This window comes from Drosophila subpulchrella, unplaced genomic scaffold (assembly GCF_014743375.2).
Source record: "Drosophila subpulchrella strain 33 F10 #4 breed RU33 unplaced genomic scaffold, RU_Dsub_v1.1 Primary Assembly Seq104, whole genome shotgun sequence".
Taxonomy (NCBI): domain Eukaryota; kingdom Metazoa; phylum Arthropoda; class Insecta; order Diptera; family Drosophilidae; genus Drosophila; species Drosophila subpulchrella.
In genome coordinates, this window is record NW_023665446.1 from 44,353 (window position 1) to 332,710 (window position 288,358).

Consider the following 288,358-nt stretch of genomic DNA (forward strand, 5'->3'; position numbering starts at 1 on the left):
ATTCGAGATTTTTCCTTTACGTAACTTTTCCTCTACATCGCGATGTTACATTTTTCCATTCGTGGTCGCCGCTTCTCCTTGCTTCTCTTTTTACTCCTTCCTTTAGCACTTCATTTTTTTAAATCCACTGAGACGTTATATGCGGGGCTTTTGACCGAGTCTATCTAGCCATGTCCGTATGTCCGTCTGTCCGGATGAACGCTGAGATCTCGGTTACTATAAGAGCTAGGCTATTGAGGTTCGGCATTCAGATTCATGAGCTTCTTACGCAGCGCAAGTTTGTTTCAGCAATGTGCCACGGCCACTCCAACGCCCTCAAACCGCCCAAAATTGTGGCTCCTGCAGTTTTGATGCTAGAACAAAAATTTTAACTGAAATGTATTGTTCTCATCAATACCTATCGATTAACCTTGCCACTCCCACTCTATCGCCCATAACGCTTAAATCTGCCTACCGCCGGTAGGTGGCGCATTTAAATCTCGCTTTGCTGCTTGCATATCTCCATTTACCTTTGGACCCTTTAGCTGAGTAACGGGTATCTGAAAGTCGAGGTACTCGGCTATAGCGTTCTTCCTTGTTTTATTCTAAATTCGAACCTTTTCTTATGCAATAGGGGCAATGTCCCTACCTTCATAACTAAAACTTGCCAAACGACCATAGATCTAACATTGGTATCAGACTCACTCGTAGGAGCAGTTAAAAAATGGGCAGTATCTGACGAGCACTCTTTTTCAGACCATGCCAGTCAGTTCCGCTAACCCCAGACGAGCCGACTGGCACAGGTACAAAGAAGTTCTGACGAATATCCTCCCCATGAACCGCCAGAAAGCATTACAGACCCACAGGAGCTGGACAGAACAGAAGATAAATTCACAGAAGCATGCAACACTGCCATTAGAAGAGCCAAACGAACTGCATGGCAGACCTTCAGCTCTGTTATAGAAAAAAACCTGATGCCGCAAGGCTCAGTAAAATACTCTCTAGGACAGCCGCGCCTATGGGCTATCTTCAGAAGTCAAATGGATCATGGTCAGAAAAAATCTTCCACTCCATCCTGGTGGTAGGAGAACTACCAACAGCATGGCAAGAAACATAGGTGGTTTTTATTCCCAAGGCAGGAAAGGCCACCCACACCACAGCAAAGGATTTTAGGCCAATAAGCCTAACATCATTCCTGCTAAAGAGCTTTGAAAGAATGATAAGCCTACACATAAGGGCCACTATGGACGCGACACAAATATCAGAGGCACAACACGCTTATACCAAAGGTAAGTCAACCGAATCGGCGCTACACTTGGTGGTAAGGAGCATCGAGAAATTACTCAGCATCAAGGAATACACTGATCACCTTACTGGACATAGAGGGAGCCTTCAATAACGTGCTTCCCATTGCTATAACAGAATCTCGCATAGAACTAGGGGTTGAGCCGCCAATGGTGGGGTTGATCCATAAATTGCTGATAAGCAGAATGGTGACAGCCACACTAGGGACCTCAACCCAGACTAGACTAGTGAACAGAGGCACCCCGCAAGGAGGTGTACTATCACCCCTCCTGTGGAATATCGCAGTAAATAAACAACGAAGAACGCTATAGTCGAGTACCTCGACTATCAGATACTCGTTACTCAGCTAAGGGGACCAAAGGAATATGGAGATATGCAAGCAGCAAAGCGAGATTGAAATGCGCCACCTACCGGCGGTAGACAGATTTAAGCGTTATGGGCGTTAGAGTGGGCGTGGCCACATTTTTTTTTTGGATCAATCGATAGGTATTAACGAGACCAATACATTTCAGTTAAAATTTTTTATCTAGCATGCAAATTGTGGGCGCCACAGGTTTGGGCGGTTTGTGGGCGTTAGAGTGGGCGTGGCATATTCGCATAACAAACTTTCGCTGCGTACAAGGCTACGGAATCTAAATCTGAAATCCCAATACTCTATCTTTGATAGTTTCCGAGATATCCGCGTTCATACTAACGATTTTTTGAAGTTTGTGGGCGGCTTGTGGTCGTTTAAGTGGGCGTGGCAAACTTGTTTTTATGTCAATCGATAGGTGTTGATGAGCACAATTCATTTCAGTTTAAATTTTTACACTAGCATCAAAACTGTAGGAGGCACAGCTTTGAGCGGTTTTTGGGCGTTAGAGTGGGCGTGGCACTCTACTGAAACAAACTTGCGCTGCGTAAGAAGCTCAGGAATCTGCACGCCAAATCTCAATAGCCTAGCTCTCATAGTTTCTGAGATCTCAGCGTTCATCCGGACAGACGGACAGACGGTTAAACGGACAGACGGACAGACGGACAGATGGACAGACGGACATGGCCAGATCGACTCGGCTAGGGTTTCCTGATCAATAATATATATACTTTATGTGGTCGGAAACGCTTCCTTCTGCCTGTTACATACTTTCCGACGAATCTAGTATACCCTTTTACTCTACGAGTAACGGGTATAACTACTGCAGATTCTGGAAGGAGGAGGTTGTGAGGTACGCGGACGATGTCGCTATCATCTTTAATGGAAAATATCCACAAACACCTTGCGATCTTATGAACGCTAAACTTAAAATACCATCGAAATGGACGATAGAGAACGGACTTGGGGTAAATCCCTCAAAAACGGAACTTGTTCTATTTACAAATAGAAACAAAATTCCACAACTCAACCCACCTATTCTAAACAATTATAATCTCTTCTTTAGCGATCACGCTATATACTTGGGGTTAGTATTAGATAAGCGTCTTAAATGGGGCTCAAATAACAAAGAGAGAACCAAGAAAGCGACCATTGCACTCTACTCCTGTAAAAAAGCTATTGGGCTAAGATGGGGTATGCCCCTAGAATAGTCAACTGGATATACAAAGCGGTAGTCAAGCCAATCCTGCTATACGGAATGGCTCTGTGGAGGACCGCTCTACACAAACAATGCATACTGACTCCCCAAACAAAGAACAGCAAATGGCGGCTTTGTGTATTAGTGGAGCCCTTCGAACCACCCCGAATGAAGTGCTGAATGCGATCTTTAACCTCCCTAGCCTGGACTTAGCAGGCATGGAAAGGGCCAAATCGGGAGCTATTCGACTGAGGGACACCGGGCAGCATGTTATATCAATCCATTGAATACAGTCACACACCCTTTGAGGCCCTGATTCCAGATAGAGAGGAATGGGAGCAGGGCCGACCGGGCACGACGGACGCAATCTGCTTATATACAGATGGATCCAAATTAGAAGGACAATTTGGCGGAGGGGCGATTAGATATCAGGAAGTCATTCAGGCTCACGGACCACTGTAGCGTCTTCCAAGCGGAGGTCCACGCTATAAAAGAAGCACTAAACTGTTTAGGGAACATAATCCTCCAAAGAGGACACCTAATTATATGTAGTGACAGCCAAGCGGCTATTAAATCGATCTACTCCACAAACACCAACTCCCGTACAATAGCAGACTGTCGCAGATCTCTCCACGAGATGGCTAGTCAGTTTATTATCATCCTAATATGGGTTCCGGGTCACCGGGATATCGTAGGCAACTGCATAGCGGACAGTTAGCCAGGCAGGGCACCATCATACCTTTTCTCCGCCATGCCCATGGCAACTTGAAAGCTAAATATTAAAAACTATTTTAACAAACTAGCCAACACCCATTGGCAAAACGCACCACAGTGTCGTATCTCTCACCAGACATGGTCTGTGATAAACAATAAAAAAACCTCGGAACTACTCAAAATCAGCCGAACAGAGTGTGGCATGCTGATTCGAGCTCTTACAGGCCACTGGCTCGTTGGCACACATGCCGGCAGGCTAAAAGCCCCAAAAAATTACTTCTGTACAAGCTGCAGGGATGAAGAAAAAGAACAAACGGTTGAACACCTCCTCTGCTTCTGCCCAGCCCTATGCAGACTCAGAATGAAACACTTAGGAAACCCCTTTATCGACGATCTTACTGAAATATCGGGTATTAATCTTAAAAACGTAAGTGCTTTTATAAAGTCTTCCTGGTGGAAGACATGCTGATCAGCTAAACACAGGTTGAAACATATAAGTTATGGGATCCTAGAGAAGGGAAAAGGACGAGATCATGATGTATCACAATGGACCCATAGAGGTCTAAGTGTGTCGAACTACAGTCTGACAGCCGCCCTAACCTAACCTAACCTAACCTAACCTAACCTAACCAAAAAAAAGATTTCTCCGGCCAATAATTCGAGATTTTTCCTTTACGTAACTTTTCCTCTACATCGCGATGTTACATTTTTCCATTCGTGGTCGCCGCTGCTCCTTGCTTTTCTTTTTACTCCTTCCTTTAGCACTTCATTTTTTTAAATCCACTGAGACGTTATATGCGGGGCTTTTGACGGTTTACGGTTTACGACGGAGCTTAAAAATTAGCACACAACGGAAGAAGTTTTTTCTAAATCCGCCGCGAATACATTCCCGGCTTCCTCGTCGATCGCTCTACGAGACCGAAACTGTCCACCTCCGCCAAAAAAATCATTCCTGTGAGAGCTTCTGTGCGCGCACGCTCAAGTGCTGGAGAAAAGTGTTCTCTCTGGTCAGGAATATCGTAAACTCTAACGACAGAGGTGAGTCTCTTTTTGATTATACCCGTTACTCGTAGAGTAAAAGGGTATATTAGATTCGTCGAAAAGTATGTAATCAGGATCACTAGCCGAGTCGATCTAGCCATGTCCGTATGTCCGTCTGTCCGGATGAACGCTAAGATCTCGGTTACTATAAGAGCTAGGCTATTGAGGTTCGGCATTCAGATTCATGAGCTTCTTACGCAGCGCAAGTTTGTTTCAGCAATGTGCCACGCCCACTCCAACGCCCTCAAACCGCCCAAAATTGTGGCTCCTGCAGTTTTGCTGCTAGAACAAAAATTTTAACTGAAATGTATTGTTCTCATCAATACCTATCGATTAACCTTGCCACTCCCACTCTATCGCCCATAACGCTTAAATCTGTCTACCGCCGGTAGGTTGCGCATTTAAATCTCGCTTTGCTGCTTGCATATCTCCATTTACCTTTGGTCCCTTTAGCTGAGTAACGGGTATCTGAAAGTCGAGGTACTCGGCTATAGCGTTCTTCCTTGTTTTATTCTAAATTCGAACCTTTTCTTATGCAATAGGGGCAATGTCCCTACCTTCATAACTAAAACTTGCCAAACGACCATAGATCTAACATTGGTATCAGACTCACTCGTAGGAGCAGTTAAAAAATGGGCAGTATCTGACGAGCACTCTTTTTCAGACCACGCCAGTCAGTTCCGCTAACCCCAGACGAGCCGACTGGCACAGGTACAAAAAAGTTCTGACGAATATCCTCCCCAGAAAGCATTACAGACCCACAGGAGCTGGACAGAACAGAATATGAATTCACAGAAGCATGCAACACTGCCTTCAAAGTTGCATGCCCTTCAGGGAAACCAAGGAGAAGGAAAAAGCCGGTGGACCCAACAACTAGCAATCCTCAGAACCAACTGCAGATGCCTGTTTAACAGAGCAAAGGTGGGAAATAAGGACACTAACTGGCAGAACTACAAGCATGAACTAGCCTCGTACAAAAAGGCCATTAGAAGAGCCAAACGAACTGCATGGCAGACCTTCAGCTGTGTTATAGAAAAAAAAAACTGATGCCGCAAGGCTCAGCAAAATACTCTCTAGGACAGCCGCGCCTTTGGGCTATCTTCAGAAGTCAAATGGATCATGGTCAGAAAAAATATTCCACTCCATCCTGGCGGTAGGAGAACTACCAACAGCATGGCAAGAAACATAGGTGGTTTTTATTCCCAAGGCAGGAAAGGCCACCCACACTACAGCAAAGGATTTTAGGCCAATAAGCCTAACATCATTCCTGCTAAAGAGCTTTAAAAGAATGATAAGCCTACATCGACCCTACATATCGACCCGACACAAATACCAGAGGCACAACACGCTTATACCAAAGGTAAGTCAACCGAATCGGCGCTACACTTGGTGGTAAGGAGCATCGAGAAATCACTCAGCATCAAGGAATACACTGATCGCCTTACTGGACATAGAGGGAGCCTTCAATAACGTGCTTCCCATTGCTATAACAGAATCTCGCATAGAACTAGGGGTTGAGCCGCCAATGGTGGGGTTGATCCATAAATTGCTGATAAGCAGAATGGTTACAGCCACACTAGGGACCTCAACCCAGACTAGACTAGTGAACAGAGGCACCCCGCAAGGAGGTGTACTATCACCCCTCCTGTGAAATATCGCAGTAAATAAACAAGGAAGAACGCTATAGTCGAGTACCTCGACTATCAGATAACCGTTACTCAGCTAAGGGGACCAAAGGAATATGGAGATATCATGCAGCAAAGCGAGATTGAAATGCGCCACCTACCGGCGGTAGACAGATTTAAGCGTTATGGGCGTTAGAGTGGGCGTGGCAACATTTTTTTTTTGGATCAATCGATAGGTATTAACGAGACCAATACATTTCAGTTAAAATTTTGTATATAGCATGAAAATTGTGGGCGCCACAGGTTTGGGCGGTTTGTGGGCGTTAGAGTGGTCGTGGCATATTCGCATAACAAACTTGCGCTGTGGGCGTGGCAAACTTGTTTTTATGTCAATCGATAGGTGTTGATGAGAACAATTCATTTCAGTTTAAATTTTTACTCTAGCATCAAAACTGTAGGAGGCACAGCTTTGAGCGGTTTGTGGGCGTTAGAGTGGGCGTGACACTCTACTGAAACAAACTTGCTCTGCGTAAGATGCTCAGGAATCTGCACGCCAAATCTCAATAGCCTAGCTCTCATAGTTTCTGAGATCTCAGCGTTCATCCGGACAGACGGACAGACGGTCAAACGGACAGACGGACAGACGGACATGGCTAGATCGACTCGGCACGTGATCCTGATCAAGAATATATATACTTTATGGGGTCGGAAACGCTTCCTTCTGCCTGTTACATACTTTCCGACGAATCTAGTATACCCTTTTACTCTAGGAGTAACGGGTATAACTACTGCGGATTCTGGAAGGAGGAGGTTGTAAGGTACGCGGACGATGTCGCTATCATCTTTAATGGAAAATATCCACAAACACTTTGCGATCTTATGAACGCTAAACTTAAAATACCATCGGAATGGACGATAGAGAACGGACTTGGAGTAAATCCCTCAAAAACGGATCTTGTTCTATTTACAAATAGAGACAAAATTCCACAACTCAACCCACCTATTCTAAACAATTATAATCTCTTCTTTAGCGATCACGCCAGATACTTGGGGTTAGTATTAGATAAGCGTCTTAAATGGGGCTCAAATAACAAAGAGAACCAAGAAAGCGACCATTGCACTCTACTCCTGTAAAAAAGCGATTGGGCTAAGATGGGGCTTGCGCATAGAATAGTCAACTGGATATACACAGCGGTAGTCAAGCCAATCCTGCTATACGGAATGGCTCTGTGGTGGACCGCTCTACACAAATAATGCATACTGACTCCCCTAAACAAAGTTCAGCAAATGGCGGCTTTGTGTATTAGTGGAGCCCTTCGAACCACCCCGAATGAAGTGCTGAATGCGATCTTTAACCTCCCTAGCCTGGACTTAGCAGGCATGGAAAGGGCCAAATCGGGAGCTATTCGACTGAGGGACACTGGGCAGCATGTTAAATCAATCCATTGAATACAGTCAAACACCCTTTGAAGCCCTGATTCCAGACAGAGAGGAATGGGAGCAGGGCCGACCGGGCACGACGGACGCAATCTGCTTATATACAGATGGATCCAAATTAGAAGGACAATTTGGCGGAGAGGCGATTAGATATCAGGAAGTCATTCATGCTCACGGACCACTGTAGTGTCTTCCAAGCGGAGGTCCACGCTATAAAAGAAGCACTAAGCTGTTTAGGGAACATAATCCTCCAAAGAGGACATCTAAGTATATGTAGTGACAGCCAAGCGGCTATTAAATCGATCTACTCGACAAACACCAACTCCCGTACAATAGCAGACTGTCGCAGATCTCTCCACGAGATGGCTAGTCAGTTTACTATCAGCCTAATATGGGTTCCTTGTCACCGGGATATCGTAGGCAACTGCATAGTGGACGAGTTAGCCAGGCAGGGCACCATCATGCCTTTTCTCCGCCATGGCAACTTGCAAGCTAAATATTAAAAGCTATTTTTTTACAAACTAGCCAACACCCATTGCCAAAACGCACCACAGTGTCGTAGCAAAGCGAGATTGAAATGCGCCACCTACCGGCGGTAGAAAGATTTAAGCGTTATGGGCGTTAGAGTGGGCGTGGCAACATTTTTTTTTGGATCAATCGATAGGTATTAACGAGACCAATACATTTCAGTTAAAATTTTTTATCTAGCATGAAAATTGTGGGCGCCACAGGTTTGGGCGGCTTGTGGGCGTTAGAGTGGGCGTGGCATATTCGCATAACAAACTTGCGCTGCGTACAAGGCTACGGAATCTAAATCTGAAATCCCAATACTCTATCTTCGATAGTTTCCGAGATATCCGCGTTCATACTAACGATTTTTTGAAGTTTGTGGGCGGTTTGTGGGCGTTAAAGTGGGCGTGGCAAACTTGTTTTTATGTCAATCGATAGGTGTTGATGAGAACAATTCATTTCAGTTTAAATTTTTACTCTAGCATCAAAACTGTAGGAGGCACAGCTTTGAGCGGCTTGTGGGCGTTAGAGTGGGCGTGGCACTCTACTGAAACAAACTTGCGCTGCGTAAGAAGCTTAGGAATCTGCACGCCAAATCTCAATAGCCTAGCTCTCAAAGTTTCTGAGATCTCAGCGTTCATCCGGACAGACGGTCAAACGGACAGACGGACAGACGGACATGGCTAGATCGACTCGGCACGTAATCCTGATCAAGAATATATACACTTTATGGGGTCGGAAACGCTTCCTTCTGTCTGTTACATACTTTCCGACGAATCTAGTATACCCTTTTACTCTAGGAGTAACGGGTATAACTACTGCGAAGGAGGAGGTTGTAAGGTACGCGGACGATGTCGCTATCATCTTTAATGGAAAATATCCACAAACACTTTGCGATCTTATGAACGCTAAACTTAAAATACGATCGGAATGGACGATAGAGAACGGACTTGGGGTAAATCCCTCAAAAACGGATCTTGTTCTATTTACAAATAGAAACAAAATTCCACAACTCAACCCACCTATTCTAAACAATTATAATCTCTCCTTTAGCGATCACGCCAGATACTTGGGGTTAGTATTAGATAAGCGTCTTAAATGGGGCTCAAATAACAAAGAGAACCAAGAAAGCGACCATTGCACTCTACTCCTTTAAAAAAGCGATTGGGCTAAGATGGGGCTTGCGCCTAGAATAGTCAACTGGATATACACAGCGGTAGTCAAGCCAATCCTGCTATACGGAATGGCTCTGTGGTGGACCGCTCTACACAAACAATGCATACTGACTCCCCTAAACAAAGTACAGCAAATGGCTGCTTTGTGTATTAGTGGAGCCCTTCGAACCACCCCGAATGAAGTGCTGAATGCGATCTTTAACCTCCCTAGCCTGGACTTAGCAGGCATGGAAAGGGCCAAATCGGGAGCTATTCGACTGAGGGACACCGGGCAGCATGTTAAATCAATCCATTGAATACAGTCAAACACCCTTTGAGGCCCTGATTCCAGATAGAGAGGAATGGGAGCAGGGCCGACCGGGCACGACGGACGCAATCTGCTTATATACAGATGGATCCAAATTAGAAGGACAATTTGGCGGAGGGGCGATTAGATATCAGGAAGTCATTCAGGCTCACGGACCACTGTAGCGTCTTCCAAGCGGAGGTCCACGCTATAAAAGAAGCACTAAACTGTTTAGGGAACATAATCCTCCAAAGAGGACACCTAAATATATGTAGTGACAGCCAAGCGGCTATTAAATCGATCTACTCCACAAACACCAACTCCCGTACAATAGCAGACTGTCGCAGATCTCTCCACGAGATGGCTAGTCAGTTTATTATCAGCCTAATATGGGTTCCGGGTCACCGGGATATCGTAGGCAACTGCATAGCGGACAGTTAGCCAGGCAGGGCACCATCATACCTTTTCTCCGCCATGCCCATGGCAACTTGAAAGCTAAATATTAAAAACTATTTTAACAAACTAGCCAACACCCATTGGCAAAACGCACCACAGTGTCGTATCTCTCACCAGACATGGCCTGTGATAAACAATAAAAAAACCTCGGAACTACTCAAAATCAGCCGAACAGAGTGTGGCATGCTGATTCGAGCTCTTACAGGCCACTGGCTCGTTGGCACACATGCCGGCAGGCTAAAAGCCCCAAAAAATTACTTCTGTACAAGCTGCAGGGATGAAGAAAAAGAACAAACGGTTGAACACCTCCTCTGCTTCTGCCCAGCCCTATGCAGACTCAGAATGAACACTTAGGAAACCCCTTCATCGACGATCTTACCGAAATATCGGGGATTAATCTTAAAAACGTAAGTGCTTTTATAAAGTCTTCCGGGTGATCAGCTAAACACAGGTTGAAACATATAAGTTATGGGACCCTAGAGAAGGAAAAAGACGAGATCATGATGTATAACAATGGACCCATAGAGGTCTAAGTGTGTCGAACTACAGTCTGACAGCCGCCCTAACCTAACCTAACCTAACCTAACCTAACCTAACCTAACCAAAAAAAAGATTTCTCCGGCCAATAATTCGAGATTTTTCCTTTACGTAACTTTTCCTCTACATCGCGATGTTACATTTTTCCATTCGTGGTCGCCGCTGCTCCTTGCTTTTCTTTTTACTCCTTCCTTTAGCACTTCATTTTTTTAAATCCACTGAGACGTTATATGCGGGGCTTTTGACGGTTTACGGTTTACGACGGATCTTAAAAATTAGCACACAACGGAAGAAGTTTTATCCAAATCCGCCGCGAATACATTCCCGGCTTTCTCGTCGATCGCTCTACGAGACCGAAACTGTCCACCTCCGCCAAAAAAATCATTCCTGTGAGAGCTTCTGTGCGCACGCTCAGGTGCTGAAGAAAAGTGTTCTCTCTGGTCAGGAATATCGTAAACTCTTACGACAGAGGCGAGTCTCTTTTTGATTATACCCGTTACTCGTAGGGTAAAAGGGTATACTAGATTCGTCGAAAAGTATGTAATCAGGATCACTAGCCGAGTCGATCTAGCCATGTCCGTCTCTCCGTCTGTCCGTCTGTCCGGATGAACGCTGAGATCTCGGATACTATCAGAGCTAGGCTATTGAGATTCGGCATTCAGATTCTTGAGTTTTTTACGCAGCGCAAGTTTGTTTCAGCAATGTGCCACGCCCACTCCAACGCCCTCAAACCGCCCAAAATTGTGGCTCCTGCAGTTTTAATGCTAGAACACAAATTTCAACTGAAATGTATTGTTCTCATCAATACCTATCGATTAACCTTGCCACTCCCACTCTATCGCCCATAACGCTTAAATCTGTCTACCGCCGGTAGGTGGCGCATTTAAATCTCGCTTTGCTGCTTGCATATCTCCATTTACCTTTGGTCCCTTTAGCTGAGTAACGGGTATCTGAAAGTCGAGGTATTCGACAATAGCGTTCTTCCTTGTTTTATTCTAAATTCGAACCTTTTCTAATGCAATAGGGGCAATGTCCCTACCTTCATAACTAAAACTTGCCAAACGATCATAGATCTAACATTGGTATCAGACTCACTCGTAGGAGCAGTTAAAAAATGGGCAGTATCTGACGAGCGGTCTTTTTCAGACCATAGATTCATAGAAACAATACTGCCCCTTGATTCGCCCGTGCCAGTCAGTTCCGCTAACCCCAGACGAGCCGACTGGCACAGGTTCAAAGAAGTTATGACGAATATCCTCCCCATGAACCGCCAGAAAGCATTACAGACCCACAGGAGCTGAACAGAACAGAAGATAAATTCACAGAAGCATGCAACACTGCCTTCAAAGTTGCATGCCCTTCAGGGAAACCAAGGGGAAGGAAAAAACCGGTGGACCAAACAACTATCAATCCTCAGAACCAACTGCAGATGCCTATTTAACAGAGCAAAGGTGGGAAATGAGGACACTAACTGGCAAAACTACAAGCATGAACTAGCCTCGTACAAAAAGGCCATTAGAAGAGCCAAACGAACTGCATGGCAGACCTTCAGCTCTGTTATAGATAAAAAAACTGATGCCGCGAGGCTCAGCAAAATACTCTCTAGGACAGCCGCGCCTTTGGGCTATCTTCAGAAGTCAAATGGATCATGGTCAGAAAAAATCTTCCACTCCATCCTGGCGGTAGGAGAACTACCAACAGCATGGCAAGAAACATAGGTGGTTTTTATTCCCAAGGCAGGAAAGGCCACCCACACCACAGCAAAGGATTTTAGGCCAATAAGCCTAACATCATTCCTGCTAAAGAGCTTTGAAAGAATGATAAGCCTACACATAAGGGCCACTATCGACCCGACACAAATACCAGAGGCACAACACGCTTATACCAAAGGTAAGTCAACCGAATCGGCGCTACACTTCGTGGTAAGGAGCATTGAGAAATCACTCAGCATCAAGGAATACACTGATCGCCTTACTGGACATAGAGGGAGCCTTCAATAACGTGCTTCCCATTGCTATAACAGAACTATCGACCCGACACAAATACCAGAGGCACAACACGCTTATACCAAAGGTAAGTCAACCGAATCGGCGCTACACTTCGTGGTAAGGAGCATTGAGAAATCACTCAGCATCAAGGAATACACTGATCGCCTTACTGGACATAGAGGGAGCCTTCAATAACGTGCTTCCCATTGCTATAACAGAATCTCGCATAGAACTAGGGGTTGAGCCGCCAATGGTGGGGTTGATCCATAAATTGCTGATAAGCAGAATGGTCACAGCCACACTAGGGACCTCAACCCAGACTAGACTAGTGAACAGAGGCACCCCGCAAGGAGGTGTACTATCACCCCTCCTGTGGAATATCGCAGTAAATAAACAACGAAGAACGCTATAGTCGAGTACCTCGACTATCAGATACTCGTTACTCAGCTAAGGGGACCAAAGGAATATGGAGATATGCAAGCAGCAAAGCGAGATTGAAATGCGCCACCTACCGGCGGTAGACAGACTTAAGCGTTATGGGCGTTAGAGTGGGCGTGGCAACATTTTTTTTTGGATCAATCGATAGGTATTAACGAGACCAATACATTTCAGTTAAAATTTTGTATACAGCATGAAAATTGTGGGCGCCACAGGTTTGGGCGGTTTGTGGGCGTAAGAGTGGGCGTGGCATATTCGCATAACAAACTTGCGCTGCGTACAAGGCTACGGAATCTAAATCTGAAATCCCAATACTCTATCTTTGATAGTTTCCGAGATATTCGCGTTCATACTAACGATTTTTTGAAGTTTGTGGGCGGCTTGTGGTCGTTAAAGTGGGCGTGGCAAACTTGTTTTTATGTCAATCGATAGGTGTTGATGAGCACAATTCATTTCAGTTTAAATTTTTACACTAGCATCAAAACTGTAGGAGGCACAGCTTTTGAGCGGTTTTTGGGCGTTAGAGTGGGCGTGGCACTCTACTGAAACAAACTTGCGCTGCGTAAGAAGCTCAGGAATCTGCACGCCAAATATCAATAGCCTAGCTCTCAAAGTTTCTGAGATCTCAGCGTTCATCCGGACAGACGGACAGACGGTCAAACGGACAGACGGACAGACGGACATGGCTAGATCGACTCGGCACGTGATCCTGATGAAGAATATATATACTTTATGGGGTCGGAAACGCTTCCTTCTGCCTGTTACATACTTTCCGACGAATCTAGTATACCCTTTTACTCTACGAGTAACGGGTATAACTACTGCAGATTCTGGAAGGAGGAGGTTGTAAGGTATGCGGACGATGTCGCTATCATCTTTAATGGAAATTATCCACAAACACTTTGCGATCTTATGAACGCTAAACTTAAAATACCATCGGAATGGACGATAGAGAACGGACTTGGGGTAAATCCCTCAAAAACGGAACTTGTTCTATTTACAAATAGAAACAAAATTCCACAACTCAACCCACCTATTCTAAACAATTATAATCTCTTCTTTAGCGATCACGCTATATACTTGGGGTTAGTATTAGATAAGCGTCTTAAATGGGGCTCAAATAACAAAGAGAGAACCAAGAAAGCGACCATTGCACTCTACTCCTGTAAAAAAGCGATTGGGCTAAGATGGGGCTTGCGCCTAGAATAGTCAACTGGATATACACAGCGGTAGTCAAGCCAATCCTGCTATACGGAATGACTCTGTGGTGGACCGCTCTACACAAATAATGCATACTGACTCCCCTAAACAAAGTACAGCAAATGGCGGCTTTGTGTTTTAGTGGAGCCCTTCGAACCACCCCGAATGAAGTGCTGAATGCGATCTTTAACCTCCCTAGCCTGGACTTAGCAGGCATGGAAAGGGCCAAATCGGGAGCTATTCGACTGAGGGACACCGGGCAGCATGTTAAATCAATCCATTGAATACAGTCAAACACCCTTTGAGGCCCTGATTCCAGATAGAGAGGAATGGGAGCAGGGCCGACCGGGCACGACGGACGCAATCTGCTTATATACAGATGGATCCAAATTAGAAGGACAATTTGGCGGAGGGGCGATTAGATATCAGGAAGTCATTCATGCTCACGGACCACTGTAGCGTCTTACAAGCGGAGGTCCACGCTATAAAACAAGCACTAAACTGTTTAGGGAACAAAATCCTCCAAAGAGGACATCTAAGTATATGTAGTGACAGCCAAGCGGCTATTAAATCGATCTACTCGACAAACACCAACTCCCGTACAATAGCAGACTGTCGCAGATCTCTCCTGTAGTATGCACTTATATCGAATATCTACTGTACCAAGAGTACTTGAAACAAACACACTGTAACACTTTGTTGCATTGTTTTTATAAACAAAAGGCTCGGTCAAAAACCTTAAGTGGCCGAACCATGAGTCGATCGGCGCGCTTGAAGAAAGTGCAAGTGTCAGCATTCTGTTGCACACGCCGGCCGCTCAGCCAAACTCAAGTACATACACCAGCCCTCGCGCTCCAGCCAAAGAGAGCATAATTAAATACACTTTATATACATAAGATATACATAGCCATCTCTCTGCCGCCCAACTGTAAGCAGCGCAGCAACGAGAATTTGGCTTACTTAGATCCTAAGGCAAATTGTAAAATCAGAAACAACTTGACGTTGGAAGCGGCATTAACGCTGCCCCAATCATGCAAACCGAATAAATAAAGAATATAATAAAACTACTCAAAAGGATGTGTTCTCAATAAATGGATAAAGATTATTAACATTTCTAACACAAGGAGTTTCACACAACATGGCGACCGTGACTTTGGTCCTAAAGGATCTGGACCTGGATCTGGACATGGATCGGGATTTCGAAAAATAAAACAGCAACCAAGGCGACAGCAGCAATCAACAACAACAAATACAACAGCAACAACAAAGGCAACAACAGCAAAAACGGCAGCAACAACAAGAACAAGAGAAGAAACGCAGTGAGTAGAGTGTGATGTGTGCCAAAAGAAGTGGCGTGGTCAAAAGATTAAAAGCCAGAAAGGCTCATCTACTGAAGCTGCTCAACAGCGGCAAAGCAATACAGTGGAACGACTCGGTAAAAATACGTGCCGAAGTCGAATACCTAAAAAATTTGCTATCAAAACGAAAAAATCAGACCACAGCTACAGCCACATCCACCTACCCTGTAATCCAAAATATTTCAAAAAATAAAAACACATTGCCTCCTCCAGGAAAAGTTGCCATCCCAAAACTAAAGAAGACGTGCCCAGATGACTGCGAGGGACCACTGTGCTCCCCGTTTTGCGAGTACACCTGTGTAGCCAGCACCGGTGCCCCACCATGAAGTACACCTGTGCAGCCAGCACCGGTACCAAGGAAGTGTGAACCGACAGCGCTACCAAGAGCGCATAATTTTTTATCTTTGCACTGCGTTGGAAAAATTTTTGTAATTGCACTGCGATGCATATTTTTTCATTTATTTTATAAAAACAATTGTAAAAATTGAGCGACATAAAAGTTGCCCGATTAGAGTATGGCCTGAAAACCATACACAAAATAGGCAGGAAATTATATGTAAAATATGATAATAATTGGTCAAAAACAAAAAAAAGTAAAATCAAAATTAATAATATTAAACTAGTTGTTTATGAATAACATTAACAACATTTACGAATTGATTCAAAAATCAAAAGAATTTGACAGACCAAGATATATATTAAGAATACCAACCCCAAAGATGGGTTTAATAGATACAAAAACAGTGGATTCCACTGCAAATGTTATTAATAAGGTAGAATCAACCCCATAGACTTAGAATTAATTCATACATTGCTTATAATAATTGTTGTAATAATGTGCGCAAACTGTTTCTATAAACTTTATAAATTGCACAATAAATGTCTAAAAAAAAAATATATGAGCCAGGCAAATGATCTGGACAAAATTTAAACATTTTGGCACAAACAACATTATTATAAAAATATTGCTGTATTTAAATTTTAAAAAAGTTAAAGAAAATGGAATAAAAAACAAATAAATAAATAAAAACAAATTAATTAAAAATGGCTACGCTAAAAGCAATTGCAAACACATTTGATAGGGACATCTATTTTAGAGAAAGAATTCTGCAATTAGTTGCACCAACTTCAGTAAGCATTTACGAGTTAGAAAACTTATATATTGAAACATTTAATTTAGATGCCTCTCCACTAATTCATTGCACAAGCACCCAAAAGGCAATTGTCCTATCAACCATCCCAGGGGTACAGGTTAGATCAGTAGTAGACGAACACCCAATATTAGGTAAAACAATAGTAATGATGGTCTTCAAGAAATAATTCATCTCCACAATATAATGGAATGGAATGAATTATATAAGCAGCTAAATAACAAAAAAGTTGACTTTGACAAATCATATAAGTCACTTACTCAAAACAGGCCAATTCAAAAGAATACCATTAAAAAACATGTGGAAATTCTAGTAAAATGCTTTAATGAAGCACGAATACTAATATATGGCCAGAAGGAAAAATTAAATCAAGATCATTGGTCCCAAGTATCAAAATTTTTGATCAGACTACGATATAATTTAATATCAATTAAACAAAAGTTTAAGTTGGACATATCGGTACCAACTATACTTAACACCTCCCTAGCAGTTGAAACTGGTGATGAATCGGAATCAACAAAACAAACTGACAGTGACCAAATAGAATCAGAAGACCTTACAGAAACAAATCCTAAAATAGAAGAGCAAGATTTAAATAATCTTACTATTCCAGCTGTTTTAATGTCAGATCTGGATGATTCTACAGATTCTGATGATAATTCCTTAATAGAAAATAAAATAAGAAACAATATCACAATGGCACAATCTAATATTGATTTCATTAACACAGCATCCAAACTTATACCAGTTTTCGATGGTAAATCTGAAAACTTAACAAGTTTTATGGATGCATTAGAAATAATAGAATCAATAAAAGGCGAACACGAACAATTAGCAGTTTCAATTATAAAAACAAAGCTAAAAGGTGTCGCCAGAAATCTAATCGGAGATGAAACAACAATAGCTGAAGTCATTTCCAGATTAAAAAACAACGTCAAAGGCGAATCTGTAGAAGTGTTGTCAGCAAAACTGATGAGCCTACAACAACGCAATAAAACTGCCAACCAGTACACACAAGAGGTTGAGCAGATGACGAAATCCTTAGAAGGTGCATTTATAACAGATGGCTTATCCCTAGAGTTAGCCAGACGTTATTCCACTCGGCATGCAGTGAAAGCAATGACTAAAAATTGCCAAATAGATAAGGTAAAAACTATAATGCAAGCCGGTACCTTCAATACAATGAATGAAGCCATATCCAAATTTGTAAGCAGTTGCACAGAAGCAACCGGACAGCCAAACACTGTCCTATATTACAAAAATTACCCGCAGCGCGGTGGAAATCGCGGACGAGGTAATAATCGAGGTAATAATCGAGGTAATTATAACAATACCAGATATTATCAGAATAACGGATATAATCAAAACAATGGTTATAACAGAAATAACCAAAATAACAATTATAACAGAAATAACATCCGTGGTGGAAACACCAGCGGCGGAAACAGCCGTGGGGGAAACAACAACCACAATAACAATGTTAGAGTGGCGCAAACAAATTCGGGAAACTACCAAACACCTTTAGATACACGACAGTAAACAACATCAAAATTCACACTTTAAATCTCAGTCAAAATACATTTGTCACTTTCACGAACGTAGCAACAGGAAAAGAATTAGTTCTCTTACTAGACACAGGTGCGGAAATATCCTTATTGAAGGAAAATTCTGATAATTTTCAAAACATTCAAGATAATCACATCATAAACATACAGGGTATAAGTCAGGAAGTTACAAAATCTAAAGGCTTAACTTCTATTGAAATTCAAACTTCTAAGTACATAATTCAACATGATTTCCATATCGTAAATATGCAATTCGCTATTCCATGTGATGGAATACTAGGAATCGATTTTATCAAAAGATACAACTGTCAATTAGACTTCAAGCCGTCTGAAGACTGGCTTATAATAAGACCAAATAACCTAAAATATCCAATTTATGTTCCAATAGCATACAGTTCTGGCAACAACTCCCTAATTCTGCCAGCAAGATCCCAAGTCGTCCGAAAAATCGAAATAAATTCAGAAGAAGACAGTGTATTAATTCCGAATCAAGAAATTCAGCATGGTATCTATATCGCAAATACCATAGCAACAGTCCAAAATGCATATATAAGATTACTAAATACTACAAACACAGATCAAGTAGTCTATATCAAAAACATTCATCATGAACCACTTTCAAACTACGACATAGTAAAAACGAACTTAGAAGACAGACAAAAAATTGTATTATCCCAACTTACAAAATACTTCCCGCCTCAATTCAATAAACAACTTACAGCATTATGCACCCAGTATAGTGATGTGTTCGGACTAGAAACCGAATCGATCACTACCAATAATTTTTATAAACAAAAGCTGAGATTAATTGATGATGAACACGTATATATAAAAAATTATAGAAATCCTCATAGTCAACAAGACGAAATTCAAAAACAAGTCCAAAAACTCATCAATGATGAAATAGTGGAACCCTCTGTATCACCTTATAATAGCCCACTTCTGTTAGTACCAAAAAAGTCACTTCCAAATACGGAAAATAAAAAATGGCGATTAGTAATTGACTATCGTCAAATTAATAAAAAACTCTTGTCTGATAAATTTCCACTGCCTAGAATCGATGATATTTTAGATCAACTAGGTAGAGCAAAATACTTCTCATGCCTTGACTTAGTGTCAGGTTTCCATCAAATTGAACTGGAAAAAAGTTCACGGGATATAACATCTTTTTCAACAAACAATGGTTCGTACCGCTTCACGCGATTACCATTCGGCTTAAAAATAGCGCCAAACTCTTTTCAAAGAATGATGACTATAGCTTTCTCTGGATTAGAACCTTCGCAAGCATTTCTTTATATGGATGACTTAATAGTCATAGGTTGTTCCGAAAAACATATGCTCAAGAACTTAACTGATGTTTTGGAGAAATGTAGGAAACACAACCTGAAGTTACATCTTGAAAAATGTTCATTTTTCATGCATGAAGTCACTTTCTTAGGACATAAATGCACAGATAAAGGAATCTTGCCCGACGACAAAAAATACGACGTCATTCAAAATTATCCAGTCCCACATGATGCGGACGGCGCTAGAAGATTCGTTGCATTTTGCAATTATTACCGACGTTTTATAAAGAATTTTGCTGAATACTCCCGTCACATAACAAGATTATGTAAGAAAGATGTAAAATTCGAATGGACAACACAATGTCAAAACGCCTTCGAACATCTTAAATCAGCATTAATAAATCCTACTCTGTTGCAATATCCAGATTTTAGCAAAGAATTTTGCATAATCACAGATGCTAGCAAATACGCTTGTGGAGCAGTCCTAACTCAAAACAAAAATGGACTACAGCTTCCAGTGGCATACGCATCAAGATCCTTTACGAAAGGTGAAAGCAACAAGAGCACCACAGAACAAGAATTAGCAGCCATTCATTGGGCAATAACACACTTCAGACCATATATTTATGGTAGACACTTCACTGTCAAAACAGACCATAGAGCACTGACATACTTATTTTCAATGGTAAATCCAAGTTCCAAACTAACACGAATGAGACTTGAATTAGAGGAATATAATTTTACGGTAGAGTATCTAAAGGGTAAAGACAACTATGTAGCCGATGCGCTCTCCAGAATAACAATCACAGACCTAACAAATATACAAACAAGTAATAAAATTCTGAAAGTCACTACCAGAAACCAAAGTAGACAGAAATCCTGCGCAGGAAAAGATCAAATAGAATTGCATAAGCAACCTATAGAAAAAGCTTCAAAGCCCAACGTATATGAAGTCATAAACAATGATGAAGTACGTAAAGTAGTGACCTTGCATGTAAATAATAAAATGTGTTTATTTAAGCACGGAAAGAAAATTACAGCAAGTTATGATGTAAGCGATTTGTATACTAATGGAACCATTGACTTAGGTCAATTCTTTCAAAGGCTTGAAAAGCAGGCCGGTATTCACAAAGTCAGCCAACTCAAAGTGGCACCGTGGGAAAATATCTTTGAACTTGTTTCAATTGATAATTTTAAAATTATGGGCAATAAAATATTGAAATCATTGAGAGTAGCGCTACTCAACCCGGTGACCGTAACAAAACATAATAAAGGAAAAGAAGCTATATTGTCTACATTCCATGATGATCCAATACAAGGTGGTCATACAGGCATTACAAAAACCTTGGCCAAGGTCCAGAGACACTATTACTGGAAAAATATGTCCAAAGACATAAAAGAGTACATAAAGAAATGTCCTAAATGCCAAAAGTCGAAAACGACTAAACATACTAAGACCCCACTAACTATAACCGAAACTCCACAACGAGCTTTTGATAGAGTAATTGTAGATACTATTGGTCCACTTCCAAAATCGAATAATGGAAACGAATACGCAGTAACACTCATCTGCGATTTAACCAAATACCTAGTAGCTATACCTATACCAAATAAAAGTGCAAATACAGTAGCAAAAGCTATATTTGAAGATTTTATTCTAAAGTACGGTCCAATGAAGACGTTCATTACGGACATGGGAACAGAATATAAATATTCAATTATTGAAGATCTATGTAAATACTTACATATTAAAAACATAACTTCAACTGCACACCACCACCAGACAGTAGGTACCGTGGAGCGAAGCCACAGAACACTAAATGAGTTCATTCGTTCATACATCTCAGTTGACAAAACAGATTGGGATGTATGGCTACGATACTTCGTATATTGTTTTAATACAACCCCATCTATGGCACATGACTATTGTCCATATGAGCTAGTTTTCGGTAAAACTTCAAATCTACCAAAACACTTTAATAGCATAGATAAAATAAAACCCCTTTATAATATAGAAGATTATGCTAAGGAATCCAAATTTAGATTAGAACAGGCAATTAAGAGAGCTAGACTAATGCTAGAATCTCATAAGCTGAAACAGAAAATTAGTTACGACAAAACTAGTTTAGATTTCGATTTAAAAATAGGAGATCAGGTTTTATTGAACAGGACATAAGTTAGATTCGAAATATACAGGTCCTTATAGGGTAGAACAAATAGGAGATAGAGATAACATAACTATAATAAATAACAAAAATAAAAAACAAATAGTACATAAAGATAGATTAAAAATGTTTATTTCATAATTGCATTTAACATGGCCATGTTTAGAAATACTTATGAGTGTAACCATGTTTAGAAATACTTTTACACTCCATGTTTAAAAATACTTCTTCTTTTAATACGTATATTATTCCCAATTCCATTCTCTTTAAAAAAAAAATAAATAAGAAATTTAAAAAAAAAAAAAAGAGATTAAAAACAAAAAAATAAATAAATATTCCTTTAAGTAAAATATATTAACAAAATAACTTCATAATATTACGTTATTTTTCAAAAGGAGGGAGATGTAGTATGCACTTATATCGAATATCTACTGTACCAAGAGTACTTGAAACAAACACACTGTAACACTTTGTTGCATTGTTTTTATAAACAAAAGGCTCGGTCAAAAACCCTAAGTGGCCGAAACATGAGTCGATCGGCGCGCATGAAGAAAGTGCAAGTGTCAGCATTCTGTTGCACACGCCGGCCGCTCAGCCAAACTCAAGTACATACACATGCCCTCGCGCTCCAGCCAAAGAGAGCATAATTAAATACACTTTATATACATAAGATATACATAGTCATCTCTCTGCCGCCCAACTGTAAGCAGCGCAGCAACGAGAATTAGGCTTACTTAGATCCTAAGGCAAATTGTAAAATCCGAAACAACTTGACGTTGGAAGCGGCATTAACGCTGCCCCAATCATGCAAACCGAATAAATAAAGAATATAATAAAACTACTCAAAAGGATGTGTTCTCAATAAATGGATAAAGATTATTAACATTTCCAACACAAGGAGTTTCACACAACACTCCACGAGATGGCTAGTCAGTTTACTATCAGCCTAATATGGGTTCCTTGTCACCGGGATATCGTAGGCAACTGCATAGCGGACGAGTTAGCCAGGCAGGGCACCATCATGCCTTTTCTCCGCCATGGCAACTTGCAAGCTAAATATTAAAAACTATTTTTACAAACTAGCCAACACCCATTGGCAAAACGCACCACAGTTGTAGCGTGTAACGTTCGACTGAAGTGTATTGAATCGAAGGGTCTGTACTTGCGGGGCACGCTATAGGGTCCGGCACTAACTCGTCGGCTTTGGGGGTGTTGTTCTTGCTTTATACTGACCCTGACACTGACTACACATTATTATTAACAGACTAAGAATTGAGCGTGCTTGCGACAAAATTATAAGTTAGTTAACTAAACCGGAAGAAATATAAATAAATTCGGAAAAATTAGAATTTAAAGACACAAGAAAAGAAAAGAAAGAGAGAAATCTTAAAGCAGCGAAGACACGGATGTTGTTGTGCTCGCTTGTTGCCCACCCTACCTATGATCACCTGCCGCAAGAGCATGGCTCTGGTGACCCCTTCTGCACCCTACGACCGAGAAAACATCAGCTGAGTTCAGTAAATTTTGGAATTTAAGCTTCCATTTTTATAATAAATTCAAGGAAAGAAAACATAATGAATAGTAATTCCGTAATAGTAATTCATGATAATGTAATGGGTATAAAAATAATGATAATGTTTAAGCAATAGTATATAATCTTAATTATGAGAACATATATAAGGGGTTTCGTAAGCTAAGGGCGGTTGTTTCAAAGTTTAGAATTTTAATTCGTTTTAGGGTAAGCTATTAATTTAATTTGTTTGGTTTAATTTAATTAGGATTAATAAAATATTTTTTTTTGATAAAATTACAAAATCAAATTCAAGTTAATTCTCTTTAGGTACTTAATATTTGTTAGATAATATTTTCGTTAATTTAATGCTTCATTAGATTCGGGTTTCATTTATTTTTATTTTTGGCAGTTCAAATAAAAGTCTTGTTTAGTTTTCAAAAGATAAAGGTGGATATAGGAAATAAACATTTAGTTTTCAAACTCACGGCAACTTTTCCACCGACGAAAGATCGATCTCCCGACGCAGGTGTGCTGTAAAAAGATTATGGCGTTTTGCACCATAGGGTTAAAGTAAACTTAAGAATATATTTTGAAAACAATTTAAAAGGAAACTTTCTTGCCAATTTATCCCGATTCTTTAGAGGCGCTAAATTGTTATTTAAGTTCAGGTAGTATCTACAATAACCTAATTAAGATTCGCTCCATATATTTTAAAATTTCTATAGATCTTTTTTTTTTCCATGGGGTTCACTGTGGTTGCAGGTTAAATATGCTCGCCATTGGGGAAAGTGATTTGGATGATTGCCAGAGATAATACAAAGAAATAGCAGAGGGTTAAACCCCGTTAAAATTTGCGCCTTTGTGCATTGGGGTAAGGCTGCTGCTGATGTGTATGTGCGGCCTAGTGATTTCCGGGCTAGGTACACATGTCGTCTACGGGGGTGCTCCTCGATGCAGGCGTCGATTTCGGCGGTACCAGGTTATGTACGCATGCAGCTATGGGGGTGCTCCTCGGTACATGCACGTGGGTTTTCGTTGGTGGTACCTGGTTTACATGCTCCTGATCTCGTCGACTTTGCATACTCTTCTCAACAGCAGGTGAGACGGGGAAATGACGCTGTTTAATTGGCTTAGCATTGCCCACGTCAATTGAATGTGTAATCAAACTAGTCTGACCAAGACCTTCCTGAGCGAATGAAGGAAACGAATTGATAACATTAATTAATCTTAACTTTTCTGCTTCAGACAAGTCGTGCTGATCTACCTCGACGTCGCTGCTAACTTTGCTAGATTTTTTCGATTCTAGCTCGGATATATGCAGATTTTTAGGAAGAAGATCATATAACCTCCAAAAATCTATACCCAAGTATAGATCTTGCTTTAGTGATGGTACGATATAAATTTTTAGAATCTTTTGAATGTTCCCATATTCTATGTTAACTTCCATCTTGCCTACTATTCGTTTTGGGCTTCCATCTGCCGTGGTAGCACTAACGTTTAACGACTTGTAAGCGTTATTCTTTTTCATGAGTTCACTGGCTAAATCACCCCCAAAGCAACTTATTGATGCCCCGGAGTCAAGTAAACCGTACACGGTACGATCTAATAAACGAACCGGCAAAAACGGTCGAGGATCTCTTGTTTCTATCGGAACAGAACAAATATATTTCAATCCTAGCCTGCAGGTTCTAATGTATTGCCAAAAGGATTTGATTCTTTTAGAACTCCGAGATTTAAATCTTTCCAAGAGAGGGTTGTGACAAAATTTTGGATTTGTAATATCAGGTAAATTTTTAACTTTACAATGCAGCAAAGAACTGGCATTGCTTTCTGGAACGTCAGGGATAATTTGTGGTGCAACGAATGGTACATCCACATTTAATCGGTCATCGTTGACTGGTTGCGAAAGGCACTCGAAGTTTTCGGTTTGTACGGCAACTTCGAAGCGCCGGACTTGGAGTTTTTTGCACACTTCGCACAATTCGATTTGTAAGTGTTATCTGCTCCACAGCCGTAACAAAAAAGTCTTTTATCGGCTAAACAATCCTGGTAAATGTGGCCATCTTTGCGGCAATTCCAGCATTTTAAGGTAAACGCGTCTACTTCTAACTCGTTTTCCGATTCAGAACCTTTCTGAGATTCAGATTCTGGAATCAGTTCTGCTATTTCGCGTCTAAATGGGCTACTTTTACTATAACCGTGAGTGCGTTTGACGTCGTCGAGAAAAGCTTCGCGTCGACGACAGGTTTCTCTTAACTCTGAAACTGTTGAAATATCGACATTCAATAGCTCATGTCGTATTTCAGGCCTCAGATTATTCTTGAGAACTCGGACAAGCTTTCTCGAGCTCCAAGGTATCTCTAATTGATCGACTAAAATGTTTACGCTATCGTAAAAGCTATCGAAGGTTTCACTAGGCTTCTGCTTCCTGTTTCGGATCAACTCCTCGATGTCAATATCATCCCTTTTCTGACGAAATTGCATTCGTAAAGCCGAACATAATCTATCCCAGCGGACTTCAGTTACCGATTTATGGTAACGCCAATAAAATTCGTTGGCCTTGCTCTCAAAGAGAACGCTTGCGTTCCTACAAAGGACTGAGAAATTTCCATCTAACGTTTAATGAGTCAGCGCCTCAACTCTATAAATGAAGTTATCTACAGAAACACCTGATCCGGAAAATTTAATTTTCCATCCGTTTAAAATATGAACGACCTTGTCGGGTCTAGTTAGGAGATCTGACATGTTACTTCGGTGAGAACCAGGCGAACCTATGTTAGGCAGGACCCGATGTCTGTTTTGAATTTGTTCGACAACAACTGGCTCGCTATTTTCCTCGTCTACTGGAGGAGGAGTTGCTGATCTTTCCTCGCCACTTACAGCGGAATTTGGCGGAGTTCTGATCAGTCTCTGTACACTTTCTTCTACTGAAGTCTGAATTAAATCGGTAATTTTCTCTGAAAGAAGCGAGAATAGCCTTCGCTCCATGGACACCATTGTGACCGTGTTTATTGCGGTTGCTTGATCGGTAACACTATTGTTGTTGCTCTGAGAGCTTCCAGATGGGCCCGGGGTATTATCGCTAATTCCTTGTTGACGACCCTTAGATTGAGACCGAGTTTGTAAACACTTTTCGACCAATGGCCTGCATGAAACTTTGCATACTGGACACAAGTCGTTTTTCTTGAAATGCGCATCAATGCACTGCTTATGAAACTCGTGATGGCATATGGTTTCGAAAAGTTCGGAAGATGATTTAATTTCGGACTTACATATCGGACAGACTGGCTTGGTTGCTTCCTGAGAGCCTTTTCCTGGGGATCGGTCTAACCCCATTTTTAGATAGTTTAGAAATAATTAAATTTTAAGAAATACAAAAACCAAACTGTATCCACCGTAGCAGATGCAAAACTAAAATTTTCTCGATATGTAAACCAATAAAATTAGTAAAACTGAACTTTTGCTTGATGTTCCCCGTATCGTAGGATAAATAAATTATTATTATTATTATTTTCTTTTTTTTTTTTTTTTTTTATTTGCTAAACTTTTTCGGTAAAATAATAAGAGACAGATTACTTCTCGTTTTCTCAAATAAAACTAAATCCAAATAAGGAGACGGTTAGATTTTCTACAGTGCATTGCGGACAGAGTATAGTTCGAGAACTAATACTGCTGTATTCCTGCTTCACTAATAAAAAAATGTAATCGCTCTAAGGCTAAACGAAATTAAAATTTCTACAGGTCTTTCGTGGATAGTGTACGACGTGTAGTTGTACCTATTTTCCAAAACGCTTGAGTCTATAGAAACCTTTTAATTTGCAAAGTGTGGTTAGGGTAATGATGTAGCAAATCAGAAAGGGTCAGAAGATCTACTGTAGTTTGATACTTTCTGCATTTTCCTCGGACTGAGTTTTCTAAACACCACTAACTAAGCAAAGGAAAATCCTAACTCTGATTGTTAATTTTGGCCAGAAAGAAAACTAATGTTCTTTGTCTCTGTTTTCCAAAAGAATTAAAGATCAAAGAAAGGTATTTTGTAGAAGTGAATAAATTAAAAGTTGATATTAAAGAAGTATAGAAAAGAATTCGAATTTAATTACCGGTGAGTCTTAATGAGTGATTACTGTACTCACTAAGGCCCCACACGTTGGGCGCCACTTTTCTTATTAATAATAATGAATTATCTCTGTAGCGTGTAACGATTGGATGCTGTGGATGAAATCGGGAATCTGCAGTTGCGGGGCACGCTATTAGGGTCCGGTCTCGCTCGTCGGCTTTGGGGGTGGAGGTCTTGCGCCTACAGATTCACGCACTGGCTACACATTATTATCGCTAAGATCAGATATAAGCGTGCTAGCGACAAGAGAGGATAGTTAACTAAAACCGGAAGAGAACGATAATTAAATTCGGGAATAAGTATTATAGAGACAGAAAAGTTTTAGAGAAAGTTAGCTATGCGAATCCACGGATGGTATTGTGGTCGCGTATGGCCCTCCCAACCTATGATCACCACCTTAAAGCATTGCTTCGGTGACCCCTTTGATACCCTACGACCGAGAAATCATCAGCTTAGTTCAGTTCAATATTACTTAACGATCCATGGTTTTATTTCTGTTCGAAAAGCTAATTAATCTTTCGTAGGTAGCGATATAAGTCATATTTAATATTTATAAAAAGAACTTAGGATATTTAGACAATAAGGCATAGGAAGATAAGGAAGATATATTCATGTTATGACAATGTGTATTTAATATATATAAATTTTAGCTTAAAGAAATAGTTTTCAATATTTTTTAGGCTTTCGGTATTATTTTTGCTCTAAAAACTTCTTCAAGGGACTTTCTTTAAATTTATCAATTCATGTTTTCAGGCAATTAGAGATCTTAAAAGTTAACGATAGGCGATTGTATTTTATATTTAATTTCATTTGAAAATTGCAAAAAATAATTCGTAGAGAATGCAAATAACTCATAGTATTTTAATTAATTAATTGTTTTAGATCGGAGGGTTATGTCTAAATAATCGGCGGATCAGCGAGAAATGTGAATAAAGTAATAAATATGTATGACAAGTTAGTGTGACTCACGGCATTTCCTCCAACGTTGAAGATCGATCTCCAGACGGGATGGGTTGGCTGTAATCTAAAGGGTAGCGATTTTTCTCGCCATGTAGAATTTAAAGGGCAAATAAACTTTTCTCTCATTTCTCTTAGACGCGCGAAGGATTTAAACTAAACTTGTAACCCGTACCTAATTCATCGTACTTCCTTGAAGGCATTACAATAACAAATTTTCCATTTAAACTACAAAAAACTTATCTCTTCTTAAATTAAATTTACAGCTCCTCGGCGTGCATTATTTCTTTTAACACGATCGACTTGTAAATTTCTTATAATTTGCTGAATATAACTATCGCTTAACATGGCGTTGCCACTTGAGGCTTTACGAAAAATTATGGTTTACATATCTTTGATTTCATTGATCTTCTTTTACATTCATTCTTAAGTTCGGTTTCTCAAAACGCGTTAGTTATATAACGGGGTTAGGACTGATCCATTAAGAGACAGAGTTTTTATCGCGATTGAGGTTAGACACGGTTGGCTAGTGTGCCATGCTAGGTTAAGGCCGTTCACACATGCGGCGCTATTACACGTAAACTGCTTTAAGTCCCTAAATCTACGGCAGCGATATTCCACTCGGGAATCTCCCAGACGGGTACGCGCACCCTCTTAAAACTCGGCTGGTGTACGGATGCGCGGCATGATGGGCATCGGAAAAGGTTATGTAATTGAATTAAATTTCCATCTGGTCCGCTCTAAAAAACTGCACTCCGGTTACGATATGCCTGGGCGATAAAAAGGGTTTTCTTCAGGGCACTAATTTCTCCAAATCATTCCTCGCGGGCCAACCTAACGATTGTACATTTAAATTAATTCTAGATATGGCAACATAAGGGTCTCAAAAAAAAAACCATACCTGACGATTGTGCCCCGCGATTTTGATTCTGGCCTTTGTGAGGCGGTAAATCCTCCAGCAAATTGGACGGATCAATAAGATGCGCCTTTGGCGGCAACTTCTGGCAGCACTGACTGGGGTTTCCACCCAGAATTTTAGAAATACCTGTAGTGAAATTTTGTTGGAGGTTAAACACGCACCAATTTCTAACAAAATGCACTTGCACTTACTTTAAGCTTTCTTTGCTGGCTAGCTTTTTTTTAGCTGGCAGCCGCTCTGAGTGCTAAACACCACTTAGATTACTGGATGCCACTCAAAAATACTGGATGCCACTCAAAAATACTGGATGCCACTCAAAAAATATATATTTCGGGCTTTTAGCCTTTTAATTGAAAAAATTAAATTTTGAGCTGTTCGCACGTCCGTTTCTCCTGCTGGTTAAAATAAGAAGAACTTGACCGGAATCGGCTGGATACCAGCGAGGCTTTTGGCGGAAATATATATCATATGACGACCGACAGGTGTCAAAACTGAACTTTCCAATACCACCCTGGCTCAGCTGTTCAAAACTATCGAAATATCGAATAGCCGACACAGGTGGCCACACTAGGTCAAGCTTTGGTTTAAGCGGGACCTATGTAGTATGCTTTCAGGCTGAACCTAGGTTCGCCAGTCGCTACAGGCGCCGTTACACAGTGTCGTAGCAAAGCGAAATTGAAATGCGCCACCTACCGGCGGTAGACAGATTTAAGCGTTATGGGCGTTAGAGTGGGCATATCAACATTTTTTGGATCAATCGATAGGTATTAACGAGACCAATACATTTCAGTTAAAATTTTTTATCTAGCATGAAAATTGTGGGCGCCACAGGTTTGGGCGGTTTGTGGGCGTTAGAGTGGGCGTGGCATATTCGCATAACAAACTTGCGCTGCGTACAAGGCTACGGAATCTAAATCTGAAATCCCAATACTCTATCTTTGATAGTTCCCGAGATATCCGCGTTCATACTAACGATTTTTTGAAGTTTGTGGGCGGTTTGTGGGCGTTAAAGTGGGCGTGGCAAACTTGTTTTTATGTCAATCGATAGGTGTTGATGAGAACAATTCATTTCAGTTTAAATTTTTACTCTAGCATCAAAACTGTAGGAGGCACAGCTTTGAGCGGTTTGTGGGCGTTAGAGTGGGCGTGGCACTCTACTGAAACAAACTTGCTCTGCGTAAGATGCTCAGGAATCTGCACGCCAAATCTCAATAGCCTAGCTCTCATAGTTTCTGAGATCTCAGCGTTCATCCGGACAGACGGACAGACGGTCAAACGGACAGACGGACAGACGGACATGGCTAGATCGACTCGGCACGTGATCCTGATCAAGAATATATATACTTTATGTGGTCGGAAACGCTTCCTTCTGCCTGTTACATACTTTCCGACGAATCTAGTATACCCTTTTACTCTAGGAGTAACGGGTATAACTACTGCGGATTCTGGAAGGAGGAGGTTGTAAGGTACGCGGACGATGTCGCTATCATCTTTAATGGAAAATATCCACACACACTTTGCGATCTTATGAACGCTAAACTTAAAGTACCATCGGAATGGACGATAGAGAACGGACTTGGGGTAAATCCCTCAAAAACGGATCTTGTTCTATTTACAAATAGAAACAAAATTCCACAACTCAACCCACCTATTCTAAACAATTATAATCTCTTCTTTAGCGATCACGGCAGATACTTGGGGTTAGTATTAGATAAGCGTCTTAAATGGGGCTCAAATAACAAAGAGAGAACCAAGAAAGCGACCATTGCACTCTACTCCTGTAAAAAAGCGATTGGGCTAAGATGGGGCTTGCGCCTAGAATAGTCAACTGGATATACACAGCGGTAGTCAAGCCAATCCTGCTATACGAAATGGCTCTGTGGTGGACCGCTATACACAAATAATGCATACTGACTCCCCTAAACAAAGTACAGCAAATGGCGGCTTTGTGTATTAGTGGAGCCCTTTGAACCACCCCGAATGAAGTGCTGAATGCGATCTTTAACCTCCCTAGCCTGGACTTAGCAGGCATGGAAAGGGCCAAATCGGGAGCTATTTGACTGAGGGACACCGGGCAGCATGTTAAATCAATCCATTGAATACAGTCAAACACCCTTTGAGGCCCTGATTCCAGATAGAGAGGAATGGGAGCAGGGCCGACCGGGCACGACGGACGCAATCTGCTTATATACAGATGGATCCAAATTAGAAGGACAATTTGGCGGAGGGGCGATTAGATATCAGGAAGTCATTCATGCTTACGGACCACTGTAGCGTCTTCCAAGCGGAGGTCCACGCTTTAAAAGAAGCACTAAACTGTTTAGGGAACATAATCCTCCAAAGAGGACATCTAAGTATATGTAGTGACAGCCAAGCGGCTATTAAATCGATCTACTCGACAAACACCAACTCCCGTACAATAGCAGACTGTCGCAGATCTCTCCACGAGATGGCTAGTCAGTTTATTATCAGCCTAATATGGGTTCCGGGTCACTGGGATATCGTAGGCAACTGCATAGCGGACAGTTAGCCAGGCAGGGCACCATCATACCTTTTCTCCGCCATGCCCATGGCAACTTGAAAGCTAAATATTAAAAACTATTTTAACAAACTAGCCAACACCCATTGGCAAAACGCACCACAGTGTCGTATCTCTCACCAGACATAGCCTGTGATAAACAATAAAAAAAACCTCGGAACTACTCAAAATCAGCCGAACAGAGTGTGGTATGCTGATTCGAGCTCTTACAGGCCACTAACTCGTTGGCACACATGCCGGCAGGCTAAAAGCCCCAAAAAATTACTTCTGTACAAGCTGCAGGGATGAAGAAAAAGAACAAACGGTTGAACACCTCCTCTGCTTCTGCCCAGCCCTATGCAGACTCAGAATGAAACACTTAGGAAACCCCTTCATCGACGATCTTACCGAAATATCGGGGATTAATCTTAAAAACGTAAGTGCTTTTATAAAGTCTTCCGGGTGATCAGCTAAACACAGGTTGAAACATATAAGTTATGGGACCCTGGAGAAGGAAAAAGACGAGATCATGATGTATAACAATGGACCCATAGAGGTCTAAGTGTGTCGAACTACAGTCTGACAGCCGCCCTAACCTTACCTAACCTAACCTAACCTAACCTAGCCAAAAAAAAAGATTTCTCTGGCCAATAATTCGAGATTTTTCCTTTACGTAACTTTTCCTCTACATCGCGATGTTACATTTTTCCATTCGTGGTCGCCGCTTCTCCTTGCTTCTCTTTTTACTCCTTCCTTTAGCACTTCATTTTTTTAAATCCACTGAGACGTTATATGCGGGGCTTTTGACGGTTGACGGTTTACGACGGATCTTAAAAATTAGCACACAACGGAAGAAGTTTTTTCCAAATCCGCCGCGAATACATTCCCGGCTTCCTCGTCGATCGCTCTACGAGACCGAAACTGTCCACCTCCGCTAAAAAAATCATTCCTGTGAGAGCTTCTGTGCGCACGCTCAGGTGCTGAAGAAAAGTGTTCTCTCTGGTCAGGAATATCGTAAACTCTTACGACAGAGGTGAGTCTCTTTTTGATTATACCCGATACTCGTAGAGTAAAAGGGTATACTAGATTCGTCGAAAAGTATGTAATCGGGATCACTAGCCGAGTCGATCTAGCCATGTCCGTCTGTCCAGATGAACGCTGAGATCTCGGATACTATAAGAGCTAGGCTATTGAGATTCGGCATTCAGATTCTTGAGCTTCTTACGCAGCGCAAGTTTGTTTCAGCAATGTGCCACGCCCACTCCAACGCCCTCAAACCGCCCAAAATTGTGGCTCCTGCAGTTTTGATGCTAGAACAAAAATTTTAACTGAAATGTATTGTTCTCATCAATACCTATCGATTAACCTTGCCACTCCCACTCTATCGCCCATAACGCTTAAATCTGTCTACCGCCGGTAGGTTGCGCATTTAAACCTCGCTTTGCTGCTTGCATATATCCATTTACCTTTGGTCCCTTTAGCTGAGTAACGGGTATCTGAAAGTCGAGGTACTCGGCTATAGCGTTCTTCCTTGTTTTATTTTAAATTCGAACCTTTTCTTATGCAATAGGGGCAATGTCCCTACCTTCATAACTAAAACTTGCCAAACGATCATAGATCTAACATTGGTATCAGACTCACTCGTAGGCGCAGTTAAAAAATGGGCAGTATCTGACGAGCACTCTTTTTCAGACCATGCCAGTCAGTTCCGCTAACCCCAGACGAGCCGACTGGCACAGGTACAAAGAAGTTCTGACGAAAATCCTCCCCATGAACCGCCAGAACAGAAGATGAATTCACAGAAGCATGCAACACCGCCTTCAAAGTTGCATGCCCTTCAGGGAAACCAAGGAGAAGGAAAAAGCCGGTGGACCCAACAACTAGCAATCCTCAGAACCAACTGCAGATGCCTGTTTAACAGAGCAAGGGTGGGAAATGAGGACACTAACTGGCAGAACTACAAGCATGAACTAGCCTCGTACAAAAAGGCCATTAGAAGAGCCAAACGAACTGCATGGCAGACCTTCAGCTCTGTTATAGATAAAAAAACTGATGCCGCAAGGCTCAGCAAAATACTCTCTAGGACAGCCGCGCCTTTGGGCTATCTTCAGAAGTCAAATGGATCATGGTCAGAAAAAATCTTCCACTCCATCCTGGTGGTAGGAGAACTACCAACAGCATGGCAAGAAACATAGGTGGTTTTTATTCCCAAGGCAGGAAAGGCCACGGCGCTACACTTGGTGGTAAGGAGCATCGAGAAATCACTCAGCATCAAGGAATACACTGATCGCCTTACTGGACATAGAGGGAGCCTTCAATAACGTGCTTCCCATTGCTATAACAGAATCTCGCATAGAACTAGGGGTTGAGCCGCCAATGGTGGGGTTGATTCATAAATTGCTGATAAGCAGAATGGTCACAGCCACACTAGGGTCCTCAACCCAGACTAGACTAGTGAACAGAGGCACCCCGCAAGGAGGTGTACTATCACCCCTCCTGTGGAATATCGCAGTAAATAAACAACGAAGAACGCTATAGTCGAGTACCTCGACTATCAGATACTCGTTACTCAGCTAAGGGGACCAAAGGAATATGGAGATATGCAAGCAGCAAAGCGAGATAGAAATGCGCCACCTACCGGCGGTAAACAGATTTAAGCGTTATGGGCGTTAGAGTGGGCGTGGCCACATTTTTTTTTTGGATCAATCGATAGGTATTAACGAGACCAATACATTTCAGTTAAAATTTTTTATCTAGCATGAAAATTGTGGGCGCCACAGGTTTGGGCGGTTTGTGGGCGTTAGAGTGGGCGTGGCATATTCGCATAACAAACTTGCGCTGCGTACAAGGCTACGGAATCTAAATCTGAAATCCCAATACTCTATCTTTGATAGTTTCCGAGATATCCGCGTTCATACTAACGATTTTTTGAAGTTTGTGGGCGGCTTGTGGTCGTTAAGGTGGGCGTGGCAAACTTGTTTTTATGTCAATCGATAGGTGTTGATGAGCACAATTCATTTCAGTTTAAATTTTTACACTAGCATCAAAACTGTAGGAGGCACAGCTTTGAGCGGTTTTTGGGCGTTAGAGTGGGCGTGGCACTCTACTGAAACAAACTTGCGCTGCATAAGAAGCTCAGGAATCTGCACGCCAAATCTCAATAGCCTAGCTCTCATAGTTTCTGAGATCTCAGCGTTCATCCGGACAGACGGTCAAACGGACAGACGGACAGACGGATAGATGGACAGACGGACATGGCCAGATCGACTCGGCTAGGGTCTCCTGATCCTGATCCTTTTACTCTACGAGTAACGGGTATAACTACTGCAAAAATTTTAACTGAAATGTATTGTTCTCATCAATACCTATCGATTAACCTTGCCACTCCCACTCTATCGCCCATAACGCTTAAATCTGCCTACCGCCGGTAGGTGGCGCATTTAAATCTCGCTTTGCTGCTTGCATATCTCCATTTACCTTTGGTCCCTTTAGCTGAGTAACGGGTATCTGAAAGTCGAGGTACTCGGCTATAGCGTTCTTCCTTGTTTTATTCTAAATTCGAACCTTTTCTTATGAAATAGGGGCAATGTCCCTACCTTCATAACTAAAACTTGCCAAACGATCATAGATCTAACATTGGTATCAGACTCACTCGTAGGCGCAGTTAAAAAATGGGCAGTATCTGACGAGCACTCTTTTTCAGACCATGCCAGTCAGTTCCGCTAACCCCAGACGAGCCGACTGGCACAGGTACAAAGAAGTTCTGACGAATATCCTCCCCATGAACCGCCAGAACGCATTACAGACCCACAGGAGCTGGACAGAACAGAAGATAAATTCACAGAAGCATGCAACACTGCCTTCAAAGTTGCATGCCCTTCAGGGAAACCAAGGGGAAGGAAAAAACCGGTGGACGCAACAACTATCAATCCTCAGAACCAACTGCAGATGCCTTTTTAACAGAGCAAAGGTGGGAAATGAGGACACTAACTGGCAGAACTACAAGCATGAACTAGCCTCGTACAAAAAGGCCATTAGAAGAGCCAAACGAACTGCATGGCAGACCTTCAGCTCTGTTATAGATAAAAAAAACTGATGCCGCGAGGCTCAGCAAAATACTCTCTAGGACAGCCGCGCCTTGGGGCTATCTTCAGAAGTCAAATGGATCATGGTCAGAAAAAATCTTCCACTCCATCCTGGCGGTAGGAGAACTACCAACAGCATGGCAAGAAACATAGGTGGTTTTTATTCCCAAGGCAGGAAAGGCCACCCACACCACAGCAAAGGATTTTAGGCCAATAAGCCTAACATCATTCCTGCTAAAGAGCTTTGAAAGAATGATAAGCCTACACATAAGGGCCACTATCGACCCGACACAAATACCAGAGGCACAACACGCTTATACCAAAGGTAAGTCAACCGAATCGGCGCTACACTTGGTGGTAAGGAGCATCGAGAAATCACTCAGCATCAAGGAATACACTGATCGCCTTACTGGACATAGAGGGAGCCTTCAATAACGTGCTTCCCATTGCTATAACAGAATCTCGCATAGAACTAGGGGTTGAGCCGCCAATGGTGGGGTTGATCCATAAATTGCTGATAAGCAGAATGGTCACAGCCACACTAGGGACCTCAACCCAGACTAGACTAGTGAACAGAGGCACCCCGCAAGGAGGTGTACTATCACCCCTTCTGTGGAATATCGCAGTAAATAAACAACGAAGAACGCTATAGTCGAGTACCTCGACTATCAGATACTCGTTACTCAGCTAAGGGGACCAAAGGAATATGGAGATATGCAAGCAGCAAAGCGAGATTGAAATGCGCCACCTACCGGCGGTAGACAGATTTAAGCGTTATGGGCGTTAGAGTGGGCGTGGCAACATTTTTTTTTTGGATCAATCGATAGGTATTAACGAGACCAATACATTTCAGTTAAAATTTTGTATATAGCATGAAAATTGTGGGCGCCACAGGTTTGGGCGGTTTGTGGGCGTTAGAGTGGGCGTGGCATATTCGCATAACAAACTTGCGCTGTGGGCGTGGCAAACTTGTTTTTATGTCAATCGATAGGTGTTGATGAGCACAATTCATTTCAGTTTAAATTTTTACTCTAGCATCAAAACTGTAGGAGGCACAGCTTTGAGCGGCTTGTGGGCGTTAGAGTGGGCGTGGCACTCTACTGAAACAAACTTGCGCTGCGTAAGAAGCTCAGGAATCTGCACGCCAAATCTCAAAAGCCTAGCTCTCATAGTTTCTGAGATCTCAGCGTTCATCCGGACAGACGGTCAGACGGACAGACGGTCAGACGGTCAGACGGACAGACGGTCAAACGGACAGACGGACAGACGGACATGGCTAGATCGACTCGGCTAGGGTTTCCTGATCAACAATATATATACTTTATGGGGTCGGAAACGCTTCCTTCTGCCTGTTACATACTTTCCGACGAATCTAGTATACCCTTTTACTCTACGAGTAACGGGTATAACTAATGCAGATTCTGAAAGGAGGAGGTTGTAAGGTACGCGGACGATGTCGCTATCATCTTTAATGGAAAATATCCACAAACACTTTGCGATCTTATGAACGCTAAACTTAAAATACCATCGGAATGGACGATAGAGAACGGACTTGGGGTAAATCCCTCAAAAACGGATCTTGTTCTATTTACAAATAGAAACAAAATTCCACAACTCAACCCACCTATTCTAAACAATTATAATCTCTTCTTTAGCGATCACGCCAGATACTTGGGGTTAGCTTATCTAAGCGTCTTAAATGGGGCTCAAATAACAAAGAGAGAACCAAGAAAGCGACCATTGCACTCTACTCCTGTAAAAAAGCGATTGGGCTAAGATGGGGCATGCCCCTAGAATAGTCAACTGGATATAAACAGCGGTAGTCAAGCCAATCCTACTATACGGAATGGCTCTGTGGTGGACCGCCCGAACCCCGAGTACCAAAAGCCACGCTACGTTCAACCGCGCAGCCAGCACCGCAAGGAGCAGTGCGCAAGGTAGAGTCAACAGCAAACCAGCCACCACATCACGACAGCCACGCAACACAGAGCGAGCTACGCGAAAACGTCCCGGACAATAAGCGGAAGGGTGAGGCTAGGGTGGAACGTTCGTTTACACTAGGCGTAGCAAAGTAAAGCGCGAGGCAGCTCCCTAGCGTTCAGCCCCCAGTGGGACCATCCGGGACAGAGCAAGGGACAGGCGGCGATGTCCTGGAGAGCACAGCTTCTGTTCACCCTAGTCTGAGAACGGTGACGCTTCCCTAAGCCCGCACGGCTAAATTCGGTGGGACGAACACACAATCTACTGAGCTAGCCGCACGAATCTCGTAGCGAGCAGACCACAAAAACAGTTCGTTACAGCACTTCTGCTTCGCCTGGCCGAAGGCGGAGCCGACCTAGTCCTAGTACAGGAACCTTGGGTAGTGGGAGGCAAGGTTGCTGGACTAGGAACAAAGGAATACAAGCTTATGCTTGACCCCAAAGAAGGTAAAATTCGAACCTGCATATTAGCCAAAAGGCATCTTAGTATATTTCTGCTTTGCAATTATAGCAACGGAGATAACACAGCAGTAAGCCTGGAGTTGGTAGGTGGCTCTAGGATACTATCGGCCTACTTGGCCTTTGAGAAGGAAAATCCCCCAGATGCGCTGGTCAGAGGACTGGCAGAGGAATGCGAAAAGCTCAGGAAAGGTTTGGTAACAGGCTGTGACGCCAACGCCCATTACACCCAGTGGGCTTGCCCAAACAATAACGACAGAGGTGAGTCTCTTTATGAGATTCGGCATTCAGATTCTTGAGCTTCTTACGCAGCGCAAGTTTGTTTCAGCAATGTGCCACTCCCACTCCAACGCCCTCAAACCGTCCATAATTGTGGCTCTTGCAGTTTTGATGCTAGAATAAAAATTTTAGCTGAAATTTATTTATTATTTCTCATCAATACCTATCGATTAACCTTGCCACTCCCACTCTATCGTCCATAACGCTTAAATCTGTCTACCGCCGGTAGGTGGCGCATTTAAATCTCGCTTTGCTGCTTGCATATCTCCATTTACCTTTGGTCCCTTTAGAGTAACGGGTATCTGAAAGTCGAGGTACTCGACTATAAGCGTTCTTCCCTGTTTTATTATAAATTCGAACCTTTTCTTATGCAATAGGAGAAATGTCCTTACCTTCATAACTAAAACTTGCCAAACGATCGTAGATCTAACATTGGTATCAGACTCACTCGTAGGCGCAGTTAAAAAATGGGCAGTCTCTGACGAGCACTCTTTTTCAGACCATAGATTCATAGAAACAATATGCCCCTTGATTCGCCCTTGCCAGTCAGTTCCGCTAACCCCAGACGAGCCGACTGGCACAGGTACAAAAAAGTTCTGACGAATATCCTCCCCATAAACCGCCCAAAAGCATTACAGACCCACAGGAGCTGGACAGAACAGAAGATAAATTCACAGAAGCATGCAACACTGCCTTCAAAGTTGCATGCCCCACAGAGAAACCAAGGGGAAGGGGAAAACCCCCCTGGTGGACCCAACAACTATCAATCCTCAGAACCAACTGCAGATGCCTGTTTAACAGGGCAAAGGTGGGAAATGAGGACACTAACTGGCAGAACTACAAGCATGAACTAGCCTCGTACAAAAAGGCCATTAGAAGAGCCAAGCGAACTGCATGGCAGACCTTCAGCTCTGTTATAGAAAAAACAAGGAAGAACGCTATAGTCGAGTACCTTGACTATCAGATACTCGTTACTCAGCTAAGGGGACCAAAGGAATATGGAGATATGCAAGCAGCAAAGCGAGATTGAAGTGCGCCGCCTACCGGCGGTAGACAGATTTAAGCGTTATGGGCGTTAGAGTGGGCGTGCCCACATTTTTTTTGGATCAATCGATAGGTATTAACGAGACCAATACATTTCAGTTAAAATTTTGTATATAGCATGAAAATTGTGGGCGCCACAGGTTTGGGCGGTTTGTGGGCGTTTGAGTGGGCGCGGCATATTCGCATAACAAACTTGCGCTGCGTACAAGGCTACGGAATCTAAATCTGAAATCCCAATACTCTATCCTTAATAGTTTCCGAGATATCCGCGTTCATACTAACGATTTTTTGAAGTTTGTGGGCGGCTTGTGGTCGTTAAAGTGGGCGTGGCAAACTTGTTTTTATGTCAATCGATAGGTGTTGATGAGCACAATTCATTTCAGTTTAAATTTTTACACTAGCATCAAAACTGTAGGAGGCACAGCTTTGAGCGGTTTTTGGGCGTTAGAGTGGGCGTGGCACTCTACTGAAACAAACTTGCGCTACGTAAGAAGCTCAGGAATCTGCACGCCAAATCTCAATAGCCTAGCTCTCATAGTTTCTGAGATCTCAGCGTTCATCCGGACAGACGGTCAGACGGACAGACGGACAGACGGACATGGCTAGATCGACTCGGCTAAAAATCCTGATTAAGAATATATATACTCTATGGGGTCGGAAACGCTTCCTTCTTCCTGTTACATACTTTCCGACGAATCTAGTATACCCTTTTACTCTACGAGTAACGGGTATAAAAACTGATGCCGCAAGGCTCAGTAAAATACTCTCTAAGACAGACGCGCCTTTGTGCTATCTTCAGAAGTCAAACGGATCATGGTCAGACTCCAGTTGAGAGTCCTTGGACCTGCTCCTAGACGCCACCTTTCCAGGGAGCCAACAAACAAGTCACCCTCCAGAAAGAAGTGCCGGAGAAGGAATCAAATTAGATCTCCTCCTATCAGACCGCAACAAGAAATGGTCCATTCAAAGTTTTAAATACAAATCGCCGGGACCGGACGGGATAACACCGGCACACATCCAATAAGCAGGACAAATAGCCATAAACTGGTTGAAAAAAATCTTCTACTCCATCCTGGCGGTAGGATAACTACCAACGGCATGGCAAGAAACATAGGTGGTTTTTATTCCCAAGGCAGGAAAGGCCACCCACACCACAGCAAAGGATTTTAGGCCAATAAGCCTAACATCATTCCTGCTAAAGATCTTTGAAAGAATGATAAGCCTACACATTAGGGCCACTATCGACCCGACACAAATATCAGAGGCACAACACGCTTATACCAAAGGTAAGTCAACCGAATCGGCGCTACACTTGGTGGTAAGGAGCATCGAGAAATCACTCAGCATCAAGGAATACACTGATCGCCTTCCTGGACATAGAGGGAGCCTTTAATAACGTGCTTCCCATTTCTATAACAGAATCTCTCATAGAACTAGGGGTTGAGCCGCCAATGGTGGGGTTGATCCATAAATTGCTGATGAGCAGAATGGTCATAGCCACACTAGGGACCTTAACCCAGACTAGACTACTGAACAGAGGCACCCCGCAAGGAGGTGTACTATCACTCCTCCTGTGGAATATCGCAGTAAATAAACAAGGAAGAACGCTATAGTCGAGTACCTCGACTATCAGATACCCGTTACTCAGCTAAGGGGACCAAAGGAATATGGAGATATGCAAGCAGCAAAGCGAGATTGAAATGCGCCACCTACCGGCGGTAGACAGATTTAAGCGTTATGGGCGTTAGAGGGGACGTGGCACATTTTTTTTGGATCACTCGATAGGTATTAACGAGACCAATACATTTCAGTTAAATTTTTTTATCTACCATGAAAATTGTGGGCGCCACAGGTTTGGTCGGTTTGTGGGCGTTAGAGTGGGCGTGGCATATTCGCATAACAAGGCTACGGAATCTAAATCTGAAATCCCAATACACTATCTTTGATAGTTTCCGAGATATCCGCGTTCATACTAACGATTTTTTGAAGTTTCTGGGCGGTTTGTGGGCGTTAAAGTGGGCGTGTCAAACTTGTTTTTATGTCAATCGATAGGTGTTGATGAGAACAATTCATTTCAGTTTAAATTTTTAGAATCAAAACTGTAGGAGGCACAGTTTTGGGCGGTTTGTGGGCGTTAGAGTGGGCGTGGCACTCTACTGAAACGAACTTGCGCTGCGTAAGAAGCTCAGGAATCTGCACGCCAAGTCTCAATAGCCTAGCTCTCATAGTTTCTGAGATCTCAGCGTTCATCCGGACAGACGGTCAGACGGACAGACGGTCAGACGGTCAGACGGACAGACGGACAGACGGACAGACGGACAGACGGACAGACGGACATGGCTAGATCGACTCGGCTAGTGATCCTGATCAAGAATATATATACTTTATGGGGTCGGAAACGCTTCCTTCTGCCTGTTACATACATTCCGACGAATCTAGTATACCCTTTTACTCTACGAGTAACGGGTATAACTACTGCGGATTTTGGAAGGAGGGGGTTGTAAGGTACGCGGACGATCATCTTTAATGGAAAATATCCACAAACACTTTGCGATCTTATGAACGCTAAACTTAAAATACCATCGAAATGGACGATAGAGAACGGACTTGGGGTAAATCCCTCAAAAACGGATCTTGTTCTATTTACAAATAGAAACAAAATTCCACAACAAAACCCACCTATTCCAAACAATTATAATCTCTTCTTTAGCGATCACGCCAGATACTTGGGGTTAGTATTAGATAAGCGTCTTAAATGGGGCTCAAATAACAAAGAGAGAACCAAGAAAGCGACCATTGCACTCTACTCCTGTAAAAAAGCGATTGGGCTAAGATGGGGCATGCCCCTAGAATAGTCAACTGGATATACACAGCGGTAGTCAAGCCAATCCTGCTGTACGGAATGGCTCTGTGGTGGACCGCTCTACACAAACAATGCATACTGACTCCCCTAAACAAAGTACAGCAAATGGCGGCTTTGTGTATTAGTGGAGCCCTTCGAACCACCCCGAATGAAGTGCTGAATGCGATCTTTAACCTCCCTAGCCTGGACTTAGCAGGCATGGAAAGGGCCAAGTCGGGAGCTATTCGACTGAGGGACACCGGGCAGCATGTTAAATCAATCCATTGAATACAGTCACACACCCTGAGGCCCTGATTCCAGATAGAGAGGAATGGGAGCAGGGCCGACCGGGCACGACGGACGCAATCTGCTTATATACAGATGGATCCAAATTAGAATGACAATTTGGCGGAGGGGCGATTAGATATCAGGAAGTCATTCAGGCTCACGGACCACAGTAGCGTCTTCCAAGCGGAGGTCCACGCTATAAAAGAAGCACTAAACTGTTTAGGGAACATAATCCTCCAAAGAGGACACCTAAATATATGTAGTGACAGCCAAGCGGCTATTAAATCGATCTACTCCACAAACACCAACTCCCGTACAATAGCAGACTGTCGCAGATCTCTCCACGAGATCGCTAGTCAGTTTACTATCAGCCTAATATGGGTTCCGGGTCACCGGGATATCGTAGGCAACTGCATAGCGGACGAGTTAGCCAGGCAGGGCACCATCATGCCTTTTCTCCGCCATGCCCATGGCAACTTGAAAGCTAAATATTAAAAACTATTTTAACAAACTAGCCAACACCCATTGGCAAAACGCACCACAGTGTCGTATCACTCACCAGACATGGCCTGTGATAAACAATAAAAAAACCTCGGAACTACTCAAAATCAGCCGCACAGAGTGTGGCATGCTGATTCGAGTTCTTACAGGCCACTGGCTCGTTGGCACACATGCAGGCTAAAAGCCCCAAAAAATTACTTCTGTACAAGCTGCAGGGATGAAGAAAAAGAACAAACGGTTGAACACCTTCTCTGCTTTTGCCCAGCCCTATGCAGACTCAGAATGAAACACTTAGGAAACCCCTTCATCGACGATCTTACCGAAATATCGGGGATTAATCTTAAAAACGTAAGTGCTTTTATTAAGTCTTCCGGGTAGAAGACATGCTGATCAGCTAAACACAGGTTGAAACATATAAGTTATGGGACCCTAGAGAAGGAAAAAGGACGAGATCATGATGTATCAAAATGGACCCATAGAGGTCTAAGTGTGTCGGACTACAGTCTGACAGCCGCCCTAACCTAACCTAACCTAACCTAACCAAAAAAAAGATTTCTCCGGCCAATAATTCGAGATTTTTCCTTTACGTAACTTTTCCTCTGCATCGCGATGTTACATTTTTCCATTCGTGGTCGCCGCTTCTCCTTGCTTCTCTTTTTACTCCTTCCTTTAGCACTTCATTTTTTTAAATCCACTGAGACGTTATATGCGGGGCTTTTGACGGTTTACGGTTTACGACGGAGCTTAAAAATTAGCACACAACGGAAGAAGTTTTTTCTAAATTCGCCGCGAATACATTCCCGGCTTCCTCGTCGATCGCTCTACGAGACCGAAACTGTCCGCCTCCGCCAAAAAAATCATTCCTGTGAGAGCTTCTGTGCGCACGCTCAGCTGCTCGAGAAAAGTGTTCTCTCTGGTCAGGAATATCGTAAACTCTTATGTTTTTGCCGAGCGCCCAATTTAAAAACTCGGCCGGAAGTAACAACAAAAATAACTTCACCTTTGTATGCGGTTTCAAGACATGCTCGGTGGAAGGTTCAAAGGGAAAAGAACGCTGACGCCGATCGCCAATGGCGCCAAGCCCCTTAACAGCCGAAAAGAAAACCGCTCTCTGCAGAACCCAAATGACATTTCGCCCTGTTGACCTACTTGCTTTCTCTTACCCCCCAAAGTAAGTTCGGCCACCCAACCACAGGTGGCGCTTGCTCAGATCTATTCTCATTCCTCTACCAGCGCTACACCTTTTCCCGAGTTCTTTCGGGCCACCTGCTGGCCACGCACTCACCCGCCTCTCCTCTCCACACACGCACACGCTTCTCTCCTCTCCTGTAGGTATTTCTCCCCGCCGCTGGTCCCTCCTTGTTGGGTCTCTTCGGCTGCGCTGATCTCGCTGATCCCCGTCACTGCGCGTCACTGCTGCTGTCTACACGCGGCGCCAAACGGTCACTGCACGCCTATGGTTTGGCCTAGCGCGTGCCAAACATTAGGGGAGGGTTTCGTTTGTGTACGTGTGGTGAATTGGGTGTTGTAAGTGATGCGCGTGCTGCTTGCTTATCGAGTAAATACTTTCGTATGGGTTTTCTTATAGCCATTTAGTGTCAACGTAAACTAAATGTTTTGGCCGGAGTTCAATGGTTGGTTTTCTGCTTAACAATTATAAACTTAGTACTAGCTATTTGTGGGGAACCCAGGTTTCTCCCAAAGTGATAAAATCATTTCCAAAATTTACCGGTGAACCAACTCAATACGTAGGTTGCCCACGACGCTTTAATCAATCATGGCACCGTCTTAAATTTCCAAGCAAACTTGTCTAGATTGAACTTAATAAAAATGGAAATGGAGATATGCAAGCAGCAAAGCGAGTTTGAAATGCCCCACCTACCGGCGGTAGACAGATTTAAGCGTTACGGGCGTTAGAGTGGGCGTGGCAAATTTTTATACCCGTTACTCGTAGATTAAAAGGGTATACTAGATTCATCGGAAAGTATGTCACAGGCAGAAGGAAGCGTTTCCGACCCCATAAAGAATATTCTTGATCAAGATCACCAGCCGATTCGATCTAGCCATGTCCGTCTGTCCGAATGAACGCTGAGATCTCGGAAACTCTAAGAGCTAGGCCATTGAGATTTGGCGTGCAGATTCCACTCTAACGCCCACAAACCGCCCAAAACTGTGGTTCCTACAATTTTGATGCTAGAATAAAACTGAAACTTAAATGTATTGTTCTCATCAATACCTATCGATTGACCCAAAAAAAGTTTGCCACGCCCACCTTAACGCCCACAAACTTCAAAAAATCGAAAATATGAACGCGAATATCTCAGGAATCTGCACGCCAAATCTCAATAGCCTAGCTCTTATAGTTTCCGAGATCTCAGCGTTCATCCGGACAGACGGACATGGCTAGATCGACTCGGCTAGTGATCCTGATAAAGAATATATATACTTTATTGGGTCGGAAACTCTTCCTTCTGCCTGTTACACACTTTCCGACGAATCTAGCATACCCTTTTACTCTACGAGTAACGGGTATAATTACTTTACTAATAAACAAAACCATAATGACACACGGAAAGGATAAAGTAATTATCAGGGAAACAAACAAAACAATAAGGAGCAACGCTCTACGAATTTGTATCTCTGGACTAAATGGTTCCATCTCCGAAACCTTTTTCTCATAAAATCCACCGGATTTGCCCAATCCTTTGTCAAAGGTCCAGGAGTTAGAACCAAACAATTTACGTGCTCAATTTCCAAACAAAATAATAATTCTAAATGATCGGAAAATAATTGGAACTATAATCAACATAAAAATTGGCCACAAAATAGAAATTTTTGGCAAAACAATAATCAGATCAACAATCAAAACCAAGAAACTATCGAGCCAATGGACGTTGATCCATCGCTCCAAATTCAAAATAAACCTAGTAATAATTGGAATGCAAATACTTGTAATAATCGAGGCAGATATAATATTAATTATTATCAAAACAATAATCGTCCAAACTATTATCGTACAAACCAAACCAGTGAGAAAATTGAAGCTCAAAAAGGAAAAGTTAATTAGCCTGCTAGTAAGGTAACAAGATTAAATAATAATATTAATATCCCTACAGGAGAATGCATTTTTTAAAAAGAGTAGACAGAAAATCTAAAAGTGAGGTAAACATTTTAATAGACACGGGAGACACTTCTTTTTATATTAAAATGGGAACATTCGAAAATAAAAACAAAGAACGCTATAGTCGAGTACTTCGACTATCAGATACCCGTTAGTCAGCCAAAGGGACCAAAGGGAAATGGAAATATGCAAGCAGCAAAGCGAGATTGAAATGCGCCACCTACCGGCGGTGGACAGATTTAAGCGTTATGGGCGTTAGAGTGGGCGTGACAAATTCATCAATCGATAGGTATTGACGAGACCAATACTTTTCAGTTAAAATTTTTTATCTAGCACAAAAATTTTGGGCGTTATAGGTTTGGGCGGTTTGTGGGCGTAGGAGTGGGCTTGTTATATTCGCGGAACAAACTTGCGCTGCGTACAAGGCTACGGAACTTAAATCTGAGATCCCAATTCTCTATCTTTGATAGTTTCCGAGAAATCCACGTTCTTATTTACGATTTTTTTGAAGTTTGTGGGCGGTTTGTGGGCGTTAAAGTGGGCGTGGCAAACTTTTTTTGGGTCAATCGATAGGTATTGATGAGAACAAAACATTTCAGTTTCAGTTTTATTCTAGCATCAAAATTGTAGGAACCACAGTTTTGGGCGGTTTGTGGGCGTTAAAGTGGGCGTGGCACCCTGCTAAAACAAACTTGCGCTGCGCAAGAAGCTCAGTTATCTGCATTCCAAATCCCAATAGCCCACCTTTTATAGTTTCCGAGATCTCAGTGTTCATACGGACAGACGTCTAGATCGACTCGGCTCGGCTAGTGATCCTGATCAAGAATATATATACTTTATTGGGTCGGAAACGCTTCCTTCTTCCTGTTACATACTTTCCGACGAATCTAGTATACCCTTTTTCTCTACGACTAACGGGTATAAAAACTAAATATAAACACTATACCGGTTAGATACCCAATGCAAGGCCCGTCGGTAATATTAGCTAATTTAGGAGAGGCTAAATATTTCTCAAAAATTTATTTGAAATTAGGATTCTACCAAATTTTAATGAAAGCTTCAAATATTGAACAAGAAAGGAATACCCTTGCAGTTATAATTATTAAATTTAATTGGAAATTCTTAAAAATACAAAAAATGATATTCCCAATAGTATAAGATAATATGTCAAAAAACACCGAAGCTATAATTTGTTATACCCTTGCAGAGGGTATATTGATTTCAGTCAGAAGTTTGCAACGCAGTGAAGGAGACGTTTCCGACCCCATAAAGTATATACATATATTCTTGATCACATGCGTTTTATTTGTTTATTTGTATATTTACCTTTTATAGCTGTGTTTAACCCTTTGCAGGATTTTTATTGGCACAAAACATTTCATCATCCACTTTCGGCTAACGGAACCCATTGAATCCCAGTCGTAAATGACAGCATTCCAGCATGCGTTCTTTCATTATGAAATGGCAAAAAAGGAGTTCCATTCTTTTTACACGGGTGCGGGACAAAAAAGAATGCACCCGTTGCATGCTTCTGGAAGCATATACCTGGAATGCACCTGGATGCAACATACTAAACACCTTCTGGGTGTACTCTTTTTTAATGCACCTGTAACATGTACCCAGGAATGCACCTAGAAGCATTCAAAAATCAAATATCTGGAAGTTTTCCCCAGGAATACATAAGACTGGATTTCAATTTCATATTTATTTTTTATTTCAATATTCAAGAACTCAACTAATTTTTGATCGGAGTCACTCTCCTTCTGTACGGGGCTTTGCTGCTTCCTTCTTGTTGATATACTTTTATCATTTACGCAGTTCAGTCCTTGGTGTGCCCATTCATTTCTTGCGATTCTGAAAGATATAAAGGAAATTTAATATTATATATTTTGAAACATGTGTATATATATTACAAATATACAATATATTTATTTTGTCACATTAACACTGTTGTGTGTACGATTTACATTCAAATAATTATTATTTTATTAATTTAATTTGTTTTTAGTTTGAATGTTCAATGTACATGTACTCTGTTATGTTCATATTGAACTGTGTTGTGTTCATATTGAACTAAATTATCTTCACTTTGCTTACCTGTCAAAATATTGAAGTAAAATTGGTGGCAGAAAGTAACAAACTTTTTCAAAACACATGGCACGAACTTCACTTTTTAGAACTAAAAATGCAACTGACGAGAAATGCAAGAGACCAAAAAAACCGCGCGCTTCCTTGCATATTCCCTTTTGTCTTTATTATTTCATTGTCAAGAGAACAGTACCGAAAAAAGACGATTGTAAAAAAAATGGGCATCGGCAACCTTCGGGTTTGAGTTTGGTTTTTTACATTCCCACTAAAATACACCTGGATGCACTATATTGAAATACACCCAGATGGCACCCAAAAGATGGCACCCTAGCACATTTGCTAGGTAAATTTGCATACGTGCTGCTTTGCGTAAAAAAGATACGACCCAGAACTATGTTTTTTTAAAACACGTTCCCCAACTTACGACTGGATTTGCGTAGAAAAGATACGACCCAGAACTATTTTTTTCGGAATACGTTCCCGAAACGGGTGTTTGGGCATGCTTCTGGATGCATTATTCTGAAACACATCTAGAAGGCACCGCAATAGAATGCACCAAGCACACACATTTGCCTTGGAAAATTTGCATGCGTGCTGTTTTGCGTAAAAAAGATACGACCCAGAACTATGTTTTTTTTAAACACGTTCCGCAACTTACGACTGGGGTTCGCATATACACTCATACAAATGCAAGACTTTTATTTTCATCGCTCGTTGCAAAACAGTCAGCGAATAAGCAGAGCAAAAAGGAAACACGAAATTGGTTTTTGGCTGAGCACAGATAGTTCGTTCAAGAGACTTTTGTGACTTTTTGTGCAAGTGGTGTGCAAAAAAGTTTTTTGGTGACTGCAAGAAACGGTCAACTGTTATTTTCGAGCTATGCTTATAATACACACTTGGATTTGCAAAATATGAACGAAAACAGAGTTTGGAGCTAAGCGGAAGTTACCCCTAATTGTACACGAGCTCAGCACTAAGCAATTACTGTGGCACCCCTAATAAAATTGATCTTGACACCAACTGGTTGTAGGCAAATTTGTAGTTTAATTGCTCTTTTCGTTCTTCCATTTCTGCTGAGGTTTACAAAGCTTACATTTTACTTTATGTATACTGATTTACATAAATATGTGCTACCACTAGAGAGAGTTCCTTCACACACTGCCAGGTGAGGGCAATTCTTATTGACGCCAGCTACCAGACTAAAAGGAGTTGGTAAGAAAATATATTTAATGGCTAGAGAAAATAAGTAATTGTTGATCCACCACGCGTTGCCATTGGTTAACTGTAGTACTTAAACGGCGACCGTGCGCCATCTAAAATAATTCACTGATGAACAGCTTCCCCGCGAGCCTGCACTGTCGCCTCGTCGCCACCTATGTTATGTGCATCGCCTTCGCCGCTTTGGCGGCCTGCGCGCTGATCTCGTCCATGCTTTTTCTGGCGCTCTCCGTGACCTCGTCGATGGAGCGCCGTGTGCTGTGCAAAAGTTCGTCCGTGCCACGGGCGATGCCCTTTACCTCCGTGTTGATAAGCCCGATCACCCACTCCAAGCCCTGCCGACCCTTGCCTGCGTTAGTGCTGATAGTCGAGGTAAGCAGGTCCTCCATATAGTGGGACAGCGGGACGCCGAAGACGGTCACGGTGGCCTCCTGCTTGAGCAATGTCTTGTTGGAGTCCGCTGGATGCGGCTCGTAGTATAGCACTTCGTCGACGCTGATGTTGCGGCAGAATGTAAGGTTGTTCGTCTTCAGCACCATCTGCTTACGCTCTGGGTCCACCGTGGAGCGCTCGCTGGCAAAGCACGTCTTGGCCGTGCCAATCAGAGCGTGCGTCCATTTGGGGAAGTACCATTTGGACTGCACCAGTCTGTGTGTGTGTAGCACTCCATCCACCACCCGCCGCTCGACAACGTCCGTGCCAATAATGGAGGGAGTCATAGGGTTCGGGTATTTGCGCCACGCAGCCTGCGTGACCGTCTCCCACGGGTGGTTGAATATGTGCTCTGACGTCCAGATTTTCATTATGCAAGCGCCGTTGTCGTCGCCTTCAGGAGGGGATGTGTATCCTAAATTGGTCACTGAGCTGTGGACTGCGATGAGCCTGCGGGGTCAGACGGAGCGGGATAGAGCGTTAGGCAGTGTTCACGGCTCGAATTTTGATGTAAAAGTCGAAATAGTATATTTCGGAAAATAGAGACGAGAACTAACCTTTACCCCTGCCGTGTAGAGCTGTAAAACAACCAGCGACGACAATATCGTTACTATCGATGTGTGGCTGTGCTGCGGGTGCCATCGATATATCGCTTTGTGGCACCATCACTATTTGCAGAAGCGAGGTCAACAATAGTAGGGATGGGTATGAATTTCGAAATGGATAAGTTTCTGGCTAAAAACCAGTGGTGGTTGGACTTAATGATTTATTTCTTTGTATAACCGAAGAATGATATCTTTTTTTAGTTAATATCTTGAAACATTGGTCGCGTTCAGCAAAACAACATGATACCTGATCACTGATGCGAAACAACATGATACCTGATCACTGATGGAATTCATACGATAGTTCTGCTGAACGCACATGACTGCTAATCATAGTTCAAAAATGCTTGTATCATGATCAGTAAAAAGGGAGCGTAAAAATAGGAAGCTTCGTTTTCTTGATACATGATACATTGCTGCTGGCGTATATCGATGAGTGAAATATCGATAAGAATCATCCAAATTATTAAAAAACTATGAAATGAAATAAATTCTTTACAACTATTTAGTATTGGTTGCTTTGACGGTGCAAAGACAAGAAAAACACAAAAAAAAACATCGATAAGACATCGAAGTTTTAAAAAAAATTAATTTTTTTTCTGCTTTTAAATAAATTAGTAAAATAATATAGCGCAACTGAAAGACGTTTATGGTTTACATTAAAGACTAGTACTCAGATCGGCTAAGAGTCTCACTAGTCGAAAAATCTTATTCTTTGTAGTGTGACCGAAGTTTTCAAAGTTCACGCGCAATGCATGTAGCATGGTCTTACTGTCAAGCGGCTGGGCTTGTTGCCAAACGGAAAACAAATCAATTGGAGAAATTTAAAAATGAGGAGTCTGCTGGTACACAAAGAAATTAAATTAAAAATAGATGGAATGTTCAACGAATGTTTTTATTTAAGTAAATTAGTTGTTTATAGCTTCCTTTTCGTTCCACGGATGCTTCGCCATCTTTCCCGCGTCACCGCAGTCCAGCTCCGAGTCGCAATGGGCATATTGGACCTTGAGGAAGTGGGAGCCGGATTGGGAACAGGGTTGATCCGCTGATGCTGCAGTAAGTCGCCCAGCATCCTGGCAGTGGCTGGACATGGCTTCTCCAACTGTGCCTTAGCGGGTGCCCTATTTTCCTCCTCCCTGTAGAAGCCAGCGCGTCCTCCAGCTCCGCTTAAGCTGCCAAATAGCTGGTGGTTATGGTGTACGGAGTCCGAATGGAGAGGTCTTCGGAGATCATATTACTGGTGGTTCTGCTTAAAAGATCCTTCTATTAGTACAACGCAACCAAATTATTTTGGCCAGATCTTACTTTCTTTGCGAGAACACGCTCGGCAGGATGTCCATGTAAAGAGCGAAGTCCCACTCGGCATGTTCCTTCCCACTGGGATTCTCTAGAGGATCTCCTCCAGCACGTCAACTATTCTCCGGATTTGCCCCTATTGTGGTATTGCTTCCTGTCGGTGAAGTGCCACAATAATGGGCAACAGCTTGGAATAGGCGTCCTTTTTCATCTGCACTGACCTCCTTTAACCGTTTTTGGGGTTTTTCTTCCATTTAAAATTTTTAAATTCCCCACCGCTTTTGCACGAACACCGCCAAAGATTAAATTTCTTATTCTTTGGGCCGCGGCTAACGGCGTTCATCGAAAATTCACTCGCAAATCTGGTATTTTTTCTGGTATTTCCTTAGCTCATCTGAGTACGGCGCTGAAAAACAGACCCGACGAAAACCTTTAGCCGCCTGTTTGCCTCTCGCTCACTCCTATGGTTAGCTCGCGGTTTTCGTCGATGTGAGTACTAGGCTTAAAACAAAAAACGAAGGTTTTATTTAGCAAACAAATTTAAAACAAACAAGGAAGAATGCTGAAGTCGAGTACCTCGACTATTAGATACCCGTTACTCAGCTAAAGTGACCAAAGGGAGATATGCAAGCAGCTGTTTGAGGTTCCCAAAACGGAACTACATGTGTCCGCGAAGTAGGCATCGCCGACTAGCTCAAAGCACTTGGGGTGTAGGTACTCCGACCCTGCCCACACACACGCAACAATAAACAACCCGAAGTTTGTATCTCACAACACACATCGCTGCATCTACGGTCTTGCAGCTGGCCAAGTCATTGAAGAAATGTGATCAGCTGTAATACCCACAAACATTTGAATACACCGAAACTAACCCACTCTTATACTCTTATACTCATCCAGGTCCCATGATGCCATCGGTTATGTTGTGGGCTTCGATGGGTGAACACGAAATCTCAGCGCTCCCTCCCAACCTTAGCAGCCATATAACGATCATACAAAAATGAATAAAATAAGGATGAGAAAACGATCGCAGTGAATTCAGGTCCGTGCGGCAATAAATACGTATTACATAAATAAATTAAGTGAATTGATATATATGGTGTAATAAATAGGATAAATAGTGTACAATAAATATGCTATTTTTATAAATTATTAATTCCCCAACAAAAATTATGTTCAAATAAATAAATAAATGGACGACACAACATAAAAACAAATACTTAAAAAGATAGCCGCATTCCACTCTGGGCGGCCAATCTCTTCCAGCTCCCTAGTGACGTAACTCCCCCACGTGGTACTGCGATCGACCGGGTCAAGTCCGCCAAACTCTGGACAAGATCACACTTCTTGTTCGGATTACTCCTTTTTCCACGAAGAGATTATTTCTTGGCCGGGATGATCAGTGCTCCCGGTTAGTGGAACCTGGCCACATACTCGCTTGTCTCGTTCTGGCTGGCCTGAAACGAGATTTCTAATTGTCCTTTTGCCCCCCCAACTACACGGAACACACTCACCACAATGTCTTGGTCTTTCGAGACCGTCCCTTGGTGTCGGCGACCGACGAAAACCTCCTCTTTTGTGTTTTCGCGGTGATGGCAAACTAAATCTCGTTACTACTAAAGGAGATTTCGTTCTTTCGAACCCGTGCGACTGCGCATCGCCGACACCAAATCTGAACTAATCCTGTGTCGGCCATTTGTCTTCCGCCAGTCCATTCTGATTACGGGCTCCTTTTTCTTGACATTTCGGGTAAAAGTCCCTTTAACCGTCGTTCATTCCGTTTGAATTTGAATTCGCCCCAACCGACTCCCATTTTGACGTTGCCCAACATTGCCCTCTAAACCACCTTGGCGTCCCTGGTTTTCCAGATTACTCGATTATCGAGGGATGCGACATAACGGCGTTATAGGCGTTCCTAGCAATAGCCTAGTACTCACATCGAGGAAAACCGCGAGCTAACCATAGGAGTGAGCGAGAGGCAAACAGGCGGCTAAAGGTTTTCGTCGGGTCTGTTTTTCAGCGCGGTACTCAGATGAGCTAAGGAAATACCAGAAAAAATACCAGATTTCACGAGTGAATTTTCGATGAACGCCGTTAGCCGCGGCCCAAAGAATAAGAAATTTAATCTTTGGCGGTGTTCGTGCAGAAGCGGTGGGGAATTTAAAAATTAAAAATGGAAGAAAAACACCCAAAACGGCTAAAGGTCAGTGCGGATGAAAAAGGATGCCAATTCCAAGCTGTTGCCCATTATTGTGGAAATTGACCGACAGGAAGCAGTACCACAACGGGTCAAATCCGCAGAATAGTTGAAGCGCTGGAGGAGATCCACTAGAGAATCCCAGTGGGAAGGAACATGGGACATCGCACGATCTCCGATGAGCTCCATTAAGGACTCCTCCTTCACCAGCTACTTGGCAGCTGGTGATGGAGCGGAGATAGAGGATGCGCCGGGAGGAGGAAATAAGGTCTCCCGCTAAGGGACAGCTGGAGGAGCTATCACCAGCCATTATTGGCCAGCTCGGAGTTGGACTACAGATGCCGCGGGAAAGATGGCGGAGCATCCGTGGGAAGAGAAGAAAGCCTTTAACTTCTAATTTACATACATAAAAACATTTAATTTATTTTTATTTTAATTTCTTTATGCACCAGCAGACTCTTCTTTTTTAAATTGCTCCAATTGATTTGTTTTCCGTTCGACAACAAGCCCACCTGCTTGATAGTAAGACCATGCCACATGCATGGCGGGTGAACTTTGAAAACTTCGGTCACACTACAACGAATAAGATTTTTCGATTAGTGAAACTCTTAGCCGATCTGAGTACTAGGCTAATACTAAAAAATCAAGGAAGAACGCTATAGTCGAGTACCTCGACTATCAGATACCCGTTACCCAGCTTAAGGGACCAAAGGGAAATGGAGACATGCAAGCAGCAAAGCGAGATTGAAATGCGCCACCTGCCGGCGGTAGACAGATTTAAGCGTTATGGGCGTTAGAGTGGGCGTGACAAACTTTTTTTGGGTCAATTAATAGGTAATGACGAGACTAATACATTTTAATTAACAAATTTTTTTTAGCATAAAAATTGTGGGCGCCACAGGCTTGAGCGGCTTGTGGGCGAGGCATACTCGCGCTGCGCTGCGCTCAAGGGTACGGAATCTAAACCTGAAATCCCAATTCTTTATCTTTGATAGTTTCCGAGATATCCACGTTCATATTTACGATTTTCTGAAGTTTGTGGGCGTTAAAGTGCGTGCGGCAAACTTTTTATATAGTATGTTTTAGTATTATAGTTAGGAAAATATTTCATGGAAAATCTCAAAACTACAGTAAATAACTTAATTTATACACACAGTATTCGCTTACATACCTTCCGCACCGTTTCTCTAAAATTTGTGACTTGAAAACACATCGATGTTTCTTAAAAATTTTAAAACACCGATGCATCGATGTTTCCCCACCTCTAAAAAATACCGCATTCCACCAGTGCTCAACAACTCATTTATTAATGTTTATAAACCATTTTTGGACTAGTTCTTAACGTTACTTATTCTCTTATTGCGTGGCAGCCATCCTACTCCGAGCCGAAGGTCCGCACATACTTATCGTAGGGCCGTTTGTCCAGCCGTTGCAAGCGCGCCTGCAGGAATTCGCGGAACTTGCGCATTACGTTGGCGTCGGCCCTGATTAGGTCATTCTCCTCGTCTGTAATCTCGCCCAGCAGAACATCACTGTCAGCCGCCGCCCGCCGGCTCAACGACCGTTCCAGACGTGTGCTGATCTGGTTAATAATTTTCTCGCTTTCGTAGTCCATTATTTTGGCCAGAGCCTTGGCCGGCGTGCGTCGTGGATTACGTGACTCTGGAACATAGTCGGCGACCAGATCAGCCTCCTCCGGTTCCCGCTCTACTTGGTTAGTCGGCTTTCCGTGCAATGAATCAATCTGCTTGATAAAATCCGTCAGCGAGGGTTCGTCGGTATGCGGTTCGCAATGCGTCGAGTTGTTTTGAAAGTTTGTAAGATGGAAGGTACCGTTGGTGTCGTAGAACTTATAGCCCAGCATCTCTAGTGCTATTTCCGTGAGTAGGTACGACATTTAGCGGGGTTCAACGAAAATGTCTTAATACTGAGTGCTAAGCAAAAGAATAATCGGCGCTAGCAAAACAGATTCCTCCCAAAAGTTGATGTGTGTTAAATTAGCGTCGATGAGTTAGCTACAAAAGTGGAATGGTAGAATTTGGAACGTGGTGCTTTTTAACTTTGCAGAGGGTATAATGAAGATGACTTATAAGAGACGTTTCCGACCCCATAAAGTATGTATGTTATAAATTCGTGACTGGCATTACTAGACGAGTCTCGTATGTACATACATGTCTGTCCGTTTCTATCTTTAGTGTTTTTGATTCACCTAACTAGCGGGGGTTCCAGAATTCAGTTGTGGGGAATATAAAAAAAAATTTGTTGAGTAGTAATAAAAAAAAAGTGGAACAAAATACACATTACATACACTTTTTAAACCGAATAGGGGGGACTATCCATTATATCGCCCCGTGGATCCGCGCATGCTTTACCCTTACTCGAAAGATAATATAAACTACAAGATGCGTAACAACCATAGGGGAGAGTGGGTTAAGGATAGTAAGAAAATATTGGTTGGACATAGCGGCTATAAATAACAAGTCATGGAAAGCCTGTTCTTTAGGCTATAACTTTTTCCTACACCACTTTGAAGTCAATTGCAAAGTCTTCAAGAATGGTTGCAAAATGTCGAAATACTTTTTTAGCTACTCTTGCCCCAGTATTGTGCTAAAAATAGTTATATGTGTATATAATGTACTTCCATGTGCAATGTACCATTTATTATTATATTTTAAAAATATTTTTTTTGACACCAAGCATTTTATGACAAATGGAAAAGATTTTGTGGTTTTTTATTTAAAATCTTTCTTCATTTTGTCAAATTGCGGCTATAGCTTTTTGACGCAAATTTTTCGTAAAAATTTGTGTAAGTTTAATTTTTTCCTTTGCTGAAATTAATTCATAACTTTTTTATCTGATGGCGTTTAAGCTCAAATTCCCCTCTAGTTTTAGAATCTTCATTAAAAGTGGCGCGCACTTTATACAAGACGGGTAGCAGTTTAAGTCTAGTACTCAGATCGGCCGTGTGACCGAAGTTTTCAAATTTCACCCGCAATGCATGTACATAGCATGGACTTACTGTCAAGCAGCTGGGTTTGTTGCCAAACGGAAAACAAATCAACTGGATAAATTAAAAAAGGAGGAGTTTGCTGGTACACAAAGAAACTAAAATAAAATTAAATAAAATGTTCATCGAATGCTTTTATTATTGTAAATTAGTAGTTTAAAGCTTTCTTCTCGTCCCACGGATGCTTCGCCGTCTTTCCCGCGCCACCACAGTCCAGCTCCGAGTCCCAATATGATCAACGGAGTTGATGCGCTGATGCAGGAAGTCGCCCAGCATCCTTGCAGTGGCTGGCTATGGCTTCTCAAACTGTTCCTTAGCGGGCGCCCTAGTGCGTCCTCCAGCTCCTCCAGTACTTCAACTATTCTGCGGATTTGCCCTGTTGTGGTATTGCTTCCTTTCGGCGAAAGGCCACAAATTATCCTTGCCCCTTAACTATCCTCCCCTACAACGGAATGTGCACAAACATTTTTTTTTTATTATGAAATGGCACCAAAAACCTGTGCCGATAGTGATGAGTCTACCCATTCTACTTACAAGGGTGCGGAACAAAACTGAACGTAACTTTGGCATGACCTAGGTGCATATACTTGGGGTGCGTCTGTATACACCCAAAAGGTACCTACCCTGTAGTTCTTAAGGGGGGCGGTGGCCCCCACGGGGTACAAAAGGGATCAACCACCGAGTGGCCCCTTAAGGGTCAATAAGTGGCTTGGGTATTTTTTAAAAGTGCAAAAGAGTTACAAGGTGAGTTCCAAAGTAAACAGGACTTTTTGAATCTAGCGCCCTCTAGTGGCGCCATCTATATGTCATCTGGTGCGTTAGAATCTGCTATCGTTTATCGACTTCCAGTAAAAATTTCATGACATTTCATCTATTGGAAGTGAGGTTATTGCGTTTTAAGTGTCAGTATATTTTTGTCATCGGTGCGAAAATGAGCTTCGAACAAAGAGCCCACATTAAATTTTGTTTTAAAATTAGTAAAACTTCTACCGAAACGTTTCAATTGATGAAACAAGTGTATGGCGATGATTGCCTATTCCGTAGCAGAGTGCACGAGTGGTTTCAACGTTTTCGAAGTGGTCGTGAGGACATAAATGCCGATGAACATGTTTTGGCCAACCAAAATCCGTGATCACCGAAAGTTCCATCGAAACTGTGCGTGAATTCATAAAAAATCAGACGAAATCATCATTGAAATTCATGGAAATAGAATTGAAAATCTCCAAAACATCGATTTATCGCATTTTGTCCGAACATTTGGGCTTACAAAAGGTGTGTGCACGGTTTGTTCCGCACAAATTGACTGACGTCCAAAAATTGCTCAGAATTCAACATTCGAAGGACATCATTAAAGAGGCAAAAAAGACCCGAACTTCCTTTACAAGATTGTGACTGGTGACGAAACGTGGTGTTTTCAATATGATCCCGAAACGAAACGCCAGAGTGCTGAATGGAAGGCGCCGGACGAGCCGAAACCCAGGAGAAGTCAAAAGTGAAGACAATGCTGATTTGTTTTTATGATTCCAAGGGTATTGTTCACAAATTTGTTCCACCCGGCCAAAGCGTTAATGCGGTATTCTACCTTGGAGTTTTGAAGCGTTTGGTGCGCCGTATTCGACGTGTTCGGTTCGAATATCGCGAAGATGGAAGTTGGCGTTTGCTGCACGATAGTGCGCCGTCTCATCGATCGACGCTTGTGTCCGACTATTTGACCAAAAATCACATTTTAACCATCAACCACTCCCCGTATTCACCTGATATGGCACCGTGCGACTTCTACCTTTTCGGAAAAATGCATTTGCCGATAAAAGGAAAGCGTTATGCAGACGTAGAGGCCATTCAAAAGGCTTGCACCGGCATACTGGCGGCCATACCGGGCAACGAGCTAAAACACTCGTTCGACATGCTTTTGGACCGTGCAAAACTCGGTATTAAAGCAGAAGGAGACTATTTTGAATAAAATAAATTGATTTTGCCGAAAAAACTATTTGTTCTGTCTTTTTTTTTAAAGTCCTGCTTACTTTGGAACTCACCTTGTACAGGGGATCAAACACTGTTATATGAATTATAAAATGAAAATTTTGAAAAGAATATAATTATTTTAAATGCCAAAAGAGATTTAGGGAAATAGAGCAAGCGCAGCCGCCAAATGAATTAGAAGTGTCTGATATTTGGGCATTCAATACAGCAGATTTTAATTATCATATAGAAGTTTAAGAAACAGAGGAGTTAGGTGTAGAAACTAATGACGGACTCCCAGTTTTGCAAAATAGTGGTTTGTTAAATGACAAGCTTCTCCAATGGCACAATAAGCATAGAGTCTTCCGCGAATGCGTTAGAGACCTGATTACAATTTTGCGAGAAGAAAATTTAGACGTCAATTATTTTGCGGGTAGCAGGTGGCAAATATTTACATGTAGGAGTTAAAAATCAATTTATGAAGTTATTAGACTGCTATCAGAGTGAAAATCAGTTAGTGATAGACATTAATATAGACCAGTGGTCGGCACACACATACCATCACAAGTTTGCCTTGCATTAGTGTGAGTGTAAAAACACGAAGTTGGCGCGCAGCGCTCTGAAGCCATTCGAGTTTGTGCACTGGTTTCGTACGGTCGTGTTAAGCTTTTAATCAGCAACCAGAGAGTGATCTCGGACTTCTTCAGTTGTGCTTATCTGCGCGCAATCTATTTTTAGACACCGCCCGCCGGTGTCTTTACCGAGCTCTATTAATTTATCACCCGAGCGAACGTGTAAGCGTTGTGTACGACTTTGCCCATTGGGCTAGGTCTTGTCTCTCGCTTGTGCACCCGTTGCTCAGCGGGAGATAAGAAGTAAAGACTTTGAATATATTGCATTTGATTTCTATTATTTTCCTAATCGAAAAATATAGTAGAATTATAAATGGATAGCAACACACCTTCTTATCCTTAGCTCTCGAAAGAGCTGTCCAGATTATGCAGATATGGCAAGAAATAACCTTCCAAACAATATCAGCGCTGCAGCTAGGCAGACTGTTGCACATGTACCTGAAAATGACCGCAACCCAAACCGAAATATGTCTACCTTGGAGAAGGCAATCTTTGATATATACGTTAGGCTAGATCAACTCTTCAAGCTAGTCATGGAAACGATTGAGTCGAACAAGGCTTTTCGCGATCTAGTTCAGGTTCTTATTTCTAGAAAATGACAGTCTCAGATATTAAAATCGGATTATGGAATGCAAGAGGGATAGTTAACAAAAGCGAAGAACTTCGTCTTTTCCTTATTGATAACTCAATAGACATAATGCTAATTACCGAGACTCATATGCGTCCCGGTCTTAAAATGTACCTTCCTGGTTATGACCAATACTTTGCCAATCACCCTAGCAATACCGCTAAAGGCGGTTCTGCTATCCTTATCAAGACCAACATTATCCGCACTCAGACTGAGTCCACAGCGCGAACTGAGTTACAGCTAGCTAGTCTTGATATTCAAACAAATGGAAGGGTCCTTAAAATAGCGTCGTTGTATCTTCCTCCCAGTGAGCCCTGGACAAAGAACGATTTCGACCAGCTACTAGCGTCTCTGGGCCCGAAATTCTTGGCAATTTAAGGTCTTGTTGTCGGGGAAAGCGTCTTCAAGAGGCCATAGTTTCTAGCTCCTGCCAAATTCTAGCTACTGGGGGACCTACCTTTTATTCGTCGAATACTAGGCTTACGCCAACAGCTCTTGACTTTTTCATCGTAAATGGAGTACAACTCAATCAACTCGCGATCGAAACAAAATACGTGTTGTCTTCGGACCATTTGTCAATTGTTGCAACGCTTAGTCAAACACCTGAATACAAGGCCAAAAGAAAATCACTACTACCGCCCGGCTCTTCCGTTGAAAAGTTTAAGGAAACCCTGGACAGAAGTATAAATCTCAACACTGTGATTAACCATCCAGTTGATCTTGAAGATGCGGTAACGGCTTTTATGGAACAAATATACACTGCTGCGACAGCTGCTACCCCAAACCAAAGGCAACCTCCGGATCAAAGTAGAAGCAATTTGCTCCCACAAAATGCTTTGGTTCTTATACATCTGAAAAAAAGAGTTCGTCGAGAATACACAAGAACAGGAGATATGCGCGTCTATAACATCTACAAAAGGCTTTCAAATCACCTAAGCAAAGGCTTGAAAAAGAACAAGCAAGATCAAATTGACCATATGTTGGAAAATGCGGGTCCAGATGCATCGACTAACTACTCTCTATGGAAGCTAACGAAACGATTCAAGAGACAGGTTACCCCAAAGGCTCCGATTAGAAATCCCGCTGGTGGTTGGTGTGGCTCCAGTCAGCAGAAGGCTGATATCTTTGCTGACAATTTAGAGAACAGATTTAAGCCGTTAAACCTAACTCCGATGGAAAATCGTATGCTTGTGCAAATGCGTCTGGACAGGCCTTTTCAAATGGCTCTTCCCATAAAGCCTGTTACCCTAGAATAAGTTGTGGCACAGATCGGAAAGCTCAAAAACAAAAAAGCCCCAGGCGAGGACCTTATTGACAACCAAACTCTCAAGATTCTTTCCACCAAAGCTCTGCTATTTATAGTCCTGTTGTTTAACAGCGTCTTAAGGCTGAGTCACTACCCAAGTTCATGGAAGAGTGCCATTATCACGTTGATCCCCAAGCCTGGAAAGCAACCCACCGAAGTTGATGCATACAGGCCAATAAGTCTCTTACCTGCATTGGGCAAAATGATGGAAAGAGTTATACTAGATCGGATACTTGGACTAGAAAGTGTGAGCAGAGCTATTCCAAAGTGGCAGTTTGGTTTCCGAAAAAGTCACGGCACACCTGAACAGCTGCATCGCGTGGTCAATTTTGCTCTGGAAGCTATGGAAAGCAAAATGTACACAGTTGCTGTGTTTATGGATATTCAACAAGTCTTTGATAGGGTATAGCACGACGGCCTCCTAAGCAAGCTAAATATCCTACTAACGCCACAGCTTTTCCCCCTCATTCAGAGCTTCCTATCGGAAAGGAAATTTAGTGTTGTTGTCGATGGTGAAAAGTCGTCAAAACGTCCAATCTCAGCCGGTGTACCACAAGGCAGTGTACTAGGCCCGACACTTTACTCACTGTATACGTCAGATATGCCAGATTCCTGGGGTTGTACCGAAGTTGACGATGATGACATGCTCATCGCAACATACGCCGTCGACACAGCGGTTATGGTCAGAAGTCCAAGCATAGACATTGCAACCTTGGGCCTGCAGGAGTACGTATCACGTTTTGAAAAATGGACAACAGAATGGAATATAGGCATAAACTGCAGCAAATGTGCTTGTGTCACATTCTCCACAAGGCCAAAGAACTGCCAAGGCATTTCCATGCTCGGTTCTGTACTTCGTCACGAGTCCTACTACAAGTACCTTGGTGTGCTTTTGGATAGAGGACTAACTTTCCAGAGGCACACTACAATGGTCAAGCAGACAGTGCTTTCAAAGGCAGCAAGTATGTCCTGGCTTCTTTCGTTAAGAAACAAGCTCTCTTTGTCCAACAAAGTTCGAATTTTTAAATCGATTCTCAGTCCAATCTGGAAACATGCGTTAAAAGTCTACGACATAGCGTCTAAGTCGAACTTAAACAAAATACGAGTAGCGCAAAGCAAGATTATAAGATCGATTTGTAATGCCCCCTGGTTCATGAGAACCAGAGATATTGAAAGAGATCTCAAAATCCCAAAGATAGTCGATGTTTGTCGTATGCATGCTGAAAACTACTTCAGACGCCTTGGCTCTCATCCTAACTCCCTAGCGAAGAGGCTAATTTGGAGACCATCAAGAAGAAGACTGAAAAGATACCACCCACATGACCTTCCATTAAGATACATTTAATACCCTCGAAGACTGAAGTCTAAATTGCAAATGAAATGAATTAATGTATAATCTTGTATACCAACACTTTGTTATCCCCTATGTTTACAACCTGCTCAAGCTGCCACATAGGTAGCAGTATATCTGTTAATTTTGAATAAATATACACTTTTAAAAAAGCGCTCTGAAGCCTGACGTTTCTCTGTTTTGCACTGAGAATCTTTGTTGCAGCAGCATTAAAGCGCGCCGAAGCTGATAGAAAAAAGACCCGAAGACCCATGCCGAAGTCATACGAATATCTACGTTATACGTGAGCGAGCAGAGGATGGGCAGAACACTTCCCTATGCTCACTAGATAGGCCGCTGCCGACCCCTGATATAGACGGACTGCCATTACTCGCTTTGAAAAGTTGGTCATCGATGGTCACGGGAATTCTTTAGGAATCGCGGTTCATTGAGGATATTTAATTCGCGGCTGTGGGGCCTGGCCTGCAACAAAAACAATTACACATTTTTGTCACATTATTTGACAAATAATGTTGACAAATGTTAATGCTAAAAACAATTACACATTTTTGTGACATTATTTGGAATGCTTATTATTTTGACAAAAGATAAAAAGCCCTTATGTTTGTTATAGCAATACACTCAAAATCATAGAAAAAGGCTTGTTTATTTTTATAGCAAAACACGTAACTTTGAAATTCGATTACGAGAGAACCATGGCAGACCGTGGTCTTATTTCATCATGTAAATTCTTAAGAATTAGCGGTCCGTCGAGGATAATTATTTCGAGAATTTTGGGGGTGAGGACCGTAAACTAGAGTATTACCAAACTTCGGCTGGAATAATCGGAAAACAAATTTTAAAATATGATATCTTTGGTGTTTTTTTAACATATAACCTACTACGCTTGGAAATAACATTTTTAAATTAGTTTTGGATTTTGAATTTAGTTTGATCAAAATCGGACGACTTTATCATATAGCTTCCATAAGAATGATCGGTAAATTGGTGGGAAAATAATATGAAACAAATTATAGCTTCGGTGTTTTTTGACATATTATCTTATACTATTGAGAGTATCATTTTTTGTATTTTTAAGAATTTCGAATTAAATTTAATAATTATAGCTGCAAGGGTACACAAACTTCGGCTTGCAGAAACAAAATCCAATAATAACAAAAATTATCAAATTAATAAAAACGTGTCAGCCGAAAATTTAACTGAGGAAGCTGTTCAATCAATTATAATTTAAAAAAATAGAAAAAAACCTACCTGTAATAAAATAAATAAATTTAACAAAAATTATTTTTTCTTGGGAAGTTTCATAGCATTCAGCTTTTTTGGTATTAAAAATACAAACCCCATTTCATACCCCTTTTCGCCACAAAAGGGACCGATAGGTGGTCCCACTTTATACCCCTTTTCGGCACAAAAGGGACAGATAGGTGGTCCGATAGGTGGTACCTTTTCTGGCGAAAAGGGGTATAAGATGGGACCTCTCGGTTTCTTTTGTGGCGAAAGGTAATAGAGCACTACGCCTAAGACATGCCCATGTAAAAGTGGATAGAAATTTACATTTCGCGTGTTATGAATGGAGTCAGTACCACGCCCCCGGTGTATGGCGATTTCGCTAGTTCGGGACCAGTGCCGGCGAACTACAGGGTTACGACTAGTCTACTCAATGATGCATCTGATTGATATGCTAGAATAAGGCTCTGTGGGCTAGGTCTAGTTGCTTTACTGCAAAACTTGTCGGACCGAGTTCAAACTCGGACTGGAGACAACTTCTTTTTAATACCCTTGCAGAGGGTATATTGATTTCAGTCAGAATTTTGCAAGGCAGTGAAGGAGACGTTTCCGACCCCATAAAGTAAATTTATTCTTGATCAGCATGACTAGACGAGTCGATCTAGCCATGTCCGTCTGTCCGTCCGATTCTACGCAAACTATTCTCTCAGTTTTAAAGCTATCGGGCTGAAACTTTTCCAAAAGTCTAATTTCTTTTGCAGGTAGTATATAAGTCGGAACTAGCTTGATCGGCCAACTATATCTTCTAGCTCCCATAGGAATAATCGGAAAATAAATTTACGAAAATTATATCTTTGATGTTTCTTAACATATAACCTCCTAAGCTTGGAAATAACATTTTTTAATTAGTTTTGAATTTCGAATTAAATTTTATCGAAATCGGACGACTATATCATATAGCTGCCATAGGAACGAACAGAAAATTGGTGGAAAAATAATATGAAAAAAACTATAGCTTCGGTGTTTTTTAACATATAACCTCCAAAGCTTGGAAATAACATTTTTTAACTAGTTCTGAGTTTCGAATTTAATTTTATCAAAATCGGACGACTATATCATATAGCTGCCATAGGAACGATCGGAAAATGGTGGTGTAGAGGTCAAAAGGGCGTTTAATTTCAGGAGGCAGTGTGGAGCGGTAGTTTTACCAGATGTCTTCATCTTGCGCACTCGCACTGCCGTCCGCTCTTCCTCTCCCCTCCGCTCTGGAGCGCTTAAGTTAAGTTAGGCTTAACTAGTTCTTATTTCCAAGTGTACCAATAAACACCTTTGCACATCGCGTTGAAAACCCCAAGGTACCCCCGTGTTTTATGCGTACCTTTCGTTCTTGGGACTTAATCTAGTTCAGCGATCAAGCTACCCCGCCCCAACAATATTGATGGCAATGAACTAAAAAGATAAAAGAATTAACAAAAAGTTAAAAATAATATTTTAAAATCTTAACGGGAATTCACAAATTGAGCAAAATGAATGATTTTGGAATAAATCATTTTTTCTAGGTATATTATAATAATAAATAATTTATCATTTTTTTTGGTCTCTGGACTTAATTTAAATTGTATACTTCAATAAAAAATATTTTTTTTAATAAATTAATAAAACTAAACCTATTTAGAAAAAATTGAACTCACAATTAAAATATATAGTTTCGGTCAACTTTTAAATTTATTGGTCTAAAAATAAAATTAAATTCAAAGTAAAACACGAAAGGAAGCTTCGGATTGCCGTATACCGTGCCTGTTGGTACATTATCTGTAAGTGGAGCCCCGCAATTTAATTGTTCGCCCCACTTTTGTATGGAAGAAGTAAGAGGTTGATTGACTGTTAAAGAAAAAAATAAATAATAGTGTACATTATCTTTGGTTTAAGCCTAGTAATAGTACTAGTGAATTCTGATGAATATTAAATTTCGGTGTGTTCGTGCAGAAGCGGTGTGTAAACAAAAATTTAAAAATGGAATAAAAAACCAAAAAGCGCACTCAAGTGCAGAGGAAAAAGTACGTCTAATCCAAGCTGTGAAAGGTCGCTTAGTATTGTGGGACTTGACCCACAGAAAGTGCTGGAGGTAGTCAAATGGTGAAGCCCATTTCTCAATGAATATGCCGAGTGGCACCCTACATTGAGAAGATGGTGAAGGACGAGAACATTCCATTTATTTTATTTTAATTTCTATGTGTACCAGCAGACTAGTTCTTTTTTATTTGCCCCAATTGATTTGTTTCCCGTTTGCCAGCTGCTTGACAGTAAGACCATGGTACATGTTTTGGGGGTGAACTTTGAAAACGTCGGTCACACTGCAAAGAATACGATTTTTCGCCATGTGAAACTCTTAGACGATCTGAGTATACGATCTGAGTAGACGATAAGCCATTTTCTTAAGAACTGACGGTTTGAGCTCAATTAAACTCAACAAGACAAGAGACTTGAAAACGCCTTAGAGCCCGATTTTCCGTGCATATTGGTACAATATCTGTGAGGAGCAACTAGCAAAATTGTAGGGACCCGATTTTTTTTTATCCACATCTAGACCTAGGATAAGCTCTGTGCCAACTCGTCGACGCTTATTTGACGAAAAACAATTGTTTGCGCAGGAGCAAGGAGGGCGCCTCGGAACTCAGCAAATGATCTCATCGTGAAATATAGATATTGTATTCTTTTTGAGGAAATGACTAACCTCGAACTTATGTCCTTCTGGGCAAGACCTGGCAACTGTTGCACCGACACATAATAAATTAGATATCTAAAAAATAAGGCATTTGAAAGACCATCCATCTCCCAATATTGGCCAAATTATATCTTTGATGTTTTTTAACATATAACCTCCTAAGCTTGGAAATAACATTTTTTAATTAGTTTTGAATTTCGAATTAAATTTTATCGAAATCGGACGACTATATCATATAGCTGCCATAGGAACGAACAGAAAATTGGTGGAAAAATAACTTATGTTGTTCTGGGCAAGACCTGGCAACTGTTGCACCGACACATAATAAATTAGATATCTAAAAAATAAGGCATTTGAAAGACCATCCATCTCCCAATATTGGCCAACAATTTTTCTTAAAAAAAGCAATTAGTCAAACAATCGTATGCAAGGATGGTGTTATAAATACCTACAGAGTCCTTCGATTATAATTTTTGAAAATTCTCGTGGCGCCACCGTTAGCACACAAGAGTTCCTGTAAAATGTTCAATGAAGGAAACTCTCATCCTTGATTCGTTTGCAAATACCAATGAATATATTCCACACGCTATCGTTAAAATTGTTATTAGTTTTGCGTTGTAATCAATTTAATTTTCAGGAAGACTTCATTTTCAAGTACACCCTCTTCTGTTGCGGGTGTTATGCCGATCTGCTATTTGCATTTGCGATTTTAATCGACTGTGTGCAGAGGGTATAAGTTTACTGGCATGTTAATTTGAATTTTGGGATCCGGAGTTATCTAACACTGGATTTCTCGGCACTTTATGGTATGGTGAGATTAAGCCGTAGAATGAGGCCAGAACGATCGCTGCTTGCAGCTTCAACGCACGTGTGCTCCTATCAGTGTTATTGTTCTTCTTTTTGGGGTACTTGTTGTTTTGTGATCTCCTTTAATTTTGCTCCATTTAGCTATGATGGAAAATATGTTTGCTATAGCTTATCAACAGACTCCCAGACTGGCAAAAACAAGTCGTGGCGGCAGTGCATCGATACGATACCTGCACGCGATTTCATTCGATCGGTTGTAACCTGATCCGCGGCTGCGGTATAGGTGTCGCCATTTGATAACCCCCAGCGTTGGCACGGCTCACTGGTCGTCAACGGCTTGCCAAGATCAATCTTTATTCGAAAAGTAAGAAAAGCGTAGTGTCTATACTCAATCAGCGTTTTGTTTTTTCAGCCTAGCGACATGGTCATCCTTCGCTTCTATGATGTTCAGGCACACTCACCAGCCGAGGAGCAGAGTGTCCTGCGGCGACTGCAAGAGGAAGTCGCAGGAGTGGTGTCCGTGCGTACGGAGCGTTGCTACCATCTCGAGTACAGCGCCCAGGCAGAGCACCCTCTGGCTCTTGATGAACTGTTGCTCTGGTTGGTGAAGCAACCCCTAATTAGTGACCAGAGCATGGTCAAACAGTCTGCTCTCCAGGCGAAGGACCGGATGCAGCTGCTTCTGGAGATCGGGCCGCGCTTTAACTTCTGCACGCCCTACTCCACAAACTGCGTAAACATATTCCACAACCTTGGATATACCGAGGTGCGACGGATGGAAACTTCCACTCGTTACCTGCTGACCTTTGGCGAGGGCTCAGATGTTCCGGAGGCAACAATATTCGTTTCACTGCTGGGGGACCGCATGACCCATTGCCTGTACACTGAGGATAACACCCCCAAAATGACCTTCGATGAGCAGCTCCCAGAACAACAGGCCGAGTGGCATTTTGTGCCCGTATTGGAGGAGGGACGGACGGCGCTGGAACGGATAAATCATGAACTAGGCCTAGCCTTCAACGACTTCGATCTAAATTACTACCACAATTTGTTCTCCAAGGAATTGGGACGCAATCCCACTACAGTGGAGCTATTCGACTGCGCTCAGAGCAACAGCGAGCACTCGCGCCACTGGTTTTTCAGCGGACGCATGGTAATTGATGGTGTGGAACAACCAAAGTCTTTGATCCGCATGATAATGGACACGCAGGCTCACACGAACCCCAACAACACCATTAAATTCAGCGACAACAGCAGCGCCATAGTGGGATTTGGGCACAAAGCTATAGTACCGTTATCTGTAGTGGCTCCTGGGCCAGTGCATCTGCAGAATGTGCAGTCTGACTTGATTTTTACAGCAGAAACCCACAATATGCCCACGGCAGTGTCCCCATTCAGCGGGGCCACTACCGGCACGGGCGGACGACTACGTGATGTTCAGGGCGTGGGGAGAGGAGGCATTCCGATTGCTGGCACCGCTGGGTACTGTGTAGGAGCTCTTCACATTCCAGGTGAGAAAAAGAGTCAAATCTCAACACAACACTAACTTAGTACTTATTCAACATATATATCTATATCTAAGGTCTTTGGCAAAAACTAATCTGATTAAATATATAAAGTGGTTTTGCAGTGATGTCAATTTCTAAAAAGTAGTTTCGCAGTGATGCTAATTTCTCATTGAAGAATCTTTAAACTTTAAATATTGACTTTTAAAGTCTCCTTTTGGCCCAAAAACAAGTACTTTTTCTTGTTTTTTTTTTAATTGATATTTAATAAAATAAACACATAACAATTAAATTCATAATAATAATGTATTGTAATAAAATGTAATGGTGTAAAAATGATTATATGTATTATTATATGTTTATTTGTTTAAATTTTTATTTATATAACGGTAACTTACAGTTATTACTATTTGTTTAAATAGTTTTTTATCGATATTTCCAAAAACGTAAACAAAAGTTTCACAACACTGCCTAATAAACTAAGCACATGCCTCTTAAAATCGCTGTTGCAATGTTAAACGGATTCCTGTTCACATAGAGAATCGCTAAGGCGAACAGCTGATCGTCATAAGCAAACCGTATCCGAAGGGAGAGGACGTGCAAATTCAGTTGCTCCGAAAAAAGGCGAAACAATGCAACACTAAATACAATTTGAACGCTAACATGTGGAATATTTTCAGCGTCAATATTTTATTTTATGGATGGGATTTTCATTCAGGCAAGCGCAGTGAAATGAATAGACACTATTGTGGGTCAACAGTGACGCCAAGAAAATTTTGAAGAATTTATTACACCTTCCTCGCATACTGTTCCATTACATCCATTTTTAAGCAACAATTTTGGGAGGTGGATGCACCTTCGATTGGCTTGTGCTTTAGATAAATTATTTACGTTTTGGTGCAAAAGGTACCAGGTCTTGCAAGCACTTTCTATCGCGGAAGGCACTATTAAGTGACTTCTAGAAGATGAAAACGATCGTCCGCGATATCGCATTCGGATCGCGGTAGTGACTCCCGTCGGGAAGAAATGTGCCATTTCGGCGACACTTCTAGAAGTGTCGCCGAAGTCACTTCTGGAAGTGTCGCCGAAGTCACTTCTGGAAGTGTCGCCGAAGTGGCACATTCTTCCCGACGGGAGTCACTTCCGCGATCCGAATGCGATATCGACGAAGTAACTTCTGGAAGTCACTCAAAAGTGACTTTACATATGCCTGTAGAAGATACCTAGAAGAGTCTTTTCCAATTTCAAAATCTTGAATAAAAACATATTTTTTTATATTTTCAATATTTTGCATTTATTTTTTTTTGTATAAGGGTTTTGTCCGCTTGTATAAAAGATCCTTGACATGTAGGAAATTTTTTCTGAACAATGTTATTTAGGTCCAGCTCCGACATAAGAAATTTACTAATAACTATTTGTAGCGTGTAACGTTCGACTGAAGTGTTATGAATCGAAGGATCTGTACTTGCGGGGCACGCACGAAATATAAATAAATTCGGAAAAAATTAGAATTTAAAGACTCAAGAAAATAAAAGAAAGAAAGAAATCTTAATGCAGTGAAGACACGGATGTTATTGTGCTCGCATGTTGCCCACCCTACCTATGATCACCTGCCGCAAGAGCATGGCTCTGGTGACCCCTTGAGTACCCTACGACCGAGAAAACATCAGCTGAGTTCAGTAAATTTTGGAATTTAAGCTTCCATTTTTATAATAAATTCCGGGAAAGAAAACATAATTAATAGTAGTTCAGTAATAGTAATTCATGATAAAGTAATAGGTATAAAAATAGTAATAATGTTTAAGCATTGGCATTGGTAGATAATCTTAAATTACGAGAACATACATACATGGTTTTTGTAAGATAAGGGCGGTTGTTTTAAAGAAGAGTTTAGAGAATTTAGAATTTCAATTTGTTTCAGGGTGAGCTATTAATTTGATTTGTTTGGCTTAATTTAATTAGGATTAATAAAATATTCTGATAAAATTCAAAATTAAATTTATGTTAATTCTCTTTATTTTTTAATTTTTTTTTTCTTTGTAAGTACTTAATATTTGTGAGATAATATTTTTCGTTAAGTTAATGTTTCATTAGATTCGGGACTCATGTGTTAATTTTTTTGGCCGTTCAAATAAAAGTCCTGTTTAGTTTTCAAAAGATAAAGGTGGATATAGGAAATAAACAATTAGTTTTCAAACTCACGGCAACTTTTCCGTCGACGAAAGATCGATCTCCCGACGCGGGTGTGCTGGAAAAAGATTATGGCGTTTTGCACCATAGGGTTAAAGTAAATTTAAGAACACTCGATATTTTGAAAACGATTTAAAAAGAAACTTTCTTGCCATTATATCCCGATTCTTTAGAGGCGCAAAATTGTTATTTAAATTTAGGTAGTATCCATAATAAACTAATTAAGATTCGCTCCGTTATATTTTAAAATTTCCTAAGATGTTTTCCCAGGGTTCACTGTGGTTGCAGGTTAAAGATGCCAGAAATAATACAAAAAATTGCCGAGGGTTAAACCCCGTTAAAATTTGCGCCTATGTGCATTGGGGTAAGGCTGCTGCTGATGTGTATGTGCGGCCTAGAGATTTCCCGCATGTGTAGGTGTGCGCGCCAAAAGATTACACGTCCATGTGTATAAGTAGCTGCTCGTAAATGCGCTCATGTGCAAAAAGGTTAGCTGCGCATGCGTATTCGTTGGTGCCAGGTTAGGTACACATGCCGTGCCATGGGGGTGCTCCTCGGTACAGGCGCCGGTTTTCGGTGGTACCAGGTTATGTACGCAAGCGACTATGGGGGTGCTCCTCGGTACATGCACGTGGGTTTTCGTTAGTGATATCTGGTTTACATGCTCCTCGTCACGTCGACTTTACATACTGCTAACTGGGCACAGCCTGACGATTGGGGAACGGTTGCAACAAATAACTAATAAAATACATTATTCTCGAGCATATCTACCTTACGATTGTGCCCCAAAAACGTTTTGGGGGTTTTATTACTTTTTTTCCGGGCCGTTGCCGGCAGAAATCCCGCCAATCCAACCAAAAAATAATATAACTCTCGTAGCCGGGACGACTTTAAGTTTTTCCACTTCAGCTGCCTGAGACACGGGCGGGGGTTAGACACAGAAAGAAAACCAATTCGCCGGTATACTTACTTGGTCTAAGCTTTGGCGGGTGTCTTTACTTAAATTTTTCACTATCGAATCGCAATACTTGCGAGATGCACGCGTACCCGAGTTAAAGTTTCAAACTTGTTTGGGACTGGGAACTTAATTTTTTTAGTGCATGTGCACGCCGCACGGAACCGGGTAATGTTGGTCTAGGCTGCCAGCGGAAATGCATCGCACCCTGGTACAGCTGATCATGCCAGCCCTGGACAGTTGGCATTCCCAAAAAAAAAAAATACTAAGAAAGCTGGGCTTACTAACATCTGTGGTTTGAAACCAAGCATAACAGCGCTACCCTAGTACAGCTGATTACTATCGCCACGGACAGTTGGCATCTCAAAAAATACTAAGCCGGTCTTAATAATATTTATGGCTTGAAACTAAGCTAAGCTCAAAAAAAACCAAAAAGAACATTTTTTCTGGGCCGAACTAAAAAAAATTTTGTTGCTTTAGTCGCCGCTACAAAGCCTCCCCGAAAAATCAGGCTAGGGTATATCCTTTCTGATGCCCTAGACTGATAACGACTGAAGGCACGTTACTGGCGGATATCTTTCGCATGATATGTGCCTAATAAACGTCCTTGTGAGTCTTCTAGTTCGTAATAAGCCTTTCCTAGCTTCTTCCGAACTCTTGCTTTCACAAAAGAAGGACCGAACTTGGCATTATAGCCTGTCTGAATACAGCTTTGTTTAAAATTTCGGCGAAATACTTCTTGCCCTTCGGCAAAGGACACGATTCGGGATCGAAGATTATACAGCTTCTCATTCTCATCGTGCTTTTCCTGCATTCACTGACAAGCTTTATCACGAATAATGTCAAAAGAATCTTCCCGATTAAATTTTAAAGATCGATCATCTAATAAATTTAATTTCCTTAACAACGAGTAAGTGGAACCGGAGGTAGTCATGTGTTGGCCGAAAACCATGTAGTATGGAGAGGTACCTATTCTGGCATGAGCCGATGATCTTAAAGCACAACATATCCTACTTAGATACTCGTCCCAGTCCTTCTGATCAGGACGCAAATAAGCCCTAATTGCAGAGATTGCAGAACGATTTACGCGCTCAGACGCGTTAGCCTGTGGCCAATGCACTGCAGTCAGTGTGTGAGTAACACCGTACTGTTGCATAAGCTTCTGAAAAGCATGGGAGCGAAATTTCGAACCGTTGTCGGACAACACCGTTTCCGGAGCTCCATACGCCATAAACAACTCCCCTTCAAGGTATTTTATAACGACACTAGTTTCAATCTTTCGAACTGCTTTTAGAAACACATACTTTTAAAAATGATCTAAATCGATAAAAATACCAATGTTCCCACTTCTTGACCTAGGATAAGGTCCAAGGAAGTCAATAAAAAGACGTTGGAAAAATCGGTGACTTTCAGGGGCTTTTCCTAAGGGAGGAGCTTTTGTGGTTTTACACACTTTACAGGCATTTATATAAGTCTTTATATCCGACTCAAGGCCAGGCCAGAAATAGTATCGCCTCACTCTCTCAATCGTTTTGTGTATGCCACAGTGTAACGACAAAGGGCTATCGTGCGCTTGCGAAAGGATTTCGGGCACTAATTCTCTGGGTATCCAGAGCTTCCACGCATACTCATCGTGAACTTGCTCTCCTGTCAAGTGTTCGGCTTTCCGATAAACGTAACCGCTGTCGGTCTTAAGATCGGGAAAACTAGCTTGGTTTGCCGCTACTTTCTCTACAAGATCAACATACCCAGCGGACTTAAAATGTTCCGAACTAAGATCAACGAGCAACCCTTCACGAAAGTCTAAGGCGGCTACTGTATCCTCGTTAACGCGAGACAATGAATCGGGAACTATGTTAAAGGATCCTTTTGCGATGCTCAACATCGAAATCATACCTTTGCAATGCTAACGCCCATCGAGCTAAACGAGAATTTAGGTCATGATTAGACATTAACCATTTCAATGATGCTTGGTCGGTTATGATTTTAAATGTATGTCCTTCCACATAGGCCCTAAAATTTTTTAGAGCTACAATCGCTGCTAGGCATTCTTGTTCAGTGACCGTATAGTTACGCTGAGCCTTGTTCAATTTCTTCGAAATAAACGCAATTGGACGCTCGTCTCCTTCCTCAGAGACTTGTACTAAAACTGCACCTACACCGGTTTTACTTGCATCGCAATTTATCGCAAATGGTTTAGAAAAATCGGGGCTACATAAAACCGGAGCCTAACTAAGACACCGTTTTAACTGTTCAAAAGCTTTAACTGCCTCATCAATCAAAATAAACCTCCGTTCGTGGTCATCAAATCAGTCAGAGGAGCGGATAGCGATGCAAAATTTGGAACAAACTTGCGATACCACCCACACAAACCCATAAAGTCCTGGGTAGCGGAAAATTCGTGATGGCAGTCACCTTTTCAGGATCGGTGCGTATTCCACCGTCACCTATTATATGGCCTAAATAGCGCACACGCAGCATGCAGAAGTGACTTTTGCCAATATTGATTGTCAAACCGGCACGCCTTATGTGAAGAGCTACAACTCTAAGTACTTCGAGATGTCTTTCAAAACTAGCAGAAATTACCAATAAATCGTCTAAGTAAATGAACACCCCGTTCTTGAGATGAGCCGGGACGACCTTGTCCATCAACCGCGACATTGTGCTCATGGCATTGCACAGCCCGAACGGCATGACTTTAAATTGGTAGAAATTGCAGGAACTGTGAACGCCGTCTTGTCTCGAGATGCAACATCTAACGGCACCTGCCAATAAGCATCCTTAAGATCAAGACTAGATATGTACTCTGCTTTGGCAAACGGCTTAAAATGCTACTAATTTGGGGAAGCGGGTATGCATCCTTTTCGGTGATGCTGTTTACCTTACGACAATCCAGACAAATTCTAACTTTTCCAGGTTTTGTTACCATTACGATTGGAGAAGACCAAGCACTTTCTGACTCCTCTATCACCCCCAATTGTATCATTCTATCGATCTCGGCGTACATAGCCTTTTCTACTGCGGGAGAGACAGGGAAATGACGTTGTTTTATTGGTTTAGTCATACCCACATCGATCGAATGCACAATTAAATTGGTCTTGCCGAGACCTTCTTGAGTAAAAGAGGGAAAACAACTGATTACGTTCATTAGTTTGGCTCTCTCAGCCTCGGACAAATCATGTTGATCGGTTTCGACCTTTCCGTTACTATCGATAGACTCTATGCCTCCAGAAATCTATTCCCAAATACAAATTTTGCTTCAGTGAGGGTATTATGTAAATCGTCAATGGATTTTTGACGTTATTATATTCAACATCCAATTTTAGTCGTCCTACTATCTGTTGAGATCTTCCATCTGCAGTAACTGCATTAGCTGTTATCGTTTTGTAATCGTACTTGTCTAATACTTCACAAGCTAACTGTCCTCCAACACAACTAATCGCTGCGCCAGAATCTAATAATCCATAAACGGTACGATTGAGAAGACGAATTGGCAGGAATGGCCGAGGATCCTTAGGCCTTTCAGAAGGATAGCTGAGGTACGCTACACCGAGTTTACATTCCCTAACATTCTTCCAAAATTCTTTTATTCGCTTCGAACTTCGAGATTTAAGCTGTTTCAATTCAGGTGTGTGGTCAACGGTTTTTTAATTCTGGGATTTTGCTGTGTAGCAAAGGACTAGCAGATAATTTTAGTTCGTCAGGGTGGGTGAGTGACACAACTGTGTCTGCGTCATCTATACGTCCGTCATTGTTGCTTGACTTCGAACGGTGATCAAAGCCTTCTGTCTGAAGGGCGACTTCGACATGCCGGTTTTGTAGTTTTTTGAACACTTACTGCAATTCGGTTTGTATGTGTTGGTCTCTCAGATACACAATCCTGATATCGGTGCCCTTTCTTGCGACAGTTCCAACATAACAGAAAAAGCCTCGATATCTACCTCATTTTCGGATTCTATTTCTGTTTCCATGACTTCCTGTTCTTTATTGAGACCCTCGAGCATATCCTGAATATCGTTTAATATCGGCCAAAAAGTCTTCACGTCGACGACAAATCTCTCTTTATTCCGAAACTGATCTAGTCTCGATATTTAAAAGTTCATGTCTAATTTTGGGACGTAGGTTGTTCTTAAGGACCCGTACTAATTTATGCGGCGTCCATGGATTTTCTAGCTGATCAAATAGTCCTGATATAGTCTCATAAAAGCAATCGAAAGTTTCATTTGACTTTTGCTTATTGTTCCTTATCAGTTCCTCTATATCCCCATCATCCCTACTTGGTCTAAACTGTTGACGCAAGGCTGCACAAAATGCATCCCAGACAACTTCGCCGTGTGCTTTGTGATATCGCCAATAAAACTCGTTGGCTTTCAATCAAAAAAGCACGCTTGCATTTTTACAAAGTACCGTGAAATTTCCTTCTAACGTTTCCTTCGTGAGTGCCTCTACTCTGTATATAAAATTGTCAAAAGACACCCCTACTCCAGAATATTTAATTTTCCATTCATTAAGTATATGCACAACTTTATCCGGTCGGTTTAGCAGATCAGACGTGGTGCTTCTTTGAGAACCTGGAGAGACCGTAAGAAGCCGGAAATTTTCCAGTGGTTCATTCGTTAAATCGGACTGACTATTCATACTTTCTATGCCTCGAGCAGCAGGTTGTTGAATGTTACCATTGCTACTAATTTGTGACGCCAAAGCTCTTGTTATGCTATCTGTCAATGAACTTTGAATCAATTCTGTCACTTTTTCCGAAAGGGTAGAGAGTAGTCTCCGCTCCATGGCAAGTAAAGTCATAGCGTTAGCGGTTATGAAGCCTGCCGCATTATTACTGGAATTTGTAATAACTCCTGATGTGGAAGGGGCCTCCTCATCCGTTGCTGATTTATCACTACTCTCTAAAGGCTGCTTACTTTTTGATCGACTGAGAGTTTGTAGCCCTGAGCTATCAAGTGGCTTACCGACTGCAGGCCTACAAGCTGATTTGCATACTGGACATTGGCGCTTTTCTTAAAATGCGCTTCTATGCACTTCCTGTGAAATTCATGTTGACACGAGGCTATGAAAATATCGGCGACGGTAACATCGGATTTACATATCGGACAAATTGTAGCTGGGCCACCTTCTGCCCCCTTATTCGGCGATCGGTCCACACCCATAATGCACACCGATAACAAATATTGTCACGACAATTTCCAAAAAAAAAAAATTCTTACGTCAACGTTAACCAACTACAACCAAAGTTTTAACCAAGTAAGAGTGTTTATGTTTCTATAAACAAAAATTGTAAAACCAAAAAAATGTATATACGGAAACGATATTACTTGTTTCTATAAACAAAATTTTAAACCCCAAAAAAAAAATATATACGGAAAAGATATTAACTTTTTTTTTTAAGTTTCTCGGAAATTATTGAAATTACGGAAATAAAAGATTGCAAATTAAGCTTCCATTTTTATAATAAATTCCGGGAAAGAAAACATAATTAATAGTAGTTCAGTAATAGTAATTCATGTTAAAGTAATAGGTATAAAAATAGTAATAATGTTTAAACAATGGCATTGGTAGATAATCTTAAATTACGAGAACATACATACATGGTTTTTGTAGGATAAGGGCGGTTGTGTTAAAGAAGAGTTTAGAGAATTTAGAATTTCAATTTGTTTCAGGGTGAGCTATTAATTTGATTTGTTTGGCTTAATTTAATTAGGATTAATAAAATATTCTGATAAAATTCAAAATTAAATTTATGTTAATTCTCTTTTTTTTTAAATTTTTTTTTTTCTTTGTAAGTACTTAATATTTGTGAGATAATATTTTTCGTTAAGTTAATGCTTCATTAGATTCGGGACTCATGTATTAATTTTTTTGGCCGTTCAAATAAAAGTCCTGTTTAGTTTTCAAAAGATAAAGGTGGATATAGGAAATAAACAATTAGTTTTCAAACTCACGGCAACTTTTCCATCGACGAGAGATCGATCTCCCGACGCGGGTGTGCTGGAAAAAGATTATGGCGTTTTGCACCATGGGGTTAAAGTAAACTTAAGAACACTCGATATTTTGAAAACGATTTAAAAAGAAACTTTCTTGCCATTATATCCCGATTCTTTAGAGGCGCAAAATTGTTATTTAAATTTAGGTAGTATCCATAATAAACTAATTAAGATTCGCTCCGTTATATTTTAAAATTTCCTAAGATGTTTTCCCAGGGTTCACTGTGGTTGCAGGTTAAAGATGCCAGAAATAATACAAAAAATTGCCGAGGGTTAAACCCCGTTAAAATTTGCGCCTATGTGCATTGGGGTAAGGCTGCTGCTGATGTGTATGTGCGGCCTAGAGATTTCCCGCATGTGTAGGTGTGCGCGCCAAAAGATTACACGTCCATGTGTATAAGTAGCTGCTCGTAAATGCGCTCATGTGCAAAAAGGTTAGCTGCGCATGCGTATTCGTTGGTGCCAGGTTAGGTACACATGCCGTGCCATGGGGGTGCTCCTCGGTACAGGCGCCGGTTTTCGGTGGTACCAGGTTATGTACGCAAGCGACTATGGGGGTGCTCCTCGGTACATGCACGTGGGTTTTCGTTAGTGATATCTGGTTTACATGCTCCTCGTCACGTCGACTTTACATACTGCTAACTGGGCACAGCCTGACGATTGGGGAACGGTTGCAACAAATAACTAATAAAATACATTATTCTCGAGCATATCTACCTTACGATTGTGCCCCAAAAACGTTTTGGGGGTTTTATTACTTTTTTTCCGGGCCGTTGCCGGCAGAAATCCCGCCAATCCAACCAAAAAATAATATAACTTGGTGCTGGCCTGCTGGCCGGAACACACTCTCGTAGCCGGGACGACTCTTTTTCCACTTCAGCTGCCTGAGACACGGGCGGGGGTTAGACACAGAAAGAAAACCAATTCGCCGGGATACTTACTTGGTCTAAGCTTTGGCGGGTGTCTTTACTTAAATTTTTCACTATCGAATCGCAATACTTGCGAGATGCACGCGTACCCGAGTTAAAGTTTCGAACTTGTTTGGGACTGGGAACTTAATTTTTTTAAGTGCATGTGCACGCCGCACGTAACCGGGTAATGTTGGTCTAGGCTGCCAGCGGAAATGCATCGCAGCCGGTAATCACGCCATGTTGGTAATTAAGCTTTCCAGAGCTCCCCTGATACAGCTGATCATGCCAGCCCTGGACAGTTGGCATTCCCAAAAAAAATATACTAAGAAAGCTGGGCTTACTAACATCTGTGGTTTGAAACCAAGCATAACAGCGCTACCCTAGTACAGCTGATTACTATCGCCACGGACAGTTGGCTTACTAATATTTATGGTTTGAAACTAAGCTAAGCTCAAAAAAAAACCAAAAAGAATATTTTTTCTGGGCCGAACTAAAAAAAATTTCGTTGCTTCAGTCGCCGCTACACATTTCTAAAAGAAACAGAAACAAAAATTGTTTTTTGTTCAGTCAAAAGAAAAATAAACTAGAATACATTATTTTTTACAATGAAATATGTTGAGAATCGTTGGATGCAGTTACACGCCAAGTAATAATCGCACAGCCTCACGATAAGCACGCAATTTCGCACCTTTGAGAGGGACACTTAAATATGTTAAGCAATTAAAAACATTTAGAAAAAACGAAGCTATATTTTGTAAATGCACAAATTTTATGCAAAACCGCACTGTCCACAGACAAATCGCGCAACGAAATGACGCTCGGGCGAAAAATAATAGCGTGGGTCAAAAGGAAGACCCGAGATATTTTCAGAAAAAAAAGGGTAACGGAAAATTACCGCGACCTCTTTTTATCGCGTGTTTTACCCACTGCTATCGTCTTTCTATCGCGCAGAAGTGTCTCAGAAGTTACTTCTTCGGGATCCCGACCCTTTTTATACCCGTTACTCGTAGAGTAAAAGGGTATACTAGATTCGTCGGAAAGTATGTAACAGGCAGAAGGAAGCGTTTCCGACCCCATAAAGTATATATATTCTTGATCAGGATCACTAGCCGACTCAATCTAGCCATGTCCGTCTGTCTGTCCGGATGAACGCTGAGATCTCGGAAACTATGAGAGCTAGGCTATTGAGATTTGGCGTGCAGATTCCTGAGCTTCTTACGCAGCGCAAGTTTGTTTCAGTAGAGTGCCACGCCCACTCTAACGCCCACAAACCGCTCAAAACTGTGGCTCCTACAGTTTTGATGCTAGAGTAAAAATTTAAACTGAAATGAATTGTTCTCAATACCTATCGATTGACATAAAAAGTTTGCCACGCCCACTTTAACGCCCACAAACCGCCCACAAACTTCAAAAAATCGTAAGTATGAACGCGTATATCTCGGAAACTATCAAAGATAGAGAATTGGGATTTCAGATTTAGATTCCGTAGCCTTGTACGCAGCGCAAGTTTGTTATTCGAATATGCCACTCCCACTCTAACGCCCACAAACCGCCCAAACCTGTGGCGCCCACAATTTTCATGTTAGATAACAAATTTTAACTGAAATGTATTGGTCTCGTCAATACCTATCGATTGATCCAAAAAATGCCACGCCCACTCTAACGCCCATAACGCTTAAGTCTGTCTACCGCCGGTAGGTGGCGCATTTCAAACTCGCTTTGCTGCTTGCATATCTCCATTTCCCTTTGGTCCCTTTAGCTAAGTAACGGGTATCTGATAGTCGAGGTACTCGACTATAGCGTTCTTCCTTGCTGTTTTTGTAAAATCTGTACTAACGCCTTTCTTTCGCGCAGAAGTGTCTCAGAAGTTACTTCTTCGCGATCCCGACCCTTTTTGTTTTTGTAAAATGTGTACTATCGCCTTTCTATCGCCCAGAAGTGACTTAGAAGTTACTTCTACGCGATATATGTATATTTTGTTTTTGTAAAATGTGTTCTATCGTGGTTCTATCGCGCAGAAGTTACTAAGAAGTGACTTCTGGACGACAGGCGATAGAAATATCGTCCTTTTGCTTGTAGGGTGCACCCTTCACATGTGAAGACTGAAAGATTTTCCCTGCTCTCTTGAAAGCTTCCCTAACGAGCTCTATTCCTGGAGGTAGAAAGTAGAACTGCGGAGTTTTAAGTTGCGTTTATAACTGATTTCGATCGAAAGAAGTCAGAAGTCGACATGTATTGTTATTTCCTTTATATGGAACTGGTATATCCTTTTTTCACCAGGACATCATCGGCTAGCTCCGGAGTTGTTGAGGTCCTTGTTTTCGTTACGCGAACATGTCATGCCGCTTTGACGCCCACAAACCGCCCAAAACTGTATCACCCAAAATATTTAAAAAAAACCACTTAAATGAATTGGTCTCGCCAATACCTATCGATTGATTAAGAAAGTTTGCCACGCCCACTCTAACGCCCACAAACCGCCCAAAACTGTGGCGCCCAAAGTTTTCATGTTAGAAAAAATATTTAGGTAAAATGTATTTGGTATTAGGTATTTCAATAATTTGGAATTAGTTTTCTATTTAAAAAAAATTTGTTAAATCTTTTTATGACTTGCAATTGAAATAGTTTTTTACAAATCAGGATATCAGTGGGCATTATAAAGAATTGGTTTTATAAACAAATCTCATTCCCTCGTCAGCTAAAAATGTATATATACACACACTGATGCACGCATATCTTGTTTTCAGTTTTCTTTTTTTTTTCATTAGTTTTCCACCTGCGTCAGATTCATTCGCCCATTTTCTTTAAACGCATTTTAAATAGTAATTGTGGTATTTTGTTAGAATGCGGTCTCTCTCAAAGGCTTGGCTTTTTCCATTATGGAGGTTCAATTTAAAAAAATCTAGGTTTTGCTGGTGTGCCTTAAGATTATAAACAAGTTTGTTACGCGAATATGCCACGCCCACAAACCGCCCAAACCTGTGGCGCCCACAATTTTTATGCTAGATAAACAATTTTAACTGAAATGTACTGGTCTTGTCAATACCTATCGATTGATGAATATTTCACGCCCACTCTAACGCCCATAACGCTTAAATCTGACTACCGCCGGTAGGTGGCGCATTTCAATCTCGCTTTGCTGCTTGCATATTTCCATTTCCCTTTGGTCCCTTTAGCTGAGTAACGGGTATCTGACAGTCGAGGTACTCGACTATAGCGTTCTTCCTTCTTTTTTATTTGCTTCAGGAGCAACTACCCTTTTTTAGGGGTCCTTATATTGGTTAGTAAAGATAATGTAGCGGAAAAGTGTGAGGAAAAGTTGTTTATCTATTTGGTTAAACATTTTTAATTAATGCAATTTCAATTTGAGAATAACAAAATTAGTTTGTAATTTGAAATTAGTTTTGCCCTTTGAAGGAAATGTGTTGAAGCTGTTAAATTTTTGCAAATTACGATGTATCAGTGCACCTAGAAAAAAAGGTTTTTCGTGCTTGAATCAAGTATTTTCAGTCAGGGTATTCCCTAAATTCAACAGAAAATTTCAGCAATTAAGGGAACGAAAAGTTCCTTGTTGAATTTTCAATTTCAAGATGTCAGCTGTTTGTCAGATTTTCAAATTGCCAGGCTGTGTTTACCAAAGATGATGTTTAAAATTAGGGAAAATGCCGAGAATAAGCCAAAAAACTAAACTATAAGAACTGCTAACCGGCAGCATCCTATCAGATATCCTTTACTTGCATATTTTATATGATCGCAATTCCTCCATGCTTACAAGTGACCAGAGTTACCCTCTTACTTTTAGTCGAGAACAGCGACAACTCTGCTTTTTAGCAATTCAACAAAATTTTCAACAGCCCCGAGGCTGTTGAATTGCTGAAATTTCTGAAAGTGGACTTTGCATGGAACAGCTGATTAACAGCTGACCAAAATTCAACAATTCAACAGTTTAGGGAGTACCCTGAGTGTCATAAGTTCGTTTTTAGAGTTCACAGATATTTAAATCCAAAATGTGCTCAGTAGGAATGGTTTTTAAATGGTAAGCATAAAATGATTTACTACTTTAAGACTTGACTTTAACACGGTGTTTTTGCCTGAGTGTGGGTATTAAAAGAATTTATATTCAAACGAATCTCAATTTTTGTTCACGCGGGATCCCACAGCCACACCTCCCGCCCAACCGACCGAGGGGCGCTGCGGTGTGTCGTACGGCACGAATTCGAGAGATGAGAGATCTAATTCTGTGCTAGGAAATGTTATATTTAATAATAACATAATTCGTTTTTTAATAGGACAAAGTCTACTATAGTCAGAACATAATACTCTAAAAGATTGATGCAAGTCATAGTTAGATCTACAATGATTTAAAATAAGGGGGAATGTAATTTCTTGTTTATCTGCATGTTTAGCAAAGTTTAGCTGGCTAACCAAGTCGGGGCTATCAATATCACCTCGAATAGGGATATAATTAAAGACTGTTTCAAGCATAGTTCTGCGGTTGGCTAGGAAGGGTAAGTTAATTAGAAGTAATCTACTAGAATAAGAAGGTGAAATGAGGTTTGCATCCTAGTTTAGGCGCCTTAAAGCAAATAGCAAAAAGATCTTCTGTACAGATTCATTACGATCAACATTATTTCCGTATTGGGGACTCCAGACGGGAGATCCATACTCAAGTATGGGGCGGATAAGCGAAATAAATACGGTCTTAATAATACAAGGATCATCAAATTCCTTTAACCACCTTTTATAAAGCCAAGAGTACCTCTAGCTTGATGCACCATTGACGAAATGTGATCAGCTAACTTTAGTATTGGGTCCAAACAAAACACCAAGATCGTATACTAGAGTTATTCTATCTAATTAGACATCACTCAGCGCGTATGTTCCACATTGAGGATTGACACGACATAAAGACATTACCTTACACTTAGAGCCATTTAAATCCAGTAAGTTTTCAGAGCACCATGTTTGAAAATTATTCAGTTCGGATTGTGTGGGCGGGCTGGCAGTATCCTTGTACTGCAGGCATAATTTAACACCGTCTGCGTACATTAGTTCACGAGAATGGGTTATAACTGAGGGAAGGTCATTTAGAAATGATTTAAAAAGTAGCGGCAGGTGGCACCCTTGTGGGACAGCGGAGGTAGAGCGGTGTAGACAAGAGAGAATTTTTAAAAAGAAATCTTTGTGTTCTGCAATTCAGATAATTTCAGATCCATCTTAAAGGATCAACAGGAAACCCTACACCCAAAAAAAAATTGCCCTTAATTTAAGAAATTCGCCGTTAAATCAAGAAAATCGCCTATGATTCTCATCCAACGGCGACTCGCCTTTATTTTATATAAATAATTTTCTTGAATTTATGGTTTGCCTTTTCTGGAAATAGTGACAAATTTTTCTTAAATGTATGGTAAAAAACTTTCAAATTAAGGAAAATTTTCTTAAAATAAGAAAAAAACAAGGAAGAACGCTATAGTCGAGTACATCGACTATCAGATACCCGTTACTCAGCTAAAGGGACCAAAAGAAAATGGAGATATGCAAGCAGCAAAGCGAGATTGAAATGCGCCACCTACCGGCGGTAGACAGATTTAAGCGTTGTGGGCGTTAGAGAGGGCGTGGCAAAGTTTTTTTTTGATCAATCGATAGGTATTGACAAGGCCAATACATTTCAGTTAAAATTTTGTATCTAGCATGAAAATTGTGGGCGCCACAGGCTTGGCGGTTTGTGGGCGTTAGAGTGGGCGTGGCATATTCGCGTGACAAACTTGCGCTGCGCTCAAGCCTACGAAATCTAAATCTGAAATCCCATTTCTCGATCTTTAACATTTTCCGGGATATCCGAGTTCATATTTACGATTTTTTGAAGTTTGAGGGCGGTTTGTGGGCGTTCAAGTGGGCGTGGCAAACTTTTTTTTGTGTCAATCGATGGGTATTCTAGCATGAAAACTGTAGGAGCCACAGTTTTGGGCGGTTTGTGGGCGTTAGAGTGGGCGTGGCACTCTACTGAAACAAACTTGCGCTGCGCAGGAATCTCAGGAATCTGCATGCCTAATCCCAGTATTGTAGCACTAATAGTTTCCGAGATCTTAGCGTTCATACGGACAGACGGACAGACGGACATGGCTAGATGGACTCGGCTAGTGTTCCTGATCAAGAATATATATACTTTATGGGGTCGGAAACGCTTCCTTCTGCCTGTTACATACGTTCCGACGAATCTAGTATACCCTTTTACTCTACGAGTAACGGGTATAAAAATCAAAAATTCTCCATTAGTTTAAGAAAAAATTGCGTTTCTTCCTCTTTACAAAAAAAAAGACATGCCGAAATCCGTGCATTTTAGAAATTTTTTTCAAGAAAATATTTCTTAATTCAATGGCGTTTTAAAATCACGGGCGATTTTCTAATATTTATGGTGATTTTTTTTTGAGTGTAGTAAATCGAGTTCTCTGACCAGAAGATCGTGATTTACGGAGTCAAATGCTTTCCTTAAGTCAGTGTAAATGACGTCTGCTTAAAGATGTTTTTTAAATCCCTTTATCGCAGATGATGTAAAAAGGTTAGTGGTTGTTGATCTTCGTTTCATAAACCCGTGTTGATATTGATTGAGATAAACGGACCTACAGAGGTGCTACCAATGGGGAGTAATAACTTTACTGCCCTTCTTGTGGAACTACAAACGATTCCTTCCACATACGGGGAAATTGTGAAGATTGTAAAGATATGGTAAACAACTTGAGATGGGGCTTGCATAAAGCCTCCGCGCAATATCTAAGCACGCCCCAGAAGTACCATCGGAACCAGGCGGATAGACGGGCTTAACACGTTGAAGATCAACAGAATATTAAATTCGACTTAGATACAGAATATGTCGTTTGAAAAAACGTGGCAAATGGATCGGCTATTGGCTGATCAGTTGTTGCGGTAATATTTTCAAAAGATAGCGAGGAAGGATAATTGGTGGATTTTCGCTTAGTGCTAACAAAATTATAAAACTTTCGGAATATGAGATAATTGAACTTTACAACGATTTTTTTTTGTAACACAGAGAGTTTAGGACGGTAAAACTATTCCGAGCACTTAAATATCTAGAGAAAATAGATTGAGAACGGGTATCTTTGATCTGGATTTCTTATTATTTCTGTGTCAGCTCTTTACTGAATCAAGGTGGCTTGTTGGAGACTGACGGATAGTATAACGGAACACAAGAATTGAAAAACGAATTTACGGTACTATAGATAATATTTTTAGCATCATCCATATTTTGGGATGAAAAGAGAGAAGTAGAGTTGACTTCTGACCTCGAAAGCAGGACGATATGGATCTTCGGGTTGAGTAAGAGGTGCTACTTTGGACATACGATTGACTCTGATCCTACAAATTAAATATGGTTTTTTGCAAATATAAGCACATTTACCATTTACTTTCTAATGTGTACCATGTTTTTTAAGCAACGAAAACGATTTTAGGAGACAAATGTAGCATTATTTTATTGGTAGTATAAAGATGAAGTTGAAATCGAATAAGTTTTAACTTTTAGTGCGGCAATAACGTTTTTAATTTTTCTTTTATATCACGCAGGCTACGAACAGCCGTACGAGCCCTCGGACTACAAATATCCTGCGACGTTTGCGCCGCCACTTCATGTTCTCATACAGGCAAGCAATGGCGCTTCGGACTACGGAAACAAATTCGGAGAGCCAGTGATTTCTGGTTTTGCCATTTCCTATGGGTTAATTAGTGCAGATGATACACGGAATGAGTACGTAAAACCGATTATGTTCAGCGGTGGCCTAGGCACCATGCCGGCATCAATGCGCGAGAAGCTGCCACCAACTCGTGGTCAGTTGCTAGCCAAGATTGGAGGCCCCGTGTACAGGATAGGAGTGGGGGGCGGCGCCGCAAGCTCCCTAGAAATACAAGGATCTGGAAATGCAGAACTGGACTTTAACGCCGTCCAGCGGGGAGACGCCGAAATGGAGAACAAGTTAAATCGGGTAGTGCGCGCCTGTCTAGAACTGGGCGACCAAAATCCTATACTGGCTATTCATGACCAGGGGGCTGGCGGCAATGGTAACGTCCTCAAAGAACTGGTTGAACCAGGGTTTGCCGGAGCCATTATATTTTCCAAGGAATTCCAGCTAGGCGATCCCACAATTACCGCCCTTGAGCTGTGGGGTGCTGAATACCAGGAGAACAACGCCATTCTCTGCAAGGCAGATCATCGTGATCTTCTGGAGAAGATTTGCCGGCGCGAGCGCTGCCCTATAAGCTTCGTGGGAGTGGTGACTGGGGATGGGCGTGTGACACTGCTAGAGAGGTCTGCCCCCAAGGATTTTGAACAGGCTCTAAACGAATTTAATCGAAGCACAGCATGCCCTTTCGATTTGGAGCTCAAGTATGTTTTGGGCGATATGCCAAAGAGAACATACGACTTGAAACGCGAACAGAGGCAGCTAAGAGAACTCTGTCTACCAAAAGACTTGCGGCTGGACGAGGCTTTGGAGAGAGTTCTTAGCTTAGTGGCTGTGGGTAGTAAGCGCTTTCTTACTAACAAGGTGGATCGCTGTGTCGGAGGATTGATCGTGCAACAACAGTGTGTGGGCCCGCTTCAGGCTCCACTTGCGGACTACGCGTTAGCAACTGTCTCCCATTTTAGCAATGCCGGCATCGCCACCTCAATTGGTACCCAGCCGCTCAAGGGACTGCTTGATCCTGCCGCAATGGCTAGGATGTGTGTCGCTGAAGCTCTGAGTAACCTCGTATTTGTAAAGATAAGCCAACTGGCAGACGTCAAGTGTTCAGGTAATTGGATGTGGGCTGCAAAGCTGCCCGGAGAGGGCGCCAGGATGTTTGACGCCTGCAAGGAGCTCTGCCTAATTCTTGAGGAGCTGGAAATCGCTATCGACGGGGGAAAAGACTCTCTGTCCATGGCTGCCAAGGTTGGGAACGACACAATAAAGTCCCCGGGTACTCTTGTCATCTCCACATACGCTCCATGTCCGGATGTGCGGCTTAGGGTTACACCTGATCTTAAGGGACCCAGCTCGGACTTTAAGTCTGCGCTGCTCTGGATAAATCTGGAAAGCAGCCTTCGCTTGGGTGGTTCAGCTCTGGCTCAGGCATACGCTCAGCAGGGCAATGAGACGCCTAACTTAACGAGAAGTGATCTGCTTGGCAAGGCATTTAAAATCACACAATCGTTGTTGGTAGATGGCCTTCTTAAGGCAGGACATGATGTCAGCGACGGAGGATTGATCGTTTGCCTATTGGAGATGGCTATAGGTGGGCTGAGTGGCCTAAGAGTAGAACTGTCGGAGCCCTTGAAGTCTCTAAAGAGCTATGATGCGGCGGTCGAGAAACTGGATCGTCCGGAACTAGCTCTTCTTTTTGCGGAGGAGTGTGGATGGGTAGTGGAAATATTAGATGCAGACCTAGAGCGCGTTCGATCCATCTACAATGACGCCGGAGTGCCAAACTACTATTTGGGTCTCACCGACGGATTCGGACTTGATTCCCGAGTAGTAATTAAGCACGGTGCGTCGGAGCTGCTGAATCAGCCACTCCGTCTGGTATACCAAAAGTGGGAGCGTACCAGTTACGAGCTGGAGAAGCTGCAAGCCAACCCGGAGTGCGCTGAGGCCGAGTATAACAGCCTTAAATATCGCCAAGCGCCGCAGTACAGGGGTCCCTTGAACCTGCAGGCCGAGCTATCTCTCAAGCGATCCTGCGCCCCAGTACGAGTGGCTGTGCTTCGAGAGGAGGGCGTCAACAGTGAGCGTGAGATGATGGCCTGCCTGCTAAAGGCAAACTTCGAGGTGCACGATGTCACCATGTCGGATTTATTGCAAGGTAAGCTGCGCTTATTTTTACACACAATCCGGGAACTGCAAATATTTCTTTCAACCAAATCAGTAAACATAAATAATTTATATGTACAATAATTACACCAGTTTACAAAAAAAACCGATGAAATACGCCTTCAAGAAAAACTTTGTTTTCCGGTAAGGTACATCTTCCTGATTAAGAAAAGGGCACTTAAAATTGTTTGTATGGTACCAATTTTTTTTTTAAGTGTAAAGAACGTTTTTTGCACCTTTTTATTTTCTAACTCGATTTCTGATAAACCGAATTCGGTCATTAAAGACTAATTTTACAGATAATAGAATGCCCTTTAACTTTCTTATAAACATCATTGAGTTCCATTCATTAGTTTAGAAGCTACACTTCGTCAAAGTTGAAAAATTGGGAAAAAATGCAAAAACGCTGGCATAAATGGGTTCTTTAAAAATACACGCCTAAAACCGAAATTAGTTTTATGTTGTTTCCTTGAAGGCTGAATCTTATCTTTACAATTTAAAAAAAATTGGTACCATAGAAAACATTTTAAGTGCCCGTTTCTTAATCAGGGAGATGTACCTTACCGGAAAACAAAGGTTTCCTTGAAGGCGTATTTCACCAATCTTTTTTTATACCCTTGCAGAGGGTATATTGATTTCAGTCAGAAGTTTGCAACGCAGTGAAGGAGACGTTTCCGACCCCATAAAGTATATATATTCTTGATCAGCATGACTAGACGAGTCGATCTAGCCATGTCCGTCTGTCCGTCTGTCCGTCTGTCCGTCCGTTTCTACGCAAACTAGTCTCTCAGTTTTAAAGCTATCGGGCTGAAACTTTCCCAGGTAGTATATGCAGGTAGTATATAAGTCGGAACCAGCCGGATCGGACAACTATATCTTATAGCTCCCATAGGAATAATCGGACAAAAAAATGAAAAATAATTATATCTTTGGTGTTTTTTAGCATATAAACTCCTAAGCTTGGAAATAACAATTTTTAAATAATTTTGAATTTTGAATTAAATTTTATCGAAATCGGACGACTATATCGTATAGCTGCCATAGGAACGATCGGAAAATTTGTGGAAAAATAATATGATAAAAATTATAGCTTCGGTGTTTTTCAACATATAACCTCCAACGCTTGGAAATAACATTTTTTAATTAGTTCTGAATTTCGAATTAAATTTTATCAAAATCGGACGACTATGTCATATAGCTGCCATAGGAACGATCGCAAAATTGGTAGGAAAATAATATGAAACAAATTATAGCTTCGGTGTTTTTTGACATATTATCTTATACTATTGGGAATATCATTTTTTGTGTTTTTAAATTTAATAATTATAGCTGCAAGGGTATATAAGCTTCGGCTTGCCGAAGCTAACTTCCTTTCTTGTTTTTAACTGGTGTTATTTTTGAGTTTTAAAATAAAAATTAAAAATAATCATTATTCCTGAGCAAAAAAAAAAAAAGAATAAAAAATAATGAATATTTATGAATTTTATTTTCTTGATCAAAACAAAACTCATTTTGAAACCACGGCTTTTCTTTGCCGATTTGTTGAATTTTTTTGAATAAACCTACAAAAGGGATGAAAAGGTGTCTCCTGGAAAACAAAATGGTTATATCGGCCTTCAGCATCCTTGCAGATAATATTTTTGCTTTAGACAATCTTCAAAACAAATGGGACCAACATTAAGCACACACACACATACCATTATAATTGAATATCATTTATTAAGTTGAGTATGATCCACACAATCTGCAGAAGCTAATCCTCTATCTCTTAAGAATTCGCGGTTACTGAATAATTGATTCAAAAATCAAAGCACCCGTTTACCCAGTAATCCACAAATCTAAAGAATTGGCGGTTATTGAGAATTAATTTTGATATCAAACCAACCCCGTTACCCAGTCATCAACACAATTGTAAGATATATAATATGTATATACAATATTATTTTAGTTTTAATTGAGGTTTACAAAAAAATTTTAGAGCGAAAATGTTCTCCACGCAAACCTGTGTCGCGGGCAGAATGCACTACAGTGGTTACCTTGTGTAAATATAGGCATACCAATTTATGTTCTTCCCAGTACTCCATTACGTTATTAGTAAGGTTGGCTGGTTTCGGGCAATAGCTGTCGATTTCCGAAAACCCTTTTTGGATTCCTTCCATCTTCTTCAGTTGAAACTTCTTCGATTTGGTTTAAAAACTCGTTTAAGAGCAAGGAGGAGCTAGTACTATTAACTTATTTATTACTGGATGATGTCGAAGTCAGGGATTGTGTCGAAGTCAAGGACGATGTCGAAGCCAATTATGAGGATGAAGTCGATGCCATGGATGAGGTCGATGCAAAGGATGAGGTCGCAGCAAAGAATGAGATTTATAGGGATGAGATCGATGCCTCAGACTTCAAATTAGTCTGCAAAACAATTCAATTTAAAAGTTTTTCGGTGCTTCAAAATGTATTTACCTACACCATTTCTCAAATTGAATATTCGAATCAAATACTGTTTCAGAGTTGATCTGGCAAGCATATGGTCTGATTTTTCAGTAATACTCTGCGAATGCGCGGATCCAAGTAGATGCTACATACAATCAATTTGTCCTCTCTTATGCTTTTTTCCCTTGTTTGGATACAATGGTATAAAACTGTGCTGTAATTTTTCTGGCTTGCAGCGACTGTTAGCCTAAGCTCTTACCAAAGCTTGTAAAATCGCCCAGGAATAACTGTATGCTTTGCAATTTTTAAATGGCTAAGTAGGTTGGCTCCAAAGTTTTGGTGAGGCTTTTTAATTCGACCCACTCTTTTGCACATAACTTCTCAGGGGATTTTAAGTGTCGCTCGCAAAACTGATCACCCAACGGGTTACAACATCCAGAGCCGGTTTTGACAATGCTTCACCTTCTATCAAATAGGTTTTATTGAAAAAATGTAAATTAATAAAATGTAACTATTTTAAATAGTATATAAACAAACGCACCTGTATGACGGGGTCCGCAGAAGTTTAAAAATTTTTCTCGCTTTCTCTATAGAAGGAACTGATCCCAGACGATCAAAGAAATCTTTTATGGCAAGCTGAAGAGTTTGAGCGGAACATTTAATCGAAACGATTAAATAAAGTTGTAAATGGTGTGTGAGCTCTTCTCCCAACTCGTCGTCAGGGATTTCGCCATTATCGGTTTCACCCTTATTAAGCAAATATACGGCTTTTAACATGTTTCGGCCGTTGTCAGTACTGTAAATCTGTCCCTTTCTTATATTAAGTTCATCTATTAAAGACTGAATTTCGGTGCAGAGATTGTGTGACGTATGCGATTTCTATAGCTCTATAGACCCAGTGTTTTAATGAAAAAGTTTCCATCTTCGATAAACTGGGCATTGACTCCGCGATTGCACCTCGATGCAGTATCCATTTTGAGGCTCACACAAATCCCATAATAGTTCGCGAAGAAACTGGTGACAATTTTAATCCGCGGAATATTTGGCATGTTAACGTTCTAAACCCAGTGGAATCGAAAATAGCCAATGAAAGTTTTTCCGCAGTTACTAATTCGATGCACGCATTTTTCGCTTCCTTAAGTCCCATTTTGACAGAAAACTTTTTCTTATACCTGGCTGTTATTGTTTCCGACATCGTCTTCTTAACCCGTTCTGTGCTTGGCTTCCAAATTACGCCTTACAAGGTGAGTTCCAAAGTAAACAGGACTTAAAAAAAAAAGACAGAACAAATAGTTTTTTCGGCAAAATCAATTCGGGCCGAACACGTCGAATACGGCTCACCAAACGCTTCAAAACTCCAAGGTAGAATACCGCATTAACGTTTTGGCCGGGTGGAACAAATTCTTTGTGGACAATACCCTTGGAATCATAAAAACAAATCAGCATTGTCTTCACTTTTGACTTCTCCAGGCGCGATTTTTTGGGTTTCGGCTCGTCCGGCGCCTTCCATTCAGCACTCTGGCGTTTCGTTTCGGGATCATATTGAAAACACCACGTTTCATCACCAGTCACAATCTTGTAAAGGAAGTTCGGGTCTTTTTTTGCCTCTTTAATGATGTCCTTCGAATGTTGAATTCTGAGCAATTTTTGGACGTCAGTCAATTTGTGCGGAACAAACCGTGCACACACCTTTTGTAAGCCCAAATGTTCGGACAAAATGCGATAAATCGATGTTTTGGAGATGTTCAATTCAATTTCCATGAATTTCAATGATGATTTCGTCTGATTTTTTATGAATTCACGCACAGTTTCGATAGAATTTTCGGTGATCACGGATTTTAGTTGGCCAAAACATGTTCATCGTCATTTATGTCCTCACGACCACTTTGAAAACGTTGAAACCACTCGTGCACTCTGCTACGGGATAGGCAATCATCGCCATAAACTTGTTTCATCAATTGAAACGTTTCGGTAAAAGTTTTACCAATTTTAAAACAAAATTTAATGTTGGCTCTTTGTTCGAAGCTCATTTTCGCACCGATGACAAAAATATACTGACACTTAAAACGCAATAGATGAAATGTCATAAAATTTTTACTGGAAGTCGATAAACGATAGCAGATTCTAACGCACCAGTTGACATATAGATGGCGCCACTAGAGGGCGCTAGATTCAAAAAGTCCTGTTTACTTTGGAACTCACCTTGTAGGTTGCAGACGTAGTTGCCGATAAAAGTCAATTTGCAAATTGTGCATTAAGATACATTTTTTTCTGTTTCATAGAAAAAAAAGTTACGAAAGTTACTGTTACGTTACTGTAACTCTTATTTAAAATTGACAGCTATCACCCTGTTTGCTCTGAGATAGAACAAATGATAACCTAATGCTGCATCGCGATTCTAATAAAATTAGTAATGTTTGTGCCTAACCGAAGTAGACACTTGCAGGACGATCGCGTCGCGGCAGTGATAACGATGGATACTGCTATGCCGGACCACAGGCGATGCTGAACTGCGCTGAGGTTGAGCTAACGTGGTTAGCTGCTAGTTGAAATAGTGTGTTACGAGCCCTATTCTAGAGGTAGGAAGTAGAACCGCGGAGTTATGAGGTGTGTTGATAACTGATTTATTCTTCATTTGATACATTATTATATACTACTTGGAACACGGAAGTTTAGTGTAATGATTAGTGCAGTAAGCTATATTCTAAAGTAGGTCAGGGAATTATGATTATGATTGCAGTTTGCGTAGTTGGCTCGGCTGACACTGCAAAATGTGCTGACTGCATTGGCGGGTTAGCGTGCCGTTGAGTCGGTGAGTTAGTGAGACAGATAATATGCTGATCAGCAATTCTCATGCAGTGAGTGCTACTGAGCGCCTGGTACTGTTCCCAACTTGGCTACTGCTTGATTTGTTGGGTGTGGTTATGTTGAGTACCTTTGGGTACGAACATTCTCCCCCCATTTAGGGGTACCCTCAATTAAGGCGTGATGTCGGTCAGTCCTTGGCCGAATTGTATAGAAAGCACCTAACAAATGATTGACCGAGGACGATCCTTCCTTCAACTGCGGCGGTTCCTGTTTGTGATTCAGGTCTTTCACATCTTTTTGATGCTGCTTAACACTCCCCTTTGCGATAAAATTGACATTACCGTGGGGACTGAAATTGTGCCCTCGTAGAACTTGATCATTTGGCACGTCTATGGTATGTGAACCTTCTGCAACAAAACTACGATATTTCTTGGTTAAGTTTAGAAATGTTGAACAAAAGTCAGACTTCTTGTTGGTTTTTAATTGATGAGAAGTCGGTTCTATATTAATTGGTTTTTCTCTTATTTATTTGATGGACTTTGATGCACTACGAGCAGTACAAACAAGTAGCCCAACGACACCAAGCACGTGCTTGTTACGCGCGTGGGGCCCTTTTATTTTATTTTTATTTTTATTTATTTTTATTTGGGCAAAAATGCGAGTTCGCGAGGAAGATACAAAAAACAAATAGAGACGGGACACAAATGAAAATAAAAGAAGCAACTAAGAATTAAGCAAATGAGTTAAAATATTAGTTTTTAATACCGGGATAGAAGTTGAAGTGCAAATTAAATGGTAAAGGTTGTTATAATTATTAAATAGAACGCGAAAGGGCTCGTGCAGACAAAAATTTGATGTACATCGTGGCAAATTTAGGGGATAATAATTTCGTGTTAGTCTAGCAGGGACATTGAAAGTTAGGCGGCTTTCAAGTTCTACAGAATCCATATCACCTCTAATAAGATTTTGAATAAAAATAGTACCAAGCATTGTTCTACGATTTACAAGTGTAGGTAAATTAAGCAATAGTAATCTACTCTGATAGGAAGGTAGCCTTACGTTATGATCCCAGTTCAAACTACGAAGGGAAAAAAGAAGAAATTTTTTTTCTACCGACTCAATACGGTCAATGTGCACTTGATATTGTGGACTCCAAACCGAAGAACAATATTTCAAAATAGGACGGACAAGGGAGGTAAATAATAATTTGGTTATATAAGGGTCATCAAATTCTTTTGACCAACGCTTTATAAACCCAAGAACACTCATGGCCTTGTTGACAGTGGACATTATGTGGCAGTCAAATTTAAGTATTTGGCCCAGAAGAACGCCTAAGTCATTAACTGAACATATACGGTCGAGTGGCGTATTTTAAAGAGAGTAACTAACAAAAGTAGGAGTACCTCAATAAAAAGTCATAACGTTGCATTTAAGGCAGTTCAAATTTAAAAGGTTGTACTCACACCATCCCTGAAAACAATCAATATCTGACTGTAAGTTGAAACCCGACGCTATATCGTTATATGATAAACAAAGCTTAACATCATCAACATACACTAGTACACGAGAATGTGTTATGGTAGAGGGAAGATCGTTAATAAACAAAGTAAACAGCAAAGAACCCAAATGATTACACTGAGGCACTCCAGATGTCACGTAGATCAATTTTGAAACAGCGTTCTTGAATATAACCCTCTGAGTCCTACCATTCAAATAACTTGAAATCCGAGTTAATAGATTACATGGAAACCCAAGCAGATTTAATTTGAATAATAGAAGAGATTGGTTGACAGAGTCAAAGGGGTTACTAAAATCTATATATATAACGTCAGTCTGCATTTGTTTCTTAAATCCATTAATTACAATATATGACAGTTCAAGAAGGTTGGTGGTGGTCGATCTTCGCTTAACAAAACCATGCCGACACGGTGATATTAGCGAGGAACATAAATATTGCAAATGAGAAGAAATAATACGTTCAAATGCTTTAGGAATTGCCGACAGTTTGGAAATACCTCTATAATTCTGGGCATCCGCCTTCGCACCCTTTTTGTGAAGTGGAATGATAAAAGAGTCCTTCCAGATAGTAGGAAAAACTGATGATGAAATAGACAAATTAAAAAGTTTAAGAATCGGTTTACATATGGTTGACGCACAAAACTTAAGCACACACCCGGGGAGTCCATCTGGACCGGGAGAATAAGTTGGCGTTGTTGTGGCTAAGTCTCTTAAGACAGAACTTTCCGTAATTTCAGGGGTAAAAATACAATTTGACCTATTCAAGGGATTAGGGTAGTTAGAATTTGACCAAGCAGCCGAACTATAAGTAGTTTGGAAAAACTCGGCAAATAAATCAGCAATTTCAGAATCCGTCGATGCCTCCATTAAGTTATAACGTACCGATAAAGGCAATGCCGGATCATTTGAAAATTCGAATTTACATCGACTTAAATACATAGAATAGCAATGACTATTGAGAACATTAAAATCCAATCGAGCCACCACATATGTCGAAAAATCCGATGGCTTACCCGATTTTTTATACTTTTTATTGGTGTTTGTTTTGAGGTTTTTAAGTCTTTGTAGCGCATTGGTAAACCAAGGAGGCTTGTTTACCTTTGAAGGAAGCCTATCAGGAACGCATTCATTAAAAAAAGTATTTAACACTATATAGAATAGTTCAGTGGCACTTTCAATATCCATACAATTGTACAAGTCTGTCCAATTATATTGAGAAATCATATCGTTAAGTTTTTTATAGTCACATTTTCGAAAACATCTCATTTTAGTTTGAGGAACTAAAGGAGGGAGGGTATCAACGCATGGGAGGCAGATTGTCAATTCTAATGTTGGATGATATCGGTCTTCAGGTACAACAAGAGCGTCAAGTCTAGATACCGTGACTTCAGACGGGTCTGAAACAAACACAAGATCTAGTTGTCTATTTAATGAATTCCGTATAAGGGTATAGCGACAAGTGAGTCAGTAGGAGGAGACCAAGAAATATCAGGGAGATTAAAGTCACCCAAAACAATCAAAAGGTCTGTGTTAGAAAGAAGGGATAAGACAGATTTTATCGCAGACAGATGGTGCTCATAAATTATTAAATCAGAGCCAGGTGGAATATAGGAACATGTAACAAAAATAGATAAGGATTGCAAGGAAACTTTCACACTAACAAATTCAATTTCGTTAGGGGTATCATATTGAATTTTTTCGGATGTTAGGCTAGTGGTAACGGCAATCAGCACACCGCCTCCCCTACGTGAGGATCGATCGGTCTTATAGGGATTAAAGTTATTTGACAGAACTTTAGAGTCAGATATCTCTGGTTTCAGCCAAGTTTCCGTAAAAGCCAAAATATCTGCAGTAAATGCAGAGGAGTCAGCATAAAGCTTGGGTAGCTTCATATTTAGTCCCCTAACATTTTGATAAGCCAAAAATAAACTTTTTAGTTTTTTGGCGCAGTGGAACGTCTTATTTGTTCTCGGTTTATTGGGAACAAATTCTTTTATTATTAAATCATGATTAAGCCAAAAGCTTTCAGAAAGTAGTACCTTAAACACAAAAGGCGGTTCAAATATTTTAAAAGAGGATATACTACGAGCGAACATCGAAATTGTTCAACTGAAATATTCTCGGATGGAAATTTTTCACGTATAAATTCCAAAACATCCTCAGATGTGGTATCTGGGGTGAATCTAGAAACAAATAATTGCTTCCTATGTGGAACAACTGACAGTTTCTTACGTCCCCCAGCAGCAGATTGAACCACACTAAACTGAGAGCCAGAAACGGTACCTTCTGTACTTATAGGTACGGTCGGCACCGTAGCCGGCACTGAAGATTTTTTTACCACCAGGCTTCGAGAAACAGTGACTCCACCTGAATCAGCTGTATCCCTAGGCGCAGTTGGTTCACTTACCCCCGTGTCGACAGAAACTGCTGCAGCTACCAAGTTCGGATTTGGGGAGAATACCGTGACCGTATTAACTGCCGCTAAGCTGCCTTTTTTGCGTTTAGGCGACTCAGTATTTTTTTTTTTTATTAAATTGGGCACAAACGGAATTGAACCCCTCATTGAGCTGTTTAAAAGCACCTGAGAGATTCAAAAGGCTGTCTCGAGTCTGCTTCATATAGCCGCTCATCTCAACTACCATTTCCTTGCAGAATCCACATGACCACATGAGACCAGAATTAAGATCAATGAAGTCTTTGACTCTGCCAGTAAATCCTGCGCATTTAACGTGCATCATCGATTCGCAGAGCCAGCAGAAAATAAAAGGGTCTTTAGTTGAAGACGAAAGAGTACAATTTTTCTTACAGCAGACAAGAGCCATTTAAAAGAGATGAAGTAAAATAAAATAAAATATGAAAAATACCTCAAGTAAATTTGGCACTGGGATCAAATTCCAAAACCACAAAGGCACAAAACACGAAAAAAAATAAGAGCGCGAGATCGCGTATTAATTGAAATGTAAGAGAGCACGAGAGAATAAATCTTCTATCGACTGAGCGTAGCTTGTGGGACACTGACAACTTTACGCACGAACAGTTACAATGTAAAGCAAGCAAGAGAGAGAGAGAATTAGAGAATATCACACCAGAAATTCGGCAGGTTCCGAGAGAGTTTAAATTACAGTTGTAATATAGAGCGGGAGAGAGAGTGGGAATAAAAGTTTTAGCAAGATTAGTGAGTGTAAAAGTACACTAACAACGCTAGGAGATTAAGCAAATCTAATAAAAATGTTAAAATAACTATAACCACATACCCGTTTACTAGGGGATCTAGTCAAGAACACTAACACAACTATTAGGCTATGCTTTGTTAAAAAACAAACACAAGACACTCGCAAAAAATCACTGAATAAAACAAAAACTCAGAGCACAAAAGTAAACACATCTGTTCACAAGCGACGCTAAATCGATAATCTTGCACTATAAAGTTCAGTCAGCTGCAATGAACCATTATATGTATCGGTTGATTCTCGTTCGGACGAGTCAGTGTCGCTAGTTTTTGATTGGCTACATATATCTTCAAGCTCTTTTATTTTATGATCCATCAATGCTACGTTCGTTGAATGAATCCCTTCTTCATCGAGTGAAATCTCACTTTGCCGTTTGCTTTCTTCATCTGGATGACGAAGCGTATCCTGTGAAGCTGGATTAAGCTGACGATCCTGTGACGCTGGATGACGAAGCGTATCCTGGGAAGCTGGATGAGCTAGGGTTTCCAGGGCGGGTGGGTGTAGTGAACTTAACCGGTCTTCTCACCAGTCATGGGTTCAACTTTTGGTAGGAAGGGGGTTGCTGAAGTGTGATCCTTTGTTGGTAAAGGATCACGTCGGGGTCACCAATGTTTGTGCCTAACCGAAGTAGACACTTGCAGGACGATCGCGTCGCGGCAGTGATAACGATGGTCACTCCGATGCCGGACCACAGGCGATGCTGAACTGCGCTGAGGTTGAGCTAACGTGGTTAGCTGCTAGTTGAGATAGTGTATTACGAGCCCTATTCCTAGAGGTAGGAAGTAGAACCGCGGAGTTATGAGGTGTGTTGATAACTGATTTATTCTTCATTTGATACATTATTATATACTACTTGGAACACGGAAGTTTAGTGTAATGATTAGTGAAGTAAGCTATATTCTAAAGTAGGTCAGGGAATTATGATTATGATTGCAGTTTGCGTAGTTGGCTCGGCTGACACTGCAAAATGTGCTGACTGCATTGGCGAGTCAGTGTGCCGTTGAGTCGGTGAGACGGTGAGTTAGTGAGACAGATGCTGATCAGCAATTCACATGCAGTGAGTGCTACTGAGCGCCTGGTACTGTTCCCATCTTGTACTGCTTGATTTGTTGGGTGTGGTTATGTTGAGTACCTTTGGGTACGAACAAGTAAAATCTTACATTTTTTATCATATTACTATTTTAATAACTTGCTTGATTTTAAAAAAAGTTCTAAAATATCCGCTAGTTTTAAAGATGAAGAGAATTAACTTCCTTTTATTCTTAAGAATTAGCGGATATTAAAGAAGAGAGTTACTTCATAATCGTCATCTAGCTTAAGACCGAGTAGCTATAGCTAGAGTAAGTGGTTGGTGGCAATTTGCAATTGTCTCAAAACCAGATTATAAATAAATAAATAAATAACTTTCTAATCTTTAAATTGTGTGGATGACTGGCTAAGTTGGTGGTTTGATATTTAAATCAATTCTTCAGCAACCGGGAATTCTCAAGACGTAGAGGATTAGTTTCTACAGATTGTGTGGATCAACTTAACTTTATAAAAAACAGAAAAATAATGATATGTTTGTTAAATGTTGATCGGATTTGCTTTGAAGAATGCCTAAAGCAAAAATATAATCTGCAAGGATGCAGAAGGCTAATATAACAATTTTGTTTTCCAGGAGACACCTTAGCTTTCCTTTTGTAGGTTTATTGAACAAATTTCAAAAATCAACACAGGGATGCCGTGGTTTCAAAATGAGTTTTATTTTTTTAAATAACACCAGCTTACAAAAAAAAATTGATGAAATACGCCTTTCAGGAAACCTTTTTTTTCCGATAAGATACATCTCCCTTAATAAGAAAAGGGCACTTAAAATTTGTTCTATGGTACCAATTTTTTTTAAAGTGTAAAAAACGTTATTCGCACTTTTTTATTTTCTAACTTGAGTTGTGATAAACCGAATTCGGTCATTAAAGACTCATTTTACAGGTAATAGAATTCTATTTAACTTCCTTACACACATCATTGAGTTCCATTCATTAGTTTAGAAGCTACAATTCGTCAAAGTTGAAAAAGTTGGAAAAAATGCAAAAACGCTGGCATAAATGGGTTCTTTAAAAATACACGCCTAAAAACTGAAATTAGTTTTATGTTGTTTTCTTGAAGGCTGAATCTTAACGGAGAATATGCGCCATTGATCACGACATTCCGTTGGTAAATCGATTTTTTACATATTTTTAAAGGTATATACCCAAGTTCAGTATTCGGGTGCAGCGGCCGTTAAACATTATTTTAAATTTTCAGTGTTGGGGAACGTAAGAATTTGGCGCAAGTTGTAATGCATAACGTCAGTTTCTTTGCTATTAGTGCTGGGCAAGCTAAAAAGTATACGATTGCAGTTACGAGGAAATCATTTTCATATATTTTTAGTAAGGAAATAGCAAGGAAACTGACGTTTCGGTTTATCACAACTCGAGTTAGAAAATAAAAAAGTGCGAAAAACGTTTTTTACACTTAAAAAACAATTGGTACCATAGAAAAAATTTTAAGTGCCCTTTTCTTATTAAGGGAGATGTATCTTATCGGAAAAAAAAGGTTTCCTGAAAGGCGTATTTCATCAAATTTTTTTGTAAACTGGTGTAATCATTATTTTTGAGGAATATTATAAAAATCACAAATTTTAAAATAATGATGAAAACGGATAGGCGAACCAAAGAGATTCACTATGGTATTTGCCTTTTCCGCGTGTGTCGATAAGTGGGTGATTTTTATACCCTTGCAGAGGGTATATCGATTTCAGTTAGAAGTTTGCAACGCAGTGAAGGAGACGTTTCCGACCCCATAAAGTATATATATTCTTGATCTAGACGAGTCGATCTAGACATGTCCGTCTGTCCGTCAGTTTCTACGCAAACTAGTCTCTCAGTTTTAAAGATATCGGGCTGAAACTTTATCAAAAGTCTTATATCTTTTGCAGGTAGTATATAAGTCGGAACCAGCCGGATCGGACAACTATATCTTATAGCTCATATAGGAATAATCGGAAAAAAAATGTAAAAAAATTATATCTTTGGTGTTTTTTAGCTTATAACCTCCTAAGCTTGGAAATAACATTTTTTAATTAGTTTTGAATTTCGAATTAAATTTTATCAAAATCGGACGACTATATCATATAGCTGCCATAGGAACGATCGGAAAATTGGTGGGAAAATAATATGAAACAAATTATAGCCTCGGTGTTTTTAAACATATAACCTCCTACGCTTGAAAATAAAATATTTTAATTGATTCTGAATTTCGAATTTAATTTTATCAAAATCGGACAACTATATCATATAGCTGCCATAGGAACGATCGGAAAATTGGTGGCAAAATAATATGAAACAAATTAAAGCTGCGGTGTTTTTTAACACATAACCTCCTTAGCTTGGAAATAACATTTTTTAATTAGTTTTGAATTAAATTTTATCAAAATCGGACGACTATATCATAGAAACGATCGGAAAATTGGTAGGAAAATAATATGAAACAAATTATAGCATCGGTGTTTTTTGACATATTATCCTATACTATTGGGAATATAATTTATTGTATTTTTAAATTCAAATTTGTTTCTTTCCTTTCAATGTCATTACCATGGATTTAAACCTAACTTTTCAGTATATTTTTAGTATTTTAGATAAAATTCCTACCCATTATTAACCCCCTATTTCTACACAAGTACAACAGATTTGTATACATATAGGGTATTCAATTGAGTTGCAAAAGTGTAATCTTTGGAAGTCTGCCAGACGAGAATTGTGAACGCCCTCTATTTTCAAACATCGTTGCAGGAAATTGACGTACAAAAGAAAGATAACTTTTAAATTTTTGTATTGCTCCAACATATAATCTAGGACTTTATTAACTTCGACCTCCCTGGCTCGCTTTCTTGAGGGTTTTTCTTCTATTGAAATTGTTATTCAATGATTTTTTTTATAGATGACAAATTTTTTTCTTTTGCATTTAAAATTCAAATTTGTTTCTTTCCTTTCACTGTCATTACCATGGATTTAAACCTAACTTTTCAGTATATTTTTAGTATTTTAGATAAAATTCCTACTTATTATTAGCCCCCTATTTCTACACAAGTACAACAGATTTGTATACATAGGCTGGGGTGTTGTAGGCCTTGAAAACTATTTTGTATGGAAATTGTTGTTGGAACTGCTTACACTTTTACACTTTTCAAACGTTTGCAACGCAATTGAATACCCTAATTATTTACAGTCCCTGTTAAATATGGAATTCAAAGCATCGTGAAAAACATTAAAAAATAAATCCAACGAGTCTCTTTAACTTCCCATAAACAATTTGACCTCAATCCTTTTATGGGTGAAATTAGAAAATAAATTTTTCCCTTAAATTTAAATTGCAACTGTTATAACTTATACTTAAATTAAATTAGAAAATATTACACCCCCTTCCTGTGAATCGGTATCAACACGAAGTGGGATTAATTTAAGCATGGGGCTGCGGAAAGTAGTAGCTGCTGTCTTAACGTCAACATATCAAACTTGCCCGTCCTTAGCCGGGTATAACATCTGTAATTCATCCTTTATTCCAAGAACTTTGGCCAAATCAGGATCTAAAACGAGGACGAAAAAAGTAACTGTGGGAGGTACTTAGATACCTAGAGTTTCCATATACGATCCTTTAAGGCTTCTGAGATTCTCCATGGATTTTTAAGGCATATGACGCGTTCCGACTGATGTGGAGTCCCTTTAAGCCAGTTCTTGATGTTCGGTATCCAAAACTTTTGACGGTGCGATTCTTCGTGGAAATTATCGGATTATCAAGTCTGAAATATAATGGTTTTTGAGTATGAGAATTGGTGATTGCCTTGGGAGGTGTATTTCTTCGTCTATTCGGCCGGCCAGGTGAAGTAGACTGTCTTGTTCTATATACGCTGATAGTAAATAGATAGAGCTGTCTTTCGAGATCTGATCAGCAGAGAAATTTCCTTGGCTAAAACTTTCTGTTTCTGTTCTATATTGTTGTCTCGGCTATAAGCGGACCTCTCGTACAGAGCCAGACAAATTTGGCTCGCAGAATCCAAGCGATTACTCATTGACATTTTCTGTAAGACGAGAATTTAAAAGGCTGATTATGCATTTGCAGTTCAATATTTTGTAGGTTCTTACGGTTCTAAATTCTTAAAGTGCATGAGATAATGACAGGTTTCCTTAGCTGTCGGCGAAAAGGCCGTTCCATTTAACCAAAGGCTGTTGCTTGAGATTTTTGGTTTTCGAATTGCAGTGTTATAAATCGACGGTGTTGCTTTAGTAGTGGCAAAGATTTCAGCAATGCGGTGTCTTACAAAGGGTTTGAACTTAATAGTACTCGACTTTATCTCTGATGTTAGCAGCTACTCATATTCTGTTCATTCGAAATGGCATCAGTATAGGTAAAAGGGACTTAAAGTCATCAGGACCTTTGAGAAGACGAAGAAGAAGATTGAAATTGGTTCAAAGGTGGGTGCTGTACCAGAAACGATTCGTATTTTCACAGGTTTGTGTACAATGTGTACTGCAAAATGCGGTAGATACCAAATGCGTTGTTACTCCATATTTCGTCTTCCAGGTGTCCCTTGGCATATCCTCTGTCGATTTACTATAGCATATTTTGTATATATCGCTCTGTAAACTCTTTATTTCTGATAAACTTTTTTTCTATTCCTAACAATATTGTCTCTGCCATTACAAAGCTTTCACTTAAAATGAAATAAAATTTGTATTCCATAAAAGTCCTATCTAATATCTACCTGCGATTTTAGTTCTTATACTTTGAAGTATTGGTTTTGCTCTAACATTACCGAGAGATTTTAGAAGTGATAATTCCGTAACTGCGTTACCCACTGCTGCAAAGTTGTCTTTAACAAGCGTATGCAAACTGTGATCCTTGTCAGTCTGGATATGAAACAGTTTTGAGTCATATGTCTTAACATGGTTTCTATTGCCACTGGTAGTTCAGTAATTGTTTTTGAAAGTCCGAAGTGAAGGTTATTAAAACCGATTAAGAGGACTTGGCTTGGCAATCACATATTTGGAGACTGGCAAATTTTGTAGAGAGATAATTACTGATGCCACTTAATTTAAGGCGAACTTTCTTTAAAGCTTCGGTATTTTTCTGGTTGTCGTACCATTGCAAAGTGAATGTTCAGATCCATTTAAACCCAGTTTATTGGCGGTTTCTAGTTCGATTAGGGTTATAGCAATTCCTTCATCGAACATAGCAAATGGGTAGATCATCATCGGCGACAATGTCCCTTTGGTTTCACCAAATTGGCACTTGTGCAATCGGATATGGGTTTGTCCGTTTTCGTACTGGAACAGTTCAGTGAATCTTCAACGACTTGCTTAAACAGCGACCAGTCACGCGTAATACTGGAAATTAATAAAAAAAAAAAAAAAAACTATTTGGTGTGTGGCGTCCGTCAATTTTGTTATTAAAATTTGTATCATGATAACTGGGCATCTGTGAATCAACTGTGGTAGTTATGCTCGTACTGTATGGTCTCAATGCTGACAATTGCTGTTGCCGCCTGTGACCTCATCTATCTAGTTGTCCTTTGCATCAGGAGCTGAAACCACTGTTGAGTTCAGATCGTCTCTTGATTATTCGACCGACCTCTTATAACTTCTAAGATTATACTTGTTCATAAACAACATCTATCGAGCTGGTCAAAGTCTAAACTCTAGAAGAGTTGACACGTTGGAGGTTTTTTGATTGCCCTGGCGGATAGCTGTGCCTCGATTCACAGCCGTCTTTGGTCAAATGCTGTACGGATTTTAGACATAATTTTCTCAGTATGGCTGTGTTACGCTCTCTCGTCTGCGAAGTCGTTGCGCAACACTGGATCCCTTGCTTGTCAGTTCGCAGATATTCACTTGCATATATTCACATCTATACTACGGCAATGTGTACATTAGGGCGGTCCACATTTGTATGGAAATTTGTTAGGTCCTACTCTCACCCGCCTATACGGTGCGCTTTGAAGTATTTAATGTATACCAAAAGAAATTTTTTTTTTAGGGTCTGCGAATTGGTTTTAAAGTTTATAACTCATGCGCACTGTTGCCCTTGATCAAATATTTTATTTTCATATGGGTGGCCTTGACTTGTTTTTATTTCTCAAATTCGTTTGTCACCTTTCAGAACTACTTTAAAAGCTTTAAAAATTTAAAAACTTTTCTAGTTGCTAAAACCAGAATTTACGTGGTCGTACGAGATCGAATTAGATTTAATTTTTGAAAATATTGACCATAAGGTATTAAAATCCTGGAGTTGCATAATAAGTCATTTCAAACATGAAACATGAAAACATGAAAAAAACGTTTCATAAAGGGACCTTCTGTAAACACTTATATACTCAAATGAGGAAGGACAAAGAAGGCAATACTCAAATATAGGTTAGGTTAGGTTAGGTTAGAGCGGCTGCCAAATCATTGACACACTTAGCCCTTAAAAGGTCCATTGTGGTACCGCGTGGATCTGTATCCCCTTTCTTAAAAATCTGCTGCCATTATTGCAGCTGGCTTAGCATAATTCCCATCCGGTTGCTTTAATGAATTTTATTATTCGTTTTAGGCTTATGTTCGCCAGTTCAGATAGACTGCTCATGAAGGGATTCCCTAAGTGGTACAGTCTAGATCTGCACAGGGCCGGGCAGGAACAGAACAGGTGTTCCACCATTTCCTCCTCGTCCCTGCAGCTTCTGCAGAAATCGTTTCGGGGCGCGCCCAATCTGCTTGCGTGTGTGCCAACCAACCAGTGGCCTGTTAACACTCGTATTACCATTCCGCACTCGGTACGGTTTAGTCTTAATAGTTCCGAAGTTCTCTTCGCGTCGATGATTGGCCATGTCTGGCGAGAGATGCGACAGTGCTTAACATGTGTCCATGCTAGGCTCGCAAGTTTCTTGTATTGATTTCTAATGTTAAGCTTGCAGGTGGCCATCGGCATACCAATGTTCTCCTTGTCCGGAAGGAGAGGAACGGTAGTGCCATGCCTGGCCAGCTCATCTGCAATACAATTGCCTGTAATGTTCCGGTGACCCGGGACCCATATCAGGTAAATTTTAAACTGCAGAGCCATATTGTGCAGAGATTTGCGGCAGTTTGATATGGTGTGGGAGTTTGTACTGGTCGAGGTAATCGACCTGATAGCCGCTTGACTATCACTATAGATGTAAATCAGTTTATTCTGACAGTTTGCATCGTTCAGAAGCATCAAAGCTTCAATTATGGCAAATACTTCCGCCTGGAAGACGCTACAGTGATCCGGAAGTCTGAAGGATTTCCTGATATTAAGTTGTTCGGAGTATATACCTCCTCCGACTTGATTATTTAATTTTGAGCCGTCAGTGTAGAAATTGACTGCCTCTGTAGGGCCCGGCTGGCCTTGTTCCCAGTCTTCTCTGGTTGGGAGCAATGCTTCAAAGGGGGTGTGGATGTATTCAATAGGTTTACATAGATCTGTACTGGGTGGGATCATTGTGTCTTGCTGGAGTATCCTGGCATGACCGTATATTTGGGGTTTCCACTGCCCTAAGTCCCTCATCGGAACCGCAGCTATCTAAGCTCGTTCCATGCCGGCTAAGTCCAGACTTGGAAGGTTCAGAATAGCATTTAGCACCTCGTTGGGGGTGGTGCGAAGGGCTCCGCTTATGCATAAGGATGCCATTCGTTGTACCTTGTTTAGGTTTTTTGTGGTTGTCTGCTTCATTAGCGCGGGCCACCATATTGACACTCCGTAGAGCAGAATAGGCTTAACTATCGCTGTGTGTATCCAGTTGACGATTTTTGGGGACATGCCCCATTTCGTTCCGATGGCCTTTTTGCAGGAGTAGAGGGCAATTGTTGCCTTCCTCGTTCTATCTTGGCTGTTTAGTCTCCATGTCAGACGCTTATCTAATATTAACCCCAAATACCTGGCGAGAGAGCAGTTATTTAATATTGGTGGGTTAGTACTGTCTAGGCGGAGCAGGAGGGCAGCCGACGCTGCTTTACTGTGATGGAGGTTCACTTGCAGTAGTCTTAGCGACATCTGCCGAGTTCCCCTCCACCACCGTGACGTCCGCTTCCTCGCTGCCGCTGAGGTCGCCGTCGTCTTCGTCCGCCGGGTTCATCGCCTGCATCCCTCTGCTTAGCGACGCGTCGGTTGAGTAGCCATCTTCCGGCTCATCATCTCCAGGAGCCTCTATCTCCTCGAGAAAGACCTGCTCGGCTGGGTTGCCGGTCGGGTCCTCCTTCGAGTTAAAGTCTCCCTTGTAAACTTTGATGCGGATGGCACTGAATCCGAAGTTCAGCTCCCCGTGAGCGGCCTCTATTGGGGATACTGACTCCTTATTCAGCACCACGATGGCCTGGCTGATCGGCCCCTCGTGAGGTTCCACCTTTAGGACTTTCCAGTCGTGCGTGGGCAAATTTGGGTTGCACCTTTGCAACATAAAGAGGATGTCCTCCGGTGCTTTGATGGACGACGGCAGCCAGACCTCGCTCGTGGTCTGCTGGGGACGTCGCACCAATCTAGTGCAACGATTTTCGCCCCAGGATACACCTCTCCGAGCTTCTCCGTCGCCTTCTTGTAGAGGTCAGCTGATCTCTGACTGTCGCAAGACACCACCTTGACGCTGCCCTGGAACCAGTCTGCGTCCTTGCAACATGGCGTCGGTTGGGGGAAGTCCCGGAGCAAAGCCATGCAGATGACCGCTAGCTGCTCCTCGACCGCCTTCCACTGGTTTCTTGGGATCCGGCCTCCGGGGTTTCCCTTGTCAACCAGTCCAATCAGAACCTTGTCCCGCGCTATCTCCGCAAATGATAGGTTCTGTTGGACCCTAGATCTCTTTGCCGCAGGTCCAGGCAACTCTAGAGATCGTTGTCTCTTTGGCTGTGTACTTACAGCATTAGGCTTCTCTTGCCCGTAGTTGGGGAGCACCGTCTTCGCCCATTCCACCTTCTTGCTCCTGTTATGTGAGCGGAGTGTCTGCGCGGCAGTCCGCTTCTCCGCATAGGTGTGTTTATTTTGCTCGGTGGTTGGAGCGACCGTCTTAGTCATACCTCCTGCAGTTTTTGGCGCCGGCGCGCACTTTGCAGAGGTGCTGGCGGCCGACTGTCTTCCACCTAATTGTATATTAACTATTTCAGTTATTAAAAATAGTAAATAATTAAAAAGTCTTTTAAAATTAGCTTAGAACTTTAGAATTGAAGGGTATATTTCGGCAGAGCGCGCTGTCGAAAACGAGTACACCCAGTCGTAAGTGACAGCATTCCAGCATGCGTTCTTTCATTATGAAATGGCATCAAAAAGGAATGCACCCGTTGCATGCTTCTGGAAGCATATATCTGGAATGCACCTGGAAGTAGTAAACTAAACACATTCTGGGTGCACTCTTTTTGAATGCACCTGGTAGCAACATACTAAACTCCTTTTGGGTGCTCTCTTCTTTAATGCCCCTGGAAACAACATACTAAACACCTGGGTGTACTCTTTTTTAATGCACCTGTAACATGTACCCAGGAATGCACCTAGAAGCATTCAAAAATCAAATATCTGGAGGTTTTCCCCAGGAATACATAAAACTGGATTTCAATTTAATATTCTTTTAAATTTATTTTTAATAAGAATCGCTCTCTGGTTCGGCTCCTGGTTCCGGGTTGGCCTTCTTTAGGGCGCTTTTTCCTTTATAAATTTTGTTCTTTTGCCTCACGAATGCCAACCGGATGTCTTTCCCGTAGTCCAATGAGGCATAACCTTCCCTTTTTTGTGATTCTGCAAAGATTTAAACACATTTAAAATTATTAGCTTTAGTTAATAATATTTATAATGTTATATATCATTTCTAATATTGGCTACTGTTTATTACAAAGAAAACGTCACAAAGTTTTTAATCAAAACAAGGAAGAACGCTATAGTCGAGTACCTCGACTATCAGATACCCGTTACTCAGCTATACGGACCAAAGGAAAATGGAGATATGGAAGCAGCAAAGCGAGATTGAAATGCGCCATCTACCGGCGGTAGACAGATTTAAGCGTTGTGGGCGTGGCAAAGTTTTTTTTGGATCAATCGTTAGGTACTGACCAGACCAATACATTTCAGTTAAAATTTTTTATCTAGCATGAAAATTGTGGGCGCCACAGGCTTGGGCGGTTTGTGGGCGTTAGAGTGGGCGTGGCATATTCGCGTAACAAACTTGGGCTGCGCTCAAGCCTACGGAATCTAAATCTGAAATCCCATTTCTCTATCTTTGATATGTTCCGAGATATCCGCGTTCATATTTACGATTTTTTGAAGTTTGTGGGCGGTTTGTGAGCGTTAAATCGATAGGTATTGATGAAAAGAATACATTTCAGTTAAAATTTTTATTCTAGCATCAAAACTGTAGGAGCCACAGTTTTGGCGGTTTGTGGGCGTTAGAGTGGGCGTGGCACTCTGCTGAAACAAACTTGCGCTGCGTAAGAAGCTCAGGAATCTGCGCGCCAAATCTCAATAGCCTAGCTCTTATAGTTTCCGAGATCTCAGCGTTCATCCGGACGGACAGACAGACGGACAGACGGACATGGCTAGATCGACTCGGCTAGTGATCCTGATCAAGAATATATATACTTTATGGGGTCGCTTCCTTCTGCCTGTTACATACTTTATGACGAATCTAGTATACCCTTTTACTCTACGAGTAACGGCTTACCTGTGCCGATTTTTGGAAATTCTTTTTAGTAGACCCATGTATAAAAAGATCGCAAAGGTTTCTCCCCTGCAAAATGGTTATATTGGCCTTCTACATCCTTGCAGATGATATTATTCTTTTAGTCGATAAAGCAAATGCTTTTAACCTAAACATACTAGTATATGTGTTTATGTTTTCACACATCCAAAATGAAATGGACTTGTCCTCTTCTCTTGCTCTGCTTGAACTAAAAAAAAAATTAATGCTGCGAATTCTTCAAACCAAATAGGTCGAACATTTAACGGAAATACCATTATGATTGTAATGTCTTTAGTTAAGTAGAGTAATCTATAGAAGCTAAACCTTTTATTCTTACTGAAGAGTTTATTTAATCTTTTAATCGGCTTTGCCGACGATGCTTTCGACTTTGCCGTCGTCGCAGGCTGCTCTGAACACTTCGCAGTCGACTTCGTGATGATTTGCTGCTTGTGCTGAATTGTGAAACTGTAGGGACGGCTTTAACTTTTCTTGTTGGAATACGGTCCCTATCTTACGATTGGAGAGCGCTATTTTAGAGAGATAGATCGAGAAAGAGGGTTGGTGAAAGCGATGGCTCTTCCGATTTTGCAGTTGGCTCTGCAGGCGTCGCAGTCGACTGAATGATGATTTTGAGCAGTGATTAGTTAAGGAACTGCCGCACTTCAAGGCTTTACTAATTTACCAATTAAATGTTTCAGGAACCGCGAGCGTGTCCCAATACAGAGGACTGATCTTCCCGGGTGGCTTCAGCTATGCGGACACTCTAGGATCGGCCAAGGGCTGGGCAGCCAACATTCTCCACAACCCCATCCTTTTACCACAGTTTCAGGCCTTCAAGCGCAGTGAAGATGTTTTCTCGTTGGGCATTTGCAATGGTTGCCAACTGATGACTCTTATTGGATTTGTGGGATGTCCAGGCAGCGAGGTTGGTGTAGATCCCGATGTGGCCCTACTCCACAACCGATCAGAGCGATTCGAGTGCCGCTGGGCAACAGTGAGAGTTCCATCCAATCGCTCTGTCATGCTCGGAAGCATGAAAGATCAAATTCTAGGCTGTTGGGTGGCTCACGGAGAAGGTCGCTTTGCATTCCGAGAGGAGAAGCTCATAAGCGTACTGCAGTCGGCTGAGCTCGTGACACTGCAATATGTTGATGATACAGGCGAGCCCACTGAACTCTATCCACTTAATCCAAACGGCAGCCCTAGGGGAATTGCTGGACTTTGCTCGACTGATGGACGTCATTTGGCCTTAATGCCACACCCAGAGCGTTGCTCGGCTATGAACCAGTGGCCATATGTTCCACCTTCTTTCGAGGTTTCCCCTAAACAGGCTGAGAGTCCTTGGCAGATTATGTTTAACAACGCATACAATTGGTGTGTTAATTCGGATTCATAAAAATCCTACCGGTAAAATAAACATACATTCTACAGAAGACGAATTTGTCTACTATTTTAATACAAAATACCTTTAACACCTGTAAAATTTTTACTCCCAATAAACGTACATAAAAACATATAATGTCAATGGCTTGTTTTTAAACCTAAATTGAAATTTGTAACAAGAACTTTGTGACGAACATCCCTACAGGATCGGCCTAGCTCAGGGAAGAGACAAGGGGGTCGGTTACTTCCTAAACAGCATCGCCGCCACACAATACAACTTGCAGACAGAGTTAGGGAGGCTTACGGAAGGAGACAGTCAATCCGAATTAATATAGGAGGAGATATCAATATGATTAAACCCTATTGTTGAAAAACTGGGATGGCAATGTGCTCCGGCTTGGCCCACCCTACCTGTAGGAACATTTTAGTGTTGAACGCCCTTACCCTTTTTAATGAAACCCGGTTTAACTCAGATGCCCATTATATCGCTCTTTACTTCATGTTAGTTAAACTGAAACATAAACTTCATATAAATTCAAACTTCATCGATATGTGTAATGGCGCCTGTAGCGACCCTTCAGTTCCAAAAAAAACAGTTTCACTTGTGAATCACCTTGGGAATCACGTGGGACATGTTCCCTTGCACAAGTGAAGAACAAGTGACGCTCCATATAGAAAATTGTATGGGATGTCCGCATTTTCACAAGTGAAAATTCAAATGAAAATTTTTCGAAGTCCTATACTCACTTGTCCTTATACTCATTTTTTGTATGGCCTGTGACGTGCCGGTGACACGTCCCAAGTGAATCACTTATGAAAATCAGATTTTTTCCATGAGTTTTCACTTGTGAAATCACTTGCAAGTGACACGTCCAAAGTGAAATCACTTGTGAAAATCAGAATTTTTCCACGAGTTTTCACTTATGAAAATATAGAATTTAAAATACATACATTTTTAATTACATTTAAATTAATTTTAATTAGATCGTATTATTCAGATTTTCAATAAGGGGACAATTATTGTTAGTATTTCTGTTTTTTTGTTTTGTTAGTTTGTTTTTCACGTTCGTCATCGCCTTTCTCAAACATTTGTCCGGGTCTTTGGAGTCCTTGGCCAACGCTCCTGAAAAAATGTATGGGCATATGATTAAAAAATGCGTTTTACTTTTTTAATTGTATATTTAACTTATATAGCTGTGCATAAACCCTTTGCGGGTTTTTTTTGGCACAAAACATTTTGTCATCCACTTTCGGCTAACGGAACCCATTGAATACCTTCAACATTTACTTACTTTAAACTAAGCTCAATGCACAGCATTTTAAACTTTATGTAGCACTTACCTGACTTTATTATATTAACTAAACGATTAAAGTAACTCTGCTGCGCACAATTAAAATGCATGCTTCCCTTTCAATCACTCAAACAGAATGCACCAAGTCTTCTCACCCTTTTACTTGATTTCTTTTGTTTTCTCTTCGCTGTTGGCGAAAAATATCCGACTATATAATTTGTACTTCTTAAGTAAAAAGTACAATAAGAATTTTTAACAAATGTTAATACTAATACTACTAATGTTTTAAATATTGAAATCAATTTTAACGGACTAATTTTCTATAATTACACTAAAAAAATATATTGTAATAAAAATGTATAATATGTAAACATAACATTATAAGTAAATCCAAATTACTTAATTTTACTATAATCAAATAATTTACTTTTATAAAACAATATAAGTTGTTTATTTTCGATACACAATAATGCTCCTAAAATATTAGGGCATTCACATGTCGCTGCTCCACGAAAATTTTTCCGCCGAAATGTTAGTCGCTAACCGAACATAACGGAGAGACGCAAAAAAAATAACGGACCGGTCGAAATTTGTCTCTGCGAGCGCGGAGTGCAGGCAGATTATAAGACAAGAAAGAGATGGAAATATCCGAATATCTGCCTCTCTTTGTTGCACGATAGTTTTCGTGGGCAGTCTTCTACGCTGCGCCGACTGCTCTCTGCTGACGTCAACAGCGGCACATCGTTTTAGGCACAAAAAAAAACAAAAAAAGCTTTTTGCCTTGAGCCATGTCACCGCGTCCCTACTGCAGAACTGAAGGGGACTAACAGAAAGCTCAGCCTCAAAGTATGTTACGTTTAACCTGATGAACCAAGCCTTGCCACCCAGCCTTAAACTTGGTTTGCCGTAGGTCAAACAGCTGATTCAGGGTTGCACTGGAAAGCTGCCTCAGCTGCTTAGTATTTCCGGAAAAATACCGACGCCGCGTGGCTCAAATTCTAGCACGTTATTTTTTGAAAAACCTTCGAGTGTTCAAGACGTGCTTCACTGAGTCACTAAGTCGTTCGTGAATCGTGAGTCAAAGAGTAAGACTTTCCCACATCTTCGTCAAACTAGTTCGCGCTCAGCGCTTGTGTCACATTTTTTAGCCATATCCGCAGCCACGCTGCGCAAAAATTTGCGGCAATTTTTCAACGCTTTGCACGGCAGCACTTGCCAAAAGGAGCACTTTCAACAGCATCCAGACGTCCGCCTATGAAAGCACTTTCTGCACAGCTTGGTCGAACCTGATCGCGCTCAGCGCTTGAGTCGCGCTTCCTCGCCATTTTGTTCAACGGCCCGCTGCTCGAGGAGCACCCCACGGCCAGAAGTCCAAAGGCGGCGGCCCCGGAGAGCACCCTCGACAGAAGATCACCTCGCACCTCAGTCGTCGCGCCGAGGAGCACTTCTGACAGAAATCTTAAGGCGGCTGCCCAAGGAGCACCCCGCCAGCAGCCGGCCACGGCCATCGTCAAGCGCCTCGCGGAGCGCCACCTTCCAGAAGCACCCCGCCAGCAGTCCGCCACGGCCATAGTCAGACGCCTCGCGGAACACCTCTATCCGGAAGCGCCGGCATCCAGCGATTCCCTAAAAACTACCTAGAAGAGCTCCTGCCCCAATTAGAAGTGTCTGGATAATCTTACTCTTGAAGACGTCAAGTCAGCTCATATATGGGCATATGTATGTTGAAAATTTTCCATCGCGTCTATGGGAAGAAGAGGAAGAAAAGGATAGAACAAAGGAGACACCGAAAACGGCTTTCGACGCGCTGGAACGAAGTGGAACATGGGACAGCAAAGCAGAAACGCCAAGCTCAAATAAGAACAAGAGAATAAAAGGAGCCAAAACAATACTGAGAGAAAAATTACCAGACAATGTAAAGCAATTAAAAGAAAAGTTCTACACTGAGAGAAACAAAAGTTTTAAAGTGCGCTGACCGGGAGAAAGTGAAGAGAAAGAAAGTGACCATCGAAGAATACAAATAATCTACACTGAAAGCATTAAGGTGCTCTTACACTTAGTTTTTTTTTGTATACACTTTCGTACATATATCTTTTTATATTTTTATTGTGAAGAAAACTGGAGTACAGTATAGTGAAAAAATATCAAAAAGTAAAAGAAAACAATGAAGATAAGTTGACAATAATTGTGGTTTTTGTAAAATGAATGGGTAACCCGCCCCGCTCCCTTAACAGCCAACCTACGCCAAGTGGTCGACCTCTTCGTCAAGGAGAATGCTGAGTAAGTTTTTATCCCACGTTAGAAAAAGCTAGAAAGTGGGAAGATCATCACCGAGCGCTCAATTTGTATAAAAAAAGGTGCAGGATTTAACATAGGCATGTCCTACGATTAATCACTGCTCAAAAAAACACATTGATCGATCAGACAAAAGATTAAATCATTAATTTACTTTGAAGTTGCGGAAAAAATAACACTTTTCCAGGGAGTGAAAATGGTAATATATATGAGTTAAAATAGCAGCTCGAATTTGTTAAATTACAGAACGACGTAAGCAGTTGTAATTTTGTTATATTTCCACTATTTAGCACAATTAATTCACGCACTTTTACTTTTATATGTCACTGATGTAGCGGATTAACTTTTAGACGATGGAAAAACGTTTAAATATTTAAAATCTTTAAATATCGTAGTAATCGGTGAGCTCTATGTAATTTTTGACCTTAGGCGAACGCAAGAAGAGAAACTCAAAGGGAAAACAAAAAGTTAGCGCGTTCTTCTTCCCACCCAGAAGCGCGCGCTTTTAAAACTAAAATCAAATCAAATGTAAATGACGCAAAATCATTTAACGAAGTTTTATTTTCATATCAAAAATTTCAAATGGGTAATTTACAAGAAATGTACGCAAGTGATTGTTTAATATCTATTTGTTTATTAACTATTTTAGTTATTAAAAATAGTAAATAATTAAATAGTCTCTCAAAATTAGCTTAGAACTTTAGAATTGAAGGGTATATTTCGGCAGAGCGCGCTGTCGAAAACGAGTACACCCAGTCGTAAGTGACAGCATTCCAGCAAGCGTTCTTTCATTATGAAATGGCATCAAAAAGGTGTTCCGGAAGTGATGAGTCTGAGAAGAATGCACCCGTTGAATGCTTCTGGAAGCATATATCTGGAATGCACCTGGAAGTAACAAACTAAACACATTCTGGGCGCACTCTTTTTTAATGCACCTGGTAGCAACATACTAAACTCCTTCTGGGTGCTCTCTTCTTTAATGCCCCTGGAAGCAACATACTAAACACCTGGGTGTACTCTTTTTTATTGCACCTGTAACATGTACCCAGGAATGCACCTAGAAGCATTCAAAAATCAAATATTTGGATGTTTTCCCCAGGAATACATAAAACTGGATTTCAATTTAATATTCTTTTAAATTTATTTTTAATCAGAATCGCTCTCTGGTTCGGCTCCTGGTTCCGGGTTGGCCTTCTTTAGGGCGCTTTTTCCTTTATAAATTTTGTTCTTTTGCCTCACGAATGCCAACCGGATGTCTTTCCCGTAGTCCAATGAGGCATAACCTTCCCTTTTTTGTGATTCTGCAAAGACTTAAACACATTTAAAATTATTAGCTTTAGTTAATAAAATTTATAATGTTATATATCATTTCTAATATTGGCTACTGTTTATTACAAAGAAAACGTCACAAAGTTTTTAATCAAAACAAGGAAGAACGCTATAGTCGAGTACCTCGACTATCAGATACCCGTTACTCAGCTATAGGGACCAAAGGAAAATGGAGATATGGAAGCAGCAAAGCGAGATTGAAATGCGCCATCTACCGGCGGTAGACAGATTTAAGCGTTGTGGGCGTGGCAAAGTTTTTTTTGGATCAATCGTTAGGTACTGACCAGACCAATACATTTCAGTTAAAATGTTGTATCTAGCATGAAAATTGTGGGCGCCACAGGCTTGGGCGGTTTGTGGGCGTTAGAGTGGGCGTGTCATATTCGCGTAACAAACTTGCGCTGCGCTCAAGCCTAAGGAATCTAAATCTGAAATCCCATTTCTCTATCTTTGATATGTTCCGAGATATCCGCGTTCATATTTACGATTTTTTGAAGTTTGTGGGAAAGCATTTTTCAAGCCCTTTCCAATGGTATATTTTTCTCTGTTCTAAAATAAAAACTGCACATTTTGAACAAAACTCACAAAATTATGAGATTATGTTTAACAACGCATACAATTGGTGTGTTAATTCGGATTCATAAAAATCCTACCGGTAAAATAAACATACATTCTACAGAAGACGAATTTGTCTACTATTTTAATACAAAATACCTTTAACACCTGTAAAATTTTTACTCCCAATAAACGTACATAAAAACATATAATGTCAATGGCTTGTTTTTAAACCTAAATTGAAATTTGTAACAAGAACTTTGTGACGAACATCCCTACAGGATCGGCCTAGCTCAGGGAAGAGACAAGGGGGTCGGTTACTTCCTAAACAGCATCGCCGCCACACAATACAACTTGCAGACAGAGTTAGGGAGGCTTACGGAAGGAGACAGTCAATCCGAATTAATATAGGAGGAGATATCAATATGATTAAACCCTATTGTTGAAAAACTGGGATGGCAATGTGCTCCGGCTTGGCCCACCCTACCTGTAGGAACATTTTAGTGTTGAACGCCCTTACCCTTTTTAATGAAACCCGGTTTAACTCAGATGCCCATTATATCGCTCTTTACTTCATGTTAGTTAAACTGAAACATAAACTTCATATAAATTCAAACTTCATCGATATGTGTAACGGCGCCTGTAGCGACCCTTCAGTTCCAAAAAAAACAGTTTCACTTGTGAATCACCTTGGGAATCACGTGGGACATGTCCCCTTGCACAAGTGAAGAACAAGTGACGCTCCATATAGAAAATTGTATGGGATGTCCGCATTTTCACAAGTGAAAATTCAAATGAAAATTTTTCGAAGTCCTATACTCACTTGTCCTTATACTCATTTTTTGTATGGCCTGTGACGTGCCGGTGACACGTCCCAAGTGAATCACTTATGAAAATCAGATTTTTTCCATGAGTTTTCACTTGTGAAATCACTTGCAAGTGACACGTCCAAAGTGAAATCACTTGTGAAAATCAGAATTTTTCCACGAGTTTTCACTTATGAAAATATAGAATTTAAAATACATACATTTTTAATTACATTTAAATTAATTTTAATTAGATCGTATTATTCAGATTTTCAATAAGGGGACAATTATTGTTAGTATTTCTGTTTTTTTGTTTTGTTAGTTTGTTTTTCACGTTCGTCATCGCCTTTCTCAAACATTTGTCCGGGTCTTTGGAGTCCTTGGCCAACGCTCCTGAAAAAATGTATGGGCATATGATTAAAAAATGCGTTTTACTTTTTTAATTGTATATTTACCTTATATAGCTGTGCATAAACCCTTTGCGGGTTTTTTTTTGGCACAAAACATTTTGTCATCCACTTTCGGCTAACGGAACCCATTGAATACCTTCAACATTTACTTACTTTAAACTAAGCTCAATGCACAGCATTTTAAACTTTATGTAGCACTTACCTGACTTTATTATATTAACTAAACGATTAAAGTAACTCTGCTGCGCACAATTAAAATGCATGCTTCCCTTTCAATCACTCAAACAGAATGCACCAAGTCTTCTCACCCTTTTACTTGATTTCTTTTGTTTTCTCTTCGCTGTTGGCGAAAAATATCCGACTATATAATTTGTACTTCTTAAGTAAAAAATACAATAAGAATTTTTAACAAATGTTAATACTAATACTACTAATGTTTTAAATATTGAAATCAATTTTAACGGACTAATTTTCTATAATTACACTAAAAAAATATATTGTAATAAAAATGTATAATATGTAAACATAACATTATAAGTAAATCCAAATTACTTAATTTTACTATAATCAAATAATTTACTTTTATAAAACAATATAAGTTGTTTATTTTCGATACACAATAATGCTCCTAAAATATTAGGGCATTCACATGTCGCTGCTCCACGAAAATTTTTCCGCCGAAATGTTAGTCGCTAACCGAACATAACGGAGAGACGCAAAAAAAATAACGGACCGGTCGAAATTTGTCTCTGCGAGCGCGGAGTGCAGGCAGATTATAAGACAAGAAAGAGATGGAAATATCCGAATATCTGCCTCTCTTTGTTGCACGATAGTTTTCGTGGGCAGTCTTCTACGCTGCGCCGACTGCTCTCTGCTGACGTCAACAGCGGCACATCGTTTTAGGCACAAAAAAAAACAAAAAAAGCTTTTTGCCTTGAGCCATGTCACCGCGTCCCTACTGCAGAACTGAAGGGGACTAACAGAAAGCTCAGCCTCAAAGTATGTTACGTTTAACCTGATGAACCAAGCCTTGCCACCCAGCCTTAAACTTGGTTTGCCGTAGGTCAAACAGCTGATTCAGGGTTGCACTGGAAAGCTGCCTCAGCTGCTTAGTATTTCCGGAAAAATACCGACGCCGCGTGGCTCAAATTCTAGCACGTTATTTTTTGAAAAACCTTCGAGTGTTCAAGACGTGCTTCACTGAGTCACTAAGTCGTTCGTGAATCGTGAGTCAAAGAGTAAGACTTTCCCACATCTTCGTCAAACTAGTTCGCGCTCAGCGCTTGTGTCACATTTTTTAGCCATATCCGCAGCCACGCTGCGCAAAAATTTGCGGCAATTTTTCAACGCTTTGCACGGCAGCACTTGCCAAAAGGAGCACTTTCAACAGCATCCAGACGTCCGCCTATGAAAGCACTTTCTGCACAGCTTGGTCGAACCTGATCGCGCTCAGCGCTTGAGTCGCGCTTTCTCGCCATTTTGTTCAACGGCCCGCTGCTCGAGGAGCACCCCACGGCCAGAAGTCCAAAGGCGGCGGCCCCGGAGAGCACCCTCGACAGAAGATCACTTCGCACCTCAGTCGTCGCGCCGAGGAGCACTTCTGACAGAAATCTTAAGGCGGCTGCCCAAGGAGCACCCCGCCAGCAGCCGGCCACGGCCATCGTCAAGCGCCTCGCGGAGCGCCACCTTCCAGAAGCACCCCGCCAGCAGTCCGCCACGGCCATAGTCAGACGCCTCGCGGAACACCTCTATCCGGAAGCGCCGGCATCCAGCGATTCCCTAAAAACTACCTAGAAGAGCTCCTGCCCCAATTAGAAGTGTCTGGATAATCTTACTCTTGAAGACGTCAAGTCAGCTCATATATGGGCATATGTATGTTGAAAATTTTCCATCGCGTCTATGGGAAGAAGAGGGAGAAAAGGATAGAACAAAGGAGACACCGAAAACGGCTTTCGACGCGCTGGAACGAAGTGGAACATGGGACAGCAAAGCAGAAACGCCAAGCTCAAATAAGAACAAGAGTATAAAAGGAGCCAAAACAATACTGAGAGAAAAATTACCAGACAATGTAAAGCAATTAAAAGAAAAGTTCTACACTGAGAGAAACAAAAGTTTTAAAGTGCGCTGACCGGGAGAAAGTGAAGAGAAAGAAAGTGACCATCGAAGAATACAAATAATCTACACTGAAAGCGTTAAGGTGCTCTTACACTTAGTTTTTTTTTGTATACACTTTCGTACATATATCTTTTTATATTTTTATTGTGAAGAAAACTGGAGTACAGTATAGTGAAAAAATATCAAAAAGTAAAAGAAAACAATGAAGATAAGTTGACAATAATTGTGGTTTTTGTAAAATGAATGGGTAACCCGCCCCGCTCCCTTAACAGCCAACCTACGCCAAGTGGTCGACCTCTTCGTCAAGGAGAATGCTGAGTAAGTTTTTATCCCACGTTAGAAAAAGCTAGAAAGTGGGAAGATCATCACCGAGCGCTCAATTTGTATAAAAAAAGGTGCAGGATTTAACATAGGCATGCCCTACGATTAATCACTGCTCAAAAAAACACATTGATCGATCAGACAAAAGATTAAATCATTAATTTACTTTGAAGTTGCGGAAAAAATAACACTTTTCCAGGGAGTGAAAATGGTAATATATATGAGTTAAAATAGCAGCTCGAATTTGTTAAATTACAGAACGACGTAAGCAGTTGTAATTTTGTTATATTTCCACTATTTAGCACAATTAATTCACGCACTTTTACTTTTATATGTCACTGATGTAGCGGATTAACTTTTAGACGATGGAAAAACGTTTAAATATTTAAAATCTTTAAATATCGTAGTAATCGGTGAGCTCTATGTAATTTTTGACCTTAGGCGAACGCAAGAAGAGAAACTCAAAGGGAAAACAAAAAGTTAGCGCGTTCTTCTTCCCACCCAGAAGCGCGCGCTTTTAAAACTAAAATCAAATCAAATGTAAATGACGCAAAATCATTTAACGAAGTTTTATTTTCATATCAAAAATTTCAAATGGGTAATTTACAAGAAATGTACGCAAGTGATTGTTTAATATCTATTTGTTTATTAACTATTTTAGTTATTAAAAATAGTAAATAATTAAATAGTCTCTCAAAATTAGCTTAGAACTTTAGAATTGAAGGGTATATTTCGGCAGAGCGCGCTGTCGAAAACGAGTACACCCAGTCGTAAGTGACAGCATTCCAGCAAGCGTTCTTTCATTATGAAATGGCATCAAAAAGGTGTTCCGGAAATGATGAGTCTGAGAAGAATGCACCCGTTGAATGCTTCTGGAAGCATATATCTGGAATGCACCTGGAAGTAACAAACTAAACACATTCTGGGCGCACTCTTTTTTAATGCACCTGGTAGCAACATACTAAACTCCTTCTGGGTGCTCTCTTCTTTAATGCCCCTGGAAGCAACATACTAAACACCTGGGTGTACTCTTTTTTATTGCACCTGTAACATGTACCCAGGAATGCACCTAGAAGCATTCAAAAATCAAATATTTGGATGTTTTCCCCAGGAATACATAAAACTGGATTTCAATTTAATATTCTTTTAAATTTATTTTTAATCAGAATCGCTCTCTGGTTCGGCTCCTGGTTCCGGGTTGGCCTTCTTTAGGGCGCTTTTTCCTTTATAAATTTTGTTCTTTTGCCTCACGAATGCCAACCGGATGTCTTTCCCGTAGTCCAATGAGGCATAACCTTCCCTTTTTTGTGATTCTGCAAAGACTTAAACACATTTAAAATTATTAGCTTTAGTTAATAAAATTTATAATGTTATATATCATTTCTAATATTGGCTACTGTTTATTACAAAGAAAACGTCACAAAGTTTTTAATCAAAACAAGGAAGAACGCTATAGTCGAGTACCTCGACTATCAGATACCCGTTACTCAGCTATAGGGACCAAAGGAAAATGGAGATATGGAAGCAGCAAAGCGAGATTGAAATGCGCCATCTACCGGCGGTAGACAGATTTAAGCGTTGTGGGCGTGGCAAAGTTTTTTTTGGATCAATCGTTAGGTACTGACCAGACCAATACATTTCAGTTAAAATTTTGTATCTAGCATGAAAATTGTGGGCGCCACAGGCTTGGGCGGTTTGTGGGCGTTAGAGTGGGCGTGTCATATTCGCGTAACAAACTTGCGCTGCGCTCAAGCCTAAGGAATCTAAATCTGAAATCCCATTTCTCTATCTTTGATATGTTCCGAGATATCCGCGTTCATATTTACGATTTTTTGAAGTTTGTGGGAAAGCATTTTTCAAGCCCTTTCCAATGGTATATTTTTCTCTGTTCTAAAATAAAAACTGCACATTTTGAACAAAACTCACAAAATTAAAATTTCACACCTTCGCGCACAAGCAGTCATGAGCAAGGACTCGTGGGTAGGGGGTGAGATTCGGGTTCATGGGTACGCACGTTCACTTTCTCCTGCTCATTCTCAGAAGATAACGAGGGGTCAAAATATTTGAAATGCAATAAAGCGGGAGGGTTCCGTGGAATACCAAACACACTGATTATGGGATGAGTATACGCTTGCAATTAAAAACAACTTATACAAAATACATTTAAAACCGCCTAAAAAACCTCCGCAACCCCTTTTAATAGCTACTCTTAGCTTAAGGCTTGGGAAATTCGAATGGTTGCATCGCGACATCTTATGCCAATGCTGGCCCGACCTTAACTGACCGTTTATTCATATCTTGCTTACACAGAGATTGCCTTTCCTTAACCTATGTCAAAGTTGTACACCTTCGATATTTACCTACATCCTAACCCCTCCTACACCACGTTCACCCCCGGTAACTTGTTATCAATACTTGTGTTCGTTTTCCTTCTAATAACCATTCTACTGGGGTATTGGGCTGCTCCTTATATTCGAGAACCAATCGGATTGGTTCTAGGAGTACAACATGCCTGTATGCACTCCCTGTAGATGTCAACCTGTTAAGTTAACATTTTAGACTATAAAAATGACACCACTCAAATTGTTCAGGATCAGTTCTTCAAATGCCTCAGTACTGCAAACCTATGGATCTAACCGTAGAATTTGTCGATTCGGAAAACGAGGTTGAGATTGACAACCTGGAATTACCACCCACGCAAGATTCTGATCTTGAAATAATTGAAAACTCGGATATGGACCTTGTGCAGGTTTCCGAATCAGAAGATTCGGTTGATCGCCTTCTACAAACCGTATTTCAATCGGCTGCATCATTGACCCAAAATAGGAACCGAGGATTGGAGTCTCTTGAATGGAGCCAGTTTCCATTAGGGACTACTACGCAGGCTTTTTTGGAATCCCTTATCACCCACGATGAAAGCGAAGGTGAATATCAGTGTGCACAGGAATTTCAATTGGACGACGACCTATACAGGCCAGAAGAAGATGTTTTCCCTAACGACGACCACATCTTTGAAGAACTTATGGGACCTCAACCGCCACCGACTAACCATTATTTAACTTTGCTGGATGATGGAGATGACAACGCATTACTAGATGTTTTATTTGATCTAGATTCTTAACTTCTTAATTATAAATACACATTACATTAAGGAAAATAAAGTAAAAACTATTTTTTAAATTAAGATCTTATAATTGTTTTTTATTTATTGGACACTTTTTCTTTGGTTTCAAAATACTTTTTAGCTCTGCGTTGTGAACCAACAGACGATGCATATTAAAGTCGTATCGCAACCAAATTTTCCGTACTTTAGGACAGAAATAACAATAATAAAAGGAAGATCTAGATTTCTGATAGGCGAAGTTGTGTATCTTTAAGGTATGCGCTTTTAGGCCGCTGCGAGTAGTAAAGGATTTTGTTTCTGAGCACAACTCGCAATGATACTTCACCATTTCGATGTTTTTAAAAATAAACTGACTTTTCTATAAAAAATGTATCTTATATAGCATCTGAGAGACAATTCTTACGTTATATACACTAAGTTTATTTTAACGCTATTGAAAGATTTATATAAATATAAAAAGAGATAGACATACTGATATGTATTTCTGACTTCATTCTTAAGTATTACATAGTTTGAATAAGTATTTTGATACGTATAATGAAGACATATTGTTATTTCAATAACTCCACATGAATTGATAGAAATATATAGTTCTTGACAAGTATAAAAGACCATGTAATTTCGGGTTAAAGAATTAGTATACAACAGTTAGGTACTAGTGCACAACGAATCCAATCTTACGCGGATCAAAAATGGTATGCATGTAAGTTAAAAGTAAATACATTATCAACTAATTTTGTTGAATTTGATAGGACTTCTTAGAGACCTTAAATGATGGGAAGCCTGTGATTGGCTACACAAAAATTGAAAATCGATGTATTGGATTTGAGTATAAGATCACTGGATATAAGCTGAAAAAGACACCATATGGAACTAAAATAGCTCTGTATTTAACTGATAAGGACGACAGAGATGTTTGGATATTTCTACCTAAAAGTTATGTGAACAAATTTTCGACAAAGACACCATTTAGGAAATTAAATGAGAATGGAATAACTCATATGGTATATAAAGGAAAAGATCTGAACAGATATAGTTGTGCTCAAATTGAATTTTTATCAGTAAATAAGTAAAGTAAATAAAATTCTTCAATATAAAGAGCTGAGCTTTTTAAATCCAACAACAGTCTTAAATCAGTCTGAAAAAGAAATAGTTTTCCTTAAAAGTGTACGCTCAACAGATTGAACTATTCTTGATGCAATTTGAAGGCATGCTTTTCGAGCAACACCTACAAAGTATGGACTTCCTAAAAGCTACTTTGGAGGATTTAGAGGAAAAAGAGTTAATCCATTCGAAGTTTGGATTCCATTATAAGCTTTGTCCCTGGAGCGACGATGATGCCTCATCTGGACCAGACACATGTCAGTGTCATATGCTGCCTGCACTAAAAGAGGAAGCCCTTAGTCTAATGATTAAATATTATAAGTTAAACAAACGTATTGCTCCAAAACCATAAATAAAACGAATTAATTTTACTTAAATATCTAGTGTTTTCTTTTTACTTTTAAAAAGACCGTACAGCATACAATAATGTCCGCAAGTGTTAGAAAAGTATCCCTGTAGTTGTTCCTTATTAACAAAAATTTTTTAAGCGTTAGATTTTAAAAATTAAAAAAATTTTTTTTTCTGGGGATATTGACCGTATGAATTGAAAAATTCTGCTGACCTACGACTATCAAAATAAAATGCAATCCAATAAGTTCCAGTTTGATTTGAAGTGTCAGTAGATAGGTAATACGGGAGCTGGCTCACTAGGTAATAAATCATGTCAAAAAAGGGGGTGGGGGTGACCCTAATTAGTCACTCATGGTTGCACGCAGGTGTTTTAATGACCTTATTAGCATGATTAAATAATGAATCATGTCAAAAAAGGGGGTGGGGGTGACCTAATTAGCATAATTAAGTAATAAATCATGTCAAAAAAGCGGGTGGGGGTGACCTAATTAGTCACGCATGGTTGCACGCAGGTGTTTTAATGACCTAATTAGCATGATTAAGTAATAAATCATGTCAAAAAAGGGGGTGGGGGTGACCTAATTAGCATGATTAAGTAATAAATCATGTCAAAAAAGGGGGTGGAGGTGACCCTAATTAGTCACGCATGGTTGCACGCAGGTGTTTTAATGACCTAATTAGCATGATTAGAAAAAGGAGTGGTGGTGGTGGCGACCCTAATTAGTCACTTAATGAGGTTAGAAAGGGGTGTGTAGGAGTGTGAGAGAGGGGTGTTTTGATATATCTTGTTTTGTCTTGTCTTTTTCTCACCCTAAAGGTGTGTGTGTGATGGGGGTGTTTTGTCATGCATAGGATTTTGTGGTTGCTTAGAGTGATCTTTACCCGAATAGGGTGTGTAGGAGTGTAATTATTGCACACAGGTCACTTGAATTATGTTGCTTCTAACTTGTATTAAGTTAAGGGGAGGGTAATCTTAAATGTTTCAATTCTATAGTGGAGGTGGTGGTGGTGGTGGAGGTGGTGGTGGTTCCTAACAGAATATACACAAAAACGTTGTTTTGTTATGCGTGGGCGTTTTGTTGATTCAATTAGGGTTGTGTTGACATCTGTTAGTGTAACCTGTCTACGGTCTTGTGGTCAAAAGGTGTTGGTTTGAGGGATATTAGAGCGCATACTTTTGTGGTGTTGGTTTGAGGGATATTAGACCGCATACTTTTGTGGTGTGAAATAAGCGTGAGTTCGATAACCTCCCCCTCTTTAGCGAGCATTAGGTGGGAAAGTGAGCGTAGGAGTGTAAGAGGGGTGTTGGTGGTGGTGGTGGTTCCTAACAGAATATACACAAAAACGTTGTTTTGTTATGCGTCATTCAATTAGGGTTTTAGATGAAATCTATTAGTGTAACCTGTCTACGGTCTTGTGGTCAAAATGGTGGTGGTGGTTGTGGTTCCTAACAGAATATACATTAAAATAAATGAGATCGTTTATTTAGTCAAATACGTTTTTATTTAATCATATTTGAAAATTTTTTCTCACGCGCTTATAGAAAGAGAAAACGGTTACCTTTTAAGTTTTCAAAAAATGTATGTGTTAAGGAGAAATGTGGTTCTACGTTCTGTCTTTTCCTGGTTGATGAGTTTACAAAACCTAAAACAGTACAAAATTTAAATCGAAAGACAAAAGATGACTGAAATCAACAGCCAAATCAACCACTCTGACTTTAAAATAAATGATTGAAATAAGAATCTTTAAGGAAATTTTAATGGTTTCCAAGGAGTCGCGACGGGAATTCTGTAGTATCTATTACGATACTATAGAAGAGTTGGACATCCTGAAATGGCGCTTGGTGGATTTGCAGAGCGAAAACAATATCGATTCCCATCTCTTTGATATTGAAAACGTGGAAAATCGAATCACCGAGCTGATGATAGAGACAACCAAGTTACTACACCAAATTGATCTTCACGATGCCGAAATCGAAAATAATCCGCTGTCACGACTGCTACTGGAAGTTAAGGAGATGATTTTTCGTATAAGGGATTCAATATCAGACTTAGAATGTCTTAAACTTAATGGTGAGGCAGACCAATGTGAGTTGGTCAGCGCTATGTCTCGCGAGGACGACCCTATTTTAATATTTAATCTTAAAAATAGATATGATGCAATATCATGTAATATTAATAATTGGGAAACTCTATTGATAAATCTAAAAAAATGCAAGCTACATTAGAATATTATTTGAATGCGATTAATGAATAATTTTCTGAAATAAATAATTTTGAAAATATACAAATAAGAATTATGTATAATTCATGGGATATTATCACAAAAACATTATTATCTCTGTTGGCTTAATAATTTTTAAAAATTTAATTCTTTTGTATGAATGAACTCCAAAACCAGTTTTTGAAATTTTTGAATATTGATTAGAAGAAGAGAGACGGAAATATATTGTGCATTACAGATACCTTGAGAGTCAGTTCTATGAGGTTGTAAACCAGTGTCTGAATGGTATGGAGTTGGCAGCCATTTGTTAAAAATTGGTATTCACCAGCGGGAATCTGTGAAATCAATAAATTAGAAAATTAAACTGCAAGTACTAAACTCTTCTCCAGGGATTGTAGATGGTAAATTGAATTGTAGGTAAATCTTGTCTTTTTAGAGTCTGATATCTTTGACTATATTCTGCAAGTTACATGTTATGAGTTAATATCTGGGATTTCGGGTGCTCAATAATCCCATAAAATGATAAAAGTTTAACAACCTACTGTTAGGAAAAGATCAGAAATATAACGAAAATAAAGTAGAGGATGCCGTAAAGGAGGGAGGTAAGAACTAGTTTAAAAATTCTGTACATTGCTTAGAAAGAAAAAGAGAAAATCAAAATAAATGTACAGTTTAGGTAGCTGGGGCAGCCATTGGAAAAGTCAAATCTGTTATAGTGGTGGGTGTGGCTAGGGGTTGAAGCATGCAACACAATTCTAAACCTGTTTACATGATGGATAAAAAGATGTTAGTTAGAGAAGGATGGAAATATCTTAAATATGAATTACAAGTACCCATCTATGTTGCGGAGGTTGGTCGGGGCTGACAAACCATCATTATTAAATATGAGGAACATATATTTCACCGGTAGGGAATTAGAGGGATCCAAAAGATCAATTTTATGAGAGAAGACTAATACTGCTTTTGGTAAATTAAATAGACACATGAAAACTTATTACTCAATTAGTTAGTTAGAGAACAGTTAGAGAGTTAGTTAGTTAGAGAATATCAAACAACTAGATTTATCAAGCATTTTGATGGAAAAATCAAAGCATTGAATTAATATATATTTTTTTATTATCCAAATAGAAGAAATTTTCGTTTTTGGTCAAGGGATAATATTCCATGAATTTTTCCATTGGCCTTTGCGCCTGCATCAAGGCATTTTAGCAATCCTTTGTAACAACTATTTGTGTTGTTGGTAACAGTTATAATGTTCGCAAATAAAAAATACTTTCCTAATTATATATTTTATGACCTCTTTTATGAAGGGATAATATTCCATGAATTTTATCCAATACCTTGACCTTTGCGCCTGTGTCGAGGCATTAAAGCAAATCCTTTATAACAAATATTAGTGTTGTTGGTAACAGTTATAAATTGTTCGCAAATAAAAAATACTTTCCTAATTATATATTTTATGACCTTTTTTTATGACCTTTGCGCCTGCGTCAAGGCATTTTAGCAATCCTTTACACCACCATCGGTGTTTATTGTAGGTAACCAACTTGACTCTGGGGTTATGGTACGGTTAGCAATGGGTGGTTTGCTTCAGTAAGGTTGAAGTCAAATCATATATATCATATCCAGGTCAAATACCAAATTTGCTGGCCTTTTGTATGGTTAAAAACCGCTCATACTTAGGAAATCGAACCTTAGACCCATTTCAATTTGAACATTTTAAAATTCAATTAACCTATTGGTTAATGAAGTTCAAGTTCCTTCCCAGGTTCTGGAGTTCGATTACTCAAACGCTGAAAAGGTTCAAAGCTCAAGAGGTTATAATATGCTTTTTAGATCATGTGGAATTAAACATTACGATCGTGAACTACAAATTACCATGGAAATGTTTGATTCAAACAGTTTTATATTAGCCTTTGACTTAACTGCTGATCAATCAAATTCAACTATATGTTCAAATTTAATCTCTCAATGTACTATAAGAATCGAAGGAAGATTTTCGGAACCACTTGCTGAAGCAGTTACTTGCTTGGTATACTGTGAATACGATTCAATGATTGATATTGATAAGCAGATAAGAAATATTCGTACGCTCTTTTAAAATGAATACTTTACAAATTGAACATTTTCTTTCTAAGCATTCAAAGACAAAATCTATTTTTAAAGGAGTTTTTCCTTCGGATAGGTTACCAAAAACTATTTTAAAGTATCCCGCACTAATAATGGCAAATACCGAGACTAGTAGATAGGTAATACGGGAGCTGGCTCACTAGGTAATAAATCATGTCACAAAAGGGGGTGGGGGTGACCCTAATTAGTCACGCATGGTTGCACGCAGGTGTTTTAATGACCTAATTAGCATGATTAAGTAATATGCTAATCATGTCAAAAAAGGGGGTGGGGGTGACCTAATTAGCATAATTAAGTAATAAATCATGTCAAAAAAGGGGGTGGCGGTGACCTAATTAGTCACGCATGGTTGCACGCAGGTGTTTTAATGACCTAATTAGCATGATTAAGTAATAAATCATGTCAAAAAAGGGGGTGGGGGTGACCCTAATTAGTCACGCATGGTTGCACGCAGGTGTTTTAATGACCTAATTAGCATGATTAGAAAAAGGGGTGGTGGTGGTGGCGACCCTAATTAGTCACTTAATGAGGTTAGAAAGGGGTGTGTAGGAGTGTGAGAGAGGGGTGTTTTGATATGTCTTGTTTTGTCTTGTCTTTTTCTCACCCTAAAGGTGTGTGTGTGATAGGGGGTGTTTTGTCATGCTTAGGATTTTGTGGTTGCTTAGAGTGATCTTTACCCGAATAGGGTGTGTAGGAGTGTAATGATTGCACACAGGTCACTTGAAGTATGTTGCTTCTAACTTGTATTAAGTTAAGGGGAGGGTAATCTTAAATGTTTCAATTTTATAGTGGAGGTGGTGGTGGTGGTGGAGGTGGTGGTGGTTCCTAACAGAATATACACAAAAACGTTGTTTTGTTATGCGTGGGCGTTTTGTTGATTCAATTAGGGTTCTTGTTGACATCTGTTAGTGTAACCTGTCTACGGTCTTGTGGTCAAAAGATGTTGGTTTGAGGCATATTAGAGCGCATACTTTTGTGGTGTTGGTTTGAAGCAAAGACCATAGAATAACAAGATGCGTAACAGCCATACAACGGAATGTACGGCAAAATTTTTGGTGTGGATTTTCGATGTGGATTTTCGATTTTGCTAGTGTGCGTTGTCCGTGCAAAGCTCTTTGGTTGTGTTGGTGAATCATTTCGTGTGGTCTGCTGCAATAAGGGCTCAATGTCACATTTAACTAACGTGAGGTGTCAATAGCCTGTAGGCCAGGGGTCTAGTCGCTCAACCGCGGGAATTGCAGGTCGAGTTCAACCCCGACTGGGAACAACTTTTTTTTTTATGCAATCTTTTTTTTTTTAATTAATGAAAATCATGAGTGCTATTCACATAAAATGCTAATGCTAGATACATTGATTAGAGTTTTGCTGTACAAACATTGTTAGTGGCTAGACTCCCCAGACAAATGTAAAAGTAGCAATAAGCTAAATGTACTTCGTCATAAATAAATAAATATCTGGGGATCTTTGAACAGTAAAGCTTTAATCTAGTTATCAAAAATTTGCATTTTGCACTCACCATATTCAACAAAATATAATGAAAAATCGTTTTCTCGAGTACACATTACGCTTTTATTCAAAGTGAATTACTTATTGTGTTCATGTTTTTATTGTTATTGGATATATTTTTAAAGGCTTTGATATGTAATTTACACAAAAAAAAATATATCTATAGGAGCGATTAAGTGCTAAAGTCCCAATTGGTACATCTAAAAAAAATGTCGGCTATAAAAACATAATTTAAAATATTTAAAATATTAAAAACAAACTAAAAATATAAAAAATCTATCTAAAAAAAAAATAATCAAAAAAGTACAGCTAAAAAAATATTAAATTAAAAAAAACATAAAAAAAATTTAGATGAATCCAGTCTCTGAGTGGACTCGAACATGGAAGTCAAAACCATTATCCACGGGTTACCAACATACGCAGAGCGCCACAGCCCGCTTATAATTCGCATGAGCAATGCGTCTCTTAGATCGATTCCTTTTCGTCAACATAATTCAAGAATCGACAATTGGACAAAAATTGAATTTTGACTTTTTCACAGCGAGGAGTGTCGTGAGCGAGATAGCAAGAGAGAGGGAGAGAGAAGGAACCAAAGCAACGGCATTCTAAAAATAGATTCCTATACGTGTAAGGGTTGCTTTGCAAAAATTAGCCCGCCTGTGTACATTTTCTTACTCCTAGTTACGCATCTTGTTATTCTATGGTCTTTGTTTGAAGGATATTAGACCGCATACTTTTGTGGTGTGAAACAAGCGTGAGTTCGATAAGTTCCCCCTCTTTAGCGAGCATTAGATGGGAAAGAGAGTGTAGGAGTGTAAGAGGGGTGTTGGTGGTTCCTAACAGAATATACACAAAAACGTTGTTTTGTTATGCGTGGGCGTTTTTTGATTCAATTAGGGTTTTAGATGAAATCTATTAGTGTAACCTGTCTACGGTCTTGTGGTCAAAATGGTGGTGGTGGATAGAAAGAGAAAACGGTTACCTTTTAAGTTTTCAAAAAATGTATGTGTTAAGGAGAAATATGGTTCTACGTTCTGTCTTTTCCAGGTTGATGATTTTACAAAACCTAAAACAGTTCAAAATTTAAATCGAAAGACAAAAGATGACTGAAATCAACAGCCAAATCAACCACTCTGACTTTAAAATAAATGATTGAAATAAGAATCTTTAAGGAAATTTTAAAGGATTCCAAGGAGTCGCGACGGGAATTCGGTAGTATCTATTACGATACTATAGAAGAGTTGGACATCCTGAAATGGCGCTTGGTGGATTTGCAGAGCGAAAACAATATCGATTCCCATCTCTTTGATATTGAAAACGTGGAAAATCGAATCACCGAACTGCTGATGGAGACAACCAAGTTACAACACCAAATTGATCTTCACGATGCGGAAATCGAAAATAATCCGCTGTCACGACTGCTACTAGAAGTTAAGGAGATGATTTTTCGTATAAGGGATTCAATATCAGACTTAGAATGTCTTAAACTTAATGGTGAGGCAGACCAATGTGAGTTGGTCAGCGCTATGTCTCAAATTAAAAATGTAACTCTAATGAATGAATGAACTCCAAAACCAGTTTTTGAAATTTTTAATATTGATTAGAAGAAGAGAGACGGAAATATATTGTGCATTAAAGATACCTTGAGAGTCAGTTCTATGAGGTTGCAAACCAGTGTCTGAATGGTATGGAGTTGGCAGCCATTTGCTAAAAATTGGTATTCACCAGCGGGAATCTGTGAAATCAATAAATTAGAAAATTAAACTGCAAATACTAAACTCTTCTCCAGGGATTGTAGATGGTAAATTGAATTGTAGGTAAATCTTGTCTTTTTAGAGTCTGATATCTTTGACTATATTCTGCTAGTTACATGTTATGAGTTAATATCTGGGATTTCGGGTGCTCAATAATCCCATAAAATGATAAAAGTTTAACAACCTACTGTTAGGAAAAGATCAGAAATATAACGAAAATAAAGTAGAGGATGCCATAAAAGAGGGAGGTCAGAACCAGTTTAAAAATTGTGTACATTGCTTAGAAAGAAAAAAAAAATCAAAAGAAATGTACAGTTAAGGTAGCTGGGGCAGCCATTGGAAAAGTCAAATCTGTTATAGTGGTGGGTGTGGCTAGGGGTTGAAGCATGCAATACAATTCTAAGCCTGTTTACATGATGGATAAAAGGATGTTAGTTAGAGAAGGATGGAAATATCTTAAATATGAATTACAAGTACCCATCGATTTTGCGGAGGTTGGTCGGGGTTGACAAACCATCATTATTAAATATGAGGAACATATATTTCACCGGTGGGGAATTAGAGGGATCCGAAAGATCAATTTTATGAGAGAAGACTAATACTGTTTTTGGTAAATTAAATAGACACATGAAAACTTATTACTCAATTAGTTAGTTAGAGAATAGTTAGAGAGTTAGTTAGTTAGAGAATATCAAACAACTAGATTTATCAAGCATTTTGATGGAAAAATCAAAGCATTGAATTAATATATATTTTTTTATTATCCAAATAGAAGAAATTTTCGTTTTTGGTCAAGGGATAATATTCCATGAATTTTTCCATTACCTTGGCCTTTGCGCCTGCATCGAGGCATTTTAGCAATCCTTTGCAACAACTATTTGTGTTGTTGGTAACAGTTATAAATTGTTCGCAAATAAAAAATACTTTCCTAATTATATATTTTATGACCTTTTTTTATGACCTTTGCGCCTGCGACGAGGCATTTTAGCAATCCTTTACACCACCATCGGTGTTTATTGTAGGTAACCAACTTGACTCTGGGGTTATGGTACGGTTAGCAACGGGTGGTTTGCTTAATGGGATTTAAATTATCGGTGACAAATTTATAAGTGAAAGTCACAGACATTTTTGGAGAAAGGATACAATTGGTCATTTAGGTGTGGGTATACACATTTGTTATGGTGATAGAAAATGGGATAATTACAGTGATTTTTGTTTTTTACTGTACTACGTCGGAGCGATTTCAATTACTTTCACAATTATAGTTAGTTTTAAATCGTTTTATGACATTCATATATTTTGTTCTTTCTAGACATTTTATTGTAGCTAATAACTATAGTTATGGGATGTAAGGCTAGCTATCGTAGTTAAGATTACATTTATTATACCTACATAAGATGAAAGAACATGAAAAATGGAAATGCTTTATTTTAACAATATACTAGTTAAAGTGGATGATATTAATATATATTCTTAGTATCTGTCATTATGAGTCAAAATTGTTTATCAAAACAGCTTCTAAACAGCTTGTGAACAATTTATTTCTTAATTAGTTTTACAATCACAGGATACATTTTCCCCCAACATAATCGGATATGTTCCTCTAAGATTTGTATATCAATCTTGAGATATTTTGGCTTTGCGTTCTTTCTCACGTACATAGCAAACACATTGAAAATCAGAGTGTACGTTTTTACTTCACATCGAAAGTCGTCTAGTGATCAAGAATTTTTGATCATTCTTAACAAAAGACTATAAAAGCTCGTAGACGTTAATAACAACTAGTAACCAGCTAATAATAATTAGTAAACATCAAGTAAACAGATACTAAACATATAGAAACCAGATACTAAACAGCTAGTAAACAACTTGTATACATCTAGTAAACAACTTATATACATCTACTAAACATATAGAAACCAGATACTAAACAACTTGTATACATCTACTAAACATATAGTATCCAGCTAATAAAAACTAGTAAGCAACTAATAGACATCTACCAAGCAGATAGTAGCCATCGAATAATAGCTCATAACAGTTAATTACAGCTAGTAATCAAAGTCCAAGCAGGTCATCATGAATCACGAAAACCAGATGAGTATTGTAATTAAAGAGTTTATTAAACTTATTCAGAATCTTAGATAATGATGCCTTACTCATACAAATAGTATACAAATAGAATAGAACTAGAACTAGAAAAATAGTTGACAACAAAAACCGATATTACCAGGTCCCAACACCTCTATCTTAAACTTGAATCAGAAATTAAATTGAAAGTCGCTCCTATGTTAGCTAATGATGCTTTCGAAATATGTTATAATATTATTATGGGTTAGAACAAATGAATGCTTTAAAAATAATCCAACATCTGAGAAAGATTACATTGTGAGAACTATTTTACATCTATCTATGGGAACCAAGCGAAAATCTGCGTTTGGAACGAAGATTAATAACCGACATGTTTCTTACAGAGGGATGGAGTAAGAAAATTAATTATATACAAATATATATAAAATATAATTAATTATGAATTTAATGAAATATGTTTACAATAATAAAATATATAAAAAAATATTGAATGATCCTACAAATTTTGTTTCTGACTGTAATTGAAACTACATGTACTAATGAAGGGGAAGTATTTTATTCAATGTCCTTGGGTCTTGGGCATGTGACTTTGATGACGGCCAGGTAATGATAGTTCACTGCAAGTGTGATTGGCTAATACATCTTAGAAACTTTAACTTGTGTACTTTGATAATTCTTAATAAGTGTTACGTACGCCCTCCACATAGAAAGATTCACATAGAGAAACACCGACGAATCTTTAGCCAGGGGGAGGGGTGCATGTGACTAACGAGACTCATACTGGTAAAGGCAGAAGAAAATGCAATTCGGCAATTCTCGGGTGTCGCGTGGCCAGAACAACGGCCACGATCAACCTACTGGTAACCATACTCCGGTAGCTGGCAAAGGGCAACAGCCGGCCGTTGACTCCCAAGATAGCAGATATCAAGAAACAGTAATCCTAGGTGGAACACCTAGTTTATCCGATCCATACCGGCAGCCAAGTAAAAGCTCTAGTCTGGTATAAAAGACCTTAGACAAATAGAGCTTAGAAGAGAATCCATTTGTGTGTCTTGCTGACGGAAACCGGCAGCTCCGAGGGAAGACGACTTTCCCTGGGGTAGTCGTCCACGGAGACTTTTGCCACTAGGACCAGCCACCATATCCAACAGTCCTTGAGGAGGACACAAGTCGCAGCTCGAAAGGTTCTCATGTGTCGAACCAGCGCCGCCATTGTCATTAAAGAACGTGGAGAGGATCAACAATAAGGACGACATCTGTCATACTGTGATGTTGGTAGCCGCAGTCCCCGTGATCCCCATGCTCCTGAAAATTGTTCAGCTGTAGGAGCCTACCGTTCAGAGGCGTAGCGACCAATAGCATACGTCGGAGAAAGTTGTGATGCAACATAAATGTGTTAATAGAGCCAACCAAAGTGAACTCATGCATAACCAAAGACCAATATCCTCTAATAATACAATTGGAGAACAAGTGAAAATCAACAAAAAAACATTGGAAGAATTCAAACATGCACTGAAATACATTTAAACCAACCGAATCGATAGACAAAGTGCGAGTCATGATGAACAGCCGTTGAAGAAGTCGCATGCCTCGGGCATAATATAACTATATATTTTGTGTTTAAGTGAATTGGTATACTTAAGAACAGCCGTATTTTGGTGCACGTATATTTATATATATATATATATATCCAATATAATATTTTCCAAAGCCCAGGATCCGGAGCGTCGAGATCTCATCGCCCAGGATTTAAAGAGGGGGTAAGTTTGTCGGAACACGGTTCCTTTCTTATAAACATACATACATAAATATCCGTACAGTATCCTACAGTTTTATAGACTACTATAAACTTTTCCAGCGGCGAGTATCAGCCTTGTTGTTGTATGTACAATTGCAAGAGCTCTCTGAGTGACGTTTGTAGTCGTGAATAGTCAGCATTTTGCTGATGTGTGCACTTTCACAGGTGGTCAAATCGATACTCTCCGCTGAAACAATAATTGTCAATTAATTTAATCCCCATATGAATTAGCCAATAATTTGTTACTCAATACAGGCACACGCCGACCTAAATATTATTTAATAAATTTGTAATGTGAAAGAGTATTCAAAATCATTGTGTGCTAAAGCTTTATTAAAGGGGTGTGCTGGCGCGAGAAGTGGAGTAGGTCAAGAACAATGACATAACTTTTGACGGACAACCTTGACAATAGGGGGAGAATTGGCGTCCAACGCTAGGATTTTTCATATTCCTTACGGAATATTATTAGGGTCAACCATCTCGATGCCTGCGGTATCGGAGTGGATGCACCTAAGTATGGCAAATCTTTCATCTTTATTTGCCATGAGTAATTTGACTATTTTATAGAGCAGGGGACTTAAATAATTTTAAATATGTGCATACCTATCTATTTTGTCTTTCAACTAGTAACGTTAAAGTCCCCAACTTCTGTGACTGTGACTTGAAATGTTTTAACCTTAGAAATCCTCTGTTTTGTTCATGGGCAAATTTACCGGAATTTCCTTAAACCAAGAACTATGAGTTATCCTTTTTATAATACTATACCTAAAACTACATGTCGACCGACTATTTGTTAAAATTAACTTAAATACACTTTATAGGTGCTTTCTGGCCGACGCCACACGACGTACTAGGCATTTGACCGGTCGTTTGAATTGGTTCGAGTCCAGAAAGAGCAGGAGCGCAAGCATTACGGTAACGCATTTAGCAGTTGCGGTGCGGGTCTACTGTTCGTTTGTCGATCCAGGACAGAATGGGGGTGGGGGAACTGACAGGAAACGCAAAGCCGACGCCCTACAACGTACTAGGCATTTGTCTGGTCTTTTGCTTGGTTCGAGTCTTTGCGGTTTCCCTTGACCATATTTGGGCGGTGGACGACTTTTAGTTTCTCTGGCCGACGCTCCACAACGTACTCGGCTAGTTGGTCAGGTCGTTTGCTTGGTTGGAGTCCAGAGAAATAGGAGACGGTTGTGGAGCCCGAGAATGATCGGTCAAACAACTTGTTTTCTGACGACTGGCGGGAGGGGGTTTTTGGACAGATTCCTTATCTTTAAACATCCATTCCGTTTGGAACATTTGGATGTCTAGAAAAAGGGAAAGTAAGGGCATGTTAGCTTAGCGGAACCGCGTTGTGTAGAAGCGGCTAACACCCCTAGTTAGGGAAATTTTTTTTTTTTTTTTTGGGTCTTAAATATCGGACGGTTCTTCACCGAAGAGAAACTTGAGAAGCAGAGAGAAGCACCCCCAGTTTAAAAACATTTTTATTGTCGACTTATTCAGCGTATACGTCGCTGACCGGGTGTTTTGAAAGGAATCACGTGAACCTTTTATGCCAAAACGCAAAAAAAAAAGTGAAAACAAATTTTATTACGTGTATTAATCCGCACAAAGTGACAATCTATAAAAAGAAAGCGGAGGCCTTTAAAGAAGGTCCAATCACATAAATGAAGGGGGCCAAGAAGAAGGTCCTATTCCAACCCAGCACCGGAAGAGTGACCCGAGCAACAACGCGCGGAGACTATCACCAACCCCGGAGTGCGAGCGCGCCAAGGCTAGGAGACTCATCTGAAAGAGAGCCGTGGGAGCTCGCACAGAATCAGCCAGGACAGGTAGGTACCCTGTCCGAAGAAAACAATTTGGACCAATATACTGAAATGGAAGGAGCCGCCGGAGGGGAGAATCTACCCCTAGGACCGCCGAAAGGAAGATCAAGTATGATTCCCCAATTTCAGAGGCACGAGGAGGACAACTTAGAGGCTGCCGAGCGACGCGAACAAAGATTGATGGAGCTCTTAAGGCAGACCAACGAGATGCAGCGTGGTATGAGCGCCCAGATAGAAGCGCTGAAAGCACAAATAACAGAATTGCAGTCTCCGACACCCAGGAGACCCGAACAGAAGGGACTGCCTTCGCCGCCCCGAACTGTTCCGAATACAACGGACAGCTTTTTGAGGTCCCAAGAGACTCCGCCTCTGGAACCGGTAACGCAGGACATGCTCAATAGCCAGATGCACCGGTTAAGAACACCCAGGCGAATGGACATCCCGTCACACAGGCAGTCCAGAACAAATGAAAGGGAGACGAGTCACCAACTGCAGCCAGAGATCGATCGGAACTCATCGTTTCAGGGACCAAGACCAAAAGACGTCAGATTAGACAGATGGAACCTAAAGTTCGATGGAAGCGGTCGCGGCATGACAGTTGAAAGTTTCCTGTTCCGCGTAGGCCGATTACAAGAATTGTATGACCTCAGCCGCCAACAAGTCTTTCGTGAATTCCATCTTCTGCTGGCAGGTGCGGCTACCAAATGGTATTGGCAGTTAATGGAGGACAAGGCAGAAGACTACGATTTTGACTACTATTCGTTGACACAGGAGATGGAACGAGCGTTTTCCACTACCGGAAGTGACCATATGAAAGTCAAGGAATTAATGGAACGCAAGCAAGGACAGCACGAAACCTTCAGCGATTATGTCTCCGATATGCACAACTTGCATTTCAAACTGAAGCATAAAATCGCTGAAGATGAATTTGTTGAGCTTTTGAAAGACAACATGAACTCCCAGATGGGCGGCTTGCTGCTAACATCCCCATTAACTTCGTTAGCGGAATTCAAAAGGGAGGGTCTTCGAGTGGACCGCTGGTTAAAAAGTACTGCGAAAAACATGCCCAGCACTACAAATCTTTCCTAATAGTACAAACGTTCTTACACCTTATAAACATATAAATCAAACATTTCTAATAAGTGTGATTTAATCGGTCGTCAGTTAGATCAAAAGAGGAAACATCATAACCCAAATTCCATGCGCCAAGTTTATGAAAAATACTAGAGTACATAATATACCTTTAACATAAAGCAACAGCAGTGGAGATATCAGCCCGAACAGCTCAGCCGATAAAACATGAGACTCTTGATCAGAGAAGTGGGTCGAAGCCACACGTGAATGGGCGCCTAAAAAGGAGAAGAAACACGGAACAGACAACGATGGTCGTACGCAGATTCCTTTTGCGAAGTCATTCCATGCGGTCCGCATCGATCACTTCGAGCCTGTTACGTACGCCCTCCACATAGAAAGATTCACATAGAGAAACACCGACGAATCTTTAGCCAGGGGGAGGGGTGCATGTGACTAACGAGACTCATACTGGTAAAGGCAGAAGAAAATGCTATTCGAAAATTCTCGGGTGTCGCGTGGCCAGAACAACGGCCACGATCATCCTACTGGTAACCATACTCCGGTAGCTGGCAAAGGGCGACAGCCGGCCGTTGACTCCCAAGATAGCAGATATCAAAAAACAGTAATCCTAGGTGGGAACACCTAGTTTATCCGATCCATACCGGCAGCCAAGTAAAAGCTCTAGTCTGGTATAAAAGACCTTAGACAAATAGAGCTTAGAAGAGAATCCATTTGTGTGTCTTGCTGACGGAAGCCGGCAGCTCCGAGGGAAGACGACTTTCCCTGGGGTAGTCGTCCACGGAGACTTTTGCCACTAGGACCAGCCACCATATCCAACAGTCCTTGAGGAGGACACAAATCGCAGCTCGAAAGGTTCTCATGTGTCGGACCAGCGCCGCCATTGTCATCAAAGAACGTGGAGAGGATCAACAATAAGGACGACATCTGTCATACTGTGATGTTGGTAGCCGCAGTCCCCGTGATCCTCATGCTCCTGAAAATTGTTCAGCTGTAGGAGCCATCCGTTCAGAGGCGTAGCGACCAATAGCATACGTCGGAGAAAGTTGTGATGCAACATAAATGTGTTAATCGAGCCAACCAAAGTGAACTCATGCATAACCAAAGACCAATATCCTCTAATAATACAATTGGAGAACAAGTGAAAATCAACAAAAAAAACATTGGAAGCATTCAAACATGCACTGAAATACATTTAAACCAACCGAATCGATAGACAAAGTGCGAGTCATGATGAACAGCCGTTGAAGAAGTCGCATGCCTCGGGCATAATATAACTATATATTTTGTGTTTAAGTGAATTGGTATACTTAAGAACAGCCGTATTTTGGTGCACGTATATTTATATATATATATATATCCAATATAATATTTTCCAAAGCCCAGGATCCGGAGCGTCGAGATCTCATCGCCCAGGATTTAAAGAGGGGGTAAGTTTGTCGGAACACGGTTCCTTTCTTATAAACATACATATAAGTTAACACCGGCCAAACGCCCCCTTCCCTTCACCCCCTCTCGACCCCGATACTGGACACCGCATCTCTCTCATCACCCCTCTCGGACACCCGCAAACTAGGGCCCATTGCCCTCACCCCTCTCGGCCACCCAGCAACACCAAAACATTCGAGTGGCTACAATTTCAAGTGGCTACAATAATGCAGCCGCTAAGTTATGGTACCAGCAGCGATGGAGCAGCAGCGATGCAGCAGGAGAAGCAACGTCAGCGACAGCGACGTCAGAACGACAGCGACGCAGCGACGGCGGCGTCAGAGCGACAGCACAGCGACAGAACGTCAGCGTGAGAAATGCAACGGCAGCAGCGCGACAATGCAAGAGCGCTGACCGCCCGCTAGCTGCCTCAGCTATAGCCGCCGCTACCCCTACCCATCGCTGCGCCCTAACGGAAATGCAGCGTTAGCATATGGGGCTTAGCAACGCATTGGGCAAAATACCCAAAACCGCTGCCATCGGCATCGGGTTTCCGGAGCCGCTCTGCCAACGTTATGCTGACGGGCGGTACCGTCCAAGCCATCCAGCGACTCGAGGAATGACTTTACTTTTACTTGCATTTGTACCCCTGACCAGCCTAGACTTAACAATTTGAATAATAAAACCAATTGTAACGTTAAAGAACGTTTACTGTTTTATTTTAAGGTAAATTCGTTAACTAAATTAAAAAAGCTTAGAAGGAAGAAGACGAAGAAGTCAACCCAAGAGAAGGAACCGCAATGAGACTGATCTTAACTAGGTAATATCGGGGAGAATCCTCCCCCCTCTGGCCATGACTGGCCATAACTTATATAAATATCCGTGCAGTATCCTACAGTTTTATAGACTACTATAAACTTTTCCAGCGGCGAGTATCAGCCTTGTTGTTGTATGTACAATTGCAAGAGCTCTCTGAGCGACGTTTGTAGTCGTGAATAGTCAGCATATTGCTGATGTGTGCACCTTCACAGGTGGTCAAATCGATACTCCGCTAAAACAGTAATTGTCAATTAATTTAATCCCCATATGAATTAGCCAATATTATGTTACTCAATACCGACACACGCCGACCTAAATATTATTTAATGAATTTGTAATGTGAAAAAGTATTCGAAATCATGGTGTGCTAAAGCTTTATTAAAGGGGCGAGAAGTGGAGTGCTGGCGCGAGAAGTGGAGTAGGTCAAAAACAATGACATAACTTTTGACGGACAACCTTGACAATAGGGGATCGTATTGCGCGGCCCGCGACGATCCATTGGCACACGAACGTGTGAAGGGGAGGGAATATGGCCAAAACACAGCCCGATCGTATTGCGATCAAGCGACAGCTAAGCTTGTGGGGCAGTGTGGACTGACGACTGACGAACTTTATGAACTAATATAGTTTTCCAGGCACTTTTAATATTTATTCTCGTTATGTTGGAGAGGAGAGAGGCTTACCAAGATCCCACGACCCGAAAACGACGTAGCTTATGCCGGCAAATAGTGCCAAAATATCGGACGCCTCTCCCTCGGCCCAAGACCTTGTCAGGACTCGGGCACTATTATGCCCACGTAACATAAGAGACTATAGCAACTCATAATGCTTGTTAACATTTAGTTGCCATCTAAAACCAAGTACTTTACAGATACTATACAGATAGTAACCATCCAAAACCAAGTACTGTACAGGTACTATACAAAAGTAACCATCCAAAAACAAGACTAAACAGAAAGTTACCATCAAAATACTGCTAGGTAACAACTAAATACAACGTGTCAAGTCCATGTCAATATGAGTACTACCCTAAAAAATTATATATCTCTGGATAATCTTGAAAGTCAAAATCTATTAAATTCCGGATGGAGCAGTGGAGATGAAATTCCTACGGGACCCCACATTAACTTTTCTGTACCATTAAAAAATTTGTTGGGATTTGCTGAGGATTATAAAAAAAAACTAGTGTTGTTGCTAACTAAGAATCTTGGTGAATCTTGAACAAACCAGAAATGAACAAACTTTTAAACTGGAAATTACGAATAAAACCTGGATTTGCTGAGGATTATAAAAAAAACTAGTGCTGATGCTAACTAAGAATCTTGGTGAATCTTGAACAAACCAGAAATGAACAAACTTTTAAATTGGAAATTACGAATAAAACCTGGAAAATTCCCCATGTAACTCTGAGCGATTTTACAAAAATTAAGATGTACGATATTATTAAAAGTGGTCTAAACCTACCAATCGCATTCCAGAGTTGGGATTTATATGTTAACCCCAAATTGGGGTATGGGAGTCAACAGAGCTGGAATATAATGAAATTGTCGGCTAACCGCGAAAATCCAAGATTTGCCATACTTGGATTTACACTAAATGGAGAACTTATTACAAATCACTTATCAAACTTGAAAGTTCACTTGAATTCTGAGTCATACCCATATGATAATCTGAATGTTGATTTTAGTAAAAATCAGTATGCTCACCTGTATGAAATGTATACAAGATTTTAATCTAGTTACTATAATCGTGAATCACAACCATTTTTGACCCCAAATGAATTTAAATTGAAGACCCCTATTATTGTGGTTTATCTTTCATATCAAAACGAATCAGTAAAAATTGGTCCTATTGATGTAAGAATTTCAATAGAACTAAAGACACCAAGTCATGAAAATACCCAAGCTTACTGTCTCCTCATACATGACCGTTTAGTTGAATATAACCCATTAAACGGACTAGTACAACGAGTTGTTTAACATTAGAAAAATGTTGAAAGATACTGTTTCGATTGATGTTCAAGGTTTCTTTGATAATAATAATAATTTTATTCTAAAGAAAATTGGAATTGTATTCGAAAAAGATCCAATCTTGAATAATAGTTTTTTTAATAGAACCACCATATGATTTTACTTTGATAAATACAAAATCTCGAAAGACTGCAATTTGGTTACCCAATACACATCACAAAATTTTTTGGAACGATGGAGAAAATAGTTTTCCACAAACTCGAAAGTATCTAAGGACAATTACAAGCGGAAAACAAATTATTTGTAAAGGTGTGGAAAAGAAACGATTTCTACAGACGTTTTTTGGGAGTCGTCAGCTCATTAATATCGAGGAAATGGGCTGTCCGTCATTAAACAGATTTAAAGGAAACCGGTTTCCCTATTGTGAAACCCACCTTAAGGGCGGGGTTTGTGCTCTTAGCAATGCATACATTATTTTGACATTTTTTAAAAGTAGCCCCAAAACAATAAAATAATTTTTTCATACATCATTTTGAAGTGGAGACTAGATGTGTAAGGCCCTGTAAGAAAATTAATTTAATGAAATTTCATGAGGAAATTGACCAATTTATTGTACAATTTAAAGGGCAGATAATTGGTCAGCACTTTCAATACATTCTAAACACAAAAACTATGTTCATGAATCGAGGTGACAAGATTTCAAGACTACGAATTATGGTGAACACTACGTTATGTAATCTAGAATTGATTTCGGAAACGTGCGACATATAGCTGCGATCAGAAAATTTGTGGGAAAGTAATATGAATAATAATATAATATTTTTTGACATATTATCTTACAGTATTGGGAATATCATTTTTTGTATTTTTCAGAATTTTGAATTAAATTTAATTGATTCGCGACCGCTGAAGAGAGCGGACGTGTCTTGTGCGAGCTCCGCGAAAAGTGCAAGAAAGTTGATAAATTAAATGCAAACAAAACACAAAAACTAAACTGGTTAATTTCCAATAAGCGAAAAGACGCTAAAACCCAAAGAAATTTAGGTTTCAACACACAAAATCGGTGTAATGACTTTGACTAGCACATACATTGTCTCATCTTATAATATTAAATAAGTGCCACGCTAATAAAAGCTCAATGAGCTACGAACAGAATAAAGAGCGACTCAGCTCCGCGAGCCGAAGAGACGGTTACTTTTCGTATGTCTCAACGCGTGATAGCGAAGTGCAAGAAACGACCCTACTGTCGGTCGATAGCCAAAGAGCACGATCTTGCTCACCATGCTTACTTACGGCTACCCCTACTCCGACGGCGTGGAGTCAACAATGCAAAACCCCCCACCATCAGTTTCGACCCCTGGCGCACCAACAACATGCAACGGTAAAACTTCTGCATCCGCTCTAAATTTGTCAGCAACAACTACAGCTACGGCAAAAAAACCAACAACAACCACAGCTACGATTATTATTTCGGAATCGACTGCAACCGCAGCTCTAAATACAAGGGCAACAAAAACCACGACAACAAATCAAAACCAAAACAAAATTCAGCAAGCGGGTCCGGCCATACAGACCGGACTAGATCGGTACATCCATATCAAGCGTAAGCTTAGCCCGCAGAACACCGCGGTAGGTAACAAGGCAAAAATAAACCGTGTCCAAAAAGAAGATAAATTACCCGGGAGATCCAACAGCAATAGATTTGCGCTTCTAGCGGAAAATGAACCAGAGCGGGCTCAGGAGACCCAACCGAAACCTAAGCCCCCACCAATTTACATTAGGGAGAAAATCTCGAACGCCCTGGTCAACAAAATTGTTGCGCTGACCGGGGACGGAAACTTTCATGTTGTTCCGGTCACAAAAGGGGATATCCATGAAACCAAGCTTCAGACCAAATCTGAAGAACATTTCCGAGCATTATCCAAATACCTGGAGGAAGCTAGGAAAAGCTACTACACGTACCAACTAAAAAGCAGCAAGGGCCTGCAAGTGGTACTAAAAGGAATCGAGCCCGACGTAACCGCCAAGGAAGTTATCGATGCTCTCAAGGAAAAAGGGGTTTCTGCAAAGAACGTCAGTAACATTATAAACAGGAAAAAAGAGCCGCAACCACTCTTCAGGGTCGAGCTGGAGCCAGACAGCAGAGTCTTGAAGAAAAATGAAGTGCACCCCATTTATAACCTGCAATACTTATTGCACCGAAGAATTAACGTGGAAGAGCCACATAAAACGAACGGCCCAGTGCAATGCACAAATTGTCAGGAGTATGGACACACCAGGGCATACTGTTCGCTTCGAACAGTCTGTGTAGCTTGTGGAGACTTCCACAATTCGGCTAACTGCCCTGCCAACAAAGAAGATCCCAAAAAGAAAAAATGCGTTAATTGCCAAGGTAACCACACGGCAAACTACAGGGGCTGTCCGATCTACAAGGAGATGAAGGACCGCATGCGAAAAGTGATAGCAACGCGCCATCAGAATACCCAAAATGCGTACACTTACTCGCGTACGACGCCGGAAGTATTTTTCGGCACGGCTGCAAGATCATCATTTGGTCAACTAAATACCCAGAAGGGATTCTCATACGCCGATGCCCTTCGATCGGGGACGGAAAACCCACTCCAGTCTAATCTAGGAAACGCTCAGCAGATCCAAGTACAGTCGCAAAGCACTCTGGAAACTATGATGGTCACCATGCAACAAAGTATGATGGAACTCATGTCATTCATGAAAACGACCATGCAAACACTGGTTCAAAACCAGAACATGGTGATACAGCTACTTGTAGCTAAGCAGTCCAAATAATCAGATGGCAAATCTACGAATAACCATGTGGAACGCCAATGGCGTTTCACGGCACAACCTTGAAGTAACACAGTTCCTGAATGAAAACCATATCGACATTATGCTACTGGTAGAGACGCACCTCACAAACAAATACAACTTCCAAATAAGAGGCTACACTTTCTACCGCACAGACCATCCAGATGGTAACCGGCATCCTAATCAGGGAACGCATCAAGCACCACTTTCACCAAAGGTTTTCAACTAATTACTTGCAAGCCACGTCCATCAAAGTGCAGTCAGGCAACGGAAACATCACCATAGCCGCTGTCTACTGCCCGCCTCGCTTTACAATTTCTGAAGGACAATTCATGGACTTCTACAACTTGCTTGGAGATCGCTTTATAGCTGCAGGGGACTATAATGCCAAACACACGCACTGGGGATCACGCCTTGTGACTCCCAAAGGAAGGCAATTATACAATGCAATCATAAAACCGAATAACAAATTAGACTATGTTTCCCCTGGCAGCCCCACATACTGGCCAACAGACCCCAGGAAAGTTCCAGACCTAATAGACTTTGCGGTGACAAAAACCATTCCCCGCAATATAATAAGCGCCAAAGCGCTTTCGGACCTGTCGTCAGACCATCCGCCAGTGCTAATAACTCTTTTTCAAAGCACAAAAACCACAGACCACCCCCTCAGGCTGACGTCGCACAGAACCAACTGGTTAAAATATAAAAAGTATGTAAGCTCACACATCAAATTAACCCCTCACTTCAACATCGAAGCGGGCATCGACTGCTCTACCGATGCTCTTGAAGAAGTATTCGTGGAGGCAGCCACTATCTCAACACCACAAGGCAGGGACGTGCAAACCAACCATTTCAAAACTAATCTGCAAATTGAACGGTTAGTCCTAGAAAAGAGGCGCCTGCGACGTGCCTGGCAAACCAACAGATCGCCGTCATCAAAACAACGTCTCAAGGAAGCCACTCGCACACTAAATCGAGCTCTAAAGCAAGAAACCGAAAATGCACAGCTGCAGTACATTAAAAAACTTTCGCCAACCAGTACAAAACATCCTCTGTGGAGGGCTCACCCAAATCTGAGCTCTCCAATCGAAACAGTCACTCCGATAAGAAACTCATCTGGCATCTGGGGCCGCAGCGACGAAGATAGAGCCGAAACTTTTGCTTTACATCTCAGAAACGTCTTCCAGCCGAACCCTGCCACTGGTTCATTTTTCCTACCACAAATCGAACCTGAATCTATTTCCCTACCACCACTGTTTCAGCCAAAGGAGATCGCGAAAGTCATTGGTGAACTGAAACCGAAAAAGGCCCCTGGCGGTGACCAAATAACCCCAAAAATGTTAATAGAACTTCCAAACTCTGCCATTGAGGTTATTTGTAAGCTCTTCAATGGGATTATAACTCTCGGCTACTATCCGAAAAAATGGAAAAAATCTATCATCATTATGATACCGAAGCCCGGAAAAGACCACACAATTCCGTCATCCTACAGACCAATTAGTTTATTATCGTGTCTGTCTAAGCTGTTCGAAAAATGCCTTCTAACTCGCATAACACCATATCTAGGAGCACACAATGTTATCCCTGCTCATCAATTTGGATTTCGTCAAAACCATGGAACTATCGAACAAGTTAACAGAATAACATCAGAAATACGCACAGCCTTTGAGCATCGGGAATACTGCAGCGCAATATTCCTCGATGTATCTCAAGCCTTCGATCGAGTATGGCTAGATGGCCTCATGCACAAAATCAAAACACACTTGCCTGATTACACTCACAAGCTTCTTGAGTCGTATCTATACAACAGGACCTTCGCAGTAAGGTGCAATACAACAACATCCGACGACTACATTATCAAAGCCGGAGTCCCGCAAGGAAGCGTGCTAGGGCCTACTCTGTTCCTCCTATACACAGCGGATATTCCTACGAACGAGCAGCTAACAACATCTACGTTCGCTGACGACACCGCAATTTTAAGTCGCTCGAGGTGCCCAGGCCGAGCCACAACACAGCTAGCAAACCACCTCCTCGTAGTAGAGAGGTGGCTATCTGATTGGCGGATTAAAATAAATGAACAAAAATGTAAACACATAACGTTTACTCTCAACAGGCAAACATGCCCTCCACTATTATTGAATAATACGCAGATTCCCCAAGTCAACGATGTAACGTATCTCGGCGTCCACCTTGACAGACGAATAACCTGGAGAAGACACATCGAACGCAAGAAAGTACATCTAAAACTAAAGGCCAGCAGTTTCCACTGGATTCTTAACGCTCGTTCGCCCCTGCGTCTAGACTACAAGGTTTTGCTCTACAACTCCACTCTCAAGCCTATCTGGACATACGGCTCCCAGCTATGGGGAAACGCCAGCAGAAGCAACATAGACATTATACAGCGCGTTCAATCGAAAATCCTGCGAACTATCACTGGGGCACCATGGTATATTCGCAACCAAAACATCCACAGGGACCTAAGCATTCCTACCGTAAAAGATGAAATAGACAAACAAAAAGCGTCCTACAACGAAAAACTCTCTGTGCACCCCAATCGCCTCGCAAGAGGCTTGACTTGGGTTTCCAGCCGATCCCGTCTACAACGCAACGACCTGCCAAGCCAGCTATAACTTTCGGGCCCCTGTAGCACAACAGCAGTCTTATGACTGAGAGATAGATTAAGTAGTCTAAGATTTGATACACTTATTGTTAGTATCCAAAGGGAGAAGATTCAATAAATAAATAGCAAAGCATTAAAAAAAAAAAAAAAAAAATTTAATAATTATAACTGCAAGGGTATACAAACTTCGGCTAGCCGAAGCTAACTTCCGTTCTTGTTTTATAGTACTATTGATCACCCCAAATCCTAGATACTAACTCATAACATGTAGCTAGCAGAATATAATCAATGATATCAGACTATTAAAGAAAAGAACCGTTTAATATTTGAAGTTTTATTTTCTAATTTATTGATTTCACAGATTCCCACCGATGAATACCAATTTATATCAAGGATGGTTGCCAACTCCATCCCATTTAGACACATTTACTCCTAAATTGAATCATGACTTACAACGTCATAGAACAAAATATTTCCGTCTCTTTTTTATCAATGTTAAAAAATTTATAAAACTGGTTTTGGAGATAACTGCATTCTTATAATTAAATTAGGAAAAATCATTAAGCCAATAGAGAGAGAGAGAAATATATTATCATTTTGTTTTGTGTTAATATCCCAAGTGTTCAAACCAAAAGGGCGTTTAATTTCTGGGGGCAGTGACGAGCGGCAGATTTATCCAGATGTCTACAACTCGCGTGCTCGCTGTGCCCTCTGCTCGTCTCCATCTCTCCCCTAAGCTACGCTCCGCTTTGGAGCGCTTAAGTTATGTAAGGCTTTACTAGTTCAATTTTCAAAGTGACAATTAAAACCCCAACGTACTCCCGTGTGTTTCGTACCTTCGTTCTTGGGACTCCGTTGTTCTAATTTAAGCAATCAAGCCACCCCGCCCCAACACCAAGAATAATACATAATTCATATTTTCAAAATTATTTATTTCAGAAAATTATTCAATTATCGCATTCAAATAATTACCAGAACTGTTGTTACACTAATATGCATTTATTTATTTATATTTTATATAATATTTGTTGAAAATGGTGATTATATATAATGATGATTATAAATATTATGAAATATGAATATCAACTCAAACCGAAAACAGATTCAGGGTTTAAGTACAGGTAAAACTTCATAACTACCTGTAAAACCTTAGACTATCTACATAACAACCCTTTTTTCTTTTTTACTTTTAGGTACTCTTATTTTAATATCATGTGTATCATTAATATATTCTTTTTTATTCAATTTTTTATTTTCAGTGAGTAATTCATGTAAAGGTTCTGTAATAGGTTTAAAAGTTTCCTCCAAATTTGATACGTTCTCATATTTTATTTGTTTCAATTCATCAAATTTTCTTTTTTAATGAATTTCTACTTTTCGTCAACTGTTCTAAAAGTTTACGCTTCATTGTTGTCGTTTTCTCTGATACTCATGTGCTACTGTGAAAAATGTAGTATTATTTAAATATTTATAACAAAGGGTTTGAGTTTGAGTTTTATGAAATTTTATTTTTATTTATCAAAATAGATACATTAATAATATTAAAAATGAATACATTTTAAGCTTTATTTAATTCTAAATAGAGATTGTTATCATTCCTTTTAATAATTCAAAAAAGATTATCCTTTATATATTCAATTGTTGAATCCTCTAAAGTTGAGTATCGTTCCGGTAAGTGGTTTTCTTACGTTGAGCTCGTCGAATAGGGTAGCACACCTCCGATTCCATCTTCGTCTTTGTTAAAAGAGGTTTTGGTGCGTTACCTTTAAAATCCTTGAATCCTCTAAAGTTGAGTATCGTTCCGGTAAGTGGTTTTCTTACGTTGAGCTCGTCGAATAGGGTAGCACACCTCCGATTCCATCTTCGTCTTTGTTAAAAGAGGTTTTGGTGCGTTACCATTAAAATCCTTGAGTACTTTCATCATTCCCGGATTGACCATTTGTAGTTGTTTCTTCTTGTAGTTGTTTTTGTTGCTTTTACCTGATTTTAGTAGTTGTAGCTGTTTTTGTTGTTGATTTTACCTGTTTTTTTAGCAGTTGTGGCTGTTTTTGTTGTTGATTTTACTTGTTTTTTTAGAAGATGTAGGTGTTTTATTGTTGTTTTCAACTGTTTTTAGCAGTTGTAGCTGTTTTTGTTGTTGCTTTTACCTGTTTTTTAGTAGTTGTAGCTGTTTTTGTTGTTGATCTTCCTTTTTTTTAGCAGATGTAGCTGTTTTGTTGTTGCTTTCAGCTGTTTTTAGCAGTTGTAGCTGTTTTTTGTTGTTGCTTTTACCTGTTTTTTTTAGTAGTTGTAGCTGTTTTTGTTGTTGATTTTACTTGTTTTTTTTTGGCAGATCTAGCTGTTTTGTTGTTGTTTTCAGCCGTTTTTAGCAGTTGTATCTGTTTTAATTGTTATTGTTGTTTTACTGTTTTAACTGTTTTTGATGTTGTTCTTGTTGTTGTTGATTTTGATGATTGCAAGATTTTTTAGGTTGAAACTTTAGGTTGAGAACGTTTTAGCTTGAAACTTTTAGTTTGAAGCTGTTTGCAGGTGGTTTTTAAATGTGAGTTAGAAAAACTTTTGATTGAGTTTTTCTACCTTGAGGTAAACTAACCATCCCTTTTCTATCTCATTCTTGATTTATAATCGACCAATCATAGCAGCGAATAGCATGTAAATAGGGTGGGTTTCAAGAATCATAGAGAAATTACTTGATCATAAAGAAAAAGTTAGGGTGGGATAGAGAGTAAGAATTGGAGGGACAGGTGTCCACAGTTGGTACTATTAAAGGCTTGTTTTCTCTCATAGTTATAGTTAATGTTATTCCCCAAGTATGTAAAAAAATACCGAAGCTATAATTTGTTTCATATTACTTTCCCACAAATTTTCCGATCGCAGCTATATGATATAGTCGCACGTTTCCGAAATCAATTCTGGATTACAAAACGTAGTGTTCACCATAATTCGTAGTCTTGAAATCATGTCACCTTGATTCATGAACATAGTTTCTGTGTTTAGAAGGTATTGAAAGTGCTGACCAATTATCTGCCCTTTAAATTGTACAATAAATTGGTCAATTTCCTCATGAAATTTCATTAAATTAATTGTATTTTCTTACAGGGCCTTACACATCTAGTCTCCACTTCAAAATGATGTATGAAAAAATTATTTTATTGTTTTGGGGCTACTTTTAAGAAAAAGCCAAAATAATGTATGCATTGCTAAGAGCACAAACTCCGCCCTTTAGGTGTGTTTCACAATAGGGAAACCGGTTTCCTTTAAACCTATTTAATGACGGACAGCCCATTTCCTCGATATTAATGAGCTGACGACTCCCAAAAAACGTCTGTAGAAATTGTTCCAAAAAATTTTGTGATGTGTATTGGTTAACCAAATTGCAGTCTTTCGAGATTTTGTATTTAGCAAAGTAAAATCATATGGTGGTTCTATTAAAAAACTATTATTCAAGATTGGATCTTTTTCGAATACAATTCCAATTTTCTTTAGAATAAAATTATTATTATTATCAAAGAAACCTTGAACATCAATCGAAACAGTATCTTTCAACATTTTTCTAATGTTAAACAACTCGTTGTACTAGTCCGTTTAATGGGTTATATTCAACTAAACGGTCATGTATGAGGAGACAGTAAGCTTGTGTATTTTCATGACTTGGTGTCTTTAGTTCTATTGAAATTCTCACATCAATAGGACCAATTTTTACTGATTCGTTTTGATATGAAAGATAAACCACAATAATAGGGGTCTTCAATTTAAATTCATTTGGGGTCAAAAATGGTTGTGATTCAGGATTATAGTAACTAGATTAAAATCTTGTATACATTTCATACAGGTGAGCATACTGATTCTTACTAAAATCAACATTCAGATTATCATATGGGTATGACTCAGAATTCAAGTGAACTTTCAAGTTTGATAAGTTATTTGTGAAAAGTTCTCCATTTAGTGTAAATCCAAGTATGGAAAATCTTGGTTTTTCGCGGTTAGCCGACAATTTCACATTCCAGCTCTGTTGACTCCCATACCCCAATTTGGGGTTAACATATAAATCCCAACTCTGGAATGCGATTGGTAGGTTTAGACCACTTTTAATAATATCGTACATCTTAATTTTTGTAAAATCGCTTAGAGTAACATGGGGAATTTTCCAAGTTTTATTCGTAATTTCCAGTTTAAAAGTTTGTTCATTTCTGGTTTGTTCAAGATTCACCAAGATTCTTAGTTAGCATCAACACTAGTTCGTGTTTACAATTTAACAAAACTTTTTTATAATCCTCAGCAAATCCCAACAAATTTTTTAATGGCACAGAAAAGTTAAAGTGGGGTCCCGTAGAAATTTCATCTCCACTGCTCCATCCGGAATTTAATAGATTTTGACTTTGAAGATTATCCAGAGATATATAATTTTTTAGGGTAGTACTCATATTGACATGGACTTGACACGTTGGACACGTTGTATTTAGTTGTTACCTAGCATTATTTTGATGGTAACTTTATCTTTAGTCTTGTTTTTGGATGGTTACTTTTGAATAGTACCTGTACAGTACTTGGTTTTGGATGGTTACTATCTGTATAGTATCTGTAAAGTACTTGGTTTTAGATGGTAACTAAATGTTAACAAATATTATGAGTTGCTATAGTCTCTTATTAAGAATTATTAAAGTACACAAGTTAAAGTTTCTAAGATGTGTTAGCCAAGCACACTTGCAGTGAACTATCATTACCTGACCGTCATCAAAGTCACATGCCCAAGACCCAAGGACATTGAATAAAATACTTCCCCTTCATTTGTACCTGTAGTTTTAATTTCAGTCAGAAACAAAATTTGTAGGATCATTCAATAATTTTTTATATATTTTAATATTGTAAACATATTTCATTAAATTCATAATTAATTATATTTTATATATATTTGTATATAATTAATTTTCTTACTCCACCCCTCTGTAAGAAACATGTCGGTTATTAATTTTCGTTCCAAACGCAGATTTTCGCTTTGTTCCCATAGATAGATGTAAAATAGTTCTCACAATGTAATCTTTCTCAGATGTTGGATTATTTTTAAAGCATTCATTTGTTCTAACCCATAATAATATTATAACATATTTCGAAAGCATCATTAGCTAGCATAGGAGCGTCTTTCAATTTAATTTCTGATTCAAGTTTATGATAGAGGTGTTGGGACATGGTAATATCGGTTTTTGTTGTCAACTATTTTTTTAGTTCTAGTTTTCTAGTTCTATTCTATTTGTACACTATTTGTATGAGTAAGGCATCATTGTCTAAGATTCTGAATAAGTTTAATAAACTCTTTAATTACAATACTTATCTGGTTTTCGTGATTCATGATAAGCTGCTTGGACTTTGATTACTAGCTGTAATTAACTGTTATGAGCTATTATTAGATGGTTACTATCTGCTTGGTAGATGTCTATTAGTTGCTTACTAGTTTTTATTAGCTGGTTACTATATGTTTAGTAGATGTATACAAGTTGTTTAGTATCTGGTTTCTATATGTTTAGTAGATGTATACAAGTTGTTTACTAGCTGTTTAGTATCTGGTTTCTATATGTTTAGTATCTGTTTACTTGATGTTTACTAATTATTATTAGCTGCTTACTAGTTGTTATTAACGTCTACGAGCTTTTATAGTCTTTTGTTAAGAATGATCAATAAATTCTTGATCACTAGACGACTTTCGATGTGAAGTAAAAATTTACACTCTGATTTTCAATGTGTTTGCTATGTACGTGAGAAAGAACGCAAGGCCAACATATCTCAAAATTGATATATAAATCTTAGAGGAACATATCCGATTATGTTGGGGGAAGATGTATTCTGTGATTGTAAAACTAATAAAGAAATAAATTGTTCACAAGCTGTCTAAAAGCTGTTTAGAAACTGATTTGATACACAATTTTGATTCATAATGACAGATACTAAGAATATATATTAATATCATCCACTTTAACTAGTATATTGTTAAAATAAAACATTTCCATTTTTCATGTTCTTTCATCTTATGTGGGTATAATAAATGTAATCTTAACTACGATAGCTAGCCTTACATCCCATAACTATAGTTATTAGCTACAATAAAATGTCTAGAAAGAACAAAATATATGAATGTCAAAAAACGATTTAAAACTAACTATAATTGTGAAAGTAATTGAAATCGCTCCGACGTAATACAGTAAAAAACAAAAAACACTGTGATTATCCCATTTTCTATCACCATAACAAATGTGTATACCCACACCTAAATGACCAATTGTATCCTTTCTCCAAAAATGTCTGCGACTTTCACTTATAAATTTGTCACCGATAATTTAAATTTAAATGCCACCCATTGCTAACCGTACCATAACCCCAGAGTCAAGTTGGTTACCTACAATAAACACCGATGGTGGTGTAAAGGATTGCTAAAATGCCTCGACGCAGGCGCAAAGGTCATTAAAAAAGGTCATAAAATATATATTTAGGAAAGTATTTTTTATTTGCGAACAATTTATAACTGTTACCAACAACACTAATATTTGTTATAAAGGATTTGCTTTAATGCCTCGACGCAGGCGCAAAGGTCAAGGTATTGGATAAAATTCATGGAATATTATCCCTTCATAAAAGAGGTCATAAAATATATAATTAGGAAAGTATTTTTTATTTGCGAACATTATAACTGTTACCAACAACACAAGTAGTTGTTACAAAGGATTGCTAAAATGCCTTGATGCAGGCGCAAAGGCCAAGGTAATGGAAAAATTCATGGAATATTATCCCTTGACCAAAAACGAAAATTTCTTCTATTTGGATAACAAAAAAATATATATTAATTCAATGCTTTGATTTTTCCATCAAAATGCTTGATAAATCTAGTTGTTTGATATTCTCTAACTAACTAACTCTCTAACTGTTCTCTAACTAACTAATTGAGTAATAAGTTTTCATGTGTCTATTTAATTTACCAAAAACAGTATTAGTCTTCTCTCATAAAATTGATCTTTTGGATCCCTCTAATTCCCCACCGGTGAAATATAGGTTCCTCATATTTAATAATGATGGTTTGTCAACCCCGACCAACCTCCGCAACATAGATGGGTACTTGTAATTCATATTTAAGATATTTCCATCCTTCTCTAACTAACATCCTTTTATCCATCATGTAAACAGGTTTAGAATTGTGTTGCATGCTTCAACCCCTAGCCACACCCACCACTATAACAGATTTGACTTTTCCATTGGCTGCCCCAGCTACCTAAACTGTACATTTCTTTTGATTTTCTCTTTTTCTTTCTAAGCAATGTACACAATTTTTAAACTGGTTCTTACCTACTTTATTTTCGTTATATTTCTGATCTTTTCCTAACAGTAGGTTGTTAAACTTTTATCATTTTATGGGATTATTGAGCACCCGAAATCCCAGATATTAACTCAACATGTAACTTGCAGAATATACTCAAAGATATCAGACTCTAAAAAGACAAGATTTACCTACAATTCAATTTACCATCTACAATCCCTGGAGAAGAGTTTAGTACTTGCAGTTTAATTTTCTAATTTATTGATTTCACAGATTCCCGCTGGTGAATACCAATTTTTAACAAATGGCTGCCAACTCCATACCATTCAGACACTGGTTTACAACCTCATAGAACTGACTCTCAAGGTATCTGTAATGCACAATATATTGCACAATAAATTTCAAAAACTGGTTTTGGAGTTCATTCATACATAGGAATTAAATTTTTTAAAATTATTTAGCCAACAGAGATAATAATGTTTTTGTGATAATATCCCATGAATAATACATAATTCTTATTTGTATATTTTTAAAATTATTTATTTCAGAAAATTATTCATTAATCGCATTCAAATAATATTCATAATATATCTTACAATTTTTTAGATTTATCAATAGAGTTTCCCAATTATTAATATTACATGATATTGCATCATATCTATTTTTAAGATTAAATATTAAGATAGGGTCGTCCTCGCGAGACATAGCGCTGACCAACTCACATTGGTCTGCCTCACCATTAAGTTTAAGACATTCTAAGTCTGATATTGAATCCTGTTCGGAGCAGATCGCCAGCGCCTAGTCATGCGCGCATAGGTGTACGACGGCACCTGCAGCGCTCTCTGCTTATCTTTCGCCTTCTTTCTTATACCACTAAAGCTGTCGCTTATCTATTCAGCAACTACTTTGTAAGCCTGCATATGTCTATATGAAGATCTTGGAGCCAAGCTTTTTATACATTCACAGTCCGTCTGCCGCTCCGAATAAACGCTATACATTTTAATATAACCTATTCGTGCGTTATTAATTATAAATATAAGGGTGGCATATTTGTTGTCTTCCCCACAAACATTTGGTGACCCCGACGTGATAGCAGTTTTTATCGGAGCCTGCAACTCGGTCTCGCGATTGTTTAATATAGTTTAAACAAACCCTTTGTTTCGCTGTCGTTATCGTGCATTCGGTCACAAACATACATACATACATACATATGTGCATATAAAAGTGCACAGCCAGCCGTTGGTTTTTTTTGTACATTTTGCGCTGTGAAAAACACCAAAACTGTGTTGTGCAAATAATTCTTAACAAAGTGAATCGCATTTAATCTCTGTTAATAGCGCATATTACATATATATATGTACATATAGCTTTACATACATTCGTTTGCCAGTTACATAATCCGCTGTTGCTAGGCAGGCAATTTATCGACAAGAACAACAACAACCAAGTTAAAGGTTCCGTTGCATCTCGGCGACGCTTGTTAACCTTCACGTTTTCGCGGCAAAGGGTATACGGTGTTTTGTGCCTCTAACGCGGTCGGACATTTTATTTTATTTCATTTTCATTTCATTTTTTTCCTTTCTCGTGATTGAAAAAGGTCTGATACAGAAAACTCGGTTCGGGCTCAAAATGAATCCACAAGTGACGTCGACTACTACCGAGTCAAAGCCCAATCTATTTTGCGGCAAATGAGCTCGATGAAATGTTATTTAAACGCTGATGCGGTTAATCAGTTTGACGAAGCTGATTTGCTGGCGCGAATGGAATGGATCAATTCCTTAAACCAGGCATTTGATTCTGCGCAGACATCGTTGGAAAGACTGGATTTTGCAGAGATCTCAAGCGACCATCGGATTGAATATGCTGAAGTCTTCATGGATGTGAAGGCGAAACTAAACCGAGGCTTGGCGGCTCATCGCAAGTCACAATTGCCGGCTTCAACCGCTGCAAATTCAACATCTATTGACATCACTAATAATGCGGATCTTTCTTTTCGATCTAGGAAGCCTCGATTGTCAAATTTGGAAATTGCTCGTTTTCATGGGTCCTACTCTGAGTGGCCGTATTTTCTTGCGACTTTCACTACGGTAATCGGAAATGATGATGAGCTAAGCGACATTGAAAAATTACAATATTTGCGTTCGAGTTTGGGCGGCGTGGCTCTGGAAACCATACGCTCGCTCGAACCCTCGAATGCGAATTTTAAAAAGGCTATGAATTTGCTGGTTAATCGATTTGATAATAAAGTTTTACACTTTCAGGCACATGTACAGGCAATATTCGGTTTAAAGGGTGTCGAGAAGGGATCTTCGAAGGGTTTTCGGGAGCTGGGCGATTGCATGAATTCGCATCTGCGAGCAATTCGAACCCTGGCCAATACGCAACAAATTTTGGATGGACTTTTAATTCACATCGTCACTCGGAAACTGGATCAGAGGACGCGGGAAAAATGGGAAGAGGATTTGTCAATCACTGAGCTGTCTACCTGGGATGCTATGGAATCGTTTTTGGAAAAGAGGTGCAGGATGATGGAAAACTTGGATCAAGCCTTGGTAACTCAAACACCAGGCCAGCAGGTGGGAAAAAACTTGCACAAATATAACCAAAATACACTTATTGCTTCTGCTACTAACTCAAATCATTTGACATGCTTATTTTGCGATGCACGGGATCATTATTTGCCAAAGTGTTCTCGATTTTTAAATTTGAGTCCGAATCTTCGATATAGAGAAGCAAAGAAGTTGCACCTATGCCTCAACTGTTTGCGCAAGGGGCATAGTTTGCAGCAATGCAAGTCGACTCACTGCAAGTATTGTCGCATGAAGCACCATTCATTATTACACATGAACCATGACCCATCCGCAACATCAACCTCATTTTCATCTCCATCATGCGATCCATCCTCGAGCTCTCAGCCATTACCATATACTTCATCAGCATTAGTATCATGTTCGCATACATCATCGCATCCTGATCATCATATACCAAGCCCTCCACCCAAAACCATAAATATTTTGGCCTCCCAGCTAAACTTCATAACCTCTCGCTTAGCTAGCCAACTAAACTTGAATCATAGAAGATCGCAAACGTCGATTTCAGGGATAGGAGAATCTTCCATGATCTCTGATAAGACTGTCGATACTCTTGTGCAATCACGGGATGCAAGCTATCGTGCGGCATTCACAGCGGTTGTGACTCACAGTATTACTGATTATCAACCCCATTTCAATATAAATGCAACATCGTGGAGGATACCGCAAAACATTTCACTGGCTGACCCTAATTTCAATCAATCACAACGAATTGACCTTTTACTCGGCGCTGGGTTGTTTCTCGAAATAATTTCTATGGGACAAATTCATTTGGATAGGGCTTTGCCAACACCAAGCTTGGTTGGATAGTCTCTGGAGGGTTATCATCGAACATGCCAACTCATAAATCGGTTTTGCAAGCCAGCATCAAGGACCCAGCTGATCTTTCCGATGACACACTTTCCGCCATTGTAAAGCGATTTTGTGAAATTGAGGACTTCACTTCGTCTAAGCCATCTTTATTGCCGGAAGTCTTGCGATGTGAGCAACTTTTTAATGAAAATTGCATTTGACTTGGAAACGGCCAATACTCTGTTCGACTCTTATCCACTTCCGGATTCGAATCTTTAGGTGATTCTTATTGCTTGGCTCGTCGTCGTTTCAAGAGTTTGGAAGCTAAATTAGATAGAAACCCAGCCCTGGAAGCACAGTATTCAGCATTTTTGAGGGAGTATATCGATCTAGGTCACATGTCTCTTGTAACTAAGGAACCGCCAGAAACACAATTCTTTTTGCCCCACCATTGCGTACATAAGCAGGAGAGCACGAGTACGAAGCTTCGTGTCGTTTTTGATGGATCTGCTAAAACAACTTCTGGTAGCTCTCTGAACGACTTACTTCTGGCAGGACCAACAATTCAACAAAAAATCTTTAATATACTGCTTCGCTTTCGATTTTTTAAAGTTGCAAGATGTACCGTTGCGTGCGTGTTTCGTACCCGGATGATTTCTTGCAGTGCATCGTTTGGAGAAAAAGCTCCACGGAAGAGTTGAGTGTTTTTAAATTGAAGACGGTGACTTATGGAACCAAGCCAGCTGCCTTCTTGGATATAAGAGCCATGCATCAACTCGCTTACGATGAGGAGGAATCATTTCCTATTGGAGCAAAAAATGTTCGTAGAGATTTCTATGTGGATGATTTAATATCTGGTGGGGACTCAGTTGAGGAGGTGAGAGAAATTCGTCGTCAGGTGAAGGAACTACTGTCGCGAGGCCACTTTCCAATTCGGAAATGGTGTTCGAATGAGTCAGCAGCCCTGAAGGGAGAGTCTGAATGCGACAAGGAGCAGTTAATCAAATTTCACGATGGATCGGATGTCGCCAAGGCATTGGGACTAGTCTGGGATCCATCTTCTGATCAGCTCCTATTTCATTTTTCTCAACTGCCAACCAATCAACGACCCACTAAGCGGGTTGCATTGTCGACGATTGCCAAATTCTATGATCCACTCGGTTTAATAACTCCTATTATCACAAAATCTAAGATTTTTCTGCAATCTCTATGGAGTGCGAACGTGGATTGGGATGATGCACTGCCAGAGCCCATTATTTCGTCATGGGGGGAGTTGACCTCACAGTTATCGGTCGTACAGAACTTAAAATTTCCACGATTCGTACTGCAACCAAGGGCTTCCGTTGAGTTGCATGGATTCTGCGATGCTAGCATGTCAGCTTATGGAGCGTGTCTATACTTGCGATCGGAGACCAATGGAGAATCGAAAGTCCATCTGCTCTGTGCCAAGTCAAGGGTAGCTCCATTGAAGGCCTTAACAATTCCAAGATTAGAACTTTCCGCAGCGCTTTTATTGGCTGAGCTAATCGTAAACGCCAAGGAAGCCATAGATTTCGATTGCACCTTTTATTGCTGGTCGGACTCGTCCATTGTGTTGGCGTGGATTCGGCAACCTCCGAGGGAGTTTAACGTTTTCGTATCAAACAGAATCGCGAAAATTCAGGAGATGACGAAAGGCATGTCTTGGCATCACGTTCCTACAAACTTGAACCCGGCAGACGTCGTATCGCGAGGATATACCCCAAGAGAATTGTTGGAACATTCCCTTTGGGCTAACGGGCCTCCATTCCTTCTGCAAAGCTCGTCAAATTGGCCGTCCCTGCTAGACTCAGTAAAGGATCTTCCAGAGCGCCGTTCTGTGGCTCTAATTGGGGCCGTTTGCATGGACAGTTCATCAAACTGCAAATTCCTCAACTCTTTCGATAAGTTGCAGCGCGTATTTGCATACATTTATCGATTCATTTCAAATTGCAGAGCCAAATCTGCGCCGTTAAAAGGTCGACTTTCGGTGGAGGAGATCAACTCTGGAACTGTACTTCTTCTGAGGAGCATCCAACAGGTTAACTTGGCGAAGGAGTATGGATCTCTTAGCCAGGGCAAGCCGTTTCCACAGAAAAGCAAGCTGGTTTCGCTTAGGCCTATACTCGGCTCCGATGGGTTACTTCGCGTGGGATGAAGGCTTCAGAACGCAAACTTGGACTACGATACGAGGCATCCGATACTGTTGCCCAAGGATCATCCAGTCACCAAGGCGATCATCGTTTATTATCATGAGAAATATTTGCATGGAGGATCGCAGGCGCTGCTTGCCGCATTACGGCAAAGGTACTGGCCGATTGGAGGCCGCAAGTTCGTCGCCAGCGTTATCAACAAATGCGTCCGATGTTTCCGAATGAAACCTGTTACTTGGGAGCACGTCATTTGTAGCCTTCCAGCAAATAGAGTGCAGCCTAATCCAGCTTTTCATACCACAGGAGTGGACTATTGTGGGCCATTCTATCACAAGGCAGAGGCCAGAAATAAGGCACCCCACAAGTGCTTTATCGCCGTCTTTGTCTGTTTTTCCACGAAGGCTGCTCATTTGGAAGTGGTCCAGGATCTCACGACGGATTCTTTCATCGCAGCGCTGAGGAGATTCATCAGCCTTAGAGGCAGTCCGCGTACCATTTGGAGCGACAATGCTACAAACTTTGTCGGTGCAAAGAGAGCTTGCCGAGCTGAAAGAGCTCTTTTTGAGCGAGCAGCACACAGCATCGATATCTTCCGTCTGTTTAGCTGATGGGATCGATTGGAAGTTCATCCCTCCGCGTGCCCCGCACTTCGGTGGTTTATGGGAGGCCGCTGTGAAGTCAGCTAAATTTCACTTCTACAGAGTCGTCGGTGCATCCATCTTAGCCATCGATGAATTAAGAACTCTTGCATATGAGATTTCTGCCATCCTTAACTCCCGTCCACTCTGTCCAATTTCAGAAAATGCTGAAAGCCTTGAGGTGCTAACACCGGCGCATTTCCTGAAGGGTTCCAGCTACACTAAGTTTCCTGAGCCTGGCATTACTCATCTCCGCGAAGACCGCCTCAGCAGATGGCAGCGGGTTACCCAGATGCAGCAACATTTCTGGAAAAGGTGGAGCAGCGAGTATTTGTCCCTACTTTAAGAGAGGAGCAAGTGGCGCGTCGAAACGTCTAACATCAAGGTTGGACGCATAGTTTTGCTGAAGGAGGACAACGTTCCACCCTTGAGATGGCAGCTTGGGTGCATCCAGGAAGTCATACCCGGCGGGGACGGAGTCATCAGAGTAGCCATGGTCCGTACAGCTACGGGTCTGATCAAGAGAGCCGTCGCCAAGCTAGCCGTTCTGCCCATCGATTCCGAGATAGTTGGAACCTTACCTCTTCCAACGGGGGGAGTATGTTCGGAGCAGATCGCCAGCGCCTAGTCATGCGCGCATAGGTGTACGACGGCACCTGCAGCGCTCTCTGCTTATCTTTCGCCTTCTTTCTTATACCACTAAAGCTGTCGCTTATCTATTCAGCAACTACTTTGTAAGCCTGCATATGTCTATATGAAGATCTTGGAGCCAAGCTTTTTATACATTCACAGTCCGTCTGCCGCTCCGAATAAACGCTATACATTTTAATATAACCTATTCGTGCGTTATTAATTATAAATATAAGGGTGGCATATTTGTTGTCTTCCCCACAAACATTTGGTGACCCCGACGTGATAGCAGTTTTTATCGGAGCATGCAACTCGGTCTCGTGATTGTTTAATATAGTTTAAACAAACCCTTTGTTTCGCTGTCGTTATCGTGCATTCGGTCACAAACATACATACATACATACATATGTGCATATAAAAGTGCACAGCCAGCCGTTGGTTTTTTTGTACATTTTGCGCTGTGAAAAACACCAAAACTGTGTTGTGCAAATAATTCTTAACAAAGTGAATCGCATTTAATCTCTGTTAATAGCGCATATTACATATATATATGTACATATAGCCATACATACATTCGTTTGCCAGTTACATAATCCGCTGTTGCTAGGCAGGCAATTTATCGACAAGAACAACAACAACCAAGTTAAAGGTTCCGTTGCATCTCGGCGACGCTTGTTAACCTTCACGTTTTCGCGGCAAAGGGTATACGGTGTTTTGTGCCTCTAACGCGGTCGGACATTTTATTTTATTTCATTTTCATTTCATTTTTTTCCTTTCTCGTGATTGAAAAATGTCTGATACAGAAAACTCGGTTCGGGCTCAAAATGAATCCACAAGTGACGTCGACTACTACCGAGTCAAAGCCCAATCTATTTTGCGGCAAATGAGCTCGATGAAATGTTATTTAAACGCTGATGCGGTTAATCAGTTTGACGAAGCTGATTTGCTGGCGCGAATGGAATGGATCAATTCCTTAAACCAGGCATTTGATTCTGCGCAGACATCGTTGGAAAGACTGGATTTTGCAGAGATCTTAAGCGACCATCGGATTGAATATGCTGAAGTCTTCATGGATGTGAAGGCGAAACTAAACCGAGGCTTGGCGGCTCATCGCAAGTCACAATTGCCGGCTTCAACCGCTGCAAATTCAACATCTATTGACATCACTAATAATGCGGATCTTTCTTTTCGATCTAGGAAGCCTCGATTGCCAAATTTGGAAATTGCTCGTTTTCATGGGTCCTACTCTGAGTGGCCGGATTTTCTTGCGACTTTCACTACGGTCATCGGAAATGATGATGAGCTAAGCGACATTGAAAAATTACAATATTTGCGTTCGAGTTTGGGCGGCGTGGCTCTGGAAACCATACGCTCGCTCGAACCCTCGAATGCGAATTTTAAAAAGGCTATGAATTTGCTGGTTAATCGATTTGATAATAAAGTTTTACACTTTAAGGCACATGTACAGGCAATATTCGGTTTAAAGGGTGTCGAGAAGGGATCTTCGAAGGGTTTTCGGGAGCTGAGCGATTGCATGAATTCGCATCTGCGAGCAATTCGAACCCTGGCCAATACGGAACAAATTTTGGATGGACTTTTAATTCACATCGTCACTCGGAAACTGGATCAGAGGACGCGGGAAAAATGGGAAGAGGATTTGTCAATCACTGAGCTGTCTACCTGGGATGCTATGGAATCGTTTTTGGAAAAGAGGTGCAGGATGATGGAAAACTTGGATCAAGCCTTGGTAACTCAAACACCAGGCCAGCAGGTGGGAAAAAACTTGCACAAATATAACCAAAATACACTTATTGCTTCTGCTACTAACTCAAATCATTTGACATGCTTATTTTGCGATGCACGGGATCATTATTTGCCAAAGTGTTCTCGATTTTTAAATTTGAGTCCGAATCTTCGATATAGAGAAGCAAAGAAGTTGCACCTATGCCTCAACTGTTTGCGCAAGGGGCATAGTTTGCAGCAATGCAAGTCGACTCACTGCAAGTATTGTCGCATGAAGCACCATTCATTATTACATATGAACCATGACCCATCCGCAACATCAACCTCATTTTCATCTCCATCATGCGATCCATCCTCGAGCTCTCAGCCATTACCATATACTTCATCAGCATTAGTATCATGTTCGCATACATCATCGCATCCTGATCATCATATACCAAGCCCTCCACCCAAAACCTTAAATATTTTGCCGATCGACTACGTGTTGCTTCCAACTGCTATTATCTACGTTAGAAATAGAATGGGAGCATTCATGCCTTGCCGAGCAATTTTAGATTCGGCCTCCCAGCTAAACTTCATAACCTCTCGCTTAGCTAGCCAACTAAACTTGAATCATAGAAGATCGCAAACGTCGATTTCAGGGATAGGAGAATCTTCCATGATCTCTGATAAGACTGTCGATATTCTTGTGCAATCACGGGATGCAAGCTATCGTGCGGCATTCACAGCGGTTGTGACTCACAGTATTACTGATTATCAACCCCATTTCAATATAAATGCAACATCGTGGAGGATACCGCAAAACATTTCACTGGCTGACCCTAATTTCAATCAATCACAACGAATTGACCTTTTACTCGGCGCTGGGTTGTTTCTCGAAATAATTTCTATGGGACAAATTCATTTGGATAGGGCTTTGCCAACTCTTCAGAACACCAAGCTTGGTTGGATAGTCTCTGGAGGGTTATCATCGAACATGCCAACTCATAAATCGGTTTTGCAAGCCAGCATCAAGGACCCAGCTGATCATTCCGATGACACACTTTCCGCCATTGTAAAGCGATTTTGGGAAATTGAGGACTTCACTTCGTCTAAGCCATCTTTATTGCCGGAAGTCTTGCGATGTGAGCAACTTTTTAATGAAAATTGCATTTGACTTGGAAACGGCCAATACTCTGTTCGTCTCTTATCCACTTCCGGATTCGAATCTTTAGGTGATTCTTATTGCTTGGCTCGTCGTCGTTTCAAGAGTTTGGAAGCTAAATTAGATAGAAACCCAGCCCTGGAAGCACAGTATTCAGCATTTTTGAGGGAGTATATCGATCTAGGTCACATGTCTCTTGTAACTAAGGAACCGCCAGAAACACAATTCTTTTTGCCCCACCATTGCGTACATAAGCAGGAGAGCACGAGTACGAAGCTTCGTGTCGTTTTTGATGGATCTGCTAAAACAACTTCTGGTAGCTCTCTGAACGACTTACTTCTGGCAGGACCAACAATTCAACAAAAAATCTTTAATATACTGCTTCGCTTTCGATTTTTTAAAGTTGCAAGATGTACCGTTGCGTGCGTGTTTCGTACCCGGATGATTTCTTGCAGTGCATCGTTTGGAGAAAAAGCTCCACGGAAGAGTTGAGTGTTTTTAAATTGAACACGGTGACTTATGGAACCAAGCCAGCTGCCTTCTTGGATATAAGAGCCATGCATCAACTCGCTTACGATGAGGAGGAATCATTTCCTATTGGAGCAAAAAATGTTCGTAGAGATTTCTATGTGGATGATTTAATATCTGGTGGGGACTCAGTTGAGGAGGTGAGAGAAATTCGTCGTCAGGTGAAGGAACTACTGTCGCGAGGCCACTTTCCAATTCGGAAATGGTGTTCGAATGAGTCAGCAGCCCTGAAGGGAGAGTCTGAATGCGACAAGGAGCAGTTAATCAAATTTCACGATGGATCGGATGTCGCCAAGGCATTGGGACTAGTCTGGGATCCATCTTCTGATCAGCTCCTATTTCATTTTTCTCAACTGCCAACCAATCAACGACCCACTAAGCGGGTTGCATTGTCGACGATTGCCAAATTCTATGATCCACTCGGTTTAATAACTCCTATTATCACAAAATCTAAGATTTTTCTGCAATCTCTATGGAGTGCGAACGTGGATTGGGATGATGCACTGCCAGAGCCCATTATTTCGTCATGGGGGGAGTTGACCTCACAGTTATCGGTCGTACAGAACTTAAAATTTCCACGATTCGTACTGCAACCAAGGGCTTCCGTTGAGTTGCATGGATTCTGCGATGCTAGCATGTCAGCTTATGGAGCGTGTCTATACTTGCGATCGGAGACCAATGGAGAATCGAAAGTCCATCTGCTCTGTGCCAAGTCAAGGGTAGCTCCATTGAAGGCCTTAACAATTCCAAGATTAGAACTTTCCGCAGCGCTTTTATTGGCTGAGCTAATCGTAAACGCCAAGGAAGCCATAGATTTCGATTGCACCTTTTATTGCTGGTCGGACTCGTCCATTGTGTTGGCGTGGATTCGGCAACCTCCGAGGGAGTTTAACGTTTTCGTATCAAACAGAATCGCGAAAATTCTGGAGATGACGAAAGGCATGTCTTGGCATCACGTTCCTACAAACTTGAACCCGGCAGACGTCGTATCGCGAGGATGTACCCCAAGAGAATTGTTGGAACATTCCCTTTGGGCTAACGGGCCTCCATTCCTTCTGCAAAGCTCGTCAAATTGGCCGTCCCTGCTAGACTCAGTAAAGGATCTTCCAGAGCGCCGTTCTGTGGCTCTAATTGGGGCCGTTTGCATGGACAGTTCATCAAACTGCAAATTCCTCAACTCTTTCGATAAGTTGCAGCGCGTATTTGCATACATTTATCGATTCATTTCAAATTGCAGAGACAAATCTGCGCCGTTAAAAGGTCGACTTTCGGTGGAGGAGATCAACTCTGGAACTGTACTTCTTCTGAGGAGCATCCAACAGGTTAACTTGGCGAAGGAGTGTGGATCTCTTAGCCAGGGCAAGCCGCTTCCACAGAAAAGCAAGCTGGTTTCGCTTAGGCCTATACTCGGCTCCGATGGGTTACTTCGCGTGGGATGAAGGCTTCAGAACGCAAACTTGGACTACGATACGAGGCATCCGATACTGTTGCCCAAGGATCATCCAGTCACCAAGGCGATCATCGTTTATTATCATGAGAAATATTTGCATGGAGGATCGCAGGCGCTGCTTGCCGCATTACGGCAAAGGTACTGGCCGATTGGAGGCCGCAAGTTCGTCGCCAGCGTTATCAACAAATGCGTCCGATGTTTCCGAATGAAACCTGTTACTTGGGAGCACGTCATTTGTAGCCTTCCAGCAAATAGAGTGCAGCCTAATCCAGCTTTTCATACCACAGGAGTGGACTATTGTGGGCCATTCTATCATAAGGCAGAGGCCAGAAATAAGGCACCCCACAAGTGCTTTATCGCCGTCTTTGTCTGTTTTTCCACGAAGGCTGCTCATTTGGAAGTGGTCCAGGATCTCACGACGGATTCTTTCATCGCAGCGCTGAGGAGATTCATCAGCCTTAGAGGCAGTCCGCGTACCATTTGGAGCGACAATGCTACAAACTTTGTCGGTGCAAAGAGAGAGCTTGCCGAGCTGAAAGAGCTCTTTTTGAGCGAGCAGCACACAGCATCGATATCTTCCGTCTGTTTAGCTGATGGGATCGATTGGAAGTTCATCCCTCCGCGTGCCCCGCACTTCGGTGGTTTATGGGAGGCCGCTGTGAAGTCAGCTAAATTTCACTTCTACAGAGTCGTCGGTGCATCCATCTTAGCCATTGATGAATTAAGAACTCTTGCATATGAGATTTCTGCCATCCTTAACTCCCGTCCACTCTGTCCAATTTCAGAAAATGCTGAAAGCCTTGAGGTGCTAACACCGGCGCATTTCCTGAAGGGTTCCAGCTACACTAAGTTTCCTGAGCCTGGCATTACTCATCTCCGTGTAATGTACCAGCCTTAAGATCTTTAAACGACATTTTTTGAAAAGTAACTGATAATAAAGACAGCACTCGTTACTTATCCGAGTTAATTACCGGAGAAGGTAACCCCAGATAATCACAAGCAAAATTGCCTAAATAAAGACGGAAAGTGATCCAAAGCGAAACGTCAAAATTTAGATTTTTGTCGGATGTTTAAGCTCCCAGCTTTTGAATTCCGATCTACTCAGTCTTTCTGTTTCGAGAACTCTAAGAGTACGGTCGGCTTCAAAAAGTTAATCCAACTTCAATTCTGGCCACACCACGTGTAGTCGAAATTCACAGAAATCTTTTTATCAGTGATTATTAAGGCTAAAACACAATAAAATAACCAACTAGTCAAGCTCCTAAATCAGAAAACAGAAAGAAACAACAAATAAATTGAAGGAAAGCAAACTAAACGTAAGTTAAAATAAAAGGAGGTAGCCAACGTGAAATTAACATTTAGTTCTCTATCAGAAGATCAGGCTATAAACATCTAGCCAGCAGCAGGTTGTCGGTGTGGTTCGGAACCAAGCTCTTCACAATCCAGGCTAGGATAGTCGGCGGTAAAATCATTCGTCAACAGGGAATAGGATCCCTTCAGTTGGAAGGCGGAGGGTCGGCAAACTGCGGCCACAAAAGTCCACAAAGATTCATCGACGACTTCCCAACGGCAACCCCAGACACCTACCCCCCAATTGCGGCCGCCACGTGCCAACACCCCCCGACAGGGCAGCTGCTCCTAGATTAGAGAGAGAGAGTTAGCCAGTATCACTTGGAAATAACCCCAAAACAAAACATTAAAATCTATCTGAAAATTATGTAAATCAAAGTGCAATTGATCGTGTTACGCTATTTGAAATACTTACGCACCCAAGTTGGTACAAGCGTTGCATAACTCTCTTCTTTCACCTGTAAATGTCTGCACGAGAATCAGCACTAAGTCTTGGGTATCGACGGCGGTTGCGAAGAAATAATTAAAACTTGTCTCTCTAAGGAATTTCCACTAGTTAACCCCTGGAACCATGGAGCGCTTCATCGGAATTTTCAGAGGGTAAGTGATCGCATGCTACTCTAGTTTTGATTGTTTCGGGCAAGCCGCCGATTGGAAAAATTGTACCCCAAAAGCGAACGGGTGAGCTAAAACCCTCCAAAACGAATAACCGGCTGCCGTCCCAAAATACAAAACCTTCGGTGATGATCTGGTTTGCCTAAACAGAGGTCCGGCCGCGATAAGCTTTCCAGACCGTTTTGTTTTGATTGCGTTATTCGTCTTGGAGAATTTTGGCTGCCCTCAAATATGAATTAAAGTGAACTCACTGCGTGAAAAGAAAAACAAATATGTAAACAGACAAGCCTGGTGAAGAATACGAAAGAAATGAATTAATAGATGTGACCCATACAAAGAAACCAATCAATTGCACTTAAAACTAAGAAAACCTATGCCTAGAATAAAAATTTAAAAGACCAGTTTTGTTAGATAATATAACTTGAATTGAAATCATGAAGTTAAGTAAATGAAATCTTGAATAATGTATGTTGACTACACCCATACAACATTTGTTTGTAAAACTTAATTATATATATAACATGATGCAAGGCTAAATCCCCTTTTAATTTCTTTTCCGAGGACATGGGGCTCTAAAATAAAATATTAATTAACTATACATTTTGGGGTTCTTATTTAACACCTTAACAGAAAGAACCAAGGTTGGGAGGGTATAGAAGGGTAGGACGGCCAACATCTCAGTCCCATCCGCTTTTATCTATTCAACTTATGTGCTGCTTACCGATTTAGTTCATCCGCCATTCATTGTTCAGTTCCATAATTAATTTGAGGTTTTAGTGCGGAATTTCGATTAGTTAGTTTCTGGAGGGATCTTTAAATATTTCGACGTAACCGCGATCTACAACAGCCGCAACAACCCACCCAATTCCTCCCGCTGAAGCTAGGGTATCAAAAGGTCCCAAATCGCGAGCTAGCTGTGGATTCATGGGCCAGTAGGTTATCTCCAGAAGGTGAGACAGAAAAAGACTTTTCCTACAAGGCGTGTGTTACAAGATTTTGGCGCCCAAGAACATGGGGCATAGCTATGATAATACAGCAATGTAAAATTGCTTTATCATAGTTGATGTACCAATAAAGTTGATGATTACATTGTATAAAAACATAGAGTATGGGTTTTCTTGGAACTCGAACTTAATTGCGCATGCGAAAAGTGTCGACCAGAAATACGTATACTTTATTAAAGGAAAGGAAGGACCTATAAAAACAGCAGTATTGTAGAATACCAGAAATAGGTTTCGGCAATCAAGAAGGTCAGATACAAAAAGAAGATTCAATAAATAGCTTAATTATTTCGATGAAATTCATGAGAGTAATTTAGAGAAGTTGGACACTTATTTCTTTAATTTTGGAAATCGAGTATTTGAGCATTTGAATATTTCGACCAAATTAGAATTAGGTAGGAAATTATCTCGTAATTATAGTCAGAGAAAATCATTATTTGGATTCCACCAATATAAACAACCATACTGAGTTTTGTATACAGAATCTACTGGAAAACAGAGGTAAATTCACATGAGTTTCCCTGTCCGAGATCGGCCGGTATAAATTATTCATTGGTTGGGGGGACATCTTTAGTGCAATAGCCCAGAAAAACAGAAATAAAATCAAAGTTGAATAGATTTAATTATTATTTATTTCGGAGCTTCCGAAATTGTCCAAGGAAAGAAAAAAAACAAAACAATAAAATCTAGTACAATCATGCCAGTGGAGCATACACCAGATGAATTTAGACAGCCACCACCAGCATCACAAGATGTCTGCATAGTTTGTGGAGAGCGTATGGAAGATACGCAGCCGTGTGCAGTAACCAAATGCCAACACATATTCCATAAATCCTGCTTAGAAAAACGAGTAACGGAGACAAAAGAATGTCCTAGTTGTATGGTGCTAGTAAGCCTCAAAGACTTAAAATACATTGTGGGAAATCATTCTCCGAAACCAAAAGATAACCCAAAAGGACAGCAAAGTAAGAAATTACCTGTAGGTCCTCGGCCATGTACTCGCTCTTTAACGAAGGAATTAGAACTAGTAGGTGGAGAGGAGGAAGGCGCTGTACTACCTTTACTAGACGTTGACGAAGAAAGGTTAAGACAACAAAGGGAAAGTACTCCGACAGGTAATGTCGATCTCCGTCGGCAACGACGAGGGCCTCGAAGAGAACTTGCTGGAAGGCCGCCCGGAAGACCACGTACTCGCGGTAGACGACCGGAAAATTACGTGGAGAATATGGAGTCGATAGTCAGAGAAACCGTTTCTCAGGTTTTAGCATCGATAAATAGTTCAAACGTAGGAACAAGCCATGAGCGATCCGCACCCTCAGGTCAAATCAGTCAGAGGAGTTCGAGAAATAATGGTAGGGATGTCATTAGCTCGCATAAAATCGCAGACATTCTCCAAAAATGGGGTGTACGCTTTGATGGATCTACGGAGGGCTTGTCAGTTGAAGAATTTCTGTATCGCTTAAACATATTAACTCAAGAAAACTTGGGTAGTGACTTTGAACTTCTAAATAAAAACATTCACCAGTTGCTAATGGGGAAGGCCAGTAGTTGGTATTGGAGGTTCCACAAACGAGTCCAAACTTTTACATGGTCTGAATTTTGTGAAGCGTTACGAGAACAATATAGGGAAAGTCGGTCTACAACTGAATTACGGGAGCAAATAAGAGCCAGAAAACAAAAACCCGGGGAATCTTTTGATTCTTTTTATGAAGCCGTTTGCAAGCTTATAGATAAATTGTCCGTAACCTTTGGCGAAGATGAATTGGTTGAAATGATTCAGGGAAACTTACTCACAGAGATGAAAGACAGATTACTGTTTGAAAAGGTTTCTTCGATTTCTGAATTGCGTCAATTAGTGCAGAAGCGAGAAAACTTTCTTAAGGATCTTGGTAAACCGCGAATGGTACCTCAAAAAGGTAAAGACTCAGCTAACTTTCGTGTTTACGCACTAGACGAAACGCCCGAGGAGGAAATAGATAATAGTGAGTCGGATCTTTCGATCGCAGCAGTCAATCATACTGGGTCGGCGAAAATCACATGTTGGAATTGTGAGATGCCTGGACATGTGTGGGAAGACTGTTTGGCTGAAAATCGAGTATTTTGTTATGGTTGCGGAGCACCACAAATATATAAACCCAATTGTGCAAACTGTAAGCGCAAGTCGGAAAACCGCCTAGCGGGGACATTCAACCAAAATCGAGTGTCCCACAAATAAGAGGTATTCTAGATAACGTAGATAATTCCATTATAAGTGTTAGTCAACCATTGCAAGTTAGAAGTCAGCAAATTAACGTGAAGTTTATACCATACCATGAAAGATTGAAAAACTATAATGAAGTCAGAGAACGCATTTTTTCGGGAATTGATAGGAAGAGTCATCGCAATACCATACGAATGCGTCAATATTTTGGAGAACGAAAGGCTCAAAAACGTTTAGTTGTCTCAACAATATTTGAATGTAATATAGATAATCGTAGTTATGCTAAAGTTTCGTTTATGAATTATTCTGAGATAGGTTTGCTCGATACAGGGGCAAATGTAAGTTGTATTGGGTCCACATTGGCGAAAGAATCTTTTACCAACTTGTCGAATTATAAAGCAATTAAGTCGCATGTACGCACCGCTGATGCGAGATTGCATCCTGTGTCTGGAATACTGAAGGTACTCATGCGATATAAGGACAAGGAAAAAGTGCTTGATTTGTATGTGATTCCTTCCATTTCTCAGAGGTTGATATTGGGTATCGATTTTTGGAGAGTATTCTCTTTAGCTCCCGATATTCTGGGTTCCATTAATTGTTTAAAATCCGAAACCAAGGAACTGGGAGATCAGTATCCATTATCCGAATTTCAGTGTAGACAACTTGAAACCGTCAAGGAAATGTTTCCAAATTTCGAACGCAAAGGGCTTGGCCGTACTGATTGGATAAAGCATGATATAGACATAGGAGAAGCAAAACCCGTGAAGCAACGATATTACCCCGTTAGCCCTGCAGTCGAGAAACTTCTATATACCGAAATTGATCGGATGCTTAGCTTGGGTGTAATCGAGCCGTCACAAAGTGCGTGGAGTTCACCTGTTCGATTAGTTGTCAAGCCAAATAAGGTAAGGCTTTGTTTAGATGCTAGGAAACTAAATGAAGCAACTAAGAAAGATGCCTACCCGTTACAAAGCATCATGGGAATTTTTGCGCGACTTCCAAAGGCAAACATTATTTCAAAGCTCGACCTAAAAGATGCCTATTGGCAGATCGGATTGTCTGAAGAAGCAAAGCCGCTAACAGCATTTACAGTCCCAGGGAGAGCTCTCTTCCAATTCACTGTCATGCCTTTCGGGTTATGTAATGCCCCGTCAACTATGTGTCGACTGATGGATACATTAATTCCACATGACTTACGATACTGTGTATTTGACTATTTGGATGACCTGTGTATTGTATCGGAAGACTTTTCATCTCATTTAGCCGTACTAGTGCGTATAGCTAACCAATTCAAGAAAGCTAATCTCACTCTTAACATTGCAAAGAGTCACTTTTGTGTAACGAAGGTCAACTACTTGGGTTATGTAATTGGAAGTGGAGGAATAACAACTGACCCTAGTAAAGTCTCTTGCATAGTAAATTGGCCGACCCCGAAAAATCTTAAACAAGTTCGTGGTTTTCTTGGTGTTTGTGGGTGGTATCGCCGATTTATTAAAAATTATTCCGACGTTACGTTCCCAATTACCGAGGTGTTGTCCTCCAAAAAAACATTTAAGTGGACCGAGGCCGCCCAAACAGCTATGAACACTTTAAAAAATCTTTTAACCTCAGCTCCGGTTCTACAGAATCCCGACTTCGATAGAAAATTCTATTTACATTGCGACGCAAGCGATTTTGGTATTGGCGCGGTGCTCGTGCAATTATCCAAAGATGGAGAAGAGATGCCAATTGCTTTTATGTCCCGGAAATTGTCGAAGTCCCAAAGGAATTACAGCGTGACAGAACGCGAATGTCTGGCGGTTATATTAGCTATAGAGAAATTTCGCTGCTATTTAGAGATGCAACCGTTCGAAGTAGTTACTGATCATAGCAGTCTACAGTGGCTAATGAGACAACAAGAGGTAACAGGGAGACTGGCTCGTTGGGTTTTCCGCTTACAGTCATTTTCATTCAAAGTTACCCATAGAAAGGGAAAGGATCACATTGTACCCGATGCTCTGTCCAGAATTAGCGCAGATGAGATTGCAAGTTATGAATTGATTGCCCCAGAAATTGATTTAGAGTCCACATCGTTTCTCGATCCCGAATATTTACAAATGAAGGCGAGAATAATAGAAAATTCCGAACAATTCCCAGATTTGCAGGTTGTGGATCGTTTTGTTTATATTCGCACGGAACACGTTTCCGGAAACGAGGAACTAGATTCCGCTAAATGGAAATTATGGGTACCAGAACCGCTACGTGCTTCGGCAATTCGTCAAGCACATGATAGCATTGTAAATGCTCATGGTGGTATGCAAAAGACTATAGAAAGACTGCGAAGGAATTTTTATTGGCCAGGACTATCTAAAGAGGTGCGAGATTACATACGTAATTGTGAGATCTGCAAAGAAACAAAAGCTCCCAATACGACTTTGCGTCCTCCGATGGGCCAGCAGAGCATCTCAGTTAGACCTTTTCAAAAACTTTACGTAGATATTTTAGGTCCTTATCCAAGGAGTAAGAAGGGTAACATCGGTTTATTAATCGTATTAGATCACTTCTCCCGGTATCATTGGTTGTGCCCTTTAAGAAAATTTACAACGAGTCTGATCAATGAGTTCTTAAGCCAGAGAATCTTTCCAGAATTTGGAGTTCCCGAGGTAATTGTGAGCGACAACGGCGTGCAATTCAAAGCAAATGAATTTGAAGCCTTGTTAAGTAAACTAGGAATTCGACACGTATATACTGCTTTGTATTCCCCGCAAAGTAATGCGGCAGAGCGTGTAAATCGTTCATTACTGTCGGCTATACGATCGTATATCAGCAAGGACCAAACCGAATGGGATTTACATTTACCCAGTATCTCTTCTGCTTTAAGATCAGCCTTACATCAGTCGATAGGGTGCTCCCCTTATAAAGCCTTATTCGGGATGAATATGATTAATCACGGGGATGACTATAAACTACTAAAGGAAATGTCGATATTGGAAGAGTCACCTAGGTTAGAGCGCGAGGATCACCTGCAGTTAATAAGACAAGAAATAAAAAAAGCCAGTCGCAAGGCGTATGAAAAAAACGTTAAGCAGTATAACTTGCGGTCAAAACCCGTATCATACCGAGTAGGACAAGAGGTCTTTAAAAGAAATTTTCATTTAAGTCAATTCAGCAACAATTTCAATAAAAAGTTGGCACCCCAGTTCTCCAAGTGTAGGGTCAAACAAAAGCGAGGGAATTCTTTCTATTTACTGGAAACTCTACAGGGCAAAGAAATCGGAACATATCATGCTAAAGACATACGTAGCTAATTCCAGCTAATCATTCCTCGCCAGGTTCGTCAGATTATCTGGTGGGTGTAATGTACCAGCCTTAAGATCTTTAAACGACATTTTTTGAAAAGTAACTGATAATAAAGACAGCACTCGTTACTTATCCGAGTTAATTACCGGAGAAGGTAACCCCAGATAATCACAAGCAAAATTGCCTAAATAAAGACGGAAAGTGATCCAAAGCGAAACGTCAAAATTTAGATTTTTGTCGGATGTTTAAGCTCCCAGCTTTTGAATTCCGATCTACTCAGTCTTTCTGTTTCGAGAACTCTAAGAGTACGGTCGGCTTCAAAAAGTTAATCCAACTTCAATTCTGGCCACACCACGTGTAGTCGAAATTCACAGAAATCTTTTTATCAGTGATTATTAAGGCTAAAACACAATAAAATAACCAACTAGTCAAGCTCCTAAATCAGAAAACAGAAAGAAACAACAAATAAATTGAAGGAAAGCAAACTGAACGTAAGTTAAAATAAAAGGAGGTAGCCAACGTGAAATTAACATTTAGTTCTCTATCAGAAGATCAGGCTATAAACATCTAGCCAGCAGCAGGTTGTCGGTGTGGTTCGGAACCAAGCTCTTCACAATCCAGGCTAGGATAGTCGGCGGTAAAATCATTCGTCAACAGGGAATAGGATCCCTTCAGTTGGAAGGCGGAGGGTCGGCAAACTGCGGCCACAAAAGTCCACAAAGATTCATCGACGACTTCCCAACGGCAACCCCAGACACCTACCCCCCAATTGCGGCCGCCACGTGCCAACACCCCCCGACAGGGCAGCTGCTCCTAGATTAGAGAGAGAGAGTTAGCCAGTATCACTTGGAAATAACCCCAAAACAAAACATTAAAATCTATCTGAAAATTATGTAAATCAAAGTGCAATTGATCGTGTTACGCTATTTGAAATACTTACGCACCCAAGTTGGTACAAGCGTTGCATAACACTCTTCTTTCACCTGTAAATGTCTGCACGAGAATCAGCACTAAGTCTTGGGTATCGACGGCGGTTGCGAAGAAATAATTAAAACTTGTCTCTCTAAGGAATTTCCACTAGTTAACCCCTGGAACCATGGAGCGCTTCATCGGAATTTTCAGAGGGTAAGTGATCGCATGCTACTCTAGTTTTGATTGTTTCGGGCAAGCCGCCGATTGGAAAAAATTGTACCCCAAAAGCGAATGGGTGAGCTAAAACCCTCCAAAACGAATAACCGGCTGCCGTCCCAAAATACAAAACCTTCGGTGATGATCTGGTTTGCCTAAACAGAGGTCCGGCCGCGATAAGCTTTCCAGACCGTTTTGTTTTGATTGCGTTATTCGTCTTGGAGAATTTTGGCTGCCCTCAAATATGAATTAAAGTGAACTCACTGCGTGAAAAGAAAAACAAATATGTAAACAGACAAGCCTGGTGAAGAATACGAAAGAAATGAATTAATAGATGTGACCCATACAAAGAAACCAATCAATTGCACTTAAAACTAAGAAAACCTATGCCTAGAATAAAAATTTAAAAGACCAGTTTTGTTAGATAATATAACTTGAATTGAAATCATGAAGTTAAGTAAATGAAATCTTGAATAATGTATGTTGACTACACCCATACAACATTTGTTTGTAAAACTTAATTATATATATAACATGATGCAAGGCTAAATCCCCTTTTAATTTCTTTTCCGAGGACATGGGGCTCTAAAATAAAATATTAATTAACTATACATTTTGGGGTTCTTATTTAACACCTTAACAGAAAGAACCAAGGTTGGGAGGGTATAGAAGGGTAGGACGGCCAACATCTCAGTCCCATCCGCTTTTATCTATTCAACTTATGTGCTGCTTACCGATTTAGTTCATCCGCCATTCATTGTTCAGTTCCATAATTAATTTGAGGTTTTAGTGCGGAATTTCGATTAGTTAGTTTCTGGAGGGATCTTTAAATATTTCGACGTAACCGCGATCTACAACAGCCGCAACAACCCACCCAATTCCTCCCGCTGAAGCTAGGGTATCAAAAGGTCCCAAATCGCGAGCTAGCTGTGGATTCATGGGCCAGTAGGTTATCTCCAGAAGGTGAGACAGAAAAAGACTTTTCCTACAAGGCGTGTGTTACAAGATTTTGGCGCCCAAGAACATGGGGCATAGCTATGATAATACAGCAATGTAAAATTGCTTTATCATAGTTGATGTACCAATAAAGTTGATGATTACATTGTATAAAAACATAGAGTATGGGTTTTCTTGGAACTCGAACTTAATTGCGCATGCGAAAAGTGTCGACCAGAAATACGTATACTTTATTAAAGGAAAGGAAGGACCTATAAAAACAGCAGTATTGTAGAATACCAGAAATAGGTTTCGGCAATCAAGAAGGTCAGATACAAAAAGAAGATTCAATAAATAGCTTAATTATTTCGATGAAATTCATGAGAGTAATTTAGAGAAGTTGGACACTTATTTCTTTAATTTTGGAAATCGAGTATTTGAGCATTTGAATATTTCGACCAAATTAGAATTAGGTAGGAAATTATCTCGTAATTATAGTCAGAGAAAATCATTATTTGGATTCCACCAATATAAACAACCATACTGAGTTTTGTATACAGAATCTACTGGAAAACAGAGGTAAATTCACATGAGTTTCCCTGTCCGAGATCGGCCGGTATAAATTATTCATTGGTTGGGGGGACATCTTTAGTGCAATAGCCCAGAAAAACAGAAATAAAATCAAAGTTGAATAGATTTAATTATTATTTATTTCGGAGCTTCCGAAATTGTCCAAGGAAAGAAAAAAACAAAACAATAAAATCTAGTACAATCATGCCAGTGGAGCATACACCAGATGAATTTAGACAGCCACCACCAGCATCACAAGATGTCTGCATAGTTTGTGGAGAGCGTATGGAAGATACGCAGCCGTGTGCAGTAACCAAATGCCAACACATATTCCATAAATCCTGCTTAGAAAAACGAGTAACGGAGACAAAAGAATGTCCTAGTTGTATGGTGCTAGTAAGCCTCAAAGACTTAAAATACATTGTGGGAAATCATTCTCCGAAACCAAAAGATAACCCAAAAGGACAGCAAAGTAAGAAATTACCTGTAGGTCCTCGGCCATGTACTCGCTCTTTAACGAAGGAATTAGAACTAGTAGGTGGAGAGGAGGAAGGCGCTGTACTACCTTTACTAGACGTTGACGAAGAAAGGTTAAGACAACAAAGGGAAAGTACTCCGACAGGTAATGTCGATCTCCGTCGGCAACGACGAGGGCCTCGAAGAGAACTTGCTGGAAGGCCGCCCGGAAGACCACGTACTCGCGGTAGACGACCGGAAAATTACGTGGAGAATATGGAGTCGATAGTCAGAGAAACCGTTTCTCAGGTTTTAGCATCGATAAATAGTTCAAACGTAGGAACAAGCCATGAGCGATCCGCACCCTCAGGTCAAATCAGTCAGAGGAGTTCGAGAAATAATGGTAGGGATGTCATTAGCTCGCATAAAATCGCAGACATTCTCCAAAAATGGGGTGTACGCTTTGATGGATCTACGGAGGGCTTGTCAGTTGAAGAATTTCTGTATCGCTTAAACATATTAACTCAAGAAAACTTGGGTAGTGACTTTGAACTTCTAAATAAAAACATTCACCAGTTGCTAATGGGGAAGGCCAGTAGTTGGTATTGGAGGTTCCACAAACGAGTCCAAACTTTTACATGGTCTGAATTTTGTGAAGCGTTACGAGAACAATATAGGGAAAGTCGGTCTACAACTGAATTACGGGAGCAAATAAGAGCCAGAAAACAAAAACCCGGGGAATCTTTTGATTCTTTTTATGAAGCCGTTTGCAAGCTTATAGATAAATTGTCCGTAACCTTTGGCGAAGATGAATTGGTTGAAATGATTCAGGGAAACTTACTCACAGAGATGAAAGACAGATTACTGTTTGAAAAGGTTTCTTCGATTTCTGAATTGCGTCAATTAGTGCAGAAGCGAGAAAACTTTCTTAAGGATCTTGGTAAACCGCGAATGGTACCTCAAAAAGGTAAAGACTCAGCTAACTTTCGTGTTTACGCACTAGACGAAACGCCCGAGGAGGAAATAGATAATAGTGAGTCGGATCTTTCGATCGCAGCAGTCAATCATACTGGGTCGGCGAAAATCACATGTTGGAATTGTGAGATGCCTGGACATGTGTGGGAAGACTGTTTGGCTGAAAATCGAGTATTTTGTTATGGTTGCGGAGCACCACAAATATATAAACCCAATTGTGCAAACTGTAAGCGCAAGTCGGAAAACCGCCTAGCGGGGACATTCAACCAAAATCGAGTGTCCCACAAATAAGAGGTATTCTAGATAACGTAGATAATTCCATTATAAGTGTTAGTCAACCATTGCAAGTTAGAAGTCAGCAAATTAACGTGAAGTTTATACCATACCATGAAAGATTGAAAAACTATAATGAAGTCAGAGAACGCATTTTTTCGGGAATTGATAGGAAGAGTCATCGCAATACCATACGAATGCGTCAATATTTTGGAGAACGAAAGGCTCAAAAACGTTTAGTTGTCTCAACAATATTTGAACGTAATATAGATAATCGTAGTTATGCTAAAGTTTCGTTTATGAATTATTCTGAGATAGGTTTGCTCGATACAGGGGCAAATGTAAGTTGTATTGGGTCCACATTGGCGAAAGAATCTTTTACCAACTTGTCGAATTATAAAGCAATTAAGTCGCATGTACGCACCGCTGATGCGAGATTGCATCCTGTGTCTGGAATACTGAAGGTACTCATGCGATATAAGGACAAGGAAAAAGTGCTTGATTTGTATGTGATTCCTTCCATTTCTCAGAGGTTGATATTGGGTATCGATTTTTGGAGAGTATTCTCTTTAGCTCCCGATATTCTGGGTTCCATTAATTGTTTAAAATCCGAAACCAAGGAACTGGGAGATCAGTATCCATTATCCGAATTTCAGTGTAGACAACTTGAAACCGTCAAGGAAATGTTTCCAAATTTCGAACGCAAAGGGCTTGGCCGTACTGATTGGATAAAGCATGATATAGACATAGGAGAAGCAAAACCCGTGAAGCAACGATATTACCCCGTTAGCCCTGCAGTCGAGAAACTTCTATATACCGAAATTGATCGGATGCTTAGCTTGGGTGTAATCGAGCCGTCACAAAGTGCGTGGAGTTCACCTGTTCGATTAGTTGTCAAGCCAAATAAGGTAAGGCTTTGTTTAGATGCTAGGAAACTAAATGAAGCAACTAAGAAAGATGCCTACCCGTTACAAAGCATCATGGGAATTTTTGCGCGACTTCCAAAGGCAAACATTATTTCAAAGCTCGACCTAAAAGATGCCTATTGGCAGATCGGATTGTCTGAAGAAGCAAAGCCGCTAACAGCATTTACAGTCCCAGGGAGAGCTCTCTTCCAATTCACTGTCATGCCTTTCGGGTTATGTAATGCCCCGTCAACTATGTGTCGACTGATGGATACATTAATTCCACCTGACTTACGATACTGTGTATTTGACTATTTGGATGACCTGTGTATTGTATCGGAAGACTTTTCATCTCATTTAGCCGTACTAGTGCGTATAGCTAACCAATTCAAGAAAGCTAATCTCACTCTTAACATTGCAAAGAGTCACTTTTGTGTAACGAAGGTCAACTACTTGGGTTATGTAATTGGAAGTGGAGGAATAACAACTGACCCTAGTAAAGTCTCTTGCATAGTAAATTGGCCGACCCCGAAAAATCTTAAACAAGTTCGTGGTTTTCTTGGTGTTTGTGGGTGGTATCGCCGATTTATTAAAAATTATTCCGACGTTACGTTCCCAATTACCGAGGTGTTGTCCTCCAAAAAAACATTTAAGTGGACCGAGGCCGCCCAAACAGCTATGAACACTTTAAAAAATCTTTTAACCTCAGCTCCGGTTCTACAGAATCCCGACTTCGATAGAAAATTCTATTTACATTGCGACGCAAGCGATTTTGGTATTGGCGCGGTGCTCGTGCAATTATCCAAAGATGGAGAAGAGATGCCAATTGCTTTTATGTCCCGGAAATTGTCGAAGTCCCAAAGGAATTACAGCGTGACAGAACGCGAATGTCTGGCGGTTATATTAGCTATAGAGAAATTTCGCTGCTATTTAGAGATGCAACCGTTCGAAGTAGTTACTGATCATAGCAGTCTACAGTGGCTAATGAGACAACAAGAGGTAACAGGGAGACTGGCTCGTTGGGTTTTCCGCTTACAGTCATTTTCATTCAAAGTTACCCATAGAAAGGGAAAGGATCACATTGTACCCGATGCTCTGTCCAGAATTAGCGCAGATGAGATTGCAAGTTATGAATTGATTGCCCCAGAAATTGATTTAGAGTCCACATCGTTTCTCGATCCCGAATATTTACAAATGAAGGCGAGAATAATAGAAAATTCCGAACAATTCCCAGATTTGCAGGTTGTGGATCGTTTTGTTTATATTCGCACGGAACACGTTTCCGGAAACGAGGAACTAGATTCCGCTAAATGGAAATTATGGGTACCAGAACCGCTACGTGCTTCGGCAATTCGTCAAGCACATGATAGCATTGTAAATGCTCATGGTGGTATGCAAAAGACTATAGAAAGACTGCGAAGGAATTTTTATTGGCCAGGACTATCTAAAGAGGTGCGAGATTACATACGTAATTGTGAGATCTGCAAAGAAACAAAAGCTCCCAATACGACTTTGCGTCCTCCGATGGGCCAGCAGAGCATCTCAGTTAGACCTTTTCAAAAACTTTACGTAGATATTTTAGGTCCTTATCCAAGGAGTAAGAAGGGTAACATCGGTTTATTAATCGTATTAGATCACTTCTCCCGGTATCATTGGTTGTGCCCTTTAAGAAAATTTACAACGAGTCTGATCAATGAGTTCTTAAGCCAGAGAATCTTTCCAGAATTTGGAGTTCCCGAGGTAATTGTGAGCGACAACGGCGTGCAATTCAAAGCAAATGAATTTGAAGCCTTGTTAAGTAAACTAGGAATTCGACACGTATATACTGCTTTGTATTCCCCGCAAAGTAATGCGGCAGAGCGTGTAAATCGTTCATTACTGTCGGCTATACGATCGTATATCAGCAAGGACCAAACCGAATGGGATTTACATTTACCCAGTATCTCTTCTGCTTTAAGATCAGCCTTACATCAGTCGATAGGGTGCTCCCCTTATAAAGCCTTATTCGGGATGAATATGATTAATCACGGGGATGACTATAAACTACTAAAGGAAATGTCGATATTGGAAGAGTCACCTAGGTTAGAGCGCGAGGATCACCTGCAGTTAATAAGACAAGAAATAAAAAAAGCCAGTCGCAAGGCGTATGAAAAAAACGTTAAGCAGTATAACTTGCGGTCAAAACCCGTATCATACCGAGTAGGACAAGAGGTCTTTAAAAGAAATTTTCATTTAAGTCAATTCAGCAACAATTTCAATAAAAAGTTGGCACCCCAGTTCTCCAAGTGTAGGGTCAAACAAAAGCGAGGGAATTCTTTCTATTTACTGGAAACTCTACAGGGCAAAGAAATCGGAACATATCATGCTAAAGACATACGTAGCTAATTCCAGCTAATCATTCCTCGCCAGGTTCGTCAGATTATCTGGTGGGTGTAATGTACCAGCCTTAAGATCTTTAAACGACATTTTTTGAAAAGTAACTGATAATAAAGACAGCACTCGTTACTTATCCGAGTTAATTACCGGAGAAGGTAACCCCAGATAATCACAAGCAAAATTGCCTAAATAAAGACGGAAAGTGATCCAAAGCGAAACGTCAAAATTTAGATTTTTGTCGGATGTTTAAGCTCCCAGCTTTTGAATTCCGATCTACTCAGTCTTTCTGTTTCGAGAACTCTAAGAGTACGGTCGGCTTCAAAAAGTTAATCCAACTTCAATTCTGGCCACACCACGTGTAGTCGAAATTCACAGAAATCTTTTTATCAGTGATTATTAAGGCTAAAACACAATAAAATAACCAACTAGTCAAGCTCCTAAATCAGAAAACAGAAAGAAACAACAAATAAATTGAAGGAAAGCAAACTGAACGTAAGTTAAAATAAAAGGAGGTAGCCAACGTGAAATTAACATTTAGTTCTCTATCAGAAGATCAGGCTATAAACATCTAGCCAGCAGCAGGTTGTCGGTGTGGTTCGGAACCAAGCTCTTCACAATCCAGGCTAGGATAGTCGGCGGTAAAATCATTCGTCAACAGGGAATAGGATCCCTTCAGTTGGAAGGCGGAGGGTCGGCAAACTGCGGCCACAAAAGTCCACAAAGATTCATCGACGACTTCCCAACGGCAACCCCAGACACCTACCCCCCAATTGCGGCCGCCACGTGCCAACACCCCCCGACAGGGCAGCTGCTCCTAGATTAGAGAGAGAGAGTTAGCCAGTATCACTTGGAAATAACCCCAAAACAAAACATTAAAATCTATCTGAAAATTATGTAAATCAAAGTGCAATTGATCGTGTTACGCTATTTGAAATACTTACGCACCCAAGTTGGTACAAGCGTTGCATAACTCTCTTCTTTCACCTGTAAATGTCTGCACGAGAATCAGCACTAAGTCTTGGGTATCGACGGCGGTTGCGAAGAAATAATTAAAACTTGTCTCTCTAAGGAATTTCCACTAGTTAACCCCTGGAACCATGGAGCGCTTCATCGGAATTTTCAGAGGGTAAGTGATCGCATGCTACTCTAGTTTTGATTGTTTCGGGCAAGCCGCCGATTGGAAAAAATTGTACCCCAAAAGCGAATGGGTGAGCTAAAACCCTCCAAAACGAATAACCGGCTGCCGTCCCAAAATACAAAACCTTCGGTGATGATCTGGTTTGCCTAAACAGAGGTCCGGCCGCGATAAGCTTTCCAGACCGTTTTGTTTTGATTGCGTTATTCGTCTTGGAGAATTTTGGCTGCCCTCAAATATGAATTAAAGTGAACTCACTGCGTGAAAAGAAAAACAAATATGTAAACAGACAAGCCTGGTGAAGAATACGAAAGAAATGAATTAATAGATGTGACCCATACAAAGAAACCAATCAATTGCACTTAAAACTAAGAAAACATATGCCTAGAATAAAAATTTAAAAGACCAGTTTTGTTAGATAATATAACTTGAATTGAAATCATGAAGTTAAGTAAATGAAATCTTGAATAATGTATGTTGACTACACCCATACAACATTTGTTTGTAAAACTTAATTATATATATAACATGATGCAAGGCTAAATCCCCTTTTAATTTCTTTTCCGAGGACATGGGGCTCTAAAATAAAATATTAATTAACTATACATTTTGGGGTTCTTATTTAACACCTTAACAGAAAGAACCAAGGTTGGGAGGGTATAGAAGGGTAGGACGGCCAACATCTCAGTCCCATCCGCTTTTATCTATTCAACTTATGTGCTGCTTACCGATTTAGTTCATCCGCCATTCATTGTTCAGTTCCATAATTAATTTGAGGTTTTAGTGCGGAATTTCGATTAGTTAGTTTCTGGAGGGATCTTTAAATATTTCGACGTAACCGCGATCTACAACAGCCGCAACAACCCACCCAATTCCTCCCGCTGAAGCTAGGGTATCAAAAGGTCCCAAATCGCGAGCTAGCTGTGGATTCATGGGCCAGTAGGTTATCTCCAGAAGGTGAGACAGAAAAAGACTTTTCCTACAAGGCGTGTGTTACATCCGCGAAGACCGCCTCAGCAGATGGCAGCGGGTTACCCAGATGCAGCAACATTTCTGGAAAAGGTGGAGCAGCGAGTATTTGTCCCTACTTTAAGAGAGGAGAAAGTGGCGCGTCGAAACGTCTAACATCAAGGTTGGACGCATAGTTTTGCTGAAGGAGGACAACGTTCCACCCTTGAGATGGCAGCTTGGGTGCATCCAGGAAGTCATACCCGGCGGGGACGGAGTCATCAGAGTAGCCATGGTCCGTACAGCTACGGGTCTGATCAAGAGAGCCGTCGCCAAGCTAGCCGTTCTGCCCATCGATTCCGAGATAGTTGGAACCTTACCTCTTCCAACGGGGGGAGTATGTTCGGAGCAGATCGCCAGCGCCTAGTCATGCGCGCATAGGTGTACGACGGCACCTGCAGCGCTCTCTGCTTATCTTTCGCCTTCTTTCTTATACCACTAAAGCTGTCGCTTATCTATTCAGCAACTACTTTGTAAGCCTGCATATGTCTATATGAAGATCTTGGAGCCAAGCTTTTTATACATTCACAGTCCGTCTGCCGCTCCGAATAAACGCTATACATTTTAATATAACCTATTCGTGCGTTATTAATTATAAATATAAGGGTGGCATATTTGTTGTCTTCCCCACAAACAGAATCCCTTATACGAAAAATCATCTCCTTAACTTCTAGTAGCAGTCGTGACAGCGGATTATTTTCGATTTCCGCATCGTGAAGATCAATTTGGTGTTGTAACTTGGTTGTCTCCATCATCAGCTCGGTGATTCGATTTTCCACGTTTTCAATATCAAAGAGATGGGAATCGATATTGTTCAGGCCCACTGTCCGGCGAATCTGGACTGGCCCCGCTATCCAGCTGCACCGCTCTACCGCTCTCTCGCGCTCCCGCTCTCCTGCGCTGTTCCGTGAAAATTTTTTGGTCATTGTGTTTTATTTACCATCAAACTTTTTAGTATTTTTTCCGGTAATTGGTTTTTACTCCGGAAAATTTATTTTATTTAAACGAGAAAAATACCAGCACTCCACTGCATGCATAGCATCCTCCGCCCACCAATTTTTTTTGGTATATTTTTAGTATTTTTCCCTCGGAATATTAAATTAAATTAAAGCAATTAAATAATCAACCGATTGCATCCTCCGGCCAACAACTTATTGGCATAATTTGGTATTTTTTCTTCATTCAGAAGTTTAAATAAAGGCGAAATAGTACAATTACTCCACCGGGGACTATATATTAACGCATAGTTGGTATTTTTCCCCCTCAATTTATCTAAACGAAAAAAAAATACCAGCAAAAATATACCAAACTTGATACCAACCAAAATACATATACCAAAAGGGTTAAATATTATAGTATTACTTCTCAACTGGTGATATTGGAACTCCTTTCTCACCGTTCCTAATCCGTATCATTGGGTTTAATTCCGCAAAGTAACCAAGTCGGTACTTGCTTCCAATTTCTATTTCTCCGATCCACTACTTTTTTTGTCGACACCTCGTTCCACTGTTCCAAAAGTGGGCCAGGTTTCCTATTTATCCGACATAAACAAAGGCGAGCAGATTCTGACTCAAAACAAAAAAAAGGGTCATTTTCTTTAAATGTCCGTTGGAAGTGATAACAACAAGTTGTCTATTCCACCTGCCGTAGTCCCAGGCATATCCGTAGATCCGCCCACACCCGAACTAACTGCCAAGACCTCGTCGCCCCGAAAAAGGGCCACCCGTGCAAACGTCAAAATGGCACTAACACCTTCCCAAATCGCTCTAAGCAAATTTACTGAGGTCTCAGATCGGCTGAGTGAGTTTGAATCCAGAGCAAACACTCCTTCGCCGATCCCTCCTACTCTGTCCATGCTGAACATCCGCCGCGAAGAAATACGCGCGTTATGGGACCGCATCAAGGCCGAATAGGCAAAAGGATGTGACCTTTGTAAGAAGGAAAACCATCCTGTCCGCACATGTGCACGGTTCCTCCAGATGACGGTCGACGAGCGTTCGGCATACATAAAGAGGAAGCAGCTGTGTCTAAACTGCTTCGCACGAGGGCATCAGCTGCGTGATTGTGAGAGCACTCATAGTTGCTTTTCGTGCCGCGGCCGCCATCACACCTTACTACACAGAGGCAACTCCTCCCAATCGCCTTCGAGTCCCGCCCCAAGACCCATATCAAGACCAAATACACCAGTTGCCACCGCTTCCCGGTCCACGGACTCTACAGTCCAAAATTACTTCGCGACGGGGTATAGATCCGTCTTGCTGGGCACCGCCATAATTGACATATGTCACTTGGGGTCAAATTTTAAAGCTCGTGCCTTGATAGATTCAGGATCAGAGGCAACCTTTATTTCTGAGCGGCTTTTCAAACTAATTAAGTTACCTCACCAGGTAATCCGAGCCCAAGTATCAGGCTTAAACCATACAGTATCCGCTGAATCCAAAAAGCTCTGTCAGTTTACCATCCGTTCTCCGACCAGGCCTGGCTTGCAAATAAACACGACGGCCTATGTTCTTCCTCAATTAGCTGGAAACCTTCCATCTTGTCCGATTCCGCAACAGTTTCTACGGGATCTTCCCGAACTGTCACTAGCGGATCCAAAGTTCTACGAGAGCGCACAGATAGATATTCTGGTCGGGGCCGACATACTGCCATCCATTCTCCTAAGCGGCACCCGGCCGAATATTTGTGGCTCTCTCCTCGGGCAAGAAACCATTTTCGGGTGGATCCTAACAGGACCCGTTCCTGCTCTAAGGAAAAATCAGATTTCCGTTTTTTCCACACGAATCTCCCACACAGTTGACACGTCCCTGGATAGGCTTCTCACCAAATTTTGGGAGGTGGAGGATCTGCCAGTAAAAGTGACAAAATCTTCCGATTTGACATGTGAGGAAAATTTTCTCCGAACGACTACGAGAGACGATAACGGCAGGTATGTCGTAAGTCTTCCGTTTCGTGGTCCTCAAAACATAAAATCCGCCCTCGGTCACTCCAGATCCTCCGCGTTGTCGCAGTTCCTAAGAACCGAGCAACGCCTAAAGAGGGACTGTCAGCTGAAAGCCAAATACAACTCCGTGATTCAAGAGTATCTCGACCTCAATCACATGAAAGAAGTCCGTCCTACCCATAATTCTGCCAGTTATTACCTTCCGCATCATGCCGTGCTTAAGCCGGAAAGTACAACCACTAAGTTACGTGTGGTTTTCAATGCCTCCAGCTCTTCAGAGAATGGGGTCAGTTTAAATGATATCCTTCATGCTGGCCCAGTCTTACAGTCCGATCTAACTATCCAGATCCTGAAGTGGCGATATTTCCGATACGTCTACAGTGCCGATATCGAGAAAATGTATCGGCAGATATGGGTAGATCCGAAGCATTCCCCGTTCCAGCAACAGCAAGGGCCACATTCGAGATTTCGAATTACAGACGGTAACTTTTGGAGTCAATTGCGCGCCATTCCTGGCCATTCGAGTCCTGCAACAGTTGGCAACTGACGTGCAGCTCAGCCATCCAAGAGCGAGCAACATCATTCGAAATCATATGTATGTAGACGATGTTCTTTCGGGAGCTGACACCGCCGAGGACGCTAAGTCCATTGTTCGCGAGCTACAAAGTGCTCTAGATTCCGCGGGGTTTCCATTGAGAAAATGGACCTCCAACAACAAAGAAATATTAGCTCATATCCAAAGCGATCATCTTCTGACAACCGACTTCCTCGACATCGACACTGAGAGCACAGCCAAAACTCTCGGCGTACGATGGAAGGCGACGTCCGATGAGTTCTTTTTCGTCCCACCAGATTTAGCAACGGAAATCTCCCACACGAAACGCCAAGTCCTTTCCCAAATTGCCAAGCTGTTTGATCCAGCAGGCTGGCTCGCTCCATTTGTTGTGTGTGCCAAAATCTTTATGCAAGAGATTTGGCCTCGTATGTCCCCGGGAAGGACCGACTTAATACCTAGACATTCCGGTGTACTCGTGCAGTCCCAAGCGTAGCTCGTTCTTCACAATCGGTAGAGTTGCCCTTTATGTGTGTTAGTGCTCCTCCCAATGAATAGCGTCGGCCTTTAGAGTTCGTTATAATAATTCTTTATTTAATAAATCTAAGTTGATAAGTCGTCTTGGTTTGCCGGTCCAATTGGCTCTGCCCCCCAGTCTTCTGCGTCGACACCTGCTAGAGCCCCGTGAGTCCGGTCCCGGCGTCGACGTCGGCGTCAGCGTCAGCGTCAGCGGCCGGCTGAAGTTTTGCCGACCTTGCAGTTCTCACCGTGCTCCACTTGCACGGCGAACGGTCAGCGTTCCCGAGCCAGACCAGCGAATGTCGTTGTGCTGACTTGGCACGGGGTGCGGGGGGCAGTTAGGTCAGCGCCCGGCCGGCGCATGTTTCCGCGCTGCGTCGGCATCGCGGCGGGGGGAAGGTGAAGCCGGCCGGCCAGCCCGCTGCTGCTCCATCGCTGCTGGTACCAAAACTTAGCGGCTGCAGCCACTTGAATGTTTTGGTGTTGCTGGGTGGCCGAGAGGGGGTGAAGGGAAGGGGGCGTTTGGCCGGTGTTAACTCCTCCCCCCCACAAGATCTGTGTCCCACAGATTATTAGGCCTTTGTTGCGGGCTCCAGGGTGCCCTGCGTTTCCAGGTTCGCAAGCGGATCCCGCAGCTCAGGGATTCCTTTGGTCGACATTATCTTCTTCCACACGAGGTACACCGCTGTCATGATGGAGAGAGCTATAACTAGTTCCACTGAGGAGGATATCAAAATCTTCTTGGACATGACTGATAATTTTTTCAGGTTCTCCATGCTGAATTCGTGGACATACTTCAGTGATAGCTCATAACCCGTAGTTTTTATCTGGGTTAGCACGGCTGGCATTGCCATCAGGTGTGTTGACGAATAGCTGCTGTAGTTCCGGTCGCCGATTGTGATCGTTTCGATGTCAAACTGCACGACGTATGAGCCTTCTAAGTGGTGTTTCTTGACCGGAGTGGATACTGTTCCATTGAAGTTTGTCAAAAAAATTGTGCCGTCATCGACAAGCTCCACTGTTTCCTGGTTGGTCCTCAAGAAGTCGCATTCGGCTTGGCCTCCTTTCAACAGTCTGGGTATGCAACTGTCCTCCTCCAATTTAAGCAGGTCCTTTTCTCGGCAGACTGTTGTGTTACCAAGGGGTACACAATTTCCGAGGAGGGCGTATGTTTCCAGGCTGTCCATTGCCAGTGTGGTATATTTTAGCACAACTTGTTTACCGTCGGATGTCGTTGGGTAGATCCTCATCAATCGGTACTTCCTGTCTACTACCTTGGGCATCGCTAGGATGTACAAAAGGGTAGTCCCGTTTGTAAGGATTGTGGGTCTGGAAAATTCGACTGCCTCCACGACGTTTTGATAAGGAAGGCTGTCCACCTCTGCCAATATCATGTTGATTTCGTCGTGATCCAAGAGATTCGTGTTGACCACTCCAGTCTTTCCTAGTTGGCAGGCTCTCAGTATCTCGTTGACCTGGTCCGCTATTATAATCGCCTTCTGGAGAACGGCCGTCGTCACGTGGAAGTCCCCGTCTATTGCGTTGACTCTCCCGATAACATCGTTCAGCTTCTGGAGCGATTCGTGCGTTGAGTCAAACAGCTTAGTATTGATTCGAAACTGCTGGTTGTTGTTCCTTGCCAAGCTGTCCTCCTCTTTCAAGATGGCATTCCAATCTGATTTGTCCGGTGATCCCGCGACCCACTTCCAGGCTGATCCTAGCCAATCGATTGAGCGTTGTCTCCGTGTTGGTGCGCTATCCATGCGCGAGATTCCTTCCGAAGCGTGTTGCAGATAGTGGCCAACCAAGGCGCCAATATGTTGATCGGTGATTATCATAGCCTCGTTTGCTACCTGGTCGATGAGTTGCTGCATGCGGCCTAGGTTGATGACGTGAGCCAGTTTGAAGACGCCATTGGTCCTCCAGACGGTACCTTGTTGTAAGGGGACAACCGGTGCATCATATTTGAAAATATGGAGAGCAGTCGCGACTTGAATAATCGCCATACTTGGGGGAGAGACGTTACTCAATTTTGTTTTTTTAGTATTTAATCTTAACGTAGTGTTTATATTTTTGTTAATTGTTATTACTTAATTAATTATTTTTAGTTGTATGTTTTTTTGTTTTCAATCTAAGTATAGGGTTTTTTGCCTTTAATATATTTCAGTTTGGCTGGCGTTTTAATATTTTACTAATTTTGTTATTTATTCTTGATTATTGTATTTTTTTTATTATTTTTTTTCTATATTTGTTCTTATAAAGGGTCTGTGAAACATTTTCAGCGAAGCGGTCTTTAACTTTTTATATGGGATTTATGGAAGACTTTCCCTGATTTTGTCTTGACCGTGACCCTACCGTCAACTTCCACCTCCTCTGGTTTGAATCGATTTTTATCCTTGCTCTTGATTTGCCTGTTGGAGACATAAACAATGTCTCCCTGGTTGTACTGTGCCGGCCTATTTCTGTGTCTGTTAAGCCTATCGGTTGACAATTTTTGCTTATGTAGGAGTAACCCCCTTATGTCTTCCTGCGTCTGCTCTTTGAAATTGTTGAGTCCCTGATAATTTATCCTGGAAGTTCTATTGAGGAAGATATCAACTGGTTTGCGGTTCGTCACCGAATGGATAGAGTTGTTATATCTGTCCACGGCAATGAAAACCAACTCGGTTACCTTCAGGTTACGGTTGTCGTTTTTCAGACACCGGTATATCTCGAGAAAGGTTGAGTGGAATCTCTCAACCTGGCCGTTTACTTCACTCTTCTGAGAAGGTGTGTAATAAACGTTTATTCCGAGGGATTGTAAATAATTGAGCACTGTGGGGCAGAGTAGACCCCTTTCGTTGTCTGAGACTATTGTTTCTGGTGCTGTGAAATAATGCAGGACTTCGGTCAGCTTCTCGCGGAGATGGACTGCCGACTTTGATTCGATCGGGAAAAGTTTGGCAAATTTTGAAAATTTATCGATACAACTCAGGAATTTGAGACTCTCGATCGTAAAAAGGTCAATGTGCAGGATTTCGCATGGGTAATTAGGGATAGGGGTTAATTGCAGTTCCGGCTTGGACACTTGTGTCCACGGCCTCGCCTGGCGAGAGTGGATCAAAAATCGTGGAGAATTCGGAAATTAGGGATTCGAGGCATTTCTTCGCTTCTACTGGGTGTTCACTGTCGATTAGGGAGTGGACACCTAAGGAAGGCATGGCAAGTAGCGGAATTTTTATTCCTGGCGTTATCGTTAAAGAATCATTTTTCCTATCGATGACTGCTTTAAGGGACTTTAAGGTGTCGTCCCCAATAATGCCATGGAAGGCAGTTAAACCCGGAAGAACAAAGAAGGTGACTGGAGAGTCATTACCTATGGGTCTGAAGAATGGTCCGGTTAGTTGATGCGTTATATTTATTTCCCCCCCAGCGGATTGCACCGGGAAGGGTTTCGTCAAGGGCTTGCATCCCTCGGCTATCTGGGGGCTAATGAAGTTCTTATTTGCGCCAGTGTCTATCAGAAACTGCAGCTTAGCCCCATCTTTCACGCCATACTCTATGTATGGAACGCTAGAGAGGCGTCGGCCATAAAATTTGCCGCCCCGCTACTACCAGCCTCCGTGTGAGGTTGGTGGCCAGCCTGATTGTCTGGTAAGGCCTCACCGTAGTAAGCCTCACTAACGGGTTTTTCTTCATGCTGGCTAAAAGCGGCCTCATCCGAGGATGGGGCAGCATTTAGTTGATATAATCTTTGGGATTTCCGGAAAGGGTTAAGGTTAGATGAGGTGCTGGGGCTGCGCTTAATGCTCGGGTTATCGTTACCCTGGTTCGAGCGATAGGAGTGGCCGGACTGGTGGGGCTCCATTTTGATCGCTCGGGGATTTGAATATCTGTGCGGGGGCTGAGAATTCCTGCCTGCGTCCTGGTACTGGTATTGTTTGTTATAGGAAGAGTAGTTAGGTTGGGGCCAAGAGTACTTTTGGCGGTAAGGCTGAGGGGATGAAAACTTGGTAGGGTATGTGACATGATTCATTGAGGTCAGATTCTGTAATTCTAAGCAGATTGCGTAGGCCTCTGGCAAATTCTTTGGGCCGCGAATAACTAATAGCTTCGAGAGGTCACCGCTCAGACCTCTGATAAAAACGTCCAAGGCTCTGTCCCTATAGGTTTCGACGAGCGCGCTAAGAATCTCCGGGATTTGGTTACCATTTTTAAGACAGCGTATTATCAGGGCAAAATGAGCATTTATTCCTGAGTAAAACGCGTCTATCGTCTTCGCCCCCTGAGTCATTTGCCCCATCTGGTATTCCAGCGTGCGCAGATCCCGCTTATCGGCGTAGTGGAGCATCAGGACGCGTTTCGTCTCGGGCCAGTCGTCTTCTGCCACGTTGTACGACAAAAGAGTCGTCTCGGCACTACCCCTAATCTTTTGCCTAATGCTAACGACTATAGAACGATAGAGAGGCCTTTCCTTGATTATCTCGTAGTCCTTCAGAATGGCCTCCGCTCTACCCATCCAAGGGTCGTAGCCACCAGCTTCGCCCTCAAACACCTGCAATTCCTTTACACAATCTGGCAATCTAGCTATCTCTTTTAACTCGTACTCCGTACGAGCGGGGGTCAAGGGCTTTGATTGAGGAGCAACTTCGTTAACTTTTTCTCGAGCCTCCTCTAGGCTCGCTACCTTGTCACTAACCTTTTTCACATCCTCTTTAACATCGACCATCTGGCCAAGCAACAAGGCCAAGGTTGCCTCAAATTTGGTAAGAGCTGCCTTCATTTCCTCCATATTAAAAAAATCGATTCAAAGTTTTAGGGTTTTTAAGTGACAACGGGGTGACGGTCAAGATTTTGATTGGATATATTTTTATTTAATAAATTCGCTGAAAAAGCCTCACTTACCCGTGATTCGTGTAATTATATTTTGTGTTCCAGTTATGTTCTTCGTGTGTTGAGTTGGTCACTTACAAAGTGCAGATTCTATAAAAAAAAATTATTTTAGTATAGGTACAAAATTTTTTTTTTTTTAAAGCGGGAAGTGAATTTTTGCGTGTGTTCGAGCTTTTTATACTTGTTTCGTGGTTGTATATATTGTGTGAGGATGCGTGAAACACACCCTCCACATTTCGCCACTTCTATTCTTTCCGCCACGAAGGCATACAATTGGAGATTACGCCACGAAGGCCATTTATTTATAAGTTATAATATATAATATAATTATAATATAAGTCGTTACGCCACGAAGGCAATTTATTTAAGTTCAAACTAGAAGCTAAGCTTATCCGATTTAAATATTGCGCGCACCAGGGCTGGAAAACCACCCAGTGTTGGTCAACCGAGGGCCAACAGCTGATAGTGCCGATAGCGATAGGCGGGAGGTTCGATAGGAAACTGTGTTGGGAACCGAAGAAACCCGGCAAGCCGGGCTTACATGCGGCCGCAAGGGCGGAAGCTCGCTCTCATTCTCGAATGGCAGCCAAGGCGATCAGACCTAGGAGCGGACTTCAACCCGGAGTGGTACAGCGGCACGAGCGTCGGCACGCCGGATCCAAGGAGTAAGTGGGACAGACAATAGCGATCAGACTGAGTGCGAGTAGGGGTAGTAGTAGTAGTACTAGCGAATAATAAAGACAAGAGAGAATGAAGAAGTATGTGTCCGTGTGAATTTGTGTATTTTTCGGGAACCCACGTGCAGTGATTTGTGCCGGTCGGGAATCGTGTTGCGCCAGAGCTGCTTACTCAGTGCAAACGACCACCCGATCGCCCACAAGGAGCATAGGAAAGGATCGCCTCTGGCCACCCTCTCCTGGGAACCCCGCCCCAATTACGGTTTAGGTAGGCGCGAGCCACGTGCAGTGATTTGTGCCGGTCGGGAATCGTGTTGCGCCAGAGCTGCTTACTCAGTGCAAACGACCCCCCGATCGCCCACAAGGAGCACAGGAAAGGATCGCCTCTGGCCACCCTCTCCTGGGAACCCCGCCCCAAATACGGTGCCGGTCGGGAATCGTGTTGCGCCAGAGAAGCTTACTCAGTGCAAACGACCACTCGATCGACCACAGGGAGCACAGGGAAGGGTCGCCTCCGGCCATCCTCCCCTCGGATCCCTACCCCCTACCCCAGTAGCTTGTGAGTCGCACATCCAGGGGGGAACGGCCACGCCGTCCAGTTTTGTTGGTATTTTCTCAGGGATCGGCTACGCCACTCGTTTCGTTAGTATTTTCGCCGGGAGCAGCCCCGCCCTCCACTATACCTTTCAGGTGCCGTGTTGCGCTAGAGCTGCTTACTCGGTGCAACGCGGATACTCTGGCCTCCTTTCCCCACAAATCCCCGCGGCAACTCCCCGTCCAGTTTCGTCCCAATACTTTTCTACAAATTTAACTGTAGAGGACCCTGGCCGGACTGAGTTTTATCCCAGCCCATGAAAAAGGTCCTTACAGTTTGGCGCCCGAACAGGGACGAATAAGGATGACTAGATATCCTTCAGGAGAGTTGGGTTTTTACCACCAACCGCATGGCCTAAAGACCCATGTCCAGTAGACGAGATTTAGAGAAAGATAGGAGACCGCAGGAATAGTTAGAGTATGGGATCCCGTAACGCTGCGCCCGCCAACGCCAACCCACTCCCGGAGCGCCACATAGCCACGTGGCCTCCCACGAAGCCGTCAAGCGCATACCGCGCCCCGAGCAGCGCCCACAGAGCGGCCCAGCAGCGCCCAACGAGCGCCCAGCGAGCGGCGTCAGTGCACCACCAGCGGCACCCACCCACGTGCCCACCAGGAGCACGCACAGCGCGGCCACCGCGCCCTCAGCAGCGTCACCCGCGCCGCCAGCCGCGTTATCAGCAGCGCAGACCCAGCAGCGTCCCGCGCCGTGCAGTGCCACCCACGTGGCCATCAGGTGCCCACAGAGCGGCCACCTCGCCCTCCACAGCGTCCACCGCGCCTCGCGCCCAACGAACGCCTGCCGACAGCACCCACCGCGCCACCAGCAGCGCCCACTCACGTGCTTACCACCGAGCGCCATCAAGCAGGGCAACAGCAGTGCCAACCGAGCGCTCACCACACCGATCAGCGCTGCCGCGCGTCAGTCGCGCCACGGGAAGCGCCCACCCACGTGTTCATCAGGAGCGCCCAACGATCAGCGCCGCCGCTCACCAGCCGCGCTCACCGAGCGCCATCAGGAGCGCCAACAGAGCGCAAAGCCGTGCCATCAACAGTACAACAGGCGCCCTCAGCAGCGCCAACCGAGCGCCAATCAACGCGCCCACAGCAGCGCCCAGCCGCGCCCTCAGCAGCGCCAACCGCGCCGGATACGTGGTCACTAGCCACGCTACGAGCGCCACCAGGAGCGCGCAACGAGCGGCCACCGCGCCCTCAGCAACGTCCACCGCGCCGCCAGCAGCGCCGTCCACGGGGCAACGGGAGCGCCAGCCGCAACCACATCGGTCAGCCACTGCCGCACGTCAGCAGTACCTGCCGTGCGCCCCTGGTAGCGCCCAGCGCCCAGTCACGCCACTAGGAGCGCTCACCGAATGATCCCCCGCAGAGCCATCGGCAGCGCCACCGCGCGTATACCCAGTGTCTCGGGAAAGAAAACGTCAGAGGACGCAGAATCAAAGCCAGATCCGGCAGCTGCCGGACTGGAAGAGGACAGGTTTTTCACCGCATCCGGGGGTGATTCCACGACCGCAAACATGGGGATCAGGTGGATCGCCTACCGCCGGAAGGACGAGCTGCAGGCTCTACTAAAAGAGTTTGGAGTTGACCCGAAGGGCCAAGTAGATGAACTACGACCACGATTGGAATCCTTCATCGGAGGAGGAGACCACAGCCCGGCTTTACGAGAGCGCTTTGCCGCACTGGAGGCAATATACCCGGAAGCACCCACCCCGAGGACGTCCACCAGTCGGGCCACCTCACCGATGCCCGGAATTGAGGATCACACGCTTCCCGTGCCCTGCTTAGGGAACCTACGGAAAAGCCCTGGACGGGAGATACCGGCCGCCAACCCAGCCGCCCATCTTCCGCACAGCCCTATATCCGCGGCCGTGTTCGCCGAGAAACTGCGAGGATGGGGCGTACTTTTTGACGGACAGTCAGACCCCGTTCATTTTATAGAACGCATCGAGGAAGGTGCCACTGCCTACAATGTGAGAACGAGTGACATACCGAGGGCCGTCATTGGACTTCTCTCAGGCCGCGCCGAAGGCTGGTACCGGGCATACCAAATGCACACCGAGCCATGGGAAACTTTCCGCAGAGAGTTTCTGGAGTTTTTCTTGCCTCCGCGGTACTACCAGAGCCTAGAAGATGCCATCCGGACCGGGCAACAACAAGTGGGCGAGCTCTTCAAAATATACGTAGTGGAATTACGCCTGATGATGCAACGCGCCAAGTACTCACTAGACCAGGAGCTCGAGCGGATCTACGAGAATTTGATGCCGGAGTACCAGCTTTTCATACGGCGACATGAGTTCTGCTCACTAGAGGGGCTTACCCAATTGGCAACTGCGTTCGAAATCGCACGGGATCGAGACCCCGTTCGACATGCAGCCCTAATTCCAACCGCAAGCTGGGATTCCGGCAGGGAGAGCAGCGGAAGACCCGCACCTAGACCCCAGAACTTTCTCGCTCCAACGCCCTCTGGACCCAGGAGGCCGGCGATACCCAACGGGATGATCGCCCAGGCAGCGGAACCACCGGTTGACATCGGCCGAGCTTGTCACCGCTGCGGAGAAATTGGACACTTCGCACGAGAATGCCGAAACCCACCGCTGATGCACTGCTGGGACTGTGGGAAACGAAACATCCGTACCATCGACTGCTGCCGCCGGACGGAAAACGGCCAGGGTCGCCGCCCACGTCGGGAGCCTGCGGTGACCCACTCGGTGCTCCCCCATCACTAGATTCCCCACTCCGCCTGGCGGGGGGGCGGATTGTTGCCAATGTTACCATCGAGGGACAACCTTTCTCGGCAACAATTGACACAGGAGCCTCGCGAAGCTTTGTCAGCGAAGCGATCGCCAAGCGCCTAGACTCAGGAAGAAACAGCAGAGAAGTCCGCTCTCGCATCTCTCTGGCGGATGGATCCCAGAAAGAGGTGACCAAGGCCCTCCAGGCGCAAGTCGGCTTAAACGACCGACCGATCGGGCTGACGCTACTAGTCCTGCCAACGATCCTGGATGAAGTGATTTTGGGCATCGACTTTCTTTGCGCCATCAGCGCAACTCTAATCTGCGGGCAAGTCTGCTTGCAACTAGCCCCACCGGCCACCCGGAAGGTAGAACCAACCCCAGATACGCGGGCGACTCCTACGGCCGCAACGGCGCAATCCCCAAGCACACCCGGTACGCCGCAATCATCGCAAGGCACCGAGGGGGGAACCAAAACAGTTCCAAAGCCTGCTCCGAGGACTCACATAAAGCCAAACGCGCCAGTGCGGAAGACAAGTCCTGACCCCTCGGGACCCCCGTTGTCAAGGAACTCGTCAGGCGACACCGCGGGAACCTGCATCACCACGGAGAACAGGTACGGCCTACAGCCGCAGGCGGACGCCGCCACGGCAAAGGAGAAGAACCCGTTTCGACGCCCCTCCACGAGCGCCATGTTGGCCACCACAACGGTGGAAACTCACACGCGCAAGCCAGCCACCTCACCTGGGCCTCGGGAACCACAACGGAAAATCGGTGTATATCAGCTGCCAGCCCAGTCGGACGCAGCCAGCGCACGGAAGCACAACCCGTTCCGGAGCCACTGTCTCCACGGACACCTGACCACTGTAGCGGAGGACCCAACCAGGCTACAGGTGACCGAAGAACCTCACGCCGAGGAAACCGCCCACTTTCTGCAGGGGGAGCTACAGCTTTTCGACGAGCTAAGCGGGCCAACGGAGATCGCCGAGCATACCATCACTCTCCGGGATAATAAGCCACTAAAGCAGCGGTATTATCCAAAGAACCCCGCCATGCAGAGCATAATCAATCAGCAATTAGATTTGGTAAGCCGCCTTACTTTCAATGTTCCTGTTAGACTAATGCGAAACTACTATCCTATAAACTTGCCACGATGTTCATCTAATTATAGTCAGCATGAGCCTTTTCGCGTTCTTTGTAATAATTATAACAACCTATATCATTTAATTTGTTCCTCAACCTCTATCCCTGTATTAAAAACTAAAATCTTAGCTCATTTGCTTTAGTCTTGTTGATCTATGTTTTGTCCTGTCCTTGTTTGTTCTATGTACCTTCCTCGCGAACCGTATTTGCCCGAAATAAAAATGGGCCCGCGCGTAACAAGCACGTGCTTGGTGTCTTTTGGGCCACTTGTTTGTACTGCTCTTAGTGCATCAACTTTCAACAAATACAAATATTAAATATTAATTGGACGAGCTATTACGAGACGACCGAATCGAGCCCTCCCGTAGCCCGCACAGTGCCCCGCTGGTCCTCGTGCGGAAGAAGACAGGGGATATGCGGATGTGCGTCGACTATCGACAACTCAACGCACACTCCATATCCGATGCGTACCCACTCCCACGAATCAACCACATATTGGAGCGGCTACGGAACGCCCGGTTCATCTCAACGCTGGATCTTAAGAATGGATCCTGGCAGATCCCTATGGCGGAAGGAAGCCGCGAATGCACGGCTTTCACCGTCCCTGGGCGTGGACTCTTCCACTGGAAAGTCATGCCCTTTGGACTGCATTTTGCCCCAGCAACGTTCCAGCGAGCCCTTGACAGCGTCATCAGGCCGGATATGGAACCCCATACATGACATCATCGTCATCGGGGCGACGTGGAAGGAACATGCCAGGAATCTCAGGGAAGTCTTCCGACGACTGCGGGAAGCAAAGTTTCGGCTGAATCAAGGCAAGTGCAAGTTTTTCCAGAAAAAGCTGGTATACTTAGGCCACTTGATCAGTGAAGAAGGCATCAGGACGGACCCAGATAAGATAGCTGCTATCCAGGGACTACGCCCGCCAACCAACGTCAAGGAACTCCGTCGCCATTTGGGCATCGCATCTTGGTATCGACGCTTCGTCCAGAATTTCGCCTCCATCGTTCAGCCCATGTCCCGACTCCTCAGGAAGGGGGTCAAGTGGAGCTGGGAGGAGCCCCAACAGCAGGCATTTGAGACACTCAAAGCCAGACTAACGGCCGCACCGGTACTGGCCTGGCCAAATTTTGAATACAAGTTCCAGCTTCAGACGGATGCAAGTGATGCAGGACTTGGAGCAGTCCTCACTCAGAGCATCGATGGAGAGGAAAAGATCATCGCCTACGTAAGTCGACGCCTCGAGCGAGCCGAGGAAAACTACTCCACTACCGAAAAGGAGTGCCTCGCCATAGTTTGGCCCACGCGGAAGCTACGCTGCTACTTGGAGAGCTACCAGTTTGACGTGATTACGGATCACCTCGCTCTCAAGTCGCATAGCCAGGTGGGCTCTGGAGCTGCAACAATACCAGTTTACCGTCCTCTATCGGAAGGGCAAATACAACGTTGTCGCCGACGCCCTCTCCCGACAACCCCTAGGGATCCTTCAGCTGCTCGCGGAACACGGAACTCAGTGCAAATGGATCTGGAGGATGCAAGAAGAAGTCCAGAGGCGCCCCGAAAAGTTTCCGGATTACACTCTGGATCACGGACAGCTGTATCGACACATCGGACACACCTCAGACGTGGGAAACAGCAACCCATGGAAGCTTTGCGTGCCTCGGGAGCAGAGACAACGAGTGCTGGAGGAATGCCACGACCACCCTTCTGCTGGTCACCTGGGCATCCGGAAGACTCGCAGACGGATTGCCCAGCGATATTTCTGGCCGGGATTACATCGAGACGTTGTACGGTACGTCACCAGCTGCTTGGTTTGCCAACAATACAAGGTGAGTCAACGCAAACCGGCGGGCAAAATGCTCACCCGCCATCCCACGGAGCCATTCGCGCTCGTCGGAGCCGACTTCGTTGGACCTCTCCCTCGGACCCGACGAGGGAATACCATGCTGCTCGTATTTATAGATGTCTTTTCCAAATGGGTCGAGATCATCCCCCTAAAGAAGGCCACAGCCGCCCAACTGGAGTTTGGATTTCGGGAAAGGATAATATCCCGCTTTGGAGCACCCAGGACTTTGATCTGCGACAACGGCACGCCGCGGTTTCAAGACATTCTGTCGCACTAACGGCATCAAACTGGAATACACAGCTCCCTATTCCCCGCAGCAGAAACCCACCGAACGGGCAAACCGGACCATCAAGACAATGATAGCCCAGTACGTGGACCAGGATCACAGGACATGGGATCAGCTACTGCCAGAGATCTCGCTGGCCATAAACACGAGCATCTCAGATAGCACCGGTTTCAGCCCCGCCTATCTGGTGCAGGGTAGGGAACCCAGATTGCCAGGGGCCCTCTTTGATGTGGTCACGCCTGGTCTACACTCGTCGCCGTTGTACCCCACTGAGCGAGCTAAACGACTTCAGGAAGCTTTCCGCACTGCGCTGGAAACCAACCAGATGGCTTCTCAGGAACAAGGCCGCCACTACAATTTGCGACGTCGCGAGTGGAGACCCCAGCTCAGATCACAGGTTATGGTCCGCCTCCACCACCTGTCAAAGGCCAGCGAAGGCTTTAACGCGAAGCTTGCTCCTAAGTACTCGGGGCCAATTAAGGTGCTGAAGTTCCTCTCCCCGAATATCGTCAGGATACAACATATGGAAAACAGGAAGAGGCGAACAGCAGGAGTAGGCGACCTGAAGGAGTACCACCAACGCAGCGACCAACTAGGGGACCCGGAAGAAGCCACCGGAGAGAGCGCGTGCCCAACATAAGGGAGTCGACGAATGTACCCAAAGCATCGCAGTAATATCTTTAGTAGAAAACTAGGTTAAGCTGAGAGTTGTACCCACTAGATAAGTCGATCCTCGCACTCAGGCAGGGCAAGTAAGGAACGTAGGCCTAGGCTAATTTTCTAGCAATTTACAGATCAGAACTACAACAACAGGATGGAGCCCTTCTACCCAAACTTCGTCGCAGGGGTCTACCAACCGGTCGACCACCATGACTCGGATATGGATACCAACGACGGGGAACCCCCCAGCCGGGACTCGGTCCTGTCAGACCGGAGCCCCACACCACCCAGCTTCAGCCCAATCCTCAGCCTCCAGTCACGCGAAGCTCGTAACGGCGACTCCATCTCCACCGTGCCGTGGTCAACGGACGCAAGCATCGCAGTTAGCGGCGAGCCACTTGCGGCGTTTGCAGTTGGAGCGTCGGGGGACGAGGACGACGACCCGACAGCACCCACGGTGGCCCGTTTGGCACGGCTGCAGGTCTTCGAATCCGGCGAACCGGGGACGGCAACAGTTCACCGTTCGGTGGATTCTTGGATCCAGAGCCAGGATCACCACGCGTTCGCACCCGGCTACCTTGAGCAATTCCGGCGGGAAGCCGAACGATGCCCCTCGGGAAGCCCGATGTGTTCCGATGACTCCTCCGTGGCGACGGACGGTCGCTTTGGAGCCGGGCAACTTCGCGCGCCCCAACAGCCGGTCATCGACGAAGCCAACCCGGCCTGGGAGGACTACGGCGGCTACGTCAACCCAGAGCCTGGGGAAGCCGACGTCGGGGGGAGACTCAGCTCCGGGCACGGTTCCGACGAAGCCATCGAGGAAGAGGACGACGCCAACGAGGAGGACGCAGGACCCGCTGCTGGCCAGGACCCAGGAGTCGGAGGAAACGCTCCCCAGGGTTTCGTAGACCCGCCACCGCCGGCCCTACCAGAGGCATCGCCCGGACCACCACCAGAGCGGCCCCCGAGGGCATCTCCCAGAACGCCGCGACAGACGTCACCCCCAGGAGGTGGAAGCCACTATACCAGTCCGCTACCACGAACGCCCGGACGTTTGCAAAGCTCCCCACGAACCCCGGAAGGGATGTTTCGACCGCACAGCCAGCGATCGCCGCACCCAATATCACCGGGCCTGGGCACCTCTGCGCGCGCCGTACCGCAAACTCCCGGCCGCACGATCGCACCAAGCGAGCTGGGCTGGGAACCGGACCTGAAACTGTTCCTCAGCAGGGAAGAGGAGGATGAGGTCCTGCAAGCCCTCCGGGAGTGTCCGGACGCTGGACAAGTTATGGAGGAGGCCCAGTGGATCGTCGCCCCAGTCGGCTGGAGGGTAGACACCCACCAGCGACGACTGCCTACAGCCCTAGTCGCATCCATCCAGGAGCAGGATCGACGGAGGGTGCGCTACCTGCGACAGATCGAGAGTCATCGGTTCCGAGTCACCATCACCGCCGGGCGGGAGGTGATCGTTTCCCTCCGCCATAATCACGCCGAAGAAAGGGGGGGGTGTGAGGATGCGTGAAACACACCCTCCACATTTCGCCACTTCTATTCTTTCCGCCACGAAGGCATACAATTGGAGATTACGCCACGAAGGCCATTTATTTATAAGTTATAATATATAATATAATTATAATATAAGTCGTTACGCCACGAAGGCAATTTACTTAAGTTCAAACTAGAAGCTAAGCTTATCCGATTTAAATATTGCGCGCACCAGGGCTGGAAAACCACCCAGTGTTGGTCAACCGAGGGCCAACAGCTGATAGTGCCGATAGCGATAGGCGGGAGGTTCGATAGGAAACTGTGTTGGGAAACGAAGAAACCCGGCAAGCCGGGCTTACATGCGGCCGCAAGGGCGGAAGCTCGCTCTCATTCTCGAATGGCAGCCAAGGCGATCAGACCTAGGAGCGGACTTCAACCCGGAGTGGTACAGCGGCACGAGCGTCGGCACGCCGGATCCAAGGAGTAAGTGGGACAGACAATAGCGATCAGACTGAGTGCGAGTAGGGGTAGTAGTAGTAGTACTAGCGAATAATAAAGACAAGAGAGAATGAAGAAGTATGTGTCCGTGTGAATTTGTGTATTTTTCGGGAACCCACGTGCAGTGATTTGTGCCGGTCGGGAATCGTGTTGCGCCAGAGCTGCTTACTCAGTGCAAACGACCACCCGATCGCCCACAAGGAGCATAGGAAAGAATCGCCTCTGGCCACCCTCTCCTGGGAACCCCGCCCCAATTACGGTTTAGGTAGGCGCGAGCCACGTGCAGTGATTTGTGCCGGTCGGGAATCGTGTTGCGCCAGAGCTGCTTACTCAGTGCAAACGACCCCCCGATCGCCCACAAGGAGCACAGGAAAGGATCGCCTCTGGCCACCCTCTCCTGGGAACCCCGCCCCAAATACGGTGCCGGTCGGGAATCGTGTTGCGCCAGAGAAGCTTACTCAGTGCAAACGACCACTCGATCGACCACAGGGAGCACAGGGAAGGGTCGCCTCCGGCCATCCTCCCCTCGGATCCCTACCCCCTACCCCAGTAGCTTGTGAGTCGCACATCCAGGGGGGAACGGCCACGCCGTCCAGTTTTGTTGGTATTTTCTCAGGGATCGGCTACGCCACTCGTTTCGTTAGTATTTTCGCCGGGAGCAGCCCCGCCCTCCACTATACCTTTCGGGTGCCGTGTTGCGCTAGAGCTGCTTACTCGGTGCAACGCGGATACTCTGGCCTCCTTTCCCCACAAATCCCCGCGGCAACTCCCCGTCCAGTTTCGTCCCAATACTTTTCTACAAATTTAACTGTAGAGGACCCTGGTCGGACTGAGTTTTATCCCATGAAAAAGGTCCTTACAATTTTATAAATTTCTTATTTTTGTGGTATATATTTTTTCATATTTGTTGTATATATTTTTTATATTTGTTGTATATTCTTTTTTTTTTACATATTTGTTGTATATTCTTTTTAACATATTTGTTGTATATTTTTTTTTTTTTTTCGTTCCGATTCCCTTCTTTATTCGATGTTAGGCACGGTGGGCCGTATTGTTCCTTTTTGGTTTTACCACCTACTAAGGTACGGTTGCCACACAATCCACTAGGCGGCTCTTTCTGTGCTGGTAACACTGAGCGTATCTAGTGAATTACCCACACCACTTTTCACTTTATATATTTTTTATTATAGAGGGTGGCCGCTCGTAAACAAGTTACCGCAGCGGTTGTCAGAATTTATATTTCTTTATATTTGCAACACACAACCACCGCGGCGGTTTGGCCGCTTCTTTTGTCTCACTATAACCTTTTGCGCTCGTGAATTAGATCACCGCAGCGGGTCGGTTACTTTAATTAATTATTTTTTCTCGTTAATTTGTCTCGGAATCGACTGGGAACGCGTTTTCTTGTTATATACTTTTTTCCACATTTATTTCATTTTTTTCCCCTTTTTTTAAAACAAAATTTTCCGTTTGGAAAAAAATTTTTTCACACGACACACACAGTTTTCACCTCCCACTTTTTATCCTAGGGATCCTCATCGCTTAATGGAGAGGTCCCTGTTCGGGCGCCAGTTAAGTCCTTCCCGAGGGGCCTCGTATGTCCCCGGGAAGGACCGACTTAATACCTAGACATTCCGGTGTACTCGTGCAGTCCCAAGCGTAGCTCGTTCTTCACAATCGGTAGAGTTGCCCTTTATGTGTGTTAGTGCTCCTCCCAATGAATAGCGTCGGCCTTTAGAGTTCGTTATAATAATTCTTTATTTAATAAATCTAAGTTGATAAGTCGTCTTGGTTTGCCGGTCCAATTGGCTCTGCCCCCAGTCTTCTGCGTCGACACCTGCTAGAGCCCCGTGAGTCCGGTCCCGGCGTCGACGTCGGCGTCAGCGTCAGCGGCCGGCTGAAGTTTTGCCGACCTTGCAGTTCTCACCGTGCTCCACTTGCACGGCGAACGGTCAGCGTTCCCGAGCCAGGCCAGCGGATGTCGTTGTGCTGACTTGGCACGGGGTGCGGGGGGCAGTTAGGTCAGCGCCCGGCCGGCGCATGTTTCCGCGCTGCGTCGGCATCGCGGCGGGGGGAAGGTGAAGCCGGCCGGCCAGCCCGCTGCTGCTCCATCGCTGATGGTACCAAAACTTAGCGGCTGCAGCCACTCGAATGTTTTGGTGTTGCTGGGTGGCCGAGAGGGGGTGAAGGGAAGGGGGCGTTTGGCCGGTGTTAACTGGATCTAGGCTGGGACGATAAACTTCAAATTGAGCTGTGCCAAAGGTGGAACAGCTTTCTCCAGAGCTATTCGGTCCTAGACCAGGTCAGAATACCCAGATGGGTTTCCTTCCGTCCAGCTTTCCGCGTAGAGCATCACGGATTCTTTGACGCCTCGCAAAAGGCATACGGTGCTGCGATCTATGTGCGCGTAGAAGTGGGCCATAAGACGATGGTGCACTTGCTCGCGGCCAAGACGCGTGTGGCGCCAGTCAAAACGGTGTCCCTTCCCAGGCTGGAGTTATGTGGGGCTCTCCTTTTGTCCGAGATGGCCGAAGCCATTCTTCCAAATATGCCGAGGCTGACCTCAAAATTCCATTGTTGGACCGATTCCACGATTGTGCTAGCATGGTTAGCAAAACCAGCGTGCCATTGGACTACGTTCGTTGCCAACAGGGTGACGAAGATCACCGAGTCTACTGAGGCGGCCAATTGGTCGCACGTTCAATCCGAACATAATCCAGCTGATTTGGCTAGTCGAGGAGTTCCCCTTCAAGAGCTGGTGGATAACCCGCTTTGGTGGCATGGACCCACTTGGCTGCAACGTCCACGCGATCATTGGCCCGGCCAGGGAACCGACCTGCCGGTGACTGAGATCTAAAAGCGTGCCGTTAAAGTCCATGTGGCGTCTATGCCGTCAGAAGATTTCCTAGATCGCTTTTCCAAGTTAGATAGAGCTTTGCGGGTCTTCGCGTATGTCCATCGATTTGTCCAACGATGTCGAAGACAATCACCGCCTTCCGGGGTCCGTCTAGAGGCCCAGGACGTTGCCGCCGCGGAAGAGCTCATGACAATTTGCACTCTGCGCAGGTATTTTCCTGAAGAATACCGCTGCTTGAGTCAGAAGCGTCCTTTGCCCGCGGCGAGTTCGATTCTCTTCCTGAACCCCTTTCTAGATAAGAAAGGGGTAATCAGGGCATGCGGCCGCGTAACGGCCTCCGACAGTTTGCGGTATGATGAACGACATCCGATAATCCTGCCGTACGAATGTGCACTCTCGCGGCTTCTGGTCAAATTCACGCATCTCATTACGTTACATGGTGGCAACCAGTTAGTGGTGCGTCTCACTCGGTCCAGATACTGGGTTCCGAGAATAAAGAACTTGGTGAAGGCAGTGGTTAACTCCTGCAAGGTCTGCGTTATCCAAAAAAAGAGATTGCAAGTCCAGATGATGGGAAGTTTCCCGAAAGAGCGAGTGTCCTTCTCCCGTCCGTTCACGTACACAGGGATGGACTACGCCGGCCCGTTTGATATAAAAAATTATACCGGAAGAGCTTGTCTCATTACGAAAGGGTGGTTTTCGTTTGTTTTTCTACAAAGGCCATCCATCTAGAGCCTACATCCGACTTAACGACTGAAAAGTTTCTTGCCGCTTTCGCTCGTTTCGTCTCTAGAAGAGGGTGTCCTCGCCAAGTCCAGTCCGACAATGGAAAGACCTTCGTCGGCGCCTCCACCGTGCTTTCCCGAGACTTCCTGCAAGCCGTTAAGGAGTCTGTGACCGATGCGTATAGTCATCAGCAGCTCACCTGGCAATTCATTCCTCCTGGGGCACCCCATATGGGAGGCCTATGGGAAGCTGGTGTCAAGAGCTTCAAGACCTTGTTTTACAAGTCCACCGCTACACGGAAGTACACCTTTGAAGAGCTGTCCACCCTCCTAGCGAGAATCGAAGCTTGTCTGAATTCCAGACCGCTATCTCCCATGTCCGAGGATCCAACTGATCTCTTAGCGTTGACACCAGGGCACTTTCTTGTTGGTGGACCTCTTCTATCCATAGTGGAACCTGAAGTAAAGGGCGAATCCAAGTTTATTCTGAACCGGTGGCAGCACTTAAAGTCTCTCCATCAACAATTCCGCACTCGATGGAAGGATGAGTACCTTAAGGAGCTCCACAAGCGCAACAAGTGGCAAGTTCCCACAGAAAATCTGCGTGTCGGCGATCTGGTCGTCATTAAGGATGACAATTTGCCCTCAAATGAGTGGCGACTCGGAAGAATAGACTCCGTTTTTCCGGGAGCCGATGGCAATGTCCGCGTAGTCGACATTCGTACAACACGCGGCATTGTCAAACGTCCAGTGACCAAGGTGGTTCTTCTTCCAAGAGAGCCGCCCAAAACTACCTCGTAACGAGCCGCGTTTCTTACACACCTTAGTCCGTAGCCATTATCCACGTCATTGTTAATCAGCCCTGTTTGTTTTTTCCTTATCCACACTCTAAACAGGAAAATGGCTCCCCGTCCACGTAGCGCTCAGGCTTTGGATAGCAGACGTACTATAGGTACTCAGTCCTACCGATGCCGAGTCTGCCGCGGAATCCATCCTCTTCGGAAGTGTCGGAGGTTCCTAAAGCTGAGCGCAGAGAAGCGGCTGCGGGCAGTTCTTATTAACAAGTACTGCGCGAACTGTCTCGCACACGAGCACTCCACTGGGAGCTGTCGTAGCGGTGACCGGTGCAGAACGTGCAACCGGAATCATCACACGCTGCTCCACATGCACGAACTTGTTTCCCGGAAAAAGTCCGGCTCCAAGCAACAGCCCGCTTCTCCGCAGCGTTCGCGCCGGCAAGATCCGCCAACTCGCCGAACGCCTGCCCCTCCACCGCGCTCAGCATCCTTGACACCAGCTCCGTCGCTCGCCGCACTGCTCCACCGTCATAGCGTCAATGTCCTCCCGACTGCTGTGGTGATCGTCGATCTCATCGATCCGTGCACCCCGACAAGCTCCATCGACGCATCCCTGGCCGCCGCGTTTCGTTTGCCGACAACAAACGTGGGCGATGAGAGCATATGCACGGCGACGATTCGTTCGAAGGTCGACGAGGCCGTCAAGCTGGAGGTGGTCCTCAAGATCGAGCCGAACGTGCGCATCCGCACTCCCATCCGTGCGCTCAGTGAGAGCGTCGTCCAAAAATTTAAGGAACTACCGCTCGCGGATGAGGTTTTCCACCGGCCAGCCACTGTGTCATTGATCCTGGGCGCGGACGTCTACCCGAAGGTGATACAGCCGGGCTTCCATGTGGTCGACGAGGGACTGCCAGTAGCCCAGAAGACGGTGTTCGGGTGGATCGTCTCCGGCGCCTGTACGCAGGCTTGAGGCGTAGGCGAATGGCCGAAGTTCCGTCTCCTTTGTTTTTTTGCAACGCTAGCGATTGCAAGGGGGGCGGAATGTTCAGGCCCACTGTCCGACGAATCTGGACTGGCCCCGCTATCCAGCTGCAACGCTCTACCGTTCTCCCGCTCTCCCGCTCTCTCGCGCTCCCGCTCTCCTGCGCTGTTCCTAGCTCCCTCTAAGAAGTCTCCGCTGCGCTTTGGAGCGCAGAGCGGAGCTTAGACTAATTTAGTTCGATTTTGGAGTTCAACTGAATAAACCGCGGTCGTACCCCCGCCTACTTTTGCCACCAGCAGCAAACTCACCAGCAGCAAGCCACCGAAGCCCAGCGAAGCAGCCCGCCGACGCCGCCAGTTTTGCCGCCGTCGCCTCCCACGCCATTCGACCAGCACCACCACGGTACCCCGCTACCCCCCGGCGTACATATATTGTTTTCGCTCTGCAAATCCACCAAGCGCCATTTCAGGATGTCCAACTCTTCTATAGTATCGTAATAGATACTACCGAATTCCCGAATTTTAAAGTCAGAGTGGTTGATTTGGCTGTTGATTTCAGTCATCTTTTGTCTTTCGATTTAAATTTTGAACTGTTTTAGGTTTTGTAAAATCATCAACCTGGAAAAGACAGAACGTAGAAACATATTTCTCCTTAACACATACATTTTTTAAAAACTTAAAAGGTAACCGTTTTCTCTTTCTATCCACCACCACCATTTTGACCACAAGACCGTAGACAGGTTACACTAATAGATTTCATCTAAAACCCTAAAAAAAACGCCCACGCATAACAAAACAACGTTTTTGTGTATATTCTGTTAGGAACCACCATCACCTCCACCACCACCACCACCTCCACTATAGAATTGAAACATTTAAGATTACCCTCCCCTTAACTTAATACAAGTTAGAAGCAACATACTTCAAGTGACCTGTGTGCAATCATTACACTCCTACACACCCTATTCGGGTAAAGATCACTCTAAGCAACCACAAAATCCTACGCATGACAAAACACCTCCTATCACACACACACCTTTAGGGTGAGAAAAAGACAAGACAAAACAAGACATATCAAAACACCCCTCTCTCACACTCCTACACACCCCTTTCTAACCTCATTAAGTGACTAATTAGGGTCGCCACCACCACCACCCCTTTTTCTAATCATGCTAATTAGGTCATTAAAACACCTGCGTGCAACCATGCGTGACTAATTAGGGTCACCCCACCCCCTTTTTTGACATGATTTATTACTTAATCATGCTAATTAGGTCATTAAAACACCTGCGTGCAACCATGCGTGACTAATTAGGTCACCGCCACCCCCTTTTTTGACATGATTTATTACTTAATTAAGCTAATTAGGTCACCCCCACCCCCTTTTTTGACATGATTAGCATATTACTTAATCATGCTAATTAGGTCATTAAAACACCTGCGTGCAACCATGCGTGACTATTTAGGGTCACCCCCACCCCCTTTTTTGACATGATTTATTACCTAGTGAGCCAGCTCCCGTATTACCTATCTACTAGTCTCGGTATTTGCAATTATTAGTGCGGGATACTTTAAAATAGTTTTTGGTAACCTATCCGAAGGAAAAACTCCTTTAAAAATAGATTTTGTCTTTGAATGCTTAGAAAGAAAATGTTCAATTTGTAAAGTATTCATTTTAAAAGAGCGTACGAATATTTCTATGCTTATCAATATCAATCATTGAATCGTATTCACAGTATACCAAGCAAGTAACTGCTTCAGCAAGTGGTTCCGAAAATCTTCCTTCGATTCTTATAGTACATTGAGAGATTAAATTTGAACATATAGTTGAATTTGATTGATCAGCAGTTAAGTCAAAGGCTAATATAAAACTGTTTGAATCAAACATTTCCATGGTAATTTGTAGTTCACGATCGTAATGTTTAATTCCACATGATCTAAAAAGCATATTATAACCTCTTGAGCTTTGAACCTTTTCAGCGTTTGAGTAATCGAACTCCAGAACCTGGGAAGGAACTTTAACTTCATTAACCAATAGGTTAATTGAATTTTAAAATGTTCAAATTGAAATGGGTCTAAGGCTCGATTTCCTAAGTATGAGCGGTTTTTAACCATACAAAAGGCCAGCAAATTTGGTATTTGACCTGGATATGATATATATGATTTGACTTCAACCTTACTGAAGCAAACCACCCATTGCTAACCGTACCATAACCCCAGAGTCAAGTTGGTTACCTACAATAAACACCGATGGTGGTGTAAAGGATTGCTAAAATGCCTTGACGCAGGCGCAAAGGTCATAAAAAAAGGTCATAAAATATATAATTAGGAAAGTATTTTTTATTTGCGAACAATTTATAACTGTTACCAACAACACTAATATTTGTTATAAAGGATTTGCTTTAATGCCTCGACACAGGCGCAAAGGTCAAGGTATTGGATAAAATTCATGGAATATTATCCCTTCATAAAAGAGGTCATAAAATATATAATTAGGAAAGTATTTTTTATTTGCGAACATTATAACTGTTACCAACAACACAAATAGTTGTTACAAAGGATTGCTAAAATGCCTTGATGCAGGCGCAAAGGCCAATGGAAAAATTCATGGAATATTATCCCTTGACCAAAAACGAAAATTTCTTCTATTTGGATAATAAAAAAATATATATTAATTCAATGCTTTGATTTTTCCATCAAAATGCTTGATAAATCTAGTTGTTTGATATTCTCTAACTAACTAACTCTCTAACTGTTCTCTAACTAACTAATTGAGTAATAAGTTTTCATGTGTCTATTTAATTTACCAAAAGCAGTATTAGTCTTCTCTCATAAAATTGATCTTTTGGATCCCTCTAATTCCCCACCGGTGAAATATATGTTCCTCATATTTAATAATGATGGTTTGTCAGCCCCGACCAACCTCCGCAACATAGATGGGTACTTGTAATTCATATTTAAGATATTTCCATCCTTCTCTAACTAACATCTTTTTATCCATCATGTAAACAGGTTTAGAATTGTGTTGCATGCTTCAACCCCTAGCCACACCCACCTCTATAACAGATTTGACTTTTCCAATGGCTGCCCCAGCTACCTAAACTGTACATTTATTTTGATTTTCTCTTTTTCTTTCTAAGCAATGTACAGAATTTTTAAACTAGTTCTTACCTCCCTCCTTTACGGCATCCTCTACTTTATTTTCGTTATATTTCTGATCTTTTCCTAACAGTAGGTTGTTAAACTTTTATCATTTTATGGGATTATTGAGCACCCGAAATCCCAGATATTAACTCATAACATGTAACTTGCAGAATATAGTCAAAGATATCAGACTCTAAAAAGACAAGATTTACCTACAATTCAATTTACCATCTACAATCCCTGGAGAAGAGTTTAGTACTTGCAGTTTAATTTTCTAATTTATTGATTTCACAGATTCCCGCTGGTGAATACCAATTTTTAACAAATGGCTGCCAACTCCATACCATTCAGACACTGGTTTACAACCTCATAGAACTGACTCTCAAGGTATCTGTAATGCACAATATATTTCCGTCTCTCTTCTTCTAATCAATATTCAAAAATTTCAAAAACTGGTTTTGGAGTTCATTCATACAAAAGAATTAAATTTTTAAAAATTATTAAGCCAACAGAGATAATAATGTTTTTGTGATAATATCCCATGAATAATACATAATTCTTATTTGTATATTTTTAAAATTATTTATTTCAGAAAACTATTCATTAATCGCATTCAAATAAAATTCATAATATATCTTACAATTTTTTAGATTTATCAATAGAGTTTCCCAATTATTAATATTACATGATATTGCATCATATCTATTTTTAAGATTAAATATTAAGATAGGGTCGTCCTCGCGAGACATAGCGCTGACCAACTCACATTGGTCTGCCTCACCATTAAGTTTAAGACATTCTAAGTCTGATATTGAATCCCTTATACGAAAAATCATCTCCTTAACTTCTAGTAGCAGTCGTGACAGCGGATTATTTTCGATTTCCGCATCGTGAAGATCAATTTGGTGTTGTAACTTGGTTGTCTCCATCAGCAGTTCGGTGATTCGATTTTCCACGTTTTCAATATCAAAGAGATGGGAATCGATATTGTTTTCGCTCTGCAAATCCACCAAGCGCCATTTCAGGATGTCCAACTCTTCTATAGTATCGTAATAGATACTACCGAATTCCCGTCGCGACTCCTTGGAATCCTTTAAAATTTCCTTAAAGATTCTTATTTCAATCATTTATTTTAAAGTCAGAGTGGTTGATTTGGCTGTTGATTTCAGTCATCTTTTGTCTTTCGATTTAAATTTTGAACTGTTTTAGGTTTTGTAAAATCATCAACCTGGAAAAGACAGAACGTAGAACCATATTTCTCCTTAACACATATATTTTTTGAAAACTTAAAAGGTAACCGTTTTCTCTTTCTATCCACCACCACCATTTTGACCACAAGACCGTAGACAGGTTACACTAATAGATTTCATCTAAAACCCTAATTGAATCAAAAAACGCCCACGCATAACAAAACAACGTTTTTGTGTATATTCTGTTAGGAACCACCAACACCCCTCTTACACTCCTACACTCTCTTTCCCATCTAATGCTCGCTAAAGAGGGGGAACTTATCGAACTCACGCTTGTTTCACACCACAAAAGTATGCGGTCTAATATCCTTCAAACAAAGACCATAGAATAACAAGATGCGTAACTAGGAGTAAGAAAATGTACACAGGCGGGCTAATTTTTGCAAAGCAACCCTTACACGTATAGGAATCTATTTTTAGAATGCCGTTGCTTTGCTTCCTTCTCTCTCCCTCTCTCTTGCTATCTCGCTCACGACACTCCTCGCTGTGAAAAAGTCAAAATTCAATTTTTGTCCAATTGTCGATTCTTGAATTATGTTGACGAAAAGGAATCGATCTAAGAGACGCATTGCTCATGCGAATTATAAGCGGGCTGTGGCGCTCTGCGTATGTTGGTAACCCGTGGATAATGGTTTTGACTTCCATGTTCGAGTCCACTCAGAGACTGGATTCATCTAAATTTTTTTTATATGTTTTTTTTAATTTAATATTTTTTTAGCTGTACTTTTTTGATTATTTTTTTTATAGATAGATTTTATATATTTTTAGTTTGTTTTTAATATTTTAAATATTTTAAATTATGATTTAATAGCCGACATTTTTTTTAGATGTACCAATTGGGACTTTAGCAATTAATCGCTCCTATAGATATATTTTTTTTTGTGTAAATTACATATCAAAGCCTTTAAAAATATATCCAATAACAATAAAAACATGAACACAATAAGTAATTCACTTTGAATAAAAGCGTAATGTGTACTCGAGAAAACGATTTTTCATTATATTTTGTTGAATATGGTGAGTGCAAAATGCAAATTTTTGATAACTAGATTAAAGCTTTACTGTTCAAAGATCCCCAGATATTTATTTATTTATGACGAAGTACATTTAGCTTATTGCTACTTTTACATTTGTCTGGGGAGTCTAGCCACTAACAATGTTTGTACAGCAAAACTCTAATCAATGTATCTAGCATTAGCATTTTATGTGAATAGCACTCATGATTTTCATTAATTAAAAAAAAAAAAGATTGCATAAAAAAAAAAGTTGTTCCCAGTCGGGGTTGAACTCGACCTGCAATTCCCGCGGTTGAGCGACTAGACCCCTGGCCTACAGGCTATTGACACCTCACGTTAGTTAAATGTGACATTGAGCCCTTATTGCAGCAGACCACACGAAATGATTCACCAACACAACCAAAGAGCTTTGCACGGACAACGCACACTAGCAAAATCGAAAATCCACATCGAAAATCCACACCAAAAATTTTGCCGTACATTCCGTTGTATGGCTGTTACGCATCTTGTTATTCTATGGTCTTTGCTTCAAACCAACACCACAAAAGTATGCGCTCTAATATCCCTCAAACCAACATCTTTTGACCACAAGACCGTAGACAGGTTACACTAACAGATGTCAACAAGAACCCTAATTGAATCAACAAAACGCCCACGCATAACAAAACAACGTTTTTGTGTATATTCTGTTAGGAACCACCACCACCTCCACCACCACCACCACCTCCACTATAAAATTTAAACATTTAAGATTACCCTCCCCTTAACTTAATACAAGTTAGAAGCAACATACTTCAAGTGACCTGTGTGCAATCATTACACTCCTACACACCCTATTCGGGTAAAGATCACTCTAAGCAACCACAAAATCCTACGCATGACAAAACACCCCCTATCACACACACACCTTTAGGGTGAGAAAAAGACAAGACAAAACAAGACATATCAAAACACCCCTCTCTCACACTCCTACACACCCCTTTCTAACCTCATTAAGTGACTAATTAGGGTCGCCACCACCACCACCCCTTTTTCTAATCATGCTAATTAGGTCATTAAAACACCTGCGTGCAACCATGCGTGACTAATTAGGGTCACCCCCACCCCCTTTTTTGACATGATTTATTTCTTAATCATGCTAATTAGGTCATTAAAACACCTGCGTGCAACCATGCGTGACTAATTAGGTCACCGCCACCCCCTTTTTTGACATGATTTATTACTTAATTATGCTAATTAGGTCACCCCCACCCCCTTTTTTGACATGATTAGCATATTACTTAATCATGCTAATTAGGTCATTAAAACACCTGCGTGCAACCATGCGTGACTAATTAGGGTCACCCCCACCCCCTTTTGTGACATGATTTATTACCTAGTGAGCCAGCTCCCGTATTACCTATCTACTAGTCTCGGTATTTGCCATTATTAGTGCGGGATACTTTAAAATAGTTTTTGGTAACCTATCCGAAGGAAAAACTCCTTTAAAAATAGATTTTGTCTTTGAATGCTTAGAAAGAAAATGTTCAATTTGTAAAGTATTCATTTTAAAAGAGCGTACGAATATTTCTTATCTGCTTATCAATATCAATCATTGAATCGTATTCACAGTATACCAAGCAAGTAACTGCTTCAGCAAGTGGTTCCGAAAATCTTCCTTCGATTCTTATAGTACATTGAGAGATTAAATTTGAACATATAGTTGAATTTGATTGATCAGCAGTTAAGCCAAAGGCTAATATAAAACTGTTTGAATCAAACATTTCCATGGTAATTTGTAGTTCACGATCGTAATGTTTAATTCCACATGATCTAAAAAGCATATTATAACCTCTTGAGCTTTGAACCTTTTCAGCGTTTGAGTAATCGAACTCCAGAACCTGGGAAGGAACTTGAACTTCATTAACCAATAGGTTAATTGAATTTTAAAATGTTCAAATTGAAATGGGTCTAAGGCTCGATTTCCTGAGTATGAGCGGTTTTTAACCATACAAAAGGCCAGCAAATTTGGTATTTGACCTGGATATGATATATATGATTTGACTTCAACCTTACTGAAGCAAACCACCCATTGCTAACCGTACCATAACCCCAGAGTCAAGTTGGTTACCTACAATAAACACCGATGGTGGTGTAAAGGATTGCTAAAATGCCTTGACGCAGGCGCAAAGGTCATAAAAAAAGGTCATAAAATATATAATTAGGAAAGTATTTTTTATTTGCAAACAATTTATAACTGTTACCAACAACACTAATATTTGTTATAAAGGATTTGCTTTAATGCCTCGACGCAGGCGCAAAGGTCAAGGTATTGGATAAAATTCATGGAATATTATCCCTTCATAAAAGAGGTCATAAAATATATAATTAGGAAAGTATTTTTTATTTGCGAACATTATAACTGTTACCAACAACACAAATAGTTGTTACAAAGGATTGCTAAAATGCCTTGATGCAGGCGCAAAGGCCAATGGAAAAATTCATGGAATATTATCCCTTGACCAAAAACGAAAATTTCTTCTATTTGGATAATAAAAAAATATATATTAATTCAATGCTTTGATTTTTCCATCAAAATGCTTGATAAATCTAGTTGTTTGATATTCTCTAACTAACTAACTCTCTAACTGTTCTCTAACTAACTAATTGAGTAATAAGTTTTCATGTGTCTATTTAATTTACCAAAAACAGTATTAGTCTTCTCTCATAAAATTGATCTTTTGGATCCCTCTAATTCCCCACCGGTGAAATATATGTTCCTTATATTTAATAATGATGGTTTGTCAACCCCGACCAACCTCCGCAACATAGATGGGTACTTGTAATTCATATTTAAGATATTTCCATCCTTCTCTAACTAACATCTTTTTATCCATCATGTAAACAGGTTTAGAATTGTGTTGCATGCTTCAACCCCTAGCCACACCCTCCACTATAACAGATTTGACTTTTCCAATGGCTGCCCCAGCTACCTAAACTGTACATTTATTTTGATTTTCTCTTTTTCTTTCTAAGCAATGTACAGAATTTTTAAACTAGTTCTTACCTCCCTCCTTTACGGCATCCTCTACTTTATTTTCGTTATATTTCTGATCTTTTCCTAACAGTAGGTTGTTAAACTTTTATCATTTTATGGGATTATTGAGCACCCGAAATCCCAGATATTAACTCATAACATGTAACTTGCAGAATATAGTCAAAGATATCAGACTCTAAAAAGACAAGATTTACCTACAATTCAATTTACCATCTACAATCCCTGGGGAAGAGTTTAGTACTTGCAGTTTAATTTTCTAATTTATTGATTTCACAGATTCCCGCTGGTGAATACCAATTTTTAACAAATGGCTGCCAACTCCATACCATTCAGACACTGGTTTACAACCTCATAGAACTGACTCTCAAGGTATCTGTAATGCACAATATATTTCCGTCTCTCTTCTTCTAATCAATGTTCAAAAATTTCAAAAACTGGTTTTGGAGTTCATTCATACAAAAGAATTAAATTTTTAAAAATTATTAAGCCAACAGAGATAATAATGTTTTTGTGATAATATCCCATGAATAATACATAATTCTTATTTGTATATTTTTAAAATTATTTATTTCAGAAAATTATTCATTAATCGCATTCAAATAATATTCATAATATATCTTACAATATTTTAGATTTATCAATAGAGTTTCCCAATTATTAATATTACATGATATTGCATCATATCTATTTTTAAGATTAAATATTAAGATAGGGTCGTCCTCGCGAGACATAGCGCTGACCAACTCACATTGGTCTGCCTCACCATTAAGTTTAAGACATTCTAAGTCTGATATTGAATCCCTTATACGAAAAATCATCTCCTTAACTTCTAGTAGCAGTCGTGACAGCGGATTATTTTCGATTTCCGCATCGTGAAGATCAATTTGGTGTTGTAACTTGGTTGTCTCCATCAGCAGTTCGGTGATTCGATTTTCCACGTTTTCAATATCAAAGAGATGGGAATCGATATTGTTTTCGCTCTGCAAATCCACCAAGCGCCATTTCAGGATGTCCAACTCTTCTATAGTATCGTAATAGATACTACCGAATTCCCGTCGCGACTCCTTGGAATCCTTTAAAATTTCCTTAAAGATTCTTATTTCAATCATTTATTTTAAAGTCAGAGTGGTTGATTTGGCTGTTGATTTCAGTCATCTTTTGTCTTTCGATTTAAATTTTGAACTGTTTTAGGTTTTGTAAAATCATCAACCTGGAAAAGACAGAACGTAGAACCATATTTCTCCTTAACACATACATTTTTTGAAAACTTAAAAGGTAACCGTTTTCTCTTTCTATCCACCACCACCATTTTGACCACAAGACCGTAGACAGGTTACACTAATAGATTTCATCTAAAACCCTAATTGAATCAAAAAAACGCCCACGCATAACAAAACAACGTTTTTGTGTATATTCTGTTAGGAACCACCAACACCCCTCTTACACTCCTACACTCTCTTTCCCATCTAATGCTCGCTAAAGAGGGGGAACTTATCGAACTCACGCTTGTTTCACACCACAAAAGTATGCGGTCTAATATCCTTCAAACAAAGACCATAGAATAACAAGATGCGTAACTAGGAGTAAGAAAATGTACACAGGCGGGCTAATTTTTGCAAGCAACCCTTACACGTATAGGAATCTATTTTTAGAATGCCGTTGCTTTGCTTCCTTCTCTCTCCCTCTCTCTTGCTATCTCGCTCACGACACTCCTCGCTGTGAAAAAGTCAAAATTCAATTTTTGTCCAATTGTCGATTCTTGAATTATGTTGACGAAAAGGAATCGATCTAAGAGACGCATTGCTCATGCGAATTATAAGCGGGCTGTGGCGCTCTGCGTATGTTGGTAACCCGTGGATAATGGTTTTGACTTCCATGTTCGAGTCCACTCAGAGACTGGATTCATCTAAATTTTTTTTATATGTTTTTTTTAATTTAATATTTTTTTAGCTGTACTTTTTTGATTATTTTTTTTTAGATAGATTTTTTATATTTTTAGTTTGTTTTTAATATTTTAAATATTTTAAATTATGTTTTTATAGCCGACATTTTTTTTAGATGTACCAATTGGGACTTTAGCAATTAATCGCTCCTATAGATATATTTTTTTTTGTGTAAATTACATATCAAAGCCTTTAAAAATATATCCAATAACAATAAAAACATGAACACAATAAGTAATTCACTTTGAATAAAAGCGTAATGTGTACTCGAGAAAACGATTTTTCATTATATTTTGTTGAATATGGTGAGTGCAAAATGCAAATTTTTGATAACTAGATTAAAGCTTTACTGTTCAAAGATCCCCAGATATTTATTTATTTATGACGAAGTACATTTAGCTTATTGCTACTTTTACATTTGTCTGGGGAGTCTAGCCACTAACAATGTTTGTACAGCAAAACTCTAATCAATGTATCTAGCATTAGCATTTTATGTGAATAGCACTCATGATTTTCATTAATTAAAAAAAAAAAAGATTGCATAAAAAAAAAAGTTGTTCCCAGTCGGGGTTGAACTCGACCTGCAATTCCCGCGGTTGAGCGACTAGACCCCTGGCCTACAGGCTATTGACACCTCACGTTAGTTAAATGTGACATTGAGCCCTTATTGCAGCAGACCACACGAAATGATTCACCAACACAACCAAAGAGCTTTGCACGGACAACGCACACTAGCAAAATCGAAAATCCACATCGAAAATCCACACCAAAAATTTTGCCGTACATTCCGTTGTATGGCTGTTACGCATCTTGTTATTCTATGGTCTTTGCTTCAAACCAACACCACAAAAGTATGCGCTCTAATATGCCTCAAACCAACATCTTTTGACCACAAGACCGTAGACAGGTTACACTAACAGATGTCAACAAGAACCCTAATTGAATCAACAAAACGCCCACGCATAACAAAACAACGTTTTTGTGTATATTCTGTTAGGAACCACCACCACCTCCACCACCACCACCACCTCCACTATAAAATTGAAACATTTAAGATTACCCTCCCCTTAACTTAATACAAGTTAGAAGCAACATACTTCAAGTGACCTGTGTGCAATCATTACACTCCTACACACCCTATTCGGGTAAAGATCACTCTAAGCAACCACAAAATCCTACGCATGACAAAACACCCCCTATCACACACACACCTTTAGGGTGAGAAAAAGACAAGACAAAACAAGACATATCAAAACACCCCTCTCTCACACTCCTACACACCCCTTTCTAACCTCATTAAGTGACTAATTAGGGTCGCCACCACCACCACCCCTTTTTCTAATCATGCTAATTAGGTCATTAAAACACCTGCGTGCAACCATGCGTGACTAATTAGGGTCACCCCCACCCCCTTTTTTGACATGATTTATTACTTAATCATGCTAATTAGGTCATTAAAACACCTGCGTGCAACCATGCGTGACTAATTAGGTCACCGCCACCCCCTTTTTTGACATGATTTATTACTTAATTATGCTAATTAGGTCACCCCCACCCCCTTTTTTGACATGATTAGCATATTACTTAATCATGCTAATTAGGTCATTAAAACACCTGCGTGCAACCATGCGTGACTAATTAGGGTCACCCCCACCCCCTTTTGTGACATGATTTATTACCTAGTGAGCCAGCTCCCGTATTACCTATCTACTAGTCTCGGTATTTGCCATTATTAGTGCGGGATACTTTAAAATAGTTTTTGGTAACCTATCCGAAGGAAAAACTCCTTTAAAAATAGATTTTGTCTTTGAATGCTTAGAAAGAAAATGTTCAATTTGTAAAGTATTCATTTTAAAAGAGCGTACGAATATTTCTTATCTGCTTATCAATATCAATCATTGAATCGTATTCACAGTATACCAAGCAAGTAACTGCTTCAGCAAGTGGTTCCGAAAATCTTCCTTCGATTCTTATAGTACATTGAGAGATTAAATTTGAACATATAGTTGAATTTGATTGATCAGCAGTTAAGTCAAAGGCTAATATAAAACTGTTTGAATCAAACATTTCCATGGTAATTTGTAGTTCACGATCGTAATGTTTAATTCCACATGATCTAAAAAGCATATTATAACCTCTTGAGCTTTGAACCTTTTCAGCGTTTGAGTAATCGAACTCCAGAACCTGGGAAGGAACTTTAACTTCATTAACCAATAGGTTAAAGCGTTGAATTTTAAAATGTTCAAATTGAAATGGGTCTAAGGCTCGATTTCCTGAGTATGAGCGGTTTTTAACCATAAAAAAGGCCAGAAAATTTGGAATTTGACCTGGATATATTGTAAATGATTTGACTTCAACCTTACTGAATGGGTACAGAGCATTTTTTGTTTGTAAAACATGATGATGATACAATAAAATGCTTGGGTTAACTGTTATATAGTTCATGAAAAGTTGTGCTTCTAGTATCTTTAAATTTGATTCAGTACCAGTTTCCATTAAATAAAACGCTGTTTTTTTCAATACTGAAATTAATTATTAAATCAACATTGTTAACAAGCAGTTTGTTTTGATTAAAAATATCTCCATGAACTTTTCCGGATTGTTTACGTCAAAAAGGGCGTTTAATTTCAGGAGGCAGTGTCCAGCGGCAGTTTTTATCCAGATGTCTTCATCTCGCGCGCTCGCACTGCCGTCCGCTCTCCCTCTCCATCTCTCCCCTAAGTCTCTGCTTCGCTCTGGAGTGCTTAAGTTAAGTTAGGCTTAATGAGTTCTTATTTCCAAGTGTACGAATAAACACCTATGCCCGTCGCGCGAAAAACCCCAAACTACACCCGTGTTTTTTTGCGTACCCTCCGTTCCTGGGACTTTATCTATTTCAGCGATCAAGCCACCCCGCCCCAACATTTTGGTCCTTCGAGCCGGATTTTAAAATCTTTGGATTTTCCTCTCCTGGAGTTTCCTTTGATTTTTCCCAGCAGACTTGAACCGCTCCAAAAATATTCCACTTACTATATTTTGCCGGTCATACGCAACGGCAATAAATATATGTATTTCAATTCCGTTATTTGTGCCCGAAAATATTCCTGCACTCCTTATTTTTTTACTGTGTTCCAGCTGCGTGTGTATATTTACATAAATACTCTTTCTAATACAGTCCACTCTAACTACTCTTTCTAATACAGTCCACTCCAACTACTTTTCTCGACGTAAAAATACGGCTAAATTATTTCTAAAATTAAAAACAAAGTTACAATATCCGCAAATTTACTCCAGCAAATAGTCTGCAATTTAGTTGTGCAGGTGACAAACAAACGCACCGACAAAAAAACATAAGCGAAGTCTTTACAATACCTGCAGCGTTATTCCGCTATTCGCACCCCACATATGTACAGTGTACATACATACGTATATCGATATTTTTGTCAGTGCACAGTGGGTCAAGGGCTCACAATAAATGTTCCTTCCAAACAAACAAAATTAAAGTTAATTCTTTACATAAGTCCGACCATCCGATATAATAAATATTTCTTGACTTTGCCTATCTGACAGTGACCGTATATATTCACAATCTTGATTGGTTCGTAAATTCCAATTGGATTCTATCCCGTTTCCTTACTTCTGAATTACAAATTTTAAATTATTTTACGTCATGGCAACATCAGTCAAATCCGCTTTAACCCGATTTATGGCCACAGCTGACTGTCTGATCCACTTTGAGGCCACTGTGAACGCTCCAGGTGCTCCTACCCCAAAGTTATCCGCCTGTAAAATCCGACGCGATCACTTAAATTCCTTGTGGCAAACGGTAAAGGGAGCATACGACATATGCTCCGACTGCATTATAGCTGCAGGCGAGGGCGCCGCAGACACGAAATCCATACTAAAATCCAAGTATTACCAAACGTACTCCATTTATGAAATGTTTGCCGCCCAGCTCATGGAACAAATCCAAAAAGGCTCCTCCCAAATACCTCAAGCTCCAGCAACTCCGTTCCAAAATTCCACGTCTTATGGCTGTCGGCTCCCTCCTATCGACACAGAGGTTTTCTCTGGCGATTATCTTCGCTGGCCGACTTTCCGGGACCTTTTCACGTCAATATACATAGACAATCCGAGTCTAACGCCCGTTGAAAAATTATTCCACTTAAATTCAAAAACAAGTGGCGAAGCTCATTCCATAGTTTCAAGATCCCCACTCACCAATGATGGCTTTCGCTCAGCCTGGAATAACCTCACTGAGCGTTTCGAAAATAAGCGATTGCAGGTGAACAGTCACCTGAAAACACTTTTCAATGTGCAATCCATAGCACAGGAGTCGGGAGCAGCCTTAAAGGAACTTCAACGCACTTTTCAAGGTTGCTTAACTTCCTTAAAATTTTCCGGTGTTAATATTGAGAATTGGGACCCTATCCTGGTTTATATGTGCTCGACAAAACTACCAAAGCTCACTCTCTCATTATGGGAGCAATCCATCCAAAATAAAGCCGAGATTCCTACGTGGCTTGAGCTTGATTCATATTTGACAGAGCGCAATCGAACTCTTGAGGCCGTCGATAGCTTCCGATCTGCCAATTTCCACCACGTCCAGTCCAAAGACACAAATCGAGTGGCAGAATTTCCAAAAATAAATTCCTTCAACACGAGGTTAGTTCCGATACCCAAAGACTGCGATCTGTGTTCGAAGAAGAACCACCCCGTGCGTATATGTTCACGCTTCCTACAGATGACGGTCGACGATCGCCTAGCCTATATACAAAGGATGCAGTTGTGCTTCAATTGCTTTGCAAGCAGCCATCAATTCCGGGATTGCACAACTGTCTAACTTGCCAAGATCGGCATCACACATTGCTGCATCGAAACAGCGGTCCTACTACTCTGCCGATTCCATCCGACCCTCCAATGCCAGTATCCGCCTCAGATCCACACACCATTTCGTCCTGTTCAGCGCAAGTTTTCGTACAAAAAGTCTTTCCTAAGAATACTCCATCCGAATATTGTATTCCATACCCCGCCTTGGATGGCAGACGTACTCGAGGTATTAAATCCTACCAATGCGGAGTCTGCCAAAATATCCATCCTCTACGGAAGTGCCACCACTTTCTACGGCTAAGCCCCCAGAATCGGCTCCAGGAAGTACATATCCAGAAGTACTGCTCCAATTGCTTGGCTCACAATCATTCAAAGGACTCCTGCCGCAGTGGTCATCACTGCCACAAGTGTGGAAAGGACCACCACACTCTCCTACATACGGACGACCGATCTTGACTCCCAACATATGTATTCCTGAGCCTACTATCCTGAGGTTCTTGCTACGGGTGTCCTCGGAAGGGGGGGAGAATGTTTACGTCAAAAAGGGCGTTTAATTTCAGGAGGCAGTGTCGAGCGGCAGTTTTTATCCAGATGTCTTCATCTCGCGCGCTCGTACTGCCGTCCGCTCTCCCTCTCCATCTCTCCCCTAAGTCTCCGCTTCGCTCTGGAGCGCTTAAGTTAAGTTAGGCTTAATGAGTTCTTATTTCCAAGTGTACGAATAAACACCTATGCCCGTCGCGCGAAAAACCCAAACTACACCCGTGTTTTTTTGGGCACCCTCAGCGATCATGCCACCCCGCCCCAACTCAACCTTGTTACTATTTTGAAACATATTTTTAAGGGTCTCATTTGAGTCCGGATAAACATATTTTCCTGCTGTTATTCTCCCAAAATTTGGAAAATAACCTTGGGAGGCCAAGTGACTTTCAGAGGCGTCACTCCCATAGTTTAAAATTGTTTGCAAATACGCTCTATAGTGATAATTATTACCACTTTGCGATACCAGTATATTATTTAAATAAACTGATGAACTTCTAAATATTGAATGTTGAATATTGTTTACAACACCAACAGCAGTTCCTTCAATGCTGTTGTTATCATTTTTTTAAAGTTGCACAACAAGTCGTAAATAAACACTTGATAAATCTCGATACGTTTCACCATTTCCCAAGCAAACAACTTCGATTGAAGGCGCCGTCCAAAGAAGCAATTGGATTGTATGAGACTTCTTCAGTTCTCAGAATAGAACTTTGCGTGTGGTGTGCCGCAAACAAATCTAATTCACTTTTCATGCATTCGATATGCGTACACATTTTGCTTTAGAAAAAATATCTTTAATATTTAATTTTCTTGTTGATTTTTTTTTATGTTGCGTTTGGGTATGTTTACGTTGTCGTTTAGATGTATAATGAAGTCGTTTTTTCCTATTACCTAGCCTTTTATTTCTGTTTGTGCCTAACCGAAGTAGACACCTGCAGGACGATCGCGTCGCGGCAATGGTAACGATGGTTACTGCAATGCCGGACCACAGGCGATGCTGAACTGCGCTGAGGTTGAGCTAACGTGGTTAGCTGCTAGTTGAGATAGTGTATTACGAGCCCTATTCCTAGAGGTAGGAAGTAGAACCGCGGAGTTATGAGGTGTGTTGATAACTGATTTATTCTTCATTTGATACCTGCTTATATTCTACTTAGAACACGGAAGCTTAGTGTAATGGTTAGTGAAAGAAGCTATACTCTAAAGTAGGTCAGGGAATTATGATTACGGTAGCAGTTGCGTAGTTGGCTCGGCTGACACCGCAAATGTGCTGACTGCATTGGCGGGTCAGCGTATCGTTGTGACGGTGAGATGGTGACTTAGTGAGACATATAATATGCTGACCAGCAATTCTCATCTGCAGTGAGTGCTACTGAGCGCCTGCTACTGTTCCCAACTTGGCTACTGCTTGATTTGTTGGGTGTGGTCATGTTGAGTACCTTTGGGTACGAACATTCTCCCCCCCATTGAGGGGTACCCTCAATTAAAGGCGTGATGTCGGTCAGCCCTTGGCCGAATTGTATAGAAAGCACCTAACAAATCATTGACCAAGGGGGATCTTTCCTTCAACTGCGGCGGTTCCTGTTTGTGATTCAGGTCCTTCACATCTTCTTGATGCTGCTTAACACTCCCCTTTGCGATAAAATTTACATTACCGTGGGGACTGAAATTGTGCCCTCGTAGAATTTGATCATTTGGCACGTCTATGGTATGTGGACGTTCTGCAACAAAACTAAGATCTTTCTTGGTTAAGTTTAGAAATGTTGAACCAAAGTCAGCCTTCTTTTAGGTTTTGAATTGATGAGAAGTCGGTTCTATATTCATCGGATTTTTATCTTTCGTTGGCTCATAAGCAGCGTTCGGTCCTGCAAAATCATCTCTGTTTTCTATTAGATTGGGGTTGATTTCCGTATCAGGTGAGGTTTCTTTATTGAGATAACCTGTGATTACATAACCAAGCCTTGTGCCTTGTGCCAAAGGTTTATTAGGTCCTAGTTCAAGACGTTCACCGGTAATTGCACGAGAAAATACTTCAGCCCCTAAAGTTAGGTCAATGGGTCCTGGTTGCCGAAAGTCAGGATCTGCTAACGGCAGTCCCTCGGGAATCTTAAGATCGGTTGTAATCGGTACTGACGGTTGGTCTGTAATGACTGTGGGCATAATAAATACCTCTAATAGTTTTTCAAACCCTGATGTACAGGATGAGAGCTTTAGTGTTGATCTAATTGCTGTTGATATCTTTCCTCCGATTCCACATATTTCAATCGGTGACCTTTGTTTAAGAGATAGCAGATCTGCCATTCTCCTTGAAATAAGATTCACCTGTGATCCACCATCTATTACAGCGCGACATGTTTGTAATTGACCGTTTGGCCCTTGTAATGAGACCTTGGCGGTCGCGAGCAAAGTATATCTTCCTACGTGGTCGTAGCCTGCAACGGTTACTGCGCCGGCCACTGGATTGCTAGTCGGTGCTTGGTGTAACAGTGAATGATGCCGTTGCTGGCAGACTCGACAAGTGGTCGGTGATCCACAGTTTTCAACCTTATGAGCTGTAGACAAACCATTTGTGCATGCTCCTACTTGAATAAGTGCTTGGCGCCGTGCTTTGGGGTCCATTTGCTGGATACGGCTACATGATCTGAGATTATGTTGTCCTAGGTGACAAATCTTACAGCTTTCTTCGTTGTGAACTGACTGATGGCGGAGTGTTGCTGTAGGTTGAGCGCTTATCGTCTCCAGCATGCAAGCGCGCCGCTCAATAAACGTCAGTACACTCCATAACGTTGGAATTTCCGTTGGTGCATCCGCTGAATTTTCGAGAGCAGCTAGAGACTGCTGGTCTAGTTTTCTTCTGATAAGAAAACACAGGATTGGATCCCAGGATTTTGTGCTGATATCAAGGTTTTTAAGAGTACTCATTGAATTTTTTATAGTGTCATGCAAGGCCCTTAGTTGGCGAGAGGAGCCGTCTATAGGCTTATGGTCAATAATTTTTGCAATGGCGGCGAATACTAGTATTTTTCCGTTCTGGTACCTGGCCTTTAAACGCAACCAGGTGTCGTCATAGCCACCCTGTGAGAAGGCTGTGTCTGTCAAGACGTTTCTCGCTTCACCACGAAGCGAACTCTGTAGAATATGTAGTTTTTGACTGGCCGAATATGGTTTGTTATGTACCAATTCCACAAAGAGATCATGGAACCGTGGCCAGTCTAGATACTCGCCGTTGAACTCCGGAATGCTAATTGGCGGAAGTGCCAAGTTTAGGCTCATTGGCGCGTCGTTTTCTCGTAGCAGGTTCATTTCGTATTCCTCGTATAATGTGTGGAATTGGGCTAGCTCTGCTTCTGCCAGAGCTGCGGCCCCAGGTGTGCTATCCAATTCGTCGTGGGCTTGCCTTAGTAACGCCCAATGGAGATCCAGGTGCCTTTGTAGGGCTGGGGTGACAGTTGGGGGGTGACTGTCGGATCACCGTGTCAATTGTGGAATCTCCTTTGACTTGATCTCTTGTTGCGAGCTTGATGTTGGTCGAAGTTCGTCTGGGGGCCTTCGGAAGCTCGCTTCCAGTCGGCATGTTGTCCTGAAAGATATTCTGATATTTTTCGACCAGCTCTTTAAGTGCTACTAGTCGTGAAGAGTACTCACTTCCAGTGGGTAGTGCCGCTTGCTGGACTTCTTCATCTAGGTCGCAAAACTGCTGCCAGAGATCGTTTAACTGAGTTAGCTTACCGGAATAATAGCCGTCTCGGTGGCGTCGGTCGGCAGAATCCTTGCCATAATTCTTAATGAGCTGTTGGATTTTCCCTTGCAGCTCGTTTTGGGTGTCTAGTAATCGATTGTGTAAATCGATTCTTGTGTGACTTGTTTCCTCAATGAATGAAGTAGACATATTGTGTGTCTTGGAAACAAAGAATCTTGTGAAGCTGGATAAAGCTGAGTATCCTGTGAAGCTGGATGAAGCTGAGTATCCTGTTAAGCTGGATGAAGCTGAAGTTCCTGTGACGCTGGAAGAAGAAGCGTATCCTGTGAAGCTGGATGAAGCTGAAGTTCCTGTGACGCTGGAAGAAGAAGCGAATCCTGTGAAGCTGGATTAAGCTGAAGTTCCTGTGACGCTGGAAGAAGAAGCGTATCCTGTGAAGCTGGATGAAGCTGAAGTTCCTGTGACGCTGGAAGAAGAAGCGAATCCTGTGAAGCTGGATTAAGCTGAAGTTCCTGTGACGCTGGAAGAAGAAGCGTATCCTGTGAAGCTGGATGAAGCTGAAGTTCCTGTGACGCTGGAAGACGAAGCGTATCCTGTGAAGCTGGATTAAGCTGAAGTTCCTGTGACGCTGGAAGAAGAAGCGTATCCTGTGAAGCTGGATTAAGCTGAAGTTCCTGTGACGCTGGAAGAAGAAGCGAATCCTGTGAAGCTGGATTAAGCTGAAGTTCCTGTGACGCTGGAAGACGAAGCGTATCCTGTGAAGCTGGATGAAGCTGAAGTTCCTTTAGTGGGAAGGGGGTTGCTTGAGTGTGATCCTTTGTTGTTAAAGAATCACGTCGGGGTCACCAATGTTTGTGCCTAACCGAAGTAGACACCTGCAGGACGATCGCGTCGCGGCAATGGTAACGATGGTTACTGCAATGCCGGACCACAGGCGATGCTGAACTGCGCTGAGGTTGAGCTAACGTGGTTAGCTGCTAGTTGAGATAGTGTATTACGAGCCCTATTCCTAGAGGTAGGAAGTAGAACCGCGGAGTTATGAGGTGTGTTGATAACTGATTTATTCTTTATTTGATACCTGCTTATATTCTACTTAGAACACGGAAGCTTAGTGTAATGGTTAGTGAAAGAAGCTATATTCTAAAGTAGGTCAGGGAATTATGATTACGGTAGCAGTTGCGTAGTTGGCTCGGCTGACACCGCAAATGTGCTGACTGCATTGGCGGGTCAGCGTATCGTTGTGACGGTGAGATGGTGAATTAGTGAGACATAATATGCTGACCAGCAATTCTCATCTGCAGTGAGTGCCACTGAGCGCCTGCTACTGTTCCCAACTTAGCTACTGCTTGATTTGTTGGGTGTGGTCATGTTGAGTACCTTTGGGTACGAACAATTTCTTTATCCACTTCCACTTTGAAAACGGGTAATTTTATCAATTGCTTTATTTGAAAGATTTTGAAAAGCAATTTTACTTTGTTCTTGAATTATATTTCTTAAAGGCTTTCTCCCAAATTCATTGATTACAGCCTTACCAGTATCAGCAGCCTGATTTTTTATAGCAGATATGCCCGAAAGAAAAAGAGGTTTTATGTAATAAAAAAGACCGCTAAAAAAATTTCCGATTCCTCGTCCTTGTTGCACTATATGCTGAGATATGTAAAGACTTCCGATGTTGCTTAAGCCCCCACTACACTGATTTACATAACAATCCTGATAAGATTTCACCATGATGACTATTTTAGTTCTAAATAAATAATATTTGGGTATGCATTATTTATAGTCCTGACCATCTCCTTCTTCTAAAGTGAAGAGTAACGAAATTCGGAACAGCTGAAGTTTCAAATGGTACCTTATATCCATTGGTATCAGTAATTACTATTGAGATTTCATTTGGTGACCATATGTCCAAAGGATAATATTCAATATTATTAAATTGAATATATTGTTCCTTTCCATTATAATGCAATACACGAATGCATCGCGGTCTTTTACTACCTACTGACCTTGGTTTTATTATGTCAGTGTAAATAAAAATCAATCCATTTTCAGGTATATTCGTTTGAATGGATACATTTGTATATCTAATTTTTTCAGCACTTACAAGACTAACAAATTCGGTTTGTTCAACGACATTTTTATCTTGGTTAGGTGTATATTTAATGTAATTATTCAAATATATATCTGTAATACCGACTTCCCAATCGTCGTTCATGTTTTCTGGAATGTTTACAATGTTTGTAAATGCACACTTTACGTTGTCAGGAAAAACATTCATTGAGTCATTACTTAACAATGTGATAAAAATCTCATTTAAATAACCCATATTTGATTTTTTATGGAAGTTGATAATACGAAATCCAATTTAATTTATTTTTACCGGTTTGTACTGGATTTTTTGTTCTAACCGATCGCATTAACCTTTTACGTCCTGTTACATATTTAAAATTTTGATAAGGTAAAGTTTCCGTTTTCAATTTATGTAGTTTTGCTTTTAATTTACGTTGTCGTTCATTAAGCTTCACTTTGAGCACTGGTTTCTCTAATCCTATTTTCTTTTTATCTGTTTGACTATCTAAAAAAGAGGTATCACTCACTTTTCGTTTATCTGATACTACATTTTCTTTTTTATTTGAACTAAAATCCTCATCATCACTTTCAGGCGGTAAATCGGGGAACTCAAATTTTTCCTGACGTGAGTGTTCGTACTTTGATGTTGATTTTGATGTGCTGGGTTTTATATCAAATCAAATCAGTGGTTTGGGATTCACTTGTTCTGGTTGTAATAGGATTCGCTTTTTGTTCATTTTGAAGATTCCATGATTTATTACGTTTTTTATTTTGATAGTAACTTAATTCTTGACGAATTTTGAGCCATTTATCGAAATCACTTATTTTGGTATTATTCAAAATTGGTAAAAATTTTATATTTATTAATTCATTTCCTCTATCATTGTTTAACAATTTCTGAAAGCTGTTAGGATGCATTAAAATTACTTTGCTTAAATTATGTTTATTTTTAATAATTTTTTAAAAGTTTTCCAAAAATTCCAGAAAGCAATGAAGTTATTAGTATCGGTAAAAATCCCCCTTTTTGAATAAGGACTTTTCTCTTAGAGTTTAATGTACGCTTTGGGCACGAAAGGTAGCGCAATGCATTTTTATACTATTTTTAGAGCATTAAGATGGAATTAAGTAACTTTATGGTTTTTCTGTAATGTGTTCAGTACAATCTCTACTATTGTTTTTACCAGGTCACTATTACAATTGCTTTTAATTGCCTTACGTAGTCTATTGTCGGCCTTTTTGAGCACATACAATAAATGTTTGTTCGCTTTCAAGCGATTTAGGCTCTTTTTGTAAACCATTTTCATTTGAATAGCACACAGAATATTCTGAATTCAAAATGTCAGATCTAAATCTTAAGAGATCGTCAATGCCCTGAGTGAGATCAATAAGTAAATATCCGTGAGGTTGTTCCGTTACTTCTTTATATATTCTAAATAGCTCCGTTGGGTTTTCTGGGTATATTTGTCTTGCTAAACATTGAAATTGAAGCTTATCAAGAGGATTTTTGAAAGCAACAATGTATTTGGTATTAAGTGAAATATCTCTGGTGTGCGAAGATTTATGAAATATGTTCTGAGTTACCACTATTACTGATAAATTCCTATGGTGTGATCCTTCTGTAAACAGCTCACACACATTTTTATTAAAGGCTCCCATCATCAAGTCATCCAATATTAAAAGAATTGGTTCATTCGTTTCATTTTTAACTGTTTCAGGACTCCTTTAAAATATTCAATCTTTTCGAAATTGGGCTTGGCACTCTCCTCTGCATAACACCAAATTTTTATTTATTTATTTATTTAACAAAATTAAATCTAGTATACAATACTAAACCTAATGGATTTTTAGTGAGTGCTAGCTAGTGGGGCCTTCGACTCGAAACTTGTATGATTTTACTTTATATGATTAGGTGAGCTAGTTTTACAAATTTGTTAATACTTAAGATATTCTCTGGAGAAGGGTTTTTAAAAAAATCTGTTGTGCGACTTGTACCAAATCAAACAAAAACACCTCTTAGCGAGGTAAGAAGTAGTGGCGAACGCGCCTTTAACAAAAATTTCTGATATCAACCATTGTGACGAAAAATGATATTACATTCGTTAAAATAAACAAACTATATTAAATTTATGATTTCATCATAAAAAATATAAGCAAAATGATTTTTGAAAAATTCTTTTTGCAGTTACTATTATTTTTGTTTGAAGAAACTTTTTGCATCAAAAAATTTAAGTTTTCAAGTCGAGGAAAAAAGTTCAAAAAGGACATTTTTACACAAATTCGTCCTTTTCAATAAGTACTGAATGTGTTAAGAAATGTATTGTATCATTCAAACGGCATTTAAATTACCTTTCCATTGATGCCAAAGTTAACAAGATGTAAGTTCAAATTATGAATATATTTAACTTTTTTTTTGTGAAAATACTTTTGACCACCCTTGTACATCAAAAGTTGAGGAATCTCAAGGGCTTTATGATTTGAAATTTAAAAAGAAATCGTTCGACTCAATTTTGAGAAAATAGTCAAAAAGTGGTTTTAAAAAATAACTTTTTGTCATAACTCTAAATCTATTATATTCAGACAACTTTACTATATGAAGAATATTTTTAGCAAATTAAATTATCTTTTCAGAGATATATAGCACGTTTCTGTAGCATTAGTTGCTTAGATACTATAAGCATTTTAAATCTGCCTTTTTTTTTTGGATTTTTCGCTAAACTAGCGGGTTTTTCCAAAAGTCGTACAACAAACGTTTTCTAATTCAAGCTACTTTATACACCCATAGGGTTTCCAAAACCCTAAAACTAAGATGGGATGCATACAAACCCACAAACAAAGGGACAAACATTTTCATTTTGGGAAGAAGAAGAAAATCTTGTTTTTTGAATTACTTTTGAACGGGACATCGGATTTCACAAATGAGGTGTCATTCGACGCGTATTCTCAGTAAGAATAAAACTAGCTAAACAGCCGGGGGCTTTTATTCCCACCGTGTCCAGCAGATCCAATTTTCTAAATTTTTACTTTTACACTTTCACCGCTTTTTCTCCCAAACAAATCTATATTTCGAAAGTCTTGGTATACAATCTTCTTAGTTTTTGCGATACCTTTCGATTGGTGTATCTTTCGTTACGATCGGACCATAATGGCAGATATTCAATTCTGCGGCTATATATAGTAGTTGTCGTTTCCCGTTTCGCCACTATGTGTACTGCCGTCCACAGTGATATTGACAATCTAATGCTCTGTAATCGGCTGCAGGTGTCCAAGAGGTGATCTACGGTGATCTACGGCGGATAGATTTGTATAGTATAGTTTAGTTCTTTGGTTGGTTGTTGTTCTCGCTCTCTTTCAGTCTACAGTTTTTCAGATAAACAATTAAATTTGTTTGAGTGCCCATCGGCCGAAGCAAAAACTTTATTCATTGACTTCAAATTGGGATAAGGCATATAGATTATTGAGCTTCTTGGGCAGCGCAGCAGTTGCTATACCCACTCTAAGGCCCACAAACACCCAAAACGGTAAGACCTGTCTAACGCCCACATTTACAAATATTTTGTAAAAATAATTTGTAATAAATATTAGCTAAAATGAGACTTTGTTCTTGTTATCAATACCCTTCTACATGCCAAATATTATTCAAATCGGACAATGTATTAGATAGTTATAAGCAAATAAAGTGTGCAATCTTGGGAGTAGTCGACATGCATATCTCCATCTCCCTCGCACCCCCTTAGATGAGTAGTACGATCAGAACTTGGTGCGGGGTGTAGGTCATGTTCCGTTCTACACCCTGCATTTTGGGAACGCAAGTCTTTAGCAGTTTTAACACATTTCTTTCAAAGGGTAAACAAAATTTCAATCTACAAACTAATTTTTGTTTTCTCAAATTGAAATTGCATTGCAACGTTTAAACAAATATAAATGTTTAAACAAATAGTTTTTTATAATACCCACTAATACACCACCCTATCTAAATACAATAAAAATACAACACCACCAAACATTTTCCACCAACTCTTTCGCACCCTCAAATCCTCGTACCCCAACCATAACTTCGTCTATACCGACGGCTCCAAATCTGGAGGCATAACAACCTACAGCATCACAACCGAAACAGCAACGATCAGACTGGGACTTCTGCCTTTCTATTCCTCAGTCCTCTCGAGTGAGATAATAGCAATTCAGGAAGCCATTAAAATTTGCGTAAAGATGCCAGGCAAACACGTTATATGCTCAGACTCCCTCTCCTCCATCTCCTCGATCACCAACCAAAACAACCATTCGCACTATGCACCTCAGTCAGAAACCTAGTCACCAAACACTTCCCAAAAATCTCTCTTGTATGGGTACCTAGCCACATAGGACTCGTAGGTAACGAAAACGCAGACGAGGCAGCCAAACTGGCCTCTAAATTTCCATTAACCCTCACTGCCAACAACAACGCCAACGACATTACCCAGTTCTTAAAAAAAGAACTACAAGATAAACTAACAAACAGACTTAATTCAACATCTTACTGGTACCAACAAATTGCCAAATAATCCACGTCAAACTCCCTTCATAAAAACTCTCCCTTGAGCAGGAGGCAACAAATAATAATAAACAGACTCAGACTAGGACACACAAACTTAACCAATGCCCACTACCTGGACACGGCTAAAAACAATTTGTGCCCATTGTGCAACAACGCACGCATAAATATCCAACATATAATATGTTTTTGCCTCTCCCTCTCCTCACAACGTTCTCAATCCTTCCACAACCTTGATCCCATCCTAGCTATAGCTAACCCCACAATCGACAACTTCAACATCATTTCAAACTTCCTGATCAAAGCCAAAATTATTAATAAAATATAATTTAAATAAAATAAAAATAAAATCAAAAATAAGCATAATAATAAAACACTGTAAATATCTAACCATGTAGATTATAAGAAAACAAAATGAAATTACACTAAACCAGAAGAGCTGAAGGCCTATAGCTGCTATAGCTCATGATCTCTGTTAGCATTTAGTTTATAATTACTTGTTAGCATTATATAAATAAATAAAATAAATAAACCTTTTAATCGGCTTTGCCGACGTTGCGTTCGACTGAAGGCCTATAGCTGCTATAGCTCATGATCTCTGTTAGCATTTAGTTTATAATTACTTGTTAGCATTATATAAATAAATAAAATAAATAAACCTTTTAATCGGCTTTGCCGACGTTGCGTTCGACTTTGCCGTCGTCGCAGGCTGCTCTGAACACTTCGCAGTCGACTTCGTGATGATTTGCTGCTTGTGCTGAATTGTGGAACTGTAGGGACGGTTAAATCTTTTCTTGTTGGAATACGGTCCCTATATTACGATTGGAGAGCGCTATTTTAGAGAGATAGATCGAGAAAGAGGGTTGGTGAGAGCGATGGCTCTTCAGATTTTGCAGTTGGCTCTGCAGGCGTCGCAGTCGACTGAATGATGATTTTGAGCAGTGATTAGTTAAGGAACTGCCGCACTTCAAGGCTTTTTTATTAATTTACCAATTAAATGTTTCAGGAACCGCGAGCGTGTCCCAATACAGAGGACTGATCTTCCCGGGAGGCTTCAGCTATGCGGACACTCTAGGATCGGCCAAGGGCTGGGCGGCCAACATTCTCCACAACCCCATCCTTTTACCGCAGTTTCAGGCCTTCAAGCGCAGTGAAGATGTTATCTCGTTGGGCATTTGCAATGGTTGCCAACTGATGACTCTTATTGGATTTGTGGGATGTCCAGGCAGCGCGGTTGGTGTAGATCCCGATGTGGCCCTACTCCACAACCGATCAGAGCGATTCGAGTGCCGCTGGGCAACAGTGAGAGTTCCATCCAATCGCTCTGTCATACTCGGAAGCATGAAAGATCAAATTCTAGGCTGTTGGGTGGCTCACGGAGAAGGTCGCTTTGCATTCCGAGAGGAGAAGCTCATAAGCATACTGCAGTCGGCTGAGCTGGTGACACTGCAATCTGTTGATGATACAGGCGAGCCCACTGAACTCTATCCACTTAATCCGAACGGCAGCCCTAGGGGAATTGCTGGACTTTGCTCGACTGATGGACGTCATTTGGGCTTAATGCCACACCCAGAGCGTTGCTCGGCTATGAACCAGTGGCCAGATGTTCCACCTTTTTTCGAGGTTTCCCCTAAACAGGCTGAGAGTCCTTGGCAGATTATGTTTAACAACGCATACAATTGGTGTGTTAATTCGGATTCATAAAAATCCTACCGGTAAAAGAAACATATACATTCTACAGAACACGAATTTGTCTACTATTTTAATACAAAATACCTTTAACACCTGTAAAATTTTTACTCCCAATAAACGTACATAAAAACATATAATGTCAATGGCTTGTGTTTAAACCTAAATTGAAATTTGTAACAAGAACTTTGTGACGAACATCCCTACAGGATTGGGCTAGCTCAGGGAAGAGACAAGGGGGTCGGTTACTTCCTAAACAGCATTGCCGCCACACAATACAACTTGTAGACAGAGTTAGGGAGGCTTACGGAAGGAGACAGTCAATCCGAATTAATATAGGAGGAGAAACCAATATGATTAAATCCTTTTGTTGAAAAACTGAGATGGCAATGTGCTTCGGCTTGGCCCACCCTACCTGTAGGAACATTTTAGTGTTGAACGCCCTTACCCTTTTTAATGAAACCCGGTTTAACTCAGAGGCCCATTATATCGCTTTTTACTTCATGTTAGTTAAACTTTAACTTAAACTTCATATAAATTCAAACTTCATAGATATGTGTAACGGCGCCCGTAGCGACTAACAGAAAGCTCAGCCTCAAAGTATGCTACGTTTAACCTGATGAACCAAGCCTTGCCACCCAGCCTTAATCTTGGTTTGCCGTAGGTCAAACAGCTGATTCAGGGTTGCACTGGAAAGCTGCCTCCTCAGCTGCTTAGTATTTTCGGAAAAATACCGACGCCGCGTGGCTCAAATTCTAGCACGTTATTTTTTGAAAAACATTCGAGTGTTCAAGACGTGCTTCACTGAGTCACTAAGTCGTTCGTGGACTCGTGAGTCAAAGAGTAAGACTTTCCCGCATCTTCGTCAAACTAGTTCGCGCTCAGCGCTTGAGTCACATTTTTTAACCATATCGCAGCCACGCTTCGCCAAAATTTGCGGCAATTTTTCAACGCCTTGCCCGGCAGCACTTGCCAAAAGGAGCACTTTCAACAGCATCCAGACGTCCGCCTATGAAAGGACTTTCTGCACAGCTTGGTCGAACCTGATCGCGCTCAGCGCTTGAGTCGCGCTTTCCAATCGGAGCCGCAGCCACGCTTCACCAAGTATCGCAGCGGTTTTTCGCCATTTTGTTCAACGGCCCGCGGCTCGAGGAGCACCCCACGGCCAGAAGTCCAAAGGCGGCTGCCCCGGAGAGCACCCTCGACAGAAGATCACCTCGCACCTCAGTCGTCGCGCCGAGGAGCACTTCTGACAGAAATCTTAAGGCGGCTGCCCAAGGAGCACACCGCCAGCAGCCGGCCACGGCCATCGTCAGACGCCTCGCGGAACACCTCTATCCGGAAGCGCCGGCAGCCAGCGATTCCCTAAAAACTACCTAGGAGAGCTCCTGCGCCCCATTAGAAGTGTCTGGTTAATCTTACTCTCGAAGACGTCAAGTCAGTTCATATATGTGCATATGTATGTTGAAAATTTTTCATCTCTTCTATCGGAAGAAGAGGGAGAAAAGGATAGAACAAAGGAGACATCGAAAACGGCTTTCGACGCGCTGGAAGGAAGTGGAACGTGGAACAGCAAAGCAGAAACACGAAGCTCAAATAAGAACAAGAGTATAAAAGGAGCCAAAACAATACTGAGAGAAAAATAACCAGAAAAAAATTCAAAACATCTATTAAGTTGTTAATAAGGTGAAACTCCTAAGATAAATTAAAACAAAATCTCGGCTGTGTACATTTTGAAATAATATCAATGAAATAAAAAAAAGTCCAGTTCGTTTTATCGTTTTCGCAAGTGCAAAACAGAAGATGAAAAAAAAAAGAAATTTGAGTAAGTACTGACAGGTCAAAAGGAAAGATGTGAAGCAATTAAAAGAAAAGTTATACGCTAAGAGAAAAAAAAGTTTTAAAGTGCGCTGACCGGGAGAAAGTGAAGAGAAAGAAAGTGACCATCGAAGAATACAAATAATCTACACTGAAAGCGTTAAGGTGCTCTTACAATTAGTTTTTTTTTTATGTACACTTTCGTGGATATTTATTTTTATATTTTTATTGTGAAGAAAACTGGAGTACAGTATAGTGAAAGAATATCAATCAGTAAAATAAAACAATGAAGAGAAGTTGACAGTAATTGTTGTTTTTGTATGTAATGTACTATTTTATAATTATGTAATAATTATTTTTTTTTGTATACATGGGGGTTGTTGGCACCTCCTTCCCTACTAGCATCTGGGGTCTGCGTTGCCTTTATCTTGAAGCAGGTTAGGTTTTTTATACACCTCATCGCCTTCTGCAACGTCATTTCCGGAGGCTCCAAGGGCTCCACCTGACCAATTGCATCTAAAACAAGAAAAATTAGTTTTCAAAATATAACGAGACAAAAGATTAAATCATTAATTTACTTTGCAGTTGCGGAAAAAATAACACTTTTCCAGGGAGTGAAAATTGTAGATATGTGACACGTATATTTAAATAGCTGTTAGGAATTTTTTTTCGTACACAAAAGTAAAAATAGCATTGACCGTAATCATACAAAATTCTTGATAAAAAAAACAAAACGCAGGAATAGTCATTATTTTTTGAGTTTACTAATAAAAATTAAAAATAATCATTCCTGAGCGAACAAAATAAAAATAAACAAGGAAGAACGCTATAGTCGAGTACCTCGACTATCAGATACCCGTTACTCAGCTAAAGGGACCAAAGGGAAATGGAGATATGCAAGCAGCAAAGCGAGATTTAAATGCGCCACCTACCGGCGGAAGACAGATTTAAGCATTGTGGGCGTTAGGGTAGGCGTGGCAAATTTTTTTTTGGATCAATCGATAGGCATTGACGAGACCAATACATTTCAGTTAAAATTTTTAATCTAGCATAAAAATTGTGGGCGCCACAGGCTTGGGCGGTTTGTGGGCGTTAGAGTGGGCGTGGCATATTCGCATAACAAACTTGCGCTGCGTACAAGGCTACGGAATCTACGGAATAAGTTTTACTCTAGCATCAAAACTGTAGAAGCCACAGTTTTGGGCGGTTTGTGGGCGTTAGAGTGGGCGTGGCACTCTACTGAAACAAACTTGCGCTGCGTAAGAAGCTCAGGAATCTGCACACCAAGTCTCAATAGCCTAGCTCTCATAGTTTCCAAGATCTCAGCGTTCATCCGGACAGACGGACAGACGGACAGACGGACAGACGGACAGACGGACATGGCTAGATCGACTCGGCTAGTGATCCTGATCAAGAATATATATACTTTATGGGGTCGGAAACGCTTCCTTCTGCCTGTTACATACTTTCCGACGAATCTAGTATACCCTTTTACTCTACGAGTAACGGGTATAAAAATAGTGATTATTCCTGAGTTTTTTTATCATAATAAAACTAATTTTAAAACCTCGGCTTACCTGTGCCGATTTTTGGAAATACTTTTTAGTAGTCCTATGTATAAAAAGATCGCAAAGGTTTCTCCCCTGCAAAATGGTTATATTGGTCTTCTGCTTCCTTGCAGATGTATTATTGTTTTAGTCGATAAAGCAAATGCTTTTAACCTAAACATACTAGTATCACACATCCAAAACGAAATGGACTTGTCTTTTTCTCTTGCTCTACTTGAACTAATAAAAAAACAAGGAAGAACGCTATAGTCGAGTACCTCGATTATCAGATACCCGTTACTCAGCTAAAGGGACCAAAGGAAAATGGAGATATGCAAGCAGCAGAGCGAGATTGAAATGCGCCACCTACCGGCGGTAGACAGATTTAAGCGTTGCGGGCGTTAGAGTGGGCGTGGCAAAGTTTTTCTTGGATCAATCGATAGGTATTGACAAGACCAATACATTTCAGTTAAAATTTTTTATCTTGCATGAAAATTGTGGGCGCCACAGGCTTGGGCGGTTTGTGGGCGTTAGAGTGGGCGTGGCATATTCGAGTGACAAACTTGCGCTGCGCTCAAGCCTACGGAATCTAAATCTGAAATCCCATTTCTCTATCTTTGTTATTTTCCGAGATATCCGCGATCATATTTACGATTTTTTGAAGTTTGTGGGCGGTTTGTGGGCGTTCAAGTGGGCGTGGCAAACTTTTTTTTGGGTCAATCGATAGGTATTGATGAGAACAATACATTTCAGTTAAAATTTGTATTCTAGCATGAAAACTGTAGGAGCCACAGTTTTGGGCGGTTTGTGGGCGTTAGAGTGGGCGTGGCACTCTGCTGAAACAAACTTGCGCTGCGTAAGAAGCTCAGGAATCTGCACGCCTAATCTCAATAGCCTAGCTCTTATAGTTTCCAAGATCTCAGCGTTCATCCGGACGGACAGACAGACGGACAGACGGACAGACGGACAGACGGACAGACGGGCAGACGGACATGGCTAGATCGACTCGGCTAGTGATCCTGATCAAGAATATATATACTTTATGGGGTCGGAAACGCTTCCTTCTGCCTGTTACATACTTTCCGACGAATCTAGTATACCCTTTTACTCTACGAGTAACGGGTATAATGAATGCTGCGAATTCTTCAAACCAAATGGGACGAACATTTAACGGAAATACCATTAAGATTGTAATGTCTATAGTTAAGTTGAGTAATCTATAGATGTGAACCTTTTATTCTTACTGAAAAGTTTATTTTATCTTTTAATCGGCTTTGCCGACGTTGCGTTCGATTTGCCGTCGTCGCAGGCTGCTCTGAACACTTCGCAGTCGACTTCGTGATGATTTGCTGCTTGTGCTGAATTGTGGAACTGTAGGGACGGTTAAATCTTTTCTTGTTGGAATACGGTCCCTATCTTACGATTGGAGAGCGCTATTTTAGAGAGATAGATCGAGAAAGAGGGTTGGTGAGAGGGATGGCTCTTCCGATTTTGCAGTTGGCTCTGCAGGCGTCGCAGTCGACTGAATGATGATTTTGAGCAGTGATTAGTTAAGGAACTGCCGCACTTCAAGGCTTTACTAATTTACCAATTAAATGTTTCAGGAACCGCGAGCGTGTCCCAATACAGAGGACTGATCTTTCCGGGTGGCTTCAGCTATGCGGACACGCTAGGATCGGCCAAGGTCTGGGCAGCCAACATTCTCCACAACCCCACCCTTTTTTTTATTATATGATTGACGTTGATGCACTACGAGCAGTACAAATAAGTGGCCCAACGACACCAAGCACGTGCTTGTTACGCGCGGGGCCCTTTTATCATTTGGGCAAAAATGCGAGTTTCCGAGGATGATACAAAAAACAAATAGAGACGGGACACAAATGAAAATAAAAGAAGCAACTGAGAATGAAGCAAATGAGTTAAAATATTAGTTTTTAATACCGGGATAGAAGTTGAAGTGCAAATTAAATGGTAAAGGTTGTTATAATTATTACATAGAAACCGAAAGGGCTCGTGCAGACAAAAATTTGATGTACATCTTGGCAAATTTAGGGGATAATAATTTCGTGTTAGTCTAGCAGGGACATTGAAAGTTAGGCGGTTTACAAGTTCTACAGAATCAATATCACCTCTAATAAAATTTTGCATAAAAATAGTACCAAGCATTGTTCTACGATTTACAAGTGTAGGTAAATTAAGCAATACTAATATACTCTGATAGGAAGGTAGCCTTACGTTTTGATCCCAGTTCAAACTACGAAGGGCAAAAAGAAGAAATATTTTTTGTACCGACTCAATACGGTCAATGTGCACTTGATATTGTGGACTCCAAACCGAATAACAATATTCCAAAATAGGACGGACAAGGGAGGTAAATAATAATTTGGTTGTATAAGGGTCATCAAATTCTTTTGACCAACGCTTTATAAACCCAAGAACACTCATGGTCTTGTTGACAGTGGACATTATGGAGCAGTCAAATTTAAGTTTTGGGTCCAGAAGAACGCCTTAGTCATTAACTTAATATATACGGTCGAGTGGCGTATTTTGAAGAGAGTAACTAACAAAAGTAGAAGTACCCCTATAAAAAGTCATAACGTTGCATTTAAGGCAGTTCAAATTTAAAAGGTTGTACTCACACCATCCCTGAAAACAATCAATATCTGACTTTAAGTTGAAACCCGACGCTATATCGTTATATGATAAACAAAGCTTAACATCATCAGCATACATTAGTACACGAGAATGTGTTATGGTAGAGGGAAGATCGTTAATAAACAAAGTAAACAGCAAAGGACCCAAATGATTACCCTGAGGCACTCCTGATGTCGCGTAGATCAATTTTTAAGCGGCGTTCTTGAAAAGAACCCTCTGAGTCCTACCATTCAAATAACTTGAAATCCAAGTTAATAGATTACATGGAAACCCAAGCTGATTTAATTTGAATAATAGAAGAGAAAATCTGTATAAAATCTGTATATATAACGTCAGTCTGCATTTGTTTCTTAAATCCATTAATTACAATAGATGACAGTTCAAGAAGGTTGGTGGTGGTCGATCTTCGCTTAACAAAACCATGCTGACACGGTGATATTAGCGAGGAACATAAATATTGCAAGTGAGAAGTAATAAAACGTTCAAATGCTTTAGGAATTGCTGACAATTTAGAAATACCTCTATAATTCTGGGCATCCGCCTTCGCAAACTTTTTGTGAAGTGGAATGATAAAAGAGTCCTTCCAGATAGTAGGAAAAACTGATGATGAAATAGACAAATTAAAAAGTTTAAGAATCGGTTTACATATGGTTGACGCACAAAACTTAAGCACACACCCGGGGAGTCCATCTGGACCGATAGAATAAGTTGGCGTTGTTGTTGCTAAGTCTCTTAAGAGAGAACTTTCCGTAATATCAGGGGTAAAAATACAATTTGCCCTATTTAAGGGATTAGGGTAGTTAGAATTTGACCAAGCAGCCGAACTATAAGTAGTTTGGAAAAACTCGCCAAATAAATCAGCAATTTCAGAATCCGTCGATGCCTCCATTGAGTTAATTAGTTCACTTGCACTTTTAATATCCATACAATTGTACAAGTCTGTCCCATTATATTGAGAAATCATATCGTTAAGTTTTTTATAGTCACATTTTCGAAAACATCTCATTTTAGTTTGAGGAGCGAGGGTATCAACGCATGGGAGGCAGATTGTCACTTCCATTGTTGGATGATATCGGTCTTCAGGTACAACAAGAGCGTCAATTCTAGATACCGAGACTTCAGACGAGTCTGAAACAAACACAAGATCTAGTTGTCTATTTAATGAATTCCGTATAAAGCTTACTTGCTGTAACGATAATTCTAAAAGGCCATCTACAAAATCATGGACGGATAAGGGTATAGCGACAAGTGAGTCAGTAGGAGGAGACCAAGAAATATCAGGGAGATTAAAGTCACCCAAAACAATCAAAAGGTCTGTGTTAGAAAGAAGGGATAAGACAGATTTTATCGCAGACAGATGGTGCTCATAAATTATTAAATCAGAGCCAGGTGGAATATAGGAACATGTAACAAAAATAGATAAGGATTGCAAGGAAACTTTCACACTAACAAATTCAATTTCGTTAGGGGTATCATATTGAATTTTTTCGGATGTTAGGCTAGTGGTAACGGGCGGAACACCGCCTCCCCTACGTGAGGAGCGATCGGTCCTATAGGCATTAAAGTTATTTGACAGAACTTCAGAGCCAGATATCTCTGGCTATCTGCAGTAAGAGAGCGCTATTTTAGAGAGATAGATCGAGAAAGAGGGTTGGTGAGAGGGATGGCTCTTCCGATTTTGCAGTTGGCTCTGCAGGCGTCGCAGTAGACTGAATGATGATTTTGAGCAGTGATTAGTTAAGGAACTGCCGCACTTCAAGGCTTTACTAATTTACCAATTAAATGTTTCAGGAACCGCGAGCGTGTCCCAATACAGAGGACTGATCTTCCCGGGTGGCTTCAGCTATGCGGACACGCTAGGATCGGCCAAGGTCTGGGCAGCCAACATTCTCCACAACCCCACCCTTTTTTTTATTATATGATTGACGTTGATGCACTACGAGCAGTACAAATAAGTGGCCCAACGACACCAAGCACGTGCTTGTTACGCGCGAGGCCCTTTTATCATTTGGGCAAAAATGCGAGTTTCCGAGGATGATACAAAAAACAAATAGAGACGGGACACAAATGAAAATAAAAGAAGCAACTGAGAATGAAGCAAATGAGTTAAAATATTAGTTTTTAATACCGGAATAGAAGTTGAAGTGCAAATTAAATGGTAAAGGTTGTTATAATTATTACATAGAAACCGAAAGGGCTCGTGCAGACAAAAATTTGATGTACATCTTGGCAAATTTAGGGGATAATAATTTCGTGTTAGTCTAGCAGGGACATTGAAATTTAGGCGGTTTACAAGTTCTACAGAATCAATATCACCTCTAATAAAATTTTGCATAAAAATAGTACCAAGCATTGTTCTACGATTTACAAGTGTAGGTAAATTAAGCAATGCTAATATACTCTGATAGGAAGGTAGCCTTACGTTTTGATCCCAGTTCAAACTACGAAGGGCAAAAAGAAGAAATATTTTTTGTACCGACTCAATACGGTCAATGTGCACTTGATATTGTGGACTCCAAACCGAATAACAATATTCCAAAATAGGACGGACAAGGGAGGTAAATAATAATTTGGTTGTATAAGGGTCATCAAATTCTTTTGACCAACGCTTTATAAACCCAAGAACACTCATGGTCTTGTTGACAGTGGACATTATGGGGCAGTCAAATTTAAGTTTTGGGTCCAGAAGAACGCCTTAGTCATTAACTTAATATATACGGTCGAGTGGCGTATTTTGAAGAGAGTAACCAACAAAAGTAGGAGTACCCCTATAAAAAGTCATAACGTTGCATTTAAGGCAGTTCAAATTTAAAAGGTTGTACTCACACCATCCCTGAAAACAATCAATATCTGACTTTAAGTTGAAACCCGACGCTATATCGTTATATGATAAACAAAGCTTAACATCATCAGCATACATTAGTACACGAGAATGTGTTATGGTAGAGGGAAGATCGTTAATAAACAAAGTAAACAGCAAAGGACCCAAATGATTACCCTGAGGCACTCCTGATGTCGCGTAGATCAATTTTTAAGCGGCGTTCTTGAAAAGAACCCTCTGAGTCCTACCATTCAAATAACTTGAAATCCAAGTTAATAGATTACATGGAAACCCAAGCTGATTTAATTTGAATAATAGAAGAGAAAATCTGTATAAAATCTGTATATATAACGTCAGTCTGCATTTGTTTCTTAAATCCATTAATTACAATAGATGACAGTTCAAGAAGGTTGGTGGTGGTCGATCTTCGCTTAACAAAACCATGCTGACACGGTGATATTAGCGAGGAACATAAATATTGCAAGTGAGAAGTAATAAAACGTTCAAATGCTTTAGGAATTGCTGACAATTTAGAAATACCTCTATAATTCTGGGCATCCGCCTTCGCAAACTTTTTGTGAAGTGGAATGATAAAAGAGTCCTTCCAGATAGTAGGAAAAACTGATGATGAAATAGACAAATTAAAAAGTTTAAGAATCGGTTTACATATGGTTGACGCACAAAACTTAAGCACACACCCGGGGAGTCCATCTGGACCGATAGAATAAGTTGGCGTTGTTGTTGCTAAGTCTCTTAAGAGAGAACTTTCCGTAATATCAGGGGTAAAAATACAATTTGCCCTATTTAAGGGATTAGGGTAGTTAGAATTTGACCAAGCAGCCGAACTATAAGTAGTTTGGAAAAACTCGCCAAATAAATCAGCAATTTCAGAATCCGTCGATGCCTCCATTGAGTTAATTAGTTCACTTGCACTTTTAATATCCATACAATTGTACAAGTCTGTCCCATTATATTGAGAAATCATATCGTTAAGTTTTTTATAGTCACGTTTTCGAAAACATCTCATTTTAGTTTGAGGAGCGAGGGTATCAACGCATGGGAGGCAGATTGTCACTTCCATTGTTGGATGATATCGGTCTTCAGGTACAACAAGAGCGTCAATTCTAGATACCGAGACTTCAGACGAGTCTGAAACAAACACAAGATCTAGTTGTCTATTTAATGAATTCCGTATAAAGCTTACTTGCTGTAACGATAATTCTAAAAGGCCATCTACAAAATCATGGACGGATAAGGGTATAGCGACAAGTGAGTCAGTAGGAGGAGACCAAGAAATATCAGGGAGATTAAAGTCACCCAAAACAATCAAAAGGTCTGTGTTAGAAAGAAGGGATAAGACAGATTTTATCGCAGACAGATGGTGCTCATAAATTATTAAATCAGAGCCAGGTGGAATATAGGAACATGTAACAAAAATAGATAAGGATTGCAAGGAAACTTTCACACTAACAAATTCAATTTCGTTAGGGGTATCATATTGAATTTTTTCGGATGTTAGGCTAGTGGTAACGGGAATCAGAACACCGCCTCCCCTACGTGAGGAGCGATCGGTCCTATAGGCATTAAAGTTATTTGACAGAACTTCAGAGCCAGATATCTCTGGCTATCTGCAGTAAATGCAGAGGAGTCAGCATAAAGCTTGGGTAGCTACATATTTAGTCCCCTAACATTTTGATAAGCCAAAAAAAATCTTTTTAGTTTTTTGGCGCAGTGGAACGTCTGTTATTTGTTCTCGGTTTATTGGGAACAAATTCTTTTATTACTAAATCATGATTAAGCCAAAAGCTTTCAGAAAGTAGTACCTTAAACACAAAAGGCGGTTCAAATATTTTAAAAGAGGATATACAACGAGCGTATGAAAATCGAAATTGTTCAACTGAAATATTCTCGGATGGGAATTTTTCAAATTCCAAAACATCCTCAGATGTGGTATCTGGGGTGAATCTAGAAACAAATAATTGCTTCCTATGTGGAACAACTGACAGTTTCTTACGCGGTCCAGCAGCAGATTGAACCACACTAAGCTGAGAGCCAGAAACGGTACCTTCTGTACCTATAGGTACGGTCGGCACCGTAGCCGGCACTGAAGATTTTTTTACCACCAGGCTTCGAGAAACAGTGACTCCACCTGAATCAGCTGTATCCCTAGGCGCAGTTGGTTCACTTACCCCAGTGTCGACAGAAACTGCTGAAGCTACCAAGTTCGGATTTGGTGAGGATACTGTGACCGTATTAACTGCCGCTAAGCTGGCTTTTTTGTGTCTAGGCGACTCAGTTAGTAATTTTTTATTATTAAATTGGGCACAAACGGAATTGAACCCCTCATTGAGCTGTTTAAAAGCACCTGAGAGATTCAAAAGGCTGTCTCGAGTCTGCTTCATAAAGCCGCCCATCTCAACTACCATTTCCTTTCAGGATCCACATGACCACATGAGACCAGAATTCAGATCAATGAAGTCTTTGACTCTGCCAGTAAATCCTGCGCATTTAACGTGCATCATCGATTCGCAGAGCCAGCAGAAAATAAAAGGGTCTTTAGTTGAAGACGAAAGAGTACAATTTTTCTTAGAGCAGACAAGAGCCATTTAAAGGAGATAAAATAAAATATGAAAAATACCTCAGTAAATTTGGCACTGTGATCAAATCCCTAAACCAGAAAGGCACAAAACATGAAAAAATAAGAGCGCGAGATCGCGTATTAATTTAAATGTAAGAGAGCACGAGTGAATAAGTCTTCTATCGACTGAGCGTTGCTTGTGGGACACTGACAACTTTACGCACGAACAGTTACAATGTAAAGCAAGCAAGAGAGAGAGAGAATAAGAGAATAGCACACCAAAAGTCTACCAGAAATTCAACAGGTTCCGAGAGAGTTTAAATTACAGTTGTAATATAGAGCGAGAGAGAGAGTGGGAATGAAAGAGATTTAACAAGATTAGTGAGTGTAAAATTATACTAACAAAGCAAGGAGATTAAACAAATCTAATAGATATGTTAAAATAACTATAACCACATACCCGTTTAATAGGGGATCAAGTCAAAAACACTAACACAACTATTAGGCTAAGCTTTGTTAAAAAACAAACACAAGAAACTCGCAAAAAATCACTGAATAAGACAAAAACTCAGATCACAAAAGTGCAAAAAGAAACATATAAGTAAAGACAAGACTATTTACCGTTTAATTATAATCTTTATTTAGGAATCCGTTTGGATAACTTTAGTTTAATTCTGTTTATTTAGTATTTAGACATCCGTTTGGATAACTATTAATTATTTTTGGAATTTATCCTGGAATCCGTTTGGATTCTTTGCGAGTCTGTTAAGAACTAATTAAAACTAACTTAAGTATTCTATAAGAAATCCAGGCAGAAAGCCCGACGTCGGCAGCGACGGTCAGAATCGACGGCGTGGCTATGGGCAGAATGCTGACCTTGTAGTTCCCATCCGCTGCATAGCCCGCTGCATTACTTGGCCGCTTTGGCTAACGGCCCTAACGTGCCCGGTGCATTCCCCGACCACTCGGTTATCGGATTTCATTCTTTCAGACTGCCGATTTGAAGAATTGCATCCGGTCTTGCAACACCTTTGGGTTCCATGCTGACTCCTCCCTCCTTTAAGTGAAGGCCGCCCTCGGACTTCTTCAGCGTAGATTTTAGTACAGCTGTCAACTTACTTTGGCGGTTACGAACGCAACGTCGGTGGAGTTGATAGGTGATGAAGAGGCACACCGAAACGATTACTAAAGTAATACCGCTGGACAAAAGTGGCTTCGTTGCAATTTCTTCTTTAAGGCGCTCGATGTGTTGGAGATTTTTCAGGCTTAGATCGTGAAAAAAAGGCAGGCTCAGCTGTTCCTTGTGGCCCGTGATGTTTACGTGGGCTGCCATTGATACTGCAGGTTTATTCTTCAGTAAGCCATAGTGGTTTTGGAAGAGGGTCTCGTTTACCGTAACGTAGTCGTCGAAGGTTACCAAATATGTGCCCCTAGGAAGGTTTTTAGGGCTGCCATCGTGTTGAAGTCTCGCAGCCGCATCGTTGATGAAGAGAATGCCGTCGTCGATTGTTGTTATTGGACTGAGGTGGCCTGGAATGGTGCTGCACTGGGCGACAGTTCCGGAAACCAATTCTTGAGCGCATGTTGAGGAGTCAGATTTTCTGCAGAAGGTGGTTCCAATTGAAGTGTCACACTGGTGGATGGCAAACGACTTTTTGCCGCAATCACCGACCAAGTTGTTTTCCCCAAAGTCTAGAATCCTATTATTATGTTGTATTGGATAGATAGAAATTTTCTTACGTACTAAGTTAGGTTTGGGGTATTTTATGAGGAAGTGTATTATGTCATTACTTTGAAATGCTTTTATCTGGGATACTTCTAACAGATCAGTAATACTAAAGTTTGTGAGCTTTTCGTGATTAATTTCTTTGATATCAATTTCGTCCAGAATTACAGGATTTATTAAGTTAACCTTCGCTAATGTTATTGAGAATATTAAGTTTTCAAGATCATTTATTATAATTCTATTTTTGGCCAAGATTATTTCAAATAGGTGACTTTTGTCCATTTCGTCCGATTTGTAAATTGCGTTTATTGATTTGGTTAATTCGTTTAAACGTGTTTGTACTCTAGAATTTATTTCTACCTGATTACTCTCTGATTCAATTAATTGGTTCTGTTTAAATTTGACCTGTTCCCAGTCGTCGAAGTCTGGGTGACCTGCAATTGCTTTTAACGCTGATCCTAACATATTAATACTCCGTGCATTTCTATGATAAACTCTTAAAGTACCCACTAAGGAATCTATTCGTCCGACGTCCACGGTCAATATCCGTCTCATGTGGTCTTGTGTAAAAGTATCGATTGTAGTCTTTGTTTCGAGTGCGTAAGATGCATATGAAGTAATATTTGTGGAGTGTACAAGATACCCCCATTCGTCCCAGATTGTGACGTCTCCATCCATCACCGGTATGTAGTCCGAATGTGAATAGTCATTTATTTTTAAAGCAGTGGCCTTCGAAAAGGTCTTAGTCAGAATAAAAGTCCAAAGCATTAACCTAAAACAAGAAAGAACGAAACAAAAATCTTAATTTAAAATTAACTCTAGGAAAATAATTTTTTGTGTTTTATTTTAATTGTCCTTATGGACCACCCTTCCTTAAATATGAACTGTAGTCCCAAGGTTTGCCTCAATTATTTCTTCAGAGCATAGGGGAGACAGTTTATTCCCCAGGCGTTTATTTGATTTCAAGAAAACTTTGTCGCCGACCTGATAACTTTTATAAATTCTGTCTTTGTTTATCTGGTCTAAGCTTTTCTCCTGGGCCTGTTGAATTTTTGTGCTAATCTCCGTCTCAAATTCTGCAGATCTAGAGTGTATTATTTCTATAGGCGTTTTGTTAGTCACTGAATGGATGGTTCTATTGTATTTAGTTGTGGCTAATAAAATAACCTCCGCAGTGTCGTTCATTTGTTTTTCAATTTTTAGGCAACGCGCTATTTCAGCAAGTGTGCTGTGAAATCTTTCGACCTGTCCGTTCGAGGTACTGTGTAAGGGGGGTGCATTCGAAATGTTAATGTTGAAATTATTTAATAATATTGATTTAATGGTCTCGGAGTTTAATGATCTCTCATTGTCACAGTAAATTGTTTGTGTGTTAGGAAAAAAATTTACAATATTTAAAATCGGGGATTTTACATCCACGATAGATCTTGATGCGATCGGCTGTACAATAGCGAACTTAGAAAATTTATCAATACATGTGAGGAAGAGTTTTCCATCTGTTGAAAATATGTCTATATGGAGGATTTCTCCTGAATAACAGGGGATTTGCGTTTGTCCAACTGTTTGCCTTGTAGGGTGACGGGTGTACTTTGCCATAGAGCAGCCTTTACAATTTAGTGTTACCTCTGTTGCTAGCCGAAGCATTTTTGGGAAAAAAAATAGTCCCGCAGAATCTGTTTTACATTTTCTTGAGCCGCTCGATGGGCTCTATTATGTTATAACGTTTCTATTTCCTTTTGTTCTGTTTGATCAGGAATATCCGTTACTATCGATTTGCAATGCTTGAATGCCGTTGAGGGGAATGCCTCGATTAGTTTATGCTGAATAAAAGCAAGAATTTGCAGTTCGCAATGGATGGCATTGACGACATCTGCTTTTACTACGTCTAGTAGTGTTGTTAGAAGAGTTTCGCGGTCGGATACTCGATTAATATGTCTGGTTTTTTCCTTGAATAGAATAAAAGTTCTCTTAGATGGGAAGCCTGCTTCCTCGATGATTTTCTGATTACGAAAACAATTAACAGGTTTATCTACTGACTCTATGGTGTATGTGAGAGAATCTTCGCTATGGATGGTAGCGATATCAGATTCGGGGTTAACCTGTAAGGGATTCGCGCTCTGTCGAGAGAGGGCATCAGCTACAACATTTTGTTTGCCTGGTTTGTAGAAAATATTGGCGTTGTGTTCATCAATAAAAGATTTCCAGCGTTTTATTAGGGCATTTGTATTTTTTTCGGATACTGCGTACGTCAAAGGTTGATGGTCAGTATAAATGTTTAATTTCCTTACCCCGTACAAATAATTTCTTAAGTTTTTAAGTGCCCATACAATAGCTAAAAGTTCTCGCTCATTAGTAGCGAAATGCATTTCGTTGTCCCGGATTGTTCTAGAGATCCAGGTTATTGGGCGATTTTCCTGCGACAACACGGCCCCTAGGCCATGCGCGGAAGCGTCCGTCGTTAGATCAAAAGGTTTGTTAAAATCGGGGTACGCTAAAACCACGTCTTCTGATGCTAGAATTTTTTTAAGTTTTTCAAATGACTCTAATTGTTTGGGTTATAACTCAATTTTAATTTTTCTTGATTGGTTAGCGCTGTCTTTACCATTTTCGCCTTTTAAGATCTCCGTTAGGGGTCTTGCGATTGTGGCAAAGCCTTTTATAAAACACCTATAGTAGCTGCAGAGACCCAAAAATGATCTAAGGCTATAAAGTGACGTAGGTGGTTGGAAGGCTTCGATTGCCTTTATTTTATCAGGGGACGTTGTTAGTCCTGCGCATGATACAATAAATCCCAGGTACTTTACGCTCTTTTTGAAGAACTTAGACTTTTCCTGAGATACCCTCATGTCGGCTTCATATAAACTTTTAAGAACCCAGTTTATATCCTTAATATGATCCTCTTTAGTTTTAGAGAAGATGATAACATCATCGACATACACATATCATGTTTTTGATATTTGCTCCCGTAGGACATCGTCGATTGCCCTTTGAAAAATGCTGGGTGCATTCTTCAGTCCGAACGGTAATCTACAGATCTCATATTTACCGTTGTTAACAGAGAAAGCGGTTTTTTCCCTATCTATGTCTGCTAACTCGATTTGGTGGAAACCCGACTTGAGGTCCAATGTTGTAAAATACTGGGCCTTTCCCATATTTGCAAGTATCGTTGAAATATTTGGAATAGGGTATTTATCGTCAATCGTTTTCTGATTTTGTTTCCTAAAATCGATAACGAGACTTTTTTCTTGTTGCCACTTTCATCATGGCCTTTTTTATCAACGACCCATACAGGATTATTGTAGGGTGATCGTGACTTTCTGATAATACCGTCTGCTAGAAGTAGTTTAACCTCTGCATTGACAAAATCAGATACTCCCATTGGGTAAGAGTAAAGTTTAGAAAATACAGGCTCCCCGTCGGAGCGGATAATCGCAATCGTATTTATATTGTATGGCAGGGCTTGGTTAGGGTCAGCGAATGCCCCAGCCCTCTTAGTGATCATTAAATTAAATTCCTTTCTTATCGCAATGGGTACGTCGTCGACGTTTAAAGTAATAAAATTAACATCTTAGTATTTAGCAAATTGTAAATCTTCCGAGCCGGAATTATGTTCAATCTTGCCGGTGCTAAGATCAATTCGAGCGTTTATTTTCCTTAAATAATCTAGACCAACTATGCCATCGAATTCCATAAGGTTTTCGAAAATAACAAAATACGAGATTTCGTTAAAAAGTTTTATTTTAAATATTTTTTCCATTTTAGTGGAGCCATGAAGGGATGAGACCATAAAAGGTTCCTCCACGTTTTTTATGTGTGCCAGACCTGGCAAAGGTTATATGTAATTTTTCGACGCACCTGTATCTATTAGCAGTCGAATCGTTTTCCCTGCTATCCTTCGGCTTACATACGGAAGCAGGGACTCCCCTCTAAAAAATTACAGTCTTCGGTTGGGAGCAAATCATCTTCGATTTCTCCTATATTGTCTTGAGCATGTTTGTCGTAGTCATCGGTGTATTCTTGTTCCTGAGTTGTGATATTCACTTTTCGTCTGTTACTTGGGGCATTACCCCTATATCCTTTATAGGAATTTGTCGTCTGCCGGGTCCGTGAGGAAGGATCAACTTCCATTGGTTCCGGTACCGATTGACCCTGATTTTTTTGCGAAAATGTCGCTGCCTGTAGCTAGCGTTTTCATGATTAAAATTTTGTGGCTTACAATTTTGGTTTTGTCGCCAGTTAGTATTTTTATTTGGGGGTTTTCCCGATTTTTCGTCGGCGTGTCGTGCAAAGGTGGCTGCAAATACGCTGCGTTCATGGCTAGACTGTGCCTCTTGTGCTAGTGCGAGAGCAGTAGGCAGGTCTTTCGGTTTTGCAGGAAAAACTGTAATTTTTAAAGAGTTTTTCAACCCTGAAATAAAGGTATGCAGTGCGTCGCTCCTGTATTTTTCGTTCAGGACTGTTGCAGCTGCAGTATCATGAGACATCAGCGTTTTGTTTGTTAACAGAGTTAATTTCTTTTCGACTTCATCATAAGGTTAAGTTCTTGTTGAATCACCTGTATGGGCGTCTTATCCGCGTAGGTGAAGTCTAATCTGGCTATAATAGCCTTAAAATTTAGAACAGTATTAAAAGAGGCTAGGACGGCGTCTGCCGATCCTCTAATTTTGTGCCTTATAATAGCAACGGCTTGGTAATGTTTTAAACTACCTACAAATGGTTTGAATTCTTCATATGCCACTGTGGCGGATTGCCGCCACAAAATGTACTGCTCTTGCCTACCGTCGAATTCCGGCAAAGATTTTACGATGCACACTGGGCCAGCCGATCCGATTTTTGGCCAAAAATAGGTTTTTTTATTTATCCAGGAATTTATCCTGGAATTCGTTTGGATTCTTTGCGAGTCTGTTAAGAACTAATTAAAACTAACTTTGGGCAGAATGCTGACCTTGTAGTTCCCATCCGCTGCATAGCCCGCTGCATTACTTGGCCGCTTTGGCTAACGGCCCTAACGTGCCCGGTGCATTCCCCGACCACTCGGTTATCGGATTTCATTCTTTCAGACTGCCGATTTGAAGAATTGCATCCGGTCTTGCAACACCTTTGGGTTCCATGCTGACTCCTCCCTCCTTTAAGTGAAGGCCGCCCTCGGACTTCTTCAGCGTAGATTTTAGTACAGCTGTCAATTTACTTTGGCGGTTACGAACGCAACGTCGGTGGAGTTGATAGGTGATGAAGAGGCACACCGAAACGATTACTAAAGTAATACCGCTGGACAAAAGTGGCTTCGTTACAATTTCTTCTTTAAGGCGCTCGATGTGTTGGAGATTTTTCAGGCTTAGATCGTGAAGAAAAGGCAGGCTCAGCTGTTCCTTGTGGCCCGTGATGTTTACGTGGGCTACCATTGATACTGCAGGTTTATTCTTTAGTAAGCCATAGTGGTTTTGGGAGAGGGTCTTGTTTACCGTAACGTAGTCGTCGAAGGTTACCAAATATGTGCCCCTAGGAAGGTTTTTAGGGCTGCCATCGTGTTGAAGTCTCGCAGCCGCATCGTTGATGATGAGAATGCCGTCGTCGATTGTTGTTATTGGACTGAGGTGGCCTGGAATGGTGCTGCACTGGGCGACAGATCCGGAAACCAATTCTTGAGCGCATGTTGAGGAGTCAGATTTTCTGCAGAAGGTGGTTCCAATTGAAGTGTCACACTGGTGGATGGCAAACGACTTTTTGCCGCAATCAGCGACCAAGTTGTTTTCCCCAAAGTCTAGAATCCTATTATTATGTTGTATTGGATAGATAGAAATTTTCTTACATACTAAGTTAGGTTTGGGGTATTTTATGAGGAAGTGTATTATGTCATTATTTTGAAATGCTTTTATCTGGGATACTTCTAAAAGATCAGTAATACTAAAGTTTGTGAGCTTTTCGTGATTAATTTCTTTGATATCAATTTCGTCCAGAATTACAGGATTTATTAAGTTAACCTTCGCTAATGTTATTGAGAATATTAAGTTTTCAAGATCATTTATTATAATTCTATTTTTGGCCAAGATTATTTCAAATAGGTGACTTTTGTCCATTTCGTCTGATTTGTAAATTGCGTTTATTGATTTGGTTAATTCGTTTAAACGTGTTTGTACTCTAGAATTTATTTCTACCTGATTACTCTCTGATTCAATTAATTGGTTCTGTTTAAATTTGACCTGTTCCCAGTCGTCGAAGTCTGGGTGACCTGCAATTGCTTTTAAAGCTGATCCTAACATATTAATACTCCGTGCATTTCTATGATGAACTCTTAAAGTACCCACTAAGGAATCTATTCGTCCGACGTCCACGGTCAATATCCGTCTCATGTGGTCTTGTGTAAAAGTATCGATTGTAGTCTTTGTTTCGACTATATGAAATATGAAGTAATATTTGTGGAGTGTACAAGATACCCCCATTCGTCCCAGATTGTGACGTCTCCATCCATCACCGGTATGTAGTCCGAATGTGAATAGTCATTTATTTTTAAAGCAGTGGCCTTCGAAAAGGTCATAGTCAGAATAAAAGTCCAAAGCATTAACCTAAAACAAGAAAGAAGGAAACAAAAATCTTAATTTAAAATTAACCCTAGGAAAATAATTTTTTGTGTTTTATTTTAATTGTCCTTATGGACCACCCTTCCTTTAATAAGAACTGTAGTCCCAAGGTCTGCCTCAATTATTTCTTCAGAGCATAGGGGAGACAGTTTATTCCCCAGGCGTTTATTTGATTTCAAGAAAACTTTGTCGCCGACCTGATAACTTTTATTTTTTTTTTACATCCACGATAGCTCTTGATGCGATCGGCTGTACAATAGCGAACTTAGAAAATTTATCAATACATGTGAGGAAGAGTTTTCCATCTGTTGAAAATATGTCTATATGGAGGATTTCTCCTGAATAACAGGGGATTTGCGTTTGTCCAACTGTTTGCCTTGTAGGGTGACGGGTGTACTTTGCCATAGAGCAGACTTTACAATTTAGTGTTACCTCTGTTGCTAGCCGAAGCATTTTTGGGAAAAAAAATAGTCCCGCAGAATCTGTTTTACATTTTCTTGAGCCGCTCGATGGGCTCTATTATGTTATAACGTTTCTATTTCCTTTTGTTCTGTTTGATCAGGAATATTCGTTACTAGCGATTTGCAATGCTTGAATGCCGTTGAGGGGAATGCCTCGATTAGTTTATGCTGAATAAAAGCAAGAATTTGCAGTTCGCAATGGATGGCATTGACGACATCTGCTTTTACTACGTCTAGTAGTGTTGTTAGAAGAGTTTCGCGGTCGGATACTCGATTAATATGTCTGGTTTTTTCCTTGAATAGAATAAAAGTTCTCTTAGATGGGAAGCCTGCTTCCTCGATGATTTTCTGATTACGAAAACAATTAACAGGTTTATCTACTGACTCTATGGTGTATGTGAGAGAATCTTCGCTATGGATGGTAGCGATATCAGATTCGGGGTTAACCTGTAAGGGATTCGCGCTCTGTCGAGAGAGGGCATCAGCTACAACATTTTGTTTGCCTGGTTTGTAGAAAATATTGGCGTTGTGTTCATCAATAAAAGATTTCCAGCGTTTTATTAGGGCATTTGTATTTTTTTCGGATACTGCGTACGTCAAAGGTTGATGGTCAGTATAAATGTTTAATTTCCTTACCCCGTACAAATAATTTCTTAAGTTTTTAAGTGCCCATACAATAGCTAAAAGTTCTCGCTCATTAGTAGCGAAATGCATTTCGTTGTCCCGGATTGTTCTAGAGATCCAGGTTATTGGGCGATTTTCCTGCGACAACACGGCCCCTAGGCCATGCGCGGAAGCGTCCGTCGTTAGATCAAAAGGTTTGTTAAAATCGGGGTACGCTAAAACCACGTCTTCTGATGCTAGAATTTTTTTAAGTTTTTCAAATGACTCTAATTGTTTGGGTTATAACTCAATTTTAATTTTTCTTGATTGGTTAGCGCTGTCTTTACCATTTTCGCCTTTTAAGATCTCCGTTAGGGGTCTTGCGATTGTGGCAAAGCCTTTTATAAAACACCTATAATAGCTGCAGAGACCCAAAAATGATCTAAGGCTATAAAGTGACGTAGGTGGTTGGAAGGCTTCGATTGCCTTTATTTTATCAGGGGACGTTGTTAGTCCTGCGCATGATACAATAAATCCCATGTACTTTACGCTCTTTTTGAAGAACTTAGACTTTTCCTGAGATACCCTCATGTCGGCTTCATATAAACTTTTAAGAACCCAGTTTATATCCTTAATATGATCCTCTTTAGTTTTAGAGAAGATGATAACATCATCGACATACACATATCATGTTTTTGATATTTGCTCCCGTAGGACATCGTCGATTGCCCTTTGAAAAATGCTGGGTGCATTCTTCAGTCCGAACGGTAATCTACAGATCTCATATTTACCGTTGTTAATAGAGAAAGCGGTTTTTTCCCTATCTATGTCTGCTAACTCGATTTGGTGGAAACCCGACTTGAGGTCCAATGTTGTAAAATACTGGGCCTTTCCCATATTTGCAAGTATCGTTGAAATACTTGGAATAGGGTATTTATCGTCAATCGTTTTCTGATTTAGTTTCCTAAAATCGATAACGAGACTTTTTTCTTGTTGCCACTTTCATCATGGCCTTTTTTATCAACGACCCATACAGGATTATTGTAGGGTGATCGTGACTTTCTGATAATACCGTCTGCTAGAAGTTGTTTAACCTCTGCATTGACAAAATCAGATACTCCCATTGGGTAAGGGTAAAGTTTAGAAAATACAGGCTCCCCGTCGGAGCGGATAGTCGCAATCGTATTTATATTGTATGGCAGGGCTTGGTTAGGGTCAGCGAATGCCCAGCCCTCTTAGTGATCATTAAATTAAATTCCTTTCTTATCGCAATGGGTACGTTGTCGACGTTTTAAGTAATAAAACAAGGAAGAACGCTATAGTCGAGTACCTCGACTATCAGATACCCGTTACTCAGCTAAAGGGACCAAAGGGAAATGGAGATATGCAAGCAGCAAAGTGAGATTTAAATGCGCCACCTACCGGCGGTAGACAGATTTAAGCGTTGTGGGCGTTAGAGTGGGCATGGAAAATTTTTTTTGGATCAATCGATAGGTATTGACGAGACCAACACATTTCAGTTAAAATTTTTTATCTAGCATGAAAATTGTGGGCGCCACAGGCTTGGGCGGTTTGTGGGCGTTAGAGTGGGCGTGGCATGTTCGCGTAACAAACTTGCGCTGCGCTCAAGCCTACGGAATCTAAATCTGAAATCCCATTTCTCTATCTTTGACATTTTCCGAGATATCCGCGTTCATATTTACGATTTTTTGAAGTTTGTGGGCGGTTTGTGGGCGTTTAAGTGGGCGTGGCAAACTTTTTTTTGAGTCAATCGATAGGTATTGATGAGAAGAATACATTTCTGTTAAAATTTATTCTAGCATCAAAACTGTAGGAGCCACAGTTTTGGGCGTTTTGTGGGCGTTGTAGTGGGCGTGGCACTCTGCTGAAACAAACTTTCGCTGCGTAAGAAGCTCAGGAATCTCCACGCCAAATCTCAACAGCCTAGCTCTTATAGTTTCCGAGATCTCAGCGTTCATCCGGACGGACAGACAGACGGACAGACGGACAGACGGACAGACGGACATGGCTAGATCGACTCGGCTAGTGATCCTGATCAAGAATATATATACTTTATGGGGTCGGAAACGCTTCCTTCTGCCTGTTACATACTTTCCGACGAATCTAGTATACCCTTTTACTCTACGAGTAACGGGTATAATTAACATCTTAGTATTTAGCAAATTGTAAATCTTCCGAGCCGGAATTGTGTTCAATCTTGCCGGTGCTAAGATCAATTCGAGCGTTTATTTTCCTTAAATAATCTAGACCAACTATGCCGTCGAATTCCTTAAGGTTTTCGAAAATAAAACAAGGAAGAACGCTATAGTCGAGTACCTCGACTATCAGATACCCGTTACTCAGCCAAAGGGACCAAAGGGAAATGGAGATATGCAAGCAGCAAAGCGAGATTTAAATGCGCCACCTACCGGCGGAAGACAGATTTAAGCATTGTGGGCGTTAGGGTAGGCGTGGCAAATTTTTTTTGGATCAATCGATAGGTATTGACGAGACCAATACATTTCAGTTAAAATTTTTTATCTAGCATAAAAATTGTGGGCGCCACAGGCTTGGGCGGTTTGTGGGCGGTAGAGTGGGCGTGGCATATTCGCGTAACAAACCTGCGCTGCGTACAAGGCTACGGAATCTAAATCTGAAATCCCAATACTCTATCTTTGATAGTTTCCGAGATATCCGCGTTCATATTTACGATTTTTTGAAGTTTGTGGGCGGTTTTTGGGCGTTTAAGTGGGCGTGGCAAACTTTTTTTTAGGTCAATCGATAGGTATTAATAAGAACAATTAATTTCAGTTTAAATTTTTACTCTAGCATCAAAACTGTAGAAGCCACAGTTTTGGGCGGTTTGTGGGCGTTAGAGTGGGCGTGGCACTCTACTGAAACAAACTTGCGCTGCGTAAGAAGCTCAGGAATCTGCTCGCCAAATCTCAATAGCCTAGCTCTCATAGTTTCCAAGATCTCAGCGTTCATCCGGACAGACAGACGGACAGACGGACAGACGGACAGACGGACAGACGGACAGACGGACAGACGGACAGACGGACAGACGGACAGACGGACATGGCTAGATCGACTCGGCTAGTGATCCTGATCAAGAATATATATACTTTATGGGGTCGGAAACGCTTCCTTCTGCCTGTTACATACTTTCCGACGAATCTAGTATACCCTTTTACTCTACGAGTAACGGGTATAATAATGAATGCATTAAAAATATAATTAAGCGTAAAAATCCAATTTGTAATTTTATACCAACTCCTTCAAAGGAAATGATTCAATACGTTGAACCAAATATTATACTTACATGGAATCTAACTGAAACTACAATCGAACAAAATTGTCAAGAATTAAATGGCGATATAAAAATAAATGGAAGCAAAATTATTAGAATAAAACAATGTAGAGTTAAAATTGGAAATGTTATTTTAAGCGAAAATTCGTTAAGTCCAGAATTTGATTTAACAGCATTGTATTCACCGATTAATGTAACTAAGATAAAACAAGGAAGAACGCTATAGTCGAGTACCTCGACTATCAGATACCCGTTACTCAGCCAAAGGGACCAAAGGGAAATGGAGATATGCAAGCAGCAAAGCGAGATTTAAATGCGCCACCTACCGGCGGAAGACAGATTTAAGCATTGTGGGCGTTAGGGTAGGCGTGGCAAATTTTTTTTGGATCAATCGATAGGTATTGACGAGACCAATACATTTCAGTTAAAATTTTTTATCTAGCATAAAAATTGTGGGCGCCACAGGCTTGGGCGGTTTGTGGGCGGTAGAGTGGGCGTGGCATATTCGCGTAACAAACCTGCGCTGCGTACAAGGCTACGGAATCTAAATCTGAAATCCCAATACTCTATCTTTGATAGTTTCCGAGATATCCGCGTTCATATTTACGATTTTTTGAAGTTTGTGGGCGGTTTTTGGGCGTTTAAGTGGGCGTGGCAAACTTTTTTTTAGGTCAATCGATAGGTATTAATAAGAACAATTAATTTCAGTTTAAATTTTTACTCTAGCATCAAAACTGTAGAAGCCACAGTTTTGGGCGGTTTGTGGGCGTTAGAGTGGGCGTGGCACTCTACTGAAACAAACTTGCGCTGCGTAAGAAGCTCAGGAATCTGCTCGCCAAATCTCAATAGCCTAGCTCTCATAGTTTCCAAGATCTCAGCGTTCATCCGGACAGACAGACGGACAGACGGACAGACGGACAGACGGACAGACGGACAGACGGACAGACGGACAGACGGACAGACGGACATGGCTAGATCGACTCGGCTAGTGATCCTGATCAAGAATATATATACTTTATGGGGTCGGAAACGCTTCCTTCTGCCTGTTACATACTTTCCGACGAATCTAGTATACCCTTTTACTCTACGAGTAACGGGTATAATTAACATCTTAGTATTTAGCAAATTGTAAATCTTCCGAGCCAGAATTATGTTCAATCTTGCCGGTGTTAAGATCAATTCGAGCGTTTATTTTCCTTAAATAATCTAGACCAACTATGCCGTCGAATTCCTTAAGGTTTTCGAAAATAAAAAAATACGAGCTTTCGTTAAAAAGTTTTATTTTAAATTTTTTTTCCATTTTAGTGGAGCCATGAAGGGATGAGACCATAAAAGGTTCCTCCACGTTTTTTATGTGTGCCAGACCTGGCAAAGGTTTTATGTAATTTTTCGAAGCACATGTATCTATTAGCAGTCGAATCGTTTTCCCTGCTATCCTTCGGCTTACATACGGAAGCAGGGACTCCCCTCTAAAAAATTACAGTTTTCGGTTGGGAGCAAATCATCTTCGATTTCTCCTATATTGTCTTGAGCATGTTTGTCGTAGTCATCGGTGTATTCTTGTTCCTGAGTTGTGATATTCACTTTTCGTCTGTTACTTGGGGCATTACCCCTATATCCTTTATAGGAATTTGTCGTCTGCCGGGTCCGTGAGGAAGGATCAACTTCCATTGGTTCCGGTACCGATTGACCCTGATTTTTTTGCGAAAATGTCGCTGCCTGTAGCTAGCGTTTTCATGATTAAAATTTTGTGGCTTACAATTTTGGTTTTGTCGCCAGTTAGTATTTTTATTTGGGGGTTTTCCCGATTTTTCGTCGGCGTGTCGTGCAAAGGTGGCTGCAAATACGCTGCGTTCATGGCTAGACTGTGCCTCTTGTGCTAGTGCGAGAGCAGTAGGCAGGTCTTTCGGTTTTGCAGGAAAAACTGTAATTTTTAAAGAGTTTTTCAACCCTGAAATAAAGGTATGCAGTGCGTCGCTCCTGTATTTTTCGTTCAGGACTGTTGCAGCTGCAGTATCATGAGACATCAGCGTTTTGTTTGTTAACAGAGTTAATTTCTTTTCGACTTCATCATAAGGTTAAGTTCTTGTTGAATCACCTGTATGGGCGTCTTATCCGCGTAGGTGAAGTCTAATCTGGCTATAATAGCCTTAAAATTTAGAACAGTATTAAAAGGGGCTAGGACGGCGTCTGCCGATCCTCTAATTTTGTGCCTTATAATAGCAACGGCTTGGTAATGTTTTGAACTACCTACAAATGGTTTGAATTCTTCATATGCCACTGTGGCGGATTGCCGCCACGAAATGTACTGCTCTTGCCTACCGTCGAATTCCGGCAAAGATTTTACGATGCACACTGGGCCAGCCGATCCGATTTTTGGCCAAAAATACGTTTTTTTTTTATCCAGGAATTTATCCTGGAATCCGTTTGGATTCTTTGCGAGTCTGTTAAGAACTAATTAAAACTAACTTAAGTATTCTATAAGAAATCCAGGCAGAAAGCCCGACGTCGGCAGCGACGGTCAGAGTCGACGGCGTGGCTATGGGCAGAATGCTGACCTTGTAGTTCCCATCCGCTTCATAGCCCGCTGCATTACTTGGCCGCTTTGGCTAACGGCCCTAACGTGCCCGGTGCATTCCCCGACCACTCGGTTATCGGATTTCATTCTTTCAGACTGCCGATTTGAAGAATTGCATCCGGTCTTGCAACACCTTTGGGTTCCATGCTGACTCCTCCCTCCTTTAAGTGAAGGCCGCCCTCGGACTTCTTCAGCGTAGATTTTAGTACAGCTGTCAATTTACTTTGGCGGTTACGAACGCAACGTCGGTGGAGTTGATAGGTGATGAAGAGGCACACCGAAACGATTACTAAAGTAATACCGCTGGACAAAAGTGGCTTCGTTACAATTTCTTCTTTAAGGCGCTCGATGTGTTGGAGATTTTTCAGGCTTAGATCGTGAAGAAAAGGCAGGCTCAGCTGTTCCTTGTGGCCCGTGATGTTTACGTGGGCTACCATTGATACTGCAGGTTTATTCTTTAGTAAGCCATAGTGGTTTTGGGAGAGGGTCTTGTTTACCGTAACGTAGTCGTCGAAGGTTACCAAATATGTGCCCCTAGGAAGGTTTTTAGGGCTGCCATCGTGTTGAAGTCTCGCAGCCGCATCGTTGATGATGAGAATGCCGTCGTCGATTGTTGTTATTGGACTGAGGTGGCCTGGAATGGTGATGCACTGGGCGACAGATCCGGAAACCAATTCTTGAGCGCATGTTGAGGAGTCAGATTTTCTGCAGAAGGTGGTTCCAATTGAAGTGTCACACTGGTGGATGGCAAACGACTTTTTGCCGCAATCAGCGACCAAGTTGTTTTCCCCAAAGTCTAGAATCCTATTATTATGTTGTATTGGATAGATAGAAATTTTCTTACATACTAAGTTAGGCTTGGGGTATTTTATGAGGAAGTGTATTATGTCATTATTTTGAAATGCTTTTATCTGGGATACTTCTAAAAGATCAGTAATACCAAAGGTTTTGAGCTTTTCGTGATTAATTGCTTTGATATCAATTTCGTCCAGAATTACAGGATTTATTAAGTTAACCTTCGCTAATGTTATTGAGAATATTAAGTTTTCAAGATCATTTAATATAATTCTATTTTTGGCCAAGATTATTTCAAATAGGTGACTTTTGTCCATTTCGTCTGATTTGTAAATTGCGTTTATTGATTTGGTTAATTCGCTTAAACGTGTTTGTACTCTAGAATTTACTCTAGATTAGATTACTCTCTGATTCAATTATTTGGTTCTGTTTAAATTTGACCTGTTCCCAGTCGTCGAAGTCTGGGTGACCTGCAATTGCTTTTAACGCTGATCCTAACATATTAATACTCCGTGCATTTCTATGATGAACTCTTAAAGTACCCACTAAGGAATCTATTCGTCCGACGTCCACGGTCAATATCCGTCTCATGTGGTCTTGTGTAAAAGTATCGGTTGTAGTCTTTGTTTCGAGTGCGTAAGATTCATATGAAGTAATATTTGTGGAGTGTACAAGATACCCCCATTCGTCCCAGATTGTGACGTCTCCATCCATCACCGGTATGTAGTCCGAATGTGAATAGTCATTTATTTTTAAAGCAGTGGCCTTCGAAAAGGTCATAGTCAGAATAAAAGTCCAAAGCATTAACCTAAAACAAGAAAGAAGGAAACAAAAATCTTAATTTAAAATTAACTCTAGGAAAATATTTGTTTGTGTTTTATTTTAATTGTCCTTATGGACGACCCTTCCTTTAATAAGAACTGTAGTCCCAAGGTCTGCCTCAATTATTTCTTCAGAGCATAGGGGAGACAGTTCATTCCCCAGGCGTTTATTTGATTTCAAGAAAACTTTGTCGCCGACCTGATAACTTTTATAAATTCTGTCTTTGTTTATCTGGTCTAAGCTTTTCTCCTGGGCCTGTTGAATTTTTGTGCTAATCTCCGTCTCAAATTCTGCAGATCTAGAGTGTATTATTTCTATAGGCGTTTTGTTAGTCACTGAATGGATGGTTCTATTGTATTTAGTTGTGGCTAATAAAATAACCTCCGCAGTGTCGTTTGTCATTTGTTTTTCAATTTTTAGGCAACGCGCTATTTCAGCAAGTGTGCTGTGAAATCTTTCGACCTGTCCGTTCGAGGTACTGTGTAAGGGGGGTGCATTCGAAATGTTAATGTTGAAATTATTTAATAATATTGATTTAATGGTCTCGGAGTTTAATGATCTCTCATTGTCACAGTAAATTGTTTGTGTGTTAGGAAAAAAATTTACAATATTTAAAATCGGGGATTTTACATCCACGATAGCTCTTGATGCGATCGGCTGTACAATAGCGAACTTAGAAAATTTAACAATACATGTGAGGAAGAGTTTTCCATCTGTTGAAAATATGTCTATATGGAGGATTTCTCCTGAATAACAGGGGATTTGCGTTTGTCCAACTGTTTGCCTTGTAGGGTGACGGGTGTACTTTGCCATAGAGCAGACTTTACAATTTAGTGTTACCTCTGTTGCTAGCCGAAGCATTTTTGGGAAAAAAAATAGTCCCGCTGAATCTGTTTTACATTTTCTTGAGCCGCTCGATGGGCTCTATTATGTTATAACGTTTCTATTTCCTTTTGTTCTGTTTGATCAGGAATATCCGTTACTAGCGATTTGCAATGCTTGAATGCCGTTGAGGGGAATGCCTCGATTAGTTTATGCTGAATAAAAGCAAGAATTTGCAGTTCGCAATGGATGGCATTGACGACATCTGCTTTTACTACGTCTAGTAGTGTTGTTAGAAGAGTTTCGCGGTCGGATACTCGATTAATATGTCTGGTTTTTTCCTTGAATAGAATAAAAGTTCTCTTAGATGGGAAGCCTGCTTCCTCGATGATTTTCTGATTACGAAAACAATTAACAGGTTTATCTACTGACTCTATGGTGTATGTGAGAGAATCTTCGCTATGGATGGTAGCGATATCAGATTCGGGGTTAACCTGTAAGGGATTCGCGCTCTGTCGAGAGAGGGCATCAGCTACAACATTTTGTTTGCCTGGATTGTAGAAAATATTGGCGTTGTGTTCATCAATAAAAGATTTCCAGCGTTTTATTAGGGCATTTGTATTTTTTTCGGATACTGCGTACGTCAAAGGTTGATGGTCAGTATAAATGTTTAATTTCCTTACCCCGTACAAATAATTTCTTAAGTTTTTAAGTGCCCATACAATAGCTAGAAGTTCTCGCTCATTAGTAGCGAAATGCATTTCGTTGTCCCGGATTGTTCTAGAGATCCAGGTTATTGGGCGATTTTCCTGCGACAACACGGCCCCTAGGCCATGCGCGGAAGCGTCCGTCGTTAGATCAAAAGGTTTGTTAAAATCGGGGTACGCTAAAACCACGTCTTCTGATGCTAGAATTTTTTTAAGTTTTTCAAATGACTCTAATTGTTTGGGTTATAACTCAATTTTAATTTTTCTTGATTGGTTAGCGCTGTCTTTACCATTTTCGCCTTTTAAGATCTCCGTTAGGGGTCTTGCGATTGTGGCAAAGCCTTTTATAAAACACCTATAATAGCTGCAGAGACCCAAAAATGATCTAAGGCTATAAAGTGACGTAGGTGGTTGGAAGGCTTCGATTGCCTTTATTTTATCAGGGGACGTTGTTAGTCCTGCGCATGATACAATAAATCCCAGGTACTTTACGCTCTTTTTGAAGAACTTAGACTTTTCCTGAGATACCCTCATGTCGGCTTCATATAAACTTTTAAGAACCCAGTTTATATCCTTAATATGATCCTCTTTAGTTTTAGAGAAGATGATAACATCATCGACATACACATATCATGTTTTTGATATTTGCTCCCGTAGGACATCGTCGATTGCCCTTTGAAAAATGCTGGGTGCATTCTTCAGTCCGAACGGTAATCTACAGATCTCATATTTACCGTTGTTAACAGAGAAAGCGGTTTTTTCCCTATCTATGTCTGCTAACTCGATTTGGTGGAAACCCGACTTAAGGTCCAATGTTGTAAAATACTGGGCCTTTCCCATATTTGCAAGTATCGTTGAAATACTTGGAATAGGGTATTTATCGTCAATCGTTTTCTGATTTAGTTTCCTAAAATCGATAACGAGACTTTTTTCTATTTGCCACTTTCATCATGGCCTTTTTTATCAACGACCCATACAGGATTATTGTAGGGTGATCGTGACTTTCTGATAATACCGTCTGCTAGAAGTAGTTTAACCTCTGCATTGACAAAATCAGATACTCCCATTGGGTAAGGGTAAAGTTTAGAAAATACAGGCTCCCCGTCGGAGCGGATAATCGCAATCGTATTTATATTGTATGGCAGGGCTTGGTTAGGGTCAGCGAATGCCCCAGCCCTCTTAGTGATCATTAAATTAAATTCCTTTCTTATCGCAATGGGTACGTCGTCGACGTTTAAAGTAATAAAATTAACATCTTAGTATTTAGCAAATTGTAAATCTTCCGAGCCGGAATTGTGTTCAATCTTGCCGGTGCTAAGATCAATTCGAGCGTTTATTTTCCTTAAATAATCTAGACCAACTATGCCGTCGAATTCCTTAAGGTTTTTGAAAATAAAAAAATACGAGCTTTCGTTAAAAAGTTTTATTTTAAATTTTTTTTCCATTTTAGTGGAGCCATGAAGGGATGAGACCATAAAAGGTTCCTCCACGTTTTTTATGTGTGCCAGACCTGGCAAAGGTTTTATGTAATTTTTCGACGCACCTGTATCTATTAGCAGTCGAATCGTTTTCCCTGCTATCCTTCGGCTTACATACGGAAGCAGGGACTCCCCTCTAAAAAATTACAGTCTTCGGTTGGGAGCAAATCATCTTCGATTTCTCCTATATTGTCTTGAGCATGTTTGTCGTAGTCATCGGTGTATTCTTGTTCCTGAGTTGTGATATTCACTTTTCGTCTGTTACTTGGGGCATTACCCCTATATCCTTTATAGGAATTTGTCGTCTGCCGGGTCCGTGAGGAAGGATCAACTTCCATTGGTTCCGGTACCGATTGACCCTGATTTTTTTGCGAAAATGTCGCTGCCTGTAGCTAGCGTTTTCATGATTAAAATTTTGTGGCTTACAATTTTGGTTTTGTCGCCAGTTAGTATTTTTATTTGGGGGTTTTCCCGATTTTTCGTCGGCGTGTCGTGCAAAGGTGGCTGCAAGTACGCTGCGTTCATGGCTAGACTGTGCCTCTTGTGCTAGTGCGAGAGCAGTAGGCAGGTCTTTCGGTTTTGCAGGAAAAACTGTAATTTTTAAAGAGTTTTTCAACCCTGAAATAAAGGTATGCAGTGCGTCGCTCCTGTATTTTTCGTTCAGGACTGTTGCAGCTGCAGTATCATGAGACATCAGCGTTTTGTTTGTTAACAGAGTTAATTTCTTTTCGACTTCATCATAAGGTTAAGTTCTTGTTGAATCACCTGTATGGGCGTCTTATCCGCGTAGGTGAAGTCTAATCTGGCTATAATAGCCTTAAAATTTAGAACAGTATTAAAAGAGGCTAGGACGGCGTCTGCCGATCCTCTAATTTTGTGCCTTATAATAGCAACGGCTTGGTAATGTTTTGAACTACCTACAAATGGTTTGAATTCTTCATATGCCACTGTGGCGGATTGCCGCCACGAAATGTACTGCTCTTGCCTACCGTCGAATTCCGGCAAAGATTTTACGATGCACACTGGGCCAGCCGATCCGATTTTTGGCCAAAAATACGTTTTTTTTTTTATCCAGGAATTTATCCTGGAATCCGTTTGGATTCTTTGCGAGTCTGTTAAGAACTAATTAAAACTAACTTAAGTATTCTATAAGAAATCCAGGCAGAAAGCCCGACGTCGGCAGCGACGGTCAGAATCGACGGCGTGGCTATGAGCAGAATGCTGACCTTGTAGTTCCCATCCGCTGCATAGCCCGCTGCATTACTTGGCCGCTTTGGCTAACGGCCCTAACGTGCCCGGTGCATTCCCCGACCACTCGGTTATCGGATTTCATTCTTTCAGACTGCCGATTTGAAGAATTGCATCCGGTCTTGCAACACCTTTGGGTTCCATGCTGACTCCTCCCTCCTTTAAGTGAAGGCCGCCCTCGGACTTCTTCAGCGTAGATTTTAGTACAGCTGTCAATTTACTTTGGCGGTTACGAACGCAACGTCGGTGGAGTTGATAGGTGATGAAGAGGCACACCGAAACGATTACTAAAGTAATACCGCTGGACAAAAGTGGCTTCGTTACAATTTCTTCTTTAAGGCGCTCGATGTGTTGGAAATTTTTCAGGCTAAGATCGTGAAGAAATAGCAGGCTCAGCTGTTCCTTGTGGCCCGTGATGTTTACGTAGGCTACCATTGATACTGCAGGTTTATTCTTTAGTAAGCCATAGTGGTTTTGGAAGAGGGTCTCGTTTACCGTAACGTAGTCGTCGAAGGTTACCAAATATGTGCCCCTAGGAAGGTTTTTAGGGCTGCCATCGTGTTGAAGTCTCGCAGCCGCATCGTTGATGATGAGAATGCCGTCGTCGATTGTTGTTATTGGACTGAGGTGGCCTGGAATGGTGCTGCACTGGGCGACAGTTCCGGAAACCAATTATTGAGCGCATGTTGAGGAGTCAGATTTTCTGCAGAAGGTGGTTCCAATTGAAGTGTCACACTGGTGGATGGCAAACGACTTTTTGCCGCAATCAGCGACCAAGTTGTTTTCCCCAAAGTCTAGAATCCTATTATTATGTTGTATTGGATAGATAGAAATTTTCTTACATACTAAGTTAGGTTTGGGGTATTTTATGAGGAAGTGTATTATGTCATTATTTTGAAATGCTTTTATCTGGGATACTTCTAAAAGATCAGTAATACTAAAGTTTGTGAGCTTTTCGTGATTAATTTCTTCAGAATTAGAAGTTCAGAATTACAGGATTTATTAAGTTAACCTTCGCTAATGTTATTGAGAATATTAAGTTTTCAAGATCATTTATTATAATTCTATTTTTGGCCAAGATTATTTCAAATAGGTGACTTTTGTCCATTTCGTCTGATTTGTAAATTGCGTTTATTGATTTGGTTAATTCGTTTAAACGTGTTTGTACTCTAGAATTTATTTCTACCTGATTACTCTCTGATTCAATTAATTGGTTCTGTTTAAATTTGACCTGTTCCCAGTCGTCGAAGTCTGGGTGACCTGCAATTGCTTTTAACGCTGATCCTAACATATTAATACTCCGTGCATTTCTATGATGAACTCTTAAAGTACCCACTAAGGAATCTATTCGTCCGACGTCCACGGTCAATATCCGTCTCATGTGGTCTTGTGTAAAAGTATCGATTGTAGTCTTTGTTTCGAGTGCGTAAGATTCATATGAAGTAATATTTGTGGAGTGTACAAGATACCCCCATTCGTCCCAGATTGTGACGTCTCCATCCATCACCGGTATGTAGTCCGAATGTGAATAGTCATTTATTTTTAAAGCAGTGGCCTTCGAAAAGGTCATAGTCAGAATAAAAGTCCAAAGCATTAACCTAAAACAAGAAAGAAGGAAACAAAAATCTTAATTTAAAATTAACTCTAGGAAAATAATTGTTTGTGTTTTATTTTAATTGTCCTTATGGACGACCCTTCCTTTAATAAGAACTGTAGTCCCAAGGTCTGCCTCAATTATTTCTTCAGAGCATAGGGGAGACAGTTTATTCCCCAGGCGTTTATTTGATTTCAAGAAAACTTTGTCGCCGACCTGATAACTTTTATAAATTCTGTCTTTGTTTATCTGGTCTAAGCTTTTCTCCTGGGCCTGTTGAATTTTTGTGCTAATCTCCGTCTCAAATTCTGCAGATCTAGAGTGTATTATTTCTATAGGCGTTTTGTTAGTCACTGAATGGATGGTTCTATTGTATTTAGTTGTGGCTAATAAAATAACCTCCGCAGTGTCGTTTGTCATTTGTTTTTCAATTTTTAGGCAACGCGCTATTTCAGCAAGTGTGCTGTGAAATCTTTCGACCTGTCCGTTCGAGGTACTGTGTAAGGGGGGTGCATTCGAAATGTTAATGTTGAAATTATTTAATAATATTGATTTAATGGTCTCGGAGTTTAATGATCTCTCATTGTCACAGTAAATTGTTTGTGTGTTAGGAATAAAATTTACAATATTTAAAATCGGGGATTTTACATCCACGATAGCTCTTGATGCGATCGGCTGTACAATAGCGAACTTAGAAAATTTATCAATACATGTGAGGGAGAGTTTTCCATCTGTTGAAAATATGTCTATATGGAGGATTTCTCCTGAATAACAGGGGATTTGCGTTTGTCCAACTGTTTGCCTTGTAGGGTGACGGGTGTACTTTGCCATAGAGCAGACTTTACAATTTAGTGTTACCTCTGTTGCTAGCCGAAGCATTTTTGGGAAAAAAAATAGTCCCGCAGAATCTGTTTTACATTTTCTTGAGCCGCTCGATGGGCTCTATTATGTTATAACGTTTCTATTTCCTTTTGTTCTGTTTGATCAGGAATATCCGTTACTAGCGATTTGCAATGCTTGAATGCCGTTGAGGGGAATGCCTCGATTAGCTTATGCTGAATAAAAGCAAGAATTTGCAGTTCGCAATGGATGGCATTGACGACATCTGCTTTTACTACGTCTAGTAGTGTTGTTAGAAGAGTTTCGCGGTCGGATACTCGATTAATATGTCTGGTTTTTTCCTTGAATAGAATAAAAGTTCTCTTAGATGGGAAGCCTGCTTCCTCGATGATTTTCTGATTACGAAAACAATTAACAGGTTTATCTACTGACTCTATGGTGTATGTGAGAGAATCTTCGCTATGGATGGTAGCGATATCAGATTCGGGGTTAACCTGTAAGGGATTCACGCTCTGTCGAGAGAGGGCATCAGCTACAACATTTTGTTTGCCTGGTTTGTAGAAAATATTGGCGTTGTGTTCATCAATAAAAGATTTCCAGCGTTTTATTAGGGCATTTGTATTTTTTTCGGATACTGCGTACGTCAAAGGTTGATGGTCAGTATAAATGTTTAATTTCCTTACCCCGTACAAATAATTTCTTAAGTTTTTAAGTGCCCATACAATAGCTAAAAGTTCTCGCTCATTAGTAGCGAAATGCATTTCGTTGTCCCGGATTGTTCTAGAGATCCAGGTTATTGGGCGATTTTCCTGCGACAACACGGCCCCTAGGCCATGCGCGGAGGCGTCCGTCGTTAGATCAAAAGGTTTGTTAAAATCGGGGTACGCTAAAACCACGTCTTCTGATGCTAGAATTTTTTTAAGTTTTTCAAATGACTCTAATTGTTTGGGTTATAACTCAATTTTAATTTTTCTTGATTGGTTAGCGCTGTCTTTACCATTTTCGCCTTTTAAGATCTCCGTTAGGGGTCTTGCGATTGTGGCAAAGCCTTTTATAAAACACCTATAATAGCTGCAGAGACCCAAAAATGATCTAAGGCTATAAAGTGACGTAGGTGGTTGGAAGGCTTCGATTGCCTTTATTTTATCAGGGGACGTTGTTAGTCCTGCGCATGATACAATAAATCCCAGGTACTTTACGCTCTTTTTGAAGAACTTAGGCTTTTCCTGAGATACCCTCATGTCGGCTTCATATAAACTTTTAAGAACCCAGTTTATATCCTTAATATAATCCTCTTTAGTTTTAGAGAAGATGATAACATCATCGACATACACATATCATGCTTTTGATATTTGCTCCCGTAGGACATCGTCGATTGCCCTTTGAAAAATGCTGGGTGCATTCTTCAGTCCGAACGGTAATCTACAGATCTCATATTTACCGTTGTTAACAGAGAAAGCGGTTTTTTCCCTATCTATGTCTGCTAACTCGATTTGGTGGAAACCCGACTTGAGGTCCAATGTTGTAAAATACTGGGCCTTTCCCATATTTGCAAGTATCGTTGAAATACTTGGAATAGGGTATTTATCGTCAATCGTTTTCTGATTTAGTTTCCCAAAATCGATAACGAGACTTTTTTCTTGTTGCCACTTTCATCATGGCCTTTTTTATCAACGACCCATACAGGATTATTGTAGGGTGATCGTGACTTTCTGATAATACCGTCTGCTACAAGTAGTTTAACCTCTGCATTGACAAAATCAGATACTCCCATTGGGTAAGGGTAAAGTTTAGAAAATACAGGCTCCCCGTCGGAGCGGATAATCGCAATCGTATTTATATTGTATGGCAGGGCTTGGTTAGGGTCAGCGAATGCCCTCTTAGTGATCATTAAATTAAATTCCTTTCTTATCGCAATGGGTACGTCGTCGACGTTTAAAGTAATAAAACAAGGAAGAACGCTATAGTCGAGTACCTCGACTATCAGATACCCGTTACTCAGCTAAAGGGACCAAAGGGAAATGGAGATATGCAAGCAGCAAAGTGAGATTTAAATGCGCCACCTACCGGCGGTAGACAGATTTAAGCGTTGTGGGCGTTAGAGTGGGCATGGAAAATTTTTTTTGGATCAATCGATAGGTATTGACGAGACCAACACATTTCAGTTAAAATTTTTTATCTAGCATGAAAATTGTGGGCGCCACAGGCTTGGGCGGTTTGTGGGCGTTAGAGTGGGCGTGGCATGTTCGCGTAACAAACTTGCGCTGCGCTCAAGCCTACGGAATCTAAATCTGAAATCCCATTTCTCTATCTTTGACATTTTCCGAGATATCCGCGTTCATATTTACGATTTTTTGAAGTTTGTGGGCGGTTTGTGGGCGTTTAAGTGGGCGTGGCAAACTTTTTTTTGAGTCAATCGATAGGTATTGATGAGAAGAATACATTTCTGTTAAAATTTATTCTAGCATCAAAACTGTAGGAGCCACAGTTTTGGGCGTTTTGTGGGCGTTGTAGTGGGCGTGGCACTCTGCTGAAACAAACTTTCGCTGCGTAAGAAGCTCAGGAATCTCCACGCCAAATCTCAACAGCCTAGCTCTTATAGTTTCCGAGATCTCAGCGTTCATCCGGACGGACAGACAGACGGACAGACGGACAGACGGACAGACGGACATGGCTAGATCGACTCGGCTAGTGATCCTGATCAAGAATATATATACTTTATGGGGTCGGAAACGCTTCCTTCTGCCTGTTACATACTTTCCGACGAATCTAGTATACCCTTTTACTCTACGAGTAACGGGTATAATTAACATCTTAGTATTTAGCAAATTGTAAATCTTCCGAGCCGGAATTGTGTTCAATCTTGCCGGTGCTAAGATCAATTCGAGCGTTTATTTTCCTTAAATAATCTAGACCAACTATGCCGTCGAATTCCTTAAGGTTTTCGAAAATAAAATAATGAATGCATTAAAAATATAATTAAGCGTAAAAATCCAATTTGTAATTTTATACCAACTCCTTCAAAGGAAATGATTCAATACGTTGAACCAAATATTATACTTACATGGAATCTAACTGAAACTACAATCGAACAAAATTGTCAAGAATTAAATGGCGATATAAAAATAAATGGAAGCAAAATTATTAGAATAAAACAATGTAGAGTTAAAATTGGAAATGTTATTTTAAGCGAAAATTCGTTAAGTCCAGAATTTGATTTAACAGCATTGTATTCACCGATTAATGTAACTAAGATAAAACAAGGAAGAACGCTATAGTCGAGTACCTCGACTATCAGATACCCGTTACTCAGCCAAAGGGACCAAAGGGAAATGGAGATATGCAAGCAGCAAAGCGAGATTTAAATGCGCCACCTACCGGCGGAAGACAGATTTAAGCATTGTGGGCGTTAGGGTAGGCGTGGCAAATTTTTTTTGGATCAATCGATAGGTATTGACGAGACCAATACATTTCAGTTAAAATTTTTTATCTAGCATAAAAATTGTGGGCGCCACAGGCTTGGACGGTTTGTGGGCGGTAGAGTGGGCGTGGCATATTCGCGTAACAAACCTGCGCTGCGTACAAGGCTACGGAATCTAAATCTGAAATCCCAATACTCTATCTTTGATAGTTTCCGAGATATCCGCGTTCATATTTACGATTTTTTGAAGTTTGTGGGCGGTTTTTGGGCGTTTAAGTGGGCGTGGCAAACTTTTTTTTAGGTCAATCGATAGGTATTAATAAGAACAATTAATTTCAGTTTAAATTTTTACTCTAGCATCAAAACTGTAGAAGCCACAGTTTTGGGCGGTTTGTGGGCGTTAGAGTGGGCGTGGCACTCTACTGAAACAAACTTGCGCTGCGTAAGAAGCTCAGGAATCTGCTCGCCAAATCTCAATAGCCTAGCTCTCATAGTTTCCAAGATCTCAGCGTTCATCCGGACAGACAGACGGACAGACGGACAGACGGACAGACGGACAGACGGACAGACGGACAGACGGACAGACGGACATGGCTAGATCGACTCGGCTAGTGATCCTGATCAAGAATATATATACTTTATGGGGTCGGAAACGCTTCCTTCTGCCTGTTACATACTTTCCGACGAATCTAGTATACCCTTTTACTCTACGAGTAACGGGTATAAAAATACGAGCTTTCGTTAAAAAGTTTTATTTTAAATTTTTTTTCCATTTTAGTGGAGCCATGAAGGGATGAGACCATAAAAGGTTCCTCCACGTTTTTTATGTGTGCCAGACCTGGCAAAGGTTTTATGTAATTTTTCGAAGCACATGTATCTATTAGCAGTCGAATCGTTTTCCCTGCTATCCTTCGGCTTACATACGGAAGCAGGGACTCCCCTCTAAAAAATTACAGTCTTCGGTTGGGAGCAAATCATCTTCGATTTCTCCTATATTGTCTTGAGCATGTTTGTCGTAGTCATCGGTGTATTCTTGTTCCTGAGTTGTGATATTCACTTTTCGTCTGTTACTTGGGGCATTACCCCTATATCCTTTATAGGAATTTGTCGTCTGCCGGGTCCGTGAGGAAGGATCAACTTCCATTGGTTCCGGTACCGATTGACCCTGATTTTTTTGCGAAAATGTCGCTGCCTGTAGCTAGCGTTTTCATGATTAAAATTTTGTGACTTACAATTTTGGTTTTGTCGCCAGTTAATATTTTTATTTGGGGGTTTTCCCGATTTTTCGTCGGCGTGTCGTGCAAAGGTGGCTGCAAATACGCTGCGTTCATGGCTAGACTGTGCCTCTTGTGCTAGTGCGAGAGCAGTAGGCAGGTCTTTCGGTTTTGCAGGAAAAACTGTAATTTTTAAAGAGTTTTTCAACCCTGAAATAAAGGTATGCAGTGCGTCGCTCCTGTATTTTTCGTTCAGGACTGTTGCAGCTGCAGTATCATGAGACATCAGCGTTTTGTTTGTTAACAGAGTTAATTTCTTTTCGACTTCATCATAAGGTTAAGTTCTTGTTGAATCACCTGTATGGGCGTCTTATCCGCGTAGGTGAAGTCTAATCTGGCTATAATAGCTTTAAAATTTAGAACAGTATTAAAAGAGGCTAGGACGGCGTCTGCCGATCCTCTAATTTTGTGCCTTATAATAGCAACGGCTTGGTAATGTCTTGAACTACCTACAAATGGTTTGAATTCTTCATATGCCACTGTGGCGGATTGCCGCCACGAAATGTACTGCTCTTGCCTACCGTCGAATTCCGGCAAAGATTTTACGATGCACACTGGGCCAGCCGATCCGATATTTGGCCAAAAATACGTTTTTTTTTTATCCAGGAATTTATCGTGGAATCCGTTTGGATTCTTTGCGAGTCTGTTAAGAACTAATTAAAACTAACTTAAGTATTCTATAAGAAATCCAGGCAGAAAGCCCGACGTCGGCAGCGACGGTCAGAATCGACGGCGTGGCTATGGGCAGAATGCTGACCTTGTAGTTCCCATCCGCTGCATAGCCCGCTGCATTACTTGGCCGCTTTGGCTAACGGCCCTAACGTGCCCGGTGCATTCCCCGACCACTCGGTTATCGGATTTCATTCTTTCAGACTGCCGATTTGAAGAATTGCATTCGGTCTTGCAACACCTTTGGGTTCCATGCTGACTCCTCCCTCCTTTAAGTGAAGGCCGCCCTCGGACTTCTTCAGCGTAGATTTTAGTACAGCTGTCAATTTACTTTGGCGATTACGAACGCAACGTCGGTGGAGTTGATAGGTGATGAAGAGGCACACCGAAACGATTACTAAAGTAATACCGCTGGACAAAAGTGGCTTCGTTACAATTTCTTCTTTAAGGCGCTCGATGTGTTGGAGATTTTTCAGGCTTAGATCGTGAAGAAATAGCAGGCTCAGCTGTTTCTTGTGGCCCGTGATGTTTACGTGGGCTACCATTGATACTGCAGGTTTATTCTTTAGTAAGCCATAGTGGTTTTGGAAGAGGGTCTCGTTTACCGTAACGTAGTCGTCGAAGGTTACCAAATATGTGCCCCTAGGAAGGTTTTTAGGGCTGCCATCGTGTTGAAGTCTCGCAGCCGCATCGTTGATGATGAGAATGCCGTCGTCGATTGTTGTTATTGGACTGAGGTGGCCTGGAATGGTGCTGCACAGGGCGACAGTTCCGGAAACCAATTCTTGAGCGCATGTTGAGGAGTCAGATTTTCTGCAGAAGGTGGTTCCAATTGAAGTGTCACACTGGTGGATGGCAAACGACTTTTTGCCGCAATCAGCGACCAAGTTGTTTTCCCCAAAGTCTAGAATCCTATAATTATGTTGTATTGGATAGATAGAAATTTTCTTACATACTAATTTAGGTTTGGGGTATTTTATGAGGAAGTGTATTATGTCATTATTTTGAAATGCTTTTATCTGGGATACTTCTAAAAGATCAGTAATACTAAAGTTTGTGAGCTTTTCGTGATTAATTTCTTTGATATCAATTTCATTCAGAACTACAGGATTTATTAAGTTAACCTTCGCTAATGTTATTGAGAATATTAAGTTTTCAAGATCATTTATTATAATTCTATTTTTGGCTAAGATTATTTCAAATAGGTGACTTTTGTCCATTTCGTCTGATTTGTAAATTGCGTTTATTGATTTGGTTAATTCGTTTAAACGTGTTTGTACTCTAGAATTTACTCTAGATTAGATTACTCTCTGATTCAATTAATTGGTTCTGTTTAAATTTGACCTGTTCCCAGTCGTCGAAGTCTGGGTGACCTGCAATTGCTCTTAACGCTGATCCTAACATATTAATACTCCGTGCATTTCTATGATGAACTCTTAAAGTAGCCACTAAGGAATCTATTCGTCCGACGTCCACGGTCAATATCCGTCTCATGTGGTCTTGTGTAAAAGTATTGATTGTAGTCTTTGTTTCGAGTGCGTAAGATTCATATGAAGTAATATTTGTGGAGTGTACAAGATACCCCCATTCGTCCCAGATTGTGACGTCTCCATCCATCACCGGTATGTAGTCCGAATGTGAATAGTCATTTATTTTTAAAGCAGTGGCCTTCGAAAAGGTCATAGTCAGAATAAAAGTCCAAAGCATTAACCTAAAACAAGAAAGAAGGAAACAAAAATCTTAATTTAAAATTAACTCTAGGAAAATAATTGCTTGTGTTTTATTTTAATTGTCCTTATGGACCACCCTTCCTTTAATAAGAACTGTAGTCCCAAGGTCTGCCTCAATTATTTCTTCAGAGCATAGGGGAGACAGTTTATTCCCCAGGCGTTTATTTGATTTCAAGAAAACTTTGTTGCCGACCTGATAACTTTTATAAATTCTGTCTTTGTTTATCTGGTCTAAGCTTTTCTCCTGGGCCTGTTGAATTTTTGTGCTAATCTCCGTCTCAAATTCTGCAGATCTAGAGTGTATTATTTCTATAGGCGTTTTGTTAGTCACAGATTGGATGGTTCTATTGTATTTAGTTGTGGCTAATAAAATAACCTCCGCAGTGTCGTTCATTTGTTTTTCAATTTTTAGGCAACGCGCTATTTCAGCAAGTGTGCTGTGAAATCTTTCGACCTGTCCGTTCGAGGTACTGTGTAAGGGGGGTGCATTCGAAATGTTAATGTTGAAATTATTTAATAATATTGATTTAATGGTCTCGGAGTTTAATGATCTCTCATTGTCACAGTAAATTGTTTGTGTGTTAGGAATAAAATTTACAATATTTAAAATCGGGGATTTTACATCCACTATAGCTCTTGATGCGATCGGCTGTACAATAGCGAACTTAGAAAATGTATCAATACATGTGAGGAAGAGTTTTCCATCTGTTGAAAATATGTCTATATGGAGGATTTCTCCTGAATAACAGGGGATTTGCGTTTGTCCAACTGTTTGCCTTGTAGGGTGACGGGTGTACTTTGCCATAGAGCAGACTTTACAATTTAGTGTTACCTCTGTTGCTAGCCGAAGCATTTTTGGGAAAAAAAATAGTCCCGCAGAATCTGTTTTACATTTTCTTGAGCCGCTCGATGGGCTCTATTATGTTATAACGTTTCTATTTCCTTTTGTTCTGTTTGATCAGGAATATCCGTTACTAGCGATTTGCAATGCTTGAATGCCGTTGAGGGGAATGCCTCGATTAGTTTATGCTAAATAAAAGCAAGAATTTGCAGTTCGCAATGGATGGCATTGACGACATCTGCTTTTACTACGTCTAGTAGTGTTGTTAGAAGAGTTTCGCGGTCGGATACTCGATTAATATGTCTGGTTTTTTCCTTGAATAGAATAAAAGTTCTCTTAGATGGGAAGCCTGCTTCCTCGATGATTTTCTGATTACGAAAACAATTAACAGGTTTATCTACTGACTCTACTGTAAGGGATTCGCGCTCTGTCGAGAGAGGGCATCAGCTACAACATTTTGTTTGCCTGGTTTGTAGAAAATATTGGCGTTGTGTTCATCAATAAAAGATTTCCAGCGTTTTATTAGGGCATTTGTATTTTTTTCGGATACTGCGTACGTCAAAGGTTGATGGTCAGTATAAATGTTTAATTTCCTTACCCCGTACAAATAATTTCTTAAGTTTTTAAGTGCCCATACAATAGCTAAAAGTTCTCGCTCATTAGTAGCGAAATGCATTTCGTTGTCCCGGATTGTTCTAGAGATCCAGGTTATTGGGCGATTTTCCTGCGACAACACGGCCCCTAGGCCATGCGCGGAAGCGTCCGTCGTTAGATCAAAAGGTTTGTTAAAATCGGGGTACGCTAAAACCACGTCTTCTGATGCTAGAATTTTTTTAAGTTTTTCAAATGACTCTAATTGTTTGGGTTATAACTCAATTTTAATTTTTCTTGATTGGTTAGCGCTGTCTTTACCATTTTCGCCTTTTAAGATCTCCGTTAGGGGTCTTGCGATTGTGGCAAAGCCTTTTATAAAACACCTATAATAGCTGCAGAGACCCAAAAATGATCTAAGGCTATAAAGTGACGTAGGTGGTTGGAAGGCTTCGATTGCCTTTATTTTATCAGGGGACGTTGTTAGTCCTGCGCATGATACAATAAATCCCAGGTACTTTACGCTCTTTTTGAAGAACTTAGACTTTTCCTGAGATACCCTCATGTCGGCTTCATATAAACTTTTAAGAACCCAGTTTATATCCTTAATATGATCCTCTTTAGTTTTAGAGAAGATGATAACATCATCGACATACACATATCATGTTTTTGATATTTGCTCTCGTAAGACATCGTCGATTGCCCTTTGAAAAATGCTGGGTGCATTCTTCAGTCCGAACGGTAATCTACAGATCTCATATTTACCGTTGTTAACAGAGAAAGCGGTTTTTTCCCTATCTATGTCTGCTAACTCGATTTGGTGGAAACCCGACTTAAGGTCCAATGTTGTAAAATACTGGGCCTTTCCCATATTTGCAAGTATCGTTGAAATACTTGGAATAGGGTATTTATCGTCAATCGTTTTCTGATTTTGTTTCCTAAAATCGATAACGAGACTTTTTTCTTGTTGCCACTTTCATCATGGCCTTTTTTATCAACGACCCATACAGGATTATTGTAGGGTGATCGTGACTTTCTGATAATACCGTCTGCTAGAAGTTGTTTAACCTCTGCATTGACAAAATCAGATACTCCCATTGGGTAAGGGTAAAGTTTAGAAAATACAGGCTCCCCGTCGGAGCGGATAGTCGCAATCGTATTTATATTGTATGGCAGGGCTTGGTTAGGGTCAGCGAATGCCCAGCCCTCTTAGTGATCATTAAATTAAATTCCTTTCTTATCGCAATGGGTACGTTGTCGACGTTTTAAGTAATAAAATTAACATCTTAGTATTTAGCAAATTGTAAATCTTCCGAGCCAGAATTATGTTCAATCTTGCCGGTGTTAAGATCAATTCGAGCGTTTATTTTCCTTAAATAATCTAGACCAACTATGCCGTCGAATTCCTTAAGGTTTTCGAAAATAAAAAAATACGAGCTTTCGTTAAAAAGTTTTATTTTAAATTTTTTTTCCATTTTAGTGGAGCCATGAAGGGATGAGACCATAAAAGGTTCCTCCACGTTTTTTATGTGTGCCAGACCTGGCAAAGGTTTTATGTAATTTTTCGAAGCACATGTATCTATTAGCAGTCGAATCGTTTTCCCTGCTATCCTTCGGCTTACATACGGAAGCAGGGACTCCCCTCTAAAAAATTACAGTTTTCGGTTGGGAGCAAATCATCTTCGATTTCTCCTATATTGTCTTGAGCATGTTTGTCGTAGTCATCGGTGTATTCTTGTTCCTGAGTTGTGATATTCACTTTTCGTCTGTTACTTGGGGCATTACCCCTATATCCTTTATAGGAATTTGTCGTCTGCCGGGTCCGTGAGGAAGGATCAACTTCCATTGGTTCCGGTACCGATTGACCCTGATTTTTTTGCGAAAATGTCGCTGCCTGTAGCTAGCGTTTTCATGATTAAAATTTTGTGGCTTACAATTTTGGTTTTGTCGCCAGTTAGTATTTTTATTTGGGGGTTTTCCCGATTTTTCGTCGGCGTGTCGTGCAAAGGTGGCTGCAAATACGCTGCGTTCATGGCTAGACTGTGCCTCTTGTGCTAGTGCGAGAGCAGTAGGCAGGTCTTTCGGTTTTGCAGGAAAAACTGTAATTTTTAAAGAGTTTTTCAACCCTAAAATAAAGGTATGCAGTGCGTCGCTCCTGTATTTTTCGTTCAGGACTGTTGCAGCTGCAGTATCATGAGACATCAGCGTTTTGTTTGTTAACAGAGTTAATTTCTTTTCGACTTCATCATAAGGTTAAGTTCTTGTTGAATCACCTGTATGGGCGTCTTATCCGCGTAGGTGAAGTCTAATCTGGCTATAATAGCCTTAAAATTTAGAACAGTATTAAAAGGGGCTAGGACGGCGTCTGCCGATCCTCTAATTTTGTGCCTTATAATAGCAACGGCTTGGTAATGTTTTGAACTACCTACAAATGGTTTGAATTCTTCATATGCCACTGTGGCGGATTGCCGCCACGAAATGTACTGCTCTTGCCTACCGTCGAATTCCGGCAAAGATTTTACGATGCACACTGGGCCAGCCGATCCGATTTTTGGCCAAAAATACGTTTTTTTTTTATCCAGGAATTTATCCTGGAATCCGTTTGGATTCTTTGCGAGTCTGTTAAGAACTAATTAAAACTAACTTAAGTATTCTATAAGAAATCCAGGCAGAAAGCCCGACGAATTTGTGTGAAAATGTCCTTTTTGAACTTTTTTCCTCGACTTGAAAACTTAAATTTTTTGATGCAAAAAGTTTCTTCAAACAAAAATAATAGTAACTGCAAAAAGAATTTTTTAAAAATCATTTTGCTTATATTTTTTGTGATTTTTTGACGGAAAAAATGACACTGTCGGAAAAAATTTGTATGAAAAAGAGAAAAATATGGCTAAAATGCATGTTTCTAAGCATTTTCAAAAAATCATAAAAAATATAAGCAAAATGATTTTTGAAAAATTCTTTTTGCAGTTACTATTATTTTTGTTTGAAGAAACTTTTTGCATCAAAAAATTTAAGTTTTCAAGTCGAGGAAAAAAGTTCAAAAAGCACATTTTCACACAAATTCGTCCTTTTCAATAAGTACTGAATGTGTTAAGAAATGTATTGTATCATTCAAACGGCATTTAAATTACCTTTCCATTGATGCCAAAGTTAACAAGATGTAAGTTCAAATTATGAATATATTTAACTTTTTTTTTGTGAAAATACTTTTGACCACCCTTGTATATATATTCTTGATCAGGATCACTAGCCGAGTCGATCTAGCCATGTCCGTCTGTCCGTCTGTCCGTCTGTCTGTCCGTCCGGATGAACGCTGAGATCTTAGAAACTATAAGAGCTAGGCTATTGAGATTAGGCGTGCAGATTCCTGAGCTTCTTACGCAGCGCAAGTTTGTTTCAGCAGAGTGCCACGCCCACTCTAACGCCCACAAACCGCCAAAAACTGTGGCTCCTACAGTTTTCACGCTAGAATAAAAATTTTAACTGAAATGTATTGTTCTCATCAATACCTATCGATTGACTCACTTGAACGCCCACAAACCGCCCAGAAACTTCAAAAAATCGTAAATATGATCGCGGATATCTCGGAAAATATCAAAGATAGAGAAAAGGGATTTCAGATTTAGATTCCGTAGGCTTGAGCGCAGCGCAAGTTTGTCACGCGAATATGCCACGCCCACTCTAACGCCCACAAACCGCCCAAGCCTGTGGCGCCCACAATTTTCATGCTAGATAAAAAATTTTAACAGAAATGTATTGGTCTTGTCAGTACCTATCGATTGATCCAAGAAAAAATCCAAAGAAACTTTGCCACGCCCACTCTAACGCCCACAACGCTTAAATCTGTCTACCGCCGGTAGGTGGCGCATTTCAATCTCGCTCTGCTGCTTGCATATCTCCATTTTCCTTTGGTCCCTTTAGTTGAGTAACGGGTATCTGATAGTCGAGGTACTCGACTATAGCGTTCTTCCTTGTTTTATAATATATTTTGGTTCTTCCCCGACGAAAGTTCAAGAAATGCAGCATACTTTTAGGCCATGGTGTGTTCGCTTCGAGTTTCGAGCACCAAATGACAGAAATTGTGAACATTTTTTAGAGAAGAACCAACAAAGTTGATATTTCCCTTTTCGATATATCGATATAACATTCGATTGTTGGGTTTCAGAAATAAAAGAAGCGGGAATGAAAGAAAAAAGTAGATTTTAGATGTTAGGCAGACTAAAATCAAATTTTGGCGCGCAAAACGTACATTAAAACCTGACGAAAAAAAAATACGACATACTTTTAGGCATTCTTAGTAAAGCTCATCAAAATGGTTCGACTTCAAATTAAGCCATCAATTAAAACTAAAATTACTGAAAACTAAGGCAAAACCGCATCGAGTCGGCAATGAGCGATTTTAGTAAATTAATCAAAGAATTTATTTTTGATGTAATGACTTCATTCGGGGATGGCACTTAAAAGCACTCGAAAAGCAAAGAAACTCAAAGAACTCATTTGCTAAAAAAAGCAGTAAAAATCAACGAAAAAGTTTATTTTAGGAAACAAGTAAGTCATAAGAGCTATTTAATATTTTTTATTTGTTGGAAATAATGACTTCTAAAAGTTTTGTGAAGAAGTCGAACAGCTACATCAGCATCTTTGACTTCTAGATTTTTTTTTCATTTCCATCAATATTTGATGAATTTTTAACTTTAAAAATACGGTAAAAAAAACTACTTGCCAGAATTCTTTGAAACTTTGGCATAAATTAGTTTAGTGTATTATAAAAAGGACTCCATACTCGGTCTTGTCATTTTCTTAAAAAAAAACAACGTATTTTTGGCCAAAAATCGGATCGGCTGGCCCGGTGTGCACTGCAAGAAAATTGGTTTTTTCTCAGAATTTGACATAGATTTTTGCACAAAAAAATGTAATATTTTATTCCCAATTCACAGATAAGACGAATGTAAATAATTTTAATATTTATTTTTGGGTTTAATTGATAAAGAAAAATGTTTTATTCTTAATGTAATAGCTTTTAAAGTAATATTTTAGGAAAATATTGAATATTTTTTTTAAAGGTTTCACGAAAAGTCCACTTACATGATTTCCATTTAAGATTCTACTTTATGTTTACAGGGTTACATTTTGCCCATCCACCACGTGCAGTTGTCTTGTAGCGAGGGCCCTCCCCTACAGCTATTCTGCAGAAGGTTTCGTTTACAGGTCTTAGGTTGCTCTTCCTTAGTTTTAATTATCCTCGCCAATTTTTCGGCTTAGGTTTTCACAGATTCGCTTTTTTTCAAGGGCTGCGATCTGCAGCTTTTTTCAGAATTGTAGATTTGAAATAACTTTCGTTTTCTTCACCCAAAAAAAATGTTGAGCTTTCGTTAATTTTCGTGTTTGTTTTTTTTTATTATGAATTTTTTACGCACAAGTTTTTGATTGAGATTTTTCGTAGATTTATTTTTTATTTAACGGCCGCATCCAGCAGTTAGTTTCCAGAATTTCTTGTTAAATAAATGTTTTGTTCACTTTAAAAAAATGTCGAGCTTTCGTTAATTTTCGTGTTTGTTTTTTTTTATTATGAATTATTCTCGCACAAG

The 288,358-nt window shown here is 41.1% G+C and overlaps 6 protein-coding genes and 1 long non-coding RNA gene across 12 annotated transcripts; 3 read left to right on the top strand and 4 right to left on the bottom strand.

Moving 5' to 3' along the window:
• Positions 1-49,500: 49,500 nt before the first annotated feature.
• Positions 49,501-50,821, bottom strand: LOC119558499 (protein slowmo). Its single transcript, XM_037872004.1, has 2 exons — positions 50,684-50,821; positions 49,501-50,576 (listed from the first exon to the last, which is right to left on the bottom strand). The coding sequence occupies exon 2, from the start codon at positions 50,495-50,497 to the stop codon at positions 49,850-49,852; it is 648 nt and encodes a 215-aa protein (XP_037727932.1). The 5' UTR covers positions 50,498-50,576; positions 50,684-50,821; the 3' UTR covers positions 49,501-49,849.
• A 4,688-nt stretch (positions 50,822-55,509) lies between these two features.
• On the bottom strand, positions 55,510-56,266 carry LOC119558500. Its single transcript, XM_037872005.1, has one exon. The coding sequence runs from the start codon at positions 56,119-56,121 to the stop codon at positions 55,600-55,602; it is 522 nt and encodes a 173-aa protein (XP_037727933.1). The 5' UTR covers positions 56,122-56,266; the 3' UTR covers positions 55,510-55,599.
• Positions 56,267-67,869: 11,603 nt separating this feature from the next.
• Positions 67,870-118,060, top strand: LOC119558496 (phosphoribosylformylglycinamidine synthase). 2 transcript variants are annotated; one of them, XM_037872001.1, is made up of 5 exons: positions 67,870-67,964; positions 68,279-69,377; positions 87,005-89,275; positions 111,696-112,371; positions 117,919-118,060. In XM_037872001.1, exons 2-5 carry the CDS (start codon positions 68,288-68,290, stop codon positions 117,938-117,940), a joined length of 4,059 nt encoding a protein of 1,352 aa, XP_037727929.1. In that variant the 5' UTR covers positions 67,870-67,964; positions 68,279-68,287; the 3' UTR covers positions 117,941-118,060. The 2 variants fall into 2 exon arrangements, with proteins under 2 accessions (XP_037727929.1, XP_037727928.1); XM_037872000.1 differs by lacking the exon at positions 117,919-118,060 and having other exon boundaries at positions 111,696-112,513.
• Positions 78,295-79,617, bottom strand: LOC119558497. Its single transcript, XR_005220220.1, has 3 exons — positions 79,454-79,617; positions 79,230-79,396; positions 78,295-79,165 (listed from the first exon to the last, which is right to left on the bottom strand). It is a non-coding gene; the product is annotated as an uncharacterized LOC119558497 (long non-coding RNA).
• Positions 118,061-121,179: 3,119 nt separating the features above from the next.
• On the top strand, positions 121,180-239,366 carry LOC119558495 (phosphoribosylformylglycinamidine synthase-like). The gene is made up of 2 exons (XM_037871999.1): positions 121,180-121,500; positions 238,581-239,366. Exons 1-2 carry the CDS (start codon positions 121,494-121,496, stop codon positions 239,276-239,278), a joined length of 705 nt encoding a protein of 234 aa, XP_037727927.1. The 5' UTR covers positions 121,180-121,493; the 3' UTR covers positions 239,279-239,366.
• On the top strand, positions 158,867-164,357 carry LOC119558494. Of its 5 annotated transcripts, none has more exons than XR_005220219.1 (2): positions 158,867-158,973; positions 163,813-164,357. XR_005220219.1 is itself a non-coding variant. In XM_037871998.1 (2 exons), the coding sequence occupies exons 1-2, from the start codon at positions 159,148-159,150 to the stop codon at positions 163,820-163,822; spliced, it is 840 nt and encodes a 279-aa protein (XP_037727926.1). In that variant the 5' UTR covers positions 159,031-159,147; the 3' UTR covers positions 163,823-164,010. The 5 variants fall into 5 exon arrangements, 1 of the variants encoding a protein (XP_037727926.1); XR_005220218.1 differs by having other exon boundaries at positions 158,867-158,966; XM_037871998.1 differs by lacking the exon at positions 158,867-158,973 and adding an exon at positions 159,031-159,977 and having other exon boundaries at positions 163,813-164,010.
• Positions 239,367-271,728: 32,362 nt separating the features above from the next.
• Positions 271,729-272,693, bottom strand: LOC119558498. Its single transcript, XM_037872002.1, has 2 exons — positions 272,306-272,693; positions 271,729-272,250 (listed from the first exon to the last, which is right to left on the bottom strand). The coding sequence occupies exon 2, from the start codon at positions 272,243-272,245 to the stop codon at positions 271,892-271,894; it is 354 nt and encodes a 117-aa protein (XP_037727930.1). The 5' UTR covers positions 272,246-272,250; positions 272,306-272,693; the 3' UTR covers positions 271,729-271,891.
• Positions 272,694-288,358: the final 15,665 nt, after the last annotated feature.

What these genes read in the sequence shown, in the direction of transcription:
- LOC119558499 (XM_037872004.1), bottom strand. Translation starts at nt 50,497, where the DNA reads ATGAAAATCTGGACGTCAGAGCACATATTCAACCACCCGTGGGAGACG.
- LOC119558496 (XM_037872001.1), top strand. Translation starts at nt 68,288, where the DNA reads ATGGTCATCCTTCGCTTCTATGATGTTCAGGCACACTCACCAGCCGAG. An exon ending in AGGAGCTCTTCACATTCCAG is followed by an intron (nt 69,378 to 87,004) that starts GTGAGAAAAAGA and finishes TATATCACGCAG; the next exon opens with GCTACGAACAGCCGTACGAG. An exon ending in TTTAACAACGCATACAATTG is followed by an intron (nt 112,372 to 117,918) that starts GTGTGTTAATTC and finishes CGCATACAATTG; the next exon opens with GTGTGTTAATTCGGATTCAT.
- LOC119558494 (XM_037871998.1), top strand. Translation starts at nt 159,148, where the DNA reads ATGAGCTCGATGAAATGTTATTTAAACGCTGATGCGGTTAATCAGTTT.
- LOC119558498 (XM_037872002.1), bottom strand. Translation starts at nt 272,245, where the DNA reads ATGGTAGCCTACGTAAACATCACGGGCCACAAGGAACAGCTGAGCCTG.
- LOC119558500 (XM_037872005.1), bottom strand. Translation starts at nt 56,121, where the DNA reads ATGTCGTACCTACTCACGGAAATAGCACTAGAGATGCTGGGCTATAAG.